Source organism: Homo sapiens, chromosome 11 (genome assembly GCF_000001405.40).
Source record: "Homo sapiens chromosome 11, GRCh38.p14 Primary Assembly".
In the NCBI taxonomy this organism is placed as follows: domain Eukaryota; kingdom Metazoa; phylum Chordata; class Mammalia; order Primates; family Hominidae; genus Homo; species Homo sapiens.
In genome coordinates, this window is record NC_000011.10 from 94,288,799 (window position 1) to 94,532,591 (window position 243,793).

The window sequence follows — 243,793 nt, forward strand, 5'->3', positions numbered from 1 at the left end:
ATCAAGATAAATGGGGAAATTAGGACTTTGAAGGACTCCTGAATATATCAGGGAATCCAGACAGCCATGTGCATGCTCCGAATAAATGTTCAGAAAGATCTGGGATGATTCGGTGCTTGCATCTCTGGCTGATCTTTCGGCCCTGCAGAAGCAGGAGGATAAGGGTTAAGACAGAGTTGTTGGTGGTTTGGCTAAGCATTGAATGCTCCAGCTCAAAAATAATCTGCAAAGACTGCAGATGCCACTAAGTATTTTTCATTTTATTTTTGGTTCCAAGCATTTAAGTAAGTGTCTCTCAGGTGACTGGCTAACTGCTAAGACATAACAGTGACCATACATAAGAAGAAATACAATCTTTGCCAAATTCTTTGGAAAAGTTACTAAACAAATGGATGGCTGCAGCCCAAAACAAACAACAGTAGCCAATTATTGGAAAGGGAGATAATCTGACTTCCAGAGTTACAAACATGCAAAAAATTATGAACATGCAAAGAAACAGAAAAGTATGACCCATTCACGGGAAGAACAAGAAAGAGACATTGACAGAAGCTTTCCCTGAGGAAGCTCAGACATTGAACTTAGCAGGTAAACACTTTAAGTCAACTGTCTTAAAGATGCTCAGATAACTGGGGGAAACTATGAAAAAGAACTAAAGAAAACCAGGAAAATGATGTCTCAACAGAGAATATCAATAGACAGAAAGTATAAGAAGAAACCAAATAGAAATTCTGGAGGTGAAAAGTATAATAGCTACTTTTGTCAAATTCACTAGAGGAGTTCAACAGAAAATTTGAGCATGCAGAACAAACACGCAGTAACTTGAGGAATGGTTCATTAAAATTATCCAGTCTGAGCAAGAGGGAAAGTTCAAAGACAAAGGAGAGAGAATCATGATTAAGTTTAGCTGGATGGGTCAATTGGCTTTATACAGGAAGATGGCCACGTTTTCCATTGCATCAGAAAGTAAGTGGGAAAAGAATGCTAAGTAGAGATAGATGATAACACCGTAATAAGCCTACAAATTAGGGAAGGGTGAAAAATAAAATAATTCGAAGACAAAAAAAATTATCCAGTCTGAGTAGAGAAAAGAAAAAATAATAAAGAAAAGTAGTCCTAGCCAAAGCAATCAGACAATAAATAAAGGGCATCCAAATCAGTAAGAAGAAGTCAAACTGTCGCTGTTCACCAAAGACATGATTGTATACCTAGAAAACCCTAAAGACTCATCCGTAAAGCTCCTAGTTCTGATAAATGAATTCAGTAACGTGTGAGGTTACAAAATCAATGTACACAAAAGAGTAGCACTGCTGTACACCAACAATGACCAAGCTGAGAATTAAATCAAGAACTCGATCCCTTTTAAAACAGCTACCAAAAATAAATAAATAAATAAGAAAAGAAAGAAAGAAAGGAAAAACACCTAGGAATATATGTAACCAAGGAAGAAAAAGATCTCTACAAGGAAAACTCCAAAACACTGCTGAAAGAAATTATCGATGACACAAACAAATGGAAACACATCCCATGCTCATGGGTGAGTAGAATCAATATTGTGAAAATGGCCATACTGCCAAAAGAAATCTGCAAATTCAATGCAATTCCCATCAAAGTATCATTATCATTCTTTGCAGAACTAGAAAAAACAATCCTAAAGTTCATATGGAACCAAAAAACAGCCTGCATAGCCAAAGCAAGACTAAGAAAAAGAAAAAATCTGGAGACATCACATTACCCAGCTTCAAATTATACTACAAGGTTATAGTTACCCAAACAGCATAATACTGGTATAAAAATCAGGACATAGACTGGTGGGACAGAATAGAGAACCCAGAAATAAAGCCAAATACTTACAGCCAACTGATCTTTGACAAAGCAAACAAAAACATAAAGTGGGGGAAAGACACTTTATTCAATAAATGGTGCTGAGATAATTGACAAGCCACATGTAGCAGAATGAAACTGGATCCTCATCTCTCACCTTACACAAAAATCAACTCAAGATGGATCAAAGACTTAAATCTAAGACCTAAAACCATATAAATTCTAGAACACAACATCAGAAAAACTCTTCTAGACATTAGCTTAGGTAAAGAGTTCATGGCCAAGAACTCAAAAGCAAATGCAACAAAAACAAAGATAAATAAATGGGACCTAATTAAGCTAAAAAGCTTTTGCACAGCAAAAGAAATAATCAGCAGAGTAAACAGGCAACCCATGGAGTGGGAGAAAAATCTTCACAAACTATGCATCAAACAAAGGACTAATATCTAGAATCTACAAGGAACTCAAATCAGCAAGAAAAAAAAATCCCATCAAAAAGTGGGCAAAGACATGAATAAACAATTCTCAAAAGAAGACGTACGAATGGCCAATAAAAATATGAAAAAATGTTCAACATCACTAATTATCAGGGAAATGCAAGTCAAAACCACAATGACGTTACTCCTGCAAGAACGGCCATAATTAAAATATCAAAAAATAACATATGTTTGCATGGATGTGGTGAAAAGAGAACACTTTTACACTGCTGGTGAGAATGTAAACTAGTACAACCACTATGGAAAACAGTATGGAGATTCCTTAAAGAACAAAAAATAGAGCTACCATTTGATCCGCAATCCCACTACTGGGTATCTACCCAGAGGAAAAGAAGTCATTATATGAAAAAGACACTTGCACATGCATGTTTATAATAGCACAATTCACAATTGCAAATATATGGAACCAGCCTAAATGCCCATCAACCAATGAGTGATGAGTGGATAAATAAAATGTCATATATATCATATACATACCGTGGAATACTACTCAGTCATAAAAAAGAAATGAAATAATGGCATTCACAGCAACCTGGATGGAATTGGAGACCATTATTCTAAGTGAAGCAACTCAGGAATGGAAAAGCAAATATTGTATATTCTCACTTATAAATGGGAGCTAAGCTGTGAGGACGCAAAGGCATAAGAATGATATAAAGCACTTTGGGGACTCAGCGGGGGAGGATGGGAGGGCAGTGAGGGATAAAAGACTATACATTGGGTACAGTGTACACTGCTTGGGTGATGGGTACACCAAAATCTCAGAAATCATCACTAAAAAACTTATCCATGCAATCAAAAACCACTTGTTATCCAAAAACTGAAATAAAATTAAAAAATAAACTATATTTTTTTAAAGAAAAAGGAACAGAGTCTAAGGGAACTGTGGGACACCATCGAGCATACCAAGAAGCATCCCAGGAGGAGAGAAGAGAGAAAAAGAGGCAAAAAAGCTATTTGAAGAAATCATGGCTAAAATGGCTTGAATTTGATGAAATACATGTATCTATATATCCAAGAAATTCAACAAACTCTAAGTAGAATAAACTCAAAGACATCTACACTGAGGCACAATGATAATTAAACTGTCAAGAAAAAAAAGACTAAGACAATTTTGAAAGTGGCAGGAGAGAAACATCTCGTCATATACAAGCAATCATCAATAAGTTTAACAGCTCATTTCTCATCAGAAACCATGAAAGCCAAAAGGCAATGGGGTGACATAGTTTAAAGCCTGTAAATTAAGAATTATATGTTTATAAAAATATTCTTTAAAAATCAAAATGAAATTCAAAAAGAAAAAAAAAAAAGACCAGGTGTGGTGGCTCACGCCTGTAATCCCAGCATTTTGGGAAGCTGAAGTGGGTGGATCACCTGAGGTCAGGAGTTCAAGACCAACCTGACCAACATGGCAAAAACCCGTCTCTACTAAAAATACAAAAATTAGCCAGGTGCAGTGGTGGGCACCTGTAAACCCAGCTACTCGAGAGGCTGAGACATGAGAATAGCTTGAACCCAGGAGGCGGAGGTTGCAGTGACCCAAGATTGTGCCATTGCACTCCAGCCTGGGCAACAGAGCGAGACTCCATCTCAAAAAAAAACAAAACAAAACAACAAAAAAAAACTAAACTAAAATGAAATTAAGACATTCTCAGATAAAAACTGAGAAAGTTTATTGCTAGCAGTCCTGCCCTACAAGAAATGCTAAAAGCAGTCTTTCAGGATGAAATGAACAGACATTACACAGTAATTCAAAACAATATGAAGAAATAACACCAGTAAAGGTAACAACATAAGTGAATATTAATATAGAAACCAGGGTTATTGTATTTTTGGTTTGTAACTCATCTTTCTTTTCCTATATTATTTAAAATATAAGTGCAAAAAACACTAATTATAAATTTCTGCTAATTGGCACACAATGTATAAAGACGAAACTGTTAACAACAGCAATGTAAAGAGGGAGGGCAGCTATACAGGAGCAGAGATTTCTATGCTGTTGAAGTTAGTTGCTATCAACTCAAAGAAATTTAGGATGTTAATTATAATCTCCAGGGTAACCACTAAGAAAATAACTAAGAAACATACAGAAAAGGAAATGAGGTGGGAATCAAAATGGCACACAAGAAAAAAACAAGAAAATAATCTAGAGGTCCTCTGGCTCATTTTGCCAACAGGTGCAAGAATTGGCTTTCAGTGGAATATGATACATAGCCTGTGGGCAAAATGAGACTCCTCTGAACAGAAATTCAGCCCACATAAGATTTTTAGCAAAAATATAATATAAATAAACATGAAGCATTATCTAGGTAATAAGCATGACCTAGCAGTTCAACATGTTCTGAGAACCTGCCTACAGTTGCTCCTGTGAAATTGAGGCCTGGTGCTACATAGCAAGCCAAAATTTTTCTAAGTCTGCTTGGCAGAAGTCTCATGCCATGACGTTAATGGGTATAACACACAAAAGTGCTGCTGTAGCCAAATATGTTTGAAATGCTGGGTTAAATGGAGTTTAAGAAAGGTCTTGGCTGGATGCGGTGACTCACGTCTGTAATACCAGAACTTTGGGAGGCCGAGGCGGGTGGATCACCTGAGGTCAGGAGTTCCAGACCAGCCTGGCCAACATAGTGAAACCCTGTCTCTACTAAAAATACAAAAATTAGCCAGGCGTGGTGGCATGTGCCTGTAGTCCCAGCTACTCACTCGGGAGACTGAGGCAGGAGAAGCACTTGAACCCGGGAGGCGGAGATTGCATTGAGCCGAGATCATGCCGCTGTACTCCAGCCTGGCAGACAGAGCAAGACTCTGTCTTAAAAAAAAAATTAAAAAAAAAAAAGTCTTTACTGCAGTACTTATTGGAATCTGTAACACATTGTGCATGTACACTTTGAGTCCTCAGGAGGTAGTGATAACACGAATGTTTCCCAAACATTTTCATCGTGGAAAGAATCTGTTATTTTTGAGACTGGAACTTCAGGGAACATTCTTTAGAGAATGGTGCATAGCAAAGTTAAGCAAAAAAATAGAGGTATTCTAAACCCCCGTTTCTTCATGACCATAGTTGGGGTGGTGGCATTTAGGGTTGCTGTGTGATAACCTGAGTGACACACTTGGCCCAGTGGCTGCCACATGGCAGGTGTTTAAACTTTGCAGAGTTTATTAGACTTAATTGCCTATGAAACACTCAATAGACTTTTATTTTCTGTTTAATATAGAATAGGGGGAACACAGACTTGAAGCCAGATAGATTGGGCCTCAAATTCTTGTTTCATTGCTCGCCACCGATTACAGACTTTAACAAGAGTTACAAAATACCTTCCTAGCAACACCTAGATTACCATTTTGTTGAGAATAGGGGGCAATAGCCTAGATAATTTCATACATAACGACCACATGAATCCACCCTTTGACAACCTGGCACCCATACACATCTTCTTAAGCCATATTTAATATCCAAATAAAGACAACAAAGTGATACTTCCCCCTAACATGACACAGCTATCCTGTGTGCAAACAGAAACATGCTAATCCTTTCCCCAGAACAGAATGCAGATTCTTGGGTGATATTCACTCTTTTCCTTTCATATCTTGTAGCTTAAATACAAAGAGTAGACCACATATGACAGTGATGACAGTGGCCCCATAAGATCATAATACTGTATTTTTACTATACCTTTTGTATGTTTAGATATGTTTAGATGCAAAAATGCTTATCATTGTGTTACAATTGCCTACAGTATTCAGTACAGTAACATGCTGTATAGGTTTGTAGCCTGAAAACAATAGGCTATACTACTATATTTAGCCTAGGTGTATGGTAGACTATACCCTCTAGGTTTGTGTAAGTACACTCTATGATGTTTGCATGATGTCAAAGTTGTCTAACAACACATTTCTCAGAATATATTCCTGTTATTAAGCAACACATGACTGTACTGTGATATAAAGTTAACTATTGGCCAGGCATGGTGGCTCACACCTGTAATCCCAGCACTTCGGAAGGCTGAGGTGGGAGGATCACTTAAGCCTGGCAGTTTGAGACCAGTCCGGGCAAAATAGTGAGACTCATCTCTGCAAAAAAAAAAAAAAAATTAGCCAAGTGTGGTGGTGCATGCCTGTAGTCCTAGCCACTTGGAAGGCTGAGGTGGGAGGATCACTTAAGCCCAGGAGTTTGAGGCTGCAGTGAGCCATGATCATGCCACTTCACTCCAGCTTGGGCAACAAAGTGAGACTCTGTCTCAAAATAAATAAATAAAGTCAACTATTACTAATATATCTTCTGTTCTGTGAAAGAGGTAAGACTGAACAACTTATTTAACTTCTCTGAGGTGATCTTTAAAATGGGTTTAAAACACCTACACAGGATTGTTTGCTCATTCCTTCATTCAGCAGTCATTCATACCAATCAATGTCAACTGTGTTGTATACACAAAGACATTCATATATGATACAATCTTTGCCCTTGATTAGCAGACAGACAGTGAGATGAGATGTCTCAAGAATTTGATACGGGACCTGGAACAGAGCCAGTGCTTGAGAAATCTTAGTTGCCTTCCCCTTATTCATGGAATGGGTAAGGCACAGCTCTGAGAACAACCATCCTCATATCCTAGGTTTCTTCACTTCACCCAAAGAGACCATTTATCCTTCAGTAGAAATAATCCCAGAACACTTCCTCCAGATTCAAAGAAAACACCATGCCAAGGGATTTGGCAGATAAAGGAGGAGATAAAGGCTTTCCACATTTCTATGAATGAATGCAATGCTTTGTCTTTAAGGAAAATACAGCAAGAGGCCTCAATGTTTCCTCTTAAGCCCCAGTTTGCATGGCAACCAGACATTCCACACACTTTGATCATAAAACGGAAGCATCAACTCAAATGTGAAAAGACACTTAGCAACTTAAAATCTATTATAGTTTCATAAATTGGAGTCTTTGAATATTCCCAACTATTAACATTTTTCAGAGATTTAAGTCTTAAATAAACTTAAAGCAATTCAAGAGCTTCACATAATGGTACATCTCACTGGTCTATAATAAAGGTATCTGAAGAATCACAAAATTTACTTTTCTAGAAATGGCAACTGCTTAATGATTGTATTGCAAGGCAATTTACCCACAGCCTCCTGGAAAATTGATTTTCCTCTCTCTGTCTTTTCATTTGTAAGCACAAGGGCATAAAGAGCCAAATATTTGCCACCTTGAAACTATATACTTTCCATTATTTTCTGTCTATAAAAACTATAAAATACATTGCGGACCTTCCAGCTCTTCTGCGAGATTTCTCAGATATTTTCAATGTAAGACAAAGACTAAAACAAATCCAAAAAGATGCATATTTGTTTTCTCTAGGCTATGAAGTATAACCCAACTGATTCCGTTCTTCAAACTTGAAATTGTGTACTTGACTAAGAAAAAAACAAAAAACAATTCACCAACTGCATTTGCCAAGCCTCATGGTTTATAGAGCTGTGGGGAGTCAGGAAGATGAGCCCAGCAAGACACAGGACATCTAGTGATAAGAGAGGTGAATAAAGAGAAGAAAAACAATCATTTTCTACAAAGTAGAAATTGAAACGCCTGCAAATCACATATGTACATGACCATCTAAATATGACCATACACAGAAACTCAGATTTCCAAGAATTTTTCCTGGTATGCTTCTTGGCAAAAATGAATCATAGGAGAAATCTTTTTTTTTTTTAACCAAAAAACAATCCCTTGTTCATTTAACAAATACCTACTGAGTGCCTATCATGTACCCAGAACTGTGGTTATAGGTGTAAGACTGACAGACACAGTCTCTACTGGTCTAGGAGCTTACAGCCGCCCAGTGGGGAACACATGAGTCAGCAGGCATCTCTGGAATAGTGTGGCAAGTGACATGATGGAGGTAACCCAAAAGCTATGAGAGAGAGTACCTGGAAGGACACCTAACCCAGATTTGGGCTTCCTTGGATATAGATATCTTCAAATTGAGGTCTAGAAAATAACAAGTTAGCTAAAGGAAGATACTACATGTTTTGAGGATGACGGGGGAGGTCCCATGTGAAATGGAACAGCATGTACAAAAGCCTGGAGCAACAGTGATCATAGAGAGTTCAAAGTATTGAAGATAGTTCCGTTTAGCTGGACTTTCCCACACTAGGAAGGATAGGATTGTGGATACAATTCTAATGCTGCCACCAACACTGGCTTACATCCTTGGAAAGTGAAGGGGAGAGATGGGGGGAGGACACAGCCACACTGAGAGTCATGCTTTGGGCAGCCTTGCCTGCAGGGGGCCACTGAACCATACGTATTATACCCATGTAAAATTGTCCCAGTCTAAAAGAACATATGTAGGGGTGTTTCAAGGTCCTTTGAGAGGAGCTACTGATAAGTTTGCACCTATTCAAATACTTATCTTTTTAAGCATACTAGGTTGGCAGGAGGGGCATCCACTGAAAATTGGACTGTGAGGAAAGAGCATGGCCTGTGGAGTCAGAAACACTGAGTTCTACCCCAGGTTCAGGCCCTGTGGGTTGTCACACCTGACACATCCCATTCACTCACTCACTCATTCATGTGTTCAAATATTGAGAGGCCCTTCTATGTACCATAAACTGGCAGGAGCAGGTGACAGAAGGTGATATGGTTCGGCTGTGTCCCCACCCAAAATCTCATCTTGAATTATAATCCCCATAATCCCTATGTGTCAAAGGCAGGGCCAGGTGGAGGTAATTAGATCATGGGAGTGGTTTCACCCATGCTGTTCTCATGGTAGTGAGTCTCACAAGACCTGATGGTTTTATACGCGTCTGGCATTTCCCTTGCTTGCACTCACTTGGTCCTGAAACCCTATGAAGAAGATGCCTGCTTCTCCTTTGCTTTCCACCATGATTGTAAGTTTCCTGAGGCTTCCCCAGCCATGCGGAATTGTGAGTCAATTAAACCTCTTTCCTTTATAAATTACCCAGTCTCAGGTATTTCTTCATAGCAGTGTGAGAACAGACTAATACAGAAGGATAAAGCAAAGTCCTCACTCTTAAGGAACTCAAGAGTCTAAGGAGGGAGGGGCAAGCAAATATGCAGAAGATTGCATCACCCTGTATTAAATACGATGCTGAAAAGAAGCATTGAATGCCATGAGAGTCCACAGAGGAAGGGGCAAAAGCAGGCTGTCTTGTGATGAAGGTGCCTGAGCAGAGCCCGAGATGATGAGCAGCCTGGCGGAGAAGCAGGGAAAGGTCATCCCCAGCAGATGGAGCTGCAGATGAAAAGGAACAGAGCAGTGGTGGCTCATTCAGAGAGCAGGGAGTAGCTCAGTGTGGCTGGCCTGAAGGGTGAGGATGGGATGGGGGGTGAGAAGTTTCTGTTGTAACCCATGTCAGATGATGAAGAGCCTCGAATGACCATGTTAAAGTATTTGCATGAGGTGGCAGAGGAAGAGGGGTCCAGGATAGCTCCAGGCAGGGTGACTGGAGGGAAGGGGTGCCATTAGCCAGCATAGAAAAGCAGATTGAATGAGGAGCTAAAACAGGTAAGTGTAAGGTGCCTGTGAGAAATTCAAGTGCAATACCATTGGAAGTATGTAGATATGTAATTCTACAGGTCGGGACTGTATAGAGATTTAAGAGTACCCACATATAGATGATCACTAAAGCCATGTTGGGGGTGAGATTGCCCAGAGAGAGAGTGTGTACCGTAAGAAGAGAAGAGGTCCAACCAAGAACAGAGCCCCAGAAAGCACTTAAAGGGCAGAAGGCGGAAATGGAACCTATCAAAGGGACCAACAAGGAACTAGTTGAGACGCAGGAGGAAAGTCCTGAGAATCAAGAAGACATGACTTTCAAGAAGGCCAGGGGGATTGAGTACTTTGGTCAAAGGCAGCTGAAGGGTCAGGTAGGATACAGATGGACCTTACCCACTGGATTGGATAATTTAGAAGTTGCTGCTGAATATGGCCAGAGTGGATTCCAGGGAACGGTGGTGGAGCCAGGCAGCAGGGAGGGATAATGAGCATAAGGAGACACAGAGGAGCCACCATGAACATACACAGGTTTTATACAAAACATGGCTAGGAAGAAAAGACAGTTTGGTAGCTGACGTGGAACTTAGGGTCAAAGGACAGTTCCAGGACGGGACGTTGGGTGGATTGAAAATATATGAAGAGGCCGGGTGTGGTGGCTCACACCTGTAATCCCAGCACTTTGGGAGGCCAAGGCAGGTGGATCACTTGAGGTCGGGAGTCCGAGACCAGCCTGGCCAACATGGTGAAACCCCGTCTCTACTAAAAATACAAAAATTAGCCAGGCTTGGTGGCACGTGCCTGTAATCCCAGCTACTGGGGAGGCTGAGGCAGGAGAATTGCTTGAACCCAGGAGGCGGAGGTTGCAGTGAGCTGAGATTGCGCCATTGCACTCTAGTCTGGGTGACAAAGCAAGACTCCGTCTCAAAAAAAAAGAAGAAAAGAAAGAAAATGTATGGAGAACAGTGCAAATTGTAAAACTGCATGCAAACCTTAGTTACTAGTTAATAATGCTCTCTGATATACCCAGCAGCAGCCTGGTTTGAATGTGACAATGTGACATAAGTGTAATGGTGAGCAAGGGAGCCATCAGCCCGAGAAGGAAAATATGGAGAGTAAAGACATTTGTTCTTTCTCCCCTGTCTGTAATTTTCAGTTAATTCCTTGTCCATAGAACACTGGTGTTTTGCTCTCTGTTCTCCCCTTCCTTGGACTCTCTTCAACAGTTGATGAGCTTCACATTCATTTCCCTTGTGGTGATTAGACCTAAAAAGTGGCCTTCTTCAAGTGGCAATGAGAGGCCCCAGCATTAACGCTCTGAAATATCACGGAAATTATCAGAAAATGAAGAGGCTCTGGTTGGAAAATCTGGGAGTGAGGAAGAAAACTGAGAGAGGAAAGGCAGGGAGGGGAGGGGTGGGAGAAAAGGCTGAGAGGAGAGGTCACTATAAACTAAAAGGAGGAAGAATAGAGGAGGGAAGGAAAAGAAAGAGGGGATAGGAAGGAAGAGAGGAGAGGGGAGGGAGGGAGAGGAGAGAGAGAAGGGAAGAGATGGGAAGAAGGATGGGGAGAGGGAGAAAGGAGAGGTCACCTTAAGTTGGAGAGAAAAGGATAGGTGAGCACATGATAAAGGAGAAGAGAGAGAGGAAAGGAAGGAAGGCAGGAGAAAGGGAGAGATGGGATAGGTCAGGTTAAACTAGGGAGGTGTCTGAATTAGTATTCCAGGAAGAGATGCTGGGTGGATTGAAAATGTATCAAGAACAATTGCATATTGTAAAACTGCATACAAACCTCAGTTATGAGCTATTACACTCAGCAGCAGGAAAGAAGAGAGGCAGAAAAGAGAGATGGGATACGTCAGGTTAAACTAGAGAAGGGTCTGAGTTAAAACTATGTTTTTAAGAAATGCAGTTTGGGCCAGGCATGGTGGCTCACACCTGTAATCCCGGCACTTTGGGAAGCCGAGGCAGGTGGATCACTGGAGATCAGGAGTTTGAGACTAGCCTGGCCAACATGGTGAAACCCCATCTCTACTAAAAATACAAAAAGTTAGCTGGGCATGGTGGTGTGCACCTGTAATCCCAGCTACTCGGGAGGGAGGCTGAGGTGGGAGAATCGCTGGAACCCGGGAGGCAGAGGTTGCAGTGAGCCGAGATTGTGTTACTGCATTCCAGCCTAGGCGACAGAGTGAGAGTCTGTCTCAAAAAAAAAAAAGAAAGAAAGAAAAGAAAAGAAATGCAGTTTTATTCTACTCGGGTATTTCTCCTCATTGCAGACAACAAATTGCAGAGTATGCACTCTGGGCCAGGGACTGTGTTTGACCCTGTGACTATTACTGTCTTTCTGGAGCTGCTTACAGAAGAGGCAATGTCGAGCCTGTCTGCAGGCATTCATTTCCAAGGGCAGGAGGTATGTGCAATGACTGCAGCAGCATAAGCTCCAAGAGACATCTCACCAGCCCATGACGGCCATACAAGCTTCCCTGACAGGAAGCCTTCAGTTCTGAGAGCTGAGGGGTATGTATCCCTAGACACAGAGGCTGGGCTATGACAGAACAGCCCTGGAAGTGGGGCCCCTGCAAGCGGCAGGACAATGACAGGCCGTCAGGCCTCAGGAGTGCCCAGAGCATCAATGAGAGCAAGTACAACAGATTAAGATCTAAAAGTAAATAAAAACCACATTTAAAAGGGCTGGTGTGCCATGTTAAGGACCTGGGACTTACCTTAAGGTCTAGAAAGGTTTTAAACATGGGAGCATCATAATTGTCTTTACATTTTTAAAAGATCATTCTGAAAAACAAAGACTGCAAACAAATGTTGAACCCTAGTTAATGATATGCATGTTTGAATTACTTAGGAAGACATCAGTTTACTGATATCTGCAATTTACTTTGAAATACATAAAAAATAATAAGACTGATACCTGAATAGAGAGAAGGATGGTTGGCTAAATATATAATAAAGAAAATATAATAAAATGGTAATGGTGAAATCTAAGTGGTGGGCATATGAGAGAGAGTTCACTATAAAATTATCTCAACTTTATGTTTGAAAACTTTCATAATTAAAATACTGATAAAAGAAACGAAATAATTATATGAAAAATATACCTGCATTCTTATGTTTATTACAGCACTATTCACAATAGTAAAGATTTGGAATCAACCTAAGTGTTCATTAACAGATGAATGGATAAAGTAAATGTGGTAAAATATATACAATGATACACTATTCATCCATATAAAAGAATGAAATCGTATCTTTTGCAGTAACATGGATGGAACTGAAGCCACTATCTTAAGTAAAACAACTCAAACAAAAAGTCAAATACTGCATTTTCTCACTTAAAAGTGGAAGCTAAATAATGTGTACACATGGACATAGAGCATGGAATAATAGATGTTGGAGACTCAGAAGGGCGGGAGGGGGTGAGGTATAAGAAATTACATAATGAGTACAATGTACAAAGCACAGACTTCACCACTGTGCAATATATCCATGTAACCAAACTGCACTTATACCCTTAAATTTATACAAATTTAAAAAAATTCTGAGAAATTAGATCATTATGGCTGCTACTTGATTAAAGCTCTGGAAAAGGGTGGGAGAGCTAGTTAGGAGGTTGTTGCAGTAACTGAGGCAAGAGCCGATCATGGTCCAGACAGTAAGTAAGGGATGTGAATTCAAGAGATATTTAGAAAGTTAAATCAACAGCTTCGGCGATTGGATAGACATAGAGTGAAGAATAAATTAATATCCCTATTTACCTCCCTAGACAGAAACCAATTAAGAGTTTACATGAGGATGGTCAATCAGGTTTGGGGTGAGAAGAATTCATGAGACCCAGTAAGAACTCTGAATCACTGAAGTCCCCTTCGGCTGGCCTCTGACATCAGATTCTCACCAGGAGACTCCTGGCTCTAGCTCTTCACTTTCGTAGTCTGTTCTCAAATTCAGTGGGGGAGTGACCTCAGGATGGGAGAGGGGAAGGAAGTCATCACTGCCCAGCATCTCCAGTGGCCCCAAACCAGAGCCAAGGCTGGGTTGCTTCACCTACTGCCCTGCCCTCCTTGTCCTCCCTCAGAGCCCGCTGAAGGCTGCTGTACCTCTTCTTTTGGAAACGCAAGTGTTGGTTTTGTTGTGTGTGTGTGTGTTTTAGAATAAAAATTGTCTTGAATCAGCCACTTCAAATTGCTTCATCTACAGTCAGCTTTGACTTATCTGCTTTCAGTCAGAAAACAGATTGCTATGGAAGGCTCAGTCACAATAAGGCAAAAATGAGCTTTGCTCAAGGGTCTCAAGCTGCATCTCCCGAGAGCAGATGCTGGCCGGCCTGATGGTTCTCTGAAAGGCAGCCTCACTCACTGGGTAATTCCTTCCTCCCTCCCTCCCTCCCTCCCTCCACCTGCATATGCGCTGGCTGCAATTTTAGCTCATTTCCTACAGCTTTGTCCTGGAGACTGTTATCAAGCAAGCCGCCCTTCGTCCTTCTTCACACCCTATGAAGGACAGTTGTCAGAGGACCTATTTCCATTTCAATAATTACTCTTGTGATTCATGTCTGGATTCTCGGCTCTGGCACCTCCACAGCCATTTTAAACTGAACCTTAAACCCCAAATCTCTTACCTTATCAATGCTTGGAGCTTCCTGAATATTCATGAGGAACTGAACAGAACATGACAGCCTGCTTCTCCCTCTGTCAGGCTATAGAGATGCTATTACCATTTGGTATCTGACCCTAAGGAGGAGACTCCAGGCTCTGCTTAACGTGGGGACATGGGAGACTGGGTTAATAACTGTCACTGTTCTAGAATAAAGCCAACACACGCCTCCCAATACATGCACAACCTCATTATGGCATTTAACGTTAAAAAAAAAAAAAAAGCAGACCTCACTTGAGACCCAGGCACCCAGGCAGTATCTACTCTTTTAGTCCCGGAGGTTTCTCCCTCACCTGGTCCTTAAGCATTAGATAGGGAGTCGAGAATACCTGAAATTATATCCCAGCTCTGCTACTCACCGCTGAGCCTCAGTTCCCCACAGCTAAAACAAGGAGGGTGTTCATATTGGAGGTCTTTTTGAGACCTCAGATCCTGTAGACAGTACCAGGCCAGTGCCTGGCTCCTTGTTTGTGCTCAGCATTCAGTGGCTGTGATTACCCAGGTGTGGAGAATGTCATTTTCCAACATTAGTATATGCTTTACACATCAGTTGTAGCTGAACACCACAGAATGTATTTTATTCCATTAAAAAAACGCTTTTAGTGTTTTGTTTTCATTTCCTTTGTATCAATAAAACTTCAGTGATTTCAGCTACTTCTCTTTCAGAGAGAGAAAGAGAGGACATATTATAAAAACAAAGAAATATGCTCCTTTTCCAGCATTTTTATCATCTTTGGGACTCTCCCAAGAATCCTATCCAAGTTTCCAATCTCTCCTTAGCTGAAAAGGATAGTCTTGCAAATATGATCACTGCTGAGAACACTTGTAGAATATTTCACAGGACAACGATTCCTGTATGCTAAGGGAGGCTGCTTGGCGGGTTATGGAGGGACTTTCTTTGTTTTGTTTGCTTTGGCTTTGTTTGTATGTTTAAATTCTTGGGTCCCCAAGGCCACACTTCATCTCTGCATCCTGTGTCCTCGGTCTGTGCTCCAGCAGGGACCATAGTTCCTGTGGGCTGTGCGAGGACACTGTCAGAAAAGCCACCAGGTGACTGAGCTGATGCTTGGCTAACAGTGAAGGGGCAGGTAGAGCTACGGAACAGAACATAGGAGGGGCGTGTGGAGAGAGGATAAAAGAATAAAATTTAAAACCATTAAGACTTCCTCTATCCCAGGCACAATGCCAAGGTTTTTGTTCATGAACTTTCTCTTTATTTTTCCAATCCCATAATAAAAACTTCCTTTACAGAGAGAGAAACTGACAGAGAATTTGAGTCATTTTCTCCAGGGCAGCCAGCTAGTAAGTAGCAGAGCTGACAGCCGAACCCGGTAACTTATTGTAGAGCCCCGGATCTTGCCTACGATGGGGTCTGTTTCTCTGAGGAAGCAAACTTCCTCGGAACCCACAGGCCTGCAGAGCTGGGTGAGACAGATGCTGTTTAATGAGAGCCACGTGGAGTTCTCCTCCTGCACCTGGACCTAGTAGAAATCAGACTGGGTAATAAATGGGCGGGACATGGAACTCCCCTCAGCCTCATAGTCTCAGGGGGAGGAGGGAGCAGGAGCACCTGAAGGCTCCTGCCTTGAAAGTGAGTATGAAGAGAGTGCTGGAAGGGGCAGCATCTTTCCTCCTTTTACCTAACAGATCTGATTCTTTAAAAATATTCAAGGCCATGGCTGAGCTTGAAACTGGTTGTCTGGAGAGAGAACAGCCTTAGATTTGGACTTGAGGTTGGGCTCTGAAGAGGGGGGCTGGGCTCTTCTTCCCCAGGATGTTTGAGGCTCTTAGACCAGGGTAGGCTAGAAGTTTCCAGTTTCACCATGATGGGTCCAGGTCAGGCTCCTGCCAGACTTGGGGGACTGGGGGAGCCATGGGCTCCTGGGCTATGAAGGTGAGGGGCCCTGTGTCCTAAGAGGTTGGGTGCTTGAGGCCTGGGGCCCCTCTGCCTTTTGCTTTGTTTTGTCTCTCTTTCCACTACCTCTCATTACCACTACTACCCAGAACAGAGTTGGAAATAGGAAGGGCCCTCCTCCTCATTCCTGTGATGGGGATCAGGCTTTGGATGTAGAAGGCTCCTCCTATCTGACTCATGCCTCGGCATGCCCCTGGCTCTGCAGGGCCAGCAAGGCCTCCAGCACTGTGTCAGGCCTCCAAGGATTATTCTACCTGCCCTGACATTCTGTGATGCTGCCTCCAAAAGAAGGTCCTAGGAGCAGCCAGAGTGTTGCAATTATTTGAGGGAGATTGAAGCCCATCCCCCTTTCCCAGTGCCTGCTATGATGAAGGGGGTGGAGTGGGGTGTCATTTCCATCAAGTGTGCAGCATGGGTCTCTCTGTAGCAGGCCATGGCATGCTGGTGGCCGCTCCTGCTAGAGCTGTGGACAGTCATGCCCACCTGGGCTGGGGACGAGCTGCTCAACATCTGCATGAATGCCAAACACCACAAGAGAGTGCCCAGCCCAGAAGACAAGCTCTATGAGGAGGTACAGAGGCCAGACCTGGGTATGGGATGGGGAAGATCAGGGAAGGGACACAAATGCCAAGATGGTCTCCGAACCTCATCAACCCTGATCATTTGGTTCCTGGGGTTAGGAGTTAAGCAAAGGCAACTAGATGGAAAGAGACTATGCCTTTTTGAGACCATAAGAGCCAAGCGATTCAAAGTTCCCATTTCTGAGCTGCTCTAGCCACTGGGAAAGCAGGGACCGCTGGTGATCCCAGAGATCCATTGTTGACTCGGCACAGATGAAAACAAGCCTTCCTGCCAACAGGTCCTGGGGCAACATATGACTTATGTGACCCCTCCCCAAGCTCCTAAAGGCAATTTCCAGGGATATGGGAGGAAGAACACAGCTGGCATTTGGCCTATGAGACCCTCCCACCCAATGCAACCCCAGATTCCCCTGGGTCTCTCTGGGGCTCTTCTACCTGCTTTGCCCTAAAAGGCTTCTGCTGCCTCTCAGGAGCTGAGAGCCCAGAAGTTGTGTTTCTAGAGGACTGTAGCAGCCTGTGGCAGGGGGTCATTGTGCAGGTGCCTCTGCCCTTTGGGTAAATATTGAGAGATTATCAGGGTTCCTCTTATGTAGGGGCTTACTAGCTAAAGGCATCCCACTTGCTCAGGCCTCCTAAGGGACATTTTCATTTCACCACCTTTCTTCCCTAGACACTTGCCGATCCTTGCCCCTTTTGCCTGGGCCTTTTGTTTCTTCCTCTGCCTTCAGTGCATCCCCTGGAAGGACAATGCCTGCTGCACCCTCACGACAAGCTGGGAAGCCCATCTGGATGTATCCCCACTCTACAACTTCAGCCTGTTTCACTGTGGACTGCTGATGCCTGGCTGTCGGAAGCACTTCATCCAGGCTATCTGCTTCTATGAGTGCTCCCCAAACCTGGGGCCCTGGATCCAGCCAGTGGGAAGCCTGGGGTGGGAGGTAGGAAGCAGATCTGTGCCATGCCCTGTTATTATATTAACAGCCAGAGCTTTCACCCGATCTTATGCTGATGCCGCCAGGATGCTAGTAGGAACAGGAGGTGTTATTTCCCTATGGACAAGAGCAGAGCCAGAGGCCCCTGCTGGAGAATCACATGGGGGAGACTGTTCTGACAACAGTGGGATGAGGGGCTATCACCACAGGAGGCTTGGTGGAGTTGACAGACCTGAGCTTCAGTCTCATGTTCTGTCCCTACCAGCTGTATAGCCCAGGACAAACTATTAAATCTCTTAGCCTCATTGGTATTATTTGTAAAATAACACTTAGAGGCTTTATGGAAGATGATGTACATATGGTACCTGGTACAAATACCACTGTAGCTATTAGTAGTCTTCACATCTCTGCTATTAATGTTCTAATCTCTGGCTATGACTGCACCCAGGTGGCCCCGAGTGGGCAGGGAGAGCGAGTTGTGAATGTGCCGCTGTGCCAGGAGGACTGTGAGGAGTGGTGGGAAGACTGTCGCATGTCTTACACATGCAAATCCAACTGGCGTGGTGGCTGGGACTGGAGTCAGGGTGAGTGGTGCTGACAAGGCCTTGGTCGGGAAGAGGCCCCTTGGTGGTCCCCACAAGGGTGCAGGTGCAAAGGCTAGCAATGAGGGAGTAGGAGGTAAGCTGTCCCTCCTCCATCCCCTGCAGGGAAGAACCGCTGCCCCAAAGGGGCCCAGTGCCTCCCTTTCTCCCATTACTTCCCCACCCCAGCTGACCTGTGTGAGAAGACTTGGAGCAATTCCTTCAAAGCCAGCCCTGAGCGACGGAACAGTGGGCGGTGTCTCCAGAAGTGGTTTGAGCCTGCTCAGGGCAACCCCAATGTGGCCGTGGCCCGCCTCTTCGCCAGCTCTGCCCCATCCTGGGAACTGTCCTACACCATCATGGTCTGCTCCCTGTTCCTGCCGTTCCTTTCCTGAGAGCCCTTCTTCTCCCACTCACATTCCTGCATGTCCACCAACTGTGGGTCAGGCCAGGCCATGGCCTACCTCCTTCCTCAGGCCCTCCCCTAAAAGCAGTGGCATGGGCTAGGGACTGCAGTCCCACCCAGTCTAGCCCATGCCACTGCTTTTAGGGGAGGGCCTGAGGAAGGAAGTGCCCCTGAGGCTTCAGCGGCTGGTGCCTGCAACCTGCACATTTGGTCCGAGACCCCCTCCACTGCTCTGCTCTATCTTAGCTGGCCTAGGAGGCAGCTGGGGGCTGGAAGTGCCAAGGTGACTGGCCACCTCCTGCCTTGAGGGATGGGAGCTTTCAAGGGGCTCAAGGACTTTCCCATCCAGTGCACGCCTACCCCTTTCTGTGACAGAGCTGATGGTGGCAGACCTGGCCTCCCATCCTCCGACGGTGTCTTCAATAAATCGGCACTCAACCTCTCCTCTGCTTGACTTCCTGTGTCTTAGCTTTATGTGCAGGGACCCAACATGCACACAGAGGGAGCCAGTTTGCCCACTGCACTGAAGTCTCAAAGTTAGGTTGTTACTTGCCTAACAATTATTAACTTCTTAATATCTGCCACACATCCTCACAATACCTCTCTGATGGGAGTACTTTCAATGCCCCTTTTTTTTTCAATAAGTGACACCACACAAAGGACCCAAAGCCAGGGCGAGAGGGATGGGGCCACCCAGCACATCAGCTCTATTTTGGCTGCCAAAATTGAAGCAGCTACCTCGACTGCCTTCAGGGTTCCCTCTTCCTTTTAACCCATTCATTTTACCCCCAGAATCACAGCACACTGGTCTAACATTTTGGAAACCCGAGTTCTAATCTGACCTTTTTGCTTTCTATATGACTTTTGGCAACTCCTGTGATCTTCATTAAGACTGCCTTAATTTCTCTCTCTGCTGAAAGGAATGAGTTAGTTGGATTTAACTTATGAAAAAGAAGTAAGAAAAAGGAAAAAGCTAGCAACCTTGTTTGCCAGGAGATAGTGTGTGCTTCTCAGATAGCATACTATCTGAGAAGACCTCAAGAATGAAGTATTAGAACTGAACTGGGGATGGGGCCCTGACCTCGCACCCCAGCTGTAAGTAGACAAGCAGCTGACCTGCCCACCCAGCACTTTCCGGAGCCTGGAGCCGGGCAGCTTCCCAGCAGTAGATGATGCTTTCCCCACAACCTTTTCTTTGACAAAGAGAAAGTTCTAGCATGGCTGCACTTGATTTGACTGGCTTTTCTAACAACTGTCCATTCTTGCCAGACTCCAGCCAGCCCTGCTCATTGCTTAAACTCGGCCTCCATTCCTTCTGCACTCGCCTCACAGGCCCATCCACAGAGCAGATCTTGTCTCAGGGGAGGCACTGGAGTCACAAAACCTACAAAGAGCGTCCTTCCAAGTGCTGCCCTCGGTGTCTAGAGTAGTAGACAGATGACAGCTGCAGTGGGGACAAAGCTGTTCATAGGAAGTCTGAAAGAAAGGGGCTGGGTGGGGGTCTCTGAGAAGGCCTCACAAAGGGGTGAGGCTGGAACCCCAAAAAAGGAGAGCAGCTGAGAACAGAAGGGAAGTGCTAGTCAAAACCCAGTGGAGGCCCCAAAGTATGAGCCAGACAAAGCAGGACCTTCAATTGCTCTTAAATTAATAAATTGTGGCTTAAAAAGTACATATAAATGTATCAAAAATCTCTTAAAGAGCTTAAGAAATTTAAAATCTCTTGAAAACTGAGGTGTCTGTGGGTGTGTGGTTGATAATAAAGCTGAGAGGTTAATGCCCTTTTTAAAGTGTTTTTAAATATAACGAATTGCCAAAAGAAGGTTAAAACTGGAATGGACAAAACAAGAGTAATCTGGAAGCCCTAATAATTTGATACTTATTGATCACTTACCATGCACCCAGGATCTCTGGGAAGTACATAATATATGTTAGCTCATTTGATCCTCACAAAAGCCTTATTATCCTTGTTGTATTATAATATCATTTTTTACTATTCTCATTTTTCAGATTGGGACATAAATATAAGTAGAAACCAGCTAAGTCTGAACCCACGGTTCCAGCTCACAGGCTTACACTGAACAGCCTGATCTGTAGTTGAGTTGAACTGATGTGGATTTGGGAGTGGTGGGAGAGAGGGAGGGATAGCTGGTGGCAAGTCACAGTCAGGAAAGAGACTGAGTTCTACCCCTTCATGTGATTAGGAGTCATAACCCACAGGTCACACTGACAGTTTAAAAGTAAAAAGGCTTCCAAGTTAACTCACCTGGGGTAGGTCTTGTGATTCATGGTGACATCCTTTCCTTGAGAAAGAATCTTATTATGAGTTCCCAAATTGTTGACATACTGATTAATGTGTAGCCTACCGACATTGAAAAGGGTGATTTTTTTTTTTTTTTTTTTTTTGAGACAGAGTCCAGAAGACTCCCAACTTTGTTAGTGTGTCTTCCTGGGTCATTATTCACATTTGGCTTCCAATAAACCTTTACAAATTATTTCTGCTTCCAATAAACCTTTACAAATTGTTACAAATAGCCTTAATTTTGATCAACAGGAGGAGTGATGGGTTTTAAGCAAAGGAGTAGAACTGTCAGATTTGCAGTTAGATTGTGTGTTTTAATCAGAGTGATCCATGCACATGGCTCACAAACATCGGCCAAGGGATTTCTAATGCAAAGCAAGAGAGCAGCTGCCAGCTCACTCATCCATCAGGTTCCTACCCTGGGAGCACCCCTTCTAACCATTTTTGGGTTTAGCTATAAAAAAGTGACAAAATGTGACTTACCTTTTCTGCCACACATTCAGACTATCTTTTTGCTCTCTGTTCTGTTTGAGTTTCTCAACTTAATCCTCCAATCTTTTTAATTCTGGCAGTTCACTTTTAATTTCCAAGAGACTTTTTTTTTTTCCACAGCCTGCTGTTTTTTGTTTCATGGATGTAATATCTTCTCAAATGTCACTGAAGATCTAATTAGAATGTTTTTAAGCTTGTTTTGAGTCTCTGAATGACCTGTTTCCTCCAAGGTCAATCTGTTCTGTTTTCTTTATCGTCTCCTACGTGCTGCTCGTTCTCTCTGAGTCTGGTGGCTTTGGCTGTCTATCTTTGGCTGTCATATTTAAGAATGAGGAGCCGAGTTGATTTTATAGCAAGCTAGTATAGGTTTCCTCCATGGTTTTATATAAGGATCTTCATTTCAGTGCTGCTATTTGTAACAATTTGTAAAGGTTTACTGGTATGTGAGAAGAGCTTGTTGAGAGAAAGACCTTGCTTCAGAGTGTGAAAATTAATGAAGAGCACTCAAATAAGAACAAGCAAAGGCTATTTGTTCAGAGCTTACAAGGGAGTCAGCCACCATCACTTGCATTTTGCCAGAGACTCAAGGCAGGGAGGAGAGTGGGAAAGTTTTAGAGTGGATAAAAGGGAAGCCTTCGGCTGGGCATGGTGGCTCACGCCTGTAATCCCAGCACTTTGGGAGGCTGAGGTGAGCAGATCACAAGGTCAGGAGATTGAGTCCATCCTGGCCAACATAGTGAAACCCTGTCTCTACTAAAAATACAAAAAAATTAGCTGGGCATGGTGGCGGGTGCCTATTATCCCAGCTACTTGGGAGGCTGAGGCAGGAGAATCGCTTGAACTCGGGAGGCAGAGGTTGCAGTGAGCTGAGATTGCACCAATGCACTCGAGCTTGGGCGACAGTGCGAGACTCCATCTCAAAAAAAAAAAAAAAAATGGGAAGGCTTTAGGTCTGCTAGGCTCAGAGGCTGTGGGCAGGGGCAAGCTGTAGGCAGGCTAACTAGAAATGGGCATCCTATGTGTTTGGTTCAGGGAACATACTTAGCTTTTTCTGATTGGTCCTAAGTTGGAAATGGAGCCAAAAATGAGAAAGCTGGCTATTAATAAATTCTTGGCCATGTTGGGTCAATTGTGATAGGGATTATTCTTTGGCTTCCTGGACTGTATCTTCCTGAAGGTAAGATCCCTTACCAAGTGCAGTTAGTAGGTTGGCTTCTTGGGCTACTTGTGGGTCAGAATCCTGTTTTATATACAGCTAGCCATTGTTCATTTGTAGATTCAGTCTTTCAATCCCAGGGATAAAAATTAGGGAACCTAACAGTTATTAATCAACTCCTGGCTGTTTGGGGCTACTGCAGGGCTGATTGTTTGGCTTTCTGGGCTAATTGCTAGAGAGACAGTACTGATGTCCTACGAGTCTGACTTGCAAGATAGTAGGATGGCTTCTGGGCTGGTTACTATAGATAATGGGTTAGAGTTCTATTGTTATATGTGGTCTGACCATTGTCCATCTCGAGACCAAGTTAGCAGGAGCTATATAGCTATATTGGGGTATGGAGCCTTTGCATGCCAGAATAGGGATGGTTCTCTCTGGGATGCTAACAACCATATGTGAAATTTCAGCACTATCCAATTAGCTGGGTGTGGTGCCATGCACCTTTAGTCCCAGCTACTTGAGGGGCTGAGGCAGGAGGACTGCTTGAACCTGGGAGGTTGGGGCTACAGTGAGCCAAGATTGCACCACTGCACTCCAGCCTGGTGACAGAGTGAGACCCTATCTTAAAAAACAAAAACAAAACCCAACTTCAGCACTATCCAGAATTTAATTTTTTAGAGAAGGTTCTTCTACCCCAGGGGCTAAAGTTGGGTTGCCTGAGCACTAGATTTGGGCAGAGGACACGTGGGCCAGGGGCATGTAGAGACTTTCTTGCTCTGCCCCCAACACCTGCCAACTCTGAGCCCAGATCCTCTCAGAGTTTCTGCGTGATGAATCAGCTCCTTCGTCCACTACAGCTGCCACCTCCAATTTCTCTGGCCTCCTTGTTTCCTTTGATGTGCCCTCATGTGCTTTCTGTCTTCTAAATATTTGTTGAAATCTCTTGTTCACTGATGGTTTCCTTCACATGCTCTTGAAAAAGGAACATGGAAATAATCTTTTTAGTGGAATCCCAGGTATTCATTCCACTCTCTGTAACCAGAAGCTGTAGATTTATTAAAGACTCAACGGTTGTTTAAACAGTAGATTAGAAGAAAGCCAAATGGAAGACAAGGAGGATAAGGACAATATGTAGAATGAATGTGCAGGAAAGAAAGAAAATCAGAAGGCAGGTGCTAGAAACCTAATTGTGAGCAACTTTCTAGGAGGCATGAAGCCAAGCCACAGTAGAGGCAGTGGACACAAGAGGGGCAGATTCAGGAACTATTAGAAGATAGAATCAATAGAAGCTTAGAGCATATTTTTGCATAAAGTGCCACAAAATAGGTATAAGACATTAGGGACAGAGAACTATCACAAAGAAACCAACAGCCTTGGATAACTGCACTCTGATGCTTCCATTTATAAGAGGAACTTTCCCCACTTTGGATTGTACTAGGTCTTGGTAGCAGGGAGCTACTGGAGGGTGTTCCTTCTCCTGGAGGCAACCCAGTCACTTTTGATGATGTGGGAACATCAAACCCTATTCAAGTCCTTCCTCAGGGACAATGGGAAGTCCTGGGGGGCAAATGAAAAACAAAACAAAATGGCCCTCTTTTATGCTGCCCTTGCTTTAAGATTCTTTCTGAGTAACTTTCCTCAGTGAGGTCCCTTACCAAGCGCAGGAGTTGCTGCAGCCTGACAGTCATGCACAGAGATCTTGTTCCTAGACCACCTCTGCTGCCTGATGGAGGAGCACTGAGCACCCCTGCCATTCCTCTCCCACCCCACCCCTACTGAACTCCTCCACAAAAAGGACTGCTTCCTTAGTTGCTTCCCAATGTCCTGTTGCTTTGTCTGTTGGAAGACCCAGAAATGAAGATTATTTTGGTGTTCCAGGCTGGTGTTGGAAGCTAAGCTACAAGTGGGAGCTAAGCTACAAGGATACAAAGGCATACAAATGATACAATGGACTTTGGAGACTAGGGGGTAAGGAGAAAAGGTCAGATCACTTTCCCCAGCTCCAGCCCTTGAGATAGCTTGAGTGTCCACTCCCTTCTTGCATCCCCAGGGGACACTTTTCCTGCCAACAACACCAGTCGCCCTTTTTTTGTATTCCCTCCTACTCGGTTTTCCTTACATCCATCCTCAGATTTACTCTCCCACAGAATCAGAAACCATGTTCAATAGTGCTTTTGCCACAAAAAACTAAATAGAAACATCTGGAGGGCCGGGCGCGGTGGCTCATGCCTGTAATCCTAGCACTTTGGGAGGCCAAGGCAGGCGGATCACCTGAGGTCGGGAGTTCAAGACCAGCCTGACCAACATGGAGAAATCTCGTCTCTACTAAAAATACAAAATTAGCTGGGCATGGTGGCACATGCCTGTAATCCCAGCTACTAGTGAGGCTGAGGCAGGAGAATCGCTTGAACCTGGGAGGCAGAGGTTGTGGTGAGCCGAGATCGCACCATTGCACTCCAGCCTGGGCAACAAGAGTGAAACTCCATCTCAAAAAAAAAAAAAAAAGAAAGAAACATCTGGAGGAGGAAAGAGGATTTCCCAGTGAGGAGGAGCTGATGATGGGCTCTGAGATGCTGGCAGGATGTCAGCGAGGAGTTGTCCATCAGCCAATTGACCCACAGTGCAGGAAAGAGATGTGGGCTGCAGATAAGAATCCTGGACTCACTTTCCTAGAAGTGTGGAAGTAGATGAGTTCTCTAAGGAAAATAAAGAGAGAAAAAGGAAAAGCTTGTGGAGAGTCTCTCTGACTCACCTACAGTCAAGGAAGTGACAGGGAATGGAGCTAGTAAAGACACAGGGATGCAGAAGCCGGGTAGAAAGAGGATGGAAGGGAGCTGCACCTCTGAGGGGCAATGTCAAATTCGAAGTTGCCCGCTTCATATTAATTAACTCATAATTACTGCGTTCTTACTCTATGCTGGAAAATGCTGGTCCTGGGAATTGAAAGATTGAATATACAAATGAGCAATGACCAGGCAATGTATAAAGCAGGACTCTGACCCACAACCTGTAACAGCCAGCCCAGGAAGCCAACTTACTATCCACAGTATCCATTCCAGGAAGCCAAAGGATAGCCCCTATAACGATTGACCCAAAATGATCAGGAATTGATTAATAACTTCCAGCTTTCCTATTTCAGCTCCTGCTTTTAACTTAGGACCAACTGGGGAAAGCTAAATATGCCCCCTCACCAATCACATGGAATGCCCTGCTTCTAGTTAGCTGCTGATATAGTCTGGACATTTGTCTCCAGCCAAGCAAGTCTCATGTTGAACTGTAATCCCCAATGCTGGAGGTGGAGCCTGGTGGGAGGTGTTTAGAGCATGGAGGCAGATCCCTCATGACTTGGTGCTGTCTTCGTGATAATGGATTCTCATGAGATTTGGTCATTTGAAAGTGTGTGGCACCTCTGCCCCTCCACCCACAATTCCCTTCCTTCTATTTTTGCCACATAATGTGCTTGTTCCCCCTTTGTTTTCTGCCTTGACTGGAAGTTTCCTGAAGCCTCCCCAGAAGTAGATGCTGCAATGCTTCCTGTACAGCCTGCAGAACTGTGACCCAGTTAAACCTATTATATATATATTTTATATATAAGCCAGTCTCAGGTATTTCTTTATAGCAATGCAAGAACGGACTAATACAACTGCCTACAGCTTGCCCCTGCTCACAGCCTTTGATCTGAGCAGATCTGAAGCCTCCTCTTTTATTTACTCTAAAACTTTCCCACTCCCCTGCTTGCCTTGAGTCTCTGGCAAAATGTAAGTGATGGTGGCTGACTCTCTTGCAAGCTCTGCTTGTTCTCATATGGGTGGTCTCCATTTATTTCCACAAGATAGAATAGCAAAGAAGACAAACATCATTCCTGCCCACAAGGAGCTTATACTATGATAAGAAATACATTAAAAAATATAAGCAGATGGTTAAAATTAAAGGAACTACAAATAAGATGATTCTTAGGAAAGAAGCATACAAGGACCCAGAGAGAGTTGAAGAAGTGGATAATTTAGATAAGGTGGATATATTAAAGGAATAGGAAACCATCAGTGAACAAGAGATTTCAACAAATATTTAGAAGACAGGAAGCACATGAGGGCACATCAAAGGAAACAAGGAGGCCAGAGAAATTGGAGGTGGCAGCTGTAGTGGACGAAGGAGCTGATTCATCACGCAGAAACTCTGAGAGGATCTGGTTTCCTTCACATGCTCTTGATAAAGGAACATGGAAATAAGCCCAGGTTGGTCCCCTTCCCCCTCCCTTACTCTAGGACTCCAAAATAGCCACAGCAAGGCATTAAATAATAGTTGTTGCTATGGTTTTATTATTAAGTAAGAGGTATGACACCACCCAGTTCTTAACCCATTTCCTAGCCCAAGGACGTTCAGAGGTAAGATAAAAACATTTGTCTTACACATGACTTAATAACTACACAAAAAAAACCTTAAAAATTGATGGTGTGTGAAAATAATGAGTACAATAGTAATTTTGGTGAATATTTTCATAGTTTTGATGAGGTGAGTTTTCTAAAGGCAGTAGCTATAAAGTAAAAGATTAATATATTTACTAATATTTTTAAAACACAAGAAAGAAAAAGGAAAGGTTTTTTTTAAAACACTCTAAATAAAATTCAAAGACAGATAAAAATAGGAAGAAATATTTGCAACATATACATACAGATGTTAATATTTTTAGTACAATAAAAGTTTTTAAAATATAAGCAAAGGATTTGTATAGGTAATTCACATTTAGAATAAACTTTAAACTCCTGACTAGAACTCTGACCTTAGCTCCTAAGACTTTTGCTCCTACTTACCACTCTCCAGTGACCTGGGATTTCTTCTCATTCTCAAACAAACTAGGCTCATTTATACCTCAGAACATTTGTACTTGCTTGTTTTCTATTCCTTTGATGCTTTTGCCCATCTCATTGCATACCTAGCTCTTTCTCATAATTTGGGTTTTAGTTCAAATATCACATCTTCAGAGAAGCCTTCTGCAATTACTCAAGTCACCATTCCAAGTCATACTCCATGTCACCTTGTCTTATTTTTTATAGCTTATATCACCATCGAAAATTGTGTGTATGTGTATCTGCACTGTCTCCCTCACCTCACTCTTAGAAAGCAGGCTCCATGAGGGGAGAACCTCACCTGTCTTATTTACTGCTGTATCCCCAGTATATGGAACATTTCCTGGCACATAGTAGCGGCTCAACAAATATTTGTTAAATGATTAAATGAATGAATAAAGAAAAATGAGAAAATATAATCAATAAACATTAACAAAAATTTTGTTTCATGAGTAGTTAAATAAATGCAAATTAAAATAATGAGAACCTTTTTAAAACTAATTAGATTGGCAATGATTAAAAAATAGTATAAGGATCAACAAAATTGATAGACCACTAGCAAAACTAATAAAAAAAGAGAGAAGAATGAAATAGACGCAATAAAAAATGACAAAGGGGATATCACCACCAATCCCACGGAAATACAAACTACCGTCAGATAATACTACAAACACCTCTACGCAAATAAACTAGGAAATCTAGAAGAAATGGATAAATTCCTTGACACATACACTCTCCCAAGACTAAACCAGGAAGAAGTTGAATCTCTGAATAGACCAATAACAGGATCTGAAATTGTGGCAATAATCAATAGCTTACCAACCAGAGTCCAGGACCAGATGGATTCACAGCCGAATTCTACCAGAGGTACAAGGAGGAACTGGTACCATTCTTTCTGAAATTATTCCAATCAATAGAAAAAGAGGGAATCCTCCCTAACTCATTTTATGAGGCCAGCATCATCCTGATACCAAAGCCGGGCAGAGACACAACCAAAAAGGAGAATTTTAGACCAATATCCTTGATGAACATTGATGCAAAAATCCTCAATAAAATACTGGCAAACTGAATCCAGCAGCACATCAAAAAGCTTATCCACCATGATCAAGTGGGCTTCATCCCTGGGATGCAAGGCTGGTTCAACATACACAAATCAATAAATGTAATCCAGCATATAAACAGAACCAACGACAAAAACCACATGATTATCTCAATAGATGCAGAAAAGGCCTTTGACAAAATTCAACAACCCTTCATGCTAAAAACTCTCAATAAATTAGGTATTGATGGGACGTATCTCAAAATAATAAGAGCTATCTATTGCAAACCCACAGCCAATATCATACTGAATGGGCAAAAACTGGAAGCATTCCCTTTGAAAACTGGCACAAGACAGGGATGCCCTCTCTCACCACTCCTATTCAACATAGTGTTGGAAGTTCTGGCCAGGCAATCAGGCAGGAGAAGGAAATAAATGGTATTCAATTAGGAGAAGAGGAAGTCAAATTGTCCCTATTTGCAGATGACATGATTGTATATCTAGAAAACCCCATCATCTCAGCCCAAAATCTCCTTAAGCTGATAAGCAACTTCAGCAAAGTCTCAGGATACAAAATCAATGTACAAAAATCACAAGCATTCTTATACACCAATAACAGACAAACAGAGAGCCAAATCATGAGTGAACATGATTTGCTTCAAAGACAATAAAATACTTAGGAATCCAAATTACAAGGGACGTGAAGGACCTCTTCAAGGAGAACTACAAACCACTGCTCAATGAAATAAAAGAGGATACAAACAAATGGAAGAACATTCCATGCTCATGGGTAGGAAGAATCAATATCGTGAAAATGGCCATACTGCCCAAGGTAATTTATAGATTCAATGCCATCCCCATCAAGCTACCAATGACTTTCTTCACAGAATTGGAAAAAACTACTTTAAAGTTCATATGGAACCAAAAAAGAGCCCACATCACCAAGTCAATCCTAAGGCAAAAGAACAAAGCTGGAGGCATCATGCTACCTGACTTCAAACTATACTACAAGGCTACAGTAACCAAAAGAGTATGGTACTGGTACCAAAACAGAGATATAGATCAATGGAACAGAACAGAGCCCTCAGAAATAACGCCACATATCTACAACTATCTGATCTTTGACAAACCTGAGAAAAACAAGCAATAGGGAAAAGATTCCCTACTTAATAAATGGTGCTGGGAAAACTGGCTAGCCATATGTAGAAAGCTGAAACTGGATCCCTTCCTTACACCTTATACAAAAATCAATTCAAGATGGATTAAAGACTTAAATGTTAGACCTAAAACCATAAAAACCCTAGAAGAAAACCTAGGCATTACCATTCAGGACATAGGCATGGGCAAGCACTTCATGTCTAAAACACCAAAAGCAATGGCAACAAAAGCCAAAATTGACAAATGGGATCTAATTAAACTAAAGAGCTTCTGCTCAGCAAAAGAAACTACCATCAGAGTGAACAGGCAACCTACGGAATGGGAAAATTTTCACAACCTACTCATCTGACAAAGGGCTAATATCCAGAATCTACAATGAACTCAAACAAATTTACAAGAAAAAAACAAACAACCCCATCAAAAAGTGGGCAAAGGATATGAACAGACACTTCTCAAAAGAAGACTTTTATGCAGCCAAAAGACACATGAAAAAATGCTCATCATCACTGGCCATCAGAGAAATGCAAATCAAAACCACAATGAGATACCATCTCACACCAGTTAGAATGGCAATCATTAAAAAGTCAGGAAACAACAGGTGCTGGAGAGGATGTGGAGAAATAGGAACACTTTTACACTGTTGTGGAACTGTAAACTAGTTCAACCATTGTGGAAGTCAGTGTGGCGATTCCTCAGGGATCTAGAACTAGAAATACCATTTGACCCAGCCATCCCATTACTGGGTATATACCCAAAGGATTATAAATCATGCCGCTATAAAGACACATGCACACGTATGTTTACTGCGGCACTATTCACAATAGCAAAGACTTGGAACCAACCCAAATGTCCAACAATGATAGACTGGATTAAGAAAATGTGGCACATATACACCATGGAATACTATGCAGCCATACAAAATGATGAGTTCATGTCCTTTGTAGGGACATGGATGAAATTGGAAATCATCATTCTCAGTAAACTATCGCAAGAACAAAAAACCAAACATCGCATATTCTCACTCATAGGTGGGAACTGAACAATGAGAACACATGGACACAGGAAGGGGAACATCACACTCTGGGGACTGTTGTGGGGTGTCGGGAGGGGGGAGGGATAGCATTGGGAGATATACCTAATGCTAGATGACGAGTTAGTGGGTGCAGCACACTAGCATGGCACATGTATACATATGTAACTAACCTGCACATTGTGCACATGTACCCTAAAACTTAAAGTATAATAATAAAAATAAATAAATAAATAAATAAATTGGAAATCATCATTCTCAGTAAACTATCACAAGGACAAAAAACCAAACACCGCCTGTTCTCACTCATAGGTGGGAATTGAACAATGAGAACACATGGACACAGGAAGGGGAACATCACACTCTGGGGACTGTTGTGGGTTGGAGGGATGGGGGAGGGATAGCATTAGGAGATATAGCTAATGCTAAATGACGAGTTAATGGGTGCAGCGCACCAGCATGGCACATGTATACATATGTAACTAACCTGCACATTGTGCACATGTATCCTAAAACTTAAAGTATAATAATAATTTAAAAAAAAAAGAAAAATTCAAACAATACAAAAAAAATAGTACTGTCTGTTTCTGGGGATGTAAATTGATGGATGCATTATAGAAGGAAAACTGTTCAAATGCATTAAAATATAAAATTGTCAAATCTTTTTAGTTCACAATTCTACTTCCATGAAAAATCCTAAGGAAATGTCACTTCTACTTCAGCCTGGAATGATAAATCCATAGATCCAAGAAGCTGAATGAATCTCCAGCACAAGAAACATGAAGGTGACATCAAAATAAATCATAATCAAATTGCTCAAAATACGTGATAAAGAGAAAACCTCTAAGCAAAGAGAGAAAAACATTTGATACATTCAGAGGAGCAAAATTAAGAAGACAGTGGAGCAACATTGTTAAAGTGCTGAAAGAAGAAAACTGTCCACTTATAAATCTATGCCCAGAAAACATATCTGTTTACAGGCTGCATTGTGTTCCCTCACCCCCCAAACTTCATATGCTGAAATCCTAACCAGCAACTCCTCAGAATGTGACTATATTTTGACATAAGTCCTTTATGGAAGTAATTAAGGTAAAATAAAGTGATACAGGTGGGCCCTAATCCGATATGATTGGTGTCCTCATATGAAGAGAAGATTAGAACACCACACAGACTGAGGGGCAACCCTCTGAGAACATGGTGAGATGATGGCCTTCTTCAAACAACAGAGAGAGGCCTCAGAGGAAACCAAACTTGCCAAACCCTGATCTTTGACTTCTGGCCTCCAGAACTATGAAAAAATTAATTTCTGTTGTGTATACCGTCTACTCTGTGGTATTTTGTTATGGCAGCCCTAGAAACCTAACACAATATCTTTTTTAAATGAAGACAAAGTAAAGACATTTTTAGACATACAAACTCTAAAACATTCATCACCAGCAGACCCAGACAGTAAGAAGTGTTAAATAGGCAGAATAAAAATAATAGATTGAAATGTAGATCTATGCAAAGGAATGAGGAACACTGGAAAGATGAACTATGTGGGTAGATATCTAAGATTTTTAAAAATTACTTAAATTTTAAGCCCAGGAGTTTGAAACCAACTTGTTCAACATAGGGAGACTTCACCTCTACAAAAAATAAAAAACATTAATAGGGTATGGTGGTGTGCAACTATGGCCTCAGCTACTCAGGAGACAGAGGTGAGAAGATCTCTTGAGCCCAGGAGGTTGAGGCTGCAGTGAGCCATGATTGTGCCACTGCACTCCAGCCGGGGCAACAGAACAAAACCCTGCCTCACATTAAAAACAAAAAGTCAAAGAATGGAAATAGATATACCGTGTTAACACTAACCAAAAGATAGTTATATCAGCTATATTAACATCAGACAAAGTACATTTCAGAGCAAAGAGTATTACAAGACAAGGTCATTTCATAATGAAAAAGGGTTTTCATCAGGAGGGCATAACAATCCTTACCTCTTATATATCAAATAACAGAGCTTCAAAATATGTGAAGCAAAACCTGACAGAACTGAAAGAAATAAAAAGTGTATAATTTTCGTCAGAGATGTTTATCTTCTATCTCCATAATTGGTATAACAGTTGGTACACAGAAAATCAGGATATATAAGATGAACAACATGGTCGACCAACTTAACCTAATTGACATTTCTATAATACTCCACTTAAGAATGGAAGACTACATATTCAAGTCATACAGAATATTTACCAATACAGACCATATTCTGGGTCACAAGACAGGTCTCGATATATTTACAAAAATTCAAGTCATACCAGATTTATTTTTAGACCATAACAGAATTAAATTAGAAATCAATAAAAAAAACTCTGAAAAATTCCCAAGTATTTGGAAACTAAACAATGTACTTTTAAATAATTGATCAAAAAAGACATAGAAAAATTAGATATTACTTTATACTGAATGAAAATAAAAACACACCATATCAAAAATTCATGAGATACTATAAAAGCAGTATTTACTGGGAAATTCATAACACCAAATGTCTATATTAGAAAAGAAGAGGCCGGGCGCAGTGGCGCACGCCTGTAATCCCAGCACTTTGGGAGGCTGAGTGAGGTGGGTGGATCATGAGGTCAGGAGTTCAAGACCAGCCTGGCCAAGATGGTGAAACCCTGTCTCTACTAAAAATACAAAAATTAGCCAGGCGTGGTGGCGCACACCTGTAGTCCCAGCTACTTGGGAGGCTGAGGCAGGAGAATCACTGGAATCTGGGAGGCGGAGGTTGAGGTAAACCGAGATCATGCCATTGCACTCTAGCCTGAGCGACAAGAGCGAAACTCCATCAAAAAAAAAAAGAAAGAAAGAAAAGAAAAGAAGAAAAGTTTCAAGCCAAATTGATTGTATGGCCAATGCCCCTGAGAGGAGTAACTTAAGCATACCCTGAGGATGACCCTATGGTTTAAGAATGTGTGTTCAAAGTTCTCAGCTAAGGAATCTGGTAGCGGCCAACCCACAGATTCACTCCTCATCTATGAAGGACATCAGAATCCCTGACCTGTTCTTGGAACACAGGATGTGCAAGGAACTGAGACCCATTGTTTTGGGTTAAATGGAGGTTCATGAGGTTTGCTAGGTGGAGGGTGCTAAGTGAAAATTGCTATATTAACTACTTGCTTCTCATGAACAGTAGCAATTCTCCTGTCCAGCCCACCACTTTTAGAACACCCTGTATGTAAGTTCTCAATAAACTCATTTGCTGTCTTTGGGTCTCTTCTTCAGCCTCTTGGACATGAGTCTGGCATGACACCAATGACTTCAGCTTCTACTGTAAGAAATTATATTTTTCAAAAAAGAGCAAATTAAACTCAAAGTAAGAAAAGAAAGAAAATACTAAGGATTAGAGCGGAGATCAATGACATAGAAAACAGAAAAACGGGCTGGGCCAGGTGGCTCACACCTGTAATCCCAGCACTTTGGGAGGCCGAGGTGGGCAGATCACCTGAGGTCGGGAGTTTGAGACCAGCCTGACCAACAAGGAGAAACCCGCATCTCTACTAAAAATACAAAATTAGCCGGGCATGGTGGTGCATGCCTGTAATTCCAGCTACTCAGGAGGCTAAGGCAGGAGAATCACTTGAACCCAGGAGGCGGAGGTTGCGGTGAGCCAAGATCGTGCCATTGCACTCCAGCCTGGGCAACAAGAGTGAAACTCCATCTCAAAAAAAAAAAAAGAAGAAGAAAAGAAAAGAAAAAAGAAAAAATACTCAAGAAAATCAATGATTCTTTCATTGCAAATAATGCAGACTTTTTTTCAAGGCTAAGCCTTCCCTGACACTATGAAAGCAAATGCAAATCTTTTTTTATCAATATATATGTGTAAACCTGTACGTGTATATATGTGCATCTACTCATAATTATGCTTTGCATTCATTTCATTTAACAAAATGTATCATCTTTATTAAAGTAACACTTCAAATATATACATATATATTTTTAAACTGAGTCTTTCAGATGATTATAAAATTGATCATTCTCTAGCCAGACTGATCAGAAAAAAAGACACAAATTATTAATATTAGGAATGAGAGAGGTAGCATCACTCTAGATTCTACAGATATAAAAATGAACATAAGGGATTATTAAAAACAACCTCGTGTCAATAAATTGCACAATTTAGATGAAATGGATGAATTATTTGAAAGACATGAATTATCAAAGCTCACTCAAGAAATTATTATTTCACTGGGCATTGTAGCTCATGCCTGTAATCCCAGCACTTTGGGAGGCTGAGGTGGGAGGTCACTTGAGGCCAGGAGTTTGAGACCAGCCTGAGCAGCATAGTAGGAACCCCTCTTTCCAAAAAAGTTTTTTAAAGAAATAGATTATTTGAATAGCCCTATATCTATTAAAGAAACTAAAGTTGTAGTTAAAACTATTCCACAAAGAAAATACAAGGTCCAAATGGATTCACTGGTGAATTACAACAAACATTTAAGGAAGAAACTATACCAAGTCTACAAAAACTCTCCTAGAAATTTGAAGAGGAAGGCATACATACCTCCCAACATATTTTTAATTTAATAACTTCAATCAGCACCCTTTTACTGACACATAACACACAACATGAATTGTTGCCTAAGGAAAACAGCTCTAAAAGAACACAAGAAAAGTTGAATGTGGTGAAGTAGATAGAAGTAGATCCTAGGCAAAGGCCCCTGCCACAAGGAAAGAGAGAGGAAGACTCTTGTAAGGAAGAGCCACTCTTCCTCCAGCTGCCCCCTACTTCTCAGTGGCAAGAAACATTTTCTATGTTTCACTGAGGTGGTACTAATATTTCCAGAGCACTACACTACTGAAGAAAAGATTGTAGACAAGAGCAACCTTTCATCCCATATCACATTTTGGTTCCTAGATCCTGAGTGTGCTACAGTTTACCAAGGATCTCCCATGTGCTGAGTTCTGTGCTGGGAATTTCCAGGTATAACATTCCTTCTCATCCTTATAACCACCTCTGTTATAGGAAACACCATTCAGTACAATGCACCCTTGCCCAAGCCCCAAGTTTCTTTTGCAGGCCAGGAGAGTCCAAGAGATGAGATAAGAAAGGACAAACAAACCATCACAAGATTCAGGTCAGATTTACTCATTGACGTAACCCATGTGGCAGGTGCCTCCTTTTTCTCTCTCACAAATTATGTTTCCAATCACCTACCAGGAAGGGAGAAACAGGCAGAGGGGAGGTAAGGAGTCCATCTTACTACTTCCCCAACTGGGCCATCCTTCTAAGGATGTATCCTCACCACTTTGTGGTCTGTAATTAGGTTGTTCCCTCAGCCTGGTGGATGAGCTCTTGTATCACCTCATTCCTGTTTTCTTACCTTCCCTTCGTTGGATTTGGATAAAAATTTAAGCTGATCTTTACCACCAAAAGCCACACAGGGTTGAAAAAAAAGTGATAGACTCATCCTTGATGTGCCTTTCAGTCTTTGAATAATAGAATAAAGCCTTATTGACTGAAGCTTCAAAGACATGCCACTTCCCAACTCTTCCTCTTTTTCTTCTCTTTTCTTCTCATAATCCCTCTCTGTAAGACCTCAAATGCCCTGCCTGACCCTCCTTTCAGAAGAATCTATCCCTTATATCTTTGTTGGACATTAGTGTACCATGGTTGTTTGCATATGACTGTCCATGGCTTTAATCTAACTTAGTAGAATTGATCTTACCATCCCCTGATTCTGCTAGGAAGTGAGGGCATGGGGAGGGGAGACTTGGGACATGGAGTGCTGGAAGGAGAGAATGTGGGGGAATGATAAGTTTTCCACTCTGAGTTGCATTTTTACCCCCCAAGGTATCTGAAATGAAACATATTTTACCACCATGAAAATTCATGTATTTCTTCAGACTTTCCTATTCTCAATACAAGCAATTACAAAGTTCAAATTCCTTCTTTTGGCATATTTCTTAGAAAACAGTAATCCCCATTTGGATTAATTAAAGGCTCCAGTCAACAAGCAACTAGTCAAAAGACAACTCACAGTGAATGCTAGCATAAGAGGTGGAGAAGGGAGAGGATGACTGGTCATTAGCCATCTGGGTTGCTGCTCCTGTTTCTGTAGGAACATCCAGAGCAGTGTGGCCCCCAGCAAGGTTGGTCTTCCTCAGGTGGCCAGCAGGAGGCAGCAGAACACATGGGAGTTGGGGAAGAGGGTGCTGTGGCAATGAAGATCGCTAACATGAGAACAAGCAGAGGCTATTTATTCAGAGGTGGTTATAACAAGGGGGTCAGCCACCCTCACTTATCCTATGACAGAGGCTCAAGGCAGGCAAAAGAGAGTGGGAAAACTTTATAGTTAAAAAAAAAGTTGGTGGAACAGCTTTAAGTATGCTCTGATTGTAATTTGTCAGTGTGGGAAGCTTTAGGCAGGATAATTAGAAGTGGAGCACCTTACATGATTAATTTGGGGAGCATTCTATGTTTGGGCCTCAGTTGGAAGTGAGGGCAAAAAATAAGGAAGCTGGCAGCCATTGACCAAGTCCTCCCCATTCTGTGAAAGTTGCTACAAAGGTTATGGTTTGGCTTCCCGGCCAGGTTGCTGCAGAGTTCTATTGTAATATACAGTCTGCCATTGTCCACTTATATATTCAGTCCGTTTGTATACTCTGTGCTTCAACATCATACTTGGTCTGCCCTTTCTGCAGCTACCCATGGGTGATCAATAGGAGGCTGACTTTGTGTCCTCCCATAGAGGACTCCCATCATCAACTTTGTATTAGCTATCCATTGCTACGTGTCTTAGTACATTTTGTGCTATTATTACAGAATACATGAGACTAGGTAATTTAAAACAAACAGAAATTTATTGGCTCACACTTTTGGAGGGTAGCAAATCCAATATCAATGTGCAGACATCTTGCAAGGGTCTTCTTGCTGTGTCATATGATGGCAGGAAGGGAGGAAGAATGAAAGAAAGAATGTGCGTAAAGGGGGCCAAGCTCTCCCTTTTATAACAAACCCACTCCCACAATAATGGCACTAATCCATTCACTTCACCTTCTTGGCCTAATCACTTTTCATCAGGTTCCACCTCCCAACACTGTTGAATTGGGAATCAAGTTTCTAACACCTGCTTTTTGGGGGACACATAAGAACCAAAGCACTGTGTAACAAATTACCCCAAAAGTTAGTGTCTTAAAATATTTATTATCACACATTTTCTATGGCCCAGAAATTCAGGTATGGTTTAGCAGATACTCTGGCTCACGATCTCTAACAAGGACACAGTCAAAGTATCATCTGGTTGTGTAGTCATCTTAAAGCTCAACTGGGGAAGGATCCATTTCCAAGCTCACTCACAACTCTGCTGTTCACATGGTTGTTGGCAGAATTTAGTTTTTTGTGGGCTATTGGACCAAGAGCCTCAGTTCCTCACTGGCTGTTGGCCAGAGGCCACTTTCAATTCCTTTTAACATGTGTTTCTCCACAGAACAGCTCATAATATAGCAGCTCATTTCATAAGAGTCAGCAAACCGAGAAGAGCCAGGGAAAGAGAATCAAAACAGACTCTGCAATCAAAACAGAAATGATAGCCTTTTGGAACCTAGTCTCAGAAAAGACATTGAATCGCTTTTGCCTTATATTCTATTCATTAGAAGCAAAGTATTAGGTCTATCCCAGAAAGATCAACTCTGGGTGTGGTGGTGGGGGGTGGGACGGGGATTATAGAAGGGAATGAACACCAGGAATGGGGATCATTGGGGGCTGTCTTGAAGGTTGTCTAATCACAAAACTCTGTCAAATAGAGGCATAACCTGGAGATATTGTGGCTTTGGTTCCAGACCACCACAATAAAGTGAATATCACAATAAAGTGAGTCACACAAATTTGTTGGCTTACCAGAACACATTAAAGTTTACACTATATTGAGGTCTACTAAGTGAGTGATAGCATTCTGTCTAAAAAAGTGTACATACCTTAATTTTAAAATACTTTATAACTAAAAAATGCTGACAATCATCTGAACCTTCAGCAAGTTGTGATCTTTTTGCTGGTGGAGAGTTTTGCCTCAATGTTGAACACTTTGCTTTGGATTAGGCTTTGGCTTAAGGGAATGTTGTGGCTGGTTTGATTTTTTTATCCAAGTTATTAACACTTTCTCCATACCAGCAAGAAGGCTGTTTGGCTTTCTTATCATTCATGCGTTCACTGGAGCAGCACTTTTAATTTCCCTCAAGGACTTTTCCTTTGAATTCACAATTTGGCTAACTGGTGCAAGAAGCCTAGGTTTCAGCCTATCTCAGCTTTCAACATGCCTTCCTTATTAAGCTATTCATTTCTAGCTTTTGATTTAAAGTGGGAGACATGTCCTTCTCACATATAAAATATATTCATTCCATCCCAGTAGCCACAAAAGCCTTAACCTGTTCAGTACCAACTCAAAAGTCTATAAACTAGAGTCTCATCTAAATATCACCTAAATCAATGTGGGTGAGATTCAGGGTATGATTCACCCTGAGGTAAATTGCTCTCCAACTGTGAACCTGTAAATTCAAATAACTTATGTACTTCCAAATACAATGATGGGATAGGCATAGGATAGACATTCCCACTTCAAAAAGGAGAAATAGTAAGGAAGAAAGGGATAATGGGTTCCAAGTAAGTCTGAAACACTACAGGGCAAAAACATTTAATCTTAAGGCTCCAGAATAATCTTTAATTCAATGTCCTACCTTCCAGACACACTGGGGTGAGGGTTAGGCCCTGAAGGCTCCAGGGTTTTGCTAAGCGCATCCCATACAGCAACTGTCATGCATTGGAGTCACATGCTTGCAGCTGTCCCAGGTTGGAGCTACATGTTGGTGGCTCTACCAGCCTGGGGTTTAGGAAGTGGACCTGCCTTCATGACTACACTGAGCATTGCTCTAGTGGGGATTCTCTGCAGTGGCCCCATCCCTGTGGCACTTCTCAGCCTAGGCGCCAAGGCTCTTCAGGGCATTTTTTGAAATCTAGCTGGAGGTAGTCATGCTCCTACGATTTGCACACTCTACACACCTGTGGAGATGGTACTGCATGGACACTGCCATGGTTTACCACTTGTGCCTTCCATAAGAACAGCCACTGCTGCACCTGGGCGTGCTTGAGCCACACTTTAGGTGGCTAAGGAGCGCTGCACTGGAATGCAGGCAGCAGAGGCTGGAGGTGGCCTGATGCCAAGGTTCTGCAAATGCCCAAAACCCCTCTTTTGACATATTTCTGTCTTCCAGGCGTTGCACTGAGCCTGTGCTGGGAGAGGCAATCCTGACTATCTCTGAAATGTGTTCAGGGTCATTCTTGTATTGTCTTAATGAAGAGCATTTGGCTTCCGCCCACCCATATTAATCTCTTTGGCATGCTTGGTCACACCCTTGGTGTTCTGTCTCTATTGTGCTTTTTTTTTTTTTTTTTTTTTTTAGATGGAGTCTCGCTCTGTCACCCAGGCTGGAGTGCAGTGGCACGATCTCGGCTCACTGCAAGCTCCGCTTCCTGGGTTCACGCAGTTCTCCTGCCTCAGCCTCCCAAGTAGCTGGGACTACAGGCGCCTGCCACCGCACCCGGCTAATTTTTTGTATTTTTAGTAGAGACAGAGTTTCACCGTATTAGCCAGGATGGTCTCGATCTCCTGACCTCGTGATCCACCCGTCTCGGCCTCCCAAAGTGCTGGGATTACAGGCGTGAGCCACTGTGCCCGGCCTCTATTGTGCCATTTTATTCCTTACAACATGGCCATGCTGACAATTTTCCAAATATTTAAGTTCTGCTTCCCTTTTGGTTATAAATTCCATCTTTAATTTGCTTCTCTCTTCTCGTACTTACTATGAGCAGTCAAGAGAAGCCATGCTGCACTCTGAACTCTTTACTTGTAGATTTCTTCTGCCAAATCCAATTTCATTTCTCATTCATAAATTCCTCCTTTCATAAAACACTAGGACAAGAACATAATTCAGTCAAGTTCTTTGCCACTTTATAACAAGAATAGTCTCGGCTTCAGTTTCCAATAATACACTCTTTGTTTCCATCTGAGATCTCATCAGAATGAACTGTACCGTCCATATTTCTACCAACATTCTGATCACAATCTCTTAGACAATCTCTAAGAAGATTGAGGCTCTCTCTACAGATTTCCTCTTTTTCTAACTCTCACCAGAACCACCCTTTATGGCTTATTCATGGCAATAGAGACTTTTTCTAGCCTGCTCCTCCAAACTCTTCCAGTCTCTGTCCATTACCCAGTTCCAGAACTGCTTCCACATTTTTAGGTGTTTGTTACAACAGCAACCTACTTCTCAGTACCAATTTCTGTCTTAGTCCACTGAGGCTGCTGTAATAAAATACCTTAGACTGGGTAATTTATAAATAATATAAATTTATTTCTCACAGTTCTAGAGGCTGAGGAGTTCAGGTTCAAAACACCAGCAGATTGGGCATCTGGTGATGGCTTGTCTTCCGCTTCAGATTGTGCCTCTTGCTGCATTCTCACATGGTGAAAGGTGCAAGGCAGCTTTCATCAATCTCGTTTATAAGAGCATCAATCCCATGAGGGCTTTGCCGTCATGACTCAATCACTTCTGAAAAGGCCTCATCTCTTAAAATTCCAACATATGAATTTTGGGGAGACACCAGTATTTAAACTATAGCGCTATAACTTATAAATTATTTACAGACTGCGGGCTGAGTGACCCATACATTTTTGCCACTTCCTGAGTCTTCTGTCTTTTATCTGTAAAACCTGACAGTGAAGAAGTGAACATTGTGTTGGGTTAATAGAATCTTAAAAGATTTTCTCAGGTGGCCGAACAGAACTTGGGAGAAACAGGACACACAAAGCCTCGAGTCTATCTCGGAAAAGGAAACTTTTACAAAAGCTGTACAGATCAGGCTCTTTTCATTATGATAATATCTTCTGCAACATTCTACCAATGCCACCCCTCCCCAGTCCCACCACTAATACACCTCACATCCTATAATAAAACAAATGGGCAAGCAAGGAGACTTCTGATATTTGGCTGTTTGAGGTGTTTTTCTCCTTTCCACAGTTTTCTAGAACTCCTTAACATTCCAATAACTTCCTTGCTTCTCTAACCATTTCTGAATTCTTGGCACCTACCATAATATTTTAAATTCAATGAGAAATAATTTTCTATCAGGAGAGCCATAAACCACTACAGATAAAAGGAAATACAGAATGTAGCAAAGGCAGGTGATTACATAAACAACATTAAGAGCTGTTTGGCCTTAGGGAAAATGTGACTCACTTGCTTGGCAAAATCACTTGTTAAAACACAGCGCACAGAGTAGAGGGTAAGCATATTCTTAAAAATTTTGGTTTTCAGGGCAGCACAAAGCTATTATGTTTGGAAATAGACTTCTGTAAAGATTAACCTTCAGCCTCCACCATTTCAGTAAATATGAATACACACATTATCTTTCTCGGTCCTCTCCATAGCCCTTGGGAGGTTAGTATTATTGTCATCCCCATTTTGTGAATGAGGTTACCAGGTCTGGGCTTTGCAGGAGCCAAGGCAGGGAGAGAAGGTGAGAGGTGAGGCTCCATAGGTAGGTAGGCAACAGGAGCCATGAAAGAGTTTTTTGTTTTGTTTTGTTTTGTTTTTTTTGAGACAGAGTCTTGCTCTGTCGCCCAGGCTGGAGTGCAGTGGCACTATCTCGGCTCACTGCAAGCTCCACCTCCCAGGTTTACGCCATCCTCCTGCCTCAGGTTCCTGAGTAGCTGAGACTATAGGTGCACACCACCACGCCTGGCTAATTGTTTTATATTTCTAGTAGAGACAGGGTTTCACCGTGTTCGCCAGGATGGTCTCGATCTCCTGACCTTGTGATCCACCCGCCTCGGCCTCCCAAAGTGCTGGAATTACAGGCGTGAGCCACCGCGCCTGGCCCAAGAAAGAGTTTTAAGCAAGGCATGACAAGTTTGGCTTTGAGTCATTTTAATACATGGCATGAGGAGTTAATTGGAGGGGCAAGGCTGGCACATAGAGGCCAGTTTGGAGACCATCGTGTTTTCCAAGGGGAGGCATAGTGGGTACAAAATTTAGAGATGCTCATTCTCAGGGTTGTGCAAGTGCCTGCTTAAATTTGTGTCCTTTCAGGGGGTGGGGGGCTAGGGGAGGGATAGCATTAGGAGAAATACCTGATGTAGATGACGAGTTGATGGGTGCAGCAAACCACCATGGTACGTGTATACCTATGTACCAAACCTGCACATTCTGCACATGTATCCCAGAACTTAAAGTATAATAAAAAATAAATAAATAAAATAAAATAAAATAAAAATTTGCATCCTTGCACCTAACTTGCCTCACCCCAGTTCCAGCTCGCTGAGAATATGAACTGCTGAATTTATAACTGATCGTTTACCTGTCAGCTGAGGTATTCATGCTTATGAAAACCCTCTAGCTGGAGGGGTAATTACTAAAAATGAGACCCTGTAAAATGCTGCTATACCCAACATACAACAGCATACATAAACACACCTATGAGTATGATAAAAAGAGCTCATTCCTGTGGGTGAGCAAGATGGGGTTGACTGCTCAGGATGAGACGCTTGGGAAAGTGTAATGACAATGGAGGAAACAGAGATGCTTTTTCTTCTGATGTGGGAACAAGTTTATCAAGAGAGATGGTGGCTCCTCAGTGTGGGAGGTAGCACAGTTTTAAGAGCCAAGATCATGCGAAGGAGGATAGTGTTCATCCATGTGCAAGGCAGCCTTAGAAAAGAATGGAGTTGAAGCTTCTTGATATCCACTCGCGTGCTTCACCAGTGGTCTTCAAACATATTTCCTCGGATGTCCTCTAAACAAACAAATCACCAACCATAACAAAAGCCTCGAGGATGAGAACAAACGGAGGTGAAGAACGGGAAAAATAAAGCCTCAAGGGCTGTTGTGAAAATTAAGTGAGAAAGTGAATGGAAAGTCCTGTTAGCACAATGCCCACAGTTTTTGTTCCCTTGATGTTCATTTCATAATTTCATTTTGAGCTATTTAGGGAATCTGATAGGTGATAATAAGAGCTATCATTTGTTGAATGATTACAAAAGTGTAAGCACTTTACCTGCATTATTTAATCCTTACAATAACCTATTTTACAGATAATGAATTGAGGCTCAGAGAAGTTAATTTAGTTGCCCAAGGGCACATAGTAGTAAATGGCTTAGATGGATTTAAGGCCCAGTTAGTCTGACCCTAGCAGAGCCATGACATTAACCACTGCATCCTACTGCCTCTCCTGGCTTCAGAGCCACAGGATGAGACAAATACCTGGCAAAGGACCTCCCACTGAGCCCTGTTTCCCAGACAAGCACCTCCAAGGAGAAATTTTTCAGCCTTCCTGAGGAAACAATTTCATGTCTTGAAGCCTCTCACTGGGACTACTCTGAGAACATCTCTTTGCTGTCAAAACCTAGTTGTTTCTTGCTTTTATTTCAACTCATTGCAGCTTATTTAGTTGAGCTGGAAAAGCTTGAAATAATACGAAATTAAAATGTTATTTCAAAATACTTATGTCACCATTCTTCATCACAAACAGCTCCATCCTTTGGACTCATGGACAACAGTGATTCATTTCTGACTTTCAAGATCATGCCCCAGTTGGTAAAAATAAAATGTATTTTGGGGGTAACAAAATAAAATTATTCATTGCCAAGGGACTGAGGCTCAAAAATCATTTTTTCTTGAATAGAATTTATGAAAAAGAAACTAGCTTGCTTTCCTAATGACTGGACACCTCTTCTTTGTGCTTTGTTCCGATTGCTGTGCTTTTTTATTCATGCTGAAGTTTGAGGGCAGCTTTACATCCTGCACTGCCTCAGATATGTCTATTTGTAGCACCACATGGAATGCCAAATATTCACCAAACAACATACACCCAACTTGCATTATTATACCTTCAAAAGAAGAAAAAGCAAGCCGTTGTAAATGACTTAGCTGGATTTAAGGCCCAGTTAGTCTGACCCTAGCAGACTCACTGCTAGGGTCTCATTGACACAAGACAGCAGATCCTTGACATTTTCAAGAAGCATTCCCAAGACTGACAAATCCCTCAGAATGACGTATGTGAAAATGTTTATACTGGAACCTAATTGCCCTCCAAATTACATTTTTATCAAAAGTGACATGTTTCCTATATACAACCTTACAATATAATTAAGTAGTCATTTTTCACTGAAGGTTTAGCTTCCTCTTAATAAGCAAATTGCGGCTGTCTGGGCACTCACTCAAAGTACCATAAAGTCCTCTTTTCTCTTTTTAAGTGTATGGATTGGTCCTGTTCACATCAGACACCTGAGCCCTTTCTAACATTCCCCACTTTAAAGTGACTTGAAGTTTGAATCTCTGGCCAACCACAATGACTTCTTCTTAGAAGTAAATGTAGGAAGCTGCTTTGGTCATTTTTCATGGCGAGTAATCAAAGTAAGTGGTGTAAATGTGATAAAACAGAAATGGAAGTTTAAGAAAATTATTTATAATAATACTTGTTATAGACTGAATTTCCCCCCCCCACAAAAAAAAAAATCATGTGTTCAAGACTTAGCCTGTGGTGCGACTGTATTTGGAGGTAGGGTCTTTGGGGAAGTAATTACGACTAAATGAAATCATAAGGATGGGCCCTAACCTAATCGAACCAGTGTCCTCACAAAAAGAGGAAGAAATACCAGATTTCTCTCTCTTTCTTTCTCTCCCTCTGCATACACACAGAAGAAAACCCATGTGAGGACACAGCAAGAAGACAGATATCTACAAGCCAAAAAGAGAGCCCTCACTGGACATCAAGCCTGATGTCACCTTGATCTTGAACTTCCAGCCTCTAGAATTGTGAAAAAGTAAATTTCTATTGCCAGGGGTGTCCAATCTTTTGGCTTCCCTGGGCCATACTGAAAGGAAAAGAATTGTCTTCGACCACTCATAAAATACACTAACACTAGTGACAGCTGATATGCTTTTTAAAAATCTCATAATGTTTTAAGAAAGTTTACGAATTTGTGTTGGGCTGCATTCAAAGCCATCCTGGGCTGCATGCAGCCTGCAGCCCGTGGGTTGGACAAGCTTGTATAAAGCCCTCCAGCCTGTGTTTTTTTGTTTTTTTTTTTTTTGTTTGTTTGTTTTTGCTATGGCAGCTTTAACAGACCAATACAATACCACTGGATATAATTAAAAATGATTATTTAACCAACAAAAGTAGGAACTGGTGAGGGTTTGGAAGCAAAGTCTGGGAGAAGTGAGGAAGTGGAGCATTGTAAGTGAGGTAATTACTCATGGGTTTTGCTTGTTGTTTTTAAAAGGCTTCATTTTTTAAACAGCAGTTTTAGGTATAGATTTCCCATATATCCTCTGCCTGCGCACACACACAGCCTCCCTCATGATCAACATCCCCCACCAGAGTGATACATTTGTTACAACTGATGAACCTAAAGATACATCACTGTCATCCCAAGTCCACAGTTTACATTGAAGTTCAATCTTGGTGTTGGACATTTGTGTAAACATTGGACATTGGATAAGTCATGTATCCACCATTATAGTATTATACATAGTAGTTTTGCTGCTCTAAAAATTCTCTATGCTCATTAATTCATTAATTAATTCATTATTCCCTTCCCCCAGCCCCTGGAAACCACTGATCTTTTTAAAGTCTTTATAGTTCTGCCTATCTCAGACTGTCATATGGTTGGAATCCTACAGTATGTATGTAGCCTTTTCAGACTGGCTTCTTTCATTTAGTAATATGTACTTAAGTTTTCCATCATGTCTTTTCATGGCTTGATAGCTCATTCATTTTAGCACTGAATAATATTACCTCGTTTGGATGTACCACAGTTTGTCTGTCCATTCACCTACTAAAGGACATTTTGTTTGCTTCTAGATTTTGGCAAGTATAAATAAAGCTTGCCAAAATAAACATTTACATGCAGGATTTTGTGTGGACATAAATTTTCAAAGTTTTTGGGTAAAAACCAAGATGTGCAGTTGCTGAATATTATGATTAGAGTATGTTTAATTTTGTAAGAAACCATCAAACTCTCCTCCAAAGTGGCTGTACAACTTTTTGCGCCCCCACCAACGATGAATGGGAGCTCCTGTTACTCCACATCCTCATCAGCACTTGGTGTTGTCATTGTTCAGAATTTGGGCCACTCTAATAGGTGTGTAGTGGTCTCTCATCATTTTTTTTTCTGAATATGCTTTTTTTTTTTCTTTTTTGAGACAGAGTCTCGCTCTGTCACCAGGCTGGAGTGCAGTGGTGCAGTCTCAGCTCACTGCAGCCTCTGCCTCCCAGGTTCAAGCAATTCTCCTGCCTCAGTCTCCCAAGTAGCTGGGACTACAGTCATACACCGCCACAAGCGGCTAACTTTTTTGTATTTTTTTAGTAGAGACAGGGTTTCACCATGTTGGCCAGGATGGTCTTGATATCCTGACCTCCTCCCACCTCGGCCTCCCAAAGTGCTGGGATTACACGTGTGATCCACCATGCCCGGCCTGAATATGCTTTCATTTATTTAAATTGCAAATTCTCTTGGAATACACATCATGTCTGAAATGTGTGCATCTTTTCTGCTTGATTTTCTGTTTATGGTGACACCTAAGTAAGCTTTTAAGTGACTAAGTTGCACACCATGTCTTAAATAATTAATACGTAAGAGAAGGTGGATTTTAAAAACTTCTTCAAGGAATACTTATGCAAAGTGAATTATGGGACTTTTGTTAAAGATGCATGATAAGGCAGATGCAAGATGCTCTGTGACTACTATAAACAGATAGAAAAGTTCTTTAAAACTAAGAAATGGAAAGGTCCAGATGTCATCAACAAGAAGTAAACTAACATCTAAATGGGGAGTAGGAATTGATGCGATAACTGCTCATGGTGATATCAGGATTTAATATACATTTTAGACGCTGAATTTATATTGCCTTTATGAATATGGAGGCTACATTCATGGGTGGGGAAGGGGAAGCTGGAACTCCCTGCCTAAAGGTAGAAGCCTATATATGTGCTATCAGAGTGAATGGTGGAAGGGGGACTACTGGCATGAGTAATGATATAGAAGCTTCTCATTCATCCTGCACCATGGATGGAAAAATAGAGTTACCCACAAGAAACTGGAAATCGAGGACAGCTCCATGTTTGGATGTAAGGCCAAATTCACAATAATCACAGGGTATGGAAAGCCTAAGCTGAGAAACAACTTTAAAACTCATAAGAGTGGTAATGGCCAAAAAGCTTGGTCAGATTCTGTAGTAACAACTAAAAATATGGAAAAAAATATTAAAACAACTGTATGAAGGCCCTGTAGAAATTGAATAGGGGTCCACCCTCAAAATACAGCAATTACAATTGGTGTGATTTGGGAATCTGAGACATTCCCCAATATACACGAAACTCAAGGGACAAATTTCAGGGCTTCCATAAAAAGGAACAAGATGATGTCCTTTGCAGGGGTATGGATGGAGCTGGAAGCGGTTATTCTCAGCAAACTAATGCAGGAACAGAAAACCAAACATCGCATATTCTCACTTATAAGTGGGAGCTGAATGGTGAGAACACATGGACACATGGTGGGGAACAACACACACTGGGGCCTGTCAGGAGTGGGGTTGGGAGAGGGGGAGCATCAGGAAGAATAGCTAATGGATGCTGGGCTTAATACCTAGGTTATGGGATGATCTGTGCAACAAACCACCAAGACACACATTTATCTATGTAACAAACCTGCACATCACCCACATGTGCCTCAGAACTTAAGATAAAAGTTGAAGAGGCCGGCGCGGTGGCTCACGCCTGTAATCCCAGCACTTTGGGAGGCCAAGGCGGGTGGATCACAAGGTCAGGAGATCGAGACCTTCCTGGCTAACACAGTGAAACCCCGTCTCTACTAAAAATACAAAAATTAGCCGGGCGTGGTGGCGGGTGCCTGTAGTCCCAGCTACTCGGGAGGCTGAGGCAGGAGAATGGCGTGAACCCGGGAGGCGGAGCTTGCAGTGAGCCGAGATCGCGCCACTGCACTCCAGCCTGGGCAACAGAGCCAGACTCCGTCTCAAAAAAAAAAAAAAAAAAAAATTTGAAGAGAAAAAGAAAGCTCAGGGCTTGTAGAGTGGTAGGAAAGTTAGGGGGGAAACTGCAGGGGAGAGAGAGGTGCAGAAGGGATGAATCCTAAAATATGAATATACACTGGGTCCAAATCCTGTGCAGACAACTAAAGTGTGCATGTGTTGGAGGCCTCAGAGAGCCCAGCTAAAAAGCGGCAGAAGAAAGCTGAAGAAAGTGGGTAGAGATTTCAGCTGCTGCCCACCACAAGGGGCATCAAGGTTAACGTCCCGCAAGACCAAAAAAAGAAAAACAAAACTCTTCAGGGAAATATAAAATCTCTCTCTAACATGCCACTATAATGTCCAGTAGGCAATCAATGAGAAATCACTAGACATACCAAAAAAACAGATAAATATGACCCTCTACAGGAAAATCAGGCAATGGAAACCAGTCTGGAGATGACCTAGATGTTGCAATTTGCAGACAAGAAGATTTAAAGCACAACTATTATAATATTTTAATATTTTAAAAGAAAATATATTCAAAATGGAGGAACAGATGGAAAATCTCTGCAGAGAAATAGATGTTACTTAAAAAATCACACAAGGGATAGATGGGACTTCTGTAATGATGACATAAGAAGGTCATACAATTCCTCTTAAAGATAACAATTATAAAAACTGGACAAAATTATTAAAAACAACTATTTGAAGGTACTACAAAAAGTTCGAGTGACTGGCAGGCACTTGTGAAGAGTTTACTCCTGAATGACCAATAATATATCAGGTAAGAAATGAAAGTTTATGGCTCTTTCTTCTTGGAGCTCCCCAACTTTGCCAAGCTCTGCTGAGGAACTAACTATGGCAGCCTTGCCATCGGGGAGGGCCACACAGGTTTCAGAGAGGTAGAACAGCTGAAAATTTAAGAGGGAAATTCTGGACATTAGAACTCTACAGAAAGACTGAGATTTAAAATCTGAATATAAATTTTGCCAAAATCCTTGGCTTACCACTCAAATATGCAAATACAAGGGAGCCTCCAGGGAGCCAGGCTTAACAAAGCAGAACCTGGGAGCCAAAAGAACTGAGCACAGAGGTCTGACCACCAAGGCTGCTGAAGCCGCAACAGCCTAACTCTCCCACTGATCACAACTAAAAACTCTAAACAAAATTCTAAAAGCAACTATTTAAGGACTCTCAAAAGTGAAAAAAAAAAAAAAGCCGATTGTGGAGGTGAGTCAAAACTTGGAGAAGTGATACTCTAAGGGGTAGCACTCCCAGGTTTGGGGGTGCTTTTTCCTTTTTTCTCCAGGTTTTGCCCCAGTTGCCAAGCTGCATGGTAGAACAGTAGTGTAGATACCTAAAATTTCAATCAAAACTCCATAATTTTGGCCAGAGAAACCTGATAAGGGGCCTCTGTGAGCTGGAGGAGTGTGTGTGTGTGTGTGTGTGTGTGTGTGTGTGTGTGTGTGTGTGTGTGGTTGGGGGGGTGCCCTGAGGACGAGAGAGTCTGGAAAGGGGACTTCTTTTTTTTGAGACGCAGTCTCGCTCTGTAGCCCAGGCTGGAGTGCAGTGGCGCGATCTCAGCTCACTGCAACCTCTGCCTCCCGAGTTCAGGCCATTCTCCTGCCTCAGCCTCCGAGTGGCTGGGACTACAGGCGCCCGCCATCACGCCCAACTAATTTTTTTTTTGTATTTTTAGTAGAGACGGGGCTTCACAGTGTTAGCCAGGATGGTCTCGATCTCCTGACCTCATGATCCCCCCCGCCTCGGCCTCCCAAAGTGCTGGGATTACAGGTGTGAGCCACCGCACCCGGCGAAAGGGGACTTCTTAATTCTGTGTGTGAACCTGCTATTGGTGGGCTGGGGAAGGTTCCCAAATGCTGGTAGGACCTCAACCCCAGCTGATGTCCAGACTCTTGACAGCATGGCAAGAAGGAATTCAAGGATGAGTCAGAAAATAATGAGAGTGTGGAGATTTACTACAAAGTAAAAAGTACAGGGGAGAGTGGGAGTACTCCAGAGAGATGCACAGTTGGGTTTGAGGTTTCTACCTTTATGGATTTCTTTAAGGAGTGGAATATTCATGAAGATTCCTGGACAAAGGTGAAGATTTCTTGAACTGTGGTGTCACCCATTTTTATACCAAATGTGAGTGTTCCTGGAACTGTCATGATGCTAGTGGTTGTGTGATTTAGTTTGTTAATGAGCATATAATGAGGTCCTAGGAGAAACCTAGGTCAATTCAGTACCATATTGGGTCCAGTTGGTCTTAGCCAGCTTGGCCCACACCCTGATTTTCAGGATCTTATTGGCCCCTACCTTAGGCAGCTATTTCAACAGTTCCCTTTTTGTTAGTCATCCGAAACCGCTGCCTGGAATTTTCTATTCTCCTGCCACCACCCTGTATTATTCCTATCTTGAATCAGCATAGGTCCTGGGCTTACCCCAAGCTTCACATGCGTGGGACAGACTCGTAGAAACACGGCAAAGTCATTGAGAACTAAATTAAAAATTTAAACCACTCAGTGGCCAGTCTGAATGGCGCATACGTGAGATAAACCTGAAACAGCAGAGCAAAGATTTGAAAACTGAACTGAGATTGAAACCACTGGTCAAAATGGAAGAGACAGAACTTGTAGGCTAAACTGAAGTGGATCGATTTCCTGCTAAAACGAAAAATCAACATTCTTTACAGAATTATAAGGGGGTTCAAGTCTAAGCAACACAATATTCAAAATGGCTAGGATACAATCCAAAATTATACGACGAACAAAGAACCAAGAAAATGTGACAAATTTTCAAGGAAAAATGACAGTCAGGAGATGCCAACCCAAGGAGGGCCCAGATATTAAAATTATCAGACTTTCAGTAAGCTATTATCACTTTGCTTCATGAGATAAAGGTGGTCTCACCTGAAGTAAAACACATGAAGAAATGCTCATCATCACTGGCCATCAGAGAAATGCAAATCAAAACCACTATGAGATATCATCTCACACCAGTTAGAATGGCAATCATTAAAAAGTCAGGAAACAACAGGTGCTGGAGAGGATGTGGAGAAATAGGAACACTTTTACACTGTTGTGGAACTGTAAACTAGTTCAACCATTGTGGAAGTCAGTGTGGCGATTCCTCAGGGATCTAGAACTAGAAATACCATTTGACCCAGCCATCCCATTACTGGGTATATACCCAAAGGACTATAAATCATGCTGCTATAAAGACACATGCACACGTATGTTTATTGCGGCACTATTCACAATAGCAAAGACTTGGAACCAACCCAAATGTCCAACAATGATAGACTGGATTAAGAAAATGTGGCACATATACACCATGGAATACTATGCAGCCATAAAAAATGATGAGTTCATGTCCTTTGTAGGGACATGGATGAAATTGGAAACCATCATTCTCAGTAAACTATCGCAAGAACAAAAAACCAAACACCGCATATTCTCACTCATAGGTGGGAATTGAACAATGAGATCACATGGACACAGGAAGGGGAATATCACACTCTGGGGACTGTGGTGGGGTCGGGGGAGGCGGGAGGGATAGCATTGGGAGAGATACCTAATGCTAGATGACACGTTAGTGGGTGCAGCGCACCAGCATGGCACATGTATACATATGTAACTAACCTGCACAATGTGCACATGTACCCTAAAACTTAGAGTATAATAAAAAAAAAAAAACCTTTAAAAAAAAATAAAATTAAAATAAAAAGAAAGAAAACTTGTTAACAGAGGAAAAAAAAAAACTATGAAAAAAGAAAGGGAAATTTCAAAAATGAAAAATAAAACGTGAAATAGGATATTCATTGGGTAGGCTAAATAGAATGTTTATGACGGAGTACAAGTTAGTAAACTTAAAAATAGATTTTTAAAAAAATTAGAAGAACAAAAAGAAAAACCTTGACAAAAAAATAGAGATGTAGGAACTTACAGGACAACATCGAAAGGTCTAATATACATCTCATTGGAGTCTAAAAAGTACAGAAGAAAGAGAACATGACAGAAAAAATATTTGAAGAAAAAATATACCTGAAAACTTCTCAAATTTGGTAAAAAGCATCAACATTCAGGTTAAAGAAGTTCACTGAAATTCAGAGAGAATATATTCAAAGAAAAAAAAAGCCTGGGCATATAATAATGAAATTGCTGAAAACCAAATATTTGGAAAAAAAATCTTGAAGTAGCTAGAGAAAAACAACAATTCAAATGAATGAAGATTTCTCTTAGAAATCATGGTGGTCAGAACACAGCAGAATAACTATTTTTTTTTTTTTTTTGAGACAGAGCCTTGCTTGCTCTGTTGCCCAGGCTGGAGTGCAGTGGCGCAATCTCTGCTCACTGCAACCTCCACCTCCCAGGTTCAAGCAATTCTCCTGCCTCAGCCTCCCAAGTAGCTGGGACTACAGGGATGTGCCACCACACCCAGCTAATTTTTTGTATTTTTAGTAGAGACAGGGTTTCACCATGTTGGCCAGGATGCTCTCTATATTTTGACCTCATGATCCTCCCACCTTGGCCTCCCAAAGTCCTGTGATTACAGGTGTGAGCCACCGTGCCCAGACCTTTTTTTTTTTTTAAGAGACAGAGTCTTGTTATGCCACCCAAGATGTGGGGCAGTGGTGTAATCATGACTCATCAAAGCCTCGAACTCCTGAGCACAAGTGATCCTCCCACCTCAGCCTCCCGAGTAGCTGGGATTACAGCCATGTGCCACCACACCCAACTAATTTTTTAATTTTTTGTAAAGATGGTGTTTTGTCATGTTGCCCAGGCTGGTCTCAAGCTCCTGGCCTCAAGTGATCCTCCCACATCAGCTCCCAAATGCTGGGATTACAGTTATGAGCCACCATGACCAGAAAAACTTTTTTTTTTTTTAAACAGGGTCTCATTCTGTCACCCAGGATGGAATACAATGGTGTAATCATGACTCACTGCAGCCTTGACCTCCTGGGCCCAAGTGATCATTCCATCTCAGCCCACCAGGTAGCTGGGACCACAAGCATGTGCCACCATGCCTGGCTAATTTTTTTATTTTTGCAGAGATGAGGTCTCCCTATGTTGCTCAGGCAGGACTCCAACTCTTGGGCTCAAGCAAACCTCCTGCCTTGGCCTCCCAAAGTGCTGGGATTATAGGCATAAGCCACCATGCCCAGCCTAGGATAACATTTTTAAAATTCTAAAAGACTGTCAACCAAGAATTATGTGCATTCTTCTAAAGTGAATTACTGAATTTAGTATGGTTGCAGGATAAGAATTTTGTGTACACACACACAATGACAAGATTTGTCTCAAGGATGCAAGGTTGTTTCACCATTTTAAAATTAATTAATGTAATTTACCATACTTGTAGAATAAAGAATAAGGAAACCCACATTATCATCTCAATATATAAGAAAAGATCATTTGATAAAATTCAGCCACCTATTCATTAATACTCTAAGCACTCTAAGAATAGAAGAAAATATGTATCTAGAGAAAACCTATGACAGATATCATACATGATAGTGAAAGTCTGAATGCTTTCTACTTAACATCCTAAACAAGGCAAGCGTATCCATGTTCACCACTTCTTTACTATTGTACACAAAAACATAATTAGTGCATTAAAACAAGGAAAATATATAAAAGTCATATATATTAGAAAGAAGTAAAACCTTTTTTATTTGCAGATGACATAGTGATGTACATAGAAAATCCTAAGGAATCTACAAAAGAAATCTACTAAAATGAATTACTGAATTTAGCATGGTTGCCGGATAAGAGTCCAGTATTTTTTTTAAGTTTTCTATATCTTGGATTTACAAGAAGTAATGAGAAGTACCAGAAGCAATAACCTAGCAAATGCCCTTAGGGACTGACAGAGGAAAGGAACTTTAATGAGACAGTAATTAAAGTGAGAAAAGGAGACTCAGCAAAAAAGGGAGAGAAGAGATTCCAGCTTCCCCTAGAAAATCAAGCATCTGGCTAATAAAATTCATTTGCATGTGTAAGATCTAAAAATGCATACAGCATTTCTGAGAGACAGAGCTAGATAGCTCTTCCTTTGAAGTGACTATGTCTGGGATTATTACCTGTTTTCTACTAAGAGCTAGGTACTCTTCCTTTGAAGTGGCTATTCTGGGTTAACTACCTGTTTCTCTACCTGAAAGCCTCTGATCCCTAGGATCTGGGAGTGTTACTTACCTAAGAGGAAAATTGGACTCTAGTTTCAATCTCACTGAGGGACCAATTCTATGGCTATCAGAGTAACATCAAAGTATGAGACAGACTTCAAACCATGTCTTCTTTTCCTGAATTCCTCAGCTAAATCAAGGATATAAAAAGGGCTCAGATTTGGAGGAGAAAAATTTTTGAAAAAAAAATTTGTAGAGAGCTGTTGCCTATTTATCTCCCACCCCCCTGAGAGATGAGATATGTGAGTTTCTATTTTCTTAATTTCAACTAATAAAGGAGTTTCCTTGAGATTCTCTGTCCCCTGGAATCCAGGGACACTGTGGACATGTGTCTGGTCCAGGTGCTCATAGGAGGTAGGATAAGGACTGAACCACTGCTTTGGTGGCATAGCAAAGAGAAGGTTGCCATGCTAGAATTACCTGAATTGCTTCAGTGTGTCTGAGGAAAAAAGAATGCCTGAGTGTTCTCTGTGAACAAGATGTCAGTCACATGGAGACAGAGAGTAGAACTGGAGTTACTGGGGGAGAGAATAGACTCTAGCATGCAAACCACAGTGGAATGGATCAGCAGTAAACAAGAGGCCGAGGGCAGAGTGTTTCCTGGAACACTGATCAAATGTATCCCCTTTGTTTTGAGGATTATGGCAAGAGGTCCTTGGAGAGCCTCTGCAGAGCCACTGAAAACACCCATAAAACAAAGTTAGCTTCATCTATCTGCCCAAGCCAGAAAGGATGAAGTCACCCCAGCAAGTTAAGAACTCTTAACTCTCTTCCCTCTCTTTGACTCGCTTCTCATTGAAGATCCAAACAGGAGCTAAAGAGTTAAAGTTGTGATGAGGGATGTCAGAGTAGATGCCAGTCATACCCCTAATTCCGAGAGTAGGAAACTGCCACAAATGTTAGGGAAGTGGGGGAAGATTTCACTTTAGATAAAGATTGAAGGACTGACTCTTGTACCTGACATTTTAATTTTTGAAATAAAAATTTGAAACAGTTTTTGATGTAAAGTCTATTTATTTAAAAGTAAGCAAAAAAATTGTTGTAGACCTTACAACATGAAAAACATGATAAATGAAAGAAAAAATTAATAAATTGGACTTTATTAAAAGTAAAAACTTCTGCTTTGCCAAAGTCACTGCTAAGAGAATAAAAACACAAGTCACAAACTGGGAAAAGTATTTGCAAAACACGCAACCGATAAAGAACTTTTGTCCAAAGTATACAAAGAACTCTTACAACTCAACAATAAGAAAACAAACAACCCAACTAAAAAGTGGGCAAAAGATATGAACATCTCATAAGAAAAAATATGCAGATGGAAAATAAGCATATGAAAAGATGCTCAGCACCATCCATTATTAGGAAAATGTAAATAAAAATAACAATGGAATATATTACATACCTATTAGGATGGCTGAATTCAAAATATTGACCATGCCAATTGATGGTGAGGATGTAGAGTAACAGGAACACTCATTCATTGCTGGTAGGAATGCAAAATGTAACACCCATTTTGGAAGACAGTTTGACAGTTTCTTACAAAGCTGAACATAGTCTTACCACATGATTCAGCACTTATGCCCCTAGGTATCTACCAAACAGATTTGAAAATTTATATTCACACAAAAAATAGCAAGTGAATATTTATAGAAAATTTATTTATAAATGTCAAAAACTGGAAACAATCACTATGTCCCTGAATAAAGGTAAATGGATAAACAAACTGTGGTACATTTATACAACAGAATACTGTCAGGCCTCTGAGCCCAAGCTAAGCCATCATATCCCCTGTGACCTGCATGTACACATCCAGATGGCCAGTTCCTGCCTTAACTGATGACATTCCACCACAAAAGAAATGAAAATGGCCTGTTCCTGCCTTAACTGATGGCATTATCTTGTGAAATTCCTTCTCCTGGCTCATCCTGGCTCAAAAGCTCCCCTACTGAGCACCTTGTGACCCCCATTCCTGCCCGCCAGAGAACAACCCCCCTTTTTCCTTTACCTACCCAAATCCTATAAAACGGTCCCACCCTATCTCCCTTTGCTGACTCTCTTTTCGGACTCAACCTGCCTGCACCCAGGTGATTAAAAGCTTTATTGCTCACACAAAGCCTGCTTGGTGGTCTCTTCAAATGGACGTGAGTAAAATTTGGTGCCATGACTCAGATCGGGGGACCTCCCTTGGGAGATCAATCCCCTGTCCTCCTGCTCTTTGCTCCATGAGAAAGATCCACCTACGACCTCAGGTCCTCAGACCGACCAGCCCAAGAAACATCTCACCAATTTCAAATCTGGTAAGTCACCTCTTTTTACTCTCTTCTCCAATCTCCTTCACTATCCCTCAACCTCTTTCTCCTTTCAATCTTGGCACCACACTTCAATCTCTCCCTTCTCTTAATTTCAATTCCTTTCATTTTCTGGTAGAGACAAAGGAGACACGTTTTATCCATGGACCCAAAACTCCGGCGCCAGTCACAAACTGGGAAGGCAGCCTTCCCTTGGTGTTTAATCATTGCAGGGATGCCTCTCTGATTATTCACCCTCGTTTCAGAGGTGTCAGACCACGCAGGGACGCCGCCTGCCTTGGTCCTTCACCCTTAGTGGCAAGTCTGCTTTTCTGGGGGAAAGGCAAGTACCCCAACCCCTTCTCTCCGTGTATCTACCCCTTCTCTGCTTTTCTGGGGGAGGGACAAGAAACCCCCAACCCCTTCTCCTTCACCCTAAGTGGCAAGTCCCACTTCTCTAGAGGATGGACAAGTACCCCAACCTCATATCTCTGCTCCCCAATCCCTCATTTCTGCACCCCTACCTCATATCTCTGCGCCCTGATCCCTTATTTCTGCACCCTGACCTCATATCTCTGCACCCCAACCCCTTTCCTGCTTTTCTGGAGGGTAAGAACCCCCAAACCCCTTCCCTCCATATCTCTACTCTCTCTTTTCTCTAGGCTTGCTTCCTTCACTATAGGGAAACTTCCACCCTCCGTTCCTCCTTCTTCTCCCTTAGCCTGTGTCTCAAAAACTTAAAACCTCTTCAACTCACACCTGACCTAAAACCTAAATGCCTTATTTTCTTCTGCAACACTGCTTGGCCCCAGTGCAAACTTGGCAATGGCTCTGAATGGCCAGAAAACAGCACTTTTGATTTCTCCATCCTACAAGACCTAAATAATTTTTGTCGAAAAATAGGCAAATGGTCTGAAGTGCCTTATGTCCAGGCATTTTTCACAATTCGTTCCCTCCCTAGTCTCTGTTCCCAATGTGATTCCTCCCGAATCCTCCTTCTTTCCCTCCCACCTGTCCCCTCAGTCCCAACCCCAAGCATCCATAAGTCTTTCTACTCTTCCTTTTCTACAGACCCATCTGACCTCTCCCCTCCTCCCCAGGCTGCGCCTCACCAGGCCGAGCTAGGTCCCAATTCTTCCTCAGCCTCTGCTCCTCCACCCTGTAATCTTTTTATCACCTCTCCTCCTCACACCCAATCCAGTTTACAGTTTCATTCCGTGAGCAGCCCTCCCCCACCTGCCCAGCAATTTCCTCTTAAAAAGGTGGCTGAAGCTAAAGGCATAGTCAAGGTTAATGCTCCTTTTTCTTTATCAGACCTCTCCCAAATCAGTGAGTGTTTAGGCTCTTTCATCAAATATGAAAAACCCAGCCCAGTTCATGGCTCGTTCGTCAGCAACCCTGAGATGCTTTACAGCTCTAGACCCTAAAAGGTCAAAAGGCCGTCTTATTCTCAATATACATTTTATTACCCAATCTGCTCCCAACATTAAATAAAACTCCAAAAATTGAATTCCATCCCTCAAACCCCACAACAGGACTTAATTAACCTCACCTTCAGGTGTACAATAATAAAATAGAGGCAGCCAAGTAACAACATATTTCTGAGTTGCAATTCCTTTCCTCCACTGTAAGACAAACCCCAACCAGATCTCCAGCACACAAGAACTCCAAACACCTGAACCGCAGCTGCCAGGAGTTCCTCCAGAACCTCCTCCCCCAGGAGCTTGCTACAAGTGCCAGAAATCTGGCCACTGGGCCAAGGAATGCCCATAGCCCAGGATTCCTCCTAAGCCATCTCCCATGTGTGCAGGACCCCACTGAAAATAAGACTGTTCAACTCACCTGGCAGCCGCTTCCAAAGCCCCTCGAACTCTGGCCCAAGGCTCTCTGACTGACTCCTTCCCAGATCTTCTTGGCTTAGCAGCTGAAGACTGACACTGCCCGATTGCCTCAGAAGCCTACAGGACCATCACAGATGCTCTAAGTAACTCTCACAGTAGAAAGTAAGTCCATCCCCTTCTTAATCAATACAGAGGCTACTCACTCCACATTACCTTCTTTTCAAGGGCCTGTTTCCCTTGCTTCCATAACTGTTGTGCATATTGATGGCCAGGCTTCTAAACCTCTTAAAACTCCCCAACTCTGGTGCCAACTTAGACAATACTCTTTTAAGCATTCCTTTTTAGTTATCCCCACCTGCCCAGTTCCCTTATTAGGACCAGACACTGTAACTAAATTATCTGCTTCCCTGACTATTCCTAGGCTACAGCCACACCTCATTGCCACCTTTTCCCCCAGTTCAAAGCCTCCTTCACATCCTCCCCTTGTATCTCCCCACCTTAACCCACAAGTATAAGACACCTCTACTCCCTCCTTAGTGACCGATCATGCACCCCTTACCATCCCATTAAAACCTAATCACGCTTACCTCGCTCAATGCCAATATCCCATCCCATAGCACGCTTTAAAAAGATTAAAGCCTGTTATCACTCGCCTGTTACAGCATGGCCTTTTAAAGCCTATAAATGCTCCTTACCATTCCCCCATTTTACCTGTCCTGAAACCAGACAAGGCTTACAGGTTAGTTCAGGATCTGAGCCTTATCAACCAAATTGTTTTGCCTCTCCACCCCATGGTGCCAAACCCATATACTCTCCTATCCTCAGTACCTCCCTTTATAACCCATTATTCTGTTCTAGATCTAAAACATGCTTTCTTTACTATTCCTTTGCACCCTTCATCCCAGCCTCTCTTCACTTTCACTTAGACTGACCCTGACACCCATTAGGCTCAGCAAATTACCTAGGCTGTACTGCCGCAAGGCTTCACAGACAGCCCCCATTACTTCAATCAAGCCCAAATTTCATCCTCATCTGTTACCTATCTCGGCATAATTCTCATAAAAACACACGTGCTCTCCCTGCTGATCATGTCCAATTAATCTCCCAAACCTCAATCCCTTACAAAACAACAACTCCTTTCCTTCCTAGGCATGGTTAGTGTGGTCAGAATTCTTACACAAGAGCCAGGACCGCACCCTGTAGCCTTTCTGTCCAAACAACTTGACCTCACTCTTTTAGCCTAGCCCTCATGTCTGCGTGCAGCGGCTGCCACTGCTTTAATACTTTTAGAGGCCCTTAAAATCACAAACTGCTCAACTCATTCTCTGCATTTCTCATAACTTTCGAAATCTATTTTCTTTCTCATACCTGACGCGTATACTTTCTGCTCCCCGGCTCCTTCAGCTGTACTCATTCTTTGTTAAGTCCCACAATTACCATTGTTCCTGGCCCGGACTTCAATCCGGCCTCCCACATTATTCCTGATACCACACCTGACCCCCATGACTGTATCTCTCTGATCCATCTGACATTCACCCCATTTCCCCATATTTCCTTCTTCCCTATTCCTCGCCCTGATCATGCTTGATTTATTGATGGCAGTTCCACCAGGCCTAATCGCCACACACCAGCAAAGGCAGGCTATGCTATAGTACAAGCCACTAGCCCGCCTCTTAGAACCTCTCATTTCCTTTCCATCGTGGAAATCTATCCTCAAGGAAATAACTTCTCAGTGTTCCATCTGCTGTTCTACTACTCCTCAGGGATTATTCAGGACCCCTCCCTTCCCTACACATCAAGCTCGAGGATTTGCCCCCACCCACGACTGGCAAATTAGCTTTACTCAACAAGCCCCGAGTCAGATAACTAAAATACCTCTTAGTCTAGGTAGACAGTTTCACTGGATAGGTAGAGGCCTTTCCTACAGGGTCTGAGAAGGCCACCACAGTCATTTCTTCCCTTCTATCAGACATAATTCCTCAGTTTAGCGTTCCCACCTCTATACAGTCTGATAACAGACCAGCCTTTATTACTCAAATCAGCCAAGCAGTTTTTCAGGCTCTTAGTATTCAGTGAAACCTTTATATCCCTTACAGTCCTCCGTCTTCAAGAAAAGTAGAACGGACTAAAGGTCTTTTAAAAACACACCTCACCAAGCTCAGCCACCAACTTAAAAAGGACGGGACAATACTTTTACCACTTTTCCTTCTCAGAAGTCAGACCTGTCCTCAGAATGCTACAAGGTACAGCCCATTTGAGCTCCTGTATAGATGCTCCTTTTTATTAGGCCCCAGTCTCATTCCAGACACCAGACCAACTTAGACTGTGCCCCCAAAAAAACTTGTCATCCCTACTATCTTCTGTCTAGTCATACTCCTATTCACCATTCTCAACTACTCATACATGCCCTGCTCTTGTTTACACTGCCGGTTTACACTGTTTTTCCAAGCCATCACAGCTGATATCTCCTGGTGCTATCCCCAAACTGCCACTCTAAACTCTTGAAGTAAATAAATAATCTTTGCTGGCAGGACTATGCTGAATCTCCTTAGGCACTCTCTAATCAGATGTCCTCGGTCCTCCCAACTCTTAGACCTTTTATACCTGTTTTTCTCCTTCTCTTATTCCATTTAGTTTTTCAATTCATACAAAACCGTATCCAGGCCATCACTAATAATTCTAAATGACGAATGTTTCTTCTAACAGTCCCACAATATCACCCCTTACCACAGAATCTTCCTTCAGCTTAATCTCTCCAATTCTAGGTTCCCACGCCGCCCCTAATCCCGCTCAAAGCAGCCCTGAGAAACATCGCCCATTATCTCTCCATACCACCCCCAAAAATTTTCACCGTCCCAACACTTTACCACTATTTCGTTTTATTTTTCTTATTAATATAAGACAGGAATGTCAGGCTTCTGAGCCCAAGTTAAGCCATCATATCCCCTGTGACCTGCATGTAGACCACCAGATGGCCTATTCCTGCCTTAACTGATGACATTCCACCACAAAAGAAGTGAAAATGGCCTGTTCCTGCCTTAACCGATGACATTGTCTTGTGAAATTCCTTCTCCTGGCTCATCCTGGCTCAAAAACTCCCCCACTGAGTACCTTGTGACCCCCACTCTGCCCGCCAGAGAACAACTCCCCTTTGACTGTAATTTTCCTTTATCTACCCAAATCCTATAAAATGGCCCTACCCTTATCTCCCTTTGCTGACTCTCTCTTTGGACTCAGCCCGCCTGCATCCAGGTGACTAAAAGCTTTATTGCTCACACAAAGCCTGTGGTCTCTTCACAGGGACACACATGAAAGTGACTAGCCCTCCCCCACCTGCCCAGCAATTTACTCTTAAAAAGGTGGCTGAAGCTAAAGGCATAGTCAAGGTTAATGCTCCTTTTTCTTTATCCCAAATCAGATAGCGTTTAGGCTCTTTTTCATCAAATATAAAAAACCCAGCCCAGTTCATGGCTCGTTTGGCAGCAACCCTGAGACGCTTTACAGCCCTGGACCCTAAAAGGTCAAAAGGCCGTCTTATTCTCAATATACATTTTATTACCCAATCTGCTCCCGACATTAAATAAAACTCCAAAAATTAAATTCCAGCCCTCAAACCCCACAACAGGACTTAATTCACCTCACCTTTAAGGTGTACAATAATAGAGTAGAGGCAGCCAAGTAGCAACATATTTTGGAGTTGCAATTCCTTGCCTCCACTGTGAGACAAACCCCAGCCACGTCTCCAGCACACAAGAACTTCCAAACGCCTAAACTGCAGTGGCCAGGCATTCCTCCAGAACCGCCTCCCCCAGGAGCTTGCTACAAGTGCCAGAAATCTGGCCACCAGGCCAAGGAATGCCCGCAGCCCAGGATTCCTCCTAAGCTGTGTCCCATCTGTGTGGGACCCTACTGGAAATCAGACTGTTCAGCTCACCTGGCAGCCACTCCCAGAGCCCCTGGAACTCTGGCCCAAGGCTCTCTGACTGACCCCTTCCCAGATGTTCTCGGCTTAGCAGCTGAAGACTGATGCTGTCCGATCACCTTGGAAGCCCAGTAGACCATCACAGACACCGAGCTTTAGGTAACTCTCACAGTGGAGGGTAGTCCGTCCCGTTCTTAATCATTATGGAGGATACACACTCCACATTACCTTCTTTTCAAGGGTCTGTTTCCCTTGCTTCCATAACTGTTGTGGGTACTGACAGGCTTCTAAACCTCTTAAAACTCCCCAACTCTGGTGCCAATTTAGACAATACTCTTTTAAGAGCTCTTTTTTTAGTTATCCCCACCTGCCCAGTTCCCTTATTAGGCCAAGACACTTTAAATTATCTGCTTCCCTGACTATCCCTGGACTACAGCTACATCTCATTGCCGCCCTTCTTCCCAATCCAAAGCCTCCTTTGCGTCCACCTCTTATATCCCCCCACCTTAATCCACAAGTATAAGATACCTCTACTCCCTCCTTGGCAACCGATCATGCACCCCTTACCATCTCAGTAAAACCTAATCACCTTTACCCTGCTCAATGCCAATATCCCATCCTGCAGCACTCTTTAAAAAGGTTAAAGCCTGTTATCACTTGCCTGCTACAGCATGGCCTTTTAAAGCCTATAAACTCTCCTTACAATTCCCCCATTTTACCTGTCCTAGAACCAGACAAGGCTTACAGGTTAGTTCAGGATCTGAGCCTTATCAACCAAATTGTTTTGCCTATCCACCCCATGGTGCCAAACCCATATACTCTCCTATCCTCAATACCTCCCTCCACAACCCATTATTCTGTTCTGGATCTCAATCCCTTTGCACCCTTCATCCCAGCCTCTCTTCGCTTTCACTTAGACTGACGCTGACACCCAACAGGCTCAGCAAATTACCTAGGCTGTACTGCTGCAAGGCTTCACAGACAGCCCCCATTACTTCAGTCAAGCCCAAATTTCATCCTCATCTGTTATCTATCTCGGCATAATTCTCATAAAAACACACGTGCTCTCCCTTCTCATCATGTCTGACTAATCTCCCAAACCTCAATCCCTTACAAAACAACAGCTCCTTTCCTTCCTGGGCATGGTTAGATACTTTCGCCTTTAGATACCTAGTTTTGCCATCCTAACAAAACCATTATATAAACTCACAAAAGGAAACCTAGCTGACCCCATAGATCCTAAATCCTTTCCCCATTCCTCTTTCCATTCCTTGAAGACAGCTTTAAAGACTGCCCCCACCCTAGCTCTCCCTGACTCATCCCAACCCTTTTCATTACACACAGCCGAAGTGCAGGGCAGTGCAGTCAGAATTCTTACACAAGGACTGGGATTGCATCCTGTAGCCTTTTTGTCCAAACAACTTGACCTTACTATTTTAGGCTGGCCATCATGTCTCCATGCAGCGGCTGCTGTCGCTCTAATACTTTTAGAGGCCCTTAAAATCACAAACTATGCTCAACTCACTCTCTACATCTCTCATAATTTCCAAAATCTATTTTCTTCCTCACACTGATGCATATACCTTCTGCTCCCCGGCTCCTTCAGCTGTACTCACTCTTTGTTGAGTCTCCCACAATTACCATTGTTCCTGGCCCGGACTTCAATCTGGCCTCCCACATTATTCCTGTTACCACACCTGACTCTCATGACTGCATCTCTCTGATCCACCTGATGTTCATCCCATTTCCCCACATTTCCTTCTTCCCTGTTTCTCACCCTGATCACACTTGGTTTATTGATGGCAGTTCCACCAGGCCTAATCGCCACACACCAGCAAAGGCAGGCTATGCTATAGTACAAGCCACTAGCCCGCCTCTTAGAACCTCTCATTTCCTTTCCATCATGGAAATCCATCCTCAAGGAAATAACTTCTCAGTGTTCCATCTGCTATTCTACTACTCCTCAGGGATTATTCAGGACCCCTCCCTTCCCTACACATCAAGCTCCAGGATTAGCCCCCACCAAGGACTGGCAAATTAGCTTTACTCAACGTGCCCCAAGTCAGATAACTAAAATACCTCTTAGTGTAGGTAGACACTTTCACTGGATGGGTAGAGGCCTTTCCTGCAGGATCTGAGAAGGCCACCACAGTCATTTCTTCCCTTCTATCAGACATAATTCCTCAGTTTAGCCTTCCCACCTCTATACAGTCTGATAACAGACCAGCCTTTATTAGTCAAATCAGCCAAGCAGTTTTTCAGGCTCTTGGTATTCAGTGAAACCTTTATATCCCTTACAGTCCTCAGTCTTCAGGAAAGGTAGAACGGACTAATGGTCTTTTAAAAACACACCTCACCAAGCTCAGCCACCAACTTAAAAAGGACTGGACAATACTTTTACCTCTTTCTTTTCTCAGAATTCAGGCCTGTCCTTGGAATGCTACAGGGTACAGCCCATTTGAGCTCCTGTATGGACACTACTTTTTATTAAGCCACAGTCCCATTGCAGACACCAGACCAACTTAGACTGTGCCCCAAAAAACTTGTCATCCCTACTATCTTCTGTCTCATCATACTCGTATTCACCATTCTCAACTACTCATACATGCCCTGCTCTTGTTTACACTGCTGGTTTACACTGTTTCTCCAAGCCATCACAGCTGATATCTCCTGGTGCTATCCCCAAACTGCCACTCTAAACTCTTGAAGTAAATAAATAATCTTTGCTGGCAGGACTATGCTGAATCTCTTTAGGCACTCTCTAATTAGATGTCCTAGGTCCTCCCAATTCTTAGACCTTTAATACCTGTTTTTCTCCTTCTCTTATTCCATTTAGTTTTTCAATTCATACAAAACTGTATCCAGGCCATCACCAATAAATCTAAATCACAAATGTTTCTTCTAACAGTCCCACAATATCACCCCTTACCACAAAATCTTCCTTCAGCTTAATCTCTCCCACTCTAGGTTCCCACGCCGCCCCTAATCCCGCTTGAAGCAGCCCTGAGAAACATCGCCCATTATCTCTCCATACCATCCCCCATAATTTTCACTGTCCCAACACTTTACCACTATTTCGTTTTATTTTTCTTATTAATATAAGAAGACAGGAATGTCAGGCCTCTGAGCTCAAGCTAAGCCATCATATCCCCTGTGACCTGCACGTACACATCCAGATGGTTCCTGCCTTAACTGATGACATTCCACCACAAAAGATATGAAAATGGCCTGTTCCTGCCTTAACTGATGGCATTATCTTGTGAAATTCCTTCTCCTGGCTCATCCTGGCTCAAAAGCTCCCCTACTGAGCACTTTGTGACCCCCATTCCTGCCCGCCAGAAAACAACCCCCCTTTTTCCTTTACCTACCCAAATCCTATAAAACGGCCCCACCCCTATCTCCCTTCGCTGACTCTCTTTTCAGATTCAGCCTGCCTGCACCCAGGTGATTAAAAGCCTTATTGCTCACACAAAGCCTGTTTGGTGGTCTCTTCACACAGACACGCATGAAAAATACTATTCAATAAAAAGAAAAAAAAGGAATGAGACGTCAACCCACGATGACAGATGAATCTCAAATGCATATTGTTAAGTGAAGGAAGCCAGTTTAACAAAGCTATATACTGTATTATTGTAACTACATAACATTCTGGAAAAGACAAAACTATAGTGATAGTAAATAGATCAGCGGTTGCTAGGGGTTCAGAGTGGAGGAGTAAGGTGAGTGTTGAATAGATAAAGCACAGGAATATCTTTTAGGGTAGTGAAACTATTTTTGTGATACTATAATTGTGAACATAAGACACTATGCATTTGTCAAAGCCCATGAAGCTTTACAAAACAAACGCTAATGTATACAAATTTAAAACATTTTAGGAGGTCAAGAGATCCCTGGATGGATCTCGGGATAGAATGTAGATAGAACAAAAGAATCTAACTGTATTATAATTATTTAAAACAATATCACTGAAGGGGATAGATGATAAAGTTGCTGAATTTGGAAATTATAACTTTACAAAAGTAATTTTGGAAATGGAACCTGTAAGACTAAAGGCAAAAAGAACTGCACATATGCATAGTACTCTAGTTATAAAGTTGTTTCTCACAGGCGTATGCGTTAACAATTCTGCTATTGCTGTAGATGTATATTGGAAGTGAACAATTAAGTAAATGGATGGCAGATGATGTGAGCCAGGTTTCTCACTGTCAGAGTGGGAGTTTAGAGGAGGTTAGAATGATCCATTGCCAATGGTGTAGAGTTGAAGACGTCAATATGAGCTCATAATTAACTTAATATATATATTGATGGTTACTTATGCATACACAGAATATATACACATATATTTCCTTGCTCTACCAGCTGAGAGGTCCTAGAAGTAATGACACCCCAGTAGCAATGTACACATTCAGCACCCAGATCTTGATTTCAAAAGTCATTTTCCAACAAAAGAAACCAGTCTTCTTGGGGAAATAGCTGATTTTAGGACAAGAGCAGGAAATATACAAGATAAGCCTGGAGCATCCCATAGCTCAAGAAAGTACTGAAAAACTCCCCAAAACAAAAAACAAAACCCACATTGATGGAAGCATGTCAACAGATACAGGAGCTAACTAAAGGAGCTCCTCACAGCCAAAACTGGAACAAAATTAGCAAAATTAAGTAGTATTGAATTATAACCCACAGATATATATCCACGAATCTATACTGATATAAAAAATGATTGAATAAATAAATGGGAGAAGAGACAAATCTGCTGTGTAGTAGAATTCCAAATAATTTATGTAGCTACTTCACCTTCAAGAAGGTGGAGCATAACTCCACTCCTTAAGTGTAGGCTGCACATAGTGACTTCCTTCCAAAGAGTACAGTATGAAAACTGGAGTTGGTAGGGAGAGTAACTATACAATGTGTGATGGTTAATATTCGGTGTCAGCTTGATTGAGGGGAGGCTAGATGGCTGGTAAAGTATTATCTCGGGTATGCTTGGGAGAGTGTTTCCAGGGGAGACTGACATTTTAGTCAGTGGACTGGGAAAGGAAGACCCATCCTCAATGAGGGTGGGCACCATCCAATCAGCTGCAAGCACAGCTAGAATAAAGCAGGTGGAAAAAGGTGGGATAAGTTTGCTTCCTGAGGCTTCTGGCTCTCTTTCTTCTTCTTGAGCTGGACACTTGCTTCTGCTCTTCTTAGACATCAGACTCCAGATTTTTCAACCTTTGGACTCTGGGACTTGCACCAGTGGCTTCCTGGGGTCTCTCTAGCTTTTGGCCACAGACTGAAGGCTGCACTGTCGGCTTTCCTGGGTGTGAGGTTTTCATAATTGGACTGAGCCACTACCAGCTTCTTTCTTTCCCCATGCAGATGGCGTATCATGGGATTTCATTTTGTAACTGTGTGAGCCAATTCTCCCTAATAAATTCCCTTTTATATATGCATATATCCTATAGGTTCTGTCCTTCTGAAGAACTCTAACACATGGTGGAAAAACCTGAGAAACAGTAACTTGGCCAGATTTTAACATCAGTAGTGACAATTCATGTTTTGATATAATGTGATAAAAATAGCACTTTACTTCTGTGGTCTTTATCCCCCAAAAATCCAAAACCCCACCTAATCATGAGAAAAAAATCACACAAATCTCAGTTGAAGGACGGTCTTCAAAATGTCTGACCAGTACACCTTCAGACTGTTGAGGTCATCAAAAGCAAGGAGAGGCGGAGAAACTATCACAGCTGAGAGGAGCTTAAGGATACATGAAGATTGAAATATAATGAAATGAAATGAAATAAAATAAGATAAAATGAAATGTGATGGACTGGAGGGAATCCTGAAACAGGAAAAGTACCTTAGGTAAAACCTAAGGAAATCTGAATAAAGCATGGACTTTAGTTAATAGTAATGTGTCAGTATTGGTTCAATATTTTGACAAATATGTCATACCAATGTTAGATATTTATAATAAGAAAAATTAGATATGGGATATAGGGAACTCTCTGTACTGCCTTTGCAAATTTTCTGTATGTATAAAACTATTTTAAAAGATAGAAGCTTATTTTTAAAAGTCATATAGTCTGTCCACCTTCATCTAGGTATGGGAAAAGATTACAGAATGAACAAATTTTTAAATTACGATGCAGTCAAAAAATAAAGCTTGATGAAATCACAAAACAATTCATCTAAAATTCAGGGCCCCTGACAGAGGCAAATGTCAACTTATTCATCATAATACCTGTGCAAACATAGCACTTCCACAGTACTTCTATAAAAAACAATTCTTGCCAAATATGAGCTCATAGGCAAAAATTACAAAACACACATGGAAATTCACCTTCATAAATGAGAGTTAACAGTTACAACAAACTGGAAAATTTGAGGTCAAGAAATCATAGAAAATAGTTCAATCTCTGAAGGACTTAGCAAATGACTTACCTGTTCAAAGACATAAAAAGAAGGAATAGCGTTCACAATACAAGGAGAGACTATTAAGAGAAAAAAGCAGACATATTTCAAAAAGGAATATGCAGTCACACTAGGAATATAAGAAAACAGTCATTTGGGCCAGGGACAGTAGCTCACGCCTGTAATCCCAGCACTTTAGGAAGCTGAAGCAGGTAGTGAGTCACTTGAGGCCAGGAGTTAGAGACCAGCCTGGGCAAAATGGCAAGACCTCATCTTTACAAAAAATACAAAAGTCAGGATTCCCTCCAAGATGGCCAAATAGGAACAGCTCCAGTCTACAGCTCCCAGCATGAGTGACACAGAAGATGGGTGAATTCTGCATTTCCAACTGAGGTACAAGGTTCATCTCACTGGGACTTGTTGGACAGTGGATGCAGCCCACAGAGTGGGAGCTGAAACAGGGTGGGGCATCACCTCACCTGGGAGGCACAAGGGGTCAGGGAATTCCCTTTCCTAGCTAAGGGAAGCCATGACAGACATTACCCAGAAAATCGGGACACTCCCACCCTAATACTGCACTTTTCCAATGGTCTTAGCAAATGGCACACCAGGAGATTATATCCCGCACCTGGCTTGGAGAGTCCCATGACGACAGACCCTTGCTCACTGCTACCACAGCAGTCTGAGATCCAACTGCAAGGCAACAAGGAGGCTGGGAGAGGGGCATCCGCCATTGCTGAGACTTGACTAGGTAAACAAAGTGACAGGAAGCTCGAACTGGGTGGAGCCAACCACAGCTCAAGGATGCCTGCCTGCCTCTGTAGACTCCACATCTAGGGACAGGGCATAGCTGAAGAAAAGGCAGCAGAAACTTCTGCAGACTTAAACATCCCTGTCTGACAGCTTTGAAGAGAGTAGTGATTCTCCCAGCATGGAGTTTGAGACCTGATAACGGAGAGACTGCCTCCTCAAGTGGGTCCCAGACCCCCAAGTAGCCTAACTGGGAGACACCTCCCAGTAGGGGCCGACTGACACCTCATACAGCTGGATGCCCCTCTGAGACGAAGTTTCCAGAGGAAGGATCAGAAAGCAACACTTGCTGTTCTGCAGTATTCACTGTTCTGCAGCCCCTGCTGGTGATACCCAGGCAAACAGGGTCTGGAGTGGACCTCTAGCAAACTCCAAGAGACCTGCAGCTGAGGGTCCTGAGTGTTAGAAGGAAAACTAACAAACAGAGAGGAATAACATCACAGCAACAAAAAGGACATCCACACCAAAACCCCATCTGTAGGTCACCATCATCAAAGATGAAAGGTAGATAAAACCACAAAGATGGGGAGAAAGCAGAGCAGAAAAGTTGAAAATTCTGAAAATCAGAGCTCCTCTTCTCCTCCAAAGGAACACAGCTCCTCACCAGCAATGGAACAAAGCTGGATGGAGAATAACTTTGATGAGCTGACAGAAGTAGGCTTCAGAAGATTGGTAATAACAAACCTCTCTGAGCTAAAGGAGGATGTTCAAACACATCACAAAGAAGCTAAAAACCTTGAAAAAAGATGAGATGAATGGTTAACTAGAATAAACAGCATAGAGAAGACCTTAAATGACCTGATGGAGCTGAAAACCATGGCAGGAGAACTATGTGATGCATGCACAAGCTTCAGTAGCTGATTCGATCAAGCTTCAGTAGCCGATTCGATTCGATGAAAGAAAGGGTATCAGCAACTGAAGATCAAATGAATGAAATGAAGTGAGAGGAGAAGTTTAGAGAAAAAAAGAGTAAAAAGAAACAAACAAAGCCTCCAAGAAACATGAGTCTATGTGAAAAGACCAAATCTACATCGATTGGTGTACCTGAAAGTGATGGGGGGAATGGAACCAAGCTAGAAAACACTCTTCAGGATATTATCCAGGAGAACTTCCCAACCTAGTGAAGAAGGCCAACATTCAACTTCAGGAAATACAGAGAATGCCACAAAGATACTCCTCAAGAAGAGCAACTCCAAGACACATAATTGTCAGATTCACCAAGGTTGATATGAAGGAAAAAATGTTATGGGCAGCCAGAGAGAAAGGTCGGGTTACCAACAAACGGAAGCCCATCAGACTAACAGTGGATCTCTCGGCAGAAACTCTACAAGAAAGAAGAGAGTGGGGGCCAAGATTCAACATTCTTAAAGAAAAGAATTTTCAACCCAGAATTTCATATCCAGCCAAACTAAGCTTCATAAGTGAAGGAGAAACAAAATCCTTTACAGACAAGCAAATGCTGAGAGATTTTGTCACCACTAGGCTTGCCTTACAAGAGCTCCTAAAGGAAGCACTAAACATAGAAAGGAACAACCGGTACCAGCCAATGCAAAAACATGCCAAATTGTAAAGACCATCGAGGCTAGGAAGAAACTGCATCAACTAACAAGCAAAATAACCAGCTAACGTCATAATGACAGGATCCAATTCACACATAACAATATTAACCTTAAATGTAAATGGGCTAAATGCCCCATTTAAAAGACACAGGCTGGCAAGTTGGATAAAGAGTCAAGTCCCATCAGTGTGCTGTATTCAGGAGACCCATCTCACATGCAGAGACACACACAGGCTCAGAATAAAGGGATGGAGGAAGATCTACCAAGCAAATGGAAAACAAAAAAATAGCAGGGGTTGCAATCCTAGTCTCGGATAAAACAGACTTTAAACCAACAAAGATCAAAAGAGACAAAGAAGGCCATTATATAATGGTAAAGGCATCAATTCAACAAGAAGAGCTAACTATCCTAAATATATATATGCACCCAATACAGGAGCACCCAGATTCATAAAGCAAGTCCTTAGAGACCTACAAAGAGACTTAGACTCCCACACAATAAAAATGGGAGACTTTAACACCCCACTGTCAACATTAGACAGATCAACTAGAGAGAAGTTAACAAGGATATCCAGGAATTGAACACAGCTCTGCACCAAGCAGACCTAATAGACATCTACAGAACTCTCCACCCCAAATCAACAGAATATACATTCTTCTCAGAACCACATCACACTTATTCCAAAATTGACCACATAGTTGGAAGTAAAGCACTTCTCAGCAAATGTAAAAGAACAAAAATTATAACAAACTGTCTCTCAGAACACAGTGCAAACAAATTAGAACTCAGGATTAAGAAACTCACTCAAAAACCGGACAACTACATGGAAACTGAACAATCTGCTCCTGAATGATTACTGGATAAATAGCGAAAAGAAGGCAGAAATAAAGATATTCTTTGAAACCAATGAGAACAAAGACACAACATACCAGAATCTCTGGGACACATTTAAAGCAGTGTGTAGAGGGAAATTTATAGCACTAAATGCCCACAAGAGAAAGCAGGAAAGATCTAAAATTGACACCCTAACATCACAATTAAAAGAACTGGAGAAGCAAGAGCAAACACATTTAAAAGTTAGCAGAAGGCAAGAAATAACTAAGATCAGAGCAGAACTGAAGGACTTAGAGACACACAAAAACATTCAAAAAATCAATGAATCGAGGAGCTGGTTTTTTGAAAAGATCAACAAAATTGATAGAATGCTAGCAAGATTAACAAAGAAGAAAAGAGAGAAGAATCAAATAGATGCAATAAAAAATGATAAAAGGGATATCACCACTGATCCCACAGAAATACGAACTAACATCAGAGAATACTATAAACACCTCTATGCAAATAAACTAGAAAATCTAGAAGAAATGGATAAATTCCTGGATGCATACATCCTCCCAAGACTAAACCAGGAAGAAGTTGAATCTCTGAATAGACCAATAACAGGCTCTGAAATTGAGGCAATAATAATAGCCTACCAACCAAAAAAAGTCCAGGACCAGATGGACTCACAATCAAATTTTACCAGAGGTACAAAGAGGAGCTGGGACCATTCCTTCTGAAATTATTCCAATCAACAGAAAAAGAGGGAACCCTCCCTTACTCATTTTATGAGGCCAACATCATCCTGATACCAAAGCCTGGCAGAGACACAACAAAAAAAGAGAATTTTAGACCAGTATCCTTGATGAACATCAATGCAAGAATCCTCACTAAAATACTGGCAAACTGAATCTGGCAACACATCAAAAAGCTTATCCACCATGATCAAGTGGGCTTCATCCCTGGGATGCAAGGCTGGTTCAAATATGCAAATCAATAAACATACTCCAGCATATAAACAGAACCAAAGACAAAAACCACATGATTATCTCAACAGACACAGAAAATGCCTTTGACAAAATTCAACAACGCTTCATGCTAAAAACTCTCAATAAATTAGGTATTGATGGGACGTATCTCAAAATAATAAGAGCTATCTATGACAAACCCACAGCCAATATCATACTGAATGGACAAAAGCTGGAAGCTTTCCCTTTGAAAACTGGCACAAGACAGGGATGCCCTCTCTCACCACTCCTATTCAACATAGTGTTGGAAGTTCTGGCCAGGGCAATCAGGCCCGAGAAGGAAATAAAGGGTATTCAATTAGGAAAAGAGGAAGTCAAATTGTCCCTGTTTGCAGATGACATGATTGTATATGTAGAAAACCCAGTCGTCTCAGCCCAAAATCTCCTTAAGCTGATAAGCAATTTCAGCAAAGTCTCAGGATACAAAATGTGCAAAAATCACAAGCATTCCTATACAACAATAATAGACAAACAGAGAGCCAAATCATGAGTGAACTCCCATTCACAATTCCTTCAAAGACAATAAAATACCTAGGAATCCAACTTACAAGGGATGTGAAGGACCTCTTCAAGGAGAACTACAAACCACTGCTCAACAAAATAAAAGAGGACAAAAACAAACGGAAGAACATTCCATGCTCGTGGGGAGGAAGAATGAATATCGTGAAAATGGCCATACTGCCCAAGGTAATTTATAGATTCAATGCCATCCCTATCAAGCTACCAATGACTTTCCTCATAGAATTGAAAAAACTACTTTAAAGTTCATATGGAACCAATAAAGAGCCTGCATTGCCAAGACAATTCTAAGCAAAAAGAACAAAGCTGGAGGCATCACGCTACCTGATTTCAAACTATACTACAAGGCTACAGTAACCAAAACAGCATGGTACTGCTACCAAAACAGAGATATAGACCAATGGAACAGAACAGAGCCCTCAGAAATAATACCATACATCTACAACCATCTGATCTTTGAGAAACCTGACAAAAACAAGAAATGGGGAAAGGATTCCCTATTTAATAAATGGTGCTGGGAAAACTGGATAGCCATATGTAGAAAGCTGAAACTGGATCCCTTCCTTACACCTTATATGAAAATTAATTCAACATGGATTAAAGACTTAAATGTTAGACCTAAAACCATAAAAACCCTAGAAGAAAACCGAGGTAATACCATTCAGGACATAGGCATGGGCAAGGACTTCATAACTAAAACACCAAAAGCAATGGCAACAAAAGCCAAAATTGACAAATGAGATCTAATTAAATTAAGAGCTTCTGCACAGCAAAGGAAACTACCATCAGAGTGAACAGGAAACCTACAGAATGGGAGAAAGTTTTTGCAATCTCTCCATCTGACAAAGGGCTAATATCCAGAATCTACAAAGAACTTAAACAAATTTACAAGAAAAAATGAAACCACTCCATCAAAAAGTGGGTGAAGTATATGAACAGACACTTCTCAAAAGAAGACATTTATGCAGCCAAAAGACACTTGAAAAAAAAGCTCACCATCACTGGCCATCAGAGAAATGCAAATCAAAACCACAATGAGATACCATCTCACACCAGTTAGAATGGCAATTGTTAAAAAGTCAGGAAACAACAGGTGCTGGAGAGGATGTGGAGAAATAGGAACACTTTTACACTGTTGGTGGAACTGTAAACTAGTTCAACCATTGTGGAAGTCAGTGTGGCAATTCCTCAAGGATCTAGAACTAGAAATATCATTTGACCCAGCCATCCCATTATTGGGTACATACCCAAAGGATTATAAATCATGCTGCTCTAAAGACGTATGCACATGTATGTTTATTGCAGCACTATTCACAATAGCAAAAACTTGGAGCCAACCCAAATGTCCATCAATGATAGACTGGATTAAGAAAATGTGGCACACATACACCATGGAATACTATGCAGCCGTAAAAAAGGATGAGTTCATGTCCTTTGCGGGGACATGGATGAAGCTGGGAACCATCATTCTGAGCAAACTATCACAAGGACAGAAAACCAAACACCGCATGTTCTCACTCATAGGTGGTAATTGAACAATGAGAACACTTGGATACAGAGTGGGGAACATTATACACTGGGGCCTGTTGTGGGGTGGGGGGAGGGGAGAGGGATAGCATTAGGAGAAATACCTAATGTAAATGATGACTTAATGGGTGCAGCACACCAGCATGGCACATGTATACATATGTAACAAACCTGCACGTTGTGCCCATGTACCCTAGAACTTAAAAGTATAATAAAAAAAAAAGTAAGAAAATTTTAAAAAGTTAGCTGGGTGTGGTGGCACATGCCTGTAGTCCCAGCTAACTCTGGAGGCCGAGGCAAAGAGGATCGCTTGAACACAGGAGGTTGGGGCTATTGTGAGCCATGATTCCACCACTGCAGTCCAGCCTGGGTGACAGAGTGAAACTCTGTCTTGAAAAAAAAAAAAAAAGTCATTTGAATTTCTTAAAATGCAATAAGTAGTAGACTTGATTCAGCTAAAGAGAGAAGGGATGGAATAAAATATCTCCAGAAATTATATAGGTGTAACACAGAGACGTAAAGAGATGAAAAATATGAAAGAGAAATTGAGAGTCAAAGGAGATCTAATAGGAAGCTCCCAAAAAATGACAGTATTCCAGAGTGAGGAACAGAGAAAATGGGGATAGGTAATTTATATGGTTTGGATGTTTGTCCTCTCCAAATCCCATGTTGAAATGTGATTCCCAATGTTGGAGGTGGGGTGTGGTGGGAGGTGATTGGATCATGGGGATGAATCCCTCATGAATGGTTTTGCAACATCCCCTTGGTGGTAAGTGAGTTCTCTCTCCATTAGTTCATGCACGATCTGGTTGTTTAAAAAAAAATCTGGGACCTCCCCACCGCTCCCTTGCTCCCACTCTCGCCATGTGACATGCCTGTCTCTGATCCCACTTCGTCTTCTACCATGAGTAAAAGCTCCCTGAGGCCCTCACCGGAAGTCAGGCAGACACCAGTGCCAAGTTTCTCGTAAAGCCTGCAGAACCATGAGCTAATTAAACCTCTTTTCTTCATAAATTACCCAGCCTCAGATACTTCTGTAGAGAAACACAAAAATGGACTAATGCAGTGATATTCAATATGACAATGTCATGTTATTTTTCAGAACTGTAAAAACTATAAATCTTTAGAGTGAGGATCATAGAGTTCTAAACAGAATAAACAAGAACAAGTATGCACACAAATACTCAATAGTAAAAATTCAAAACATCAAAGATGAAATCTTAAAAGCTACCTACAAATGAACCTGAAGAACTTTATGTCAAGTGAAATGAGCCAGGCAGAGAAATACAAATACTGCATGATTTCATTTATATGTGGAATCTAAAAAGTTGAACTCATAGAAGTAGACAGTAGAATGGTGGTTACCAGGGGCTGGGTCATGCCAAGAGGGAGGTGAGAGAAATGAGATGTTGGTCAAAGGGCACAAAGCTTTAGTTAGCTAGACAGGATGAATAAATGCTGGAATCACAGCACAATGACTACAGTTAGTAATAATGTAGGATATACTTGAAAATTGCTAAGAGTAGATCTTAAATGTTCTCCCCACTAGTAAAATGATTATTATATGAGATAATGGGTTTGTTGATTATCTTGATTTAATCCTTTCACAATGGATATTTATATCAAAATGTTACACTGTGCACCAAAAATCTATATAATTTTTATTTGTCAATTATGCCCTAATAAAGCTAGAAAACAAAAAATCAGATAAAATAAAAAGGAAGTATTTTTCCTACCAAGGAAAGATATTCCAACAGCAGATTCTACGTCATTAATAACAGATGCCAGAAACAATAAAATAAGGTTCTAAGAGTGTTAAGGGAAAATGACAGTCAACCTGCTATTCATCACACAGCTAAACTAATATTCCAGAGTGAGTGCATAGTAAAGTGACTTTTAGACTTTCAAAGTCTGAGAGTGATTACTTCCTATAATCTTTGCTATAACTAATACATCAGACTGGTTCCTTTTTGATATCCATTCCAATGTCTTTCTTACATTGCAGAGGCTGGAATGCTTTAAAAAAAATGACATATCCTGAACCCTTTTGTAGTTAGTGATCTGCATGTGACCCAGGTTCTGGTAGGGGACAAACTCACAGGGACTTGGAAGGCAAAAGAGCTAGTAGAGGCTGTGAGAAGGTCAAAGAGCTCTTCTAATGAACACTAAGTTGGGGGCATTTGGTTCATTTGTGGCATCTGCAACAGAGATTCTACTATCATAAGTGTTCATTGATAACCAATTGCAGCAATAGGTTTTCTTCCAGTGCAGTCCCATAGAATAATTGGGCATTTCTCTTGGCTGACTACTTCTGCTTGTTAAACTTCCAAACCCCTCTAGTGTTCCTGACAATCTTGTAATCTCTCTAATATTATGTAAAATTGCTTTTACATTTAAGCTAGCTAGAACGATTTTTGTTTTCTACAACAAAGAACAGTGATCAATAAAGAATTCATTCCAGAAATGGTGGCAGACTACAGATTTTAAGGACATGGGAATCTGGAATTTATTCTTATTTCATAGGGTTTGAAGGCAATGAAGATTGGGTAGCATTACAGGATGAGGCACAGGTGTCCCAGAGCATACAGTGGCCAAGCAGTCACCATTCACATTTCCACCAAACGTGAATTTGTGAGGGGTCAAATGATAAAGGGAATTTCGACTTATGTCCTGCTCATGAGTTGGGGGCATGCATCTAGCCTGTAGTTAGTCCCTGACTTCCTAAGTGTAGAGTTGGAATACTTAAAACTGGCAGAATCTACACTTGAGAACAATTACAGCAGTGTCACATGCAGGCCCCTGAAGCTTCTCCTCCCAGTGAAGACAGTAAACCAAAAGCAATATCGCCTCCTTGGAGGAACCACGAAGGCTTGTGCCAACCTCAAATATTTGAAAGGCATGGAGATTGGGATTCCTATTAAAGCCTATTGGAGTCACTTGCTTGGTCTCTACCTAAGACAGATGGGTCTTAGTTCTCATACATAGAACTGGGAATAAGCAAAGTATCCAGTTTCTCAGCCGAAGTGCTGGAAAATAGAAGAGAAAAGAGAAATGCTGATTGGCGGCATAATGGCTTCCTAATGATGTTCATCCCAACCCCTAGAAGCCATGAATATGTTCAGGCAAAGGAAAAGTAAGTTTGCAGATGGATTTAAGGTTACTAATTAGTTGACTTTAAGACAGTATTAGATTATCCTGGATTACTAGGTAGATCCAATGTAATCACAAAAGTCCTGAAAAGTAGAAGGCAGGGGCAGAAGAAGCAAGTCAGGGAAATATGACTATAAAAGAAGTTCAGAAAGGTACAAAGTGGATGGCTTTGAAGCTGGAGGAAGGGACCAAGGGCCATGGGATATGGACAGTCAAAAAGAGCTGAAAAAGGCAAGGAGACGGATGCTTCCCAGAGCCAGTAGAAAGGAGTGCAGCACTGCTGATGCCTTAATTTTAGCTCCAGGACACCTGTGTCAGACTTCTGATGTACCTACAGAACTGTAAGAGAATCCATTTGTGTTGTTTAAGCAACTTAGACTGTGGTAACTTGTTAAGGCAGAAATATAAAACTAATACAAATGTCTTCAAAATTCTAAGAGAAAATGCTTTTCAACCTACTATCCTGTATTTAGACATACTACTAATTAAATGTGAGTTTAAACTAAAGACATTTTCAGGCATGCAAGGGCTCAAAAAAATGAGGTCCTATGCACCTAAGCAGTCTTGGGAAACTGCTGAAAGATATGGACTTCCAAAATAAGGGAGTAAACTAAATAAAAGGAAGACAGGAACCTTGGAAACTTGACTATAGCTAACATTGGAGAAAGTAGGAAAGTCCTGGGAGAACAGGTATTCTGCAGATGTGGAGAGCAACTAGCCTAGAGCAAAGCAGTATAGATAGCTTAGGAGGTTGAAGGGAACCAGTTCTGGTGGTGGCTGGCAGAGCACTCGATGTGTGTGACCATGTCACAAAGGAGTTTTAACTTGGCAGTGAACTGTATTTGCATGTTTTAATAATGCAAATATAGATGAAATTTGATTGGAAGGATCTAGGGAAGAAAAGTGAAGGCCTAGACCTCTAGGCCTCCATTTTCATTGGCTTACTGTTTGTTTGTTTGTACACCACAGGGTTACAGAATTGGATTGATCATACTCCAAATCTGGCAATCTTTTAATGTTGGTCCATGTATGACCTGCTTTTAGCCATTGGTTATTTTAAATAATGTAATAAGAACACATGAACTCACTGCCCAAAACAAAATCTAGAACCTAGACAATTATCTAACCTTGTCCCCACCCCATACTAACCCAATACCCCTTCTCCCCCATCTGAGGTCACCAACGTCCTGAATTCGGTGTTCAAGATTCCTTTGCCTTCCTCATATTTCAGCTGAAGATCTTAAATTCACGACTAGTCTGAAGACAGCATCCCCAGTGGACTAGATGCAGAAATAAGGAAGGAGCTATTAAAATCAACCACTTGTCCCGATGAAGTAGAAGATAGCTTCTTCTCTGCAAGAGAGTTTATAAAACCTCAAAAGGAGACTAAGCTCCAGAGTTTTCTCACATTAAACACATCATTGTTGTTTTTTTATTCTTTCAAAAATGCACCTAGCATTGCATGTATTTCATTTCTTCCTTCCCTAACTACTCCTTGAAATGAAAGAGAATTGGGGGGTGCACAGAGATGCAGAAGATGATGAAGTAAGATGTAACGATCAGCACTAGGAGGCTGGCAGCATCCACCTGCCATCTTTAGGCTACACTCTAAGCCAGGCATGTTTCACCAGTGGAAGCTTCAAGACCCGCAGTCTTCTCAGATTTCTCCCTGAATCCAGACACCTCAGAAGGACTCCTATCACCTAGAGGTCTGTGTAGCACATCACAGCAAGCTTAGTAGCAGTGAGGGTTTAGTGGCATTCTACCTGTGCTACCTGAGGACCTTTAGGCCCAGGCTGGCTATGGAATGGCTGTTTTCCTTGGCAACCTGCCATCATCAGTGATGCAGTTTAGATATTTGTCCCCTCCAAATCTCATGTTGAAATTTGATCTCCAATGTTGGAAGTGCGGCATGGTGGGAAGTATTTGGCTTATGGGGACAGATCCCTCATGACCAGGTTTGTGCCATCCTTGTGGTAATGCATGAGTTCTCACTCTATTAGTTCCTGGGGGAACTGACTGTTAAAAAGAACCAGGCACCTCCCTCCTCTGTCTTGCTTCCTTCCTCTCGTCATGTGATGCCTGGTCCCTTCGCCTTCTGCCATGAATAGAGCTTCCTGAGGTCCCTCACCAGTGGCAGATGCTGATGCTATGCTTCCTGTATGGCCTTCAGAACTGTGAGCCAAATAAATCTCTTTTCTTCATAAATTACCCAGTCTCAAGTATTCCTTTACAGCAACTCAAAATGGACTAAGACAATCAAGCAGGCTTCAGCAAATTGGGAGTCACTTAGAAGCTTTTTTGGAAGACAATTCTAACCAGAATTAACTTCACAACGCAGTCATAGATCTTGCCTGTACTAAAATGATGGATTCCTTGACCACTGAGCTGCAAGAGGCTTTGGAGCTCATCTAGTCAAGCATTTCCCAAAGTATCTAACTCAAGCACTAGTTTTTTAGGATGGTTGGTAGATTTTACCAAAAAAGGTATCTCTTAATCAGGGAAATTTGGAGAATCCTAGATTTTTTAAAAATTAAGATTACAGGAGCCAACATGGCCAAATAGGAACAGTTCCAGTCTACAGCTCCCAGCGTAGGTGACACAGGAGATGGGTGATTTCTGCATTTCCAACTGAGGTACCAGGTTCATCTCACTGGGGAGTGCTGGACAGTGGGTGCAGGACAGTGGGTGCAGTGCACCATGCGTGAGCCAAAGCAGGGTGAGGCATTGCCTCACCCGGGAAGAGCAAGGGGTCAGGGAATTCCCTTTCCTAGTCAAAGAAAGGGGTGACAGATGGCACCTGAAAAACTGGGTCACTCCCACCCTAATACTGTGCTTTTCCAATGGGCTTAACAAACGGCACACTAGGAGATTATACCCTGCACCTGGCTCGGAGGGTTCTACGCCCATGGAGCCTCAGTCATTGCTAGCACAGCAGTCTGAGATCAAGCTGCAAGTTGGCAGTGAGGCTGGGGGAGGGGCGTCCGCCATTGCCCAGGCTTGAGTAGGTAAACAAAGCAGCCAGGAAGCTCGAACTGGGTGGAGCCCACCACAGATCAAGGAGGCCTGCCTGCCTCTGTAGACTCCACCTCTGGGGGCAGGACACAGAAAAACAAAAGAGAGCAATAACCTCTGCAGATTTAAATGTCCCTGTCTCACAGCTTTGAAGAGAGTAGTGGTTCTTCCAGCACGCAGCTTGAGATCTGAGAACTGGCAGACTGCCTCCTCGAGTGGGTCCCTGACCCCCGAGTAGCCTAAGTGGGAGGCACCTCCCAGCAGGGGCGGACTGACACCTCACACGGCCCGGTACTCCATGAGACAAAACTTCCAGAGGAACGATCAGGCAGCAACATTTGTAGTTCACCAATATCCACTGTTCTGCAGCCACCGCTGCTGATACCCAGGCAAACAGGGTCTGGAGTGGACCTCCGGCAAACTCCAACAGACCTGCAGCTGAGGGTCCTGACTGTTAAAAGGAAAACTAACAAACAGAAAGGACATCCACACCAAAAACCCATCTGTACGTCACCATCATCAAAGACCAAAGGTAGATGAAACCATAAAGATGGGGAAAACACAGAGCAGAAAAACCAGAAACTCTAAAAATCAGAGCACCTCTCCTCCTCCAAAGGAACGCAGCTCCTCACCAGCAATAGAACAAAGCTGGATGGAGAATGACTTTGATGAGTTGAAAGAAGAAGGCTTCAGAAGATCAAACTACTCCGAGCTAAAGGAGGAAGTTCGAACCAATGGCAAAGAAGTTAAAAACCTTGAAAAAAAATTAGACAAATGGATAACTAGAATAACCAATGCAGAGAAGTCCTTAAAGGACCTGATGGAGCTGAAAACCATAGCACAAGAACTACGTGACGAATGCACAAGCCTCAGTAACCAATGTGATCAACTGGAAGAAAGGGTATCAGTGATGGAAGATCAAATGAATGAAATGAAGCGTGAAGAGAAGTTTAGAGAAAAAAGAATAAAAAGAAATGAACAAAGCCTCCAAGAAATATGGGACTATGTGAAAAGACCAAATCTATGTCTCATTGGTGTACCTGAAAATGACGGGTAGAATGGAACCAAGTTGGAAAACACTCTGCAGGATATTATCCAGGAAAACTTCCCCAATCTAGCAAGGCAGGCCAACATTCAAATCAAGGAAATACAGAGAATGCCACAAAGATACTCCTCGAGAAGAGCAACTCCAAGACACATAATTGTCAGATTCACCAAAGTTGAAATGAAGGAAAAAATGTTAAGGGCAGTCAGAGAGAAAGGTCGGGTTACCCACAAAGGGAAGCACATCAGACTAACAGCTGATCTCTTGGCAGAAACTCTACAAGAAAGAAGAGAGTGGGGGCCAATATTCAACATTCTTAAAGAAAAGAATTTTCAACCCAGAATTTCATATCCAGCCAAACTAAGCTTCATAAGTGAAGGAGAAACAAAATCCTTTACAGACAAGCAAATGCTGAGAGATTTTGTCACCACCAGGCCTGCCCTAAAAGAGCTCCTGAAGGAAGCACTAAACATGGAAAGGAACAACTGGTACCAGCCACTGCAAAAACATGCCAAATTGTAAAGACCATCAAGGAAAGGAAGAAACTGCTTCAACTAACGATCAAAATAACCAGCTAACATCATAATGACAGGATCCAATCCACACATAACAATATTAACCTTAAATGTAAATGGGCTAAATGCTCCAATTAAAAGGTACAGACTGGCAAATTGGATAAAGAGTCAAGACCCATCAGCGTGCTGTATTCAGGAAACCCATCTCACGTGCAGAGACACACATAGGCTCAAAATAAAGGGATGGAGGAAGATCTACCAAGCAAATGGAAAACAAAAAAACGCAGGGGTTGCAATCCTAGTCTCTGATAAAACAGACTTTAAACCAACAAAGATCAAAAGAGACAAAGAAGGCCATTACGTAATGGTAAAGGGATTAATTCAAAAAGAAGAGCTAACTATCCTAAATACATATGCACCGAATACAGGAGCACCCAGATTCATAAAGCAAGTCCTGAGTGACCTACAAAGAGACTTAGACTCCCACACAATAATAATGGGAGACTTTAACGCCCCACTGTCAACATTAGACAGATCAATGAGACAGAAAGTTAACAAGGATACCCAGGAATTGAACTCAGCTCTGCACCAAGCAGACCTAATAGACATCTACAGAACTCTCCACTCCAAATCAACAGAATATACATTCTTTTCAGCACCACACCTACTCCAAAATTGACCACATAGTTGGAAGTAAAGCACTCCTCAGCAAATGTAAAAGAACAGAAATTATAACAAACTGTCTCTCAGAACACAGTGCGATCAAACTAGAACTCAGGATTAAGAAACTCACTCAAAAACCGGACAACTACATGGAAACTGAACAACCTGCTCCTGAATGACTACTGGGTACATAACGAAATGAAGGCAGAAATAAAGATGTTCTTTGAAACCAACAAGAACAAAGACACAACATACCAGAATCTCTGGGACACATTCAAAGCAGTGTGTAGATGGAAATTTATAGCACTAAATGCCCACAAGAGAAAGCAAGAAAGGTCTAAAATTGACACCCTAACATCACAATTAAAAGAACTAGAGAAGCAAGAGCAAACACATTCAAAAGCTAGCAGAAGGCAAGAAATAACTAACATCAGAGCAGAACTGAAGGAAATAGAGACACAAAAAAACCTTCAAAGAATTAATGAATCCAGGAGCTGGTTTTTTGAAAAGATCAGCAAAACTGATAGACTGCTAACAAGACTAATAAAGAAAAAAAGAGAGAAGAATCATATAGATGCAATAAAAAATGACAAAGGGGATATCATCACCAATCCCACAGAAATACAAACTACCATCAGAGAATACTATAAACACCTCTACACAAATAAACTAGAAAACCTAGAAGAAATGGATAAATTCCTCGACAAATACATCCTCCCAAGACTAAACGAGGAAGAAGTTGAATCTCTGAATAGACCAATAACAGGCTCTGACATTAAGGCAATAATTAATAGCTTACCAACCAAAAAAAGTACAGGACCAGATGGATTCACAGCCAAATTCTACCAGAGGTACAAGGAGCTGGTACCATTCCTTCTGAAACTATTTCAATCAATAGAAAAAGAGGGAATCCTCCCTAAGTCATTTTATGAGGCCAGCATCATCCTGATACCAAAGCCTGGCAGAGACATAACAAAAAAAGAGAATTTTAGACCAATATCCTTGATGAACATCAATGCAAGAATCCTCACTAAAATACTGGCAAACCGAATCTGGCAACACATCAAAAAGCTCATGCACCATGATCAAGTGGGCTTCATCCCTGGGATGCAAGGCTGGTTCAAATACGCAAATCAATAAACATACTCCAGCATATAAACAGAACCAAAGACAAAAACCACATGATTATCTCAACAGACACAGAAAGCGCATTTGACAAAATTCAACAACCCTTCATGCTAAAAACTCTCAATAAATTAGGTATTGATGGGACGTATCTTAAAATAATAAGAGCTATCTACGACAAACCCACAGCCAATATCATACTGAATGGACAAAAACTGGAAGCATTCCCTTTGAAAACTGGCACAAGACAGGGATGCCCTCTCTCACCACTCCTATTCAACATAGTGTTGGAAGTTTTGGCCAGGGCAATCAGGCAGGAGAAGGAAATAAAGGGTATTCAATTAGGAAAAGAGGAAGTCAAATGTCCCTGTTTGCAGATGACATGATTGTATATCTAGAAAACCACATCGTCTCAGCCCAAAATCTCCTTAAGCTGATAAGCAATTTCAGCAAAGTCTCAGGATACAAAATCAATGTGCAAAAATCACAAGCATTCTTATACACAAATAACAGACAAACAGAGAGCCAAATCATGAGTGAACTCCCATTCACAATTGCTTCAAAGACAATAAAATACCTAGGAATCCAACTTACAAGGGATGCGAAGGACCTCTTCAAGGAGAACTACAAACCACTGCTCAACAAAATAAAAGAGGATACAAACAAATGGAAGAACATTCCATGCTCATGGGTAAGAAGAATCAATTTCATGACATGGCCATATTGCCCAAGGTAATTTATGGATTCAATGCCATCTCCATCAAGCTACCAATGACTTTCTTCACAGAATTGGAAAAAACTACTTTAAAGTTCATATGGAACCAAAAAAGGGCCCGCATTGCCAAGTCAATCCTAAGCCAAAAGAACAAAGCTGGAGGCATCACACTACCTGACTTCAAACTATACTACAAGGCTACAGTAACCAAAACAGCATGGTACTGGTACCAAAACAGAGATATAAACCAATGGAACAGAACAGAGGCCTCAGAAATAATGCCATATCTACATATCTACAACTATCTGATCTTTGACAACCCTGACAAAAACAAGAAATGGGGAAAGGATTCCCTATTTAATAAATGGTGCTGGGAAAACTGGCTAGCCATATGTAGAAAGCTGAAACTGGATCCCTTCCTTATACCTTATACAAAAATTAATTCAAGATGGATTAAAGACTTAAATGTTACACCTAAAACCATAAAAACCCTAGAAGAAAACCTAGGCAATACCATTCAGGACATAGGCATAGGCAAAGACTTCATGACTAAAACACCAAAAGCAATGGCAACAAAAGCCAAAATTGACAAATGGGATCTAATTAAACTAAAGAGCTTCTGCACAGCAAAAGAAACTACCATCAGAGTGAACAGGCAACCTACAGAATGGGAGAAAATTTTTGCAACCTACTTATCTGACAAAGGGCTAATATCCAGAATCTACAATGAACTCAAACAAGTTTACAAGAAAAAAAACAAACAACCCCATCAAAAAGTGGGCGAAGGACATGAACAGACACTTCTCAAAAGAAGACATTTATGCAGCCAAAAAACACATGAAAAAATGCTCATCATCACTGCCCATCAGAGAAATGCAAATCAAAACCACAATGAGATAGCATCTCACACCAGTTAGAATGGCGATCATTAAAAAGTCAGGAAACAACAAGTACTGGAGAGGATGTGGAGAAATAGGAACACTTTTACACTGTTGGTGGGACTGTAAACTAGTTCAACCATTGTGGAAGTCAGTGTGGTGATTCCTCAGGGATCTAGAACTAGAAATACCATTTGACCCAGCCATCCCATTACTGGGTACATACCCAAAGGACTATAAATCATGCTGCTATGAAGACACATGCACACGTATGTTTATTGCGGCACTATTCACAATAGCAAAGACTTGGAACCAACCCAAATGTCCAACAATGATAGACTGGATTAAGAAAATGTGGCACATATACACCATGGAATACTATGCAGCCATAAAAAATGATGAGTTCATGTCCTTTGTAGGGACATGGATGAAGCTGGAAGCCATCATTCTCAGCAAACTATCACAAGGACAAAAAACCAAATACCGCATGTTCTCACTCATAGGTGGGAATTGAACAATGAGAACACATGGACACAGGAAGGGGAACATCACACACTGGGGACGGTTGTGGGGTGGGAGGAGGGGGGAGGGATAGCATTAGGAGATATACCTAATGCTAAATGACAAGTTAATGGATGCAGCACACCAACATGGCACATGTAAACATATGTAACAAACCTGCACGTTGTGCACATGTACCCTAAAACTTAAAGTATAATAATAATAAAATAAAATAAGATTCTATTCTACATACCTTCTCAGAACCTAATCTCCAAAAGGATAGCCTTTTCCCAGTTTAGCTGTGCATGACCTTTAGCAGGCTGCCTAAGTTGGCTGAGCCTCTGTTTCCTCATCTGCAATAATAATGCCCACCTTGGAGGACTGCTGTGAAGGTCAGTGAGATAATGAGCTCTGAGGCATTTAACGCAATACTGCACATAGACGGTGGTAACAAATTCTTAGTTCCTCTCCTTCGCCTACACCTTTCATTTTTCTTTCAAATTTTCCTCTAGGCTTAGCAAATTACCCCTATTTACAACCTTCTGTGAAATTGTTTGAAACTAATTTTCTGAACTCTGAATGGCATCAGGTAATTATGTATGTAATGAAGGCTTACCCAGCTTACCTGGTAGGATAGTAGGACCCCAGGCTACAGTGGCAGAATGGTAAACACAGGGAATGTGGTGTGCACTGCACACTGCCAAATGGGAGAATTGCTCTCAAGGCTTGAGTGGCAGCTTTGCCTCATCCTGAGTCACTGAGGAACAGATGGAGTCCCAGGTTAAAACATGCAGCACAGATTGTAAATACAAAAGAGGGAACTTGGGCAGCTGATCAATGGAAGAAACACTAGACAAAGAGGCAGAGGTTCCTCAACTGGCTATTTAATTTCTCAGGGCTTGAATCTCAGCATCTGTAAAATGCAGGATTGAGTCGATACTCTTCATGCTCCCTTCCTCTAATCCCTGCTGACCCCGTTTTAAAGGTTACCAGTTGTGACATAATTGCAAATCCAAGAGGCACAGTCCACAAACCTGAAGTAAATTTTATTGAGATGAGCAATTTACAATAAAACACTTTACAGCACATTGGAAAAACTCAAGTTTCACAAATTTTACATTCACAAAAAGAAGTCACTTTTTGCTCAAAGTCACACACGGACCTCGGGGAAGGGACAGATCTAATGAGCCATCAGTGGGTTCTCCCCAGAGTAAAAGGGTTTTCTCTGGGACTTGGCAGTACTGAAGGTCCCGGACTAACAATGATTCAACTTAGGATTTTTAAAAATTTTATGATGATGGGAAAGCAATACACATTCAGTAGAAACCATACTTCGCATATCCATACAACCATTCTGGTTTTCACCTTCAGTACAGTATTCAATAAATTACATGAGATATTCCATACTTCATTAGAAGATAGGCTTTGTGTTAAATGATTTTTCCCAGCTGTAGGCTAATATAAGTGTTCTCAGAGCATTTAAGGTAGGCTTGGCTAAGCTACGATGTTCAGTAGGTTGGGTGTATTCAATGCATTTTCAACTTCCAATATTTTGGACTTACGATGGGTTTATTGAGATGTAAGTCAAGGAGCTTCTGTATTCCTAGACACCCTCAGAGAGGAGTGAAGTACAACATCCTCCATGCTTCCCAGAGCAGGACAAACCTTCTGTATGCCTGCTGCCTTGTCTCATTCTGGTTCACAGAATTTCTATGGCAGCTTTCAGATGAAACCATTAGCTACTTCTTGACACACCACAGAGACAATAAGTACAGGCACATGAGCCATTTGTCCTGAAAAATCCATCTGGGGATCCCTGTGGGCTTAGAAGACTCTGTCTGCCCAATGAAAGTCATGGTTTTGCCCATAATTCAGTGAGTTTTCAAAATCTTGTGTCTTGAAAATTTTCAACCATCTTCATAAATAGAAACTAGGATAAAGAACCCTCATAGTTCATTACAGGGAAGCAGATGATGTGAGCAAGTTCAGTTTCAGTTAACAGCCAAGAGGTCTAAGTGACAAACTCTTTCTCCCTCAAACCTTAGTTTCCTACTGAGCTCATATCCATGCTTTGATTTCAGAGTTTATCTGGTGCTAGAAGAAAACCTAAAAGCAGTGTGTCAGTAACAATTGTTTAGAGCAGGTGAATTAAGCTCGATTCTGCCTGACAGGTCTCTTTTCTGGGTGACACAGTGAGTCACTCAGGACCAGACAGAAGGTGATAAAAACAATCAGTCCCTGGAATGAGATTTCTCTGGCAAGTTAGACCCTTAAGAATTGAGATCTCTTAAGGATGCATAAGTTTCTGTAAGTGAAAGTTACACCTGAACCACCAAAATGATGTTGACAGCGAATCTCCTTTTGAGAAATGGTGTGAAAAAACCCTCATTATTTAGACAACACAGCGAAATGGCCTTTCTAGACAGCTTGGGAGGATGAGGTGTCTAAGCACAATTACTTCCAGCATATTGGAAAGCCTGCTCCCTCATCTCTTGTGAAAACAGAACAATGTTTCACCACCACTTGTTTTTGTGCAATTGCAGGAGAGAAGGAATCATGCCTCCTGGTTGAGTTTGATTCCCTGGTTCATCTTGAGGCTGCCTCTAAGGAGGGGCATGTGAGCCAGGCCCTTCCCACCACTGTCTACAATAGGGGGCAGTTCTGTCTGCGTGGTGACAGGCTTCACCTTGGGATCTTCTCACCTCTTCTTCAACTCTTCTGGTGGACACCCCTGGGAAAGGTACCCCTGTTTCTGTTAATCATTACAATCTAAATGAAAAAGTATAAATGAAAAAAAAGGGCCGGGCGGGGTGGCTCACGCCTGTAATCCCAACACTTTGGGAGGCCTAGGCAGGTGGATCACGAGGTCAGGAGATCGAGACCATCCTGGCTAACACGGTGAAACCCCGTCTCTACTAAAAATGCAAAAGATTAGCCGGGCATGGTGGCGGGCACCTGTAGTCCCAGCTACTAGGGAGGCTGAGGCAGGAGAACGGCATGAACCTGGGAGGCAGAGCTTGCAGTGAGCCGAGATTGTGCCACTGAACTCCAACCTGGGTGACAGAGCGAGATTCCATCTCAAAAAAAAAAAAAAAAAGAAAAAAAAAAGGTCATGCACACATGCACACAATCACACACACGAAGGAAAATGTTGCAAATAGAGCCACAGCATGTTCACAGATGTTATCACAAATGGATGGGATAAGAGAGTGATTTTGTGTGTGTGTATGTGAGTGTGTGCTTTTCTGAATTTTTCTAAGTGGCAATAATAATTTCCCTTTGTTTTAAGGAACCCAAGTTGGTCCTTTCTTATCTGGATATTGCTAGGCCACTGAAGACTTATGATTCATCATGGCCCAGTGACTCCAGAAAGTGAGGCATAAAAATCTCCACGCCCGCTCTGGCTTGCTGGCATTTCCCTGGCCCGTGTACCTGTTTCAAGCAGAGCTCTGTGCATCTGGGTCACCACACCCAAAGTATGATTTAGGTCTCCCTTAGGGATGCTCAGCAGTAGGAAGGGCTGTAAGGCAGCAGCTGCCCCACAGATGGAGGCAGTTGAATGATTCAGCCCCCATCTGGGCCAACGTTGTCCTCGCTCCTCTTCCTCAGAGATACAGGCTGCTGTGCCTCCCAGTGTTTCTTAGATGGGAATTTATGAACACATGTCTAGTTGGTGGTGCCTTTTAGTTTTCACATCACATGGGGCTAGGAGGCTGGACAGTTTCCTAGGAATTCAAGAGTCCTACAGCTTCTGCAGGAGTGTGTTTCCAGCACTCTGAAGATCATGTGTGAGAATAGGCTCTCTTTCCCTGCCTCAGGTGGAGACAGACCCCTCCCACTCCCTCTTCCCAACCTCTTCTAACTCATCGTCACAATGGGTTCCACAGATGACAGGTCTGTCTTCCCAGACTGGAGTTGGGAGGTGGGCAGGAGGTTATTGGCAAGGGGAGCCCTCTGGCCATCATTCTTCTCTGTCCAGGCCACCCTGAAGGAAGGAACTGGGGAGGGTGGCCTGTCCTCCTGAGGCTTGGGAGGTCTTTGACACATGCTCAGTAATGCCTTTAGCTCAATCCTGAAGTTCTCGTTCAGCCAGCAGTATATGAAGGGGTTATAGCAGGTGCTGCTCATGGCAAACCAGTGGAAGGCAAAGTAGAGGGCATTGTTGGTGCGGATGACCTTGCTGGACAGGAGGAGGACGTAGCAGTTGAGGGGGAACCAGCAGAGGGCAAAGAGGACTACCACCAGCATCAACATCTTGATGGTCTTCTTCTTTTTGCGCCGCAGGGCAAAGTACTGCTCTGTGGTCACATCGCCAATCATATTACACAGCCACAGTTTCTTGGCCACACGAGCGTAGGCCACAGAGATGATGAGGAGGGGCAGGATGTAGAGCAGGATGAAGGTGGCCAAGTCCAGGTACTTCCAGAAGAGGTCAGCTGGCTCAGGGAAGTCTGGCAGGCAGAGGGAGCGCACAATGTCCTCACTGGGGGCAGGAAGTGGGGAGGGGGAGAGAGGTAACAGAAAGGAGATATTAGTGTGGAAAGGCTTCATCCCAAGAAGCACTGGCCTCTCCTTCCACTGGGCTCCTGGTACATCCATCTAATATGGCACTTTTGATGCTGTAGCCTAATTATCTGATTACATTTCTACCTCCCCCACTAGGCTGGGAATTGCATAGAGGTAAATAATACACCTGAATTTCTCTGTGTTCTCTTAATCTTGTGCAATTCCTAGCCCACAGTAGAGACCCAATACATATTTGTTGAATAAATGAATGAAATGCTCATGTTTCCAGGTTGAAAACTAACTCATCCTTGAGGAAATCCTAGAATTTCCCATTCTGCTACTTCCCCATTTTAAAGGGAAAACTAAGGCATAAAGAAAAGAAATGATGGATCTTGAGCATATGAGTGGTAAAGCCTGAACTAACATCCCTTCAGCCACTCATAGAACAAGTATTTATTTGATATGGAATGCACCCCAGTCCTCTTCAGCCTTTTTAGGAATATCCATGTGGCTTGGTGCTCTAGTTCTATGTCCTGGTGGTCATCACTAACAAAAGAGAGAGGAAACTTCCTTTGCTTTTTTTAGGGGGGAAAAAAAGTCCTCCGTGTGGAAAGGTAGAAGGGCAGCCTGGATGTTGGGGGGCCTGGGTGAGTGATTCATTTCAATGTCCTAGAATTCCTGGAGGGGGCCTTTATAAGTTAGTTGAAATCTGCCTTCCGAGCCTGTTTCTCTTGACCCTGCTTTTGTCACAGGAGTGAGTGAGTGTGTGTGTGTGTGTGTGTGCGCGCGTGCTGCAGGTGGGGTGGCACATGGCTCCTGTGGCAGACACTCCCTGGATCCCTGCAGTCTGGAGAACCAACCCCCCAGGAAGAAACAGCTGGCACCTGTGATCTTCTAGGTGCCTAGGACTCCCCTAAGGCCACTCAAGGCCCTTCCCACGATTCACTACAGCCATAATTGGTCGGGAGTTTCCAATTTTCCTAGGAAAGACCTGTAATAAAAGACTGAGAGACGGAGAAATAGGAAAGCCCAGTTACCTGGCCTCAAGGTGAGGCAAACTCTGCATTTTCAGTCTGCCCCAGAGCCTCCTGTGGGGCAGGGGCAGCTTCCCCTGAAATCATACCCTTCCTTAGTCTCTCCCTGGTCTCTGTCCAGCCTCTGCCACTCTCTTTCCCATTGCTCCTGGGAGCACTGCCTCAATTAGCCACTTGTAGGTGTACCTGCCTTTATCACAAAACCTGTCTCTAAGGAAGCTCATCTAACACAACAAATGAGGCCCAGCACGGTGGCTCATGCCTGTAATCCCAGCACTTTGTGAGGCCGAGATGGGCGGATCACCTGAGGTCAGGAGTTCCAGACCAGCCTGACCAACATGGAGAAACCGTGTTTCTACTAAAAATACAAAATTAGCTGGGCATGGTGGCACATGCCTATAATCCCAGCTACTCGGGAGGCTGAGGCAGGAGAACCCAGGAGGCAGAGGTTGCGGTGAGCTGAGATTGTGCCATTGCACTCCAGCATGGGCAACAAGAGTGAAACACCATCTCAAAAAAAAAAAAAAAAAAAAAAAAGCAGGAGTTACAATCCTAATCTCTGATAAAACAGACTTTAAGCCAACAAATATCAAAGGAGACAGAGAAGGGCATTACATAATGGTAAAGGGATCAATGCAGCAAGAAAAGCTAACTATCCTAAATATATATGCACCCAATACAGGAGCACCCAGATTCATAAAGTAAGTTCTCAGAGACCTACAAAGAGACTCAGACTCTCACACAATAATAGTGGGAGACTTCACCACCCCACTGTCAATATTAGACAGATCAATGAGACAGAAAATTAACAAGGATATTCAGCACTTGAACTCAGCTCTCGACCAAATGGACCTAATAGACATCTACAGAACTCTCCACCCCAAATCAACAGAATATACATTCTTCTCAGTACCTCATCACACTTATTCTAAAATTGACCACGTAATTGGAAATAAAACACTCCTTAGCAAATGCAAAAGAACAGAAATCATAACAGTCTCTCAGAGCACAGTGCAATCAAACTAGAACTCAGGATTAAGAAACTCACTCAAGGCCGGGCACGGTGGCTCATGCCTGTAATCCCAGCACTTTCGGAGGCCAAGGCGGGCGGATCATGAGGTCAGGAGCTTGAGACCATCCCGGCTAACACAGTGAAACCCTGTCTCTACTAAAAATACAAAAAAAAAATTAGCCAGGCTTGGTAGCGGGCACCTGTAGTCCCAGCTACTCGGGAGGCTGAGGGAGGAGAGGTGGAGCTTGCAGTGAGCTGAGATCATGCCACTGCACTCCAGCCTGGGCGACAGAGTGAGACTCCGTCTCAAACAAAAAAAGAAAAAAAAAAAAAGAAACTCACTCAAAACCACACAACTACATGGAAACTGAACAACCAGCTACGAAATGCCTACTGAGTAAATAACGATATGAAGGTAGAAATAAAGAAGCTCTTTGCAACCAAGAAGAATGAAGACACAACGTACCAGAATCTCTGGGACACATTTAAAGCAGTGTGTAGAGGGAAATTTATAGCACTAAGTGCCCACAAGAGAAAGCAGGAAAGATCTAAAATTGACACCTTAACATCAAAATTAAAAGAACTCAAGAAGCAACAGCAAACAAATTCAAAAGCTAGCAGAAGGCAAGAAATAACAAAGATCAGAGCAGAACTGATGGAGATAGAGACAAAAAACCCTTCAAAAAAATCAGTGAAACCAGGAGCTGGTTTTTTGAAAAGATCAACAAACTTGATAGACCACTAGAAGACTAATAAAGAAGAAAAGAGAGAAGAATCGAATAGATGCAATAAAAAATGATAAAGGGGATATCACCACTGATCCCACAGAAATACAAACTCCGATCACAGAATACTATAAACACCTTTACACAAATAAACTAGAAAATCTAGAAGAAATGGATAATTCCTGGACACATACATCTTCCCAAGTCTAAATCAGGAAGAAGTCAAATCCCTGAATAAACCACTAACAAGTTCTGAAATTGAGGCAGTAATTAATAGCCTACCAACCAAAAAAAGTCCAGGACCAGACAGATTCACAGCCAGATTCTACCAGAGGTACAAACAGGAGCTGGTACCATTCCTTCTGAAACTATTCCAAACAATAGAAAAAGAAGGAATCCTCCTTAACTCATTTTATTAGGCCAGCATCACGCTGATACCAAAACCTGGCAGAGACACAACAAAAAAAAAGAAAATTACAGGCCAACATCCCTGAGGAACATGAATGCGAAAATCCTCAATAAAATACTGGCAAACTGAATCCAGTAGCACATCAAAAAGCTTATCCACCGTGATCAAGTTGGCTTCATCCCTGGGATGCAAGGCTGGTTCAACATATGCAAATCAATAAATACAATGTATCACACAAACAGAACCAATGACAAAAACCACAATTATCTCAATAGATGTAGAAAAGGCCTTCAACAAAATTCAGCACCCTTTCATGCTACAAACTCTCAATAAACTGGGTATCGATGGAACATATCTCAAAGTAATAAGAACTATTTATGGGGTGGTTCCAAGATGGCCGAATAGGAACAGCTCCAGTCTACAGCTCCCAGTGTGAGCGACGCAGAAGACAAATGATTTCTGCATTTCCAAGAGAGGTACCGGGTTCATCTCACTGGGGATTGTCGGACAGTGGGTGCAGGACAGTGGGTGCAGCACACAAAGCATGAGCCGAAGCAGGGCAAGGCATCGCCTCACCTGGGAAGTGCAAGGGGTCAGGGAATTCCCTTTCCTAGCCAAGGAAAGGGGTGACAGACGGCACCTGGAAAATCAGGTCAGCGGCAGCGAGGCTGGGGGAGGAGCGTCCGCCATTGCTGAGGCTTGAGTAGGTAAACAAAGCGGCCAGGAAGCTTGAATTGGGTGGAGCCCACTGCAGCTCAAGGAGGCCTGCCTCCCTCTGTAGACTCCACCTCTGGGGACAGGGAATAGCCAAACAAAAGGCAGTAGAAACCTCTGCAGATTTAAATGTCCCTGTCTGACAGCTTGGAAGACAGTAGTGGTTCTCCCAGCATGCAGCTTGAGATCTGAGAACGGATAGACTGTCCTCAAGTGGGTCCTTGACCCCCGAGTAGTCTACCTGGGAGGCAACCCCCAGGAGGGGCAGACTGACATCTCACATGGCCAGGTACTCCTCTGAGACAAAACTTCCAGAGGAACTGATCAGGCAGCAACATTTGCTGTTCACCAATATTTGCTGTTCTGCAGCCTCTGCTGCTGATACCCAGGCAAACAGGGTCTGAAGTGGACCTCCGGCAAACTCCAACAGACCTGAAGCTGAGGGTCCCGACTGTTAGAAGGAAAACTAACAAACAGAAAGGACATCCACACCAAAACCCCATCTGTACGTCACCATCATCAAAGACCAAAGATAGATAAAACCACAAAGATGGGGAAAAAACAGAGGAGAAAAACTGAAAATTCTAAAAATCAGAGCACCTCTCCTCCTCCAAAGGAACATAGCTCCTCACCAGCAATGGAAAAAAGCTGGACGGAGAATGACTTTGATGAGCTGAGAGAAGAAGGCTTCAGACGATCAAACTTCTCCAAGCTAAAGGAGGAAGTTCGAACCCACGGCAAAGAAGTTAAAAACCTTGAAAAAAGATTAGACTAATGGCTAACTAGAATAACCAATGCTGAGAAGTCCTTAAAGGACCTGATGGAGCTGAAAACCATGGCACAAGAACTACGTGATGAATGCACAAGCCTCAGTAACCAATGTGATCAACTGGAAGAAAGGGTATCAGTGATGGAAGATCAAATGAATGAAATGAAGCGAGAAGAGAAGTTTAGAGAAAAATGAATAAAAAGAAATGAACAAAGCCTCCAAGAAATATGGGACTATGCGAAAAGACCAAATCTATGTCTGATTGGTGTATCTGAAAGTGACGGGGAGAATGGAACCAAGTTGGAAAACACTCTGCAGGATATTATCCAGGAGAAATTCCCCAATCTAGCAAGGCAGGCCAACATTCAAATTCAGGAAATACAGAGAATGCCACAAAAGTACTGCTCAAGAAGAGCAACTCCAAGACACATAATTGTCAGATTCACTGAAGTTGAAACGAAGGAAAAAATGTTAAGGGCAGTCAGAGAGAAAGGTCGGGTTACCCACAAAGGGAAGCCCATCAGACTAACAGTGGATCTCTTGGCAGAAACCCTACAAGCCAGAAGAGAGTGGGGGCCAATATTCAACACTCTTAAAGAAAAGAATTTTCAACCCAAAATTTCATATCCAGCCAAACTAAGCTTCATAAGTGAAGGAGAAATAAATTACGTTACAGATAAGCAAATGCTGAGAGACTCTGTCACCACCAGGCCTGCCCTACAAGAGCTCCTGAAGGAAGCACTAAACATGGAAAGGAACAACTGGTACCAGCCAATGCAAAAACATGCCAAATTGTAAAGACCATTGAGGCTAGGAAGAAACTGCACCAACTAATGAGCAAAATAGCCAGCTAACATCATAATGACAGGATCAAATTCACACATAATAATATTAACCTTAAATGTAAATGGGCTAAATGCTCCAATTAAAAGACACAGCCTGGCAAATTGGATAAAGAGTCAAGTCCCATCAGTGTGCTGTATTCAGGAAACCCATCTCATGTGCAGAGACACATATGGGCTCAAAATAAAGGGATGGAGAAAGATCTACCAAGCAAATGGAAAACAAAAAAACGCAGGGGTTGCAATCCTAGTCTCTGATAAAACAGACTTTAAACCAAAGGCCATTACATAATGGTAAAGGGATCAATTCAAAAAGAAGAGCTAACTATCCTAAATATATATGCACCCAATACAGGAGCACCCAGATTCATAAAGCAAGTCCTTAGAGACCTACAAAGAGACTTAGACTCCCACACAATAATAATGGGAGACTTTAACACCACATTGTCAACATTACACAGATCAATGAGACAGAAAGTTAACAAGGACATCCAGTAATTGAACTCAGCTCTGCACCAAGTGGACCTAATAGACATCTACAGAACTCTCCACCCCAAATCAACAGATTACACATTCTTCTCAGCACCACAGTGCACTTATTCCAAAATTGACCACATAGTTGGAAGTAAAGCACTCCTCAGCAAATGTAAAAGAACAGAAATTATAACAAACTCTCTCCCAGAACACAGAGCAATCAAACTAGATCTCAGGATTAAGAAACTCACTCAAAACCGCTCAACTACATGGAAATTGAACAACCTGCTCCTGAATGACTACTGGGTACATAATGAAATGAAGGCAGAAATAAAGATGTTCTCTGAAACCAAAGAGAACAAAGACACAACATACCACAATCTCTGGGACACATTTAAAACAGTGTGTAGGGGGAAATTTATAGCACTAAATGCCCACAAGGGAAACCAGGAAAGATCTAAAATTGACACCCTAACATCACAATTAAAAGAACAAGAGAAGCAAGAGCAAACACATTCAAAAGCTAGCAGAAGGCAAGAAATAACTAACATCAGAGCAGAACTGAAGGAGATAGAGACACAGAAAACTCTTCAAAAAATCAATGAATCCAGGAGCTGGTTTTTTGAAAAGATCAACAAAATTGATAGACCGCTAGCAAGACTAATAAAGAAGAAAAGAGAGAAGAATCAAATAGATGCAATAAAAAATGATAAAGCAGATATCACCACTAATCCCACAGAAATACAAACTACCATCAGAGAATACTATAAACACCTCTATGCAAATAAACTAGAAAATCTGGAAGAAATGGATAATTTCCTCGACACATACACCCTCCCAAGACTAAACCAGGAAGAAGTTGAATCTCTGAATAGACCAATAACAGGCTCTGAAATGGAGGCAATAATTAATAGCCTACCAACCAAAAAAAGTCCAGGACCAGACGGATTCACAGCCGATTTCTACCAGAGGTACAAGGAGGAGCTGGTACCATTCCTTCTGAAACTATTCCAATCAATAGAAAAAGAGGGAATCCTCCCTAACTCATTTTATGAGGCCAGCATCGTCCTGATACCAAAGCCTGGCAGAGACACAACAAAAAGAATTTTAGACCAATATCCCAGACGAACATCAATGCAAAAATCCTCAATACAATACTGGCAAACCGAATCCAGCAACACATCAAAAAGCTTATCCACCATGATCAAGTGGGCTTCATCCCTGGGATGCAAGGCTGGTTCAACATATACAAATCAATAAACGTAATCCAGCATATAAACAGAACCAATGACAAAAACCACACGATTATCTCAATAGATGCAGAAAAGGCCTTTGACAAAATTCAACAGCCCTTCATGCTAAAAACTCAGTAAATTAGGTATTGATGGGACGTATCTCAAAATAATAAGAGCTATCTATGACAAACCCACAGCCAATATCATTCTGAATGGGCAAAAACTGGAAGCATTCCCTTTGAAAACTGGCACAAGACAGGCATGCCCTCTCTCACCACTCCTATTCAACACAGTGTTGGAAGTTCTGGCCAGGGCAATCAGGCAGGAGAAGGAAATAAAGGGTATTCTGTTAGGAAAAGAGGAAGTCAAATTGTCCCTGTTTGCAGATGACATGATCGTATATCTAGAAAACCCCATCATCTCAGCCCAAAATCTCCTTAAGCTGATAAGCAACTTCAGCAAAGTCTCAGGATATAAAATCAATGTGCAAAAATCACAAGCATTCTTATACACCAATAACAGACAAACAGAGAGCCAAATCATGAGTGAACTCCCATTCACAATTGCTTCAAAGACAATAAAATACCTAGGAATCCAACTTACAAGGGATGTGAAGGACCTCTTCAAGGAGAACTACAAACCACTGCTCAAGGAAATAAAAGAGGATACAAACAAATGGAAGAATATTCCATGCTCGTGGGTAGGAAGAATCAGTATTGTGAAAATGGCCATACTGCCCAAGGTAATTTATAGATTCAATGCCATCCCCATCAAGCTACCAGTGACTTTCTTCACAGAATTGGAGAAAACTACTTTAAAGTTCATATGGAACCAAAAAAGAGCCCACATTGCCAAGTCAATCCTAAGGCAAAAGAACAAAGCTGGAGGCATCATGCTACCTGACTTCAAACTATACTACAAGGCTACAGTAACCAAAACAGCATGGTACTGGTACCAAAACAGAGATATAAACCAATGGAACAGAACAGAGCCCTCAGAAATAATGCCACGTATCTACAACTATCTGGTCCTTGACAAACCTGACAAAAACAAGAAATGGGGAAAGGATTCCCTATTTAATAAATGGTGCTGGGAAAATTGGCTAGCCATATGTAGAAAGCTGAAACTGGATCCCTTCCTTACACCTTACACAAAAATTAATTCAAGATGGATTAAAGACTTAAATGTTAGACCTAAAACCATAAAAACCCTAGAAGAAAACCTAGGCAATACCATTCAGGACACAGGCATGGGCAAGGACTTCATGTCTAAAACACCAAAAGCAACGGCAACAAAAGCCAAAATTGACAAATGGGATCTAATTAAACTAAAGAGCTTCTGCAGAGCAAAAGAAACTACCATCAGAGTGAACAGGCAACTTACAGAATGGGAGAAAATTTTTGCAATCTACTCATCTGACAAAGGGCTGATATCCAGAATCTACAAAGAACTCAAACAAATTTACAAGAAAAATCAACCCCATCAACAAGTGGGCGAAGGATATGAACCAACACTTCTCAAAAGAAGACATTTATGCAGCCAACAGACACATGAAAAAATGCTCATTATCACTGGCCATCAGAGAAATGCAAATCAAAACCACAATGAGATACCATCTCACACCAGTTAGAATGGCAATCATTAAAAAGTCAGGAAACAACAGGTGCTGGAGAGGCTGTGGAGAAATAGGAATACTTTGACACTGTTGGTGGGACTGTAAACTAGTTCAACCACTGTGGAAGTCAGTGTGGCGATTCCTCAGGGATCTAGAACTAGAAATACCATTTGACCCAGCCATCCCATTACTGGGTATATACCCGAAGGATTATAAATCCTGCTGCTATAAAGACACATGCAGACGTATGATTATTGCGGCACTATTCACAATAGCAAAGACTTGGAGCCAACCCAAATGTCCAACAATGATAGACTGGATTAAGAAAATGTGGCACATATACACCATGGAATACTATGCAGCCATAAAAAATAATGAGTTCATGTCCTTTGTGGGGACATGGATTAAGCTTGAAACCATCATTCTCAGCAAACTATCACAAGGACAAAAAACCAAACACCGCATGTTCTCACTCATAGGTGGGAATTGAACAATGAGAACACTTGGACACAGGAAGGGGAATATCACACACTGGGGACTGTTGTGGGGTGGGGGGAGGTGGGAGGAACAGCATTAGGAGATATACCTAATGTAAATGATGAGTTAATGGGTGCAGCACACCAACATGGCACATGTATACACATGTAACAAACCTGCACATTGTGCACACCTACCCTAAAACTTAAAATATAAAAAAGAAAAAAAAAAGAAAGATTTATGACAAACCCATAGCCAATATCATAATGAGTGAACAAAAACTGGAAGCATTCCCTTTGAAAACTGGCATAAAATAAGGATGCCGTCTCTCACCACTCCTATTCAACGTAGTATTGGAAGTTTTGGCCAGGGCAATCAGGCAGGAGAAAGAAAGAAAGGATATTCAAATGGGAAGAGAGGAAGTCAAATTGTCTCTGTTTGCAGATGACATGATTGTGTATTTAGAAAACCCCATTGTCTCAGCCCAAAATCTCCTTAAGCTGATAAGCAACTTCAGGAAAATCTCAGAATACTAAATCAATGTGCAAAAATCACGACCATTCCTATACACCAATAACAGACAAACAGAGAGCCAAATCATGAGTGAACTCCCACTCACAATTGCTACTAAGAGAATAAAATGCCTAGGAATACAACTTACAAGAGATGTGAAGGACCTCTTCAAGGAGAACTACAAACCACTGCTCAACAAAATAACAGAAGACACAAACAAATGGAAAAACATTCCATGCTCATGGATAGGAAGAATCAATATCATGAAAATGGCCATACTGCTCAAAGTAATTTATAGGTTCAATGCTATCCCCATCAAGCTACCACTGAGTTTCTTCACAGAATTGGAAAAAACTACTTTAAAATTCGTATGGAACCAAAAAAGAGCCCGCATTGCCAAGACATTCCTGGGCAAGAAGAACAAAGCTAGAGGCATCACGCTACCTGACTTCAAACTATACTACAAGGCTACAGTAACCAAAACAGCATGTTGCTGGTACCAAAACAGAGATATAGACCAATGGAATGGAACAGAGCCCTCAGAAATAACACCACACATCTACAACCATCTGATTTTTGACACACCTGACACAAACACACAATGAGGGAAAGAGTCCCTATTCAATAAATGTTGTTGGAAAAACTGGCTAGCCATATGTAGAAAACTGAAACTGGACCCCCTCTTTACACCTTATACAAAAATCAACTCAAGATGGATCAAAGACTTAAACTAAGACCTAGAATCATAAAAATCCTAGAAGAAAGCCTGGATACCATTCAGGACGTAGGCATGGGCAAAGACTTCATGTCTAAAATACCAAAAGCAATGGCAACAAAAGCCTAAATAGACAAATGGGATCTAATTAAACTAAAGAGCTTCTACACAGCACAAGAAACTAGCAATCAGAGTGAACAGGCAACCTACAGAATGGGACAAAATTTTTGCAATCTATCCATCTGACAAAGGGCTAATACCCAGGATCTACAAAGAACTTAAACAAATTTACAAGAAAACAAACAAACAACCCCATCAACAAGTGGGCAAAGGATATGAACAGACACTTCTCAGAAGAAGACATTTATGCAGCCAAGAGACATTTGAAAAAATGCTTGTCATCACTCGTCATCAGAGAAATGCAAATCAAAATTACAATGAGATACAATCTCATGCCAGTTAGAATGGCAATCATTAAAAAGTCAGGAAACAATTGATGCTGGAGAGGATGTGGAGAAATAGGAATGCTTTTACACTGTTGGTGGGAGTGTAAATTAGTTCAACCATTGTGGAAGACAGTGTGATGATTCCTCAAGTATCTAGAACTAGAAATACCATTTGACCCAGCAATCCCATTATTGGGTATACACCCAAAGAATTATAAATCATTCTACTATAAAGACACACGCACACATATGTTTATTGCGGCACTATTCACAATAGCAAAGACTTGGAACCAACCCAAATGTCCATCAATGATAGACTGGATAAAGAAAATGTGGCACACATACACCATGGAATACTATGCAGCCGTAAAAAAGGATGAGTTCATGTCCTTTGCGGGGACATGGATGAAGCTGGAAACCATCATTCTCAGCAAACTATCACAAGAACAGAAAACCAAACACCACATATTCTCACTCATAAGTGAGAGTTTAACAATGAGAACACATGGACCTAGGGAGGGAAACATCACACACTGGGTCCTGTCAGGAGGTGGGGGGCAAGCAGAGGGACAACATTAGGAGAAATACCTAATGTAGGTGACGGTTTGATGGGTGCAGCAAACCACCATGGCACGTGTATACCACAAAACTGCACATTGTGTACATGTACCCCAGAATTTAAAGTATAATAAAACAAATTTTTTTAAAAAGACATACCAGTGACCACCACCACCACCATCAATAAATGACAAAAATCACTCTATGGGGCCAGGCGTGGTGGCTCATGCCTGTAATCTCAGCACTTTGGGAGCCCAAGGTAGGCGGATAACCTGAGATCAGAAGTTCGATACCAGCCTGGCCAATACGGTGAAACCCCATTTCTACTAAAAATACAAAAAATTAGCTAGGCATGATGGTGCGTGCCTGTAATCCCAGCTACTTGGGAAGCTGAGGCAGGAGAATTGCTTGAACCCAGGTGGCGGAGGTTACAGTGATCTGAGATCCTGCCATTGTACTCCAGCCTGGGCAATAAAACGAGACTCTGTCTCAAAAAAAAAAAATCACTCTAAGATCATTCATTCATTCAGTAAATATGTACCAAGAGCCTGTTATGTGGAGGTGGTAAGCTAAGTGTTGAGATCACCGAGATAACAAAGAAACTGGGCCAATTCTTCCCAAACTGACAGTCCAGCAGGGAGATCACCTAATGAACCAGTTGAAGTTTTAAAAAACTGAGTGTTGAAAGAAAGACGTTCTCATTCAGTGATAGCATATGATAAACATACATGGTAGGTGGGGGAGGTAGAGAAGCCTGCCTCAGGCTCAGGCATGCATGCGGATTTTGTTTGTAGATAGTGTGAGAGGTTTACACCTTGCTCCTTTTCAACAAGGCCTTGGTGACTGGGATCTCAGGCTGCGTAAGTACGGCACCCTGGTGACAGATGCTGATAATTATTGCTTTGTCCTTGCAGAGAACCCGGAAAGAGAATAAGGGAGAAGCTAAAGAAGAGAGAAAGCAGACAAAATGTAGAGGACAGGCATGGACAAGGAGGTAACAGGATGGGAGCGAGCCAGAGAAAGACTCAGTAAGACAGGTACTAGTTACTCAGACAGTTGTGAGCTCCTGGGGGCCTCAGGTATCCCTTGGTGGAGCCTGACTCAGGAGAAGACACAAGTCCCCAGGCAGATCCCAACGAATTCATCTCACCTGTATTTGAAGGTAAATAATTTCTGGCAGATAGCATGTGGGAGTGAAAAGAACGTAGCCATGGTCCAGATGACAGCGATGTAGATGACACCCTTTGTGATTGAGATCCGGGGTTTCAAGGGGTGCATGATGACCTGGAAAACAAGCAAACCACATCACTAACTGAAGACGTTTTGGAGCAAATCAGAAATCTGGGTCAGGCGCAGGTGCTCACTCCTGTAATCCCAGCACTTTGGGAGTCTGAGGCAGAAGGATCACTTGAGCCCAGGAGTTCTAGACCAGACTGGGCAACACAGTGAGACCCTGTCTCTATATATTTAAAAAAATGAAAATACATAAATAAATAAAAAGAAATCTGGATGGCACGGCTCACTTGTCACATAAGGCAGGCCCTATTGATAAAGTCAAGCACCCCTTATGTTCATTATTGAGCCCCTGAGCTACATCAGGTAGCTGCTGGGGGAGAGGAGTCCCAGCCATGCCCCACTCAACAGCCCACCTCCAGAAGAGGAAAGAAAGGGTCATCTGGATTCAGAAAACCGGGGCAGGTCATCTGCCCCGCTGGTCATACTCAGGCTGAACCAGGGTCCAGTGAGAGGACTGGGGAGGGGTCCAGGAGGAAGGCTGCTCGCATGGCACCACGGCAAGGCTGGGAGAGGAGCAAGCCCACGGTCAGCCCCCACCTCCTTGGGACCTGAGCTCATCTTCCCATGATTCTAGACCCCTTAGATTATGATGGACTCTGAGAGGGTCTGAGCTGACAGACAGGAAGAGGCCATTCTCATCACTCATCCTGGGAAGCTGCACAGACACTTATGTGGGAACTCCCAACATGTTTATGAAAGCCATTACTAAAATCTCACCAGGGCCCAGCTCTCACACACCTACAATAAAGTCAGTGTTACAGGCTTCAGACTGAAATGCATCTTGGAGTTGCTACTGTATATCAATCAATTATCCTAAAAGGTTTAAATAAAGACTTAGGGATTTAAAACCATCCTCATTTTCAGATGAGAAACATTATTTTTTGAAAAAGGCATTTGGGATAGGTTAGTCCAGGGTTGGGGGAAGAGGTCAGGAAGAGCTGGCACCACCTCTAGATGCCATCCCAGAACACACTGGACATTCTGGCTGTGTCTCGAGCTTTTTTTTAATTCCTCCCAATGTTTTCAAGGTTTTATGGGAGGAAGCAATGAGGCTTCAGAAGCTGACAGCACATCTCCCTTCTGGATTCAGCCATCTCTGCCCCTCATACTCTTGTGTTCAGATTGCTGAAGGGAGTGGCAGCCTGGGGCAGAGGCTCCAAGCACTTCTCAAGGACTCTGCTGGCCTTGGGACAGAGCCCCTTGTTGGGGTATATGTTGCAGTAACATGGTCAACATGAGCAAGGCTTTGCCCCCACTCCCCAGACCCATCCTTAGCCCATGGTCAATGCTCAGTTGCGTTAATCTGGGGTAAGCATAGGCCAGGTAAAAGTAATCAGAAGTCCTTCTAGTTAAATTAAGGGAGATGGTTAAGAAAAGGCAGGAAATATTTATATGCAAACTTTTCACACTTTACACTAAAGCATCTGCAACATAAATTAAGATTGATTCTTACAAAATTCTGGCATTTCAGAGATAAAGAGATCTCAAATTTTGACTAGTCCCATTCCTTACCAGATGCTGGAATCTCCTCGAATACCTCCCCATCAAGTTGTCATCCTCACTTTGCTCTAATATGGCTGGTGACATGAAACTCATTACCTCCCAGGCAGGTTTGTCCACCTTTAGACACTTCTATGAGAGAATTCTTCCCACATTGGACTGTATCTTTGAATCTGCATCTTTGAAGCCTCCTATCCCGTGGTCCTTGCTGCATCTCATGGTGCTACTCAGAATAAATCTCATCTTTCTGTGTCTGGTGGCCCTCATAATACTGGCCTTGTAGATTCCTTTGAGTCTTCTCAGAGCAGCATGGTCTAGTGACTGGAACATGGGCTTGGAGCCAGACAGACCTCAGTCCTAATCCTAGCTTCACCATTCACAGGCACATGATCTCGGAAAAGCTACATATGCACTTTCCTGAGCCTCCATTCTATAATTCAGCGTAGGTCTAAGCGTACAACGTGAGTTCATTGAGTAAGCATGGAAAAGGCACCTGGCATGAAGCTGTCCTTCTTTGATGTCCTGGTCAGTTCCTTTCACCATATATACCCATGAGCTTCCCATGGGGGCAGAACTATTAGAACATCTTCCTGACCCAGGGCCACCATGCTCCACTGCAATGCCTGCTCCTGCCACCTGGACATCCTGGCTTGTTTTCCGTCTGAACAGCCTGAATTGGTGAATATTCATCTCTCACTCATCTCTGACCTGCAATTACTCCTCTCTCCTTTCATCTGTGATTTTCCGGGTTTGCTTTTCTATCCTCAAACAAGCTCACTAATTTCTGAGACAGAAAATGCCAGCAATGGCCGGGCATGGTGGCTCACGTCTGTAATTCCAGCACTTTGGGAGGCTGAGGCGGGTGGATCACCTGAGGTCAGGAGTTCGAGACCAGCCTGGCCGACATGGCAAAACCCTATCTCTACTAAAAGTACGAAAACTAGCCAGGCGTGGTGGCGAGCACCTGTAATCCCAGCTACTCAGGAGGCTGAGGCAGGAGATTTGCTTGAACCCAGGAGGCGGAGGTTGCAGTGAGTCGAGATGGTGCCACTGCACTCCAGCCTGAGCAACAAGAGTGAAACTCTGTCTCAAAAAAAAATTATGACAAAGGGCTTAATATCCCTAACCTATGTGTTCATGTTGATCAATAAGAAGAGAAACACACTCATTGAAAACTGGGCTAAAACACTGTCTTCAGAGCCCCTGCAACTTCCAGGAAAGGGAAGCAAGAGAGGGAAGAGCAGAGCATTAGGGGTAGGTGCCCTCACCTGGTGGCGATCCACCGCAATGGCTGTCAGTGTCAGTGCTGAGACGTGCAGTGAGCAGTACTGGGCAAAGCGGCTGACATGGCACATGCCCTTCCCAAATATCCATGTGCTGTTCACAAAGCGAACCTGGAGATGAGCCCAAAGATGTTAGGAGACAGACAGGCCTTGACTTTGACACCCATCCCTAGAGGTCTCTGAGGAGCATGCCCTTAGGGGGATTCCTCCAGCTCCTCCCTTCTTTCTGTCTATGATACTGAATTGTGGAGTAAACATGATTTTCTCCAGCACAACTCATTTTCATTCATTCAATTCAACAAACCCTGATCATGCTTCTGGGCCAGGCTCCATTAGGTGCCAGGAGAGCCTGGGAAGGATGTGTGCTATGGAGTTGGACTTCCCACCTCTAATAGTTTCTTACTGTGAGGGCTTGGGCAAGATAGGTAACCTCTCTGAATCTGTTTCCTCATTTGCAAAAAAAAAAAAAAGCCCTAAAAAATCTCTTCCTTATAGGCTTAGTATAAGGTTTAAATTTTTTAAATGTCTGTAAAGGGCAAAACACAATGTCTGGCAGATTGTTCAGATATTATTAGAAGTAAATAGTAGCTATCTTTATGTGCAATAACAAAATTCATTCTTGGTCCACACAAGTTCACTCTAGTAGGGGAGACATATCTGAATTGTCACAACATAGCATGTGGGCTGTGCTGGCAAATCTTGGCTAAACTGGCCTTGCAAGTCATCATCTGGGGAGGACACCCAGGGACCTGGAGAGGTATGAACAGGTGTGGGGAGAGAAGACAAGCTCCCCAAACCGTGTAGGGCCCTAGAAGCAGGCCCGGTCCTTATCCCACATCACCCAGCACTATTTACTCATTCAATTAGTACTTGAGCAGCTCCTGTGAGTAACGTCCCATGCCTGAGAGAGATTGAGCATTGATTCTGATTAAGGAGTTTGCAGCCAGGGCAGAGGCGGGCTCAACTCAAGTGCAAGACAGAAAGTAATCAGTGCTCTGTAGAGACTGATTAAAGGGCAATGGGGCCACCACATAGGGATGGGAGTGGGCAGAGGCACAGAGGCATAGAAATAGGGCAAGTTGGCCCAAGAGAAGGAGTATAATGTAGTGACTTACAGCAGGGTGTTTGCCACTGATCACTGTGACCTTGGGCAAGGCATTGGGCCCTCTGAGCCCCACTTTCCTCATCTGTAAAATGGGCTAACCCTTTTCACATGGTTGTTACATCAATCAAGATTGTTAACACATGTAAAGTAGGTACAACAGTGCCTAGTACATAGCAAGTACTTAACGCTATCAACTGCCATTATTACAACATATGAGACATTTGAACTGAAGAGGGATTTGCACATGTGGAGATGAGGACAAAAGGCATTGGCACTGGATCAGAAATCCCAGGACCTGTTTGGGGAATAAGGAGTGGATTGGCTTGTCTGGAGTGTGTGAACAAGAGTCATGTCAAGTCCGGCCAGATCTTGAAACTAGGACAACAGACCAGGGATGTTACTTTCTTTGCAGAGGACAGGGAGGAGCCATTGAGGCTTTTGAGCAGTTCAGTAACATTATAGAGCTAGAAATCTTCAGCTATTCCAACTTCTCACCCTTCACATTGGGATTACCAAATCCAACCAGTTCTGCCTCTCACTGATTTTCAAAACTGTTCCCTCTTCTTCAGTCCCAAGGCCATGGGCCTTGTGGGGTACCCCATTATCTCTCCCTTGGACTATTATAGCCTCTGAACAGCTTTCCCAGTTCTCCAGGTTTGTCACCTTGGAATTCAGCCTTCACACTCCTGACAGCATTTCTGCTAACCACAATCATATTGTTGTCACCCTCCTGTTTGGAATCATCCTGGCTCTCAGGACAGAGTATCCAGGCCCCTTCACAACCTGGCCCCGCCTTTCCTTCTGGCCACCTCCGCTTCTCCCTCCCCTGCCCACTCCTCCGCTGTGCTTCCTGATGCTCCAGCTTCATTGAGCCACTCAATGTTCCCTCAACACAAAGTGAACTTTGATGCTTCGATGCCTTTGTTCTCCCTGGTCCCTCTGTCTGCACTAAGTGTTCATCTCAACCCGGGAAATTTCTATTCAGTCAGGTCCTGTTGAAATGTCACATTCTTTGCAGTCTCCTTTGACCCTCTCGTGGGACTCTGATGGGTCAGAATGAAAGACTCCCTCCTCTACGTTCTCTGTGCATCTATCTTTATCTACCATGGGAACTGTAAGTAATTGTCTGCTTTTCTGTCCATCATCAGAGCTAGGCTTCATGCTGACTGCAGTAGATTAAGTGGACAGGAAGGGAGACCAGGGAAGAAGGATATTGTTGCCAATCAGGCAAAGGCAGGGATGCCTTTCCCGATGGGGGAGCCTGTGCTGAGTAAGGCCAAGGGGTTGGAAGTCCCTCCCCACAACCTTCTCCCTTTCCTACCTGCCAGCACCTTATAAACTGTAATCCAAGTTTGGATTGGGGCAGCTTGATGGGTCAGGTTCAAGGCTAAGCTGCTTTGGCTCATACTGGAGGGGGTGCTGGGCTCTGAGGACCTTGGCATCCTGTCTCTTGCAGGAGATCCTCTGGGGCAGGTATTGCCAGCTCTCAGGTGTAGCCTGTCCTCGCGTCCATGGCCTCCCTACCCCTTCTTGTGTCTGCTGCAGATCCAGCCCTGTATCCTGGCTCTGGGCAGCAGCAAAAAAGGCCATGTTCTGTGGCTTCCCAGTTCCCAACCTAGGTAGCACAGCCCAACCGTACCACTGTAGATTCTCAGGTCAGAAACCAAGGGAGGCGCCAACGGGTGACAGGGATGCTGTTGTCTTGTGCTTTGAGACACCCAGGGAGGAGGAGAGTATTTGAAAGCCCACTCATCCTTGGGTAATGCCCAGGGGATATTAAGTGGCCATCAATACGTTAGACGTAGGCTGAAAGGAGATCAGAACAAGTCCAGGGTTTGGAGTAGCAGAAGCTAAACATGGTCCAAGAGTGTCCTTCACTCCCAGCTGGCTGGTTAGTGGACCGACCTCTGGATTTGAGTTAGGGGATGGAATTCTCATCCTGGCTCTGCCAACTACTGGCCAGGTGGCTTTGGACAAGGGATTGAACCTCTCTGTGCCCTAGTTTTCTCATCTGCAAAATGTGAGTAATATTCTAATAAGTGAGGATGAGAAAGAGAATGTGAGGGTACTTTTTCAATATAAGATTTGGAAGGATGTTCACACAGGTGATGGACTTGTGGGGGTTCATCCTGTGTTTTTTGCTTGTCTGTTATATCTGGTTGTGTATGAGAGATGGCAAGGAGACAGACAGAGAGGGATTAATAGATATTGCTTTAGTAATCACTCAAATGACAAAGTTATTCCATAAAATGAAAAAATATAACACACTAGAGAAACATGCAGTATAACTGTCACTATGGTTGCTCAGTCATCGCCCTTACAGTCCCAAATCATCCATGAGAGCCACACTCCCCGGTCACAGCGGGACACCACCAGCGCTAAGTAGCCAGGGCTTGGGGAAGAATCCCATCAGCTGCCAATGTGCAAATGCCCCCAGCCTGCCCGATTTCTGGGGCCCAAGCCCACCTCCCCTCATTTCTTCCTCAACACAGACCTCAAACACAGCCTCATTATCAACCCACAGAAGGGAAATGCACTTTAAATAAGTGGTCTGGGAAAATGCACTTAATGTTCCATTAACAATTAGCAATTGTTTGATATTTCAGTTGTAGCACAAAGCAGTATCCCATGGGTACGGCTGGGCACTGAACAGGCTGCAATTCAGAGGGAGGGGGACCTGATCATCTCTGCTGACATTTCAGGGGCATTGATTTACTGCTCAATTATCAAGCAAGCCCAGACCCAGTGAGATTAAACAGGAAATGGTCATTCATTTCCAGCTGGCTGCAGACACTCAAACCATTGACCCAATGCCACCGCCGCAGAAGCTCTGGCTGATAAGGCGATGAGACAGAAAAAAGTGGGGAGAAATCAGAGAGTGAGGCAGGGGAGAGAGGAAGAGAGGAGAGGTGGGGAGAGGAGAGGAGAGGAGAGAGAATAGAAAAATAAAATCACAGAGAGACTGACAAGAAGAAAAAGAGATAACAGGTGAGGAGACAGAGACAGATGAATAGGGAGGCTGAAAGACAAAAAAAAAAAAAAAGATGAGGACACTGAGAGATAGAGAAGAGAGACAGAAAGACTTCAGAGAGAGAGACAGAGACTGAAAGAAAGACTAAGAAAAACAGGAGAGATACAAGAACCGAGATGACAGAGGAGGGAGAAAAGAGACTAGGACAGGAAGACAGAGGCAGAGGAGAGGAGAAATGAGGAGGAAGAGAGATGTGGAGAGAGAAGTGGGGACCCACAGGGAGACGCAGAACGGCAGAGGGAGGCCAGAGAACTGAGAGAGGAAAGGGAGACGAAGACAGAAGGTGGGGCGGCAGGCAGCGGGCCCCTTACCAAAGTGAAGGGGGTGTTGAGCAGCGTGATCATTATGTCGGCAACTGCCAGGTTGACGATGAAGAGGCTGGTGGCCGAGTGCATTCGCTGGTTCTTGAAGATGACATGACAGACCAGGACGTTGCCAAAGAGTGAGAAGACAATGATGAAGGAGTAAGCCACAATGAGCAGGGCTTTCACCGTGGGGTTCTGGGACTCAGCGCCGTAGCGCCTCCTGCCCACAAAGTTCTGCCAGTCGGAGAAGGTGTAGTTGTTCCAAGAGAAGAAGTGCGAGGCATTGGGCACGGCCAGGGCCGCCTCCGCGCTCTGCTCGTCGGCCCGGCCCTCGTGGGGCTCGGTGGCTCGCACCAAGGGGAGGAGACAGAGCAGCAAGAGGTGAGGGACCATTTTGCAGGAGCCACCCCTCCCCTGGGAGCCTGCGGGCCGGGCGTCCCCTCCCGCTGGGATCGGAGCGCGCAGCCGGGGTGCGGGGCGCACAGCATACAAGGCCGTCCCGAGGAGCCAGGGAGCCCGGACGCGCGGAGCACCGCGCCGCCCGCCACCAGCCCGCGGTCGGCACGCCAGCTCCGGGTTTGTTGGAGCACTTTTATATCTCTGCTCCCACCAGGCTGCTAGGGAGCGCCTCTGCCTATTGGGCAGCGCGGCGTCTCTCGCGGCGACGGTGACGCGCTCTGGCTCTGACAAGCCTGGCTCCCCCCACCCTACCGGGTGGCGCCGTTGCTGACCCCACGCCCAGCCGTTCCCACTCCCGCCTGAAACTCCTCCGACAGGGCTTCGCTTCGGGGGCTCAGTCCCCAGCGCGTACACACTCGCGTGGTGTCGGCTTAGCCTCTTGTAAAGGAAGCAGGGCAGGCAGGTGGGAGGAAGCCCACAGGGGCACTTGGGATGATGAGGGGGCATGCTGGCAAAGCCGGGTCAGTGACAAGGATATATTCCATTTGTTTCCACCTAAGCCTTAGCCTTGGCACAGTTTCAATATCGAAATGGATCGCTGCGTCCCGGCGGTCCCAGGAAAAAGGCAAACCAAAAAATAGAGACGTTAAGGATTCTCCAAGTCCCCGGAGTATCCAGATACCAGAGGTGCTGGAGGGCTTATTAAAGGATTACAGTTTCTTTGACAGCCCCCAGGAATGCAATCTGGGGAGCTTTGTTTTTCAAGGAAACTCTTCAAAGCAGTTCGGATACCATCAAAGAAGCGAAGGAAAAGAGAAGTTTAGCTGTGTGCTCACCTCTTGGGTAACTTGAATTTTTCTGCCATGGAAGTCCTTGAAGCTATATCTTTAAGGGATATTATGACCCATGCTGTTTTTCCTTCCCCATCTACTTCTTCAGGAAACCTTGCTATCCTGCTCACCCGTTTTCACTTCCACTGTGAAAACTCTCCCAGTCACTGGGTCCTCTGCCACCCACAAGCCTGTAGTAAAGACCATGGGCTCTGTAATTAGGGTTTAATCCCAGCTTTGTCACTTCCTAGCTGTGAAATCTTGGGCAAGCCATTTAACATTTTTGGCCTTGGTTAAAAGGCTTTCTTTTCCTAAATGTGAGGTTTTCAGAGACCCCTGTATACATCTCTCACTGCATTGCCCTCTGGTGCAAGACATGCAATATCTGGTTGACTACTGGTAACCACCCCTGACCCCCAACAGGAAACACCATGTAGATTCTTTACATTGTGTCAACGTGCCCTGGGGAGCAATGTCCTTGGGCTGGGACCCAAACAATGACTCAAACCTAGGTATTACTCTTGTCTCCAGTTTTCCACTTCACATGTACTCTTCAAGCAACTGTGTCTGGAGGAAAGGATGGCTAGCAGATAACCCTCAATTATACTGAAGGACCTGGCAGGTCTCACAGGATTAAATGGCTGAAATAGGGGATTATGTGACAGATCCTAGAAGGGACAAGGTGCTAGGCCGATGAAATAATACATCTTTAGCTCCAGGAAATAAACCAAGAGACTGCCTGTAAACACTGAAAGCTTGGGGGCCGGGCGCGGTGGCTCACGCCTGCAATCCCAGCACTTTGGGAGGTCGAGGCGGGCGGATCCACGAGGTAGGAGACCGAGACCATCCTGGCTAACACGGTGAAACCCCATCTCTACTAAAAATACAAAAAATTAGCTGGGCGTGGTGGCAAGCGCCTGTAGTCCCAGCTACTCAGGAGGCTGAGGCAGGAGAATGGCGTGAACCCGGGAGGCGGAGCTTGCAGTGAGCCGAGATCGCGCCACTGCACTCCAGCCTGGGCGACAGAGCGAGACTCCGTCTCAAAAAGAAAAAAGCTTAGGTAGACTTGCTGCTCCATCAAGATGACCTGGCATCATCTTGAGAGGCAAGGCCGGAATATGATGGTCATTTAGAAAACAGAATCCTAGTCAATTGACTGTGCCCAGTGTCAACAAAGAGTGTATGGATAGAAGAGGAATAGTCAGCGTCAAGCTCAGAGAAAGAAATCAAAGGTAGCCAGTGCCCTTCCAAGCACTCTCTTCCAAGTACCACAGAAGGTGCTTGCTAGCCGGCATATTTGTAATCTGGGCCACCTAACTAATGTCTTCACTTTGATTCCCTGCTCATCATGCCCACCTTGTAAGTGTGAGGGCATTTACACCAGAAGCCTGAAACTTTCTTTCTGAAAGAGGTGAGGTGTTTTAGTTCTTAGCTTTCCCCAAAAGCATCTCCTGTGACAAATACTCTAGTGAGAGGGTTCATTTGGGAGATGAAGGCAAACACCAATAGGGAAGTGGAGAAGTGTGACAAGAAAGGGAAAGCAACCAATAGAGTTTTGTCAAGCCAGCTACCACTGTGGGTGACAAGCTGAAGCCTGCTGGGAAGCCAGTGTAAGGTGTACACATCAGCTATCCAAGCCAAGGGGTGACAGAGCTGTGGTATCTGTACTCCACCTCCTGTTAGTCACTGGTTGAAGGCTTCTCCCAGGGGTCTGCTCCTTCTCCCAGGATGCTCCTGAACTTCTGGCCTGCCATGTGGATAGCCAAAATGGGCTCCAGAGGCAAAACAAGGGCTCAGGCAAATAAATGCTACTGCTGGCAGTTGCAAGTTGCACTGGTGTGCTCTGAAGGGGGAGGCGGTCCTGAGAAAATCCAAGGGTAGGCATGAGGTCTGGAATCACTTCCTCTTCCTCTTCCCCAGGCATTCAGCTCTCCACTCAGCCAGGCCTGGGCCTCCTGAGCCCTGCCAAGCCCTCCTCTTAGCCCAGCACCACTGTCCCAAACTTATCCTGAACTCCTGAAGTCACAGTCTTTGAGACAGAGTCTCGCTCTGTCACCCAGGCTGGAGTGCAGTGGCGTGATGTCGGCTCACTGCAAGCTCCGCCTCCTGGGTTCACGCCATTCTCCTGTCTCAGCCTCCCAAGGAGCTGGGACTACAGGCGCCTGCCACCACACCTAGCTAATTTTTTCTATTTTTTTGTAGAGACGGGGTTTCACTGTGTTAGCCAGGATGGTCTCGATCTCCTGACCTCGTGATCCACCCGCCTCGTGATCCACCCGCTTCGGCCTCCCAAAGTGCTGGGATTACAGGCGTGAGCCACTGTGCCCGGCCGAAGTCACAGTCTTTAATGAAACAAGAATATCCCTTCACCTTACCTCACACGAAGGCTGAGTTATTAAAAGTAGTTCTTTTCTCAGAGGCGTTATGGTAAATCACTGTAAATCACTGTTGCTCTTACTAAGTGGTTACAGGAAGATACAAGCAGCTCTTACAGTGAACCAACCTCTTGTTTTTGTACATTACAAATAAAACCAAAGACACTGAATAGTCAGTTTGTGCCAAATAGTAAGTATATTCCTAGATCTCTAGTAATAGTCACACACAGTAAACACAGAAAAGAGCAGAGGGTTTCACTCTCTCAAATGTACTTGAAACAAACAAAAAAACCAATAAACCACTTCACACTATTTTAATAAAAATGAGACCAAGAATTATAGAACACAGTAGTCCCCCCTTATTGATGGGGTAAACATTCCAAGATTCCTAGTGGATGCCCAAAACTGTGGATAGTATCAAACCCTATACAGGCTACACATGAATTTCTTTTTCCGTCTTCACAATTTCATGGATAGAAGATTCGTTCTTATTACAGATCTTAGCAGCCTCAGCTTACGATTTTTCCCTCCTTCCTTATTAAATCAAGAACTTTCACCTTTTCACATAAAGGAAGTATTTTATAGCTTCTAGCTGGCATATGCTAATTGCCAGCATTGCTACTCTTGCAGCTTTGGGGCTACTATAAGTAAAATAAAGGTTAGTTGAACACAAGCACTGCAATACCTTGACGGGAGCTCTGACAACTGAGGTGGCTACTGAGTGACTGAGGAGGAGGTACTGCATGGATATGCTGAACAAAGGGAGGATTCACATCCTGAGTGGACAGAGTAGGGTGGTGCAAGATTTCATCAGAAACTGCAGAAAACGAAACCTTGGATAAAGTGAGACTACTGTAACATCACATAGAGGCCTACGAAAGAGGTTTTGAGAGTCTCACCACATCAGTATTCCTGACGCTGCAAACAATGCCTTTTTATCACCAATATTATTCTCTGAAAAGGCCCTACTTGAGTTAAAAACTCACCACACTCACATTTCCTTATGGTACTAATCACAGTGGCAGAAGGGAACAAACAGCAGTTCAACACAATGCCAGGCACATGACAGTCAATCCTAGTTTAATTGTACCAGTTGTATGTCATCATACTTGAATTACAAATGAACCAAGTAAGCCTGAAATACCAAGTACAGCTGAAGATATGCTCAAATGCAATAAAAATGCAAAGTGTGTAGGCAGGCTAAGCTAGGAATTGCTTTCCAAGTTCCAGCACACTGAGCCATAGAGTAAAAAGGTATATTTAGGATATGCAAAAAGAAGTACAACCAAGCTCCAACTTCAGTTTGTGGCCCCAAATTAAATTCTAAGTTGCTTGAACTTACTCTGCAGTTCTACATAGAAATTTTTCTAAATGGTGGCTAGGGTCTTAAGCCAACTCCAACAACCCATTTAACCCATATACGGATAAATGGTAGCATTTATCGTAGCATTGCTAGCTAAAGTTCAGGGCTCCAAGATGTTATGCTCCATTATCTGCTCCTCTTGAATTAAATGTCCCCCTGGGTGATCGCAGCCACCTTCACTGGTTTAACCATCCATTACTCACCAATGACTCCAAGATCTGTACCTCACTTACCACCTGTTAAAAGCTCCAAACCCGTATTATGTAACATTTCACTGTTGATCGGACATTATGACCTGGAATACCCACCCACTTCAACAAGCTCCAAACTCAATTCATTATGTCCTGCTCTTCCCTCACTTTCTTGTACTTGCTCCTTTTCCTATTCACTTGTCCACCATGGTTAGAATCTTGTGGTCATCTCACACATTACCAATTACATGACACTGTGTATTTGAGGATGCTGTTTCTCTGCCTACAGTCATCCACTCCACCACCTTAGAGCCAGAAAAACTCTATTCTTCAAGACCCAGCTCAAATGTTATCTCCCCTCTGAAGACTGTCTGACCCCCTTGACTGCCACAACCCCAGAACAAGCAAAGTCAGTGTTCCCAAATCTGCTCTTTTAAAAGTGCTCCCATAACATATGATTCATTCTCTGATACTATACTTTCCTTGTTGGGGTCTCATGATTTGCTACACGTCTATTTCCTATGAAACTGTCAGCATTACCAGGCCAGGAACTACTGTCTTCCTAATGTTGTCTCCTACAGCCTAGTACTAAGACAGGGAAAACAGGTAGTACTAAGGTTGAGATACTGTCTCTGGAATCAGACAACCCAGGATGCAGGTCTTTATCTCTCTAAATACTCTTTTATCTCTCTAGTAAGTTCCTGGGACATATCTAATTATTATTTTATTTTATTTTTCCATAAGCTATTGGGGTACAGGTGCTGTTTGGTTACATGAGTAAGTTCTTTAGTGGTGATATGTGAGATTTTGGTGCACCCATCACCCGAACAGTATACACTGCACCATATTTGTAGTCTTTTATCCCTCACCCCCCCCACTCTTCCCCCAAGTTCCCAAAGTCCATCGTATCATTCTTATGCCTTTGCGTCCTCATAGCTTAGCTCTCACATACCAGTGAGAACACAGAATGTTTGGTTTTCCATTCCTAAGTTACTTCACTTAGAATAATTTCTCCAATCTCATCCAGGTCACTGCAAATGCTGTTAATTCATTCCTTTTTATGGCTGAGTGGTATTCCATTGTATATATATATATATACACCACAGCTTCTTTATCCACTTGTTGACTGATGGGCATTTGGGTTGGTTCCACGATTTTGCAATTGTGAATTGTGCTACTATAAACATGCATGTGCAAGTATCTTTTTCGAATAATGACTTCTTTTCCTCTGGGTAGATACCCAGTAGTGGGATTGCTGGATCAAACGGTAGTTCTATTTTTAGTTCTTTAAGGAATCTCCACACTGTTTTCCATAGTGGCTGTGTTAGTTTACATTCCCACCAACAGTGTAGAAGTGTTCCCTGATCACCGCATCCATGCCAACATCTACTGTTTTTTGATTTTTTTATTATGGCCATTCTCGCAGGAGTAACGTGGTATCGCATTGCGGTTTTGATGCATTTCCCTGATGATTAGTGATGGTGAACATTTTTTTCATATGTTTGTTGGCCATTTATGTATCCTCTTTTGATAACTGCCCATTCACGTCCTTAGCTCACTTTTTGACGGGATTGTTTTTTTTCTTACTGACATGAGTTGGCTGCAGATTCTGGATATTAGTCCTTTTGTCAGATGTATAGATTGTGAAGATTTTCTCCCACTCTGTGGGTTGTCTGTTTACTCTGCTGACTGTTCCTTTTGCCATGCAAAAGCTCTTTAGTTTAATTAGGTCCCAGCTATTTATCTTTGTTTTTATTGCATTTGTTTTTGGGTTCTTGGTCATGAAATCCTTGCCTAAGCCAATGTCTAGAAGGGTTTTTCCAATGTTATCTTCTATAATTAGTCCTTTCCCCACTTTATGTTTTTGTTTGCTTTGTCGAAGATCAATTGGCTGTTTAAGTATTTGGGTTTATTTCTGGGTTCTCTATTCTGTTCCACTGGTCTATGTGCCTATTTTTATAGTGGTACATGCTGTTTTAGTGACTATGGCCTTATAGTATAGTTTGAAGTGAGGTGGTGTGATGCCTCCAGATTTGTTTTTTTTTGCTTAGTTTTGCTTTGGCTATGTGGGCTCTTTTTTGGTTCTATATGAATTTTAGAATTTTTTTTTCTAACTGTGAAGAATAATGGTGGTATTTTGAAGGTGACTGCATTGAATTTGTAGGTTGCTTTTGGCAGTATGGTCATTTTCACAATATTGATTCCACCCATCCATGAGCATAGGATGTGTTTCCATTTGTTTGTGTCATCTATGATTTCTTTCAGCAGTGTTTTGTAGTTTTCCTGGTAGAGGACTTTCAACTCCTTTGTTAGGTATATTCCTGAGTATTTTACTTTATTTTTTTTGCAGCTGTTGTAAAAGTGGTTGAGTTCTTGATTTGATTCTCTGCTTGGTCACTGTAGATGCATAGAAGAGCTACTGATCTGTGTACATTCATCCAGTATCTTGAAACTTTGCTGAATTATATAATCAGTTCTAGCAGTTTTCTGGGGGAACACTTAGGGTTTGGAAATTAAATAACCTGCTCCTGAATGAGCTATGGGTCAAAAACAAAATCAAGATGGAAATTAAAAAATTCTTGAACTGAAAGACAATAATGACCCAACCTATCAAAACCTCTGGGATACAGCTAAGGTGGTGCTAAGAGGATAGTTCATTGCCCTAAATGCCTACATCAAAAATTCTGAAAGAGCACAAACAGACAATCTAAGGTCACAACTCAAGGAACTAGGGAACTAGAACAAACCAAACCCAAACCCAGCAGAAGAAAGGAAATAACCAAGATCAGAGCAGAACTAAATGAAATTGAAACAAACAAAAAATACAAAAGATAAATGAAACAAAAAGCTGGTTCTTTCAAAAGATAAATAAAATTGATAGACCACTAGCAAGATTAACCAAGAAAAGAAGAGAGAAAATCCAAATAACCTCACTAAGAAACAAAACAGGAGATAATACAGCTGAAACCACCAAAATACAAAAGATCACTCAAGGCTACAATGAACACCTTTATGCATATAAACTAGAAAACCTAGAAGAGATGGATAAATTCCTGGAAAAATACAACCCTCCTAGCTTAAATCAGGAAGAATTAGATACCCTGAACAGACCAATAACAAGGAGCGAGACTGAAATAGTAATTTAAAAATCACCAACGCAAAAAAGTCCAGAACCAGACAGATTCACAGCAGAATTCTACCAGGCATTCAAAGAAGAATTGGTACCAATTCTTTTGACACTATTCCACAAGATAGAGAAAAAAGGAACCTTCCCTAATCCATCCTATGAAGCCAGCATCATCCTAATACCAAAATCAGGAAAGGATACAACCAAAAAAGAAAGCTACAGACAAATATCCTTGATGAACATAGATGCTAAAATCCTTAACAAAACACTAGCTAAGTGAATCCAACAACATATCAAAAAGATAATCCACCATGATCAAGTGGGTTTCATACCAGGGATGCAGGGGTGGTTTAACACACGCAAGTCAATAAATGTGATATACCAGATAAACAGAATTAAAAACAAAAATCACATGACCATCTCAATACATGCGGAAAAAGCATTCGACAAAATCCAGCTTCCCTTTATGATTAAAACCCTCAGCAAAATCAGCATACAAGGGACATACGTTAATGTAATAAAAGCCATCTATGACAAACCCACAGCCAACATAATACTGAATGGGGAAAAGTTGAAAGCATTCTGAGAATGAGAACAAGAAAGGGATGCCCACTCTCAACACTCCTCTTCAACATAGTGCCAGAAGTCCTAGCCAGAGCAATCAGACAAAAGAGAAAGAGCATCCAAATCAGTAAAGAGGAAGTCAAACTGTTCTTGTTTGCTGATACGATCGTTTACCTTGGACATATCTAATTTAAAATAACAATATCCATTTTGTATATGCAATAAAACCTACCTTCTGTAAAAGTAACAATTTTCTGGTTCTGTTGCTGGATAACCACTTAAAATGAGGTTTTTTTTTTAATTATACTTTAAGTTCTAGCGCACAACGTGCAGGTTCGTTACATAGGTATACGTGTACCATGTTGGTTTGCTGCACCCATCAACTCGTCATTTACATTAGGTATTTCTCCTAATGCTATCCCTTCCCCACCACCCCACGACAGGCCTCGGGGTGTGATGTTCCCCGCCCTGTGTCCAAGTGTTCTCATAAAATGAGAATTTCTTCATTAGCTCTCAGAGGGGACAAAAGGAAGATACAGTTCCTCTAAAGAGTAGAGCCGTGCAATTAAATGTTTCAAGGGGATTTTCTACAATTCTATAGGTTGAGTCACATTTCTTAACATCAGCTCTCATTCTATGCTCTTAATTGCTATTGGGCTATTTTTTTCTACTTCTTTTTCATTTCTGTTGTGTGCTTTGTTTTGAATCCGATCCTCAGAACGAGAAAGAGGATAATTAGCCATATTTAAGCTATTTGATTGATATTGCATCTTACAGAGGGAGAATGATGATTAAAGTGTTTTTTTAAAAAATAGCAATACCAAGTAAAAAAATTGTTAAGGATATTTCTAGAAAGCATCACAGGACCAGTAACTCATTTTCACAGGATGTAAGCAACAGCTATCATTGATCTTAGGCTCTTTTGAAAATGCTTTAATAGGATTTTTTTTATTTCTTTGAATTACCACTTGAGGTCATTAATTTTGAGCATCAGAAAAAGAAGTCTTTTTTCATATTAATTTTACACTGACTTCTATTTCATAAAGTTCATGCTATGATAAAAGAAATTCTAGCAATTACAGTTGAAGATGCAGCTAGCAGCCAATGGAATCATCGAAGGTTTTATATGCCGGGACTGTGCTAATCACTTCATAAGCATCATTGCATCTAATCACAAAACATACAAGGTAGGCATTTTTATCTACTGAATGGGGAAGCAGATGTTCTGAGACTGACTTGTATAAGTCACACAGCTAAAAGGACTGAAAGATTGAAGCCCAGGTCTGACTGATCAACAATCTTATCATTAGCTTCTGGGTGAAGAGTACTGTTAAAGCCTAAAACCAAATGGAAGAAACCTTTTACTGTGAAGTTCACAAAATCAAATAAATGACTAGGTATTGGGTAGGGTGCAGTGAAGGAGGTGCTCTCATGTTGCTGGTGGGAGTATAAATGGATATATCCTTTCTGCAAAGGAATCTGGTAAAACTGTCATAAGCCTTAAAATATTTTCATCTCCTTTACCTGAAATTCTATTTTTTACTCTATCCTAGCCTACGGATATAATTTTTAAAATGTGGTCAAAGATTTATGTACAACTGACAGCATATTTTATTTAAAAAGAGTCCTTGTTGTTTATTATATATACGCATGTGCATATATACATGCAGATTAAATAACACAATGTCTGGAATTTGCTTCAAAATCATCTGGACCTGGGGAAGAGAAATGGATTGAAGCAGGATGATGGATATATGTAGGTTTCTCACACCCTATCTCCACATAAAAAGTATAAAAATATTATGTAAAAAGATGACTCCATCAAGCATTATTTATTATAGTGAAAAATATATTATGCTGTGGTATTCCATGACCCAAAACACTATGCAACCATTAAAAGAAATGTTTTTGAGAAAAATTTAGTAACACAGAAAATGCTTTCAGAATAACACAAGCAGGACACAAACTGATACAATTTCACTTCAATTATGTGAAGCGTTAAAGGGCGCACAGTGAAATGTTAATAGCAGGATTTTGATATCCTTTTTCTTCATATTCTTTTGCATTTTTCACAAATACTATTTATACTCGGAAAAAACTCAGTAGTTTACAGAGGACAACAGTCCATCTTTATCTGTAACAGGTTCCTAATTATTGCCACTGTCACAGATGAGTCACTGGTCTGATCAGCCAACTGAACCAATCTGACTAGGGTGGCAATTTTGGGTAAGAAGGTGTTTGGAAATCAAGTCATTGACTTCATAACTTAAGACTCTAATGCCTCTACTGCATAGCACAGTCATTTGTGTTTACGAGAGTTATTTCCATTGTCAAGGAGTGAGGGGGAAATTAACAGCTCTGCTTTATTTCTGTGAGTGCTTTGGAATTTTTTTCTTTTAACAAAATCTATTATGTCTTCACATAGTCATGCATTAAGTATTTACTAAGAGCCTGCTCTATGCCAGGCACCATGCTAGGCTTGGTTCAGAGACAAAAACAGCAAGGGGCATTCCCTTAAGGAAACTCAATTTAATGGGAAAGGCAGTGTCGAGAGTTATGGCATCACATAATAAAAGGTTGTGGAAGAGGTGAATTCAGGATGAACCCAGGCTGGGAGTCCACAGCCTGCCAGAAGGCACTTGCTGTTAAGAATTGTTATTTAGGAATTAAACTTGTAAGTACAGCATAAATGGCATGGTCCGAGCATGGTGGCTCATGCCTGTAATCGCAGCACTTTGAGAGGCCGAGGTGGGCGGATCACCTGAGGTTAGGAGTTCGAGACCAGCCTGGCCAACACAGTGAAAACCCGTCTCGTCTCTACTAAAAATAGAAAAAAATTAGCTGGGTGTGATGGCTCGTGCCTGTAATCCCAGCTACTCAGGAGGCTGAGGCAGGAGAATCACTTGAATCTGGGAGAGATGGAGGTTGCAGTGAGCCAAGATCACATCACTGCACTTCAGCCTGGACGACAAAGCAAAACTCTCTCGAACTTAAAAAAAAAAAAAAAAAAGACATGGTCATTTTCTTCACACAATTTCGATTTTTATCACTCTACCCTTAATTTCAGCCTTTTATAATATCGTATGATTTTGTCGAATAGTCTAACTGGTGGGTCAAGAACGGACTTTCACCTTCAGATCCTACATGTTTCCTTCACTGTGTACAGACTTTTCCCCTGAGATATATGATCATCACAACCTTCCCTGTTCCACTGCCTGCAAGCTGCATCTTCAACTGTAATTGCTAGAATTTGTCTTTATCATAGCATGAACTTTATGAAACACAAGGCAGTTAGAGCCAGTATGAAAAAATACAACTTTTCTTTCTCTGGTGCTCAAAAATAATGGCCTCAAATGGCAATTAAAAAAATCTTATTAGAAGCATTTTTTAAAAGCATGTAAGATCAATGATAGCTATTGCTTACATCCTGTGAAAATGAGTTGCTGATCTGGCCATGTTTTCTAGAAATATCCTTAAAGATATTTTTACATGGTATTGTTGTTAAAACAAAAACAATCCACTTTAATCATTATTTCCCCATCTGTAAGATGCAATATTAATCAATAGCTTAAATTAACAGATAATTATTTTCTTTCATGTTCTGAGGATCTGATTTGAAACAAAGCACATAGCAGAAACAAAATAGAAAAAAATAGCCCAATAGCAATTAAGAGCATAGAAATCAATTCCCAGCTGGACTGTGGAGTTGAATTGGAAAGGCAAAACATAAAGTTCTGAAGATAACACAGAAGTTACATGAGCTTAAGGTAAGCAATGTTTTTCTTGAACAGAACACAAAAACATTACACCTTAATCAATGTAAGTTGGACTTCATAAAGTCCAATTATGCAATTATAAAAATAAAAAAGTTATGTTCCTTAAAAGACCCTCTGTTCAATTAGACACCATTTATACAACAAAAACCAACTCCAGATGCAAAACCAGATAAATTTGACTACATTAAAAACAAACTGTTGCACTGCAAAAAAAGTCACCATAAGCAAAATAAAAATACAAACAAGAAGTTGGGAAAAAATTTTACAATATATTATAGACAAAGGGTTAATATCTAATATTTAAAAAATACTTTTTATATCGAGTGAAGAAAAAGGGGACTAGACATTCTAGAAAAATGAGTAAGATACACGAACAAGCAATTCACCGAAAATGGGTGTAAAAATGTGCCTTAAGCATATTTTTGCAAATTCAACTTAATTCATAAGAGAAATGCAAATTATAATTACACTAAGATGCCATTTCTTGTCCATCAGTTTGGCAAACAATCAAAAATCTGACGACAATACATTCTTCTGATGGTGAGGCTATAGAGAAATAGGTAGTCCACATATTGTTGGTGGGAATACCACTTTTATAAAAAGGAACTTGGCAACACCTAACAAAACTACATGTACATTTACTCTTTTACCGAATAATCACATTTCCAGGAATTTACTCTGAAGATAACACTTCTAAAAATTTTAAAATACTAGTATTAGTATTGCAGTATTAAAAATACTAGTATTAGCATTGCAGTATTATTTGTAATTGTAAATATCAGAACTACCAAAAGGCACAAATATAGGAGGACAGAATCCACTATGGCATTTAAACTCAATGGAGTACCATGAGGCTATAAAAAAGGAAGATCTCCATAAAATGACATGGAGTAGTTTGTAGGACAAAAAACTCCATTTGTTCAGACAAAAAGAGTATATATAGCATAAAACCTTTTATGTAAGAAAATAGGGGACATGAAAAAATGTACAAATTTGCATATTTTGGTGAAAAGAATAAACAAAAATGAAATTGGTTACCTACAATGGGTGGGGCAAAAAGGGATGAAAGGAATAGGGAAGGGAGTAAGACTTGAGTGTGCATTTGAATGATTTAGACTTCAGGAAGCACGTTGATACTCTACATATTCACAGAATAAAACTAAACCTAGACTAGAGGGAAAAACATGCTATATAAGGAAAGTATTGGAACAAATAAAAAAATTGGAAAATGGACTGTAGATTAACAGTATGGTGGTTATAAAAGGATATTCTTGTTCCTAGGGAACATACAATGAAGTATTAAAGAGTAAAGGAACATGACATTCCAACCTAGTGTCAAAAGATTGAGAAATTTTATGTGTGTGTTCACATTTGACATGAAAATATATGTATATAACATATACATATATGCACATATAGAATTTTTTTAATGACAAAATGTCAAAAATTGGTTAATCTGAATAAACTATAAAAAGTTATCCATTATTCTTGCAACTTTCTGTAAAGTTGATACTCTTTCAAGTTTTAAAAATATGATCTGGACTTAAAACTACTAAAAACCTCAGAAATCAGTACTGGAATGACAAACCACTAGAAACTTTCAGGATACCTATGATGGGTTTATTTATTTATCTCATCGTTTATGGTAAAACACTTTAATGAGTGTAAAATGGATGCCTTCATTTCCAGACTACCCAAGAACCAACGGAAATGCAGTTGGGCCTCTCAGCCTATTAAGCAATGGCCTTTTGCCTCTAGCAAAATGTACTCAAAGTCAGATATACCATCCCATCAGTTCAAATGCACTAACAGGTAGACTGCAGTTATAAGCTTCTATGTAGAAAATTCTGATTTTTACATAAAATATAAACACGAAACACTTGGTACTGATATTGAACAGGCACTGTGATCAAGGGTACTTATGCACTAGTTTTGGGTATTTGTACATGAACCATCTTGACTACACAGTGGCTCAGAGGCAGAACAAAGTTTGCATGGGCCAACCAGCCTAATATCCATTAAACCTCTTTTGTTAATCAGCCATAATGTGCAAAAGCCAGCCAAGAGCCCTTTAAAAATCACTTTACCACTTTTAATGTCAAGGCACCACAGATTAAATATCCTTTTATTTGACTCAAACTGAACAATAACATTTAAAACACACAACGGGAAGCAGCGCAGTTATCTCTCAAAATAGACAATGATGGTTTAATTAAGAGGTTGATAAAGCATATGTAGAAAAGTCAGAATGTCAAAATAAGTACCAAGGAGAACATATACTTTGAAAAGGGGGCTAAAACATGTAGCTATACAATCTGGGGTTCTTATCGATTGATGGATAGATTGATTGAGACAGAGTCTTGCTCTGTTGCCCAGGCTGGAGTGCAATGGCGTGATATCAGCTCACCGTGACCTCCAACTCCCAGGTTCAAGCAATTCTCCTGCCTCAGCCTCCTGAGTAGTTGGGATTACAGGCGCCCACCACCATGCCTGGCTAATTTTTGTATTTTTAGTAGAGTCGGGGTTTCGCCATGTTGGCCCTGCTGGTCTCGAACTCCTGACCTCAGGTGATCCGCCTGCTTTGGCCTCCCAAAGTGCTAGGATCACAGGCGTGAGCCACCGTGCCCGGTGCTGGGATTCTAATTCAACAATTTTTCTTGGTAGTCTTGCCAACAGTAATTGGAGAAACGTGTTCCTAATTGTCGGTGGGGAGAGGATTAAAGGTAAGCACACACATTTTAATACACATTCAATGTCTGAATTTGAAGAATAAAAATGCATTGCTTTCACCACTTAAAAAGAGCTAAAATCAGATCCAGTTATTTGACACAGCAAAGACATACAAATGTACATGGCAACAGCAAGTTATATAAGCTGGTTCTTTAGATCAAACTAAAATTCTAGTATTTTCTGACCAAACTAAGTTCAAAAGTACTAAAAGAAAATGAAACAGGCAAATGATGAAATGTGGATCTTTTTCATTCAAGAATATGGAAACTCATTGGACTGAAAAACCCAAATCTTCATTATACCAAACTTCTATAATGATCTTAATGGTAGTTAGCTTTAAAAAAACACAAAATAGGCTGGGCGTGGTGGCTCAGGCCTGTAATCCCAGCACTTTGGGAGGCTGAGGTGGGTGGATCACAAGGTCAGGAGATCGAGACCATCCTGGCTAACACAGAAAAACCCTGTCTCTACTAAAAATACAAAAAAAAAAAAAAAAAAATTAGCCAGGCGTGGTGGTGGGCGCCTGTAGTCCCAGCTACTTGGGAGGCTGAGGCAGGAGAATGGCGTGGAGCTTGCAGTGAGCCGAAATGGTGCCCCTGCCCTCCAGCCTGGGCAAGAGTGCGAGACTCCGTCTCAAAAAAAAAAAACAAAAAAAACCCAAAATACTATGAATTAAATTTATGACAGATACAAAAAGGACATCAGATTTCTTTGGGGGAAAGTCGCTTTTAAATTCTATATTTCCAAAAAAGATATTTTACATTTAGATACTTTTTTTTTTTTTGAGATTGAGTTTCACTCTTGTTGCCCAGGCTGCAGTGCAATGGCACAATCTCGGCTCACTGCAACCTCTGCCTCCTGGGTTCAAGCGATTCTCCTGCCTCAGCCTCCTGAGTAGCTAAGATTACAGGCACACACCACCATGCCCAGCTAATCTTTTGTATTTTTAGTAGAGACGAGGTTTCACCATGTTGGCCAGGCTGGTCTCAAACTCCTGACCTCAGGTGAACCCCCTCCTCGGCCTCCCAAAGTGCTGGGATTAAAGGCATGAGCCACTGCACCCAGCCCATTGAGATACTTTTTTACTCAGTTTTTTTCTAAGAATGGATTTTCCTCTTTATGAAAACAAAATATTCCTTTTCTTTATAAAACTTTATAGGCAAATTTATCAAGCTGGTAAATTCCATAACAGGCTGAACCAAATGAAATACCTAAGTAAAGCAAATTACATGATTAGAAGGCTAATTATGGTATTACTGCATAGGTTTAGTATTAATGCATATGTTCTAAGTTTATTGCAACTACACTAACTTCGTAATTTTAGATTTGCAGTTGCATCCTCCTAACTGCGTCTAATGGCAGAAGCACCACCTTGTGGCAAAAGTAGGAGCTTTTAAATTACAGAAGTTAGGGCTTGTTACCCAGAAAGGAGAAAACAATATAATGGGCATCCAGGACACTGCGCTATTTCTTGACCTGTAGAGGGATTCCATCAGTGCTCAATTTATAATTATTTATTCAACCATATGACTTTTCTGTATTTATTGTATTTCCTACTTTTAAAAGTTTGGGAAAAAAGTCTTTTACATACCTGAATTAAAGGTCACATTCCTAAATGCTTGAATTTTCTAAGCACCACTTATATTTTCAAGAATTTCCTAGAACTTCGAGGAATCTTTAACCTTGTAAATGCACTGTTGTATTTTTATGATAGGAAATAAAACACCAGAAAGACACTTATTCTTTGGTAAGTAACAGAAGAATTCCCTACAGATGTCTTCCTCTGAATGTTTTCATTCCTGCTCTCCCAAAGCCTCCAAGAGCAAATGCAGCTGCTTTCAAATCATCTGAAAGACTTCTACATTCCTATACCAACAGGTCTGAAAATTGTTAGAAACAAAAAACAAAACTCCCCTAAAACCAACAGATTTTGCAGGATCAATATAAAATATTAAGGATATATAGCACATTTAACTATGTAACAATATTCAATCAAAAAAAGGTTTCCCTGTCACGTTTTATTTACCATATTTTCAGGGCTTGATACATAGTATTCACAAAATGACCTGAATTAGCTGGAGAGATTTATCACCCTCTGTAACTGCTATGTCATCACTTTCCTTAGCGGTGAACTGAATCGCATTTAGTACCTCTTTTCACAGCCAAGAGCAATTTTTTTTTTTTTAAGGAAAAAAACTTTATTCCTTTTTTCCTAGGAACTTGTCAGGATACTTTAGTGACCATTCCCTCACTATAACTCTCACCCAGACCCACCTAACTGATGCATGAGAAGAGCCACTAGCTGATGTGGCCCACAGCTCAGACTGAGCCAGCATGGCTTGTGCAGGGGTAGGTAGCACAGCATCATCCAGACACTGCCTCCCCTGGTAGCTTCCATTACATCATGGACAGCACTGCTCTTCCCTGACTTAACCTTCTGCTTTGTTCAAATACTAGAAATATTAGATTTCAAGTTCAATAAAGATGTGGGCAGATCTGCCTAAGAATATTTCACAGGACAATGCCTTCCACTGAGTTAATGTTACTTGCTCAAATAACCCTTATGCTCAAGTTAGGTACAGAAAAAATATTTTTAAGAAAGTCAATAGAATGTTATATTGCAAGTTTTGACTTAGGCCTCTTCAAAAGTGCTATATGAGGCAGCCACTAACCAAGTGTCTGTCTCTTATAATTTGACACATTCCAGGTATGACTATTCTAATGGTCATGAGTATCACTGAGTCAAGTATTTGTTTCTACCTATGAAGAAATGTCGGGCCATTGTACTCCCAAGATGTATAACTTGAATTTTAAAGTAAAGCTGTCGCATAAAACTAGAAGAAGGAATAATCTCAGGGATCTTTTTACAGAGGATTATAAAGAATGGGATTATTTAACTTAAATCTGAAGATGTCTAATTCTTATTTCTCCCCGAAAACAAGTAAAAAATAGAAGCTTAACATGGGCTACTAAGATTTCTGGAATTGCCCATTCAGAAATGTATCACAGGAACCAAAGTTGAGATAAAATATTGTTAATGAGAAATCCTGGCATTGACATTCCACATTAAATATATTTCTATACTTTACTGTAAGGTTCAACTGACCACTCTACCTAAAACAAATTCTTCAATATTTTCAAGATGTAGTTTAAAACAATTTTTAACCCGTTTCCTCCTAGAACTAGGCACGCATATATGTATGAAAGAGAAGAAAAAGCAAAGGAGAAAGGAAGAGTGGGGAACGGGGGGGAGAGGGAGAGAGAGAGAGAGAGAGAGAGAGAGAGAACACCATTAAGGATACAGAATAATAAAGGAAATTACTACCACTTAATGGGAACACAATCTTTTGAAATCTTTGCTACAACTGGAATAAAAAACTCAGTAATTCTGAAAGGTTATTCTACTCTTTTAAATAAAAACATATCTGTTCAAACTATTAGGTACTTCTAATCATTTAGTCTTATAAGAAGCATTGGAAAAAAACATACATAGTAACAAACAGTGAATTTAGACATAGGTTCGCATAAATTGTTTTACTTTCAGAAAACCCAGAACCTCTAGGAAATTACTAAAATTATGAAGAAGTTAAATTTTATAAGCTCTTTCCCTCAACTTTGGCTAAATGTAACCATATTAAAATACTGACATAGTTTTTCATTATGAAATAGAAATGTAAAATGGTAGCTTTATTTTAATCTTTACTCAAGAGTGATATTGAAACAAAGCTCTTACTACAACAACCAGGTTAAAAAAACAAGGTGAATCAATGCTATTGTATGTCTGTGAACTAGAAATTTCTTACTTATGGAGTTATGCTCAGGAAACAATACTTAAAATCTTAAACTGTAAACTCTTAGCTTGTAACATTTTCATTTTTCCTGTATCTTGCATGTTTCTCAGTGCCATTAAATATATTATCTTCTATTTCTTCTTAAAGAACTAGTGTTCATAAAAGGATCATCATCATCATCCTGAAATGAGATACAAATGTTGTATTAGTGATTGTTCCCTGCTTCACTGAAACAAGACAGAAGTTCTTATGGGCAAAACAATACCAGTGAGAGTCATTTCACATGGGATAGACTTTATTTTTCTATTTCCTTTATAACTGCAAAATATATTAAGTACAATTAAATTCTTAATGAGCATTAAAATGAAAATTTATCCTGCTGTGTGTGCATGTATCTACAATATAAACCACACACATTTCCCTTACTAACCTTAATAAAGATAAATGAAGTATAGGTAAGCCAGAAAAATAATTCAAGTCATTTTATATTTGGTTTTTGAATATATTTTCTCATTTACATTTTATTACAGTTGTATCTACTCTTCTGGAAATTCACAGCGAAAAAATAATGAAGCCACATGGAGATCCAACTCAGAAACAGCTGTAATTTTATTTCCCATTACCATTTAATACTAGAAATAGCTAGCTACTCTCACACTTATGCAAAAAACAACCTAGCAAAGCAAGCTTTCAAATAGTTTTTTGGATAAAAAAAGAAATACATGCAGTTATTTCAAGAGTTCCCATGCTGGCCGGGCGCGGTGGCTCACGCCTGTAATCCCAGCACTTTGGAAGGCCGAGGCGGGTGGATCACGAGGTCAGGAGATCGAGACCATCCTGGCTAGCACGGTGAAACCCCGTCTCTACTAGAAATACAAAAAATTGGCCGGGTGTGGTGGCGGGCGCCTGTAGTCCCAGCTACTCGGGAGGCTGAGGCAGGAGAATGGCGTGAAACTGGGAGGCAGAGCTTACAGTGAGCTGAGATCGTGCCACTGCACTCCAGCCTCGGCGACAGAGCGAGAGACTCCATCTCAAAAAAAAAAAAGAGTTCCCATGCTATTGGGCTATAGATTGTATGCATGGTAAGAATAAATAGGAATATCAGATATTAACTAATAATTTAATTAAAGAGAATGAAAACAAACCTCAGATAAGCCCAATTATATAATTTTATGAAGATAAAACCAATTCTTACGTATTCTATAAATATTCAGAAAATAAAGCAAATTTGTTTATAAGTTTTTTATTTGTGTTTAAGACATTAAAAGAAATTAAAAGAAATTATTTGATGCTAGGCTTTGTTGGTGGTATCAGCACTTCCAAATGTTAGCTAAATTAACTATCTCTGATGAGTAATGGATGCCTTAAGAAATATAAATTCATTTTCATTTATTGATTCATTTTCTGCTGCTATCAAAGACAAAACTTAAATAAACCAGAGACAAATCCAAATGAAGTCTAATAGATAATTTGCTAATAGTTTGTCTTTGCAGTTAACATGAACTAGTATACAAATTTTTAACTGTAACATATAACCGCATATATATCCAGATGTTTTGGAATAAACAATAATTGCTCACTTCCCTCCTGGAAGCAACATGTTAGTATTTAATAGGTAGAATGAGCTCTTGCTGCCATTTTTCTTGGCAGCCTGAGTTGAGTCCTCTCAAGCTGTTTTAAACCACAGCTTAAATACAGGGAACATGGCAGCAGCAGCCAAAGCTAAAAATGAAAGGTGTAAGTCACAGGCTACAACGTAGATAAACCTTCAGGTACTTACGCTATGTGAAATAAGCCAGTCACAAAAAGGCAAATACTATATGATTCTACTTCTATGAAGTACCTAGAGTAGTTGAATTCATAGAAAGAGAAAGTGGAATGGTAGTTACCAGGGGATGAAGAAGGGGAAACAGAGACTTGTTATTTCAGGGATATAGATTTTCAGTTTTGCAAAATGAAAAAGTGCTGAAGATCTGTTTAATATGGATCTATTTAACACTACTGAACTGTACACTTAATAATGGTTAGTTTTATGTTATGCTTTTGCTACAATTAACAATTTTTTAAATAAAAAAATAAATGAAAGGGGTCATGGGCCTAAGAGAAACACTTTCAAGCAAATCAACAAAAACTAGCAAAGGCCCTTCAAATGGCAGCCTTGAAGGAAAGGGGAAGGGCAGTATCCTTCAGTCATGTAGTTTTATTTAAACTTAATTGAAACAGCAAATTAATAAAGGCAAGAGGTAAGTCCTGACTTATAACTCTTCCTCTTCCTCCTCCTCCTCATTCATGGTGGGGAGATTTCATGGTTGCAGACGCGATCTGGAACTGGAGTTTTTTCCAGACATCCTCCCAGAGAACATTTCGGACAATGCCTGAATACCTGTATGTCATGAAATCACCACCATGCGCCACCCTCTACATGACACATGTAGAGCATATAGTGAGTACTTAATAAATATTCATTAAAGTAATATTAAAAGCTCTTGGGATATCATCATCATCATCATCATTTCTCCAAATATAAGTAAATGGTAGAAGCTAAAAAAAATTCCGATCCCACTGTTAACTGGGCAAATAAGAACTGAGTGAATATCATATTTTAAAAATCTACAGGACTTTTATATCTGAGGTATTACACTGATGGGCACTCAACATATGTTACTTGTTAACTCTTAACATTAACTATAGTTCAAAGGAAGGTTATCAATGAAACTATTTTTTTTTTTTGAGATGGAGTTTCGCTCGTGTTGCCCAGGCTGGAGTGCAATGGTGCAATCTTGGCTCACTGCAACCTCCACTTCCCAGGTTCAAGCGATTCTCCTGCCTCAGCCTCCTGAGTAGGTGGGATTACAGGCATGTGCCACCATGTCCGGCTAATTTTGTATTTTCAGTAGAGACGGGGTTTCTCCATGTTGGTCAGGCTGGTCATGAACTCCCGACCTCAGGTGATCCGCCTGCCTCAGCCTTCCAAAGTGCTGGGATTACAGGCATGAGCTACCGCGCCCAGCCTGAAACTATTTTTAAAAATAATTTTTAGTGGAAGAAGGACAAGATGGCCAACTAGACAGGGCCAAGAAGCACCACTGCCACTAATAAAGACCAAAATATCGAGTAAGCCAACATATTTTGAGCAGATCTTTGGAGAAAAAGCACCAAGAGCTGATAGAGAGGTGATACAAACTGGAAGCTGAAGAGGGAGGAAGCTGGTAACCTTGTGGGGGTTGCCCAATGCCAGGGCTGGTTCTTGGCCTTGAAAGGCTCCTAGAAAGGGGTGAGTGAATGGATGATGGGGCAGCACACTCTCACTATGGACCTCAGAGATCCTAGCTACAAGATTCCATGCCCCCTGGAGACGTTTCAACTGGCAGGGGGATTGGCCCAAACAGTAGGCAGAGACAGAGCTCCAGAATACATGGAGCCCAGGGGTTTTCATATCTAAGGCAGCTGCAGCAGAAGGTGGCCATAGGCGCCCATCCCCTAAGACTTCTTATTTCCCCTGGAGTAGGACTAGCCCCACCTGAATGCTGGGGCAGGCCAGCCTGGGGCCAGCTTCCCTGTGGGACAGAGGAACATCTGTTCTGCAGGCCCTCCTCCCCTACAGCCCCTTCCAGGGCCCCTGCCAAGCTGCCCTGCAGGAATGTGTGCACAGGGCAGCCTCTGCTGCCTAGCCTTGTTTTTTGCTGGTGGTTCCACCTGAGTACCTTCCTGGCAGCCTGGGAGCATTTCAGATTCCCCAGCACAGCTGGTGCCTGACCCTGAGGGTCCAGACGATGGAGCCACAGGCTGGTCCCAGTGCTACAGGGCTACAGCACACAGCTGGGGCTGTCGAGCTAAGAGCTGGGGCTGGCACTCAAGTAGGGGAGAAATCCCACTTTCAGAACACTGAAAGGAGTGAGACACGTGGGTTCGTGGGCCAGTGCAGGAATGGGACATGCCTTCCTCCACAGTGCTGGTCTGGGAAGGGTGTGGCCTGTCTGGCAGCCATGGCCTCTGTCTAAGGGAGCCCTGCAACCCAAGACACCAAACAACAGTAATGCAGGTACAGTGCCAGTGATAGGAGGGACCTCACCCATGGTCCAGGAGTGGCCCTTATGAGTGGTCATCTCTCTCCCCAACCCCACCACAGAGCACGGCTGTGAACACACAGAAATACAAAAGAACTATGCAGCTGAGTAAGAGCCTATCCACTGGACACTAATGTTAAATGCCAGCTACTGGATCACAGCCAAAATTACAACACCAAAATAATTCTGCCAATATACATCTCTGTGACACCCAGGGCAAGAATCTAGGCACAGTAAAGATCTATATAGAGCTGTGGCCCTCTGAAAGCACCCAGAAACAAGGCCAGTTGACTATACTCGACTTACACTGCAGTTAAAGGAACAATAGCCCTCTAACATGAGAAAGAATCAGTGCAAGAATTCTGGCAATTCAAAAAGCCAGAATGTCCCCTTACCTCCAAATGAGCCTGCTAGCTCACCAACAATAGTTCTTAACCAGATTGAAGTTACTGAAAGACAGACATACAATTTAGAATCTGGATGGCAGGGAAGCTCATCAAGATTCAGGAGAAAGTTAAAACCCAATCCAATGAATCCAGTAAAACAATTTTACAAAGGTAAAATAGCCATTTTAAGAAAGAACCATACTGAACTTCTGGAATTGAAAATTTCACTACAAGGATTTCATAATACAACTGAAAGTATTAACAACATAACAGACCAAACTGAGGAAAGAATCTCAGAGCTTCAAAACCAGTTCTTCAAATCTACTTGGTCAGAGAAAAATAAAGGAAAAAGAATGAAGAAGAATGGAAAAAAAAAACCTCTGAGAAATATGAGATTATGTAAAGAGGCAAAACCTATGACTCATTGGCATTCCTGAGAGAGAAGAGAGAATAAGCAATATGGAAAACATATTCGAGGATACAGTCCAGAAAAATTTCTCCAATCGTGCTAGAAAGGTTGACATGCAAATTAAGAAATACAGAGAATTCCTATCAGACATTATATAAGATGACCATCCCCAAGGCACAGTCATGAGATTCACCAAGGTCAACATGAAAGAAAAGATCTTAAAGGCAGCTAGACAGAAGGGTCAGGTCACTTACAAAGGGAACCCCATCAGGCTACCAGCGGACATCTCGGCAGAAACCTTACAAGCCAGAAGAGACTGGGGACCTATTTTCTGCATCCTTAAAGAAAAAAGAAATTCTAACCAAGAATTTCATATCCCACCAAACTAAGCTTCATAAGCAAAGGAGAAATAAAATCCTTCTCAGGCAAGCAAATGCTGAGGAATTCATTACAACTAGATCAGCCTTACAAGAGGTCCTTAATAGAGTGCTAAACATGGAAACAAAAAACCACCACCTACTACCACAAAAACACACTTAAGGACATAGCTTAGAGACACTATAAAGCAACTACATAATCAAGTCTACAAAACAACCAGCTAACAATACGATGGCAGGATCGAAATCTCATATATCAATACTAACTCTGAATATAAATTGTCTAAATGTCACTACTTAAAAGGAATACAGTGGCAAGTTGGATAAAAGGACAAGACCTGACTGCTGTCATCAAGAGACCCATTTCACATGTAATGACACACACAGGCTCAAAGTAAAGGGATGGAGAAAGATCTAACATGCAAATGAAAAACAAAAAAGGGCAGGAGTCACAATTCTTTTATCAGATATAGCCGATTTTAAACCAACCAACAGTAAAAAGGGACAAAGAAAGGTATTATATAATGATAAACGGTTTGATTCAACAGGAAGACCTAACTATGCCAAATATATACATGCCCAGATTCATAAATCAAGTTCTGCTTAACCTAAAAAAAGACTCAGACAGCAACAGAGTAATAGTGGGAGGCTTCAACACCCCACTGACAGTGTTAGAAAGAACATCCAGGCAGAAAACTAACAAATTCAGGACTTAAACTTGACACTTGACCAATCAGACCTAATTGAAAGCTACAAAATACTTCATCCAGTAACTGCAGGATACAAATTCTTCCCATCTACACACAGAACATATTCTAAGATAGATCACGTGTTCAGTCAAAGTAAGTCTAAATAAATTCAAAAAAATCAAAATCATACCAAGTATACTCTTGGACTACAGTGCAATAAAAAGAGATATCAATATTAAGAAGATCTCTCAAAACTACACAAATACATGGAACTTAAACAATTTATTCCTGGATAACTCCTGGGTCAATAATGAAATTAAGGCAGAAATAAAAAAATTCTTTGAAATTAATAAAAATTCATTCATTAATTAATGAAATTAATTTCATTAATGAAAATAAAAATAGAATCACAACTTACAAAATCTTAGGGATGCAGCTAAAACTGTTAAAAGGAAAGCTTACAGAACTAAATGTCTTCATTAAGAGAATCAAATTAACAATTTGTTAATTTAAATCAAATTAACAATTTGTTAATTTAAATCAAATTAACAATTTAACATTGTACCTGGAGGAACTAGAAATAAAAGAACAAACCAGCCCCCAAATTAGCAGAAGAAAAGAAATAAATTAGAGAAGAACTGAACAAAACTGAGATGCAAAAATCCATACCAAAGATCAATGAAATCAAGAATTGGTTCTTTAAAATAATAAACAAAATTGATAGGCTGCTAGCTAGATTAACAAAGGAAAAAGAGAAGATCCAACTAAGTACAATCAGAAATGACAAAGATGACATTACAATTGACCCCACAGAAATACAAAAGATCTTTAGAGACTACTATGAATAACTATTCACACACATTAGAAAATCTAGAGGAAATGGATAAATCCCTCTAAACACACAACCTCCCAAGATTGAACCAGGAAGAAAGTGAAAACCTGAACAGACCAATAATAAATTCTGAAATTAATCAGTAATAAAAAACTGACCAACCAAAAAAGCCCTAGACTACATGGATTCACAGCCATATTCTATCAGACATACAAAGAACTGGTACCAATCCTACAGAAATTATTCCAAAAAAATCAAGGGAGGCTCCTCCCTAACTCATTCTACGAAGCCAGCATCAGCCTGATACCAAAATCTGGCAGAGACACAACAAAACAAAGAAAACTTCAGTCCAATATCCCTGATGAACACAGATGTAAAAATCCTCAAGAAACTAGCAAACCAAATCTAGCAGCACATCAAAAAGTTAATATACCATGATCAAGTATGCTTTATTCTTGGGATACAAGGTTGATTCAACATATGCAAATCCATAAATGTGACTCACCACAAAAGCAGAATTAAAAACAAAAACGATATGATCACTTCAACAGACACAGAGAAAGCTTTTGATAAAATCCAACATCCCTTCATGATAAAAACCCTCAACAGACTAGGCACTGAAGGAATATACCTCAAAATAATAAGAGCCAGCTATGAAAATCCACAACCAACATCATGCTGAACAAGCAAAAGCTAGAACCATTCTCCCTGAGAACTGGAAAAAGATAAGAATGCCCACTCTCACCACTCCTATTCAACATAGTACTGGAAGTCCTAGCCAGAGCAATCAGGCAAGAGAAAGAAAGAAAAGACATCCAAACAGGAAAAGAAGTCAAACTCTCTCTTTGCTGACGATATGATTCTGTACCTGGAAAACCCTAAAGACCCTGCCAAAAGGCTCCTAGAACTGATAAACGACTTCAGCAAAGTTTCAGAATAAAAAAAAAAAGTGTACAAAAGTCAGTAGCATTTCTATACACCAATAACGTTCAAGCTGAGAGTCAAATCAAGAACAACACAATCCCATTTACAATAGCTACAAAGAAAATTAAATACATAGCTATATAGCTAACCAAGGAGGTGAAAGATCTCTACAAGGAGAACTATGAAACACTGCTGAAAGAAATCACAGATAACACAAACGCAAAAACATTCCATGCTTAGGAACTGGAAGAATCAGTATCATTAAAATGACCATACTGCCCAGTGCTACCTACAGATTCAACGCTATCCCTATCAAACTACCAACGTCATTTTTCACAGAAATTAGAAGAAAACTATTCTAAAATTCACATGGAACCAAAGAAGAACCCAAATAGACAAAGCAACCCTAAGCAAAAAGAACAAAGCCAGAAGTATAACACTACCCAACTTTGAACTATATTATAAGGCTACAGTAACCAAAACAATATGGTACTGGTACAAGGACAGACACACAGACCAATGGAACAGAACAGAGAACTCAGAAATAAAGCTGCACATCTACAGCCATCTGATCTTTGACAATGCTGACAAAAACAAGCAATGGAGAAAGGACTCCCTATTCAATAAATGGTGCTAGGATAACCGGCTAGCAATGTGCAGAAGAAAATGGATCCCTACCTTTCACCATATACAAAAATTAACTCAAGATGAATTAAAGATTTAATAGTAAGACCTCATACTATAATAATCCTAGAAGAAAACCAAGAAAATACCCTTCTCAACACTGGCCTTGGCAAATAATTTTTGGCTAAGTCCCCAAAAGCAACTGCAAGAAAAATACAAATGGACAAGTAGGACCTCATTAAACTAAAGAGCTTCTGCACAGTAAAACTATCAGGCTGGGCACAGTGGCTCACACCTGTAATCCCAGCACTTTGGGAGGCCGAGGCAGGTGGATCATAAGGTCAGGAGTTTGAGACCAGCCTGGCCAACATGGTGAAACCCTGTCTGTACTAAAGATTCAAAAAATTAGCTAGGCGTGGTGATGCGCACCTGTAATCCCAGCTACTCGGGAGGCTGAGGCAGGAGAATCGCTTGAACCCGGGAGGCGGAGATTGCAGTGAGCTGAGGTCACACCATTGCACTCCAGCCCAGGCAACAAGAGCGAAACTCCATGTCAAAAAAAAAAGAGAAAAGAAACTATCAACAGAGTAAACAAAAAGCCTACAGAATGGGAGAAAATATTCACAAAATACGTATCCAACAAAGGTCTAATATCAAGACTCTAAAAGGAATGTAAATAAATCAGTAAGGAAAAATCAAATAACTGCATCAGAAAATGGGCAAAGGACATGAACAGGCACATTACAAAGAAGAAGACACACAAAGCAGCCAACAAACAAAAAGTGCTTATCATCACTAATCATCGGAGAAATGTAAATCAAAACCACAATGATACCATTTCATACCAGTCAGAATGGCTATTACTAAAAAGTCAAAAGACAACAGATGCTAGTGAGGTTGTCAGAAAAGGGAATGCTTATACATTGTTGGAATGTAAATTCATTCAGCCATTATAAGCCATTTGGAAATTTCTCAAAGAACTTAAAACAGAGCTACGATTTGACCCAGCAATCCCATTACTGGCTATATAACCAAAGGAAAAGAAATCATTCTACCAAAAAGACACATACACTCATGTTTACTGCAGCACTTACTCACAGTAGCAAAGACATGGAATCAACTTAAGTGCCCATCAATACGGATTGGATAAAGAAAATGGTGGTACATATGTAACATGGAACACTATGCAGCCATAAAAAGAACAAAATTATGTCCTTTGCAGCTGGAGGCCACTATCCTAAGCAAATTAACAGGAACAGAAAACCAAATACCACATGTCCTCACTTACAAGTGGGAGCTAAACACTGAGTTCACATGGACATGAAGATGGGAACAACAGACACTGTGGACTACTAGAGAGTGGAGGCTGAGAGTAGGATGTGTGTTGGAAAACTGCCTACTGCTCACTACCTGGGTGATGGGATCTGTACCAAACCTCAGCATCACGCAATTCCCATGTAACAAACCTGCACATGTACTCCCTGAACATAAAAGATGAAGTTATTTATCAAAGAAAAAAAAGTTCAGCAACTAGCTGGCAGTCTCTATTTAAATTTTATAAAGTTAAAAATTAATTAAAATTTAACAATATTACTTATTTACCTCACTTGATTCAAAATCAACCCCTTTCGATACTTGACTCTGGGACATGATTTTGCTGGATGATGTGCTGGACCACCTGAGGCAAAACAAAAACAAAAACAAACACAATGAACTACATAATTCATCAAGTGTGCCTTTCTGGCTAAGTTTTTCAATCCAGCAGCTGCCACGAATATAAATAACACACAATTCCCTTAAAATCTACATTAGCGGCAATAAAACTTAACTGTAAGGAAAAGGACTCTGGGGCCGAGGTTTGAACTCTGGTTTTGCCCTTTACTACCTATGTGGCTTTGAGCAAGTTACTTAACCTCTCTGTGCTTCAATTTCCTCATCTGTAAAACGGGGATAATGGTTTTATAAAGACTAAATGTGTTAATATGCTTAAACACTTAGAACAGTGCCTGACACATATTAAGTACTACAACAATACTTACTTATATTATTATAGTACTTATCATGTACCAAAATGTATACATTACCATCTTCCACTTCTGAAAACCATGGGAACATTGAAATATTTTCTATTCAAATCTCAGTTAATAAGAAAATCATAATTCCTACTCTTTTTACTCTTTTTTTTTTTTTTGAGATGGAGTCTCGCTCTGTCACCAGGCTGGAATGCAGTAGCACCATCTCGGCTCACTGCAACCTCCACCTCCCAGTTCAAGCGATTCTCCTGCATCAGCCCCCTCAGCATGCCACCATGCCCAGCTAATTTTTGTATTTTTAGTAGAGACGGGGTTTCACCAGGTTGGCCAGGATGGTCTCTATCTCCTCTATCTCTTGACCTCGTGATCCGCCCACCTCGGCCTCCCAAATGCTAGGATTACAGGCGTGAGCCACCACGCCCAGCCGATTCCTACTCTTACAAAGCTTAACTTGCAGTAAATTCCTATGTCTTTTAATTAATAAGAAATTTAAGTCACTTTAGATCGGGGCCAGTAAGCAAATCTAGCCCACCACCAGGTTTTGTTTTTTTTATGGCCTATAAGCTAAGAATGGTTTTCACATTTTGAAATGGTTACATTTTAAATGGTTATACAAGTGTCTACCTACATAATATCCCCGGTTTTGCCTCTTGACCTGCCGAGCCTAAAATACTCCTTATCTGGCCTGTTAAGAAAAAGTCTGCTGATTCCCGTCTTCAATAAAAGTAGTGTTTATAAATTCTTAGTCTACAATTTTATTAACATGCTTTGGGATGTCATTATAGCAAAAGAAATATGTCCAAAGGTTTTATCTGGAAAAAAGAATGAGAATCACGAGATCTTATGTCAGAAGTAAATAGAAAAATTCACAGGTCCTTTGCACTAAAGGAAAGGACAGAAGGATTTATCAGGCAAACTTGAAGAGCAACTAAGGTTCAGAGGTAGCAGATTAGCACAATTATCAAGGTCCACTCTGGTAAGTGGCAGAGCTTAAATAGTTTAAATTATAAATAAAACACCATGCATAACCTGCAATTACTAAAACATTCTGCAAAAACAGTCTAAATTATCATTTAGATGCTGTAATTAGAAACACCAATCTGCCAAAGCTGATTTCTGATGTGTTTCCAAAATGTCAATTTTGGAAATTGCCTCTAAAATGTTAAACAGCCTCTCAAAACTTAAATGATTCTTATTGCTTGCACAATGGTCAGAGAAGTTAGTTACCATACCAAGAAGCAACAACAGAGATGAGTTTGGGGTCAGAATGCCTGGACTGTATGACTAGTTGGGTGACCTTAGGTAAGTTACTTAGCCACTGTGCTTCACACTTCATCTGTAAAATGGGGATGATAAAGTTATAACTATAATCTATCTCCTGGGGAAGTTGTGAGCACCACGCAAGCTAATTCACATGTAAAATGCTCAGAGAAGTGCCTGGCACATAGGAAGTACCAAACAACTGTGAGTTATATTACTATTTCATGTCTAAAGAAATCGGCAGACATTTATACAGCTGAAAAGTAAACAATCTACTGTGATATCAAAAGCAAACTATTTTTTCTTTAATATCCTTAAGCATATATCAAAAATATCAGAATAGCATTTTGATCCATTTCTGGAAAAAAAAAAACTTAGAAAGCTAGATCTGATTTGTGTGTGCTTCAATTTACAAAGACAAGAACAACCAAACAAGGACTCAGAAAGGGGCCCTTACTTCCTTCCAAAACCTGAGGTATCCCGATAATCTTCCAATAAATCTCCTTTTCTGTAAGAGAATCTGAGTTAGGTTTCTATCAGCTGGAACCAAAGGAGTCCTGTTAAATACACATAAATGAGCCTGAGAAATTCAAGTAAACCTTCGTGAGCTAAAATAAGTCCCTCCACTACTTACCATAGACATATAAACTGATTTGCATCTGCGCCCATCTTGGTATTTTTTACTCCTATAAAGGCCAGTACGGCCTTCTGCAACTCTATACTCTCCCGGATTTTTCTCATGTCTTTATTGTTTTTTTCTACTCTACCCAAAGGCTGAGTAAGGTTAAAACTGCAGGCTAGGAAAACAAACACTCTTCTGCTCTGCCTTCTTTTTTGAGGTGATCCTATCCATCCCAATGGTTTTAAGTACCATCTGCACGCTGTCCAGAGGTAAATGTAAGTACCATTTCAAACCCCTTATCTGGGACGAGCACGGTGGCTCATGCCTGTAATCCCAGCACTTGGGAGGCCGAGGCGGGCGGATCACGAGGTCAGGAGATCCAGACCATCCTGGCTAACACGGTGAAACCCCATCTCTACTAAAAATACAAAAAATTAGCCGGGCATGGTGGCAGGGCCTGTAGTCCCAGCTATTCGGGAGGCTGAGGCAGGAGAATGGCGTGAACCCAGGAGGCGGAGCTTGCAGTGAGCCGAGATCGCGCCACTGCACTCCAGCCTGGGAGACAGAGCGAGACTCCGTCTCAAAAAACAAAACAAAACAAAACGAAACAAAACAAAACAAAAACCCTTATCTGAGTTCTGAATTCACACATTCAATTGCCTATAACTTCCCTTCATGTAAGTTTCTAGGCATCTCAAACTTTTCACATCTAAAGTGGAACTTTTAATTATATGCCTATCATTCCCTACAACACATCTGTCCTTTCTTTTGTCCCCTTCTCAATATATGGCACAATGTAAATGCTCCAGCAAGAAACCAGAAAATCAGTCTTGATTCCTTATTCTCCCTTACTCCAAATGTTTAATCCATCTTCAAGTTTTGTCATGTCTATCTTCAAAATATATCCTGAAACCATCTGTTTCCTCCATTTCACCTACCACCAGCCTGTGCAAGCCTCCATCGTCTCTCTTAGCTCAGACTACCTGCAGCACCCTCCTTTCAGATAAGCTTGTTTACACTTGTTCTGCAACCACAGTGATCCTTTGTAAATGTAAATCACAAGGTGCCACTCCTCTCTTAAAATCTTTCTGTGGATTCCCACTGCATTTATAACAACATCCAATACCTTTGTAGTGCTCACCTGTTCCTGCAGCATGATTTACCCTGTGTCTCTTTTCTATTCTCATCTCAAACAACCTCCTTTTCCACCACACATTAGTCATTGGCTCCTAAATAACATTATTAAACTTGCTTCTTCAATAGACTGTGATATGGTTTGGCTGTGTCCCTACCAAATCTCATCTTGAATTGTAGCTCTCGTAACTCCTAAGTATTCTGGGAGGGACCTGGTGGGAGATAATTGAATCACGGGGGCAGTTCCCCCATACTAATCTCGTGGTAGTGAATAGGTCTCACAAGATCTTTCACTTGGCTCTTTTTCTCTTCTTTTGTCTGCTGCCATGTGAGACATGCCTTTCACCTTCTGCCATGATTATGAGGCCTCCCCAGCTATGTAGAAATTTGAGTCCATTAAACCTCTTTGTTTTGTAATTGCCCAGTCTCGGGTATGTGTTTATCAGCAGTGAGAAAATGGACTAATACAGGCTGCATGCACTTGTCCCTCTGCTTTTTGCAAGGCCACATTTCCCTTATTAAAATTTCCGCTTAAATGTAGCTTCCTCAGAGGCTTTCCATGACCATCCTTCAAAGTAGATGCCCGTCCTGTGCCACTGTTTCTTCTCTCTACACCAGATCATTTCCTTTAATGCATGCTAACTGATCGGCTGATCACCAGCTCAAATGTCACCTATCTTCTTTGTAAAACCTTCAATGACCTTTCCCAGGAAGATACTGGCACGTCCCTTAGGTTTCATTACACCTGAAGAAAACATTTATCTTGGTGGATTAGCAGTGCCCTGTAATTAGCATACCACTAAAGTGTAAATTCCTTGAAGGAAGAAACATTTATCTTTCTATCCCCAGAACCTAGCATGATGTTTGAAGGATCTAATAAGTGAACGTGGAACTATACTTACACTTGCTCTAACATTAACCTTTAAGTCACATACAGCTTATATTCTCAGTGGGGTCAGTATCATAAAGAACAAAAATTGGCTCCAGGGGATAGAGTGGGATGAAAAAGCTACGGTTTTTGGCCCTCTCAGACTCAACCATACCCAAAAAAATTTCATTCTTTAAGTATTTAATTTCTAACGTTAGGGAGAAATTGACTTACATCTAAGTTACTTAATTCTTCTCCTTGGATAATCAAGAAATGGCTGAGATAATGGAAAAAAAGCTTGAGAAACACTGATATAAGGCTTTTTCCTCAATCACCCTTCTTTCTGGAGTTCCTGCTCATGCCCTTATTCTCAGCTGGGACCACCGTTTTCCACCCTACTAAGCCAAATCTTATCTTTGAAACCTCAGGTCAATTTTATTCCCTCCATGAAGCTGCTTCTTCTAGCCCACATTCCTTGTTCCTTTTTTCACCAGCCCATAAGCACTCACACTTATGGGTCTGTAATATAAAATTCTACACCTAATTATGTACTAATTCATTCTTTGATGAATTCAAATATGTTCATTTCTCTTTTCCACTATAATTGAAGTTACCTGAAGGCAGAGGCCATATTAAAACATTCGTTATGCCCCTCCCTCATCAGACCTAATATAATGCTCAAACAGAAAATAAGTACAAAATAAGGCAGTTGATTACTTTATTAAGTAGAAATTCTCATTATTCGAGCTTTAGTTAAGCAGTATTCAACCAAAATGTTAACGTATAAAAGCAAATGGTAATAGTGAATCAAGTCAAGCTTAACAGCAATAGGCAAAAAATCCCAAAACACACAGGAAGAGCATGCAAGTCCTCTGAAGGCAGACTGAGTCTACGTGATCCCCTTTTAAGTGTTTAGTACAGTACCATGTGTAGTTAAGAATATAAAAATAAGACAATGACAAAAAGCTGAAATCAAATGATAGCAAAATACAAAATTATTTTCTGTTATTTGGAGAGAACACAGTCTTCCATTAAGAAAAGCACTGAGGCCAAGCGCACTGGCTCACATCTGTAATCCAGGCACTTTGGGAGGTCGAGGTGGGTGGATCGCCTGAGCTCAGGAGTTCAAGACCAGCTTGGGCAACATGGCAAAACCCTGTGTCTACCAAAAATACAAAAAATTAGCCACGTGTGGTGGTGCACGTCTGTAATCCCAACTATTCAGGAGGCTGAGGTGGGAGAATTGCTTGAGCCCAGAAAGTGGAGGTTGCAGTGAGCCAAGATCGCACTACTGCACTCCAGTCTAGGCGACAGAATGAGGCACTGTCTCAAAAAATAAATAAATAAATAAAAAGAAAGAAAAGCACTAATAAAGTCAAAAGGAAAAAAATTACAGGCTATTTCAATTTTCACTGAAAATCCTTGTACTAATGCTGCATCAACTCTATAAACTAGCCCTTGGTCTGTTTTCATTCCTCTACATACTTTACTAGTTGAAAATAAGTCTGTTAAACTTACATGGCATAGAAAAATGTGTAACTTTGGAATTCTGGATAATTTTTAATTTTTTTCAGATGTTTCTTTTGCAGAAAATCACTGCACCTACCTTTGATCTGTCTTTGAAGTGGTAGGAAAAATGTCTTCTTCCACATCTGATTCATCTACCTCAATCACCTGGCAAGGAAACAAAGCAACAAACAGTTTTTGTGAGAATAGACTCTGAATAAAAATGAAAATGAAGAAATGAATTACACGATTAAATCTTAAGTTATATATGAGCCACAAAAAAGGAGACAGAAAGCCATAACCATTAAAACTAACACTCAGTCTGACCTCCCTCCAATGTCCCTCTTCATTCACAAATGTTACTTTTTGCTCACCTCTCTCCTGGCCATCCCAGGAGCCTGAGCACCTAAGGGAACACAGTTACACTGGTGAATGACTTGCATAGGCTCATATGCAGACCTTATGACTTTCCTCTTAGTTTCTTATGAGAGGTGAGACCATCAGTGTTCCATCTCCAACTTTAAATGAGGTATCAGACCATGTGGGAAATACTAGATATCTTTCTGTTAAATCTGTCCCTCTTAAATACCATTTGTTAGTGTTAAGACCCAATAAAGATATTTCTGACTGTTGATTCTACCACCCAAAATACTATTTCTCTACATTTTGTTATCTTGACATTTGATACATACATTTGCCATATCTTCATCTAACTTAAGTACAGATGAGGATGAAGCCAAAGACCAAATACTGAACGAACAGCCCCTGAGGCTAAGGATGCTGTTAAATATCCTACAATGCATAGGACAACCCTTCACAACAAAGAATTATCTAGTCCAAAATGTCAACAGTGCTACTATGGAGAAACCCTGATGTAAAGGGAAGAGTATTGGCTCGGGAGTTAAGACACACAGTTTTGAAAGTGAAGTAATAAGAGAATCAAGCCCATATTGGACTCTTCTTGGAATCGAAAGGAAGAGCAGAAGGCCCAGGCTAAACCTAGGGCAAACCACATGGATCGCTGGACTCCAGCCTTTTCATTCATCTTAAGTCTAGCAACAGCTGTTAAGGCACAGCTAGTATTTTGGGAAGATAAGTAACAAAAGGAAATCCAGCATAGAAAAAACCTCTATAACCATTGAACTCACCTTCAATATTAGTATTCCATGTATGAGCTCTTTTGGTTCAACACTGTTATCCTTGAAAACATTACTGTATACATAACATTTATGGATTTCTATAATAACCATTATTTAAAAAAAGAGAGCAACCAAGAAAAAAAAAATCAAATCCTAGAAGCCCTAGAGATAATTGGTAAAGCTCCTTCCAGCTTTAATGTTCCATAATTTTTCTTCTTTTATTTACTTTGTAAATCAGAGAGTTGACAATTCATAATGCAGAAAACATAAATTATTAATACACAACCATAAAACTTTTTTTCTTACCTCTGAATAATTCTTAGTAGTGACATTTCGGGAAGGCTGCTGTCTTGTAGATTTAAAGGCTAGAATGAAAAAGATGAAATGTGCATTATGTTATTCTTAAAATAACTTAGAAAAACTTGCATACTTCTTTAGCTAAAGATTTTCTGAGTCCTATCTGCAAAACTGAATGATGCCTAATTATAAAACTATTTGATATTTTTAAAAATCTAAAGGGAGATAGAATTATAGGTACGCATAACTCAATGCCCAACTGTCAGTCTCATTATTTCCCAGCTTATTGAGATACTGTAGTGTTTATAAATACACACACTAAAAATATTTCATAGAAAAACACCTGAAGGATAAAATCTAATCACCTAACCAAATGAACTACAAATGTATTGAAGGAAAGCCTCCTAATCCCTTCTTTGTTGTTGACGATACCTTTATCCCTGTTGCTACATTAGGAGCCATGGGGTTCCAGTAGTTTCTCATTTTCCTCTACCTTAGTAGCCATATTCAATATCTAAGAAATATTCCAGAGGAGAATTCTAGAAAACAGCATTCTATGATAAAAATTCCTTTGTATCCATACCTTTTTTCCTTTTAAACTTGGTTAGATACTTGAAGTTTAGCTAGCTCTTTATCTTTCCCTTTCTTTTTCCTTGACATCGAAACCTACAATAAGGCCAGGCGCAGTGGCTCACGCCTGTAATCCCAGTGCTTTGGGAGGCTGAGGCGGGCGGATCACTTAAGGTCCAGAGTTCAAGACAAGCCTGGCCAACATGGTGAAACCCCAACTCTACTAAAAAATATATAAAAATTAGCCAGGCATGGTGGCAGGTGCCTGTAATCCCAGCTACTTGGGAGGCTGAGGCAGGAGAATCGCTTGAACCCAGGAGGCAGAGGTTGCAGTGAGCCGAGATCGTGCCACTGTGCTCCAGCCTGGGCAACAGAGCGAAACTCCGTCTCAAAAAACAAAACAAAACAAAACAAAACAAAACCTACAATAAATTTCAAACGTCTAATTTAGGTTTATTTTCTCCTATGCCTTACCAGTTTGCTAATATCAAAAATATCTTCCCCAAGATAACTCACAAACTAAATAGGGCACAGAAAAACAAACAAATACTCAAAAAATCCTGCAAAGTCCAAAATTCTCCTAGTCAGAAAACTAACGAATCTTTCTATCTAACCTAAATTTATTGTGTTTGCACATGTTTCCTATTCTAGGTTCTGTCCCCAAACTTGTAATATCTAAGAGGAGAAACGAGAGGCAGAAACAGTGTTCTTATCTGCTTTACTCAGTTACTTTTTTCACATCCTACTCTACTCAAAAGGCTAGACAGAGCAACTGAATAAAAAATCCAGTGATCATGATGATTTCAAAGAATATTTCTGTTCAGTATTTATTCACTGACTCCTTTAACTCTGAGATCCTAGAAAACAAGATACCTTTCTTTTTATCCCACTGGAAGGCAAAAGATGAGTGATGTTGTGAAATAATTTTATCAGAAAACTAAGCAATATGTTCTGTTAGGAAGACAATAAAGTGTGGTGGTTAAAAGCTCTGGTTTTGGAGTTAGACTCATTTTGACTTACTAGCTTGACTATGGCCAAGCTCCTTGGCTTCTTTAAAACTCAATTTCCTCGCCTGTAAAACAGTGTTAATACTTCATGCAGAAAACTGCTGAGAGGGTAAGAGGAAGTGTCTAGCAGATAGAAAGCATTCAAATACATGTAGCTGTTTGGGTAGCAAACATAGTAGCAGCAGTGGTACCCATAGTGGTATAAATGAAATGTAAAGGCCGTGACTTCAGAGGTACTTTTATTCACCTAGCCACTATCCTCTGCTGACTAACTTCAATGGAAAAATCTGGGCTGTCAACTCCTATTTACAACTCCCGTGGCTACAAGTGTAATTTTTATCTTTTCCAATAAAATTGCAGCACAATAATAAATTTCCATACTCCATGGACCTTGTTATAAGAGAATTTGACCTTTATTTATCTCTTCACTCCTCCATTTAAAACAGAGATCTAGAAGTTACAGTCTTAATTTGTTGCTTCTGTCCCAAAGTGATGACAAGTATAGTTACTACTTCACAGGTATTCTGTCAGAGACTTAAAAAAAAACCCACCAAATCCAACCTGATAAAAATGTTTCACAAATTTATACTTAAAAAATCAGTTCATTTTTCAAAAAAAGGCCTAGTACTGGAGGTAATCAGTTAAGTTAGCGAAACCATTATATCAAATCAATTAGATAAAAGACAAATTTAGACCAATGATTCACATAATATTCATCTTCATAATCTTATTGCAAAACACTACCACTAATATTAATAACAGCTATCATCTGTCGCATTTTTACCAGGTGCTGTGATCAGTACTGTAAATACTTAAGCTCATTTAATAAAATTACTCTGAAGTCAGTACAACATTGTCAAATTTTATAGCTAAGGGATCTGATGCTTGTAGAATAACACCAGTTTGCACTTACTGAGGGCTTAATATGCATAGACACTGCCTGATACTTCACATGCATTTTCTCATTAATCCTCAAAATAACGCAATGAGGTGGACGCAATCATTGTCCCATCCTACAGATGAGAACACTCATTCCTAAAGATGAAAAACTTAACATATTTGCTGGAGGACACACAACTAGTAAAATTGAGAAGTCAGGATCCAAACCAAGATCTTCCTCACTTTAGAACCATGGTCTTCACCCTTACGCTACACAATCTCCAAGTAATTTTTACTCAGTCATTGTCAAGTATTTAACAAGCATCTACTATGTTATGTGCCAAATATAGTGGATACAGTGATGAGGAGGAATGATGCAGACCCCTTTCTCACAGCACTTACAGTGCAAGGGTGCTAAGCCAGCAGTAAAGAGCTGGCTGTGACTGACCCAATGGACCTGACTCCAGAGCCTGCATTCTTAACCATCATGCTCTGCTGCAAAAGGTACCATAATAAGATTTTTGCTTACAACATAATTCAGGAAATCTGACGTTTCGTATTTAGTTTATTTACATAGCCTCTTTTCATAGATGAATACTGTTTCCTTAAAAAAATTAGTCAAGCCATTCTGTAAAACTTTTAAGGCATCATAACTGGTCTCCAGTCTTTCTACACAAATAGAAGCTTTATTCTATGTTGTCAATGGGTAACAGTCATTGCAGGCTAGGTTATTCAGACAAAATGACCTCTCATTGTCTTCAAACTCACTTCTGCTGACAACAATCCAAATTAGTACCTCAAACATTTAAAAAAAAAAAAAAATTCTCAATGGCATTGAAGAGCTGATCACATACCAAGGAATTACCAGGCCAAAACTGAAGAAAAGCTAGAACTCAGAGAGGTAAGCAGAGTCCTTTCCCTGAGTTCACTTTTCAATTGGGAAAATGTTAACATTGGTTTTGAGAATCCTGAAGAAAAATAGAGAGGGCTACCACAGCCCACGGCTGCCCAAAGTGAAAACCCCGATGCATTTCCCTTCCTAAGGTGGAGCCCCAGTGGTTGAAGAGAGAAGCAGAGGTAAACAGGATTTCATAAGCATGTAACTGAGTACCCTCATTTTTCTAAGAGGTAGTTCATTACTTTTTCTCTCTCTTCTTTTCTCCTTTCCCCCACTTTCTACTTAGTTCTTTAGAAATGCAACTATAGTCTTTTACTTCCTCTTCATCAGAGACTCCCTAAAAGGGGAGTTCATCTAACTATGTGCTTGGAAGCTCCAGAGTTGAACTATCACCCACCAGGGGGTTGCCTCTAGAGATAACAGTCAATTCACAATCCAAAGTCCTGCTATGAAACTCTCGCCAACCTAGAGAGTATTCGGCCACCTTTATAGCCTATTTCTACCCATGAAGATGCCAATTCAACTGCCTGGTAGATAAGACACCAAACTAGAATGCAAACCCCCCACTTGCTCGCTTCCTCCCCTGCATGCCACTCCTGATAGGTCCCCTTTAAAAGAGTCCACTTTCTGCTGCAAAGGGGGAAGCAGTACCCTTAAGGTAGGAAGCCTGTATTTCTTCCCCTAAGTTCGCTTTGGAATAAAAAGTCACTTTCTTTATACCACACCTTGCTCTTGTTAATTGGACTTTGCAAGCAGCAAGTGACTGAACCTGCATTTTAGTTACAAGTACGTATCAAATGACTGGTCCAAGAAACCCTCAAATTTAGCTTAAAGTGGTCTATGACTTGTGGTGCCCTACAAACCTAGAGAAACAAACGTGAATCTTCTCTGAAGGAAGATGGCTTCATCCAAGGTCTCAAATTATTCCTGTTGATAATTTTCTAGGGACAGTAAGTAACAAAGCATGGAAGGAAATAAGTCACCATAAATAAGAACCCACAGAAACAGACAACAGAAAGAGGCCAAAGACATTCAGACACTAGGTTATTAGATACAAAATAAAAGAAGTCCTTACTGTGTACACACGAAAAATTAAAACAGGCCTAAAAATATCTTCAGAAAACTTCTAAAAACTATTAAAAGTGACAGAGCATATTTTAAAGGAAGCAAATAGGCTGGGCAAGGTGGCTCATGCCTGTAATCCCAGCACTTTGGGAGGCCGAGGCAGGAGGATCACATGAAGCCAGGAGTTTAAGACCAGACTAGCCAACACAGTAAAACCGTGTCTCTACTAAAAATACAAAAATTAGCCAGGTGTGGTAGTGCACATCTGTAATCCCAGCGACTCGGGAGGCTAAGACAGGAAAATTGTTTGAACCCCGGGAGGCAGAGGTTGCAGTGAGCCAAGATGATGCCACTGCATTCCAGCCTAGGCGACAGAGAGAGACTCTGTCTCAAAAAAAAAAAAAAAAAAAAAAAGTGATCAGAAATAATTATTCAGAATGTAGCACAGAAAGAGAAAACAGAAAATACAAGAGTCATGTGAGGAGAGAGTAAAGAGGTCTTATCATTATTTAACTGAAGACTCAGAAGGAGAATAAGAATAGCATAGAGGTAACATCTGAAGGGATAATAGCTAAGGATTTTCTAGAAGTGACGGAAGATAGCAGTTCAGAGATTCATGAAGCCCAATAATTGCTAAGCAGGCTAAACAAGAGTACCATCTTTAGATTCATCACAGTGAAACTGCAGAACACCAAAAACAGCAAGCTGAGAGAAAAACAGGTTATTTTTTAAAAAACAAAAACCAACAAGCTTAACTGATATCTGATTTCTTAATTACAGTGGAAACTCAAAGACGACTCATTTTAAGTGATGAATTCTACCCACTGGAGTCAAGGAAAGCTTAACATAAAACAAGCCAGGACACTGGATTCCACAGGACACAAAAACACAAAAACAAAAAAGAAAAATAAAACAAGACAGGACAAAAAAAGACGATTTGGGCTAAGGTAAAGGTGGGTAATCTACATCTATGACTCTGTCGATTGCATGCTAACCAATTTTGGTGGTTTAACATGGAAGTGTTCATTATTTTATTCACTCTTTTTCTATGTTCCTGTTTTCTCATTTTTAAAAGAACACTTGATAAATGCCTACTGTGCCAGGCTTTTTGATCATTTAATCTTCAGAATAACCCAATACAATAGAGATTATTATTTCCAATCATATCTAAACAAACTAGGAGAGTGACTGATTTGTCTCAAGTCACAAAGCTGTCATTTGTTGAATGCAAGGTTGAACTCAGCATGAATCCTTTACAATTTTCCAGGCTGCCTTTTCTCTCTTTCTTCCTCTCTGCTTTTATATTAAACCTACCAAGAATGGAACAGCATCTTTCCAGATACCACTCCCTAAATGGCAATAAAGACAACATGTTTGTGAAGCAAAAAGCTAAGGATCTTAGCTAGCTCTTCTGAAGTACTAAATAATACTTGAGTAAAAATATAGCAATGGAATTTTTTGTAAGGTTTAAGAGTCATTTAATCAACCTGATTTTGTATCTTTTCTTCAATGTCAGCTGTCATTTGATAAATGTTGAAAATTCCTTTAATGGAGTGATACTTACTTCCAAGGCAAATTAGTCCATCTTTATATTAATTACATAGGTTATTCTGCATAATGCAAAAATTATTCTATGGAGAACTAGTAGCTAGGTCTCTAATCTTACCTTGCTCTGGAAACTAGTACAGTGGTCAACTACTGGTTGTAGAGTGCAGAGAATGTGAGATCATTCCCAGATCTGGTACTGACAAGTTATGAGATCTAGGATAAGCTACCTATCTTTTTAAAGCCTGTTTCCTTTTCTGTAAAACAGAAATAATATAGTAAGTACCTACCCCACAGACCTGTTAAGAGGCATGCAGTTTCATAAATATTAGCTATTATTGCTACTATTAGTGGTTTTATCAACTCAGGGCAAAACTGCTTGGCTTAGTTCCCTCACATATAAAACAGGGGAACAAAGTTGTTCTTAAATCTTCCAGGTCCATTCTATCAGATGAGAAACTTAAATCAGTATGTTTCTAGCTATTCCCATCCATCCCCATTGGGCCAGGAGTTCTTAAGCTGGAAAACACGAATGCGCCTCATGGGAGTGGCTGAACCCTTTGAAATTGGGTGCAATTGCATGTGAGTACTTATTTAAGGAGAGAAGACATAGCTTTCATCAGATTTTTAGAGAATCCATAAGCCAAAATAGATTAAAAAGCATTGCCTTTGGGACTAAACAGATCAAATCTATTCATTCCACATTTTACACGATAGAACATAATCTACATAAAGATCTGAATGTTTCCCAGGTTAGATATCCTAAATCCTAAGTTCCTTCAACCAATTTTTTTTTTTTTTTTTTTTTGGAGACGCTCCGTCACCCAGTTCAGTGGCATGATCTCGGCTCACTGCAACCTCCACCTTCTCGGTTCAAGTATTCTCCTGCCTCAGCCTCCCAAGTAGCTGGGACTACAGGTGCACGCCGCCCTGCCTGGATAATTTTTTGTATTTTCAGTAGGGGACAGGGTTTCACCTTGTTGCCCAGACTGGTTTCGATCTCCTGAGCTCAGGCAATCCGCCCGCCTCAGCCTCCCAAAGTGGTAGGATTATAGGCATGAGCCACTGCGCCTGGCCAACCATTTTTTATATTATTTGGTATCTCTTCTGAATGATCATATATAGTTGACAGTCTCCTTGAAATATAATTCCAAAGAGGAGTACAGTATCCTTGGCATGTTATGGCCAATTTAGTACACAGAGAGAACTTCCTTGCTGTGCAAGCTTGTCCAACCCACCTCATTTTGTTATTGTTTTTGTTCTGTTTTCGTTCTGTTTTCTTTTGTTTTAGGCTTTTAGCAGCTGAAGCCATGGTTTTTAGTTTCTGTCGCTAGTGATATGAGGAAAAGAAGGATGAGAAAAGGGCTTTACTGGCCCAACCAGAAACAGAAACTAAGAATCCATGACTGTATTCTCTCCCTTGGACACCTCTGCAAGACTCATTAAATGCTGTTTAAAATATCAATAGATTTGGACAGTTGGGTATGCCTGCATAACTCTTACTGACCTAAGTCTTTTTCACCTGGGTTGCTGTTAAACTCACATACCTCTCACAACTCTACTTGTGCAGCTGTCCTTTTGGACATAAATGTGGTTTATATTACCCTTGATAAACTTCATCTTCTGAGAATTAGTTCAGCTCCCCAGTGTGTCAACAATTAATCCTAGCTATAAGATTATAAATATTACAATTATAATATTTAAAAAATATTTATAATTATAAAAGTGAAACAATAACCTCAAATAACTGATAATATAAATAATATACATATGAATATATTCTAAATGCTAGGTAGAAAAAAGTATCACCACCTATCTTAATGCATACTTTTTGTAAATATGACTAACATTTTAGGCTGATCTCATCATCTATAATATTAAAAATAGTTAAACAGATCCCCTTGAGGCCAATTTTTAGACCATAGGATATACACAAATTAATTCCAAGGGCCTAGCCATAATTTCTCTTAAATATAGGTCACATGACTTCTCTATATGGAAAGCAGAGACTGACAGGGCAGTATGGGGGAAGCAAGGAAACAGTAGAGACAGTTCCTCTCTCTTTCGACCACTGTCCATATAGTGACCAACTACTTCACTTTCCTGTTTCCAGGGTCTCTCTGCCAAACAGAAACAGCATTTGTCTGAAAGTAAGAAATTATAAAACATAATTTTTGTTTTGTTTTGTTTTGTTTTTGAGACGGAGTCTCTCTCTGTTGCTAGGGTAGAGTCCAATGGCATGATCTTGGCTCACTGCAACCTCCAGTTCCTGGGTTCAAGTGATTCTCCTGCCTCAGCCTCCCAAGTAGCTGGGACTACAGGCATGTGCCACCACGCCTGGCTGATTTTTGTATTTTTAGTAGAGACCGGGTTTCACCATGTTGGCCAGGCTGGTCTCGATCTCCTGACCTCGTGATCTGCCTGTCTCGGCCTCCCAAAGTGCTGGGATTACAGGTGTGATCCACTGTGCCTGGCCTATAAAACATGATTTTAAAAGCTTACCCTCTTCAGTAACTCTAATGCATAGCAAAGATCTTTTAAAAAATAATTTATCCTGTGATCCTAATTGCCCTTATAACTTCCCAATGATTGCAACACAAATAAGGGCTACCAATGGTGATTACCTTGGTCTTTCTAATGTTGGAATTTATAAATAATCACTTGCAGTCTATACTCACCATCTATAATAGACATATTTCTAGATGCTGACACAGCAGTCTTTGAGTTCCTGCTACGGGTAGAAGTCTCCAGACCAGTGTCTGCTGTTAGAAAAATGAACAGTCAATGTACAAGCCTATCAGCAGCTAAGGTTTATTTCATACAACACTAAAAAATGAAAGCTAAATAAACTTATGTCAAATAGTTTGTCTGTAAAAAGCCAGACATATATATAAGAACAAACATCTAGAGTCTGACCAATTTTCAGAGACTATTCTTTTAGGCCACACTTCAGTTTATCCAATTTAATTTATCCAATTAAAATGTAAGGAAATAGGCTGGACGTGGTAGCTCACGCCTGTAATCCCAGCACTTTGGGAGACAGAGGCGGGAGGATCACTTGAGGTCAAGAGTTCAAGACTAGCCTGGCCAACATGGTGAAACCCCACCTCTACTAAAAATACAAAAATTAACTGGCATGATGATGGGCCCCTGTAATCCCAGCTACCTGGGAGGCTGAGGCAGGAGAATTGCTTGAACCTGGGAGGCGGAAGTTGCAGTGAGCTGAAATCGCACCATTGCACTCCAGCCTGGGCAACAGAGCAAAGACAAGACTCCATCTCAAGAAAAATTAAAAAACAAAAATAAAAATTTTTAAGGAAAAATTTTGTAAATGTAAGAATAGTGAAAATAATCATCATTAAAAGATGAGGATTTCTCTCCCTGGAGATTTTAAACCAAATTAATATTCATTTCACCAGCTTAAAATTCCTATGGATGCATATTTAATAAAAACAATTTTAAAAAATCTTTAGAGATGAACTGACATAATGTGTGAGAAAGTCACTGAGTGACCAATTTCTATTGGCGTGAACTATTCAATGACAATAGTCTCACAGTAAATACAATGTTGACTATGTTAATGACTAGTTTTAGGAATCAAATTGGGGGGCAGTTTTCTTTCTTAAACTGACTTTATAAAGACTACTTGATAAGCATATGTGTATTTGTATCTTATGACAGTAACAAAAATAATAATTGTATGATCTGGAGTTTTCCTCCTGTTGCCAAAGGCTTTTAGCTATTTTCTTTAACAACTCATATTTGCCTATTACTTTGCACATGTGAAAATACATATGACATTAAATGTATCCAAAAGGTACTACGTGACAAACACAGTGAAGCTTTTATAAGGTATGTGCTAAGAACAATTAAAACCCTAAGTGCATGTGGCCATTCAAAATTTATTTAAGTAAAAGGCACATGTCAGAACTGCCTTAAAGACTGTCTTTATATATTATAAAAATAGATTTTTAAAGAACCGTGTTTTAGAAATAAAACTTATAATTCAACTCTGACAAGATCTAATTCTGTATTTTCCACTCAACTGCCAAGTGTGAATGTGCACAGGACTGAACTCAGTGCTCACCTCTTCCTCTTTGAGACCCTCCTCTCGATGCTGAATTCTGCCCTCTTCCACCTCTTCGACCTCTTCCTCGGCCTCTTCCTTTGTTGGTTGCTGCTGAGATGCTATCATCAGAGTCATTAGCCATCTGTTCTGCTAAATCTATACTCATAAGGTCATCAGCACTAAAGGCAGAAGCAGACTCCTCTGACTGAGATCTGAGTGCTCTGGCCCTGGTCATAGCCTAAGAGGGAGAAGAAGGAGAAAGTACACACAATGAGATAACGTACCATCCTAAAAATCATTAATTTAGGCATTGACATGAACTAATCATACTATAAAAACATAAAGGAGGCTGACACAGTGGCTCACGCCTGTAATCTCAGCACTTTGGGAGGCCGAGGCGGGAGGATCACTTGCACCCAAGAGTTTGAGACAAGCCTGGGCAACACAGCGAAACCCCGTCTCTACAAAAAAAAAAAAAAAAAAAAAAAATTAGGCATGGTGGCATGCACCTGTAGTCCCGAGCTACACAGGAGGCTGAGGCAGGAGGATCACTTGAGCCTAGGAGATACAGGCTGCAGTGAGCTATGATCACACCACTGCACTCCAGCCTGGGTGACAAAGAGAGACCCTGTCTCAAAAATAAAAATAAAAACAAAAAATATTTATATATGTGTAAAGGAGAACCTCCCCACCAATCAAATTTAATACTTATTATCTGTCAGACCAATCTACCATACTACCTATAAAATGAGACCCTTTGAAAAGGTTTACCAAGAAAAATAAAATTTTACAGAATCAAAATTTTCAGAACTAGAAGGAATACTGGCAATCATCCCTAATTCAATGCCACATTTGACAGTAACAGACTGTCATCATTTGAGCTACTTTTTAGAATCGGCTCCTAGGAAATAATAAGAAAAAAACTTACAAAAAATAGCCGTTATCTCTGGGCACTAATATTTTAGGGTGCTTTTGTTTTTTGTTCTTGAATATTACATATTTTCTATATTACACTTTTTCTAAAAAATTAGTTTTATAATCAGAAAAAAACATGAGTAACAATCTCTCACAAATATATGGTAAAGAGAATTAAGGGCTGGGCGCAGTGGCTCACACCTGTAATCCCAGCACTTTGGGAGGCCTAGGTGGATGGACTGCTTGAGATCAGGAGTTAGGGACCAGCCTGGGCAACATGGCGAGACCCTGCCTCCACCAAAAATACAAAAAAAAAACACAAAAGAACAAAATTAGCCAGGTGTGATGGCATGCACCTGTAGTCCCAGCTACTTGAGAGGCTGAGGTAGGAGGATCGCTCAAGCCTGGGGGAAGCAGTGGGGAGGGGAGTTGTTGCAGTGAGCTGAGATTGCACCACTGCACTTCAGCCTAGGTGACACAGTGAGACCTTGCCTAAAAAAAAAATGAAAAGAAACGGAAGAATTAAGGAGAATATATCAACTGAAAGCCTAAGCCTAAGAAGGAATAAACACCTTAGGACCAAGAACATGCCACGCATTTTTAATTTGGTAAGAATCCATTTAGAAAAGACATCGTGCCACTGCACTCCAGCCTGGCAACAGAGCGAGACCCTGTCACCAAAAAATAAAATAAAATATAAATAAAAGCAATTTTGCCTTGATCTTCCCTTAAACCAATCAAAAGGTAGTAAGAGAACAAAAACAAAATACATTTTCCATAAAATTAAAAAATAGTTCCAAACCCCCAAACACACAAACTATAAAGAAGAGTTAATGAATATGATAAATATTTGACCTAGCTAAGGGAGAAAGGTGAGAAGAGTTTCAGGTATTATACAGCTCTCCAAAACTGATGTATAAATCCCAAGAAGACATGATAACAGTCTCTCTTGCTTGGAATGGCAGTTCTGGGTCTAAGAATAGCTGACCAGAACATTTCTAAGCTCTGTGATACCATAAAGTAAGGAGACCCAGGGCTAAATGAGGAGATGTGAACAAGGCAGGCAGCATAAAGTGGGACTGAAGTGGCAACTTCATGATGAGATGATCTCAGCTGAGGTGAAATCACAGCTAACTCACTGCATGCAGGGTTCAATACAGCATTACAATGCAAAAAGAAAACACTTCAGGAAATACAACAAAAAATATAAGAAACAACAGTGATTTCAATTCATCTTTCCTGTCCCACATGAAATACAGTTAATCCTCATTATTCATTAATCCTATATTTGCAAATTCACCGACTTGCCAAAATTTCTCTGTAACCCTAAAAATCAACACTCACGATACTTTTGGCATCATTTATGGAGACGCAGAGTGGTAAATATTTTGAATTGCCTGACACACATATTCCCAGCTGAGGCTGAACAATGAGCCACTCTGCCTTCTTGTTTCCACTTGTGTACTTTAAAGTGTCCTTTCTGTGATAGTCATGCATTGCTTAATGATGGATGCCTCATGAGAAATGTGTCATCAGGTGATTTCATTATTGTGCAAACATCATAGTGTGTACTTACACAAAGCTAAATGGTACAGTCTACTACAAACCCAGACTATAGGAGATAGCCTATTGCTCCTTGGCTACAAACCTGTACAACATGTTACTGTACTGAATACTGCAGGCAATTATAACACCATAGCTATGTATTTGGGTATCTAAGCATATCTTAATAGAAAAGATATAGTAAAAATATGGTATTATAATCTCATGGGACCACCACTGGATATGCAGTCTGACATCGATCAAAATGTTGTATGTGGCACATGACTACATATTTATTGCATTTTCTGCATTTTTGTACTTTTGCTTTGGTAATGTGGTGTTTTCAAATGACCCCCTCAACATGTTTAGTGTTCATTCCTACATGCAAAAAGGCTGCAATATGACTTTTGGAGAAAAAATGTATATTAGATAAACTTAATTCAAGTATAAGTTAAAGTGCTACTGGCTATGAGTTCAATGCTAATGAATCAAATGTTAAATACAGTATCTTTAAACAGAAACACATTAAAAAGATTACGTATTGATCAGCTGACAAAAACGTTATCAGTGGCTCATAGAAAGCTAATTTTGTATTTCCCCTAGGAGCAATGATTCACCATTTGCTAATTCTGTGCTGGAAGTGATTTTATACGACATAACTACCACAAATAAAAGGAACCAGCTGTATGCTTTTAGAAAGCAGACTTAAGAGAAAAAAGATGATCTAAATCACATAATTAATAAGATAGATCTAATTGATAAATGTTGAATTCTATACACTGAAAATTAATAATATACTTCAAGACCCCATGAAACTTTTTAGCTGATACATAACAGGGTGCAAACAAAAATCTCAATACATTTTTGATAGGAGAAATAAATTTATCACACTGTCTAATCATCATGCAATAAAATAAAAAATTAATAATAAAGCAAAAACCTGCCTCCTGAAAACAAACCAGAGTCAAAACTATAAAACAAAACGAAAGTTGCAGAACATCTAGAAAATCATAACAAGAATACTGAACATCACAACATATGAGAGAGCTAAAGCAATGCTTATAAGAAAGCCTATAGCCTGCTAAGAATAAATGTAAATAAGTTAATTCTGTATCCAAAAAGCTAGGAGAAACAAAATAAAGCCTATCCAAGTATTAGAATGAAGATGAAACCATATATTAATAGATTTTAAACAAAAACACATTAGAATGAATAAATATAAGCACTGGTCCTTTGGGACAAAACAATAACATTAATAAAAATCACAAAGCTTTAAAGAAAGGAAGAAAACACAAATATACATCATTAGAAATAAGAGGGACGGGCGTAGAGGCTCACATCTCTAATACTAGCACTACAGGTGTAGAAGCTCACATCTATACTTTGGGAGGCCAAGTCAGGAAGATCACTTGAGCCCTGGAGTTAGAGACCAGCCTGGGCAACATAACGAGACTCCGTCTATATAAAAAAAAAAATTAAAAATTAGCTGGGAGTGGTAGCACACTACAGAGCAAGACCCTGTCTCGAAAAAAAGAAAGAAGGAAGAATGGGAGGGAAGACCCAAGACTTATGAGAGAATGCTCAATTCTAAATAATCTGGAAAATGAATAACTTAATCTGATCCAAGGTGGGAAAAAAACAGGTTCAACAAACCAATTATCAAAGAAAATTTTGAGAAAATTATTAAAAGAAAAATACTCCCAAAAAAGGACCACAATCAGAAAGTTTCGTAGGTAAATTCTACCAAACTTTCAAAAAACAGATAAGCCCACTGCTATTTCAATAGTGCCAGAGCATACAGAAAGACAGCTTCCAAACTGTTTTCACAATGCCAGTATGACACAGTACTGACAAAGAACTGCGTGCACAAAAAGAAAATTACAGAATCTTATTTATAATTATGAAAGCAAATAGAGACTCCAGAAGCTTATGGAAAGACCAATATATCCATTACCAGGGGGTAATGGATATATTACCAGGATGGGTCAATAAGCTATGTACATAATAATATAACTCACTATATTAATGGAACAAAGAAAGAAAAAACCCAAATGTATATCTTCATAAAATCAGAACCATGTAATCACCAATCATTCCTGATTTAAACAAATAAGCTGATGAATAAGTGGATACTTTATGTGTCAAAAAACCCTAAATATGCTATATTACTATGTGTATATATCCAGAGAGAGAAAGAGAGGGCACACACACACAAATGTGTTCAAGTGAGTGCTCTTACAAATCAATTAGAGAAAGACCAATACCCGGCCAGGCGCGGTTGCTCATGCCTGTCATCCCAGCACTTTGGGAGGCCGAGGCGGGTGGATCACCTAAGGTAAGGAGTTTGAGACCAGCCTGACCACCATGGTGAAACCCTGTCTCTACTAAAAATACAAAAATTAGCTGGGCATGGTAGCGCGCGCTAGCTACTCGGGAGGCTGAAGCACGAGAATCACCTGAACCCAGGAGGCAGAGGTTGCAGTGAGCTGAGATCACACCACTGCACTCCAGCCTGGGTGACAGAGTGAGACTTTGCCTCAAAAAAAAAAAAAAAAAAGAGAAAGACCAATACCCTACTCGAAAGAGAAAATGTGGCCAAACAAAATGACCATGTGTTTCATATAAATACAAATGATTTATAAACATAAAAATTAGGCAGACTCATTAGTAAAAAAAAGTAGTATGAACTGAAAACAACAGTAGGAAATAATTTCTTACCCCTTAGACTTGTAAAGATCAAAAGATACAGTAATACATCACGATGGTAAAGATGTGAGGAAACAAGCACTCCCAAATACTAATGGTGAGAATATAAACTAGTTAAGACATCTTTGGACTAATGTGGCAGTATGTAGCAAAATTTAAAATAAATATGCCCTATTATGATTACTTCTTGGAATCAATTACTAACCATCATTTCTAAACTTTGTATTTTCCCTTTGTCTAAATACTGTATCTTCATTTTTATCATCTCAAATTGTATATTCAAATTGTATTTTAACTCTACCTTTCCTATGAAAAACAGAGTTTACTGTTATCTTTGGAATGTATTACTTCTAAGAGCTTAACTCATGAGTGCAGGTCTAGAGCCAATGGCAAAAATGTTTCCATATACATTTTGTGAGATTTGAAAACATACTATCCTACTGTTAAACACTTTTTTTTTGTGGTGAAATATACATAACATAAACTTACTCTTTTTACCACTTTTAGGTATAGTAGAGTGACATTATGTACATTCACATGGTTATGCAATCATCCCCCCATCCATCTATAGAACTTTCTCATCATCCCAAACTGAAACTCCATACCTATTCAACAGTAACTTCACATTCCTCCCTCTCCCCAGTAACCACTATTCTACCTTCTGTTTCTATGAATCTGATTACTCTAGGTACCTCATATAAGTAGAGTCATATAATATTTGTCCTTTTGCAACTGTTTTTTTTTCACTCATAATGTTTTCAGAGTTTCATCCATATTGTAGCATGTATCAGAATGTCATTCCTTTTCAAGACTGAATAATATTCCATTACATGCACATACCACATTTTGTTTATCCATCTATCTGTTGATGACCAACTGGGTTGTTTCCACTTTTCGGCTATTGTGAATCATGCTGCTACGAACACTGATGTACAAATAAGTTCCTGCTTTCAATTCTTTTGGTTATGTACCTAGAAGTGAAATTGCTATATTACATGATAATTCTATGTTTAACTACTTTAGGAACTGCTATCGTTTTCCTCAGTAGCTGACCCATTTTTCATCCCCACCACCAATGTATATGGTTCTAATTTCTCCACATTCTTGCCGAAACTTGTTATTTTATGGTGTTTTAATAACAGCCATCCTAATGGGTGTGAAGTGGTATCTCACTGTGGTTTTGATTTGCATTTCTCTAATGTCTGGTGATCTTGAGTGTCTTTTCATGTGCTATAATTTGTAAAGCTTCTTTGGAGAAATGTCTATTCAAGTCCTTTGCCCATTGTAAAAATTGGGTTTTTTTGTTATTGTTACTGTTGAGCTTTAGAAGTTTTAAAAATATATTCTGCTTATTAATCCCTTATCAGATGTATGATTTGCAAATATTTTCTCTCATTCTGTGGGTCACTTCTTCACTATTGATAGTGCCTGGTATTATATTTTGAAAGAGGGTATCAACCCACCTCAAATTGAGGTAGAACATAAGAAATCAGAGGCCAGGTAAACTAACGACTGTGGGTAAGACTAAGAATAGTTTTTATATTTTTAAAGGGCCATTAATAAAAAAACAAACAAACAAAAAAACACAAGAATATGTGATAGAGACCACACATGTCCCGCAAAGCCTAATGGTTACTGTTTGCTCTTTTATTCAAATATGAATTTATCATTAAAGAAAAGATTTGAGAGTTTTTCTATGTGAACAAAAGATTTTTTTTTTTTTTTTTTGAGACAGGGTCTTGCTCTGTCATCCAGGTTGGAGTGCAGTGGCGTCATCTCGGCTCATTGCAACCTCTGCCTCCTGGGCTCAAGCGATCCTCCCAGTTAAGTCTCCTGAGTAGCTGGGACTACAGGTGGGAGCTACCATGCCTGGCTAATTTTTGTATTTTTTGTAGAGATGGGGTTTTGCCATGTTGCCCAGGCTGGTCTCAAACTCCTGAGCTCAAGAGATCCACCTGCCTCGGCCTCCCAAAGTGCTGAAATTACAGGTAAGTCACAATGCCCAGCCTGAAAGACTTTAAAGCATACTGTTTTTTCTCCAAATAGAAGAGCTAATAGTCTTGTTTGTCAGTATAAGTAATTTAAGCATGGCGCTGGGATTCATATTCTAAGCCAAATGATTCTGCAAAGCTGTGAATTACAGCTTGGCAGAGTTTCAGACTCCATTACCTAAGTTCTAAATAGTATGCTGAAAATGAAAAAATATATAATATCTTATGATATGCTGAAAAATTACCTAGGAAGCCCCAATTACATTTTAGTCTTAAAATATAGCTGAATATCTGAACTTGTAAGTTATTTCTTCTGTAAAACTCCCATATGAAATTTGTCACAGCCTCTCCCACCTTCCTTGTATAAGACGTTCACTCTTAACTCTTTTAAAAGCTTAATGAAAAATTGAGGTTTGTCGCTTCAAACATGAAGAACTCACTCAAACGTAAAGAAATATTTCTGTACCCTGTTAAATTGAAAGGGTTAATCAATTTTAAGCTAGATATTTAAGAATCAGGAATCATTTCTTCCTAGCATTATTCTTGCAATTTGGCAAACTATTTCTATTTTAAATGCACCTTATAAGATAAATAGAAATATAATAAACGTGTTAAGCCATTTCTAATCTATAGCTTCTTTTCCTTAGCTTCCAAAAAACAACCTGTAAAAGATACAGTGGTTGCAACTATGTGTATTTCAACAGTGATTCTGATGTGTTGCATGACACTTTTAGAAGTTTTTCATTTTTAGAAAACCATCCATTTGCAATGCACCGAATTAATATTATAATAATCTAAAATTTTGATAGGACACAGGATGATAGAAAAGTCTACACTTGGAGTCAGAAATATGTTCAAATTCTAGCGCCACTCCATGACCTTGAGTCTGGTCTGTCTCCTCATTTATAAAATGGGCACCTAGGAAAAATAATTCAATAAATATCTTCCTTACACAAATGTCTCTTATCTACTAAATTGAGAAAATCTTGTGGCTACAGACCTCAGCTTTTTTATATGTACAGTCCTAATATAAAGCAGAATATCTAACCCATAACAGGGACAATATAAAATGTTTGCTGAATGAAAGCAATCAAGACAAAACTAACAGTACATAGTTTATAACTTTTAAATACTAGATAGCAATCATAAAACACTAAGGGCAATCAGAAAATAAGAAAATACATTTCAATCATAAATTCAACAAGTACCAGGTAGAGGCCCCAAATTTAAGTAAATGGTTGCTAACTTGTAGATTCAAACCTGCAATGAGACTGAGAAGACAGTGATGATGGTGCTTAAGCTAATTTTAATATTTTAGAATAGATAATAGAAATTGTCTATTTGCCCATGCTTGCTTACTTATGGTTAACATTGCTAACCAAAACACTTTAAGTTTCTTTTTTGCCCAAAATAATATCAGCTCAGTAAGATAAGATTTTATCTATAAGATGCTCTGCTAACAAAGAGATATTATTTTGAGTAATAGGGGCTTTTGTTGTATATATCCCCACACACATACAATTAAATGGGTTTTATTTATTTTTATTTATTTATTTTAGAGACAGGGTCTCACTCTGTTGCCCAGGCTAGAGTGTGGTGGTGCAGCCATAGTTCACTGCAGCCTTGAACTCCTGGGCTCACGCAATCCCCTCCAACCTTAGCCTCTCAAGTAGCCAAGACTACAGGTGTGAGTCACTGCACTTGCTAAACAGGTTTTAGACAAGAACAAAATGGAAAAAAAGAGCAATGAGCAGAATATTTGTAGGCTGAACTGAAATCAACCAAAAGCAGCCATCCTAAGCCAACCCCAGCTCACTCCTATCCCCTAGACCTATGGACTGACTATTCTAACTAAACCTACTGGTTATTCTAGTTTAAGAAAGTGATATATAAACACAAGAATTTGCAGCAGAATAATTACCTCACGGACTTCATCATCTTCTTCATTAGTATTTTTTTGTCTGGTTTCTCTGAAACGACGTACCTAGATCATAACAGAGTAAATCACAAACATGTTGCCTATTCCAGTTATGTAAATATAAAACAAGGGGCTACAATTAAGAAATGCTTTATGTTATAAAACTTGCAAATTTAACAATGTCTCACAAAAGTAAATCATATTTTTCCAATTATTAACGTTAAAATTGCACAATGTACTCTTAAAAAAAAAAACTCATATTGACCCGAAGCAAAATTATATTACCTGCTGCCAAAATGTTTCACATCACTGAAAAAGTCTTTCAGACTGTACAGGAAAAATTCTAATACCCTATGGGTATTACACTTCAGTAAACTAGTTAAAAACAAAAATATCTCCTTGACAAGGCTTGAAATATTTATTACATTGCAAATCACTCTTGTGCACCTTGCTGCAAGACATCCAGGAGGCTCTGTGAAATGGGATCTGAAGTGGGTGGCCCCTGAAGATCCATTTTTATTAAGAGTCAACTCATGAAGGTTTGCTGAGCATGGTCCTGGTATCAAGAAGGAGACTACAGGTTTCTTTTTTAATGGTTCCTGCTCACAAGGCTCTTATTATACAGCTATGTATATGTTCTTTAAGCCCATTTATTTAATAATCTACTCAGCACATATTTACTGAGCACCTTCAATGTGCCATATATTATCGTAGAAACTGAGAATACAGTTATTAACAAAACAGACAAAAAGCTGCTCTCATGGAATCTATAATCAATTGATGATATGGGAGAGGGAACAGCAAATAAGACTCCAATGTAAGAGGCTGGAGCAATTAGAGGAATCAACAAAAGACACTGAAAATATGCAGCCAGTGAGGCAGGAAGATAACAAGAGTCTGGTATCCTGAAATCCAATAAAAAACATGTTTCAAAGAAGGTCAAGTGAGATGTAAGATAGAAAACTGACAGTGGATTTAGCAATGGCAGTCACTGGTGATCTTGACAAGTGCAGCTTCACTAGAATGATGGGATCAGGAGCCTGAGTGGATAGATTTAATAGAAAATGGAGAGAGAAGAATGAGTCAGCAAATACAGAAAACTCTTTGAAGCGATTCTGCTCTAGAAGAGGAACAGAGAGCAGTAGCTAAAGGAAAATGGGATCGAGAGTTTTGTTTGTTTCTTAAGCTGAAAGAAATAACAGCATGTTTGTTATGATTCAGTAGAGGAAAAATACAAGAATAACAATATTTTAAAAGATGAGACAGTATGTAATCGTGCCCTAGGTGATAAGTAGCATACCAAAGGTGCTAAGCCATTCACAGAAGAGAAATGAGAGTCAGAGTGGGAACACTGAACAGGCACTATGTGTCAGACAGTATTCTAAGGATTTTACATGGATTAATTCTTCTAATCCTTACAACAACCTTGAAGGAGGGCCTATTATCATCACCATTTTATCCTCAGATGAGGATACTGAGGGATAGGTGGGTTTAGATAACTCAATGATGGGTACACAGCTAATAAGGGTTTTGATTTTGAACACGGGTGTCTGGTCAGAGCCACCATGACTCACACACACTCTTTCTCTTTCTCTCTCTCCCTCTCTCTCTCTCTCACACACACACACACACACACACACACCCCACACAGACTTTGCTGCTCAGGAGTCATGATGTCACTCCAGGTGGGGATGGTTATGTTTTATTTCTGGTATGTACCTGAGAAATCTATTTATGCTATAAATTAGCAAACCCAACACATCCAGAGTCATAGAGTGAATGGTTTTAGAGGGTGAACTGCCTGTCCTACCTCTGGAAGTACTTGGTATTAAATAATATTAGTTACACATTGACACCATAAGGCTTTAAGAGAACCATGTTAACCAAAAGCACTAAAATAAGGGAATGAGTTTTTTTTTTTTTTTTAAATAACATTGTTTTGTTCTTCTGCTTAGGGAGAATCTGGGAAATAGAGAAAGTGATCCCCTGTAATATAACTACCTTGACATAACTGTTGATAATATATCTGGGATATTTTCTTTATTTACATAAACATACACAATTACATATAAAATAAAAATAATTGAGATTATACTACGCAGTTTTTTATCTTTGAAATCTTTCCCAATTAACATTAGATTAGAAATATCTTCTCATGTTCTTCTTCCAAAATGTCATTTTTAAGCTGTGTAAAATTTTATATGGTATATGTACCAACATTTATTGTATCAAAACATTTCCAATTATTCCCCACTATGAACAACACTAAGATGAATCACTCCATACACAAATCTCTACCTCACTATTTTCATAGGGAAATTTCCCAGGCTGAGTTAAAGGGTAAATCTTAAGCCTCTTAATATACTCTGCCAAACTGCTTTTCAGTAAAGCTATTCAAACGTAATACTACTACCAGCAGTGTGCTAGATACTATTTTTCTCAAATTGCTGCCAATTTGACAAACAAAAGATGTATTTGAGTTTCTTTGATTATCCTAGGCTAAACACCATTTTCATATGCTTATTAGCTATTTATATTTCTTTTATGAACCACCTATTCATGTCCTTTGTTCATTATTCTATCAAATGTTTAATTATTTTTAAGATTTCTAAGAGCTCATTAATATTAAGAATATTAAACTTTTTTCTGCCCACATACAAATATTTTCATGTCAATATCTTTTAATTTTGTTTTTTGACAATGTGATATGCAAACATTTATAATTTCTATGTAGTCAAGTCTAGACAGCTTTTCCTGTAATTTTTCCACTGCTTCTTGCTTAGCAGAAATTTTCTAAATGAAATTCAAGATCTCAATCAAAACTTACTAAAAAAATTAAAATGAACAAAAATTACCATCCTACAAGGTTCACTTTAAAGCCCTTTCAAAGGATCTTTAAGAGAAGATACTATCCATGGGGAACAAAACACTTTAGTACCAACCATATGCAAGACTCTGTTCTAGGCATTTTCTACATTTTCTAATTTAACCTTCATTTTATCATTTCAATTTTATAGATGAGAAAAACTAAACAAATCAGAGAGGTTAAATAGTGATTTACCAGAAAAAAATCTCAGAGCTACTCTTAAAGACAGACTATTTAAATAGACCTAGACACTCAAATTAGTTACTTACCTCCTCATCGATTTTGTCTTCGAGGGCATCAATATGACGTTCTTTAAGAAATCGCTGTGTTTTTTCCAACTGGTATTTCACTAATTCCTCAATGGCATCTTTCTCCTCCTTGTCCACAAATTCTTGTACTGCTTCACCCATCCCTCTTTCTGTTAGCAGTGAGAGCTGCACATTCTGTAAGATACAAATCACTGGATGCAGAAATAGTTTTTATTCCTTACAAAATAATTATAGATGAGCAAGGAAAATTACCAAATATGTTACCAGAGAAAAAATATAGTGAACAGCTGTAGTTAAGCCTACTAATATCAGGAACCAGAAAAAGCAAAGTCAAAACCAGAAATGGGGGAGGAGTACAGGACACGTGAAATGTAGAGGCCTGATGGCTAGGATATGGAGTCCAAAAATGGCAGCTATGATTAATAGAGATGAAATTAACCAGTGTCATAGGCAAAATAAGAGCCCCCTAAAGATGTCCACGTCTTAAACTCTGGGACCTGTGAATACATGGCAAAGAGGAACAAAGGTTGCTAATCAGCTGTCTGTAAAATAGGGAGAGTATCAGAGACTATCCAGGTGGGCCCAGTGTAATCATAAGGGTCCTGAAAAGCACAAGAGGGAGGCAGATGGGAGCTGGAAGGAAAAATAACTCTGGGGAAATGGTTAGAGAGATACAACATTGCAGGATTTGAAGATAAAAGGAGAGCAAGAGCCAAGGAACATAGTAGGCACCTCTAGAAGCTGGAAAAGGTAAGAAAATGGATTCTCCCTTAGAGCCTCCAAAAAGGAAGACAGCCATGCCAAAACCTTGATTCCAGTCCTGTGTACGATTTCTGACCTACACGACTGTAAGATAATAAATTTGTGTTGTTTTAAACCACTAAGTTTGTGGAAATTTGTTTCAGCACCCATAGGAAACTAATACAACCGGAGGATCTTAGAGTGGCATATACTTATGACGTAAGTTTCAGTGGCTTCACCATCATTTGGCTGTCTTTGTTTGTAGAATAATTCTGAAATTACATCCAAATGTGAGAAAACTAAATCTGGATTGAGATCTTTGTAACAGAGATACAAATAAAGTAAGAAAATAACAACAACAATAACAGTTATGTTAATAATGGTATTCACAATTAACATTAATTAAACACTAATTTTCTTTGATGTGCAGCAACTACAAATGAATGTAAATGTCACCCTAGTTACTTCTAAGTTTCACTTAAGAATGTCCCTGATTTAAGTTAAAATTATTCAGTTTAATAATTGCAACAGAGATACAAAGAAAGAGAATAACAACATCAACAATAACAGCTATATTAATAACAGTACTAATAACTAACATTAATTAAACACTAATTTTCCCTGCTGTGCAGCAACTGCAAATGAATGTAATTAATTGTCACCCTACTTACTTCATAGAAACATTTTGAGGATTCATTTTGTTTAAACTATCAACTAAACATATCCTAAATTAAAATCTGTTACTATAAGGTAGCCATTATTCAAAATGTGAACTGTAAGAAATTACCTTCTCTGCGGTTTGAAAGTACTGTTTTACAAGATCTTCTACCCTTAAAGTTGTTCCTTCTGAAGGCTTTGTGATAAGTTTCCCAAAGTTGATCTCTTCTCCTAGAAAAAAAGAAGTATATCAAAAAATAGCTTCTATCATAATGTTAAAATGTGCATACTCATTGCAAGTTGTCAGTGGAGAAGGTAAGGCCAAACTTTAGCAACTGCCAGCTTGCTCAACATGGTAAATTTTGAGGCAAAACAAGCCATTTTTGTTAATAGCCACGGTCTTTTCCCCACAGTCAGTATTTCTCGTTCATACCTCCAGGATAGGTGTCTTGTAGCTGTTCTCACTGGGTGAAGCACAGACTTCTGGAGGTCCTCAAGACCCATTCAGGGAGTAATAACGTCAAAAATACTTTCATAATAATCCTAAGATGTTATTTGCCATTTTGCCATCTGCCATCATTGCTACACTGACGATGCAAAAGCAATCATGGGTACTGCTGGTGCCTTGTGACGTCAAGGTAGTTCGGTATTGATGGAACATATCTCAAAATAATAAGAGCTATTTATGACAAACCCACAACCAATATCATACTGAATGGACAAAAACTGGAAGCATTCCCTTTGAAAACTGGCACAAGACAGGGATGCCCTCTCTCATCACTCCTATTCAACACAGTGTTGGAAGTTCCGGCCAGGGCAATCAGGCAGGAGAAATAAAGGGTATTCAATTAGGAAAAGAGGAAGTCAAATTGTCCCTGTTTGCAGATGACATGATTGTATATTTAGAAAACCCCATCGTCTCAGCCCAAAATCTCCTTAAGCTGATAAGCAACTTCAGCAAAGTCTCAGGATACAAAATCAATGTGCAGACCAGGCGCGGTGGCTCACGCCTGTAATCCCAGCACTTTGAGAGGCCGAGGTGGGCGGATCACAAGGTCAGGAGATCGAGACCAACCTGGATAATACGGTGAAACCCCGTCTCTACTAAAAATACAAAAATTAGCAGGGGCGTGGTGACAGGTGCCTGTAGTCCCAGCGACTCGGGAGGCTGAGGCAGGAGAATGGCGTGAACCTGGGAGGCGGAGCTTACAGTGAGCTGAGATCACGCCACTGCACTCCAGCCTGGGTAACAGATCATGACTCTGTCTCAAAAAAATGAAAATAAAAACAAAATCAATGTGCAAAAATCACAGCATTCCTACACCAATAACAGACAAACAGAGAGCCAAATCATGAGTGAACTCCCATTCACAATTGCTTCAAAGAGAATAAAATACCTAGGAATCCAATTTACAAGGATATGAAGGTCCTCTTCAAGGAGAACTACAAACCACTGCTCAACGAAATAAAAGAGGACACAAACAAATGGCAGAACGTTCCATGCTCATGGATAGGAAGAATCAATATCGTGAAAATGGCCATACTGCCCAAGGTAATTTATAGATTCAATGCCATCCCCATCAAGCTACCAATGACTTTCTTCACAGAATTGGAAAAAACTACTTTAAAGTTCATATGGAACCAAAACAGAGCCCACATTGCCAAGACAATCCTAAGCAAAAAGATCAAAGCTCGAGGCATCACCCTACCTGACTTCAAACTGCACAACAAGGCTACAGTAACCAAAACAGCATGGTGCTGGTTCCAAAATAAGAGATATAGACCAACGGAACAGAACAGAGGCCTCAGAAATAACAATGCACATCTACAACCATCTGATCTTTGACAAACCTGACAAAAACAAGCAATGGGGAAAGGATTCCCTATTTAGTAAATGGTGCTGGGAAAACTGGCTAGCCATATGTAGAAAGCTGAAACTGGATCCCTTCCTTACACCTCACACAAAAATTAATTCAAGATGGATTAAAGACTTAAATGTTACACCTAAAACCACAAAAACCCTAGAAGAAAACCTAGGCAATACCATTCAGGACAGAGGCATGAGCAAGGACTTCATGACTAAAACACCAAAAGCAATGACAACAAAAGCCAAAATTGACAAATGGGATCTAAGTAAACTAAAGAGCTTCTGCAAAGCAAAAGAAACTACCATCAGAGTGGACAGGCAACCTACAGAATGGGAGAACATTTTTGCAATCTACCCTTCTGACAAAGGGCTAATATCCAGAATCTATAAAGAACTTAAACAAATTTATAAGAAAAAATCAAACAACCCCTTCAAAAAGTGGGTGAAGGATATGAACAGACACTTCTCAAAAGAAGACATTTATGCAGCCAACAGACACATGAAAAAATGCTCATCATCACTGCCCGTCAGAGAAATACAATTCAAAACCACAATGAAATACCATCTCATACCAGTTAGAATGGCGATCATTAAAAAGTCAGGAAACAACAGGTGCTGGAGAGGATGTGGAGAAATAGGAGCACTTTTACACTGTTGGTGGGACTGTACACTAGTTCAACCATTGTGGAAGACAGTGTGGTGATTCCTCAAGGACCTAGAACTAGAAATACCATTTGACCCAGCCATCCCATTACTGGGTATATACCCAAAGGATTATAAATCATGCTGCTATAAAGACACATGCACACATGTGTTTATTGTGGCACTATTCACAATAGCAAAGACTTGGAACCAACCCAAATTTCCATCAATGATAGACTGGATTAAGAAAATGTGGCACATATACACTATGGAATACTATGCAGCCATAAAAAATGATGAGTTCATGTCCTTTGTAGGGACATGGATGAAGGTGGAAACCATCATTCTGAGCAAACTACCGCAAGGACAGAAAACCGAACCCCGCATATTCTCACTCATAGGTGGGAATTGAACAATGAGAACACTTGGACACAGGGCAGGGAACATCACACACCGGGGCCTGTCATGGGGTTGGGGGAGGGGGGAGGGATAGCATTAAGAGCAATACCTAATGTAAATGACGAGTTAATGGGTGCAGCACACCAACATGGCACATGTATACATATGCAACAAACCTGCACGTTGTGCACATGTACCCTAGAACTTAAGGTATAATAATAATAAAAAAGATTGCTATCTAATTTTTAGAAGACAAGAGAATTATTCCCACTGTCAATTTGTTTAAGACATTACAATCATATTAAAACATCTTCCATTATTATGTTACAGTTTTTAATAAAGATTCCTTCACAAATCCTATAAGAACATTTTTTTACCTCATAAAAATAACTAGCTTACCTGTTTTTTCCTTTTGTTCTCTATGCCTGAAAAAATGGATAATGTCTTTTGGATTAGCTACCCGATCCACAAATTTCTGGCTAAAGCGAAGAACACTGAAAGGTTCAAAACCTCCACTATAGTCCACCTGAAAACACAGAATAATCTATGAACGCTAGGAAACAACAATTTGCCAATTTTTAAAACACACACTAATCCTTCAGTATTCACAGTGTTTATGCTTGATACTTTGAAATTTATGAATTAATTTTCTACAGTAGATCATGATGGAGCTATATCATTTATCCTACTGAGAAACTAATGTTTGAAAAGTTTATAAGCATAAGCAAAATACTTTGTTCGATGGAATCAAGGTATTGCAATAATTTCCACAATGCAGAATGATTACATCTCCCCCTGATAACACTAATAGTCTAGGTACCTACCAAGCAAACCATCTGAAAACAATTTTCTGAACTTTCAAAACAAACAAACAAACAAACACACACCAAAATAAAATACTAGCCTTAAATGCATTAGTAAATTGGTCTATCATCTTAGAGATGTGCCTCAAGAGAAAGATGAATGCTAGGAACATCCAGGTAATAAAGAATCAAATCTGTGAGCCTTGAGAAATGATTACCTCCAAAACATGGTATCTCACTGAAACTGAGAACTTCTCTCAAGGTAGACTCTTTCTACAGAAGTCTGTAGTGGTAAACAGACCTTTACAAAGACAAATACCACCTTTCTTTCTCAGAGATATGTTCTTCTCAACTAGCTGTTCCCAAAGTACGCTATGGGGACCAGCACTGCACCACCTCACAGCTTATCCAGAATGCTCCCTAACTAAAGTGCTCCCACTTTCACTCATCATCACTATCTGCTAAGGTTTTTTGTTCATTTATTTGATATTTGTGTATCATGTCTCTCTTTGCACCTCCACCTCCTGTAAGCTCGACGAATTCAAAACCTCATCTGTTTTATCATCCCTATATCCTGCAGCATCCATAATAGCAGGTACTCAGTAAGATTTAGTCAATGAATTAATGAATGTCTTTTAGTCAGTACAATGTAGTTTTGTAATATTACTTATATGACAATATGTGCTGTTTTATGAATGAATTCGTAATTTACTGTGCTTAGGAAAAGAAATGCCAATTTTCTATTAAAGTCTGGTTAGTTTTAATGCTGTGAGGCAGACACAGATGAGAAAATTGGGATCTTTTGCCATAATGAAGAGAACTATGTGATTCCCTTAAAGTAATTATTTTTGTATTACCCAGACCATCTCTCTCTCTCTCTTTTTTTTTTTTTTTTTTTTGAGATGGCGTCTCACTGTCACCCAGGCTGGAATGCAGAGGCACAATCTCAGCTCACTGCAACCTCTGCCTCCCGGGTTCAAGCGATTCTCACGCTTCAGCCTCCCAAGTAGTTGGGATTACAGGCATGCACCACCATACCTGGCTAATTTTTTTATTTTTAGTAGAGACAGGGTTTTGCCATGTTGCCCAGGCTGGTCTCGAACTCCTGACGTCAGATGATTCAGCCACTTCGGCCTCCCAAAGTGCTGGGATTACAGGCGTGAGCCACCATGCCCAGCCTTACCCAGATCATCTCTACAGCTACCATGTTATAAAAGACAAAATACTAAATGCTAAAGCTATTAGGTCTCTCCTTCAAACTTCTCATTTATAAATGTTTGGTCATAACAAATTTTATTGGATGTCCTCAATGTTCTAAGTATGCTGTTCAGGGCCAGGGATACAACCATAAATAAATACAATCTTGGCTGTCAAGAAATTCACAAACTGACTGGGAAGAAAAACATGTAAACAGATCACTGGAAGCAGACTGTGAGTGGTGCTATAAGAGGTATGTACAAAGTTGGATGAGGACACAAAGGAAGAAGCATGTTCTCTGTGGGCAGGTCAAGAAAGGCTTCTTTGAAGACAGAGGCTTTAGGTGGGTGCTGAAGAAGGTATAGAGAAAGGAGGAGAGAAGTATGTCCCACGCAACAGGATCAACATGGACAAAGGTTCCAGTGAAATAAACTCCACTGCACCCAGGGGACGGCAGCTTTTTTGGTTTAGACCACATCATGTAGACCCCTGAATGCTAACCTAAAAAAGTTTAGACTTTTTCCTGTTAGTGCTGGGGAATAATTAAGTTATTTTTAGCAGAAAAGACATGCAAAACTGTGTTTTACAAAGATCATTTTGGCATTAGTGTGGAGAGAGAAGGAAACTGGAGGCAGAGTCCTGGTAGGAGGCTGCAGCAATAGGCCAGGAAGTATTAATAAGGGCTTCACTATGCCAGCGACAGTGGGATAAAGAAACGGGAACAGATTACCTACTGTGCAACAGACACTATTTAATCCATTTAGATCTCATAAATCTACGAAGCATTTGGTTGGTGCACAAGTAACTGCAGTTTTTGCCATTACTTTCTACGACAAAACCCGCAAATACTTTTGCACCAACCTAATACAAACCAAGGGATAAGGGATGCGGTTGCTCAAGGTCATACAACTAGTGGTTGGGCCAGAATGAAGCTCAGGAAGTCTGGCTCTACACTGTACTCTTTACCTCCACAGTCTACATCCCAGTACTTCTCAAATTTTCATGAACATATACATTTCTTGGAGATTTTTGTTAAAATACAGTGGGTTCTGATGCAGGGTCTGAGGCTCTGCATTTTTAACAATTTCCCAGGCAACAACAACACTGCTGGTTTAAAGACTACACTCCTCAGTACCAGGCCTCAGGGGACTCCTGGAGATACAGAACAAGAAGGAGGTCTACGTAAAGATTTTGAAGTCATCACTCTATTGGTGGTCATTAAAGCTGTATGCCTACACTGAAAAGAGGGCTAACTATGAGACGGGACGGATACAAATAACTCAGAGAATGCCCAAGAGTAATTCAGCAAGATGAGACACGATCTATTGGATTGAACAATTAAAGGTCATCTTTTCCACTGGTTATGGTGAAGTCAGAGCCTTGGTTATAGTGAACTGAAGAAGAGAAAGTTAAGAGAGATATAGGTTATATACTTTTAGGGGCTTTTAAAGAGAGTAAGCAACATGGGGTAGGAGTTTGGAAAAGGGAAAAGCATAGTGGTAAAGAAGAAGTCTGTTGTTGTTTCTTTGTTTATAACACGATAGAAAGGATAAGCAGATTTATAGGCACAGGAAACAATCCTAATAATAACCAAAACAAATAAACCGTACATAGATTAGAAGGATGTGTTACGGGGAAAAAAATAAGAAGAAAAGAGGAAGCAGAAGAAGGTAAGTGAAATCAGGGCACTGGAGAGAAGGTAGGGGCTGCAATCTTGATGATAGGGCTGCAGTGAGGTGACACGGGAGCAGACTAAAGGGAGATAAGAGCACATCCCACATGCCCAAGAAACTGCGAGAAGGCCAAGATGCCTGGAATGAAGTGAGTAGAGGAGGTAGTTAAAGATGAAGCCAGAGAGCTCAGCCAATCTATTAAATATAACAACAAATTATTTAGAAAATGAGAAAAATAAGTTACCAAACCTATCACTTAAACTGTGATTAACTCAAATCCTTATATCTTTGTTTTTGCCTCCGATGGTGATTGCTCTTCTTATTACTATGAGCACTCTCCTCACTACTTTTCAAAGAAACCATGTAAACTGTACATTACTATGCTTTGAAAATTAATAATATTCAATCTATATAAATAGGACTTACTCGCAGTCGTACAAGAGGCTTCTCTGGCTGGTGAGAATTACCCAGACGTTCCCGTTCAGCATTTTCAAGCATTTCTTCAATCTCAAAATTTTTAAAAAGATTAAAAAACAACGTAGTAAACTGAGTTTAACTTGGCTGAATAGCAGCTTATTACCACAGGAATTTTCCTGAACTACATAATCATCTTTATTTCCTAGGTCATTTATGACACCTTTTCAAATATACCTTCTTGTAATGCTCCTTTAATACTATTCCTTAATGTTTTCCTTTCATGAAAGTTCTTCATAATTTTTCAATCTCTAAAATAATTCTTTTAGAATAAAACTTAAAATATTACTACTCATGTTTCAATAAGGCTTTCCTCAGCTTACCAACTTAAAACCAAGTAAGTCTAGTTTTTGCAGTCATATGATCCATGGGAGACTCACCAGAAGATTTAGGGATCAATAAGCAAGGACTTTAGATTATTTATCTTGGAAGAGTTCAAGGTAAAAGAAAATAAGACTGATGTTTTCAAATATGTGGAGTTGTCTCATACTCTGAGAGGATAAGATTATAACATCTTAGACTTGAAAGAGTTCTGAAGACAAAAGCACTTGTTCTATATTGTTCTTAAGGGTAAAACCAAGTTACAAGGAGACAGCACTAGATTATTTTCATAAATGGCTGTGTGCACAGTGATTAGATATCTCCAGATGGCCAACTTCATAGCTGAACAATTCTAGTTCTTAGAAAGTTCTTGTATTGGAACAAAAACTGCCTTCCTATAACTTGGTCCTGATCTCAAGAACAATACAGAACAAGTGTTTTTGTCCTCAGATTTCTTTCACATCTAAGACTTTATAATCTTGTCCTTTAAACTGTCTGTAACAATGAAGTCCAAAAGAGTTTTCTGCAATAATTTTTTCTATGTGCATATTCAATATGGTTGCCAAAACCATATGTGGATATAGAGTACTTGAAATGTGGCTAGTACAAGTGAGAAACTGAATTTTAAATTTAAATGTAAATAATTAAATGTAAACGCCACATGTGCTAGTGAATACATATCAGACAGCACAGAGAAAATCTATAAGAATATGATCTCCTAGGTCAATTATTTCAATCCAACAAGCATTTATAGAGCATCATTTTGCCAGGTACTAGGTCAAGTGCTGAGACAGAAAAGTAAGATATGGGTCCTGTCCTCAAAGAGTTCAGAAGACACTCACATGCTTATAAAAAATAATATAACTTAACTAAGTACAATAACAGAAATGTACATAAAATACAGAGATAACAGAAAGTTATGTGCACACCTGGTGTTTAAAATGAACCTCTATTACTTTGTGTCACCAGCGTCTACTTTCCTCTCTGGATTCATGTCACCAAAGCCCACAGGATTTAGGTGAAGTTCATACAGTAGACCTCAACCAGAGGTGACTTTGCTTCTCTAAGGACATTTGGCAAGGTCTGTAAACATTTTTGATCATCACGACCAGTTAGAAGGGGTACTACTGGCATCTAGTGGGTACAAACCAGGGAGAATACTGCTAAACATCCCAGAGTGCACAGAACTGCCTCCCACAACAAAGAATTATTAGTACAAAATGTCAACTAAGCCAAAGTTGAAAAACCCAGGTCTGACTCCAGGGAAGGGCACATGACTCAGGCCTGGATCAATCAATGCAAAAGCAATTAATGCATTTTCTATCTCTTTGGCTTGAGAGATTGGATTTAGGGATGCCAGAATCTTAATCTATGTTTGAGTTTCTAGAGTCAATCATCTTGAAACAAGCGTACACTTTTGGTTACGTGAGCTACACACTGCTCAAAAAGCTGTGACACTGAATGAGTCACCTTATCTAAGGTTCAGTTCCTCTAAACTATAGATGGTAGAAACTACTCACATATAGTATTGTTGGCTAGATTAAATGCTGTCAACAGTGCACATCACATACAGTAAATCAGTAAGTATCACTGGTCATAATTATTATCATTGTTACTATGTTACCTGATTTTTCATGAAAAGAAAACATAGTAGGACAGCTGACACAGAGTTAAGAACTGAGCGTCAGCAAGTGATGCTAATTAAGCTGTCAAACCACATATTATTAAATGCATTAATCCACCCAACCTTAGTAGTGGCTGAAATTTTCTAGAGATTTAGGGGTGGCAATGTGCATAGAGAGGGAGGTTTGGGACTTACATTGCAGCAATAGGGTGGATAGCAAACACATTTTTCACATTTCATTTGGGGTAGCTTTCAGGGTGAAAGGGACGCCTAATACAGATTATTAGAAGCTAAGGCTTTTCTCACACACGATAGTCTCCCATTCCTCAATCAAAGTTACTGCCTGCTTTCATAAATAAAATGAACAAATCATCAAATCAGGATTAAAAAGGAGAAAAGATTATGTATTATGTTTTTGAAAAGGAAGAAAGAAACTAGGAGAGAGATTTAATTTTTTTTAACATCCAGTATTCCTCTCTCTCAATGACTTAAAAAAAAAAATCTTGGACACAATTAAACACATTCACTGAAGAACAGTGTCCTTACAGGCTTCATGAGAATGTAATCAACATAAAGGCTTCCCTCTACTCTATTAAATTACTTAATTGAAGGTGAATAATTCTTCAACTAAAGTAGATCTCATTGACTTTATCAAAAAGAATTACCTTCTCCAAACAGAAGCTTTGTATGGCTTGGGTTACTTTAGGATTATCTGGGTTAAAAATGTCTGGATGATTAGCTAGAACAATATCCTCCATGAAAAACTGCCGCACTGTGTGAAGAGGAATTTTATGCATATTCATCTTCCTCCCTTTAATACGCAGCAAACCAACATGTCTGAAGTGGAGAGAAATGAACACCGAGTCACAGTGTAAATTTCCTCAGGGTGATGTGCAAACGAAAGCTTTCATATTTCTTAGTTTCTAAAAATGCTTCTTTATAAAATCATACTCTTAAAAATAAATGTTTCTGCTAATTTAACCTTAATGTTATCATCACAGGAAAAGATGGTAGACATTTTCCTTCCCCAGAGTAAAATCAACTCATCCATTATTATCCCTGTCTGATCAGTCTTGTAAGATAGACATAATAAGCATAAAAAAATGTTAACAGGACTATGATGGTAGCATATGTAGACTATAGTATTACATCTATATACCTATGTATATGTACATACATGTACACATATAGACAAAATGATTTTGCAGTGGACTCATGAAGAAAAAAAACCAACCAACATAGATTCTACTACCATATTCTTTAACCCTATTATCATTGTAACAATCAGAACTCAAGTGATTCAAAAGATAAAACCCATAATAAAAATTGAGTTTAATCACTGTTAACTACTTCTTACAATCATATCATTCCCCCAAAAATGTTTTAAAAATGAGATCTATTATACTGCACTTATAATCAGAAAATTTTCAATTAAATGGTTTTAGGATAATTTTTTATAATGAACTTTGTGAAATTAGTAATCATCAACCTAAAACATCTACCTTGAAATATAATAAAAATGTGCATCTTGAATTTGCCTAATGAGCAGCAAAATAACACCAATTGGATGCTCTCTTTTTGAAAATGGCTTAAAATCTGGAAAAACAATAAGACTACACAGAATGATCAATTTTCAAAAATAAAGCTATCATATAAATGACAATACTGCCAGTTAGCGGTAACCTTAACATAGGCCTTAAACCTATGAGATGATTAGTTATTATAGCAAAGATTTCTTAAAAATTGGCTCAAAATATATAACACTCACTTCTTTACAGCTTCTCCTGGGGAAAGAGAAGTAACCACTGAGCTTCCAGGTTGTGAGATATAAAACAGCTGTTGTTCATTTTTGGTTGGAGCTATTTTACACTCATGTTCATGGCCCCAGATAACAAGATCAATGAAGTCATCCAAAAATTGTTCTGGAATGAAGTTAGTACTTCCATGTTTACTCCTGTATCAAGATTTTGAAAAATATAAATTCGGTGATTAGAAAAATTTCATATTATTGAAGTCTATACAGATCTTTCTTTCTCCATTCACTAAAGATTTTATTGCATCCTTCTATGTACCAGAAAGTGTGCACAGGATTGGGAATGTAAAGATCATCAATGCTAACTCCTGACCTTGAGAGCTTTACAAACTTATTGGACACAGACAAGTGGAAACCCGAAAAGAGAAAGCAGTCAATTCTATATTTGGAGGAAGATCATGAAAGGTTTTACATAGGAAGGATTTCCCCTTTGGTCAATCAGAAAAGCATGAATTCTATCAATAGTAGAAATCTATAAATCAGTCTAACTATATACTAGAGAAAACACACAGAAAATGCAAGTAAGTATAAATATGTCCAGTAATTTCTTAACATTATCTTTTTACTAATAAATATAATGGGAGTAAAAACATCAATCTCACATAAGTGCTAAGAGTTTTCAATATCAAATATTAAATAAACAAGTGATATGCAAACTATGGTATTATACCTATATCAGTTATTATTTAAAGATACATGAAATGCAAGGTGATAGAAGACAAGAAGGAATAGTTTTCCCTAATATTAACTTACATCATTGGAGATTCAAGTAAAAGTGTTCACATAGTTTAACCAAGCATTCATTTAATCCAAACCAATATTCTTCCATTCACCCAACAAATACTGTTACCCAAACACTGTCTACTTTATGTCAGATGTCCCAGGCTTCTTCTAGATATGGAAGACACAGCAGTGAACAAAGTCCTTGTTCTAGTGTGGGAAACAAGCAATGCAGGTTGAGTCCCTAATCTGAAAATCCAAAATCCAAAATATTTTAAGTGCCAACATGGCACCACAAGTGGTAAATTCCACACATAAATACTTAACACAAACTTTGTTTCATGCACAAAATTATTTTAAAACATGTATAAAATTAACTTAAGGCCATGTGTATAAGGTATATATAAAATGTAAACAAATTTCATGTTTAGACTTGGGTTCCATCCCCAACATATGTGCAAATATTCCAAAATCCAAAAAATCCAAAATCTTAAACACTTCTGGTCCCAAGCATTTCAGATAAGGGATACTCAATCTCTAATACAAGATGTATATGCATGTGTGTAAGTATGCACATGTATAACTTGTCAGTTAGTGATAGGTGCTGTAAAGAAAAATAAAGGGAAAAGTGACATAGAAGTGCCATACTCCTCTCTACATACACAGGGTAGTCAGGAAGACCTCTCTGACTAGCATCAAATGAGCAGAGAACTGAGATGAAGCATCAGTACGCGGAGAGAGAAAGTCCTAAGCAGTAGAAGAGCAGATGGTGCTAAAGTGGGAATGTGTTCAGTGAATTCAAGGAACAGCAAGGAGAACAGAAGGGCTAAGCAGAATAAATGCAGGGAAGACAGAATATACAGGCTTGTGTATCCAGGAATGTTTTTATGTAAAAAACATACATCTAAGGTATGAGATTATCACAACTACTAAAGAAAAGCAGAATAATTCCCAAATACAACATGATGCCATTGTGCCTTCATTGAGTGCTGGTTCTTTCCCGGAAGAAGAAGGGAGGATGATGCTGGTAGGCTGACTGTAATTTGTGACCTAGAAGTGATCACAATATCCTTGTTGAAAGATTTTGCATGACCAAGTCATCTCCAAATTCAGATTCTTTCTTCTTTGAAACAAGAGAAAAAAACAGTTGATGTAGAGAAACAAATGGGAAATAAGGCAAAATGCAGAAGGCTCAAGATTCTCACCCAATCTGTGAAAACCTTCTTTGTTTTAAATATGAAAGCAGAAGTATCTTGAGAATGCACAGGGTGACAAATGAATCTAACAGCATTACCAAAGAACCACATAACCACAGTGAAGGGGGTGGGGAGAAAATGAGCTAAGTAAGTTTGAAAAATTAGGTTTCAACTAGATACAGAAAGGCTAAAGACTAAAATAACTTACACAAACATTGTAACCTAGTTGGGAAAGTTGTTTTGCACAGGGGTATGAGTTAGCAATTTTGAAATTACTTTATAATTTCAAATTATACCAGGATTGGAAATATAATTAAACCAAGATTGAAAAAATAAGTAAACATATATATTTATAATATGATCCAGGCTTCTGTTAGACAAAGAAGTCACAAGTAAGGAAAGGGAGAAGACAAAAATGGACCTTGTAGGGCTGGATTAGAATCAGTCTGAACTTATCATTGGTTTTTTAAGCACATATATAGACATGTATGTATGCATGGGTTACTATATACACATATATCTATTCCCATAACTCTGTTCATTCAGAGTGCTGAGCAAGCCCTGGTAGCAGTAAGCACACCTAGTACGCATTTGTGGATTTCTGAATACCACTCTCCAATAAAAAGAATCAGAGCACCTTGGAGAAATGGTTGATTCCAGGGCTAGGTAGGAAAATATCAGGTTGGTGCAAAAGTAATTGTGATTTTTGCCATTACAAGAGCCAAGAGCCTAGACCATCTTGAGGTGCCAAAAAGCTAACTAAGGTCATGACCTCAAAACAGATGGGAAGACATTGAAAGGACACAGAGGCCAACATAAAAGAGAATGCAATGGTCAAAGCTGCAACAATCAGAGGAACAGTAGCAACCAAAAAACTGATAGTACTGGATCTTCAAGTCCATAATGACATAAATAAGTAAGTAAATAGAGAAGAAGGGACAAATTTTCCTTACAGAAGAATTCCATTAATAAATATAGAAAGAATGAAGGAAATCAAAACTTACAATTAAAATACCACAGTATTAATTACTGGAAATAAGATCACCCATGGATGCTAAAATTAGCGAGTAAAAGTTTAAGGTGAAACAGGATATTTGCATAGTCTCAAAGTATTTTCCCAAAAATATTTATTAATTGAAAAGTAGAAAATGGGAACTTTACAGCAGAGAAAGCTGTTACACATTCCCTTAATCAAATGATGAGGGGGGCAATGAGAAAAATCAACATCATATGGTGACTACCCATTCCCCTTACCAATGCTGCTATTCTACCTTTCATTTGGCTTAAATTCTTAGAATTACTTATGAGTTTTCCTTTCAACTCATCATCCCTACTTTGGCATAGTACAAAAAAATGGTAGACCTGGGAAGCTCTATGGAAGAGAAGGAACAAATCCCAGTGGTGCAAAGTTATATGAAGACCACACACATATCTAAACTCTGGCCTGCCCCTCCTTTGAAACTCACAGTTTATTCAAGAACTCACACATAAGGTAACACAAGTCAGCCTCTTAAACCCTTTCTTTTACCGAGTATTTAACCTAAGTCTGCATTCACTGAATGCACAGAGTAGTCTGCATTCAATAAATGTGTTCAATAAATATAGCTGGCCCTCTGTATTGGCAGATTCGTGGATTCAACCAACTAAAGATCGAAATATTCAGGAAAAAAACAATAAAAAATAACAACGAAAAATATAAATTTTTAAAGCAATACAGTATAACAACTATTTAAACAGTATTTACATTGTATCAGGTATTACAAGTAATCTAGAGATGATTTAAAGTACATAGGAGGATATATGTAGGTTATATGCAAATGCTATACCATTTTATTCAAGGGATTTCAGCATCCCAGGATTTTAGGTCCTGGACCGAACACCCCCCGTGGATACCAAGGGACAACTGTAATAAATTATATAATCAGGCCCCAAATCCTTTGAGTTCTTCCCTGACAACTTCTCCGGTGTGTCCCTCCCATTTCTGTTTCATTGCCATCACTGTCACCACCTCACATTTTTACTGCAGTGATCAGATAATAAATCTTGCTTCTTCAAGTCTGTCTTCTTTTCAATCAATCCTATACCCTGCCAACAGATTAAATTTCTTAAAACTACTAACAAAAGAAAGGTAATCTAGCTATATTTGTATATCCTGGAAGAACACTTGCATATATGTAGCAGGAAACATGTCTAAGAATGTTCATAACAGCAAGGTTTATAAAAGCAAAAAACTCCTGTTCACTGACAGGAGGCAAAGCATAACTGTACACATCAGTAAAAATAAATTACACATCCAAGCATCAAAATGGATCTCAGTAATGTAATGCTGAACATAAGTTGGCTGTAAATATAGCATAATATGAGTATACATGTGATTAAACAGCAAAGAAAAGCAATGAAATAATTAATTCAAAATTAATAATGCTTCCCTTTGGGATAGGGGGAAGCAGGTGGGATCAGGGAAAAGGAATGGGATAAAGGAATGGATAATCCAACAAAAAGATTCTACCTTTTTGTTGAATTGAGGAGTATTCATGTGTATGCCTTATCCTTATGTTACAAATATTCTTGTAGGTATTAATATATACTAAAAACAATTTCAAAATGAAATCACACAAAGCAAATCTATGTTTTGTCTGATCTTGCATTGACAACCTTGAAAGATTAAGGGCATTTCACTAAAATAGGTAAGCTCAGAAACAGATTTGGGAAGCCTCAGCACTTGGCTCAAACTTTTTCAGAGAAAAGTTTTACCTGTTCTGATGAATCACAAATAAGTTAAACCAAGAGTTCTCATCTTCCTTTGGTCTCAACATTGTTACTTTTTTATTGACAAACATTCGATAGAGCCTTTCATCTGGAATGGATCCTGAAATGGACATTACATTATTTTTAAATTGTTTTCTTACTTCGGCTTAAAAAATGAATCTATTTTGCTTCTAAATTATGTCCTTCTCAAAGTATTTCACTTTACTGTTGGGAGATATATTTGAATTCTGGAATAATTTATAAGTGGGTATGTTGCAGGTTCTTTTTTTATCTTTTTTTTTTAACTGAGACAGGGTCTTGCTATGTTGTCCAGGCTGGTCTCAAACTCCTGGGCTCAAGCAATCCTCTCGCCTCAGCCTCCCAAAGTGCTGGGATTACAAGCATAAGCCACCATGCCTAGCTGTTTCAGGGTTTTTTTTCTTTTCTTTTCTTTTCTAAACACAGTCTTGCTCCATTGCCCAGGCTGGAGTGCAGTGGTGTGATCTCAGCTCACTGCAACCTTCACCTCCTGGGTTCAAGGGATTCTTGTGCCTCAGCCTCCTGAGTTGCTGGGATTACAGCATGCACCACCACGTCTGGCTAATTTTTGCACTTTTAGTAGAGATGGGGTTTTGCCACGTTGGACAGGCTGGTCTTGAACTCCGGACCTCAAGTGATCTACCTGCCTTGGCCTCCCAAAGTGCTGAAATTACAGGCGTGTGCCAGCACGCCTGGCCTGTTCCAGGTTCTTGATAACAGTAGTTAGTTGCATTTGAAAAACATTTTCCATTTCAGACATATACATGTTCAAAACCAGCAAAATGTAGAATAAAAATGTGAGTTTTCTATGGTAAAATTCTTATTAAAACTTCTAGTAATACTATTTTTCACCATCCCTTTGTTATAAATTATATATACTTTTGATCTAATATATACATTATAACATGTGCAGAAATAAATATTAAAAGGGATGATAAAAGTGTATTTAAAAACAATATTCTTACATTGTTTTAATATATTGTGCTTTTTAAATAACTCAATGACTTTCAAACAATTCTCATACTCCACAGGTTCACCTTGATCTAGTGAAAGAAACTAACAAAAACAAGTCAACAAAATAGTTACAAATATTAAATATTATAAAAGGAGAAAAAGCCAGGATGCTAAGATGGCGAATTAACACTATGGAATTAAAAGGGTGGACAACACTGCTACTTTATATACGGATTAGAGAGGGTCTCAGAAGAAAAGCCAACAATGTAGAAGTCTAGAAGTTAGAAGTGGCCTAGCTCCCAAGGAGAATGCTACAGGAGTGGCCAATGGAATACATGGCTGAGGTGGAATGTAGAACATGTAACTGGAGACAAAAAAGTCAAGGCACACAAAGCCCAAGGCATTAGAAGATTAATCTACTTGAGTGTTGAAACACTAAAAACACTGGCAAAATTGAAGGTAGGTAAGTAGGTAAAAAGTCTGAGAGAAAAAGCAATGCGGTTTAGCCAGATGGCAGAAGCTTAAAGGGAACAGTGTGTTTGCAGGCAGAAAAGGAAGCAGTGGGTGGAGCAAGGAGAACAGTGATCCCCGCTTCTTTCCAAAAGCCCAGGGGTAAGAGAACTGCATGGGACACAGGAACCTCAGGGGACAGCTGGGCTTCACTGAAGGTTAGAAAGTGGAGGTAACATTCAGAGAAGAGACTGATAATAATGAGGAATCTGATAATTATAAAAAGAGTTCTAGAGTTTATAATGAAGAGCTGGGGGACAGGGAGGGGTGCAGGGTGGAGACAGAGTCCAGTTAAGGAAGGTATAATAGAACAGGATAAGATAAGAGTTTGGGAGAAAATGGATGACTGGAGAGATGTGCTTCTGGTGGTGACTGAGGCATAATGGAATCTGTCCTTAGTCTGAATGGAGGAGGAAAGGCAATTTTCTGGAGATATGATCCCTAATAACACTGCAGTGATTAAAACAACTGTTAATAGCTTTTTTAAGAAAAGTATATTTCACTTCCTGCTCTTTCACTTGCAGAATCAGATATAACATCCAGATTTCATTTTCCTTATCTCTAAAATATAAATAACCATGATGCTTTTCTACTTGCCAGAGGTATTATGAAAGCTGCACAAAATTATAAGCTAGCGGTATTGTACAGTGAAGCATTAGACCTTTCAAAGACTTCCAAGATATCAAAGTGCAGTTTTGCTAATTATTCTATAATTCTAACATTCAGGATTCTACACCTGAGTCTAAAAAAAACCCAAAATAATAAATAGTAACGAAAAGACATTTTTTCACCAAAAATTTTTACCAAAACCATCCATCATTTTTTATAGTCACCAATAAAGAATAAGGTTTGCCCCATTTTTTCCAAACAGATACAAACTTATCTCCAAATTTCTCAATTGTTTAAAGAATCACACATGGACATAAACAGTAAAATAAAACTGTCTTACCTAAACCATATAGCGCAATCTTTGTGCTTCCTTTTTGAAGCAAAACCGGACTAATGTCTATCTTCTCCACAGACATTGAACGTCCAAAGTGATTTACAAATCCAGCACAACTTAAAATGTCCAAGGCACAAAGTGCATCTGCCTATGCAAAATAATTTCAAAGAATGTTAGTGTGTATGTAAAAGTAGGTATCTGCATGAATATCGTATCACCTGTTAAAAGCATACTCCATATTCTACTTACAAAAACATAGATGAGGATAGTGTCTTCTCAAAACAAAATTACAATAGTAAAAGTATTTGCTACATTTTTGTACTACAAATCACCTACAGCAACTGGAATCACATGCCAAAGGCAAGGTTAATATCTCATCAAAACTTATGATGTCTTGGCCACAAAAAAATAAAAATTAGCCATGAGATAAATGCTTTGTAATATTAAGCAACCGTCTTAAAGCCTGGGGAAAAAAGACCATAGATAATCAGTGATTCATAATATTAATGACCAGATAAAATGAAAAAATACTTGTAGGATCTCTAGTCTTACTTCCATATCAAACAGGTAATAAGATAATCTAATTTAGATTTAAAGATGGTCTTGAACAATCATTTCCTAAAAGTGAGATTTTATAAGATAGTTATAAAAACACTGACAAACTGTAAACCACTATACAGATGTTAGGTGTTCACTCCTACTCCTGGCTTCTTATTGTTAACATCAGTATTAATGAAATAAAAGCATAGCTCATACACCAATTCTTATTTCAGATTTTTAAAAAATCTAAAAAGCAGTATAAAAGCTTGTATGAATGTGAAAAGTCAACTTGACTTTTGACTCAATTTGACTACACAATGAGAAAAAGGGAAGGCATGCTTTCCACAGACAAACTAAACTGATCATTTCCAAAATTCCAACAAACTCTAAGAAAACAATAATTACCCCTGTGGGATCGTCATGATTGCCATGAATACTAAACACTGGAATTGAAATGTTGAGGTTGCCATCTTGATAGTTCACCCATGGAAACCTTAAAAAAAAAAAGTTACTTAAAATTTCCATACGGGACAAAAGCTGTTTTCCCTAAGATTCTCCTCCAAAATATTAATGCAATCATAGGCAAACTGCATAATCTACATTGGCATATGACCACTAGTTTAGAGCTTTAAAAAATAAAATCATAGGCGACAATTCATTTCAATTAGTTTGAAAATATCTCAAAGCACTACATTTTAAAGAAACCCCAACTATAATAAACAGTGCTTGTGGTATGTATGAGTAGTATATCTAATTAATGAAAAGTTAATAAGCCTTCAAAATTTTAAAAACTTAGCATATGGTTTTTATTCGTAGTGGGGGGAGGGAAGAAAATCCATATACTTTAGAATCCCAAAGAGGTAGATTAAAACTCCCAGCTCTATCACTTATTGCCTGTTCAAATTAAAGTCTCCTGTCAGCCCCTGCCCCCAGCCATCCAGCTCCTCTTCTCAGAGGCAAATAATGTTAGCAATTTCTAGTGCATCTTTCAAAAGGATCCTATACCTATCCACACAAATAAACAGATTTTTCTTTCTCCTTACATAAATGATAGAAAAATATACATTTCTGCATCCTGCTTTTATCACTCAACATATTTTAGAAATCATTCCACATCAGTACATGAAGACCTTTCTTCTGCTCTGTCAGCCACACAGTACTCCATTGCATGGATCACCACAATGTGTTTGAGCAGTTCCCTACCAATGGACATTTAGATTCTTGGCAGTCTTGTTTTACAAACAATGCTACAGTCAGTAATCTTGTACAAAGTAATCTTCTACAGCGAGTAATCTTGTTGCCCTGGTGAGTCGACCTGTAAAGGAATACCTGGAAGGGAATTGTTAGGTCAAAGAGTACATGTATTTGTAATTTTGATAGGTGCTGCCAATTTCCCACCATAGAGATTTACACATAATGCAATGGCAGTGCACAAGAGGGACAGTTTTCCCCTACCTCACTAACACAGTAGGTCATCCAGCTCTTAAATCTATGCTAGCAGTTCTTAATGCTAGCAGCATGTTGGAATTATCTTGGGGATCTTTCAAGAAATGCCAATGCCCATGACATACTTGGAGAGACTCTAAGTTAGTTGGCCTGGAGAGGGGGCCATCCATATTTTCAAAGGTTCTTAGGTAACTGTACTGTGCACTCAGGATTGAGAGTCACAGACCTATGCCAACCTTATAGGAGAAAAATATTTCAGTATAGCTCTGTCTTTTTCTTATGAGTGAAATCAAACTTTTAAAAATAGGTTTAGGCCGGATGCGGTGGCTCACATCTGTAATCCCAGCACTTTGGGAGGCCGAGGTGGGCAGATCACCTGAGGTCAGGAGTTCGAGATGAGCCTGGCCAACATGGTGAAACCCTGTCTCTACTAAAAACACAAAAATTAGCCGTGCATGGTGGCACATGCCTGTAGTCCCAGCTACTTGGGAGACTGAGGCAGGACAAGTGCTTGAATCTGGGAGGCAGAGGTTGCAGTAAGCCGAGATCGCGCCACTGCTCTCCAACCTGGGCGACAAAGCAAGACTCTGTCTCGAAAAAAAAAAATAAAAGTTAAATGTCATGTTATTTCCTTTTCTGTGAAGTATGTCCATATTCTTTATTTATTACTAACTCATGAATTTTATTGTCTTGAAAGAACTGCTTATTGGGGAATTCAACCTTAATTTGCAATTGGTTGCAAATATTCTTCCTGATTGAACTGTGACTTCTGGCTTTGCTTCAGGCAGTTTTTGGCATGCAGAAATTTATTTTTGCAAAGACAAATGTATGAATCTTTTATGACTTCTGGGTCTTGTGTCATACTTAGAAGCCTTCCCCACACCTAGATTTTTAAAATATGTGTAACAGTTTCTCCTAGCAGTTTTACTGAATCCATTATTTCCCCTACATTGTGAGATGGTGACCTTCATCAAATACTCAATTCCTACATGTATTTGAGGCTATTTCTAGAGTTTCTATTCTCTTTCACTTACCTATCTACTAATTCATGAGCCATACCACATTTTCAATTATTGTAGCATTGTTATACTTCAAATCTAATTGGCTACTAACTCCTTAGTAGTCTTCTTTTTTGGGATTTCCCTATCTTTGCCTATTTTCTACATGAACTGTGAACTGGAAGATTAAATTATCCAAAATGAAACACAAAGAGGTAAAGTTATGGGCAATATTTTTTTTAATAGTATGCTATATAAATGATATTCAGAAAGAGAAAGGAAACAATATTTGAAAACATAATGAATAGAATGGGAATTTCCCCAAGTTGCTGAAAAACAATATTACATTAGAATATATGATAAAGCCCACGCGGAACAAACAGAATTAAATCCACAGCTAAATAAGACTGCAACATGTTAAGAACAATGAGAAAATCTTAAGTTACCCAAGTATTGTCTTTATGCTGGTCACTACTCTAGCCATTTTTCTTATCATCTCAATCTTCTCAACTCTGTAAGATTGGCACATTTCTTTCCCATGTTATGAAGGACAGAACTAAGGTAGAGTAGTTAAGTGACTAACATAATTTTACAACTACTAAATGACAGAACCAGGATTTGAACTCCAGCTGTTTTATACCGGAACCCATGCTCTTAATCACTATGCTAAACTTTCTAGCAACTCACCTAACAGTAGACTCCTCAACAGCAACAAAAAATAAGAGTTTACCACTCACTGACACTCCATGAAAAAACTACTGAAAACTGTGCTTCAGAAAGAAGGAAACTGAATCTACACAAAAGAAATGAAATACAAGGAACAACAGTGAGCAAAGAAATAGGTAAACATGTATATAGGGTGGGGAAACAGTTTTCAAAACAGAATGCAATTTAAAAATAAGATGAAAGAAAGAAAATACTGAAGTTAAAAAATGTCCCGGCTGGGTGTGGTGGCTCACGCCTATAATCTCAACACTTTCGGAGGCCAAGTCGGGAGGATCACTTGAGGTCAGGAGTTCAAGACCAGCCTCACCAACCTGGTGAAACCCCGTCTCTACTAAAAACGCATAAAAAAATTAGCTGGGCATGGTGGTGCACACTTGTAGTCCCAGCTACTCAGGAGGCTGAGGCAGAAGAACTGCTTGAACCTGGGAGGTGGAGGTTGCAGTGAGCCAAGATCGTGCCTCTGCACTCCAGCTTGGGTGACAGTAAGACTCCTTCTCAAAAATAAAAAATAAAAAATAAAAAATGTCCCAAGTTTTAGATTTGAATAGAAGGAGGGTAAAGACATTGATCACAATTTTGAAAAACAAGGACAAAGTATTATACAAATCTTTTAAAACTCAATTATATATGCAGCCAAACTATCAATCAAGGGGAAAGTGAACATAAACATTTTCATGTGGACAAAATCTCAAAAAAAAATTTACCTCCCAATATAAAGTCACACTTTAAAAACTAAATAAGAAATAAATATGGGCTGGGCATGGTGGCTCACAAGTGTAATCACAGCACTTTGAGAAGCTAAGGCAGGAGGATTGCTTGGGCCCAGGACCAGCTGGGCAACACAGTGAGACCCCATCTCTACCAAAAATAATTTCTTAAAAATTAGCTGGGTGTGGTGGCTGATATGCTTTGACTCTGTGTCCCCACCCAAATTTCATCTTGTAGCTCCCATAATTCCCACGTGTTATGGGAGGGGCCTCGTGGGAGATAATTGAATCATGGGGGCAGGCCTTTCCTGTGCTGTTCTGGTGATAGTGAATAAGTCTAAAGAGATCTGATGGTTTTAAAAATGGGAGTTTCCCAGCACAACCTCTCTCTTTGCCTGCCATCATCCATGTAAGACGTGACTTGCTCCTCTTGCCTTCAGCCACGATTGTGAAGCCGCCCCAGCCAGGTGGAACTGAAAGTCCATTAAACCTCTTTCTTTTGTGAACTGCCCAGTCTTGGCGGGTATGTCTTTATCAGCAGCATGAAAACGGACTAATACAGTGGCACATGCATATAGTCCCAGCTACTTGGGAGGCTGAGGCAGGAAGATGGCTTGAACCCAGGAGGTTGAGGCTGCAGTGAGCTATGATCATGCCACTGCACTACAGCATAGGAAAGAGAGCCAGACCCTGTCTCAAAAGCAAAAATTAAATAAATAAATAAATAAATAAATAAACATGAGTATGTCTATTCTCATGGGTTAGTATGTACACATATTTTTCTTAGCTCTGTCCAGTGAGAGCCTAGAAGCAACAATACAATAGTAATGTGCACATGTAACATCCAGATCTTGGTTTCCAAATACCATTCTCCAAAAGGAACCAGGGTTCCTTGAAGAAATGGCTGAGTCTGAAGACAAGAAAGACAAAGTAAAAAATCAGAAGAAAAGGTGGGATATATCAAAAGGATACAGGAGCCAATCTCAAAAGGAGCCCAATGGCTAAAGCTGGAACAATTTAAGCCACAAGTAAATTATGATAGTAATAAATTATAACCCAAAGGAAAAAAAAATGGGTTTCTACTGATATAGACAATTGAATAAACAAATGTGGGACAAGGGACAAATCTTCCTTACAAAAGAATCCCAATTAATACATGTAGAAAGAATATAGGAAATGGAAAATCACAATTAGAATATCACAGTTATAACTGTTGTAGGTAAGATCCACTGATGAATCTAAAATTAATGAACAAATTTAAGGAGGAACAGAAAAGTCGCACAGCCTCAAAATATCTACCCTAAAATATTTATTAATTACTTTGGTGGTTTTAACTTATGTCCATCAGAAGTGGAAACTTAACTCCCTGCCCTTTGAGAGTAAGCTGGACTCAGAGACTCAATTCTAACCAACAGCATATGGAAAGGAAAAAATAATGACTTTACACTGGAGAAACCTGGCAGAGACCAGCTTAACCAAGTGATCAAGGTTAAAATCACCAGTGATAAATCAGGTTGATGTCACGCACCTCCTGATATGATGCGACTGAAAGGGTACTTCACTTCTTGAATATTCTCCCCCAAAACCTGTAATCCCAATCTAATCATAGAAAGCAGGAGAAAATACCAAATTGAGGGACGTTCTACAAAATACCTGACCTCTTTATAAGTATCAGGGTCATGAAAGACAAGGAAAGACAGAAAACCTGACATGGGCTGAAGAAATTAAGGAAACGTTTCTACTAAATGCAATGTGAGATCCTGTACAATGTTTAAGACATGATGGGCCAGAAGCGGTAGCTTGCGTCTATAATCCCAGCACTTTGGGAGGCCAAGGCAGGTGGATTACCTGAGGTCTGGAGTTCAAGACCAGCCTGGCCAACATGGCAAAACCCTGTCTCTACTAAAAATACAAAAAATTTGCCGGGCGTGGTGATGGGCGCCTGTAATCCCAGCTACTCACCTGTAATCCCAACTACTCGCCTGTAATCCCAGCTACTCAGGAGGCTAAGGCAGGGAGAATTGCTTGAACCCAGGAGGCAGAGGTTGCAGTGAGCCAAGCTCATGCCACTGTACTCCAGCCTGGGCAACAGAGCAAGACTCCATCAAAAAAAAAAAGAAAAAACACATGATGATATTTTTATAATATAGGGATTGACAAATATCATAAATAGTCCCAAAGGCACAAATGGAAAAAAAGAAAAACCAATAGATTTAACTACATAAAAATTAAATATTTCTGTCAACAAGAGTCCATAAACAAAGTCAAAAGACAAGCCATTGATTGGGAAAAAATATATGTATCACAAAGGTTTACTAATTAGAATATATAAGTAACTTCTGCAATTCAGGTAGAAAAACAAACAAAAAAATCTCAATTTTTAAAATAGGCAGAGGATACGAACAGGAGAGGATACCAAAATGTACAATATAAACCTGAGAAGATATTCAGTCCCACCATGTATTTTTTTTTTTTTTTTGAGATGGAGTCTTGCTCTATCACCTAGGCTGGAGTGCAATGGCACAATTTTGGCTCACTGCAACCTCTGCTTCTGGGGCTCAAGTAATCCTCCCACCTCAGCTTCCCGAGTAGCTGGGTCAGTTCCACTATTAATTAGGAAAATATAAATTAATACAATGATGTACAAAAAAATTCAAAGAATGATATTTACTAAGAAAATAGCTTATATGGAAGGCAAAACAGTTGTGTGTTTACGTGTCTTATACAGCAAATACCATACACAAGTAATCACTCACTCAAGTAAATAAATATACTTACTTACTAAAACCAAAGTTGACTGACTGATCACTGAGAATTTCAAACTGGACAGGCCGATCACCCATACAATATTTTCTTAATAACTCGAGGCAGGTATGTAATGTTTTCCTTGAGGGCTTATTTTCATGAAAAAGATCACCACCTAACAAAATAAAATCCACCTGATCAACAGAAAAAGGTGTTAAAATTAGTATGTTTTACAGGTAAAATTTTTGTAAACTACAGATGAAAGAGATAAAAAAAAACTCACAAAAGACACTATTATATATGGCAACTTAAAAATTTACATTTTATTTATTCAAAGGGACTTTCAATCTGGTAATTAATCTGGTTCTAATTTAGCTGACTAAGCTATCTTCAAAAAAGCCATCTTCCAATTACACCAAGTCTCTGATTCAGGCCACACAAGGTGATCATATTTTTTCTATTATTTGAATCAAACATAAACTTAGCACTTTAACAGAACGTATGGGAAGAGATACCAAATTCAATCCAAATCATTCATTTAATTCATTCAGCATTTATTTACAGAATTCCTACAGGTTCTAGAAGCTCAAAAAATAGCAATCTACAAAATAGATTATATCCCTGCCCTCATTAAATACTGACTCTATGCAAGACCCTCTACTGAGTCCTGAGGATACAATGATGAATAAAATATGATCCCTATCCTAAATATGTTCAAACTCTAATGGAAGAGGCAAACTGTTATACATTTAAACATAAGTCAAACTCTGGGGTGCACTAGAATGGACACGTAAGCAACCAGCAGCAGAGATGACACTACGATGAATTTGAACTCAAGGGAGGACAATTCGCCTGAGGACAGAAAGTCTAGAAGGAATGAACTAACATGGTGGCATGTTAGTTGCACTAGGAAAGATAAATGATTGTGAGGAAGAGAATTCTAGGAATAACTTCAGTGAAGGAGGGAAATCATACAGAAAAAGTCTAACACAGGCTTTCAAGACGTATACGATGCACCTAAAGAAACTTAAGTTCTTAATCACACAAAAGAATACAAGGTATAGATCACTGTGCGTATGGTAGTTAGGATAACTTTAATAAAAATGTGAGGTTTAAGCTAGGCCTTCCAGAATGAACACTATTTGAGTAAAAGGAAGAAAATGATCTCAATCAAAGGCATGGAAGAAACAAAACAAAAACAACAAACCAAATGAAAAACATACTGGGGCGAAAAGAAGTTGTTGCTTAATGGGTGTCATTTTTGCAAGATGAGAGTAATTCTGGAGATTGGTTGCACAGCAATATGAACATATTTAACACTACTGTACTATACACTTAAAAATGGTTAACAAGGGAAATTTTATGTTATGTATTTAATATATTTTGCCATCATTCAAACATTTAAAAAAATTTTTTAAACTGGCTGGCAGTGACTCCAGGAAATATTGAAAAGAACACGACTCACTTCTGTGGTATTCTTGCCGAAAGTGCAGAATCTGAACCTAATCATGAGGAAATACCACTTATAGCCAATTTGAGGAAGATTCTATAAAATAACTGGCCTGTGTACTCTTCAAAATATTAGGGTCATGAAAAACAAAGGCAAGGCAGATGCAGGAAAATGTACCAGATTAAAGGAGACAAAGAGACATGGCAACTAAATGCAATATGTAAACCTGGACTGGATCCTGGACACCACCAACCAGCCTCCAAAGTGCTGTAACAGACATTACAGGGACAATTGGCAACATCTTAACATTATATAATAGCACTGAATCAATACTAATTTTCTGGTTTTCTATGATTATACATGCGGTTTACTCTCAAATGGTTCAGGAAAAAAATCGTGTGTATTTGTAAAGAGAAGATAAAGCAAATGTGACAAAATGTTAGAAAACCTGGGTGACGGGTAAGGAATTCTATGCGCTATTCTTGCCAACTTTTCTGTGAGACTGATGTTGTTTCAAAATAAAAAGTTTTTTTAAAAAAAGACTCCAAGAAACTAGGGAACAGAACTAAGACTGGTTAGTGGGCATGGGCCCACATAATAAGGGACTTAAAAGTCAGGAAGACTTTAGATTCAATAATAAGAAATACTAAATACAAATCAAGAGAATGAGTAAATATAATACACATCTAGAAGTCCCTACCTGGGGTTATGGGGGGTGGAACAGTTACAATTAAGGGACGCAGGGAAGAGAAACAGTAGAAGCAGAAGTGAAGGAAAGGGCAAAGTAGAATTAAGTAGCTTACACTCAGGAGAAGATTCTGTTTTAGGGCTCAAGAGTTAAAAAAGAAAGAGCACATACAGGATTCTCTGGCAGGAAACAGACCTCCTTTGGCCACAAGTTTTTTTGCCTTCAAGGAAGGAAAAATGCACCTTACATTCTATTATTGAAAAGTCAAAAAAGAACAGATGCTGGTGAAATTACGGAGAAAAGGGAACACTTATACACTGTTGATGGGGGTGTAAACTGGTTCAACCATTGTGGAAAGCAGTGTGACGATTCTTCAAAGAGCTAAAAATGGAACTACCATTTGACCCAGCAATTCCATTACTTGGTATATACCCAAAGGAATATAAATCATTCTACCACAAAGACACAGCACACATATGTTCACTGCAGTACTATTCACAATAGCAAAGACATGGAATCAACCTAAATGCCCATCAATGGTAGACTGGATAAAGAAAATGTGGTACATATAAACCATGGAATACTATGCAGCTATTAAAAAGAACCAGATAATGTCCTTTGCAGGGACACGGATGGAGCTGGAGGCCATCATCCTTAGCAAACTAATGGAGGAACAGAAAAATCAAATACTTGTAAGTGGGAGCTAAATGATGAGAAGACATGGACACAAAGAGGGGAACAACAGACACTGGGACCTACCAGAGAGCAGATGATAGGAGGAGGGAGAGGATCAGGAAAAATAATGAATGGGTACTAGGATTAATACCTGGGTGCCAAAATAATCTGTACAACAATCCCTGTCATATGAGTTTACCTATGTAACAAACCTGCACATGTACCCCTGAACCTAAAATAAAAGAAAGAATCCAGCCATTGCCTCACTTAATTAAGAAATTTAAAATATGTATACCCACTGCTTTCTGATTCTTTCTAAGCACTAAGATACAGCATGAACAAACAAAAGATTTCCACTCTCATGGAGTTTTCCTTCTAGTGAAGACAACAGACAATAAACAAGTAAATAATTCAATAAATTATTTCAGATAGTGCTATTAAAAATATGCTATGAAAAAAAGCAGAGTAATGTGATAAAACAGTGCTTGGAAGTATCAGGGAAGACGTCTCCAAAAAGGTAAGACTTGAACTCTCAGAAGTCGGCCCCACCAAGATCAATGTGCTCCAAGCAGAAAGAACTAGATGTGCAAGGGCCTCAGAGTAGAACATGCCGGTGTGGATGTAGCACTGTAAATCAGGCAGAGAGTAGTAGGAGATGAAGTTTCATGGCAGGGGTCAAGATCAAGTCGAACCTTGTAGTTTGAATTTTATACTAGATTCAATGGAAGGACACTTGGAAAATTTTAGGCAACAGAGTGCCATGATCTGATTTATTATTTTAAAAGTTCACTTTGGCTGCTATGCTGAGTAGATGTAGCAGAAAAGAATAGAAGCAGAAAGATGGAAGGGGACCTCCTGCAGGCCATGTGAAATGTGATCGTTTTGGACTAAGTTTATTAGTGTGAAAAGAGTAGTAGAGAGGAACCATATATATTTGGGAGGAAGAACTAAGGACCTAGCAGATAAACTTAAGAGAACTCTCCAGAAAAGTCAAGGCTGGCGGTGTTAATTTGCAAGTCAATTTTTACATTTATTCTCCAACTCTCTCCTGGGCTGGCGTGTTAACTGCCTGCTGAAATTTTTCCCTGAATGTCCCATTGCAGTCTCCAACTCTAAGTTTGTCGAAATCAAACAAAGAATTTGTCACCTTCCCACATGAAGCAGTACCTCTTCCTTATCTACCTATTTCTATTTTTGGTACAACTATTCACCCAAACTCCACACACTTCAGAGTCACTGTCATCCCTTTGCCCTCATCCCCACCCCGCTACAACTAACCAAAGTACACAAATCCTCTTTTTGCAGTATCCCTTGCATTCATTTCCTCTTTTCCATCCCTAAGGTCAATACTTCAAAAAAAGCCTCTAACTGGTCTCCAATTCATGGTATTATACTCCGCTGCCAAAAGACTTTCTCTTGAACTGGATACAAATTTCTCAATCTGATATTTGAAGTCCTCATTAATGCAGCTCAAATCCTTCCTTCTAGTCTCTCAGCATGCTTGCTAACTATGACCTGCTGGTGAGCCAAATTGACTACAGGGCCCCTAACATACCTTATACTGTCTCACGGGTTTCCTCACTCCTGCTTCACATGGATGTACATTCTCTATGCTCCCCACTGGCCAAAAGTCTACCCTTCCTCCAAAGCCCAAGTTAAACACAACCTTCTTCATTAAACTCATCTTGCTATAATCTAAACGTGATTTTTTCTGCCTCTAAACTCAAAGGAAATGTTATTTAGAATTTTCTTAGGGCTCCTATCACATACAACCTTGCATCTGTGGATTGTGGATATTTGTCTTTCACACCAGTTTTCTTCTACGTTATCTGAAAGCAGAAGCTTTGACAGTCACCTTACATTTCGAATAGACACTGCCACAGGATCCTGCATTCAGTAAACACCCCAAAAACATTTGTAAATTTTAACAGACTATTTACAAAAGTAGCTCCTACTTGAATTTAAGACACAAAGCATACAAAATCAGCTTTGAGCTTTCAGTATATTGATATTCAAGCAGGCAAGGTAAGCACCTGAGCTTATAAAACAAATCTCTAACTTTAGAAGGAAAAATAACTTGTTAACCAAGGGAATATGGTAGATAGTGCACAAATACAAACCACACTCACTTCATTTTCCTGGGCAAGTCTTAAAATTTCATCGAGTGTTACAAACGTATCATTTCCTCTGACTGCATCTTTCTCCATAAATCCAAGATGAATATCTGTTGCAACTAATATTTTAAATGTGTTTTCATCATCACTATATTAAGAAAGAAGAAACATTTCAATATATTAATAATTCATTAAAGGATATTCAAACAAATTGAGACAAACTTATAAAATAAATAATAACAGTTATAGAGTAAAATCATTTTTTTTAGCCTTAGAGTTCATCTGAAAATCTGAAGTATTCAACGTTATCATTAACATTACAGTTTTCCTAACCACTAGTTCAATACAGAACAAATGTACATAAATCTTTACAAGGTTCTATAACTGCTTCAAAAATTTATAACCTTGTTATAACCAGTTTTACAAACTCATGTAACCCAGGCCCAAAAGTTTGCTTGTTTTCCTCAGATAAATAAACTTGTTATTTATCTGACTTCGTACTCTTCCAGGAAAATCGAAGTTAATTTAAAAAGCCTTCCTCTAAGTTTATGAGTCAATTTTATACTAATATGCAATAATTTACATTCAGGGCCTTGAAGACACTTGCATGACTCTACTCTCTACAGAGTTAGATTTCATTAATAAAGTTGGCCAACACAGAATTGTTTCAATTTGAATTTGGTAATATTCAAAGGTACTTTAATGTGAAGTAGCAATGTAATAGTTATTAATACTCTTACACTAAATTTAATTGTATGAAATACTTTTATTTTTATGATCTCATCTCAACCCTCACAGATAAAGAGTCAGGCATTATTATCTCTGACAAATGAGAAGGCTAAACCCAGAGAAATTAACTGCTTTATCACATAACTAGTGACAGAAACAGGACTAAAACCCATGATGAAAACTCAGGCTATTTTCAATAAACCACAATGAATTTTTAAAAAATCTCTGTATATATCTCCAAAATTCAAATCTTTACAAACAAAAGATATTTCCACAAACGATTTCTCTTCAAAAACTTCAAAAATGATATGCACACAGTTCTCACTGATATATCCAAGAAGGTAGGTCAGATACTTTTCAAATCATAATACTACATGTTTCTGTAGCAATTTATGAAGTATTTTCTCATGAATTCTCTCATTTAAGCCTCAAAATTAATCTGAAAAAGGTATAATTATTCCAATTATACCAATGGCAAAATTGAGGCAAGGCTCAGAGAACTGCTGACTTGCCCAAGGTCACACAGCTAGTAGGGTCCAAGGACTTGAAACTAGGGTAAAAGACTCCAAGTCTAAAGTCTTTCCCACATAACTTTTTTTTTTTACGATCTCGGCTCACTGCAACCTCCGCCTCTCGGGTTCAAATGATACTCCTGCCTCAGCCTCCTGAGTAGCTGGGATTACAGGCATGCGCCACCACGCCTGGCTAATTTTGTATTTTTAGTAGAGACGGGGTTTCACCATGTTGGTCAGGCTGGTCTCCAAATCCTGACCTCAGATGATCCCGCTAGCCTCGGCCTCCCAAAGTGCACATAACTTTTACAGTCCTTTTATTTATTCCCATTCCATTCAAATTCATTTCCAGCTTATTTAATACTAGAGGAATTTACTCTAAAAATCTTAAACAGAACTGCATTGACTAATAAGAATTTGTCAGGAAAATTCAAGAATATTTATCACTTCAATAATTTAAGATGAAGCCTAAGAACATAAACAATACTATATCAATATATCAAATTACTGCAAGACTCCAATCTATAGCTGCATATTAGCTTCCAGTTAACAAACAGATAAATATTTAAAACATTCCAAATACCCTTTTTGATGACTAATATTTCTGTTCATAAACAGGTTCCTTATTTACTGCTTATTAAATAAGTTTTCTTTTACTGTGATCACAGTTGACGAGCTTTAGAAACCCCAAATAACAAGGGATTCCAGAAGTCAGGTGCTTACAGTGCATCTGCAGTACTCATTTTTATGGTCAGTCAAGCTCCTCTGGGACCAGGTTCTTCTCCAAGAACCCCTGGGTACTGTACTCAAATGTCAGAAAATGCACTCGATTCCAAATTCTAGAAATTCTAAAAACAAAATTACATCATAAAACACATTTTTTAAAAGCCTGCACGTATTTAACCAACATGATTTACGCTGCACAAGGTACAGACGTCTTAATTAGACTGGCAAATTTAGAAGTCTCATTTTCATCTAAGCACCCACTATACTTTTTTTTAATGAACTGAGCATAGAAAATAATATATCTCCAGTGTACATCCTGTTTCCTAGTTTCACCAAGATGATTAAACTCCTATTTTCCTTTCCCGTGCTCTTATGGGAAATTAATGTATGCTAAATAAATGGGCAGAAAGGGTCACATACGGTTCTGGTTCAACACACAAACAACTCTAGATGTGCAGATATTTTTAAGTTGCACGCATAGGTTACTCTGGAGAACAGAGGCAATCCTGTATTTCCTATTCAAACCCCACGATTTTTTTTAAAGGACCTGGCTAGTTTGGAAAAGGGAACGGGCCCGCGTTTAAAGCGAGTGTAAATAAACAAACACGTGGTCTGCGGAGGAACACCTTTAAGCACCAGCAGGATGACTGAAAATAGCCAGGTTTGGGGAAGAGTGGCTGCCACCGCGAGACAACCCCCACCACATCTGGAGCTCCAGATTCCGTCGGGATTCCAAGCCTCAACACGCCCTCACCGCAGGGAACCTCGGAATCAGAACGCTGAGCCCGCCAGGACCCCTCCCCTGCCCACTCGGCCCGCTCTTCCCGAGGTTCCAGTTAACTCTGGGCTTCCGCCTGGGAACCTGCAGAAACAGGAGACGAATGCGATTCCTAAATTACCCCACTGCTGGACTCTTCGAAGCCCCACAATCGCGACCCAAGGCTGTCTTCTTTTCGGGAAGAAAGGGCAGGATCCGTGAAAAGAAAACAACACGGTCTGAACTTGCCTCTGAGAACCCGCAGGGCCGTAAACCTGAATTCCGCGGGAGAGAACGGCGTCCGTTTCTCTCGCGACACTTCATGGATAACGTAGATGCTTCAAGTCCAGTTCGGCTCTCATTGGCTACCGCACGCAGTGAGGGGGCGGGGAAAGTAGCGGCGAGGCCCCGCCCTCACGCAGGAGCCAATCCTGAGCAGGCTAGGAGACGAACCCGGAAGTGAGATGCAAGGCGGCGATTTTCCCTTCTGTCAGGTGGGTTGTTATTCCCTGTCCCGGACCTCGCTTTTTGATGGACCGGCGCCATCTAAGAACTCCTGAGCCCGTGGGGGTGGGTAGCCTGTGGACACAGGCCGAGCCCTGCAGGTCAGGCCGCTTCGTGGTCCCCAGGTAGGACCGAAGCCGCTTCTCCGCTCTTGGCTGTTTGGAAGGCCGCAGGCGGAGCTCACGGGCCTGTGAGCTCCCGGCTGGTGGCAGAGTGCCGGAGCTGGATCCCCTCTCCCTCCCTCCCAGTCGCCAGACCCTCTACAGGTGTCGCCCCTAGGTCCTTGAGTTCAGCACATCTGCACTGCTTTGTGCTGAGAGCAGTAAGATGTATAGTGCAGCGAAAAATAATGTAGAACTTTTGAATTAGAACGTCTGCCCTTTCAGTTCCATTGAAGGGTCCTTGATCTAGGGCAAGTTGTTTTAATCTATCTGAACCTCCTTCACCAGTAAGGTTTATAGCCCCGCCTATCACTGAGTTGTTTGTAAGGAGTTGACATAGTTCGGATCTCTCTCAAAATAGGATATGCCCTTTAAGTTAGGAAACATACCCTGACATTCCTGATGGAATATCAGGAATATCATCATCAAGTCATCAGTTTTGTTTCTTAACTGTAAGTCGGGTAGATGCGCCTAGGCTTGGCTTTTTAAACTAAATATACCAGTAAAATTTTGTACATAATTTTTTGTATCTGGATCTGTAAACTCAAAATTTATATAAAGGGAGTTTTTATTGAAAGGAAAAGCATGTTGGGGGAGAGGGTAAGATCTGTGGTATAAGGTTACTATATTTGATATAATTACAAGTGAACTTTTATTTATTAGCATCTGTTAAGTGTTTAATGAATTGATGTATGGTCATTTTTGTGTTGCAAGGTTCAGGAATTAGTTTGAGAATCAAAGAAAAAGTGGAAGCTCCAGGAGAATTAATAAAACACAGAGCAATTCTGATTGGATATCTCTGATTCCAAGGGTGTCTCTGATTGGGTGACTGAAAAGCCGGATTGGCCTTAGGAATACTTTAGTAAAATTCTTACATTTTACAATAAAGTAACAGGACCAGAAAAGTTACTGGACATGAGTAATACATTTAAACTTGAGTTTAGTGCTATTGCCACTAGTAATAAAGTTTAATACCACATTAAGATTGTATACTGTTAAACTTGTGAGATTAGGTATCAAGAAATCAGTATCTTGGGGTTATGCCTAACTCTGGAACTTCTCAGAATCCATTCCAGGCAAAATCAAGTGACAAGACTTTAATTAAATGTAATGCTACACATACTTCTTAATGCCTTCTATAGACAAGTAGGAGATAAATATAAGTTAAATGTGGTCCTTATCTTTCAGCTTATAATCTTTTAAGGGGCTAAAACAAGAACAAAGTTAGAGGTGAAATGTAGCACCAAAAAAAGTAGAAAGCAGAAAGCGATCTAAATGAGAGGATCAAGAAAGAATGAAAGAGATAACATCAGAGAAGAGCCTTGAAAGACTGATTATATTTCAACAAATAGAGTTGAGAGGCTGGGAATTCGTATTTGTAAATTATCTATTGGTTATTCTCCTTTTCTTTAATTGATTAAGGTTTATATGTTGTGTAACCCTTTAAGCTGATATTGGTTTAAAAATTAATATGGCAGCTTAGCAGAATAAACATCAGTTCCTTCAGGAAGCCTTCTTTAATCCCTTAGGACTAGGGGAATTATGAACCTCCTGTATACTCATGGTTTCTAGACAAGGTCTTGTAGTAGTACTTATCATGTTGTCTTTGCCAGACACATGATGTCTTTGCCAGTCACCTACACTAGAGTAAGCTTCCTGAGGTGAAGACATGGATCTTGCTCATTATTGAATCCCAGTACCCAGAAGTTGGCACATACCAGACATTCTATTCATATTAGTTGAATGAAGGAATGAATGACAGCCAAAATTCAGTTGAAAACAAGGACCCAACTAAGAACTATAGTTGCCTATCAATAAACAGGACTACTTTTTAAAGCAGTGAATTTTCCTAGGCCTGAAATTATCAAAGTAGAAATAGGATAATTAGTGTAGATGCTGTGATAAAGATATATGTACCGATGACAGATTGGAACAGATGTCCTTTTGGGGGCTATTCCATCTTCAAGAATCCCTGATTCTTCGAAATAGTATTTTTAGGAATTAGAAGTTTTTATTTCTGCTCTATATTATCTGTGTGTCTAGTTTATAAAAATCTTGAATGCACCTGTCTTCATTGTATTAGTTATACTTCAAAACCTTTAAGCATTCATCACTGTTAGCATAACACCATCATACCTAAACCAGTAGATTAAAAATAATAGTTATAATAATATAATTGACTTAGAAGAAAACAACAAAAGTAAGAAGCATTAGACCACTATTAGATCATAGTTTGTTGTTTTCTGTCAGCATCAGTATTTAGTGTATGTAAGGGATATCATGAGAAAAACAAGAGTTTAGACAGGGTTTAATTGTATATGTTTGCAAGACTTATCTATGCAGTTGATAAAGCCTGAATTATTGTTTTACTAATAACTTTTGTATTTGTGTTTTCAGATCTTGATGAACAAAGCAGTCATAATTCATCTCTAGAAAGATTTATATCCTGGCATTTGAAATGCTTTTTATTTAGAATAGTAGTAAAAAATGGAAAAAGAAAAAGGAAATGATGATGGAATACCAGACCAAGAGAATTCCTTGGATTTTTCTGAACACTTTAACCAACTTGAATTGTTGGAAACACATGGACACCTTATTCCTACTGGTACTCAAAGTCTTTGGGTAGGCAATTCTGATGAAGATGAGGAGCAAGATGACAAAAATGAAGAGTGGTATCGATTGCAAGAAAAAAAAATGGAAAAAGACCCAAGCAGATTGCTTCTTTGGGCTGCTGAAAAAAATCGGGTAAAAAAAAAAATTACAGAGGGAAGTGTGACAGTAGGAAAAGCACTGGGTTCAAGCCAGAAGACCTGCCTTTACTGTTATGGCCATCATACCTATCTCTTGATTGTGAGGACCAAATGAGACAATGTACATGAAAGCACATATTAAGCTGCAAAGTGTCATGCTAGGTATTATTTGGGGGTTTAAGGATAATTATCTATAAAGATAGCAAGCAATCATCTATATTTTAAAATCATTTATATAAAGTCATTAGGATCATTTAGGAAAGAGAGGATGGAAACTAACATTTATTAAAAACTAACTATACCAGGTACCTTATTACATTATTTTATTTAATCATCATGTATCCCTATAAGTAATATTCTTCTCTTTTATAGAGTAAGAAATTGAGATTCAGGAATATTAATTTGCCCAGGATCATCGAAGTGGAATGAACATCAAAAGCCTATTCCCTCTGCTTGGCCACTTCCACCTCATTTTACTAAGTTTCCCCATGTCTGTGTTAGTAAACTAATAACTAAAAGGGTCTCGCATTTTAAATAGCTTTTTAACCCAAGAGCATGCCACATTTAACCAGAGGCCCATAGAACAAACTGAAAATTACAACCTAAAAGGTTGTTTCTAAGGTTGTATTGAGAAGGAATTGAGCTCTTGAATCCCTAGAATTCCTTATTAATACTTTATTCTTCTGTTAAAAGTTTTATTTTTAAAAGTTTCATACAGTGTGTATATTGGTGTGATAATCCTACAGAAAAATCAAGCAGTTATGTTTTCTTCACAGATAACACATAAAATATTAAACAGAAAGCCTATGTTATTCATTGGACTGAAGCTTTTATGCAATAAACCTTAGTTGGACCAGGAGTAAATGTATGGTTTGATATTCAGAGAATCTCATTCTTAGAAGCAACAAAGTGTAGTTAACACTAACTTGTTCATTCTTAAATCAGTAGTCCTCTCCTCCCCAAAAAGAGATCTTAAATTATTTTCATTTTAAAGTCATCTACTAACAAGTAAGTTTTTATTCAACTTAATTAAATCTAACACCACAAGACAATTTTGTTTTAGTTATTGTTTTGGTTTGAGTTGAGTTGAAAGATTTCTTTTTTTTCTTCTCAGCTTACCACAGTGCGGAGACTCCTTTCTGAAAAGGCCACTCACGTGAACACTAGGGATGAAGATGAGTATACCCCTCTTCATCGAGCAGCCTACAGTGGACACTTAGATATTGTTCAGGAGCTCATTGCACAGGGGGCCGATGTTCATGCAGTGACTGTGGATGGCTGGACGCCCCTGCACAGTGCTTGTAAGTGGAATAATACCAGAGTGGCTTCTTTCTTACTGCAGCATGATGCAGATATCAATGCCCAAACAAAAGGCCTCTTGACCCCCTTGCATCTTGCTGCTGGGAACAGAGACAGCAAGGATACCCTAGAACTCCTCCTGATGAACCGTTACGTCAAACCAGGGCTGAAAAACAACTTGGAAGAAACTGCATTTGATATTGCCAGGAGGACAAGTATCTATCACTACCTCTTTGAAATTGTGGAAGGCTGTACAAATTCTTCACCTCAGTCTTAACAATTCTAGTAATTTTCCTAAGTTTCTAAATACCAGTGCCTCCTGTGTGTGAGATGTATTCCCATAATCAAAGTTGACGTCAAACATCTTACTACAAAAATTCAGTGACATTCATTATAACATTCTTCCAAGTGAATTGCCTGACTTTGATGTCAAAATGTATTTGAAAGTAATTTGCATATATCTTTAATTATTTCTGTGGAGTTTGTGATTTTTTTATCAGAAATAATTTTAATGTGTGTATACTTAAAAACTTGACACGGGTTGTACAGAAACTGGTATTTTTGGTGCTGATACAAGAGAAATGTATTTTTAAATATCCCACATCCTGGATCTTTGTTGGGTATTTAGTATATTGACATATATTTTTATAAGGTGAGGTAACTCAGAACTTAATTTAAAAGTCTTAAATATTCTGATACAATTCAGCTGTCTTCTCTACCTTACCATAGCCAGTTGCTTTCATTTTAAACCAGAGCAAGTAACATATTAGTGACTTGAATCTTCATAAGTTAAAGTAAAAAACAGCAAAAAACCTAGATCTTTGTCTTTTAGAACACAGACCATTTTCAGGAAAGCAGTTAGCTAAGTGTTTAATTCATGAATATTGTATACTGCATCCCCTACCACAATTTACACAATCCTGTGGATAGTCCTACCTCACCCTGGTCAACCTACATGATCCTTAAGCTAATGGCGAATCACGATGACCTTGTAGACATGCACACAACTATACCTTTGTCCAACAGATCATAATATATCTGCTATCCAACTGGTTTTACCTGCCTAATCCTACTGATTTGGGCACTGCTTGTATAGTCTCTCAAGTTCACAGGAAATGTTGATTTTCTAAGGTCCTCATTTTTACAGAGTATACAGGCAAAGTGACAGGGGAAAAGGAATTAGTCTAAGAGTAAGGGGATGATTATTATATTGAGGCTAAAACCACAAAGTGGCTCAGGCTTTAAAAAAAAAACACTGTGGATAATGACAAAAAGCATAAGTAAAAATATTTGAGAAAAATAAAGTACAAGTTTTGAACAACACAAAAGGCATGAATTCATTTTTTACCTGTGTATGTCTTTCTTGGATCCAGAACATTATTCATCCAGCACGCACTTAGTTATTTAACATCTACTCACTCAGTCTCTCCAGCAGCAATTTTGCATTGTCTATCTAGCCCCCCTGTGATTGTTCCCAAAGTTTTGTCTTCTCAACACCACAACACTCCAGGGGAAGGGAACTAAACCAGTTGCTCTTTACTTCAGTTAAATTTTTAAGATGTCCACCAAGGCTTATCTCTTTCAAGCCATCCTACGTAACCCAGTCACCCTAGACTAAGTAATAATGTTATTTAATCAAAGATTAAATATTTATTTTTGCTTAGAACTTATTAGATCATCTCAGAAAAGTCAGAGATAATATATGAACTGAATCATCGTGACAACAGGATCTTGAGAGTTAGTGCTTTAGTTTATGTTGTGATCTCTTCCTAGGGAGATGCTTTGTGGCAGAGGTTGCTTTCTGTTTAATCTGGCCTAAGTTAGTGGCACCAAATGACAGATACAGCTGACAGGCAGTGATGATAGAATAAGACCTTATTTATCCAAGCAGACTGCTGAATGAGGTTGCTTAGCCTGAAAGTCACAGAGCTGATGGCTCCTTTCTCACTTGAGAATGGATTGTACCCATGATTCCATGTAAACTTTCCATTAAAGTATGGAGCCAAAGAAGTCTTGTTTCCAATAAGGACCTAAGATGTGTCTATTCCCTTGTTTTCAGACCTCAACACTCACTCACTGATGCTAGAGAGCAAACTCTACACATAAGACAAATCCCACCCCTGAGGGCAGAATTTGTATTGTCTGCTTCCTTTATACTTTCCAGAGCATTCACTAGACTGCTCTGTGCACAGAAGGCAGTCACTAATCGTGCTTTGAAAGGATTACTTCTACTTTCCAGTTTAGGCCGGCTAAATAGCTCAGTTTACAAACAGAATTTTCTCTAATCTTGGAAAGTCTATACAAAGACTTATTAAAAAATAAAATCTGAGTTTTTCATAACTAAGGGTTTAATTTTGATTAACATATGCTTGAGGAAGAGGTAATTTTTGTGACTGTTCAAGATTCATAGCGTCATTCTTAGGCCTAAAGTGGAACTAGTTGCCTTTGCTTTTATGAATCTTAAATATGCTTTTCCAGGGAGCCTTCCAACCCACAGCCTACCACAGTGGTGGGATTTAGAGTCTTTATACTACAATCTGAAGACATTTATTTGTATTATTTGACATCTATTATGTTATCTAACACTATGCTGGAAAATCATGATCAGAAGAAGCCCAGAGACTATACTGAGATTTATGTCCCATACCAAAATGAAATCTCTGGATCAACTCTTGATTCCTGATCAACACATACACCATCTTCACCCTACCTGCAATGGCTCTAGGAATTTATGCAACTGCCTACAAAATAATATCACCAAATCATTATGTCTTTGCTATAATTAGTTTATCATAAGATGCTCCAGTCCATCTGTAGGATTACTAGATGACCACTCAATTTGTTCAATATGAAATGCTTTCTCTAAAGGATATTTAAGGTCTATCTTTATTAAGTTCAGAAGAGAGTAAACCAAGAAGGATTAAGTGTAGCTGATTGATGTTTTAAATTCCTGGAAATTTCCCTTGGAAACTCCAAAATTTTACTTCTCAGAACCTAAGTGGAAATGATCTAAATCAGTGCCAACACATAGAAACATGGGCCTCATGTAATTTTATGTTTTTAGCATGACTATTTTAGATACCTCATATAAGAGGACTCATGCAATAAGGACAGAATTGCATTTTATGGCACACAAACATAGATAAGCAAAAATCCTAGCAGTTGAAAATCGTAAGAGCCATATTAAAAACAGGTGAAATTAATTTTATATATATATGACAATACATCCAAAATATGAGATATATATTTAAAATTTTTTGAGATGTTTTACTTTTTTTTGCAGTAAGTCTTCAAAATACAGGGTGTATTTTACAGCACATCTGGATTTAGTCACATTTCAAGTTCTCAGCTATGTTTGTCTAATGGCTACTCCATTGAAAGCACAGATCTACATGCCTGAAATCATTCCCTGGAGGCACAGAAGGATGGTTACACAGAGCATTAAACTCTGAGTGAGACAAACTGAGTTCAAATCCTCAGTGCCACCTGTGGGTCACTTTGGGCAAAAAAAAAAACCCCTCGGTTTTCTCATAGGTAAATCAGGGATAATATCTATCTTGTTGTAGGCTAGTTTGTTATTTAAATGTAAAAATCATATGGTGTTATTTATTTTGTCAATTTCTTTAATACTTTAAAAATAAATATCAATATGAAATACATCGAAATCATATTGTTTTTTTAAAAAGCTATGTGTTTATCAATGTCCTCCAGTCATCTTTTATGAATGAAATAGTCTCATCTGATCTTCATGAAAGTTCTTATATATATATAAGATGTGGTACACCAAACCTCTGTGACAATATTAATAGCTAACAACTGAGTGCTCACTGTGGGCCAACTATGCTGTATGTGCTTCACGTGTGTGATACCATGTGAGCCTCACAACAACTCTCTGAGATAATCATTGTATAAAAGGAAATCAGGTTTATAGAACTTACACGGATTGCCCATTGTCATGCCATGTGCGCATGATGGAGGTTTGTCTATCTGATTCTACCACCTTTCCTCTTCACCATACACTAGTATTTGATATGTATTTGTAAAGTTGATTAAAGAATGCATCATTTGGTGCATGTTTAGTGTATCTTCTTAAGTTCCCAGAAAGCTCATGTTCAAATGTCACAGCTTTTTACCTGTGGTGTTTTTGAATATTATCTGTATACCACCAGTTTGTCTATCATAATAACCAAAATTCCATTTTCTTTAATATTATTTTTATGTAGTTTATTTATAGTAGGGTTTGAGGACATAACAATTACTATCAGGAGCACAAGCAACTGCATTTGCTTTTAAAGCTGCAGTTTATATTTTTTGAATTTGGTTACTTGTATCTACTTTTAAATATGCTTGCCATTTATCCACATATGAAGTATATGTTGTACATAGGCTATAACTAAATTTATTTATTTATTTTTCAATTTTTGTTTTTTTTCTTTTTGAGACAGACTCTCACTGTTGTCCAGGCTAGAGTGCACTGGCATGATCTCAGCTCACTGCAACCTCTGCCTCCCAGGTTCCAGTGATTCTCATGCCTCAGCCTCCCAAGTAGTTGGGATTACAGGCGTGCGCTACCATGCCCAGCTAATTTTTTATGTTTTTAGTAGAGACTGGGTTTCACTATGTTGGCCAGGCTGGTCTCAAACTCCTGGCCTCAAGTAATCTGCTGGTCTCGACCTCCCAAAGTGCTGGGATTACAGACTTGAGCCACCATGCTTGGCCACTAAATCTATTAATTATATTCCCCTTCCATGTAAGATTCCATACTTATGTGCAAATTTCTTGTTATTGTGTGAAGAACACTTAACATGAGATCTGCCCTGTTAAAACTTTAGTTCATAGTATTTTTTTTATCTATAGGCACAACGCTTGTAGATCTCTAGAACTGCAGAGATTCTAGATTGTACAGCAGATCTCTAGAAATTATTCATCTCGTATAACTAAAACTTTATACTCATTGAATAACTACTTCCCGTTTACCCTTGCCCCAGATCCTGGCAGCCACCATTCTACTCTCTGTTTCTAGGAGCATGACTATTTTAGACACCTCATGTAAGAGAACTCATGCAATAAGGAGAGAATTGCATTTTATGGCACACGAACATAGATAAGCAAAAATCCTAGTAGTTGAAAATCATAAGAGCCAAAGCAATATTTAAAAAGAAAACACGGTGGCTCACACCATCCAACATTTTGGGAGGCCAAGGTGGGCAGATCACAAGATCAAGAGATCAAGACCATCCTGGCCAACATGGTGAAACCCTGTCTCTACTAAAAATACAAAAAAATTAGCTGGGCATGGTGGCACACCCCTGTAGTCCTAGCTACTCGGGAGGCTGAGGCAGGAGAATTGCTTTTGCTTGAAACCAGGAGGCGGAGGCTGCAGTGAGCCAAGATCGCGCCACTGCACTCCAGCCTAGGCAACAGAGTGAGACTCCGTGTCAAAAAAAAAAAAAGAAAGAAAACGTTAAAATCGGGATTTTTATAACCTAATTTTAAGACTAGCTATACTTGCAGTGAGCCGAGATCCCGCCACTGCACTCCAGCCTGGGCGACAGAGCGAGACTCCGTCTCAAAAAAAAAAAAAAAAAAAAAAAGACTAGCTATAAAACAACAGTATTGAGACAGTGTAGTATTGGTGGATGGACATGTGGATCCATAGAACAGAACAGAGTCTAGAAATAAATCCAGATATAGATAATTAATTTTTGACAAAGGTGCCAAGGAATTCAGTGGGACATTCTCTTAAACAAATGGTGCTGGAACAACTGAATATCTTCTTGGAAAAAACATGAACTCATTTATAGGCAGAAAGCAGTTCAGTGGTTTCTTGGTCACGGGGACAGAGGTTGGACTACAAAAGGGCAGGGAGAACCTTTTGGAGGTGATGGAAATATGCCGTAGCTTGATCGTGGTAATGATTTTGCAGGTGTACACAACTGTCAAAAGTCACTGGGTTTTAAAGAGTAATGCAGGGTTTTTGTACATAAGTTATATTTTTATGAAGTCGATTTTTAAAAATAGATATCCAGATATGACTAATTTTATTCTTTTATTATTTTCCATGGCAAGCATAAGATGACCTCATCCTCAAATTCTAGGGATATATCTTCAGGGGGGCCTGTTATTTAAAAAAATATGTTTCACCAATTCACTGGAATTTTAAAATTCCAAGTAACACAACCTTTATAATCAGAAGGACCAATTTCTCCATTAAATGACAGAATGGGAAACAAAATAATTGCTTTAAAATAATTAGTCCATTTGGCAGGATTCAAGAAATTTGAAAAGATGGTTAGTTACTATATAAGAAGGATTTGGTTGGCTTTTAATTTAAATCAGGACTGTTAGAACCTACAAGAGGATACCAAAGTGGTTTTAGCATCTACTTTTCCGAAGAAAAACGATAGCATTCAACATCCCATTGTTCATTCAGTTTTGCTATAAGACAAACTGAGATGATTTCTTGAGACCTGTTTTAGATCTATAGAATTAAACACAAGTAATATGAAGTAACTTATTTACTCTGGTAATATATTAAAACTTTTTATTTCTTTGATAAAGACTTCATTTTTTACACGAATGTGTAACTTTTTATAAGAAAACTTTAGTCTTGGGTTTTGTCTCCATCTAGTGGTCATGTTGGTCTTTTCCATTTACAGTCAGGCTTGGGTAAATGATGTATCGCCTATACTGACAGTGATCTCATAAGATTATAATGGAGCTAAAATTTCCTATCACCCAGTGATGTGGTAGCTGACATAATGTCATAGCACAACACATTACTCACATGTTCAAGGTGATGCTAAATGTAAACAAACCTACTGCACTGCCAGTCATGTTTACATACAACTACGTACAGTACACAACACTGGATAATGATAATAAACAACTATGTTACTGGTTTATGTATTTACTATAATATACTTCCTGTCATTATTTTAGGGTGTTCTTCTACTTATTAAAAAAAGTGAACTGTATAACAGTTTCAGGCAGGTCCTTCAGGGAGTATTCCAGAAGAAGGCATTATCATAGGAGATGACATAGGAATAACTCCATAATGTTATTGCCCCTGAACACCTCCCAGCAGGACAAGATGTGGAGGGGGAAGACAGTGATCGTGATGACCCTATTTTGGCCTTGACTAAGTATGTGTTTATGTCTTTGTTTTTAACAAAAAAGTTTAAAATTTAAAAATATATAAATAATGCATATTGAAAATACAAAAAAAGCTCATAGAATGAGGCTATAAAAATACTTTTGCATAGCTGTACAAGGTGTTTGCATTTTAAACTAAGTGTTATTACAAGATTTAAAATGTTTTTAAAAATTAAGTTTATAAAGTAAAAAAAGGACAGTAAGCTAAAGGTAATTTATTATTGAAGAAAGAAAAATATGTTTGCATAAATTTAGTGCAGCCTAAGTGAACAGTGTTGATAAAGTCTATAGTAGCGTTTGGTAATGTCTTAGGCCATCACATTTGCCCACCACTCACTCACTGACTCACTCAGAGCAACACCAAGTCCTTCAAGCTCCATTCATGAAGTACACACTCTACAGGTGTACCTTTTAAAGTCAACTATACCATATTTTTACCGTACCGTCTCTATGTTTAAATTTCTTAAGATACACAAATATTTCCCTTGTGTTACAATTGCCTACAGTATACAGTATAGTAACATGTTCTACAGGTTTGTAGCCTAGGAGCAATAGGCTATACCAAGTAGCCTAAGTGTGTAGTAGGCTGTGCCACCTAGCCACCTAGGTTTGTGTAAGTGCATTCTGATATTTGAACAACGATGAAATTGCCTAACAACACATTTCTCAAAACACACTCCCACCATTAAGCGACACATGACTGTAATTGAAATTTTAAAAGGATAACCCAACCATCCTGGATTTTTTTTCATTCTGTTTTTGTTGTTCATTTTCAGTTTTTTTTTTGGGTAAGGATTGAAAAACTTTTAAGTAGTATGCTTATTACCTGGGTGATGAAATAATTTGTACAGCAAACTCCTGCAACATGTAATTTTCCTATATAGCAAATGTACCCCTGAACCTAAAAAAAAGTTAAAAAGAGAAAAATGGAAACCACAGTGCATACCTAAAACAGTACCTTTTATACTTATTTGTGTCAGTAACTTCTTTCAAGAGAATATGCATTGGTATATAATTGAAGACACACATGTAACAATTGGAAACAAAAAAAATCAAAAGCCATTTAGAAAGAGAAAGAAGGAAATAAACCACCTAAGTCAATATAGTTATTAAAATTGATAAGATTATCTTTAAGGTTTTTGGTAATGAAGAAAAAAGAGGAAGACAGTAATTGCTTTTTTTGTTTTTTTTTTTTTGAGACAGGGTCTTGCTCTGTCATCAAGGCTAGAGTGCAGTGGTGCGATCATGACTCACTGCAGCCTTGAACTCCTGGACTCAACTGATCCTCCAGCCACTGCCTCCTGTGTAGCTAAGACTACAGTGCAAGCCACCACGCCGAGCTAATTTTTTAATTTTTCTTTTATTGAGAGAGTCTTGCTATGTTGACCAGGCTGGTTTTAAACTCCTGGCCTCAAGCGATCCTCCTGCCTTGGCCTCCAAAAGTGCTGGGATTATAGGTGTGAGCCACGGTGCCAGCCTTTTTTTATGTTTGTTTTGTGCATATTTTTTAATTTGATCAAATAAACCACATTTTTATGAGTAAAAATATTTTTAGACATTTTTTTCTAAATAAAATATTCTTAATTTTTGTATAATTTTATAGAACTATAGCATACACAAAGTAAAATTCAGAAATCTTGGTGAGTTCTTCAAAGTGAATAGGGTTATGTAACTATCACCCAGCTCAAGATCTAGAACATAATCAGCACCTCCAACAGCTACTTTGTGCTTCCACTCAGTGTTCCCTCAAAGGTAACTATAATCTAACTTTTATTTCCATCATTTAGTTTTGCCTACATAAATGTAATAACTTATTGTGTATATTTTTGCATTTGGTTTATTTCACTCAACATTACATCTATGAGATTTCTCCATTTCTGCATGTAGCAGGGTTTTGTTCTTTTTATTGATGTATTCCGTTATATGAATATGTAATAATTTATATATACATGATATTGTTAACTTTTGGGGGGATTTTGCATTGTTTCCACTTTGGGGATTTTATGAATAACGCTGCCATAAACATTCTAGTACATGGTTTTGGTGTACATACTATACATTTCAGTGCATATCTAGTAAAGCCTGCTGAGCCACAGGATATACTTATATTCCACTTTAGTAAAAACTGCCAAAACAGTTCTCCAAAGTAGTTCTACCAGTTTACACTCTTAGCAGCAGAAGTGAACGTTCCGATTGCTCCACACGCCCATGGCTCTTGTTACTGCCAGGTTTGTTGATTTTCATTTCATTTTTTTTTAATAGCCTTCCTAGTGGGCATGTAGTAATAGCTCATTGTAGTTTTAATTTGCATATTCCTGGTGACTAATGATGTGAAGCAATGTTTTTATGTGTGATGACTGACCACTTGGATCTTCTCTTTCATGAAGTGCTTCATCTTTCTCCATTTTCTTTCTGGGATGTGTGCACGTTTCCTATTTTTAGAAGTTCTTTATATATTCTGGATCCTAGTTATTTTTTGGATATATGCTCTCTCGGTCTGTGGCTTGCCTTTTCACACTCTTACTGGTGATTTTAATGAAGAGAATATCTTAATTTTATTTATTTATTTACTTTATAGAGACAGGGTCTTGTGCTGTTGCCCAGGCTGGAGTGCACTGGTGTGATCGTAGCTCAGTGCAGCCTCAAATTCTGCGGCTCAAGCAATTCTCCTGCCTCAGCCTCCCAAGTAGCTAGGACTACTAATTCATGTATTTGTTTTTGTAGAGAATCTTGCTATATTGCCCCAGGCTGTTCTCAGACTCCTGGGCTCAAGCCATCCTCCCGCCTCAGCCTCCTAAAGTGCTGGTATTACAGGCATGAGCTACAGCATCTGGCCTGAGAATATCTTAATTTTAACGACCTCTACTATATCTATTGCCTTCTTTTGATTAGTGCTTTTGGTTTCCTGTTTAAAAAGTAGTTGTCTACTCCAAAGGGTAGACATGAGGAAGACATCATGAAGGTTTTTTTCATTGTTATACTCTAGAAGCTTTTGTGTTTTACCTTTAGTGCTATTTTGAGTTGATATTTGCATTTGACATGCGGTAGGAGTCAAAGTTCATTTTCCTATATTAATATCCAATTTATCAATGCCACTTATTAAAAGGAACAGCCCCTCACACAAACACACACACACTACATTGCAGTGACACTTTTATCATTTATCTGGTGATCATATTTAGTTGGGTCTGTTTCTAGATTCTATTTTATTTCATTGAGCTATCTTTGCCCCAATACCACAGTTTTAATATTTTGGCTTTATCATAAGTCTTATTATGTGGTAGTGTAGATATTCCAACTTCTTTCTTATTTTTCAAAGTTGTTTTGACCAGTCTTGGCCCACTACATTTACCTTTTTTTTTTTTTTTCGAGACAGAGTCTTGCTCTTTCACCCAGGCTGGAGTGCAGTGGCACGATCTCGGCTCACTGCAACCTCTGCCTCCTGGATTCAAGCCATTCTCCTGCCTCAGCCTCCCCAGTAGCTGGGATTACAGGCACGCACCACCACACCCAGTTAATTTTTGTATTTTTAGTAGAGACGGGGTTTCACCATGTTGGCCAGGTTGGTCTCAAACTCTTGACCTCGTGATCCGCCCTCCTCAGCCTGCCAAAGTGCTACATTTACTTTCTAATTTTAGAATCCCCTTGCCAACATCTATTTTAAACAACCCTGCTGAGATTCATATTGAGATTACATGAAATTTCTAGATCTAGTTGAGGAAAATTAACATCATTGTAATATTCAGTGTTATAATTCTTGAATATACTGTAATACATTTCTGCATTTATTTAGGTATTACTTTTTCTTGATAACGTTTTAGAGTATTCAGTTGGAGTTCTCTCTTTTTAAAGATTTATCCTTAATGTATTTTTTTGGCTCTCAATGCTGTTATAAATGTTATTGTCTTTTACATTCCATTTTTAATTTTTTTTACTATATAAAAGTAACATTTATTTTTCTCTATTGACCATGTGTCCACTGCCCTTGATAAATTTATTAATTCCAATAGCTTACCTGTACATTCATTTGAATTTTCTTTTTTTTCTTTTTGAGATGGAGTCTTGCTCTGTTGCCAGGCTGGAGTGCAGTGATGCGATCTCAGCTCACTGCAACCTCTACCTCCCGGGTTCAAGTGATTCTCCTGCCTCAGCCTCCGGAGTAGCTGGGACTACAGGCACGTACCACCACGCCCAGCTAATTTTTGTATTTTTAGTAGAGACGGGTTTTCACCATGTTGGCCAGATGGTCTCGATCCCTTGACCTCATGATCCACTCGCCTCAGCCTCCCAAAGTGCTGGATTACAGGCGTGACCCACCTTGCCTGGCCTGAATTTTCTATGTATACAGCCATGTTGACAGCCAATAACAGTTTAATTTCTTCCTTTTTTATTTTTTTAATGTGGTAAGTTATACAGTATTGATTTTAAACAACCTTGCATTCCTGCAATGATCAAAACTTGATCGTGATGTATGTATTATCCATTTTTTAACACGCTACATTTGGGTTATATTTGCTAATATTTTATTTAATATCTGAATTGATCTTCTTGAGAGATATTGACCTATAATTTTCCTTTTTAGTAATGTTCTTTCAGATTTTGGTATAAAGATGAGTTGGGAAGTGTTAACATTTTTTTTTAATTCCTGCAAGAGGTTAGACAGAACTGGTGTTATTTCATTCTTAAATGTTTGGAAGATACCAGTGAGGCTTTTTCTTTGTGGTATGTGTTTTAATTTTAAATTCCATATTTTTAGTAGTTATATTTTTATAACTACTTCTATTAAAGCTATATTTCTTCTTGTGTCTATTTTGGAAAGCTTTTAAGTAATTTCTCTATTTTATCTAAGTTGTCAAATTTACTAGCATCAAATTATTCAAAATATCTTCCTATCTTTTTAATGCCTGTAAGATCTTTAGGTATAGATTTACCATTTCTGATATTGGTGAAACTAATCTTAAAGAAGTTTATTCTGTGAGAACTAACAAATGACAGTTGACAGAATGAACAGCATCTTTAAAAATAGTTTCACTTAAAATTCTGAAATATTTCTTATTTGACTTTTTTCCCACTGCTTCTTGATAAAAACTAAGAACATAATGTTAAAATAGCATCATGAGTCAATCAAATGAAATCTAGGTGTTTTTGCTTTCAAATTATATAAACCCATATTAGGTAAGGATATAGTGAATATAAGTCATTTAGAATAACTTTTTGGAAATTATTTCTGCCATTTGGACTTCTGATAGGTGAGTTGCCATAATTCACCTATCAGAACTCATGGTGAGTTGCCATAACTCACCCATCAAATTATTTCAGCCATATGGACTTCTGATAGCCGAAGGGCTTAGCAAAAGCCAAGGCATGTTGGCAGTAACATAGCTGGGTGAGAATGGCGATGAATTCACTCCAAACATGTTAGGTAAAAGTTATACACACACGTACAAACATGTCAACAACTCTGTTCAAATCAAATCTTAGGCAGAATGTGAGCTCAACTACATAAGGGCAGGGATTTTTGTATGTTTTGTTCATGGCTGCATCCTTAGCACATATAATAGCTCCTGACACAAAGCAGTCATTCAATGAATATGTATTAAATGAATGAGGAGTGCCTGAACTGCCTGGAGAAACACTGTGGGTACTGGAGAGCAGTTTGAAATTCAAACTCATGTTAAGAAAAATCTCTCAGAAAATAGTGCAAAAATACAGAGATATAAAAAAGGAACGCAACCTTTCCACACAACCTTTTAATTGCCTCTCGCTCTCTCTCTATATATATAGATAGATATAGATAGATATCTCTCTACAGAGAGAAAGAAAGAGAGAGCGATCTCCTGCTTTTGCTATGTGAGCTGCCTGTTCCTCCTTTGCCTTCCACCATGATTGTAAGTTTCCGGAGGCTTCACCAGAAGCCAAGCAGATGCCAGCATCATGCTTCCTGTAAAGCCTGAAGAACTGTGAGCCAACTAAACCTTTTTTCTTTATAAATTACCCAGTTTCAGGTATATAGCAATGCAAGACTAGCCTAATACAATTGTCATAGTAATGTAAACAAATATTACTCTAGCCAAAATTTCAATTTATCTATAATGGGAGTATAAAGGAGCAATAAGTATATGTGACACAGGGAGTATGAAAGAGAGAGAAATCTCGTCTTTCATCGTAGGAAATCAACATGATATCTAAAATTGAAAAACATAAAAAGCAGCAATATAAGGATTTGGTATTAAAAGTGTTTGGCTCTGGGGTACAGTGGAGACAGAAGAGGTCTCCTATATTTGGTTGCAAGCCTTGTAGAACGATTTAATACTATAAAACAATGCACATTCAACTTCCATAAAATTAACACCACAACGTAATCCATTTTTAAGGCCTGCAAAACCAAACCAAGACAAAAGCAACCTTATGCTCCAAATAAAACCCTGAATTTTTCTACTTGCTCTTCAAATTAAAATTTGCTGAATTTGATTTCATCTGTAAAGTTAGTTATTAGTTTGTTATTTTGTGAATACAAAAGAGCTTGGAAACTACAATGTGCTTAATATAATAATTCACAACGTGAAAGTTGGGAATCCTCAGTATTTACTTATTCAATCACGTTGCGTGTGTGTAGCAGGGAGCAGGACGCGACAGGCACAAGGCTGCGTGAAACCAGCGACGGTGCCTTGCACTCACCTGCACACCGGTTCCACTTCTAACTTTTCTGTTCTGGGCAGTGATCTGTTCTGTCGGCTTGGGACCAGACTTCTGAGTCCACATTCCAACGGTGCCGCTTCCTAGCTATGAGGCCTTATGCAGTTTCCTTCGCTTTTTCTGAATCTCGGATTCTCTGGGAATAGTAAAGCCTCTCTTGCCGAGCTCGTGTGAGAAATTAACAATAAATTAACGAGAAATTAATGGAAAGTCCTTTGCTTTGGTCAATGATAATAATAACCCCAGCCCCATAACTTCAGCACCTTCTTTGGTGCGCGGAATACCTAGGGCCTCGGAAGGCCGGCTGGGGGCGGGGAGAATCGGCAGTCACTATGGCAACCCGAGACGCCTCGCATGCTGGGCTGCCTGCGACTGAGCTGAGAAGGAAACCGTGCCCAGGGCTCTCGGAAGACCGCTGCGGCATGACAGGCGAGGAGGCGGTGGTGGTGACCGCAGTGGTGGCGCCCAAGGCGGGTCGCGAAGAGGAGCAGCCTCCTCCGCCAGCAGGGCTGGGGTGCGGGGCGCGCGGGGAACCCGGCCGCGGCCCCCTAGAGCACGGCCAGCAGTGTGAGTTCAGCTCCAGCCGCGGACGCTACTGGGAGGAGGGGCGTGGAGAACGAGTGACAGGGCAATTGGGGGAAACCGCAGTGGGACTGGCTGAGAAGGTTTGGGGCAGGGGAGGTGGAGCTGCTGCTTTTGGCAGAACCAGAGATGATGGCACTGTGGCAGAAAGCATAGGTCCATCTTTCCAAGCCCTCCTTCCCGATAGCCTGCCTGAATTCAGGGTCTGGGCATCAGCTCCAATTTAATCATAGTGGCGTTATTCTGAAAGGAATTAACACACACACACACACACACACATTTATATGTATACCATTTTATATACACATTTGTATATGTATATGTGTATGTATGTATGTATGCGTATACACCCTTAGAAACACGCAGCTCATTTTGCCAGTTATTTCATTTTACAGATGAGGAAATTGAGATCTAGACCAGAGGAAAGAGACTTGCCACAGCCAGTCAGTGCAGGCGAAATACTAAAATCACTTTTAACTTCCATCTCTTGGACTCTCAGTCTACAATTACCCAATCCTTTTAGAATCTCATAATTATGGGCTACATTTTAACGCACTGTTCTTTGCTCTCTGCCCTGACAAACACACAATATTCAAATAGGTAAAGACAGTTCTGGCCCACAGCCATAATGGAAGTGGTTGTAATTTGAGTCCTAGCCAGGTTGTTATTCACCCATACTGTTTCATGAATTAACAGATATTTCACAGCCTCTTGCACCCCCAGGTCTTCAGTAGGTGCTAAGGAATGATGGTGAGAAGAATAAGCCAGAGGAACAGAGTAGTTTCCAGCCTTCCTGCAGCACCTTCTTGACTGCATCTCTGGAGAGCAGACTGGGTTTCTCCAAGGTTCCTCTGCACCGGGAGGCCCCAGGAGGGAGGGTTGGGCTGAAGCACCTCCATACTTGTGCTTGGTGGACCACACACTCTCCTCCCCAGAGACCTCATCAAGAAGTTACAGAACTACTGCCTCCTGGTGAAAGGGGCCTCTTCCCTGGGCATCAGCTCCAGTATGACTATGAAATGTCATTCCTTTTGTTATTATTATCAGCAGCATGCAGAGGCCTTGCTTAGAGCACATAAATTCAGTATACTTGGGTAATGGAGATTCTTTACTCCTACTTAAAATTATTATGATTATTATTATTTTTAGACAACTCTGTTGCCAGGCTGGAGTGCAGTGGCATGATCTGGGCTCACTGCAACTCAGCCTCCTGGGTTCAAGCAATTCTCATGCATCAGCCTCCTGAGTAGCTGAGATTACAGGCACACACCACCATGCCCGGCTAATGTTTTCGCATTTTTAGTAGAGACAGGGTATCGCCATGTTGGTCAGGCTGGTCTTCAACTCCTGGCCTCGAGTGATCCGCTCGCCTCAGCCTCCCAAAGTGCTGGGATTACAGGCATGAGCCACCACGCCCAGCCTCCTACTTCAAATTCTATCAGGAAATTTCCCCATTAAAGATGCTAGTTTCTAAGTTTCTTTAGTCCTGTGGCTCTAGGAGTAAAAGGTGGGATTAACATTCACTCATCAATTTAACATATTGAGTCTTTATTACATGCTAGGCATTCCACAAGTTTCAGGGAAAGAACTAATGACTTAAGGCAGGTGTCCAAACTTTCACAAGCTCACAAAGTTGGGGTGGGAAAATGAAAGAGTTCCTGCCTCAGCCTCCCTCAGAACCTCCTTTTAGGGACTCAGCCTAAGTAGAGACAGGCTGTTCGCACAAGCACAAAGTACTCAGTCAATTTTTCAAATGTCTGTAATTATTGGAAAAGTCTTCAGTCTCTTTACAGCTTCTATTCCCTATATTCCCTAATCACAGTCCTGCTCTCAAACACGAAGTGTGGTTGTTTGCTTGTAAACATCCTTGAATTATATAAAGGCAGCTCCTTGAGCACCAACCAAATCTTTCATAGACTTAATGTCACCTTTATTTTTTATTTATTTTTGCCTTTTTTTTTTTTTTTTTTTTTTTAGACAGAGTCTTACTCTGTTGCCCAGGCTGGAGTACAGTGGCGCGATCTCGGCTCACCGCAACTTCCCCTTCCTGGGTTCAAGCAATTCTTTGGCCTCAGCCTTCCAGGTAGCTGGGACCACAGGCATGCACCATCACGCCTGGCTAATTTTTGTATTTTTAGTAGAGATGGGGTTTCACCATGTTGGCCAGGCTGGTCTTGGACTCCTGACCTCAAGTAATCTGCCCACCTCAGCCTCCCAAAATGTTGGGATTACAGGCATGAGCCACCGCGCCTGGCCAATGTCACCTTTAGGATCACTTGTAGTGCTCTAACCTGGCTGGCTGGCCACTTCTTCCAACAATCTCCAGTGTATCATATCACTGAAACCTGTATTCTAGGTATGAACTGATTAGTAGAGTGTGGTGGATCTATAACTGTGCGTTGTAATAAACTATGAATAATTTGTAATAACCGTAGGAGCTTGGGAGACTCAGGTAGGTGTGGCTTCTCATTTTCATTATTTTAGTTTTATGACTCAAGGAAGCTACTTTCTCAACTATAAAACAGGAATAATTATACTTGCCCATAGGTCATTGTGAGAAAGAGAAATAATAATATATATAAGATGCAATTGTTATTAGCTCTCAGGAAAAAAAACAAAAAACAACAAAAAAAAATCCAAAAAACGTGGAATAATAATTGTTTCAAAAGAAATTCTGGAATAATACTGTTCTTAGTCATACTTCTCAGTGATCACAGCTTCTCATCCTCTATACACACAAGACATCTATCGACCAATCCACTTAAAATGCTGGTAAAGGTCAACATCAAACTGCTATGGTAGAGTTTGTAGAATTTTCTTTCTCTCTCTCTTTCCCTTCCTTCCTTCTTTCTTTTTTAAATTTGCTTTCCCTTCCTTTCCTTTTCCTTCCTTTCCTTTCCCTTTCTCCTTTTTTTTCCTTTTCCTTTCCTCTTTCCTTTCTCCTTTCCTTTCTTTTGTCCTTTCTCCTTTCCTTCCCTTTTTCCTTTCCTCTCCTCTCCTTTCCTTCCTGGCCAAGTTTGTGAAACCTTTTTCTGCCTGAAAGTTCTGCCCCCTCTCCCCTCCTTTCCTTTCTTCTCCTGAGCAGGAGATATTTACCCGTACTAGCTCCTTAGTACTCTCCCAATTACCACAATTCTTCAAATCACCTTTAATGATTTCTTCTGTGCATTTTCCTAGCACCAGGGCTGAAATTTGTCAGGAGATCTGAACTGAGAGCAGGTGGTCTTTTCCTTTCTGTTGTTCTGTTATAGGCTTAGTTTTCTTCCTAGCCAAGTTTGTGAACCCTTTTTCTGCCTGAAGATCATGATTTAACAGATTAAACCAAAGTTAGGCTTCAGTAATGCTGATCCCATATTTTATTCATATGACTTCCAACTTTGGGGAAACAAGAATGAGACCCTGAAAGTATGTAATTCTAACTTTTTCATGTCTGAGGGTGTGTCTGGGTCTTCATGACCAGGAATGACCTGGGATCACTGCCGGAAGCAGCAGGTCTCTTGCCCCATTTTTGCCAGTCTGCATCCCCGTCAAATTGACTCACTTGTGTTGTTTATTGATTAGTCTGGAAAAGATGAGATACCTGCCCATATATATGTGAGTTTAAAATCAAATCATAAACAACTAAAGTATTTGGTTGTTTAGGTTTTCATTGGTTCCTTGAATTGAGCTTTTGGATACTGAGATTAGAACTATCGGTTCACTGACATTCACAGTGACCGTATAACTGCATTGACAGACATGCACACAGTCTTTAGTTAGAGCTCCAATTTATCAGTGCTTAGTTCTAACTGAACACACATTTGTTGAGCATTTATTATCATGCCAAGCTCTGTTCTAAGACTCTGATGAACTGAAGAGACAACATCCCTGCCCTCATGGGGTTTGTGATCTGGTAAAGAAGTTATATATTAAATAAATAGCTACACAAATAATTGTGTATAAAAAAATGAAGCTGTATCCAAATTGCAATAAGTAAAATGAAAGAATAAAGGAGGGTGCCATGATAAAAAGTCATTTCCAGATTGTGGAGTAAGGGAAAGTTTTCCTAAAGAACTAATGTTTAAGCCAAGACCTAAAATTTGAGTAGAAGTTATATAGGCAAAACCAGGAGAAAGGCAGCTCAGGTAGCAAAAACAGCATGTGCAAAGGTAGGAATGAACAGAAGGGCCATGTGTCTGGAGCTCAGAGAGCAAGAGAGAGAGGCTGACCGGAGAGATTAGGGATATGGGTAGGCCCAATAGCACAGAGCTCTTTTGTTTCTCTGGAGTTCTGACATCTGGGCTGAGCTACATTTCTGAGAAGAAATGTAGCTACAGTGTTTAAAACAAACAATTCAGTCCTTGACTGTAGTAGTCATGTCCTATAGGTCCAGATTTAAAGGCCAGGGAAAAGTGCTATGTCCATAAGTGGTTCACTACTACAATTCAGTTTCAATCTTTTAAAATGTCGATTTTAAAATGCTGAGATTTTGTTCTCTCTTCTGTACCTGGATTGCAAGCTCTATACACACATCTGTCTTACTCATTGCTCTGTCTTCAGCCCCTAGCCAAATGCCTATCACAGAGTAGGTCTTTAATAAGAGTTCATTCAACAAACGAGTGCAAGTTTTCTTGAAGCTAAGGAGGAAACTTTATCTATTTCTTCATAACACCTAAAAGAGGTACCTGAAACTTACCCTGCAAGTTCAGGAATTACATGAAAACGTGAAGTCCCAAAAGAACCTAAAGTTTCCATGGAAGAGATCTTTCCAAGATAGAGCCTTCAGGGCAAATTGTCTGATATTTGTATGGAATAACATGTCTTCTTTTAAAAAAATTGTTATCATGTAGATATAATGGCTAGAAGATTGGGCAGTATTTATACTAAGTAATTGATTTTGTTAATGCCTTTATAGGGAAGAAATTTTTATATTGTGAGCCACATAAGAGAATTAAGGAAGTACTGGAAGAAGAACGTCATATTAAGAGAGATGAATGCCACATTAAAAATCCAGCTGCAGGTAATCTCAGTGACAAATGAAGTATGTTTGTGAAATGAATATGAAATTGCCTACTTGATGACAGAGTATTTTATTATAAAACCATACTATTGAAATAAAAAGTTTTTGGAAAGTTCTTGAACTAGTTTATAATTAATTTGCTTATGTCCAAATAAACCTTCATGTCTAGAAAAAAAAATGGGCTGGGCACGGTGGCTCACGCCTGTAATCCCAGCACTTTGGGAGGCCGAGGTGGATGGATCACGAGGTCAGGAGATTGAGACTATCCTGGCTAACACGGTGAAAACCCGTCTCTACTAAAAACACAAAAAATTAGCCGGGTATGGTGGCGGGCACCTGTAGTCCCAGCTACTCGGGAGGCTGAGGCAGAAGAATGGCGTGAACCGGGAGGCAGAGCTTGCAGTAAGCCAAGATCGCGCCACTGTACCCCAGCCTGGGTGACAGAGCAAGACTCCATATCAGAAAAAAAAAAAAAAAAAGATCTAGATATCAATATGTACTTTGCTGTCCCACTTTCTTGGTGGAGTTATTTCTATTTAATGACATGTACCATTTTTTCCAAGTGCCTGAAAAACACAATAATAACTTCAATCTTTATCAATATAGGTATGACAAGTAACAGTGGTTTCCAAACTTTAGATTTTTATCAGAATTACCTGGGAGCTTGTTAAAAGCAGATTGCTGAGCCCTACCCCTAGCATATTTGGCACAGTATGTCTGCAGTGGAGCCCAAGAATTTGGATTTTTACAAATTTCCCAGGTGATATTGATGCTGCTGGTCCAGTACCCGACTTTGCAAATCACTGACTCAGCAGAACCTAAGTCATTTACATGGTCAGATCATCCAAGGATTTCATCCCGTAGAGGATCTGAGCATTGATAGCTCTTATTGATGGTTCATGTGTGAAAGAGATGCTCTAGGAGCCCCAGAATCCCAGATGTTAGTTTGAAACTGCTGGCGTCCTTCATTTTCATGGTTCCTTCTCAACGATTACTAGATGCATATTTCATGCTCTCAAATCATCAGATTTTTATTGTGACACTCTTGGGTATCAGCAGTTGCTAGAAGAAATAACAAAACTATTACATAGACTCCTTCATTTGTGGAGAATTGTTGGTCAACCTGCAAGTGAGGTCCAAATTCACTAAGGATTCCTAAGAGAGAGGCTGCAGGCCCAGAAGTCCATCATTTCAGATTACATGATGTATGTTGTGCCCACTTTACATTTTTTTTTTTTTTGGATGGAGTCTCACTCTGTCACCCAGGCTGGAGTGCAGTGACACGATCTCTGCTCACTGCAACCTCTGCCTCCTGGGTTCAAGCGATTCTTCTGCCTCAGCCTCCTGAGTAGCTGGGATTACAGGCACACACCACCACGGCCCAGCTAATTTTTGTATTTTTAGTAGAGATGGGGTTTCACCATGTTGGTCAGGTTGGTCTTGAACTCCTGACCTCGTGATCTGCCCACCTCGGCCTCCCAATGTGCTGGCATTACAGGCATGAGCCACCACGCCCGGCCCCACTTTACATTTCTAAAGCAGACATAGAAACTCCTTTGGGTCTTCTCGTATGACCCATTCTTATAAAAGGAGAGACCAATAAAATGGTGAAATTTGCTCCCATAATATCTTCAAGGAAAGTTTTAAAGTCTATTTTGAACTTAATGAATGGATGCAGAATGACCTACTGCATTTCAGCTGGGAAGCCCCGCCTACATGTACTATTTTCCTGGTGTTTAACATTTTTTTCTAAGTCTATACTGTTATATTCTGGATTTATCTTCATTGTTTTAAAAATCTACATAAAAGCTAGTTTATACACTAGCTGTATGTTGTATTATTCTTATTGGATACACTAGATTGTGAGACAGTCTGAGTGAATAGGATGTATCTTTTGGTTTATAAAAATTCATTTTCCTAAGCAATCTTTTCAAATATCCTTTATATAAAATGAAGACTGTCTGGGCTGCTTTTTAAAATAACATCCACTAGAGGTCGCACAGAGGTACTATTTTAGCCTAGAAAAATCTTTCAATGCGGAGAATAGATTCTATAAATTTGGGTTTTAAAATGATCTACTTATGGGAAATCCCGCTGTTTTTAAAATATATATCATGGCTAGAAGCCACATACCATTGGCCAGAACAGAGAATTAGCATCTAGAGAGGGTGCCACACTCTTCCAGCCCAGCCTCAGAGCCTAGAGGCCAGCCATTGGACATTTGCTTCTAATTCGGTTTGCAGTGACCCCTCCTTTATATATCTGATGACAGCCATGGCTTCTTTTCCTGGAAGACACAGTTTGTCACATACGTGCAGAATTCTGCATAAAACTTTTAGAGAATTGTGTGGTTCCTATAGCTGCTATTTTTAAAGATAAGTACATGTTAACCATTTTCTCCTCCCCTTTACTTCTCCTTTGCTACTTCACCTATTCTAATTAGGCATTTGTTCCCATGAGTCCAGGGAAACTGTTCTTTCCAAGATTGCAAATAGCCTTCTTTTTGAAGGTCAAATCCAATGATCCCTCCAACATACTCAACCTCTCTGTAACATCTGATGTAGTTGTTTCCTCCTTCTCTCTAAAAACACTTTCTTAGCTTGGCCTGTAGGTCACAATGCTCCAATTTCCTGGTTTTGCTCCTACCTCTTTAGCTATTCTTTCTCCATCTTCTTTGCTGGCTCTCCCTCCACCTAGCCTGTATAATTTAGAGGTCTCAGTCATGGGCTCTTTTCTCTACCTACCCTCACACCGTGGGATATCTAGCCCTATTGGGCTAATGACTCCAGCATTTTTTATTTCTACCCTATACTTTTCCCCTTAAATCCCAAAACCTACTTGATTCTCCACTTGGATGTCCAATAGGCCTCTCAACCTTAAGATGTCCAGAACCAAAATCTTATTCTCTATTCCCAGGCTTTTAAAAAACCCATAGGTCTTTCCCATATCATGAGATGGTACCACCAAACACCTAGAAGTCAAGTCCTCAAACTCCGTATCCAGTCTATCAGCCAATCCTTTTGAATTCAGTGTATATCCTAAATCCCCCACCAGCACCGTTGCCAAGCCCCTGCCACCTTTTGCAGGCCTGGCAATAGCATCCTATAACAGCCTCTGCTACTGCCCCTGCTACTGTTAATTCTCTGCACTGAAACCGGAGGGATCTTTTACAAACATAAATCGTTACATGTCACCTCCATGCTTAAAGTTGTCTGATGGCTTTTTATTATTCTGAGACTAGATTTCATGCTCCTATGGCCAGCTCACCTCTCTGATCTCATCTCCTATACTTTTCCACTCCACTTTAACCACACAGGCTTTCTTGACATTCTGGAATGTGCCAAATCCATTTTCACCCCTCAGGACATTTAAAGGTCACCCAGACATTCAGATATCTTCCTCTCTCTTCATTCAGGCTTCAACTGCATATGCCATCTTCTCAGAGAGGCCTTTCCACTCCACCAGGTCAAAACAGAAATTGTCCTCCAGGTCACCTTCTAATCCCTATACTGCTTTCTTCTTTCTCCTGTTTTCTATTGCTACCTGAAATTTTATGCAGACAGTCCCCAACTTATTGTGGTTCAACTTATGATTTTTCAATGTGATGGTGTGAAAGTGATACATGTCAGTAGGAACCCTACTTCAAATTTTGAATGCTGCTCTTTTCCTGGGCTAGCGATCTGCCTTATGATTCTCCTTTGCAATGCTGGGCAGTGGCCATGAGCCGCAGCTTCTAGTTAGCCATTCTAATGTAAGTGTTCTGAGCACATTTAAGGTAGGCTAGGCGAAGCTATGATGTTTGGCAGGTTAGGTGTATGAAATGCATTTACTACTTACAATTTTTTTTCAACTTATGATAGGTTTTTCAGGATGTAACTCCGTCGTAAGTCGAGGAGGATCCATATTTCTTTACATACTTCTTTATTGGCTATCTCTCCCACTAGAACACAAGCTATCTGAGGATAGGGGCTTAATTTTGCTTACCCCAAATCCTCACAAAGCTGTATGATATTGATATTCTGATCCCCATCTTAGGATGAGTAAACTAAGATTCTGAGAGGTGTTTAACTTGCCCAAGGTTATGCATTAAGTAGCAGAACCAGATCCAAATTCAGATCTGACCCCCAATCCCATTGGCTTTCTACTCACTATGGTGTCTCTGGTGACACGTTATGGCTAAATGCAGTGGATACTGTTCTGCCTCTAGGTGGCTTGAGCTTTCTGCAACATTTCACATAGTCGATGGCTCTCTCCTTCAACCTTGTTCCTTTCTCAAATTCCATGATACTTAACTGTCCTGGTTCTCGCTCTACTTCTTTCTCATCCTCTGTTAAGCACTCTTTTTATTCACTACATTCTCCGAATCTTGATGTTTATCGGAGTGTTTCCCACAGTCTTGTAATCTTGTTCCATTAGCTTTCCTGGGATTTTCTCATACTTTTCACTACGGCCTCTCTAGGATGCCTCTGAAATGTGTCTCTGCAGGCTAAACTTCTTTTCCTGGATGTCCCATAAGTCATAAGATAACTCAGGCCCAACATGTCCAAAACAAAACTCACACCTCTGGGCTGGGCATGGTGGCTCACGCCTGTAATCCCAGCACTTTAGGAGGCTGAGACGGGCGTATCACGAGGTCAGGAGATCGAGACCATCCTGGCTAACATGGTGAAACCTCGTCTCTACTAAACATACAAAAAAAATTAGCCGGGCGTGGTGGCGGGTGCCTGTAGTGCCAGCTACTCGGGAGACTGAGGCAGGAGAATGGCGTGAACCCGGGAGGTGGAGCTTGCAGTGAGCCGAGATCCGCCATTGCACTCCGGCCTGGGCAACAGAGTGAGACTCCGTCTCAAAACAAACAAACAAACAAACAAAACAATTGACACCTCTCCCCGACTTGCTGCTTCCCCTATACCACCCATCTCAATGAATGGCATAGCCTATGGTCCAAATGCAAATCCAGAGAGCCATCCTCTATCTCCACACCAGACCACCATGTTCCACATCGAATTAGACTGTGAGGGGTACCTTAGTTTGGCTCAAGATCCCAAAATGTTGACCCATATGCCAGGTTCACCTTGCAGACATATTTATTTGCCCCGCAGTATATTTTTTAAATATCTGAACCAGTTGTCAATATTTTAAAATTAGAAATTTTATATACAAATCTAGATGTCTAGGTTTTCTTGAGCAGGGATGGAGCACGGAGGATAAAGGTTGATTTGACACCATCAAGGCACCATTTGTATTAACAACAGTGGCTGGGGTTGGGTTACAATGCCCCGTGCTGACCTGCCCACTCCACTGTTCAGCATCCTACACCAAGTTCCCCACTCCAGTGGGAAACATCACAAGCTATGTATGTTCACGTGCCCGCTGCAGGTTTTTTCTTCTCATCGTGAAATACAAAAAATTGTTTCTCTTGTATGATGCCTCCATCAAAAGTAGTAAAAAAGAGAAAGACTGGGAGAACCAATTATTTCTTACCCCTAGCCAGCTTTACTCATATTACCTGCCTGGCCTCTTCCTATGTATATTTGAATTTGTGACTTTGGATAAACGCTACATACTGTTTTGTAGATATTCCCAAGCCTGTCTAAATTCTAGGGACCCCAACATATATGCATGGATCTAAGCATATTTGTAGCTATGTATGAATTAGCTGGGTTTGTTTGAATTTTAAGACAATCAACTCCACATACTCTGACAACAAAGTAATTGATTGTTGAAGGTGAGATTTCAGTAAGAGTCCAGATTGGATTTTCCTTAACCATAGATAAAATACTGCAATACTGGGCTATTTATTGAACTTATTGAAGAGTCTATTAAGAGGGCGATCTGTCCTGGAAGTAAACAACTTAAATTATAGCACGTTTTATTTTTGAATGAGTTGACAGTGACAATTATGGAAGTACCCTGAAGCTGTGGGGTCATTTCTGTGCTTTTTCTCTTCTCCTTTGGCTGAATGAAATTGGTAAAAAATCAAAAGATTCAGAAATTGAGTTTTATGGATGTTGAATAGAATGAACATTATATTTCTTTTGGGATACCGTTGGTTGCATAGCTAGCGGGACACAGGAGAAATAGTTGTTCAGACTGGGGCTCTTATCTGAATGAACTGTGCTACTTGTTCTTGTGGTCATATTGTGACTATAGTTAATAAGGGCTGTGAAGACACTGAAATGGACAAGGTGTCTCACGTGGTTGTTACTTTGCACTCTATACTTGGGTCTAGGGAATGCCATCAGTGACAATAGAAATAATGGGCTAACAGGCCTCTTGTCCTCCCTTCTGTGGACTTTTGATTCCTTGTAGGCTCCTGATGTGTTGATACATGGGCTGAGTTAGAAGCACTGGATGCTGGGTTGAGAGGTAGGGATGTCTTTTTATATGATGATGTTGATGTTGGGAATTATGGTGATAATAATAGTAATAATGGTTATCATTTGCAGAGTTTCTTCTGCACGTGATAAATTTTTTGCAAATAATCTCTTTTAATTCTTGCAATAACCCAGTGAGATATATGCTCTTTTAATTCACATTTTGAAGAACTTGAAGCTGAGGCTCAGGGGGATGCAGTGACTTGTCCAATGTCACACTGATACTTGGATGCAGGTTTGTCAGAAGCTGATGTTGTTGCTATTAGCCATTGGGTTCTTCTATCTCTCTTTAAAACATAAGATTATGCCTTCGGAGAGGAACAGAGATTTGAAATTGATTTAGTAGCAAGTAGTGTTCTATTCAGTTAAAAAAAAGAAATGTTACTAGTTTTCTGTAGGTTCAGTTTCAGTTTAGCCTCCAGGTTCAAATTTGAGGTAAAAACAGGTTTCAGAGGCTTTCTGCATTCCTATCAGATAAGGGCAAAGAACCTGTGTCTACTTGAAAAGGTTAACCTCATCCTGAAAAAAAAAAAAAAAAAGGGAGTGTAGTTTTCTCATCAGATCTTTTAATCAGATAGAATGGAATTTGGGCAACTTATAGAACTTTCTGGATAAGGAAGAATTTAGCTAATGTCCATCATTCATGTATTCTCAGTGATTTCCTGAAGATTTTCCTTTCTTTACAACTTTTCAAAAAGAAAAATGTAGAATTGGCTGAGCTCAGTAGCTCATGCCTGTAATCCCAACACTTTGGGAGGACAAGGCAGGCCGATCACATGAGGTCAGGAGTTCAAAACCAGCCCAGGCAACATGGTGAAACCTCGTCTCTATTAAAAATACAAAAATTAGCCAGGCATGGTAGTGTGCACCTATAGTCCCAGCTACTCTTGAGGCTGAGGCAGGAGAATTGCTTGAACCCAGGAGGCGAATGTTGCAGTGGGCCGAGATCTCACCACTGCACTTCAGCTTGGATGATGGAGCAAGACTCCATCTCAAGAAAAAAAGAAAAAAAAAAAAAAGAAAGAAAAGAAAAATGTAGGCTTATGAGACATTCATTATGGAAATAGTGCATTTATTGTATTGTTTATTTTAAAACTATTTCTGCATTTCTATTCTATAAAGGACTTTGCAGAAATAAAGTGATGTATTAATTTAATGTTTTCAAGTTGCAAGGTCTTTTGTATTTTTCTGGCTAAAACCTACAGAGGTTATAGTAGTCATGAAAAATTTGATTACTGAACTTATTAATCTTCCCCTTACACAACACTTCCTTTTCCAAAGAATTTCAGAAATGTATTGCCAGATACATTAATGAGTGTCTACATGTGCGTTAATACATGTAAACTTAATTTTGAATCCAGTTTATTTACTACTTAAGTACAAGCTTAGAAAGTGCAAAATGTTGCCAAGCAAATGTGGATATATTTCATTATTTCATTCAATTAAAATGTTTTTTGTACCTACAATATAGGAGGAATTTACTAGACACCAGTTATTCATTATTTCATTCAATTAAAATGTCTTCTGCACCCAAAATATAGGAGGAATTTACTAGACACCAAAGGCTTGCCAAGACAATTATAGAGCCTAGGAGTCACCAGACATAAATTAAAATTACTTATATTTTTCTTTCTGTAGTCAAACTCTGACCTTGCTTGCACAAGAGAAGTACAGACGATATGGCTCTAAACTGGATTTTCAAGCTCCAATGTTCATTATTTACAATCCAAAGAGAGCTGAAAGGAACTAAAATATTTTTAAGGTGTGAGCTTACCTTCCCTATAAGACCAGGCCAGGTCCTACTGGCTAAAATTTTGGGCATAAAGGCATGGTTTAGTCATTTTAAAATTCAGTATAAAAATACACGTATAAAGGTTTCTGAGTAGAAGGTGTTGGAGGCATGAGAAGGGAAGAGAGAAGAGGAATCTCTAGAAGATTCTGAGCCTCAAGAACAGATTTGATTCTTTTCTTCTAGCTTCTCCCCTTGTGCCTGCTGCCCTTTTCTTTTTCAGTTGAGAGGAGTCGACACTTGAAGTCTTTCTGGCTCCGTGCCCGCTTTGTCTGCCTTCCTCCTTCTGGAATGCACATGCCCTGAGCTGAGGGAGTAAAGTTTCTCTTAAAAGAAGCAGCTGCCTCAGAGAGCACCCATGCTGTTTTCTAGACCCCCTTTTATCCAGTCAAATATATCACCTTCTGTAACTTCTTCACCCAAACATCACTTCACATGTATGGAGGGCTATTTTTTTTCCTGCAACCATTATCCCTGAATATAGTAAATATTTATGCATAACCATATTTTGCTTTGAGAGTTTCAGATGCATTTCTGGGCATCTGCATTTATATTTCAGGTGTTTTTCTCTGTGACATTCTTGTGATTGCATCTGAAAGAGCACACTTCATTTAGTACAATTCTTCCATCTAATTTGATGTGATTTGTCTGCACGGTTCTGCTTCCTGATTTTATACTGCTTTCCACGTACTGGATCTTCACAAAGTGTCAACCACAAGTTCAAATCTATTTCCCTGGTCTCCCACAGGGTATCATGCACTGGGGGTATTGAATAAATGTCATAGGCTCCTAAATTTGAGAGTTTATTATCCAGAGGCTGGGGAGCAGCCCTTTTCTATCTCTGAACAGGATAGAAGAGGAAACTGGCTTGAATGGCAGGGGAAGATTTAGGTTAGATAGAAGGAACAGCTTAAACTTTGTAAGGTCTTAAACAGAAGGAGATTGTGCAATCTTCCTTGAAGGTCTTTGAAGAAGAGAGAAACTAATCTTGACAGATAGCTTCAGCTACTCCACTCAGGAGTGGGAAAGGAGAGGCAAGTATTGACATTCAGCTTGGCAAGTCAGCTCAATGACTGTACCTCCAGTCACGGAATCTTAGTCCATGCTTGGATAGTAAAATCATTCTCCCTGTACAAAAATAGCTATCATTTATTGAGTACAAAGCACTTTACAGCCATCTCATCTAAATCGTACAATAATCCTTCAAGTAGATATTATTATCCCTATTTCGAAAATGAGGAAATTAAGACATAGTGGGTTAAATAACTTGGTCAAAATCATGTAACTGATATATGGTAGAACTAAGATCAAAACCCAGATCTCCTCTGAACCCAGAGACTATGCTGCTAGTAATTACTTGCTATGGAATCCTTTAGAGAGGGATCAAATATCAGTGAGGATGCCAGTGGGCAGCCTTGGATCTGTGGAGAATATTTGGCATTAATATTTGCAGCGTTAGAAATGGGAAAAACAACTTATGGCAACTCACCCAAATTCACCAACTTACTAGACTTGAGTTGCAGTTTTCTACACAGTAGACATTCACCACATGCTTGTTTGCTGAGTCTCAAAACCTAACCAGGTGATTTTAGGATATGGAGGATAACCAAGTGCAAATCTTTGCTAAACCTTATTGAAAGGTATCAGGACCCAAGACCTATAATTATCAATGGGCAAACATCACTTTCCAGGTATTTTGCAATGATTTTTAAAATGTAGGATCCAGTGAGTTTATTGTTGCTCTTTTTCAGAGGGAGATTAAACAGCATCTAGTTTGTGGCTTTTAGAGGATTCTTGGATCTATTGGATGAATTAACTATTGGATGAATTAATGTAGTGATTTTTGGTCCTATTATCTTTGGAAATATTTTCTCTTACTGTAGGAATTAAATCAGAATCAGATAAAGTTGACTAAATGAATTCCATTTATTAACTGTTATTTCTGATCCTTCTCTGTTTTGTTATGTATGTTTCTATTCATCTATTTATTTAGGGGCAAGTTAAATTATCTAAGAGCACTGTAGAGGTTTAATTGCATAGAGAATAGTTGAATAAATGAAATGGAATAAAAGATTAAACATATGATAAAGATTTGAGTGGTTTGATTAGTCAAACCAAATAAACCCCCACCCAAATAAATAAAAAAATCACCAATTAAATACTTTAAAAACTCTGTGCTAAAAAGAGAATACGCTAATAATTATTTTCTTGCCTTAAAAAATATTGACAGTGGCCCTGGAAGGGATTTGGAGCATTAAAAGGAATCTGCCTGTGGGAGGCTTGAAGCCAGGACTGCCGAGCAGAAACAGTTTATTGCCACAAGCCAAGTACTACTCCAGGCACGGAGGACTCAGAAGTAAGACCCTGATGCCCTTGACTTCCACTGAAGCCCCTGAGGGGACTTTACAGTTTACAAACCAGTGGTATATGCTCTGTTTAAAGATCTCAATCAAAACTCAACCTTCCTTTGACTTGTTTCTCTTGGGTTGCTTTTAGTTTGGCCATATTATGTGATTATGGAACTCAAACCGTAACAATTCACCTAACCAATTTACCCCCATGGATACAACAGAAGTTCATCCTCTGAGTTACACTCATGACTTTTTTCTTTACTTTCTATCTACACAAGACTTTCTAGCACACAGTCAGCCTCTGTGAAGAGGAATCCTGTACTGTCTTTTCTTCTCGATAGAGGATCTTTGTTTCCCAGTGGAAATGAGGAAAGGGAAATGAGGGAATGAAGGAAGAACATGGCAGCCACTTTGCTTGGCTCTCTTAGTTTCACCCTATTCCAGGAATGAGGCCACCAGACTGGGCCCAGGATACCATTGTTCCTTAGCAGACATAAACTTTGGAACAAAATATTACTCATTCCTCACTGTCATAGCCAGTGTCTGCCAGGAACATTTGTAGCAGGATGTGGGGAAGACAGAGGTCTTCATATGGAAGCACAGTGTCCAGATAATCTAGGGACATGCAGCTGTGTATATAAGTCCTCAAAATAGACCTACAATTGGGAGATTACCCTGGGTAAAAAGGGAGAAGTAGATAAAATTCAAGCTTGGGTACTCAACCAAGATATGAATCATAATAGCAATGCTATATAGCATTGCTTATTCTAGATTCTTAATATATACAATAATAGGCTGGGCACAGTGGCTCACACCTGTAATCCCAGTACTTTAGGAGGCCAAGGTAGGCAGAAACTCAGGCACAGAGAGGTGAAATAATTTACCCCGGTTCGCTCAGCTAACAAGTAGAAGAGTAGAAATGCTGGGATTTGAACCAAAGCAGCCTGTCTCCAAAGTCCATGCTTTCAACCACTAGACACTACTGCATCTCTGAGCCAAGTGCCCACGAGCTAGGATGTCTATTGGACCTGAAGTGAGATGAGAGTTCAATAAAAGTGTCACATAGGAGTAGGGTCCCCAGGGGGCCAGGGATGCAGCCTCTGGGATATGGACTCAGTAAGGGAAAAAATACAGCCACTAAGAAACTGAAACAAGAGGTTAAAAAAACAAACACAAAACTTGTTACTAAAGGGGATTCATGTAGCAAACAGGAGCCAGTTAGGAAGACTTCAGTTTAATGATAATAAAGTAGTAGTAGCCACCATTTATCAGGAGCCAGGCATGGCAGCAAGTGTTTTATACAGTTATGTAATCCACATGATCATATGAGTTGAGGATTATAATCTCCATTTTCTGGGTAAGAAAACTGAGGCATAGAGACACTTTACTACCTACAATCCCATGTCTAGCAGGTAGTGGAGCCAGAACTACAAACCCATGTCCATCTGGCTTCCAAGACTATGCCCTCAGTTCCAAGACTATGGCCCAACACTACTGGGCCATCATGGCAGAGAATCTAGTCACTGTGCAACAAGCAACAGTTGTTGTGTTGCGGTTAAATAGGTACAAATGCCAGGGATATGGAAACACAGGGTTTTAGGAATCTGGGAGGCAGCTACCTTCATAATTCACAAAGATATTAGTGTCCTGAATTAATGGTTGATTCAACCAAAGTCTGGGCCACTTGCCTATTGGAAGCTATTTATCTCAACTTTCCACTCAATTTCTTAGGTTCCACTTATTGTAGGTAATTCCATCATTCCAAGAAAACTCACTAAGTAATTTGTTTTAAAGATGAATGGTTTTCTGCGTGCATATTATGAGACTGATTGAATAACAAATTTCCTTTATTTAAAGACATACAAGTCCAATAAATTATCCAATTTATTGATTGGGGACATATGATAAAAAATGCATGTTTCATTTTGATCATAATTGCATTCCTTTCATCCATACAATTTAAGAGACATTTCATGGCTCCCGCTCATTTGTACTCATCCACACTACATTCCTAGTAGCCCTCGGCCCTCCATTTATTTCCAGCTGGTGCCAAGCCCTTACAGTGGTCATGTTACAATATGTAACTGTTATTGACACATAGCTTAGCTTCATCTCTTTAGGTTGCCAGCTGCATTTTTGTCATATCATATGAGCTGCTACTATCTGCTGTACAATCACAATTGATCAATCTATATGTCAGACTGGTAACCAAGAATTAAACCTTTCTCATTATCAATGAAAAAGGAAGATGCTAGGCACAGAAATATCATAGAAGAACAAAATCCATAGATAATTTTCAAAAATTGTCAGTAGTAATTAATACACTATCACAAACTCCATGGAGGCAGAGACTGTGTTTTACTCACCACTGTGTATCTGGCACTTAGCACAGTGCCTGGCACAGTAGGTGCTCAATTGCTATTAGTCATGAGAATGACCAATGAATGAATGAACCAGTAAGTATATGTTAAATGCCTCTTTATGTTTAGAATCTTCTTGCTGCTAACTCACATACATCCCCTGCTCCCTCAAAAGTATATCGTTTTCTCTACTTGAGACCACTAAACCAAATGCAAACAATAGAGGGAAAAGCAATGCAACCTACTTTCTTCACTGTGTGAATCTTGAAACGTTGCATATATTTTAAATACATCTTGGAACTAACACTTTCAAAGAGAGGTCTTCTGTGGCTTACAATGAGTTTTCCAGGAACTTCTCCCATAAAATATGCTTCAGTTAGATACTTCAGTCAAATCCCACTGTCAATTTAAACAATTCACTTGTGCTTTTCTTCTCTCTTTCTCATGAACAATGTGATCATGGTAGTTGGGACTCTTCCAACATATAATACACATCATTTAAAGTTTAAATTTAGAATTATGATCATCCAACTGTAGTTCTAAAGCATGTTTCCATTAGAGACTGTGAAGCATCTACTGCTTTCATCACACTAAGAGGTTTTATTCATTTACTTTTATCAATCCCAGCACTCTGGGAGGCCAAGGCGGGCAGATCACTTGAGGCCAGGAGTTCAAGACCAGCCTGGTCAACATGGCGAAACCCCGTCTCTACTAAAAATACAAAAATTAGCAGGCGGGGTGACGCACGCTTCTAGTCCCAGCTACTCAGGAGGCTGAAGAACCAGAATCGCTTGAACCTGGGTGGCAGGGGTTGCAGCGACCCAAGATTGGGCCACTTCACTCCAGCCTGGGTGACAGAGCAAGACTGTGTTTCAAACAAACAAACAAACAAACAAACGGTAATGGTTGATGACAAAAAACCTTTTATCGTTTCCTTCTTATTCTGTGCCACAAAACAAGCCAAAAAAAAAAAAAAAAAAAAAAGCATTGTCTAGTCTGGTGCTAAGCTTGAATGTGCCTACAATTCACATGGTATCTCAATAAAATTCAGACTCTGATACCATAGGTCTGGGGTGGGGTCTGAGATTCTGTATTTCCATCCAGCTCCCAGGTGATGCTGATGCTGCTTGTCCGGAAACTATGCTTCAGTCGTGAGGGTTTGGAAGACTAAGTAGTGGCTTTTCTGGTTACTGGGATGACATGGGTGTGGCTCTTACATTCTGCTCAATCAAATGGGAACATTAAGTCAAATTTAGATTAAAATGGGTGAGATTAAAGAGCATCTCCCCGAAGTAAAACACTTATTTTTTCACTTTTTTTTTTAACTCTAGGATAAGATGAATTAGATTTTCCATTAAGAAGGAACCTCTTTCTGCTGATGTCTGAAGAACGGAGAAGAAACTCAAGCTTGTTTCAGGATTTAAGATGTGTGCAAAAAAATGATAGCCTGTAATTACTATTATTGGTATTAATACCTATCTATAAATTAATCCAAAGTAATGAAAGACTATTGGTAATGTTCAGTAAGTACCTGAAAACAATAAAGGAAAATATACTTATTTTTAGTTGTCACAGTTATAATTCATTTGGCTTCTAATTCAGGTTATTTTATTAAATATGTGAAACAATGATGAAGCAAAGGCACGTTTACCGAGTATTTACTTCAAGGCAAACATTATAAACCTTAACCCTTTACTACAGCATAATGTGTTAGCCCATTTTTAAAAAACAGAACTAAATCCAGATACAGATAATGGTGAGTAAATGAATGACAGAAGAAAAGTCTTTGACTCAGAGACAAACATTTTTATGGTAACCTTGGTAGAGCTAATCATTTCTCTAGAACTTGTTCACTAAATAGTAAGGAGCCAGGAAATTTATGGTAAGATCTTAAAAAAGAAAGTATTTAGGCTGGGCACAGTGGCTCACACCTGTAATCCCAGCACTTTGGAATGCCAAGGCGGGCCGATCACTTGAGGTCAGGAGTTCAAGACCAGCCTGGCCAAAATGGTGAAACCCTATCTCTA

The 243,793-nt window shown here is 40.1% G+C and overlaps 5 protein-coding genes and 1 non-coding gene across 45 annotated transcripts, besides 6 other annotated features; 3 read left to right on the forward strand and 3 right to left on the reverse strand.

Annotated features, from left to right (window-relative positions):
- The first annotated feature begins 15,781 nt into the window (after positions 1–15,781).
- On the forward strand, positions 15,782–19,348 carry IZUMO1R (IZUMO1 receptor, JUNO). Of its 2 annotated transcripts, NM_001199206.4 has the most exons (5): positions 15,782–16,081; positions 16,833–16,976; positions 17,715–17,924; positions 18,367–18,502; positions 18,626–19,348. In NM_001199206.4, exons 2-5 carry the CDS (start codon positions 16,839–16,841, stop codon positions 18,892–18,894), a joined length of 753 nt encoding a protein of 250 aa, NP_001186135.1. In that variant the 5' UTR covers positions 15,782–16,081; positions 16,833–16,838; the 3' UTR covers positions 18,895–19,348. The 2 variants fall into 2 exon arrangements, with proteins under 2 accessions (NP_001186135.1, NP_001380539.1); NM_001393610.1 differs by lacking the exon at positions 15,782–16,081 and having other exon boundaries at positions 16,823–16,976.
- Positions 62,030–62,581: an enhancer, noted in NCBI's record as "NANOG hESC enhancer chr11:94083994-94084545 (GRCh37/hg19 assembly coordinates)". NCBI's record gives its function as "activates a minimal SCP1, AML or CMV promoter by ChIP-STARR-seq in naive H9 embryonic stem cells {active_cell/tissue: H9 hESC(naive)}" and the evidence as "EXISTENCE:reporter gene assay evidence [ECO:0000049][PMID:30033119]".
- GPR83 (G protein-coupled receptor 83) lies at positions 88,518–112,621 on the reverse strand. Of its 2 annotated transcripts, NM_016540.4 has the most exons (4): positions 112,063–112,621; positions 107,601–107,726; positions 104,687–104,820; positions 88,518–91,975 (listed from the first exon to the last, which is right to left on the reverse strand). In NM_016540.4, the coding sequence occupies exons 1-4, from the start codon at positions 112,447–112,449 to the stop codon at positions 91,351–91,353; spliced, it is 1,272 nt and encodes a 423-aa protein (NP_057624.3). In that variant the 5' UTR covers positions 112,450–112,621; the 3' UTR covers positions 88,518–91,350. The 2 variants fall into 2 exon arrangements, with proteins under 2 accessions (NP_057624.3, NP_001317274.1); NM_001330345.2 differs by lacking the exon at positions 107,601–107,726.
- Positions 91,486–91,683: a silencer, noted in NCBI's record as "fragment chr11:94113450-94113647 (GRCh37/hg19 assembly coordinates)". NCBI's record gives its function as "represses an EF-1alpha promoter that drives an FKBP-Casp9 reporter gene in an ReSE screen in HepG2 liver carcinoma cells {active_cell/tissue: HepG2}" and the evidence as "EXISTENCE:reporter gene assay evidence [ECO:0000049][PMID:32094911]".
- Positions 126,772–223,614, reverse strand: MRE11 (MRE11 double strand break repair nuclease). Of its 37 annotated transcripts, none has more exons than XR_007062482.1 (21): positions 204,993–205,046; positions 203,984–204,108; positions 202,035–202,167; positions 197,126–197,286; positions 190,876–190,963; positions 189,937–190,078; positions 187,491–187,605; positions 182,776–182,961; positions 181,673–181,844; positions 179,015–179,095; positions 175,315–175,441; positions 172,138–172,238; positions 170,610–170,783; positions 167,478–167,540; positions 158,421–158,640; positions 157,012–157,095; positions 148,379–148,437; positions 147,034–147,101; positions 141,113–141,188; positions 129,003–131,383; positions 126,772–127,376 (listed from the first exon to the last, which is right to left on the reverse strand). XR_007062482.1 is itself a non-coding variant. In NM_001440460.1 (21 exons), the coding sequence occupies exons 2-21, from the start codon at positions 204,001–204,003 to the stop codon at positions 131,327–131,329; spliced, it is 2,178 nt and encodes a 725-aa protein (NP_001427389.1). In that variant the 5' UTR covers positions 204,004–204,108; positions 204,993–205,046; the 3' UTR covers positions 126,772–131,326. The 37 variants fall into 37 exon arrangements, 33 of the variants coding, with proteins under 33 accessions (NP_001427389.1, NP_001427390.1, XP_011541139.1 ...); XR_007062483.1 differs by having other exon boundaries at positions 157,012–157,092; positions 204,886–205,046; XR_947828.3 differs by having other exon boundaries at positions 204,886–205,046.
- MIR548L (microRNA 548l) lies at positions 177,697–177,782 on the reverse strand. Its single transcript, NR_031630.1, has one exon. It is a non-coding gene; the product is annotated as a microRNA 548l (primary transcript).
- Positions 205,186–210,780, forward strand: ANKRD49 (ankyrin repeat domain 49). 2 transcript variants are annotated; one of them, XM_017017941.2, is made up of 3 exons: positions 205,186–205,372; positions 207,806–208,153; positions 209,273–210,780. In XM_017017941.2, the coding sequence occupies exons 2-3, from the start codon at positions 207,896–207,898 to the stop codon at positions 209,732–209,734; spliced, it is 720 nt and encodes a 239-aa protein (XP_016873430.1). In that variant the 5' UTR covers positions 205,186–205,372; positions 207,806–207,895; the 3' UTR covers positions 209,735–210,780. The 2 variants fall into 2 exon arrangements, with proteins under 2 accessions (XP_016873430.1, NP_060174.2); NM_017704.3 differs by having other exon boundaries at positions 205,186–205,237.
- Positions 205,396–205,485: an enhancer, noted in NCBI's record as "active region_5403". NCBI's record gives its function as "activates an Ori minimal core promoter by ATAC-STARR-seq in GM12878 lymphoblastoid cells {active_cell/tissue: GM12878}" and the evidence as "EXISTENCE:reporter gene assay evidence [ECO:0000049][PMID:35858748]".
- Positions 223,321–223,839: an enhancer, noted in NCBI's record as "H3K4me1 hESC enhancer chr11:94245285-94245803 (GRCh37/hg19 assembly coordinates)". NCBI's record gives its function as "activates a minimal SCP1, AML or CMV promoter by ChIP-STARR-seq in naive H9 embryonic stem cells {active_cell/tissue: H9 hESC(naive)}" and the evidence as "EXISTENCE:reporter gene assay evidence [ECO:0000049][PMID:30033119]".
- Positions 223,321–223,911: a biological region, named in NCBI's record as "H3K4me1 hESC enhancer GRCh37_chr11:94245285-94245803".
- C11orf97 (chromosome 11 open reading frame 97) lies at positions 223,663–243,325 on the forward strand. Its single transcript, NM_001190462.2, has 4 exons — positions 223,663–223,875; positions 228,785–228,889; positions 239,286–239,411; positions 243,098–243,325. The coding sequence occupies exons 1-4, from the start codon at positions 223,731–223,733 to the stop codon at positions 243,100–243,102; spliced, it is 381 nt and encodes a 126-aa protein (NP_001177391.1). The 5' UTR covers positions 223,663–223,730; the 3' UTR covers positions 243,103–243,325.
- Positions 223,692–223,911: a silencer, noted in NCBI's record as "silent region_3842". NCBI's record gives its function as "represses an Ori minimal core promoter by ATAC-STARR-seq in GM12878 lymphoblastoid cells {active_cell/tissue: GM12878}" and the evidence as "EXISTENCE:reporter gene assay evidence [ECO:0000049][PMID:35858748]".
- Positions 243,326–243,793: the final 468 nt, after the last annotated feature.

Coding starts and splice junctions, on each gene's coding strand:
- IZUMO1R (NM_001199206.4), top strand. CDS start 16,839: ATGGCATGCTGGTGGCCGCTCCTGCTAGAGCTGTGGACAGTCATGCCC. Junction 16,977..17,714: donor AAGACAAGCTCTATGAGGAG/GTACAGAGGCCA, acceptor CTCTGCCTTCAG/TGCATCCCCTGGAAGGACAA. Junction 17,925..18,366: donor TGGGAAGCCTGGGGTGGGAG/GTAGGAAGCAGA, acceptor GACTGCACCCAG/GTGGCCCCGAGTGGGCAGGG.
- GPR83 (NM_016540.4), bottom strand. CDS start 112,449: ATGGTCCCTCACCTCTTGCTGCTCTGTCTCCTCCCCTTGGTGCGAGCC. Junction 104,821..107,600: donor TTGCGGTGGATCGCCACCAG/GTGAGGGCACCT, acceptor CTTGTTTTCCAG/GTCATCATGCACCCCTTGAA. Junction 91,976..104,686: donor TTATTTACCTTCAAATACAG/GTGAGATGAATT, acceptor TCCTGCCCCCAG/TGAGGACATTGTGCGCTCCC.
- MRE11 (NM_001440460.1), bottom strand. CDS start 204,003: ATGAGTACTGCAGATGCACT. Junction 190,079..190,875: donor ATCATGACGATCCCACAGGG/GTAATTATTGTT, acceptor TATTTTGCATAG/GCAGATGCACTTTGTGCCTT. Junction 181,845..182,775: donor CCAGGAGAAGCTGTAAAGAA/GTGAGTGTTATA, acceptor TCTCCACTTCAG/ACATGTTGGTTTGCTGCGTA.
- ANKRD49 (XM_017017941.2), top strand. CDS start 207,896: ATGGAAAAAGAAAAAGGAAATGATGATGGAATACCAGACCAAGAGAAT. Junction 208,154..209,272: donor GGGCTGCTGAAAAAAATCGG/GTAAAAAAAAAA, acceptor TTTTCTTCTCAG/CTTACCACAGTGCGGAGACT.
- C11orf97 (NM_001190462.2), top strand. CDS start 223,731: ATGACAGGCGAGGAGGCGGTGGTGGTGACCGCAGTGGTGGCGCCCAAG. Junction 223,876..228,784: donor CCTAGAGCACGGCCAGCAGT/GTGAGTTCAGCT, acceptor ATGCCTTTATAG/GGAAGAAATTTTTATATTGT. Junction 228,890..239,285: donor CATTAAAAATCCAGCTGCAG/GTAATCTCAGTG, acceptor AAATATTGACAG/TGGCCCTGGAAGGGATTTGG.